Below are 254,257 nucleotides of genomic sequence, written 5' to 3' on the forward strand. Positions count from 1 at the left end.
GCTGAGTGACTTGACCAAGGTCATATGAAAAATGGTGGGGCTGTAGTTCAAAATCAGACTGTCTGACTGCAAAGCCAGCACAGATAATCACTACCTGATATCCTTCCTTGCCTCTTCCAGGTCCTCTTTGTATATGCATAGCTTATACAATAATAGGGATGGGGATTTGACTTTTTCCCATGGCAAGGAAGTATGTCAAAGATGCCATTGGGCAATTCCATGACCTTGCCACTCACCCCATCCTCTTCACAGGCCCATGTCACCACTCGTCTCTCCCTATGCCATTCCTTCCCTCATTCACCAAATATTTATTGAACTTGTACTAAGAACAAAGCAATTTTAAAGGCACTGAGGACATAACAATAAGACAAAGTTTATCTCTCAAGGAATAGCCATTCTATTTTGAGGTTGGACAATAGATGATAATTATTTTCAAAAAGTGTGTGTGTGTGTGTGTGTGTGTGTGTGTGTATGTATACACATATGGTGTACATATGTATTTTAGATTGCATATTCTAGGACTCCACTATAATCATATCTGAGCAAAAATCTAAAAGAAGTGAAGGAGAAATCATGTAGCATTGTCAGAAGAGTGTTCCAGGCAAAAAGAAGAGCAGGTATAAAGATCTTAAGGAAGGAATTTGCTTGGTGTATTTAAGGGCTGGTGTGGCTGAGCAGTATTAATAAGAAGGAATCAGAGGGTGTGAGATTGGAATATTTGTCCCTCGTAGGGTATGATGAGAACTTTGGACTTCATCTATATTAATTATGAAGCCATTTGCAGAATATTGAATAGTAAAATGATCTTTCTTTATAAAATTTTCTACAAGACATATGAAAAGTAGAATAAAGGGAGGCAAAGGAAGATAAAAGGAGACCAACATGATGACTGTTAACAACAGTTTGGGTGCAGGATGATGAAGTCTTGGTCTATAGTGGGAGCCATGGAGCTGGTGGGAAGTTGTTGGGTTGAGAAGGATCTTTGAAAGGTATACCTGACAGGACTTCCTGGTGAATTCAATGTGAGGCATGACATACATGATGTAGTATGGATGACTCTAAGATTCATCTGAGTAAGTGGGAAGGTGAAGCTGCCATCACTAAGACAGGAAAATCAAGGAAAAGATTAGGTGGGAAATGACTGGGAATTTAAAGATATATTTTAATCATATTAATGATAGACATTCCTGTTAGATCATCCAAGTAAATATGTAAACAGCTGGTTATAGGAATGTGTAATTCAGCAGAGAGATCTTGCTGAAGATATAAATTTGAGGGTCACCATCATATGGAGAATATTTGCATACAAAGAATTGGAGTAGGGCTGGGGATTTAGCTCAGTTGGTAGAGTGCTTGCCTTACCTGCACAAGGTCCTGGATTCAGTCCCCAGCACCACACACAAAAAAAGAATTAGAGCAGGCCATTTAGGAAAATGAATTAAAATTAAAGAGAATTATATCTTAATAGTTCTTTATTCTACTTGTACATGCCTAAGGAACTTTAAAATATGTCTATATGCCAAAATTCTACTAAAGACTCAAAATCATCAAAGAAAAGGGCCCAGGAAATAATTTAAATCCACTTCCCTGGGTAATTAATTATGTGGAAACTAATATGTTTGAGAGCCAGCATTTACAGGCCATTCTGTTAGTGTTGTAATAGGAATTAATTTTTAATGTTGAGAATACGCTTTTTTTTCCGTACTTGCTTCCATATAATTAAACTCAAGATATAGTTTTCCTTTCCTATATTAATTCAAAGTGTTCTGCCTGCATCCATCCTTACCCCTAGGTTATGCACAATTAGCTCACATAGTCTCTTCAGAAAGCAAATCTTCAATGTCATCTCATTGCTCTCAAAGGCAACAATCCTTAAGATGTCACTGCAGAACTCTGCCTGGCTTTGGTCATCCTTTTTCTCCACCATCACTAGGTACGAGCTCCTCCTTGCCCTCTGCACCGCTGCCATGCATTGTCCTTCCTTTAGGCCCAAGTACACATCTACTTCCACCCTTGCCTTGATTTTACACTTGGTGTGTTCTCTGAGTAAGCACCTCTTTTCTGCCTTCGTTTACCTAGTTAACTCTTACTCATGTTCAACCTCAACTCAATCATCACTTCCTTAATGGAAGTTTCTCTGACTTTTATGACTAAGCTAATTCCCCTCATGGTATGATTATGAAATAAATTTAAAAAGTTATGACCAGGAACTTTTTTTTTGGTAACAGAGATTGAACCCAGGGGTGCTAAACTACTGAGCCACATCCCGGGGCCTTTTTACTTTTTTTAACTTTTATTTTAAGACAGGGTGTTGCTAAGTTGCTTAGGGCCTAAGTTGCTGAGGCTGGCATTGAATTTATGATCCTCCTTCCTCAGCCTCCTGAACTGCTGGGATTACAGACATGTGCCACTCTGCCTGGTGAGAATCTTTAAAAAATAAATAAATAAAGGAAATACTACAGAATGGGATAGAGAATGGATTAGACATAGTAAGGATAAGTATTATCTTATAAAGTTTTATTCTGTGTGTATGGAAATGTATTCACCTTGTGATACTTTCACAGCTGTCAGTGTGTGTGCATGCATGTATGCATGTGTGTGTACTTGATTATTAGCTATTATCTGATTCTCATTAAACTATAACCCCACTGTGTCTGCTTGCTTTCCATTTTATCCCTTAATCTTGATCAAATCAAGCACTCCTCTAAGCATTTAAAGCATATTTGTGAAAAGGAGGAAGGAAATAAGACAAGTTTTGGAATTGATTCTTGGGATAGGGTGATCCTGTACGGTACATTTAATAATACAGCCATAACCAGCTTTGCCCATGCAATTTTAGTGGACTTGTCAACCTCATATTTGATAACAAGATTTCCCATAACTTTTACTTATTTTTAATAATGATCAAATAGACAGTGTCTTCATTTACAAGTGTTAAATGAGATGCTAAACTCAGGAAATCTGACATTACACTAAATTGCTTTATTTCCTGAGATTGAGAGAAGCTTTAGAAACCCAGGCCTTCCTGAGAACCACAGTAGAACAATCTCTGTTTTCATTTCTTCTGGAAATTGTTTTAGAGATGATAACACAAATAGTGAATTGGTATCTCATCTCTGCTTGTGGATACTTTTTATCCCCTCTACGAAGATCCTTTACTATTATAATCACTATTTCTAATCTTTTCTACTGTTTCAGTTGTTAGTTTTCTCCAAAATGAAGGTGTGGTGAACCAATAACAGGTGAATGTGAGAAAATATCCAACCCCAGGGAAAGGGGTGGAAGCTCCAATAATTTTCAAGCTGCATATCCAAGGCACCTATCTGTTGCATCTATCAATGTGCATCTATCAATCTACATACATGATTTAATAACACAGAAGCTTTGGCACCTGTTTATTTCTAGTTACAAAATGAGATGTGTCCTCACTTTATTTGTGGTACTAACTATATGCTGCCTTGGTGCTTTGTGTTTCTGAATTTCTACTGAAACTTTGGTAACTTTTGTGCTGAGAAAGGAGACTGGGAATTTCCTCAGGGACTTTTACAGCAGCAGATACGTGACCCTATGTGTTATTGTTGGCAGTTAGTAACCATCAATATATTTCAGTTGCAAAAATCACTCCATTACCTCTATTCTCACCATATCTTCTCAAAAATGTAAAAGACCTATTAGGGGCAGAGCCATACCTAATGTTAGATTACATGTATTTATCATTTGTAAATTCTTTACTTCATCTTTTGGGATATGGTAAATCCAGAGTTGAGTTCCCCATGCATTGAATTCATAGTCCTCCCAGAGAAGTAAGTTTTACTCTGAAATTGTGGAAATACACCACTTTTGATCATTTTGTTTTTAAAAATCCTGTATTTTTAAAACAATAAAATACTATAAAAATGGACAATAAAAAAGAGAACACACAAAAATTAGAATTTCTATAGCAAGTGTGGCATCCTGGGGCAGGAAGACCGATTCCTGTCAGCTCTCTTTCTCCTTGCATTTTTCCCCAGTTTCGTATAGATATCTTGTTATCTTCAGCATATAATAAAACTGTCTTGACTTCAAAGAAAATATGCTGTTAGTTGTTCTCTATAAAAATACAGGTGAATTAAATAGCATATAAAATTTTCTAGGGATTGCCACAAAAAAACTCCTCTTCCTTCTATTTTCCTTTAAAGACAAAATTCTCTGCTTTATTGGCAGTGGGATATGTGGTGCAGGTGAGATCGCCCAAAGCACCAGGGATACATTCTCAGAAATGTCAATGGCACCTACCAAGCAATCATGGAAAACGAAAGCACTTCTCCAAGAATACTGTTTTCCAGAACTCCATTCTGGGAATTACCATAAAGGAAGACATCGTTATTTAAGGAACTTATTTCCTGTAGGTTCAGTTAGTGTAAAACACAATGCAAAGCCACACCTGTTTATTCTATCTGCTTAATTTCTTGCTCCACCCAGGGCAATGAATGCATAACAGCTCTGCCTTTTGAAATGCTTCTGATACTAGATAGGTCTGTAGCTGTCTGGTCACGTATTCTAGGTGTGAAATTCTAGAGTATTAACCTAAAATAAAAGCAGGGGCTGCAGAATTTGATGTGCATGACCAATTCATGGTCAAGCTGTGAGGGAGGGAACTTTGCCTTCCTCTTCTCCTAACTACTGTTTCCAAATCTCTCCAGTATCCTTCTATCATTTCCCCATTATTGAAATACTTTTAATTTTCCAGAGAGAAAAAAATATGATCTAGTCCTGCACATCTTACTGTTGAATTTTATATCATTTGAACATTTTAATCTAAGTATCTAATGAAGGATAAAGGGCAGTTGTCCTCACAAAAGAATTTCAGACATAAGAAAGTTAAGTGGGAAATTTGAGGGAGGAAAGAGGTACTTTCCGATCAGAATCTGCAAATGAAACAGTCCTGCTAATAGGAAACTTGCAATGCCTGTGTTCTGACTGATCTTTGCCTCTTTGGGTGGAGTGTTTTGAAATTCAACTCTCCTACTGGGTGTCTTTAGCACTCTTTAGTCTTAATCTCAAGTATACAAGTATTACTTCACTTAATTAAATTCTGTTGAGGTATTATCAGTATGTAATAAGCTTTACATATTTAATGTATACGACTCAATTTGTCTGGGGAGAAACATACATGTAAAATCATCCCACCAACAAGGCTTTAGACACAATATTTCTCCGAGGGATCTTAACTCTTATCACTTTTTATTTTAGGTGGGGGAGGCAAAAGCATTAACATAAGAGCTTCCTTCTTAGGAAACTTTGTAAGTATTCAGCACAGTGCTATGAGCTACGGGCACTCTGCTGTAGAGTAGATCTCCAGCACTTACTTATTTTACATAACTCAAGTGTTGTTGCTGTCATCAGTCCATCTCTCTTCCTTGCAAGCCCCTGCAACAATCCTTCTACTCTCCACTTCTATCATTTTATCATTTTTGATTTCACATATACATATACATGAGACAAGGTTCTTGTCTTTCTTGGTCTTGCTTACTTCATTTAATATAGTAGTCTACAGGTCCAACCATATTGTTGCAGGTAGTGGGATTTCTTTCTTGCTAAAAGCTGAATGATATCCCATTGTTTATAGATACACACATGTATATTTGTACGATACTTGCATGTGATATGTATGTGTGTGTGTGTGTGTGTGTGTGTGTGTGTGTATAAAGTCTCCAATTTTTCTGTATTCATTCATCTGTTGAAGGGCATTTAGGTTGTCAGTATCTTGGCCACTGTGAATAATGCCACAGTGAACATGGGAAGGCAGACATTTCTTCAAAATCCTGATTTAAATTCCTTTGATAAACAGAAGTAGAATTTCTGGATCTCTGGGATTTTTATTTTTGAGTTTTTAGGGAAACAGTATGCTATTTCCCATTCCTTGTGCCAATTGTGCTTCCTCCAATAACGCATCAGGGATCCCCCTCTGAATCTTCACCAACACTTTTCATCAGACATGAGATGATATGATTTTGATATGCATTTTCCTAGTGATTAGTGATATTGAACACCTTTTTCTCTGCTTTGTATGTCTTCTTTTGGAAACTGTCAGGTCCTTCATCCATTTTTAAGTTGGTTTGTATGTTTCTTTGCTATTGAGCTGCACAAGTTTCTTACGTATTTTGGATGTCAACTTCTTATTTTTTCTTGTTTTGTAGGTTATAATTTTGTTGAGTGTTTGCTGTGCAGATGTGATTTGGTTTAATGCAACTCACTTTGTTAGTTTTGCCTTCATTGTCTACGCTTTTGGTGTTACATCCAAAAATTCACTGCCAAGACCAATGTGAAGAAATTGATTCCCTATGTTTTCTTCTAGAAGTTTTACTAATTCAAGCCTTATACTTAAATGTTTAAACCATTTTGAAATGCATTTTTATTTGGCATAAGAGTTTCATTTCAATACTGTGCACATGGTTATCCAGTTTTCCCACCACTATTTATTGATTAATCTGTTTTCTTTTGTGCTCTTGGCACCCTTGTCAAAGATGAGTTGACTGTGTATGCCTAAGTTTATTTTATTTCTGGAATTTATTCTACAGACCTATGTGTCTATTTCTGTGGGTGCCATTGTGTTTTGATTACTGTAACTTTGCAATATAACTTGCAATCAATAAATGTGATGCTTTCAGTTTTTTCTTGCTCAAGACTACTAAACTACTTGGGATCTTTTATGGTCATAATGCTATGACCTAAATGTTTGTATCCCCCTCAAATTCACATTTTGAAATATAATCTCCAATATGATAGTTTTAAAAGGTGGAGCCATTAGAAGGCGATCAGGTCTGATTATCTAATCATGAACCCAATTACCTCCTTTATAAAAGAGGCTCCAGAGATTTGCCTTGCCCTACCCACCAAGTGAGGACACCATGAAAAGATAGCATCTGTGAACTGGAGAGCTGTCTCCCATGAGAGAGCAAATCTGTCTGTTTCTTCTCCTAGGGTTTCCAACCTTACAGACTGTGAGAAATAAATTTACATAGTTTATAACTCACCTACTATATGATTTTTTATAGTAACTCAGACTGACGCTGTCCAGCGGAGTCAATTTGGCGTGGGAGACAAACGAGTAGCGAGACTCTTGAATTCATAAGGGTTTATTGATGATTCAGAAACCTGGGGAACACCGGCGAAGGGTAGGGCCAATGCTAGTTAAGCGAAGATCAGGTGAGGAGCTAGCTGTCCAAACACAGTAAAGGTCAAAAAGAGCAGGCAAGAGCAGGAGCACTCGGGAACACATGTGCACGCGTTGTGTGCGTGGACTTAATTGAATACAGCCAATGACAAATCACCTGGGTGTGCTTATGTTAATCAACCTCCTCACGGCCCATGTGACCAAAACAACTTCTGGCTGGCTGCCAGGCACCATCTTGGCGTAGTCCCCATGGCATAGCCCCCAACATCAGACTAAGATATAAATGAACTTTAGGATTGCATTTTATTCAACTTGTTTGAAAAATGCCATTGGAATTTTGAGAGAAATTGTATTTATTCTGTAGATTGCTTTGGGTAGAATGGACATTTTAACAATATTAAGTCTTATAATCCATGAGTATTATCTTTCATTTATTTGTGTCTTCAATTTTTTTCCTCAGTATTTTATGGTTTTCAGTATACAGATCTTTCATATCCCTGGTTGATTTTGTTCCTAAATATTTTATCTTTTTGATGCTATTACAACAGCGTCTTAATTTCTTTTTCCATAGTTCATTATTAGTGTATAGAAATGCAGCTGTATGTTGATTTTACAACTTTACTGAATTCATTTATTAGTTCCAACAGTTTTATAAAGGAGTCTTCAGGGTTTTACACATGTAAGATCATGTCATCACAGAAAATTTAACTTGTTTTCTTATTTGGATGACTTTTATTTATTTTTCTTGCCTAGGCTCTCTGGGTATGAAATTCATATTCTACTATGTTATATAATAGTGCTAAGTGTGGTCATATTGTCTCGATCCTGATCTTAGAGGAAAAGTTATAGATATAGGTGGTGGTGACGTTGTCCAACAATGTAAATGTACTTAATGACACTAAACTGTACATGTTAAAATGGCTAAATTGGTAAGTTTTGTATTATGTATATTTTGCTACAATAAAAAAATTAGACTTATTTCAAAACAAATGAATGAAATCCATTTGTAGGTGAAATATGACCTTATTTAAAGTATTTAAGAACTCAGCGGATTGCAGGTGGCACACGCTTGTAATCCTAATGAATTAGGAGGCTGAAGCAGAAGGATCCAAGTTCAAGGGCAGCTGTAACAACTTAGCCACACCCTCAACAACTTAGTGAGACTCCATCAAAAAATAAAAAGGACCTGGGGTATAGCTTAGTGGGTAAGTGCTCCTGAGCCCAATCCCTAGTACCAAAAATAAATGAATAAATAAATAAATAAATAAATATTTAATAATTAACACTTTACATAGCATGCAGTTCTTGCTTTAAATAGAATTCAGCTTATAAAACATCTAGCATACATTCTGGCACATAATAGGAGCTTAAAAAATGACAGTTTTATGATATACATCTCTGAAATTTTTGACACCATGACTGTTGTGGCTGTATGTGTGGTCATACAGAAATTAATTGCTATGTGAGATGTTGCTACATAAGGCTGAAATCTATGTTGGTATCCACAGTGTCCACTCATTTCTTAAACTGAGTGGGAGATAATTTGGTGGGAAACTTATCCACTGGGAAATTGCCTCTGATTTTTACTCTATGAGGTCAAAGTGCCTCAGAAGGAACCCTTTGATGTCATGCCACAGATGACAATCTTCGCCTAGAAGTGACCTTTTTTTTTAGGACATGAGAGATTCAAGCAAGGTGTCTATACCCTCATACAGGACTTTACAAACTGTTTCTCTACAACACTATTTCCTGGGTGTATTTCTTTTTATCTTTTTATTTGATAGATTTAATTCAAATTATGTACCCCACTCCGAATCAAGAAAAACACAACAGAGATGTATTTCCACGCATGTATCTAACAAAATGGAACTCCAAGTACCAAAGAGTCAGCATTACAATATCAGTGAGAGTCACAATGAGAGGAAAAGAGCCACCTAGTATCCAGTTGTATTGGATTCATGTTTACATCCTTGGATCTGTATTTTTCAATGAAAAGAGAAGTGAATGAAAAACATCAAATGAAACAAAATTTTTAGTTTATGCTGTGGGCCCTTACATATTTTGCCAAACCAAACTGGCTTTTAGTTCAATTTCATTTTCACACCATACACACTCATGTCACAAGCTTTCTGAAATTTATTATCAGAGGGAATATGACAGCTCAGTACTTGAACTGCAATGAAGAAAGTTCTTTGTAAAATTCAAAGCACAAGTTCCACAAAGAAAGAGATACTCCTACTGAGAAAGGTTCTCTGCTTCTTCCTGGTGTGAAATTCCCTGGAATGACTTTTGATACTGCAGTCTTTCTGCTTTATTTAGAAAATTCACAATCCTAGAGTTGGAGATAGACAATATAGACTAGTTTTATTTAAAGACTTAAAGGCCACCCTATAGCTAGTCTGCATTAATTAATTTTATTTATTTGTTCTGACCACTTGCTTATCTGAATTTACTCTGAGATCATTATCTGAGGCTATTAGATAATTATAACACACACACACACCCCAAAAGAGATACCTGAAATGAATGTTTAAAATTAAGACATCTCTTCTGGGAATCCTGACCATGTATTTTTTACTGGAATGTCTCTTGTAGGAATTATAAAAAATATGATTGTGTATGCATGAAACTGTAAATAGTTTGGTAAGATGCTTGCTTTTCTTTCACAGGTAAGCATATGAAAAGTCTATGTGATGAAATGTAAGCATTTCCCCAAAGTTATAGAAACAATCTGAGAAAGTCATGGTGTTTTGAGAAGGCAAATATTCTGGAGTACAATGAGCTATGAACAGAAGGTTGAATGATTTGGGTTCAGCTCCCAGTGCTACCACCAACCTGTGTGAGTAACCTCAGGCAGGTCAACATTGCTAAGGGCATTGGGCATTAGCTCTTCCCCTTATTTACGCTTGGAACAGAATGAGTAAGCTGGGGCTTCCAGTAGTTAAATAAGTTGCTCAAGGCTACCAGCCCGTAAATGGTTGAGACAGTATTTAAATTTAGGAATTCTAATTTCAGGAACTGAGTTCTTAACCGATGACCTTTAGGACATATATATGTGGCCAACGGGTATTCTACAAATGTGCCAAGATAGTCCCATGGGCAAAAAGATAGTCTTTTCAATCAATGGTGCTGGAAGAACTGGATATCCTCTTGCAATAAAATAAACCTTAGCTTTTGTTCCATAGCAAGCACAAACTTTAAATGGATCTGTATCTAAACATAAAAACTAAAATTATCAAATCTGTAGAAAAAAATTTATAACCTCTGTGTAGGTAAAGATTTTATTTAGACAAGATAGTAAAAGTACTAATCATAAATGAAAACTTTAATTGGACTTAAATTAAAAACTGCTGATTTTCAAACAACGTTGTTAATAAAATGAGGAGTGTAAAGCCACAGGCTGTGAAAAAATAAGTGTAATTCACATATCTGATAAAGTTCATAATAAAAATCTAAAGAAATACTCCACTATAGAAAGCATATACATGGTAATTATGCACATAATATGCTCAACATTATTAGGCATAAGGGAATAATTCATTAAAATTACAGTCAGAGGCCTACAAGACAATTGCTAAAATTTAAAGCATGATACCAAGTATTGGAGAGGATGTGGAACAACTGGAACTCTTCATGCATCACGGAAGGGAGTGTAAAATGGGACAACCACTTCAGAAAGCAGTTGTCCATTTATTATAAAATTAACTTAACCATTATATGATCTAGTAATTGCCTGCCCAGGTATTTATTCAAGAGAAGTAAAAGCAAGTCTCCATAAAAAGTTTTGAATATGAATGTTCATAGAAACTTTATTCAAGATAACCAAAAACTAAAATCAGTGAAAGCAAGAAAGATTGAATGTAATCTTATATTATGGCAGCCTATCCAGCAACTAAAAGGAATGCATACTGCACCAACATAAGCGTAGTTCACAAATATTCTATTGAGTGAAAGAAGACAGACCTAAGAGCACATTATGCACCATCTGGCTTTTATAAAACACAATTCATACAAGAAACGGTGAAATTCTGTTGTTTGGGACAACATGGATGGTACTGGAAATCATTATGTTAAGTGAAATAAGCCAGGCACCAAAAGACAGGTACTGCATGATCTCTCTCATGATCTAAAAAAGCTGATCTCATACAAGTTGAGAGTACAATAGCGATTAGCAGAGGCCAGAGAGAGTAGAGAGAGGTTGATGAACAGGTACTAAGCTATAGTTAGGAGAAATAATTCCTGGTGTTCTTTGGCTTAGTTGTGTGATTGTGGATAATGATAATGGACTGTATATATTTTAAAAAGCTAGAGGAAAGAATTTTGAATATTTCTGACTTAAAGAAATAACTGAGGAAGTAGATATGCTTACCCTGATTTGAGTATTGCTCAACGTATGCGTGTATCAAAACATCACATGGTACCCCATTAATATGTACAACTTTATGTATCAAGTAAAAATTCTACAGTGGTGAAAAGTAGATAAGTGTTTATCTGGGACTGCTGGGGGACAATATGACTGACTGAAAAGGGCAAGAAGAAACTTGGGGGGCATGACGGAAATACTCTATATTTTGATTGTAGTGGTGACTACATGGGTTGGGACCTTGTCAAAACCCATCAAACGTTATGCCTTAAAAAGATGCATTTTTTACTCTATGTAAGATATATTTGGATCTGCTTTTTCCTACCCTTATTCAAATAGAATGCCAGTACGGCAACTTCTAGAATATGTTACAAATGGGAAACCAAGTGTTATCTTCACTTCAAAATGCAGGTCTCAAATTTGGAAAGGAAAGTCAACACCCTTTTGAAGTCGTGAATATTATCCAGAATTTATCTACTGCTCAGACCGGAATCTCAGGAGCTTCTCAGACATAGACTCGTGTAGGCAATGCAGTGAGTCCTGGTCTGACTCACTCACTCAGTGATCCGTAAAACATGGAACAGTTTCTGCCACTTTGCTTCACTGTTTGCTGTTTCTGAAGCTTCTGTGACATCAAGCCCTTGGGAAAATTTCATTCCAGCAAGTGAGGTTCAGCAAATGGTATGAAAAATTTGAAAGATGACTCACATAGAGTCCTCTTTTGGAAAACATAATTTGAATAAAATAATTTTAAAGTGTTCTTACCCTATTTTGAAGATAAATGACACAATTTGTAAGTCTGACTCAAGACTAATTTTTAAAAGTGCATAGTGACTGTACATTTTTGAACTACAGTTTTATAAATTTAAAATGTGAATAAATAAAAATGTGTTCATCATCTGTGACTTTTTCCTCCTTGATTTTGAAATACTATTCAAAAGCCCAATTTTCTTCTTTTGGCTAAATATGCCTTTTTTACTTAATATCAGATTTTACCTTTTAATGTATCTCATGATTTGAAACGAATTGTCAAATATTAGTGTATTTATCATCTTTGTTGATTTTGCAATCATCTTCTAGGGCAATTAACTTTAACATTTAACATCTAAAATCAACCACACTCAACTTCTAGAGATATCATGTAAAATATATCAATATATACACTTTATTCTTAAAATTTTTATACATTGTTCTTATTGAATTTTATCCAATATTTTTCTTGAGAGGCAGGTAAGTTTATCAATTATCAAGGGAGGTATACGAAAATCTCCCTCTATATTTGTGAATTTATTTATTTCTTCTTTATTTATTTTTTGTCAACTTTAGCAAAATGTATTTGGAAGCTCTATTTTCAAACATTTAGCATTGTTATATTTTCTCAAAAAGTGGATAAATTCTCATTATGAAGTGAAATATTTATATTTTATACACATTGTAAGATAGTCTGTCTTGTTGAGTATAGCTATCCCAGTTTCTGTATTCAGTTTTTTATTTTCCATGTTTTTACTTTGAATCATTTGAATCCCTATGTCTCTTATAAAAACCTCAAGTATCAATACTTTTCATGTTGCCTAACACTTTAATTTTTAATTAAAACAATTATTCCACTTATATTTCATGTCAGTACAGATTTATTTCTCTTATCTGATTTTGGGTCATTTGTTCTAATTTTTTTTTCTCTTGTCTTTACTTTTATGAAAGAATTTCTTCATCATTTCACTATCTAACTTTTAGTAAACATATTGGTCCTATGGTCTCAGTAATTACCATAAATACTGAACTCCTAAGTGTCTAAAATTGCTATGGTTTAGATGTGAGGTGTCCTCCAAAAGCTCATGTGTAAGACAATGCAAGAAGTTTCAGAGAAGTGATTGGGTTGTGAGAGTGTTAACCCAATCAGTGAATTAATCCCCTGATAGGGATTAACCGAGTGGTACCTGATATGGTAGGGTGTGGCTGGAGGAGGTGGGACATTGGGGTTGTGGCTTGGGTATATATTTTTATTTTGCAACTGGAGATCTCTCTCTCTCTCTCTCTCAGCTTCTTGATCATCTTGGGAACTACTTTCCTCTATCACACTCTTCTGCCATGATGTTCAGCCTCACCTTGAGTGTTGAGCAATGGAGCTGGCTATCTATGGATTGAGACCTCTGAAACTGTGAGCCCCCAAATAAACTTTTTCTTCTCCACAATTGTGCTGGTCAAATATTTTAGTCACGGCAGCAAAAAAGTTGACTAAAACAAAAATTAATCGGTATTTTACCCTCTTTCTTTACAATGCAAAGATCTAGAGATTGCACTGATTACAGCTATCCACTTCCTAACTTATATACTTATATGTTAATTTTTGTTTCATAAACCTACAGACATTGTTATGATGTCTACACAGGCAGTCTTTATGGTTTGAATGTTTGGGTTCCCTTCCCCATTCATATGTTGAAACTTAATATCCATCAAATAGAACTTTACATATTGAATGATAATTTTTTTTTTTTTTTTTTTTTTTTTTGGTGCTGGGGATTGAACCCAGGGCCTTGTGCTTATAAGGCAAGCACTCTACTGACTGAGCTATCTCCCCAGGCCCTTGAATAATAATTTTAAAGCATTTATTTGGGTTTTAAAAATTTCAAGTAATATAAGTTAAGTGTCATTTTTCACTTATTCAAAAATCATAACTTTTTACATTTGCTTTTTAAATAAAACTGTTATGACAAAAGCTGAGCTTTTAATCAATACCAGTAAAGATATGTAGTACTGTACAGAACATAGTTTTCATTATTTTTATATAGGGAGAAAAAGTCTTTGATTCCCTACCCAAAGGTGCACTCTGACAAATTTATACCTTGAAGAAAATGTCCACATTATAAAATATAAATTTATTACATAAGTAAAAGAATTAGCATATGTGAATCAACAGTAGCAAGTGACTTCCTTTGGTTTATGAACATTATGACAGTCACTCAAAGGGTAAAAGTTTGAAAACAGGGACAGGCAGTGCATTGAGTGTTAAATATCAATCTAGGGGAGGCAGCAAGCATGTTCCAGAATGTCCATCTGCTCTGAAGAACCCAAAACAAGTATTGGGTAGAAGAAGCCAAGTTTCCAGTCACATTGTGAACAACATGGAGGATCACAGACTCAGTGACCTTTATGGCTTTTTGCCAGTAGTTGTGTCAGTAATAAAATATTTTGACTTTTCCTTTCAACTCTCCCAGAGAAAATACTTCCTTTTGGAACCTCTAACTCAGAATCTAGGTTAATGTCCAGCTTTATGTAAACCAGCCAAATCTTTTTCAGAATGAACCACAGAAGTAAATATGGTTTGGAGTTACTAATCTCCAAACAAGGAAGAAGGAAGCTTGGCAAATAAAATCTCAAAGGAATTTTTGATGGAGAAAATATTCAAATTCCCTTCTTTTCCCCATGAAGAGAAAACAATTCTACAAACTTAATCCTTTTAACATTCAATTATACAAGCTTCTAAACAAGAAAATGAAATATGTGCATATAACAATCCACATATATATGTGCATATAATCCACCTCTGAGACGAAGCAATGTTAACATTTCATTGTATCTGCTTCCAATCTTTTTAACTTTAAAAGTTATACAGATACTAAAGTCCTAATCATGACTTTTATTCCCCTTTCACTATCCAAATCCTGTGATGATAATGTCATTCTCATTCTTCACCATGTATGAATGTACTTCTCTTTTCTATTCTTTCTTTCACACTGGGGTTTGAACCTAAGTGTGCTTTATCACTGAGACATATCCCCAATTCCTTTTATTTTTTTTCTTTTGAGACAGTCTCAAGCTGCTTAAGACCTCGCTGAGTTCTGGATCTAGCCTGAAACCTGCAATCCTCCTGCTTCAGGCTCCAAGTCACTGAAATTACAGGTATGTGCCACTGAACCCAACTCATACATGTGTGTTTCTATCAATGGTATTTGGTGCTGTACCATTCACATAAATGGAATTGTACCAGATGTAGCATTTTGCATCTGTTTTCACTCCCAGCTATTTTTTGAAGACCCATGTGAATACATTTAGACACAGTTGTTCTATTTTAACCCTGTATCATTGGATTATCAATTTAACTACTGAGGAACAATAGTTATCCCTACATCTTTGCTCTTAGAAATAGTGCTTCATAAGCATCTTTTAAAATGTTTTATTAGTGCATTATAGTTACACATTATAGTGGGATTCATTTTGATATAATCATACATATGTGGAATATAATTTGCTCCATTTCAGTCCCCAATACTTCCTCTTCCCATCTCCCTCCCCCTGTTTCCCTTCCTCTACTCAGTTTTCCTTCTATTTATTTATTTATTTATTTTTAATTGGTATTTTATAGGTATACATAGAGGTGGGATTCACTGAGGTATATTCATTTATGTACATAGCATAATTTGGTCAATTTCATTCTACAGTTTCTCCCTTTTTCTGTCCCCTCTTCCTCCTCCTCAATTCTCTTCCTCTACTCTACTGATCTCTCTTCTAGTGTCATGGTGCCCCCCACCCCCACTTTTTCCTCCTTATTTTGCTCCAGCTTCCACATCTGAGAGAAGACATAAGATCAAGGAGTGGGATGACTGGGTCACATGATGGCTCCATTCCTAGTTTTTTGAGAAATCTCCATTTTGCTTTCCAGAATGGTGGTACTAATCTGCACTTCACCAACAATGTATAAGTGTACCTTTTCCCCATATCCTCACCAGCATTTATTATTATTTGTATTCTTTAACGATTGTCATTCTAAATGGAGTGAGATGAAATCTCAGTGTAGTTTTGCTCTGCATTTCCCCAATTGCTAGGGACATTGAACATTTTTCGTACATTAGTTAGCCATTTGTCTTCTTTCTTTTGAAAAATGTCTGTTTAGTTCTTTCATTCATTTATTGATTGGGATTTTCTCTTTTTTTGTTTTGTTTTGTTTTGTTTTTGGTGTCAAGTTTTTTGAGTTCTCAATATTATTCACCGTTGGAGGAGTAACTGGCAAAGATCTTCTCCTATTCTGTAGGCTCTCTTTTCACACTGTTCTTTCCTTTGCTGTGCAAAATCTTTTAAATTTGATGCCACCCCACTTATTGATTCTTGTTTTTCACTTGAGCTTCAGGGGTCTTGTTAAAGAAGTCAGTGATTTTGCTAACATGTTGGTGTTGAGCCTATGTTTTCTTCTAGAAGTTTCAAAGTTTCTGGTCTAAATTCATAGTTCTTTGATTCACTTTGAATTACTTTTCTGCAGGTTAAAAGATAGGGATCTAACATATGTATATTCAGTCTTTCCAGGACATTTATTTAAAAGGCCATTTTTGTTTGTTTGTTTGTTTGTTTTCAGATGTTTGTTTTTGTTATCATTGTTGACTGTCAGATAACTGTACTTATGAGGGTAAGTCTCTGTCTTCTGTTCTATTCCATTGGTCTTGTCTTTTTTGGTGCCTGTACCATGCTGTCTTTGTTACTACAGCTCCATAGTATAATTTGAGATCTGGTATTGGGATGCCTCCAGCATCGCTCTTCTTGCTCAGTATTGTTTTGGGTGTTTTAGTCTTCCAAATGAATTTTAAAACTGCTTGTTCTAATTTGTTGAAGACTGTCATTGGTATTTTTATGGGGATTGCATAGAATCCGTACAAGTCTTTTACTAATATAGTCATTTAGACAATATTACTTCTGCCTATCCAAGAACGTGGGAGGACTTTCCATCTTCTAAGGTCTTCAATGCCTTTCTTCAGAGTTCTGTAGTTTTTACTGTGGAGGTCTTTCATAGCCTCAGTTAGATTTATTGCCAAGATTTTGTTCTTTATTTTAGGTTATTGTAAATGAAATAGTGTTTTTTTAAATTTCTCAGTGGATTCATTATGGAAATATAGAAGTTATTGATTTATGTATATTGTTCATATATACTGCTACTTTGCTGATTATGTTTATCAACTCTAGAAGTCTTCTGGTGGAGTTTTTTGAGTCGTCTAGATGAGGGATCATGTCATCAGCAAACAGAGATATTTTGACTTCTTTTTTTTTGGTTGTATCCTTTGATTTCTTTCTCTTGCCTGATTGTTCTTGCTAGAGTTTCAAGAACTACATTGAATCGTAGTAGTGACAGTGGACATCTTTTTCTTCCTAATTGTAGGGGAAATGCTTTTAGTTTTTCTCCATTCATTATAATGCTAATTTTAGGTTTGTCATACATAGCTCTTATGATATTGAGGTAAATTTCCTTCTACCTTTAGCTTATCCAGTGTTTAAACATGAATGGCCTGATGGCCTTTATATGGAATTTCTTATATACATGGTTGAGAGTTTCTCTTTGATGACACCTAGAAGTAATAATGCTGCAACAGAAAGTACAGACATTTGACTTCAACTAGGCATTGCCAAACTGTTTTTCAAGTACCAGGAAGGTGGTTATATGCACTTATATTTCTAGTGATGTCTAGTTATCATTTCCCCATATCTTCAGCCATACTCAGTGTTACCAGATTTACCATTATCAACCCTCTGATGGATATGAAATGCTACCTCACTGAGGTTGAAATTTGATTTTCTTTGGTACCTAATGAAACTAAGCATCTATTAAGTTTCTGTTAATTGCCTATTGATATTCTTGTTCATATTCTTTTGGAAATTGTCTTTTTTATATTAATGTGTAGCAGCTTATAATATATTCCAGACAACAATTATAGAAGAATATAATTTTCATTGTGCTTAAAATAAACGTTAGACCATATAGATGTGCTCAACTTAATTTTAATTTCATGGTGCCTGAGTAGGCAAGTTTTGCAACTTATTTTACTTCTATCCTGGTTCTCATCTTACTCCTCAATAATATACACATATTCTCTTACATATTTTAATATATTTTGATCTTTGTCTCTACCTACCTTTTTACCTCAGAGAAGCAATGTAGCGGAATGTTTAGGAGGAAAAGGCAGGCCCTGAGCCAACCTGTCACTTCCTAGTTTCCTAGTCATATAATAGTAGGAATATTACATAACTTTCTTGTGCCTCAGTATTTTTTTCTGCCAAACATAAAATATAACAATGTTTATAAAGTCACAACTGCCGAATGCCTAGAACAGCACCTGGCACAAATTAGCACTCTTTTTAGCTTTGAGTATCACTCTATGAAATATTTTAAAATTGTAATATTATTTGGAACTTTTAAACTAAAGTTTTAATTCAGATTATATTTGATAAGGATATTAAAGGAAATGTCCATAGTTTCAGAGCATGTTGTCGAAAAATATTTTTTAATTTTTGTGGTGATTAAACATATGTCCCCCAATTCCTTACTCCTCCCTGCAAGGAGATGAAGCTTAATTTCCTTCCCTTTGAGTGAGGGATGGACTTGGTGACACCTTTCTACAAATAGTAAGAAAGAAAAATAGTGGATTTACAGTGCAGAAAATTGGCTACCACAACCTTAACCAGGAAATCAAGGTTAATATCTCCAGTTAAAAAATAATGTTGCTGTCATGTGCAGCATGTACCATGTGAGGCACATTTTACCTCTATGACTGGATTCACAACAGTCCATTCATGAGAAAACATCAGACAAACTCAAACTGAGAGGTGTTTCTCCAAATATTGGCTCATCCTCTTCAAATGTGTCAAAAGTCAAAAAAGACTGTGAGATAAGAGACAGAGATTAGAGGAGACACCAGAGAAGAAATATGGTAGTCTGGATTGACTCCTAGAAAAGGAAAAAGGGTTATAGTGAGGGAAAGAATGTAGTTTTGTTCATAATACATACTAATGTTAATTTCTTAGTTTTGATAAGTGGACTTTTGTTAGTATTAGAGGAAGCAGACTGATTCATGTGTAGGAACACTCTGTAGAATTATTGAGACCTTCTATAAATCTTCTGTAAAATTTTTATAAAATATAACAAAAATTTTTAAAGTAAATGCCCATAATACATTATTTTACCATTATCACAATGAACCAATACCATTTTTAATTATATAGAAAAGTGCAGATAGTATACATATGGGGAGATTACATATCTTTGTCTTCTGTACAAAGGAGCCTCATATATAAGGAATGAAATTTACTGGGTATATGTTGCAATGGTTCTTAACATGCATGAATTATCTAGAAAGACAATTCTTTTAGGATATTTAAATTTTAATTAGATTTATTCTAAGTGATAAGAAATAAAATATAAACAATTATAAATAAAATATAATTTTTCTTTATTCTGACCCATAATGACTTTCACACATTAAAATTGCATAATTTCTTTTATTCTTAGTTGTTAAATTACTGAAACTTTTCATTTCTCCAAAAATACTTACATAAGTCTATGTAATAATTTGGTTTGTGTTACCCTAAAGTCACAAAATCACGAAAAAAAACTCATAAAATCTATCCAAGGAATCAATGAAGTACAACACAAATCAACATTTTGCTAGAATATGTCAAACAATTTTTTTAAAAATCTACCTAGAAACCTCAAGCAGAATACTTTTATTTGTTCATGTAATTTTCTTTATTGTCTGAGATTCAATAAGGTTAATTTTTAAAAGATTTCAGTTATGAAGTGTTTATATGCATACACACCAGAGTATATATACAGTTTAACAATTTGGGTGATGAATAAATTATACAAGGAATATAAGAAATTTAGAAAATTTTGCCCATTTTGGTTTTTGTGAAAAATTGAAAATTTTTCACTAATTAAAATTTTATACTTAGAATATGATTTTAAATAGTTTTAATTTACTACCACCATAGGAATGAAAACATACATTTAAGTATTTTAAATCCAAACCCTATAAAATAATTCAATTAGCTGAACATATTATCTTAGTTAAAATGATTAAATGTAGTAGACAATAAAAAGTTATTTTAAAAGTTTAGTAATAAGAGATTCTTGAATGGAAATGTTTCAATTTGTAATCTTAATCTTACAATTAGTTTTACCTGAAAGGGAAACAACTGTTACAGACTTTTCTCAACTTTCCTCATATCTAGCTGGAGATGATGTCAAGCACAAAAAGTCATTTTATTTTAATTATACATATGTTAAAATTTAATATGCAATATGTATAACTTGTAGCTTTCTAATGGCTCCCTTTTTTGACATGATGTCAGTTTTAATACATGAGTTCCTTAACTCTGATGAAGTTCGCACTAAATAGACTGCTTCCATTTATAAGTTGGAGACATTCCTGCTTTTTCTCATCAAAATATTGACCAAAATTACATTGTTATATTGTGTGTATGCACAAGTATGTAACAACAAATTCCATCAATATATATTAATATAATGCACCAATAAAAAAATAAGGAAATAAAAATAAATTTTAAAAATGTTTCTATTGAGAAGAAAAAAGGTCAGGCTGAAAAGCAGGATCATTAGTTTAAAATGGAACTTAAATTCATAGTATAATTTCGATTTTTCCACAATTATATTTATGCATATTCATTTCCATGTGCTTACAAAATAAAATTTTGAAACTCAAATATTTAATTTTGAACCTCTAAAGGAAGCTTTTCTAATAGAAAATCATTTTATGATCCAATTTTCTGAAAGCCAATTTATTTCCTAGAGCAGTATGGTTGCATAGATGATATTTTTCAAAGTTCAGCACTCTCAGAAGTCTCTGTCTTACCTGTTAGGAAAACACTATTCAGTCTGCTCTGACAGAGTACACGAAGGAGATTTGGGAAACTTTAAATGTTACAAAAACAAAAACAAAAAACAAAAAACAAAAAACAAACCCAAACTCTAACAGATTTATATCAGTGTTTTGTTGATATCTAGATTAACCCATGGAGCATTCATTCTCTATATTAAAATTCCTTCACCTCCCCCTCCTCTGCCATGATATGCATGTAACAACAGCAGTGTTATAAGATTTCAGTGCACTTGGGGATTACACTAAGGAATATCATCTTCATTTAAGGGAAAAATTGCTTAATTTTAATATAACAATAATGTGACTTTCCTTCAGTCAGCAGATTTGCTGTTTGTAACCATCTACTGCAGTCAGACTGTGGACTTCAGCAGACGCAACTAATGCAGTTATGTATTGTCAGTACACAAAGCATTTTTCACTTTGTAAATCTGCTCATAAATTCATTGGAATCTACCACTGTGTGTGTTTGCATTATGTGTGTATTGCGGTGATATTTAATCTTTAAGCAAATCAAGTTTAAATGAGAACTGCCTGAAATTAAAAAGACCTTAAGCCAGCTAGCCAAGGACTAGCACCCGCCCTTCCTTTTCTGGGTCCCTGTCTTCATCCAGAGTCCAAAAGGGAAAACACACAGCCAATTAGTGTCTGGGCAGCTCCTGAGACTTAACTTTGGTATCTATCCTTTGAAAACTTATTATCCAGGGAGAGGATCCACTTTTAGAATCATGTAACCACTGTTACCCACAGATGGCTGAAGATAAAATTTTGGTCCACAAACAATTTTGAAATTCCCTTATTAGTAGCTTTAAAAGTCAATTAATTTCAAAATAAAAATTATACAACTACTCGACAGTCATTTGATGCTGTAATCTAGTTAATATCCTATATAAGAACAATTATTCATCTTCTTTCATAATTTCCTAGGAAATTATAAAATTATTTCTTCATAGAAATACAGAATACTCTAACTTACTTCTAAAACATGTTATTCATTTAGTATTCATCCCTGCATCCACATGTTTTTGTTTGCCTAATTTAATGAATAAGGTATTACACTAAAAAAGGCATATAAGTGATTCTGGGTATAGGAACTATATTTGAGATGGGAATTCTCCGTTTTGAGAATCTATCTTTTTTATTAGGTAGTACTTTTTATAGCTTATTTCTAAAAGTTTATTTTGATCCCCATCACAAGATCAAAAAAGTATTCACCTATATTTTCTTCCAAAAGTTTTGAAGTTTGCAATTGCAGTTGTTTTTGTGCATGCTGTGAGACAAGGATCTAGTTTCCTTTTTTAAGTAGTCCTTTTCCATTTCTGCAGCCCACTACTCCCTCCTCTCCTCACTGGTCAGCAATGCTGCCTTTGTGATGCACCCTTGATCCACGCCCACAAAGGTTTACAGCTGAGCTAGTCTCTGCTCTTGTGATCTATTTATCTTTTTCCATATTTGTGCGTACTATACTATTTTAATTACTGTAGATTTGTAATAATTCTTGAGATCCAGTATGACAAGTCTCCCCTTGCTTGGTTTTGTTCTGTCTTGTCTTGTTTTTACAAGGATCTTGGTTATCCTAGGTTCTTTTTCAAATCAATTTCAAATCTTTTTCAAATTCAACTTGTCTAGTTCTATGAGAATCACAATCAAAATTTTGGTTGAGACATCATCAAATCTGCAAATCAATTAGGGGAGAATCTCCATCTTAAGAATTTAAAGTCTAGCCAGGCTTGGTGGCACCCAATGTAATCCCAGTGACTCAGGAGGCTAAAGCAAGAGGATTGCAAGTTCAAAGCCAGCCTTAGCAACTTGGTAAGGTCCTAAGCAACTTAGCAAGATCCTGTCTCCAAATAAAATATTTTTAAAAAAATGTATGGAAATGTAACTCGGTGATTAAGTGCCCCATTCAATCCTCATTACTAAAAAAAAAAAAAAAATTAAAGTTATTCATAATACTTAGGATCATATGTCTTAAATATCATTTAATGATTATTTACTGTTTTAGTAGATGGGACCAGTTTTTCACCCTGTCATTTACATCCCCACCAGCAGAGTTTTGAGAGTTCCATTTGCCCCACATCCTCTTCAAAAATTGCAACTTTTTTTTTTTAATTTTAGCAATTCTGATAGGTGTGTTCATTGTTCATCTGTGCAACTAAGTAATTAGATGAGTTTTTAATTGATTCTTTTCTAGACCTTTGTATCATAGAGAATGCTTGCTATAGATTCTGATTCTAATCTTTTATTAAGTTCCACTGTACCATTGAGTTGGAAATGTAGCTACTCTCCTGTCTTTCTGGTACAAACAGAATAACAGTTGTCTTTCCTTCTTCCTCCAGTTCTTTGCAGTCATTGATGAATGTGGTAACTATTTACCAAAACAGCTCTTTAGTTCTGGATCACTGATGCAAATTTTAGCAAGTACAGGAACCTGAAGCTGTTCTTTGGAAATGATTTCAATGACAAGTTCTTATACCTATTACCACAGCTACCAAACACAGAGGGGCAGAACTGTCATAATTCTCCCCCTCTTTCCTCCTCTTTTGCCCTGAGGTTATCTAAGATAAACAACTCATCCAGGTGGTTCCCAATTCTGTTGACTTTGCAAAGTACGGGGTTTCGGTTTCTTTTCTTTTCCACCCAGACTCCCTATTCCTTTGCTCCCAAAGAATGCAGAAATTAGTGACATATACAGTAAATGCACCCACCATTTTTTGCAAAAGGACCCAAATCCATTTTACTTTTTCAAACAACTCAATGAGCAATAGATCCTGGTCATATGGATGGCATCATCCTTCTCCTTGGAATATTATCTCCAGTATTGAAAGACTCAAATTGGTTGCTGACACTTGTAAGTGTCCTGGTTCTACTTCTTTTGTTATCACCCTACTGATCCCTGATTACATGAGACTCAATTTCAAAGGGAAAAATGTGAATTCTGCACTTTGGCTAGAGCTATCAAAAAATAATAAACACAAAAATGGTGACGTGTTATTTTTATTCATGGCAGCCCGACTTGGTTTCAAGGCCCAAGAAGAGAACATAGGCCAGGACTAATATTATTAGACTAAGCTCTGCCCTAGTGCTGATGTGTTCTTACCAAAGCTCACCTTAATTACTGGAGGAAGCCAGACTGTGTGTTTGGAGAATGCTTCTGCCCCCACATAGGAGGAAGTCTTTCATCCGCTGACATGCCACTCTTACCAAATGAGACACACATGATGTGCAGCTGTGGGAGTTCCATTTTGTCAGATCGTTTTCCCAAGAATAAGTGACTATATGACTACTAATTACCTTTCCAGCTCCGCATTTTCACAATTTAGTGCTTGGAAAAATCTTAAGAAGATGGAGACATATGTCTTGCTTATTTTATGAGTCCTTGCAACATTTGACACATCATGGACTCTTAATGTATATTTTTTAGTTCTATTTTTAAGAAAAGAATGATTAATACTTAACAGATACAGAATGAAATATGGAATGTTCTCTTTAAAAGTAATATTTAAAGCCTTAATAAAATAAGTGAACACTTTCTGAAGTGATCCAGTGACTAGTGAGAATATTAGTAGACAATAGCAACTACCACAGCCACGATCATCGTAATGATATTAACAGTAAAATACTCTCTTGATATGGCCAGAACATTAGCATCTCTAGTAGATGTGCCAATTCCTAAAGAAAAACTGTGGTAAGTAATTCTGGTGATTTTCTATAGATGCTAGTTATGTATGGTTTATTGAGAACAATTAAGCTACACTTAAATAAATATTAATTTTTTCAACTAACATAAGTGCAACATCCCCAGAATGGAGAAAGGGGAGGGGAGAGATAGAGCCAGAGAGAGAGAAGAAGAAGAAGGAGAAGAAGGAGGAGGAGGAGGAGATGAAGAAGGGGGAAGAAAATATAATGGGAGCAAAATCTTTTATTTAACAAAATAAAGGAATAGAATTATTATTTTGACAAAAAACATTCTGATGGATAAATAGGGGAAATGATGAGTTTCCCAATAAAAATAAAATTATTTGATGTGAGAAACTAGAATCTAAAATGAGAAAGGGAGATAAGGAAAATGGAAGAGATGAATTAGTGAGTTATACAGAAAGACACATGGTTTGCCATGGACAATTACTTTTGGCTGTCCCACAACCAGTACCATGCCAGGTTTATGAATGGATAGACAGTCTGCAATTAACAGGTTTTGGGGGATGTAATCTGGGGGAGATGAGATTTGCACACATGGTGGTAACAGAAGAATGAGTAAGCTATAGTATCCACAGGATTTGTAGGGAAGATTCTAGACTCCTACAAAACCTTGAACATAGTGCTTATGTCAAGTTTCTTTAGTTTCCCAAGGGTGGGAGGGTTGAAGCTAACACCTAGGTTTTAAAATTAATGGGTACTACACTAAATTCTTACTCAGGAATGCAATTTGTCAATGAGGTCTGAGTGGCACAGTATTTGCCAATGCTTGTAGGTTATAGTACATTTGAATGTACATGTCAAATAGTAGTAGCAATGGCTATTTTTTTACCCAATACCTAAGGAAATGAACTGTAGCTTACTTACTCATATATGTTCCCTGAAGTATCCAGGACTAATAGGCGCTTGATAATGAATTCTTAAGAAACTGATTTGAATAAACCTGGCAAAAATGCTGGAGTGTTATGGAGAGGGGCTTGATTTTAGAAGAAAAAGACGTGATGTCAAGTTTTGGCTGAGCTAATCTTCAGAAAGTCCCTTAAATTTTCTGATTTTGTATTGGTTCTTTTTAATTATACACAAAAATAGGATTCTTTGTGACATAATTATAAAAGCCTGGAATATAATTCAGTCCCCAGTATTTCTCCTTTCCCTCCCCTTTTCCCTCCCCCAGTTCCCTTGTCTCTCCTCTACCAATCTTTGTGCTATTTACTTATTTTTTAAATTTAGTGTCTTCTGAATGTACATGATGGCAAGATTCACTGTGGAATATTCATTTATATACATAGAAAGATTAATTCAGATTCATTCCACTGTCTTTCCTTAGCCCATCCTTCTTTCCTTCCTTCATTCCACTGATTTTCATTCCACTGATCCTTTTGCAATTTTTTAACCCCTCCCCCCTTACTTTTAATTAGCTTCTACATATCAGAGAAAATATCTGCCCTTTGATTTTTGGGGATTGGATTATTTTACTTAAAATGATAGTCTTCTGTTCCATTAATTTATCAGCAAATGTCATAAAGTCATCCTTGTTTATGACTAAGTAATACTTCCCTGTGTATATATTCTGCATTTTCTTTATTCATTCATCTGTTGAACAGCACCTAGGTTGACTCCATAGTTCAGCTATTGTCAATTGAGCTACTATAAACATTGATGTGGCTATATCCTTGTGCTGTGATGATTTTAAATCTTTTAGATATATACCAAAGAGTGGGACAACTGGATCATATGGTGGTTCCATTCCTAGTTTTTTGAGGAATGCCCATACTGTTTTCCAGAGTGGTTGCACTAATTTGCAATTACATCAACAAGGTTTGAGTGTGCCTTTTTCCTCACCAAAACTTATCGTTACTTTTATTCTTGATAATTGCCATTCTAACTGGAGTGAAATGGAATCTAAATCTAGTTTTAATTTGCATTTCTCTAATTGCTAGAGATGTTGTACATTTTTCCATATATTTGCTGACCATTTGTATTTCTTCTGAGAAGCATCTGTTTAATTCTTTTGATCATTTATTAATTAGGTTATTCGTTTTTGTTTTTGTTTTTGTTTTTTTTTTGGTGAGTTGTTTCTTGAGTTCTTTGTATATCTTGGCTATTAATGCCCTATCTGAGGAGCAGGCAGCAAAGATTATCTCCCATTCTGCAGGCTCTCTCTTCACACTCTTGATTATTTCCTTTGCTGTGAAGAAACATTTTAATTTGATTGCATTCCATTTCTTGATTTTTTATTTTACTTCTTTTGCTTTAGGAGTCTTATTAAGGAAGTCAGTTTCTGTGTCAACATGTTGTGCAGGATTTCTGGTTTAATTCCTATGTTGTTGATCCACATTGAGTTGAGTTTTGTGCAGTGTGAGAGATAGGGGTTAAATTTTATTTTACTACATATGGATTACCAATTTTCCCAGCACCATTTGTTAAAAAGACTATCTTTTCTCCAATGTATGTTTTTGGCACCTTTGTCTACTAACAGATAACTATATTTATATGAATTTGTCTTTGTGTTTTCTATTCTATGCCATTGGTCTTCATGCCTGTTTTGGTGCCAATATCATGCTGTTTATGTTACTATAGTTCTGTAGTATAATTTGAGGTCTGGTATTATGATGTCTCCTGCTTTGTTTTTCTTGCTAAGGATTGATTTGACTATTCTGGATCTCTTATATTTCCAAGTGAATTCCATAACAGCTTTTTCTAGTTCTGTGAAGAATGTCATTAAAATTTTGATGAGAATTGCATTTAATCTGTATAGTGCTTTTGGTAGTATGGCCATTTTGACAATATTAATTCTGCCTATCCAAGAATATGGGAGGTCTTTCCATCTTCTAAGGTCTTCTTCAATTTCTTTCATTAGTGTTCCATAGTTTTCATTGTAGAGGTCCTCTACCTCTTTGTTAGATTGATTCACAAGTAGTTTTTTTGAAGCTGTTGTGAATGGATAATTTTTCTAATTTCTTTTCAGCAGATTCATCATGGGAGTATAGGAACATGATTGATTTATGAGTGTTGATCTTATATCCTGATACATTGATGAATTCATTGATGAGTTCTAGAAATCTCCTGGTAGAATTTTTTGAGTCTTCTAAATATAGGATCATGTCATCAGCAAACAAAGATAATTTGAGTTCTTCTTTTCCTATTCATATCCCTTTAATTTCCTTCTCCTGCCATATTTTTCTGGGTAGAGTTTCAAGGACTATGTTGAATAGGAGTAGTGAAAGTGGGCATACTTGTTTCATTTCTGTTTTTAGAAGAAAACTTTCAGATTAATGCTGGCCTTGGGTTTGTTATACATACACTTCACAATGTTGAGTTTAGGTCCTTCCATCCTGTCTTTCTAGTGTTTTAAACATGCATGGAGAAACATACTTTTTCAAATGTTTTTTCTGCATCTATTGAGATAATCTTGTGATACTTATGTTTATTTAGGTGGTGAATTACATTTATTGATTTCCTTATGTCCCTGGGATGGAACCCACATGATCATGATGCACTATTTTTTAATGTGCTTTTGTATGCAGTTTGGCAATATTTTATTAAGAATTTTTGCATCTATGTTCATCAAGGATATTGGTCTGAAGTTTTCTTTCCTTGATGTGTCTTTGTCTGGTTTTGGTATCAAGGTGATACTGGCTTCATAGAATGAGTTTAACAATGTTCCCTTCTTTTCTATTTCATGGAATAATTTGAGGAGGATTGGTGTTAGTTCTTTAAAGGTGTGGTAGAATTCAGTTGAGAATTCATCCAGTCCTGGAATTTTCTTTGTTATAAGACTTTTCATAGCTTTTTCAATTTCATAACTTGATATTGACCTGTTTAAGTTTTCAATATTTACCTTGTTCAATTTGAGTAGATCATATGTCTCTAGGAATTTGTCAATATCTGCAAGATTTTCTAGGTTATGGGAGTATAAATTTTCAAAATAGTTTCTGCTGATACTCTGAATATCTCTGGTGATATTTCCCTTTTCATCTAGAATTTAGATGATTTGAAGTTTTTCCTCTTTCTTTTCAATAGCTTGGCTAAGGGTTTTTCAAGTTTGTATATCCTTTCAAAAAACCAACTCTTCGTTTATTTTAATTATTTTTTAAATTTTTACAGACTGCATTTTGATTCATTGTACACAAATGGGGTACACGATTTTGTTTCTATGGTTGTACATGATGTAGAGTCATATCATTCGTGTAATCATACATGTATATAGGATAATGATGTCTGTCTCATTCCACCATTTTTCATACCCCCCTCCCTATCATTCCTTTCTACATAATCTAAAGTTCCTCCATTCTTCTCTTACTCCCCATCCCCCCATTATATATCATCATCCACTTATCAGGGAAAACATTTGGTCTTTGGTTTTTTGGAATTGGCTTATTTCACTTAGCATGATATTCCCCAATTCCATCCATTTATTTGCAAATGCCATAATATTATTCTTCTTTATGGTTGAATAATATTCCACTGTGTATATATACCACAGTTTCTTTATCCATTCATTTGTTGAAGGGCATCTAGGTTGGTTCCAAAATCTAGCTATTGTGAATCGGGCTGCTATAAACATTGATGAGGCTGCATTACTATAGTATGCTAATTTTAAGTTCCTGAGGAGTAGGATTACTGGATCAAAAGGGGGTCCATTCCAAGTTTTCTGAGGATTCTCCATACTGCTTTCCAAAGTGGCTGCACAAATTTGCAACTCCTCCAGCAATATAAAAGTGTGTCTTTTTCCCCACCTCCATGCCAAAATCTATTATTGTTTGTGTTCTTGATAATAGCCATCCTAATTGGAGTAATGAGACCTTTAGAGTTGTTTTAATTTGCATTTCTCTAATTAGTAGATGTTGAACACTTTTTCATATACTTATTAATCACCGTATGTCCCGTATGTCTTCTTCTGTAAAGTGTCTGTCCAGTTTCTTGGCCCATTTATTGATTGGGTTCTTTGTATTTGGGTGTAAAGTTTTTGTAAGTTCTTTATAAATTTTGGAGATAAGTACTCTATCTGAAGTGCATGTGGAAAAGATTTTCTCCCACTCTGTAGACTCTCTCTTCACATTCTTGATTGTTTTCCTTGCTGAGGAAAAACTTTTTAGTTTGAGTTCATCCCATTTATTGATTCTTGCTTGAATTTATTATGCTTTGCGAGTCTTGTTAAGGAATTCTGATCCTAAGCCAACATGATGAAGATTCAGGTCTACTTTGTCTTCTGTTTAGTGTAGGGTCTCAGGTATAATTCCTAAGTCCTTGATTCATTTTGAGTTGACTTTTGTGCAGGGTGAGAGATAGAGGTTTAATTTTACTTTACTGCATATGGATTTCCAGTTTTGCCAGCACCATTTGTTGAACAGGCTATCTTTTCTCCATTGTTATGTTTTGGTTCCTTTGTCTAGTATGAGGAGACTATATTTATGTGGGATCATCTCTATGTCTTCCACCATTGGTTTGCCTGTCTATTTTGGTGCCAATACCATTCCATTTTTGTTACTATTGCTCTGTAGTATAGTTTAAGGTCTGGTATTGTGATACCTCCTGTTTCACTTTTTCTATTTAGGATTGTTTTTGCTATTCAAGGTCTCTTCTTTCAGATGAAGTTCATGATTGCTTTCTCTATTTCTATGAGGAATGTCATTGGAATTTTAATTGGAATTGCATTGAATCTGTATAGTGCCTTTGGTAGAATGGCCATTTTGACAATGTTAATTCTGCCTATCCAAGAACATGGGAGATCTTTCCATCTTTGAAGGTTTTCTTAAATTTCTTTCTTTAATGTTCTGTAGTTTTCATTATAGAGATCTTTCACCTCTTTTGTTAGATTAATTCCTAAGTATTTTTTTTTTGAGGTTATTATGGATGAAGTGGTTTTCCTAATTTCTCTTTCAGAGGATTCATCACTTATGAATAGAAATGCATTAGATTTATGTGTATTGATTTTCTATCCTGCTACTTCAATGAATTCATTTATTCTAGAAGTTTCTAGTGAAGTTTTTTGCATCTTTTAAATATAGGATCATGTCATTAGCAAATAGTGACAGCTTGAGTTCTTCTTTTCCTATTTGTATCCCTTTCATTTCTTTGGTCTGTCTAATTGCTCTGGCAAGTGTTTCAAGGATGATGTTGAATAGAAGTGGTAAAAGAGGGCATTCCTATCTTTTTCCAGTTTTTAAAGGGAATGCTTTCTGTTTTTCTCCATTAAGAATGATGTTGGCTATGGGCTTAGCATAGATAGCCTTTACAATGTTGAGGTATGTTCCTACTATTCCTTTTTTTCTAGTGTTTTAAGTATGAAGGGGTGCTGTATTTTATCATATGCTTTCTCAACATCTATTGAAATAATCATATGATTCTTAACTTTAAGTGTATTGATGTGATGAATTACATTTATTGATTTCCAAATGTTGAACCAACCTTGCATCCCTGGGATAAACCCCACTTGATCATGGTGCACTATCTTTTTAATATATTTTTGTATGTGATTTGCTAGTATTTTATTAAGGATTTTTGCATTTATGCTCATCAGGATATTGGTCTAAAGTTTCTTTCCTTGATGAGTCTTTGTCTCATTTTGGTATTGGAGTGATACTAACTTCATAGAATGAAATTGGAAGGGTTCTTCCTTTCTAATTTTCCTGAAATACTTTGAGGAGTATTGGTATTAGTTCTTTAAAGGTCTTGTAGAATTCGGCTGAGAATCCATCTGGTCCTGGACTTTTCTGGTTGGTAGGCTTTTGATGGCTTCTTCTATTTCAGTGCTTGAAATTTATCTGTTAGATTGTGTATGTCTTCCTGATTCAGTTTGGGAGGATGATATGTCTCTAAAAATTAGTCAACATCTTCGATATTTCTATTTTGTTGGAGTATAGATTTTCAAAGTAGCTTCTAATTAGGTTATGTATTTCAATGGTGTCTGTCGTGATCTTTCCTTTTTCATCACAAATTCTAGTAATTTGAGTTTTCTCTTTCCTTCTCTTCGTTAGTGTAGCTAGGGGTTTATCAATTTTGTTTACTTTTTTAGAGTCAACATTTGTTTTGTCAATTTTTAAATTGTTTCTCTTATTTCAATTTCATTGATTTCAGCTCTGATTTTAATTATTTCCTGTCTTCTACTACTTTTGGTATTGATCTGTTCTTTTTTTTCTAGTGCTTTGAGATGTAATGTCAGGTCATTTAGTTGTTGACTTTTTATTTTTTTAATGTATGAACTCAATGCAATGAACTTTCTTCTTAGTACTGCTTTCATAGTGTCCCAGAGATTTTGATATATTGTGTCATTGTTCTCATTTACCTCTAAGAATTTTTATTTCTTCCCTGATGTCTTCTATTATCACTGCATCATTCAATAATAGCATATTATTTAGTCTCCAGGTGTATGAGTAGTTTTTGTTTGTTATTTTATCATTCATTTCTAATTGCATTCCATTATTGTCTGATAGGATACAGGGTAGGATCTCTAATTTTTTTGTATTTACTAATGGCTTTTTTGTGGCATAACATGTGGTGTATTTTGGAGAAGGATCCATGAGCTGCTGAGAAGAAAGGATATTCACTCGATGATGGATGAAATATTCTGTAAATCTTTATCTATATCATTGATTTATTATTTAGTTCTATAGTTTCTTTGATCAGTTTTTGATTAGAGGATCTATCCAGTGGTGAGAGTGGTATGTTAATGTCCCCCACTATTAATGTGTTCTGGTCTATTTGAGTCTTAAAATTGAGAAGGGTTTGTTTGATACACATAGATGCCCCATAGTTCGGGGCATAAATATTCAAAATTGTTATATCTTGCTGTTTTATGCTTCCCTTATGCAGTATGAAATGTCCTACTTTATCCCTTCTGCCTAACTTAGGTTTGAAGTCCACTTTATCTGATATGAGGATGGAGACCCCTGCTTTTTTACTGGGTCCATGTGCATGGTATGTTTTTCTCCATCCTTTCACCTTTAGTCTGTGGATGTCTTTTTCTAGAGATGAGTCTCTCAAAGGCAGCACATTGTTGGATTTTTCTTTTTAATCCAATCTGCTAGTCTATGTCTTTTGATTATTGAATTTAGGCCATTGACATTCAGGTTATTATTGAGATATGATTTGTATTTCTGGTCATTTTGGTTTATTTTTGGTGTTTTACTTCCTTTGATTGACTTTTTCTTTATAGTAGTTCCTCCCTTTGATGACTTGAATTGTTGCTTTTCACTTCCTCCTCATGAAATATTTTGCTGAGAATGTTCTGTAGAGCAGACTTTCTTTTTGTAAATTCTTTTAACTTTTGTTTATCGTGGAAAGATTTTATTTCATCGTCAAATCTGAAGGTTAGTTTTGCTGGTATAGGATTCTTGGTTGGCATCCATGTTCTTTCAGAGCTTGAAATATATTGTTCCAGGCCCTTCTTGCTTTTAGAGTCTGGGCTGAGAAATCTGCTGATATCCATATTGGTTTCCCCTTATATGTCATCTGACACTTCTCTGGCAGTCTTTAAAATCCTATCTTTATTTTGAATGTGAGGTATTTTCATTATAATGTGTCTTGGTGTTGATCTGTTGTAGTTTTGTTCACCTGGTGTTCTGTAAGCCTCTTGTAGTTGATTTTTCATTTCATTTTCTAGGTTTGGGAATTTTTCTGATATTATTTTGTTGAACAGATTGTTCATGCCTTTGGTTTGTATCTCTGTGCCTTCCTCAATCCCAATAATTCTTAAATTTTGTCTTTTCATGATATCCTGTAATTCCTGGAGGTTCCATTCATGACTTCCTAACATCTTCTCAGTTTTTCAATTTTATTTTCAAGATTAAATATTTTGTCTTCAATGTCTGAGATTCTTCTGTCTTCCACGAGGTCTATTCTGTTGGTGATGGTTTCTATTGAGTTTTTAATTTAGTTTATTGTTTCTTTCATTTCAAGTGTTTCTGTTTTTTTTTTTTTTTTTCACAATCTCTATCTCTTTATTGAAGTGTTCTTTTGCTTCTGCATTTGCTCTTTTAACTGTCTACTGGAATGGTCTTGCATTGCCGCATTTGCTCTCTTATGTCATCTTTTGCTTCATGGATCATTTTAATTATGCAGATTCTAAACTCTTTTTCTGTCATTTCTACTGCCATGCTGTCATTGAATTCTTCTATCAAAATAGCATCTTGGCTTGCTAGGGACACATTCTTCCCTGTTTTTTCATATTGTTTCTATATATTCCCCTCTAGCAGTAAAGATCAGAGATACTGAAGTTACCCACTGCAGGCTTATTATGACCCTGCAGTTTTTCACTACTGTCCTTTGAAGTGGATATCAATACCAATAGCACCCAATACAGAAAAAAATGTATCCCTGACCCAGATAGACCCTATAAAGATTTTAACATTTTAAAAATAACAGGATCAGTTCAATTACTATTTACAGTATTTCTAGTTGTGAACAAGAGGATGGGGAAAGGGTGTATAATGTAAGTGAGTAAATAGAGGTACCTGTCAAAGGGCCTCCAGTCTCCTGTAGGTGTCTCAGGATGGGAGCCGCCCTTCCAATGATGGTGTCCATGTCCTCAGGAATAATTCAAAATGCCTACACCAGCCTCCAAAGAAGCTGGGAAGCCCAGTGAGGGTGCGCTGAGTCAGCACAAAGGCAGGCACAGTGTCCCTCAGCAGTAGGAGGGCAGGCGGGCAGGCTCAGCGATGGTGTCAGACCTCGGTGTGCAGGGTGAGCTCAGCGCCAGGTCTGACCTCAGTGTGGGGGTTGGACGGGCTCCTATCTATATCTTTATTAAAGTGATCTTTCACTTCATGTGTTTTATCTCTGATTTCACTCCTTACATCTCATCTTCTTGTAGTTCATACTCATAGAATATTTTAACTATGAATTTTCTAAATTACTTCTCTGACTTTTCCTTCACTGTGGTATTGATGAAGTCAGTTGTTGAAGCATTATGGACTGTTTGCTATGGTTTGTTCCCCTGCTTTCTCCTTTCTCCTATTATTTGTATGTCTACCCATCTAGTGGTGTAGTTCTCACTTCTTTTAAGCAAAGGACTACTTTGCAAGCTTTCTTTCAAAGGCTCTGAGTTGGGTGACTATCTAGATAATGATATGTTTGATCAATGTTTGACCTCTGCTGATCCCAATATCAGCATCACTTTAAAAGATGCCACTGAACCCTATTTACTATAATCACTTTAGAGTCAAGACTTATTCTATTCAACCTTATAAGAACAAAAACTTGTTGCAGTTGATCTCTGGTATTCATCAAGTTCAGGTATAAACTTTTAATGAAGTTCTGGGATAGGTCAAAAATTACTTGTTAAACTTAGTAAAAATGGGGGAGGAAGAAAGATTGGGAAAGAGGCAAGGGAGAAAGAGTCATAAAGAGAGAGAGAAAAGGTACAAAAATAATGTACATCAAGGCAGAAAGGAGAAATAGATGAATGGTGGGTATTTGAGGTAGTAGCACATAATTAAAAGAGGATGAATAGGGGGTAAGAGGAGCAAGTATAAACTAGAGCTTGGAAAATGAAGACAGGAAGATTGATTCCAATTAATGCTTTAAATCATTAGATAAAATACATTCAAATGGATTGAAGGTACATTGTTGATTGTTGGGTTAACAATTATAGTTCAAGTTAAAGAGTTATTCATGTGATAAAAGTTCACATTGGAGTTATTTATACTAAATTATGTCAAGGTGAAGAAAATTCTTGTTGAATCTTGGTTCGAATTTCTTTGGGTTTGGCATTTAGCAGATGTCCATCAGTCTTTGACTGTGGATCTCTCCTGAACTGCAGGGGCACAGAAGCCAATTCCCTAGTTCCTATGAATCTCCCACCACCAGTGACAGGTTTGTCCACTCAGGGGCCTGAAGTTAACTGCTCTGAATGTGCCATGTTGGGGTTTGGCTTTTTCTCTTGTGTGCAGGAGCTCAGGATGGAGCTCTAGAGTGTCCCTGTGATTGTTGTGGGTCACCGTGTACTGGCTCCCCTCTACAGCTCTACAGAATCCTTGTTATGGTAGTGAAGATCCTAGTAGCTGTCTGTGAGTGCATGAACTTGGGTTTTACATGGGTGTTCTGTGGTGCAGAAGTACCCCCCAGCTGACACTGCTCTCTGAGGTACTGTACTGAATGGATTAAAATAAAGTGCTGGTACTAAAATTGTGTATACACATGTTAAAAACTACACTGAAATTTCAAGTAAAGACTCCATGGAACTGCTTTTCATTGGGGACAATGGACCATACAAATTTTTAAAATATGATTAGTCCAGTGCAAGGAAGAGAGTCCTTCCTTATTGGATGTAAAGTTTACAACAATGAAATGTATATAGTACACACACACACACACACACATGCATATACACATTGAGTTCCTGTGAATGTTATTTGAGACTTTTATATTCTTTTGCCATAGTAAACTTTGAGAAAGGTAATATTATAACATTTCACAGTTAAGATTAACAGTCAGAAAATTTGGCTTGTGGAGGAGTAGGCAGCGAGTCCATTAGGACTCTTCATGACACAGAGAGGGGGTAAAGACAAGGAAAAGCATAATTGAGATGCTGATAACAAAATAAATGCTCTCCAGCTCAATATTACAAAGTTTGAGACCTGGAGAAGTTACCAGAGTGGAAAATAAACTCAGAGGTCCCTCACACCAAACCCAAACTAGGGTGTGGGAAGGGGGAAGGGGCAACAAAGAGAGAAAGAGACAGGGAACAGAAATTCTCCTAGGTTAACCCTAAAAACATTTGGAAAGACAGACAAAATGTAAAGTATGATGGTAACAGCAGGGTTCTTAAAACAGAGCAAACACCTTAAAGCCAAATCTTGAAAAGAATACTGAGCCAGGAGTGCACAGCCATCTTGTGGGGCCCTCAGCTGACCAGTCACCACCTTAAATCAACACAGAGTCTTCCCATGCCCAGACAGCTATAAATGACACCAGAGGGAAGTTCCCTGCAGTGGGAACACTTAAGAATCCAGCCAGTAATAATATCTAGAGGGACCACTACTTGCTGAAAATCTCTGGAACTCCCTTGTCCTTCCCCTCCCCATGAACAAGGGGAATGAAGGGGCTGGTGGGGATCTGTTCCAGGAAGCACACCTAGCCCCACTCAACCTCTGTGATCCCGGCAAAGGCAGAGAGCTCTGCAAAGCCTCTGCTCACTCAACTCTCTGTACTAGACAGATACAGCAATGAAGCAGCTTTGGCTCTGAACAAAGGAAAATGGATCCACCAGGCCCCAACCACTGACATATGGGGAGGCACTGTGGGAAGACTAGAATAGTGGGGGCATACCAGAAGGAAGTTGCCTGACTATCCAGTGACATATAAACCCAGTTCCTGGATGGTGGCAACTGAGGACAGATAGCTGCTGCTACTATAAATTCTCTGAATACCCCAGGAAACTTAAACTGAAGGCACCCACAAAGATAGCTAGAGGGAGATCAGTTAAGGTGAAAAATTGCCAGAGGTTATACATAAGGAAGTGTCTGCTCCCAGCCTTAACTGGTCAGGTGCATAGCCTGACCCACAAACACAATTGGTGAGTGAAAAGGTATTATTTTGATATTTTCAGGATGTTGCATCAGACTTAGCAAACAGAGGGGATCCAGGCCTGCCATTCACAACCTGGGGAAGTGGAAACTAGAACTATAAATGCATATAGTTCCCATTTTATATAAAATAAAATATGAACATTACTACATTTCAGAAAAGTAAATAGTTATTTATACTGAAAGTAAGGATCTCATTTGAAAAGTTACTGTCACTAGCTCTTTGCAATAATACAGTGTTGGCATAAAATATCCAGAAGGACTTACTCACCTTTGTCACAGAAGCTCAATGAAAAATAATTTTACTCTTTATTATTATCAGTAATCCCCTCAGTGACTCCTTTGACTTCTAGAGAAATAGAGGAAGGATAGAAACAGGTCAGCATTACAGAATCTTGAGAAATGTTAATGATGACTAGTGCTATGGAGTTAGAAGGAAGGAAGAAGAAAGGGAAGAAGGGAAAAAAGATAAGTAAGGAATTTATTATTGTAGAGACATTTCTTAACCTGCATAAAAAGGGTGAAGAAACACAGATAGTACAGACTTGAATTCAGACTTATGTTTCTTAAGTCAGGAATCCAGTATAACTTATCCAAACTATCTTGAATGTCCCTTTCCTATGTCTACTCAATATAACACTTCTAGAATAGTTCTGATTTTGACTGCCAAGTTCCTTGTTTTTAGAGCTAAACAGAAAGTCTCCAGGTAATCCTAGAATATGTTGGAGGCTATTCTAACCAGTCAGAAGTAGGCAGTGCCAAGGGGCAAGGGCACGTAACAGGAGGGGAACCAGCCAAGGATCTGTACTGGAGATACAATCTCAATTATTGGGAATGTAATTAAGAGGAAAAGAAAAATGAATGATCAGAAGCTGTTGTTATGAAAACAGAGTGCAAGCCAAGAAAATTATATGGTATAAGAAGAAACTCATAAGCAAAGCTAAAGGAAGTTTGGTTTTCACTGAATTCTGGCCAATGTTACTGAGTAGTTAAGTCAATCAAAATGAGTCTCACTGAGTGAAATGTTGCCTAAATATGTTATTTGTTGTGTAGATCAAAATGACTTTTTTGATCTCCATATGTCTATCTCCTTATATCCTATTTTGGTTTTCTACATCATCACAATTCAAATTAGACTGGAATCTTGTAAAGGAGGGAAGTAGGAATTTTGGACCAGATGGTGGGGGAGAAGTGCACTTGAGCTCAGTCGCGTACAGTTGTGCTTTATGATAAGTTGGGCCCTGTCACTGAAGGACATGCTCAGAGCATTTCTGCTTTATAGCCCATGTTCTAGTTTCACTGTCCCTGACAGAAAACTTCAAATTACTATATGCTGTAGATTTGGTAAGGGTGGGGTTTCCCATTTTTTTCATATAAACCTTTTTAATAAACAATTTTATGTTTATAGAAAAATCAAGAAGATATAGAGTTCTTATATACCCATACCCAGTTTTTCCATTATTGGCCACATCTTATATTAATAGGGTAAGTTTGTTAATTAATCAGTATTGATACATTGTTATTAAAATCCATACCTGACTCAGATTTTCATGTTTTTGCCTAATGTCCTTTTGTGTTCTAGGCTCAATGCAGGATATCACATGATGTTTAATTGTGAGAACTCCTAAGGCTCTTCTTAATTCTAACATTTGCTTAGAATTTTCTTATTGTGATGACCTTGGTAGTTTTCTCTCTTTTAATTTATCTATTTATTTTTATTAAATTTTTTTCATACACATACATAGGGTAATAATGTCTGTCTTATTCTACCATCCTTACCATCTCCACTGACCCACCCCTCCCCTCACTCCCCTCTGCATAATACAAAGTTTCTTCATTTTTCCCTACCCATCCCCCATTATGGATCAGCATCCACTTATCAGAGAAAACTGTCTTTAAATTCTGGGAATTGGCTTATTTCACTTAGCATGATATTCTCTAGTTCCATCCATTTACCTGCAAATGCCATAATTTCATTCTTCTTTAAGGTTGAATAATATTCCATTGTGTATATGTACCACATTTCTTTATCCATTCATCTGTTGAAAGGCATCTATATTGGTTCCATAGTTTAGCTATTGTGAATTGAGCTGCTATTAACATTGATGTGGCTGTGTCACTGTAGTATACTGATTTTAAGTCCTTTGGATATAAACGGAGGAGTGAGATAGATGGGTCAAATGGTTGTTCCATTCAAAGTTTTCCAAGGAATCTCCATACTGCTTTCCAAAGTGGTTGCACCAATCTGCAGTTCTACCAACAATGTATGAGTGTACCTTTTTCCCGACATCCTTGTCAAAACTTATTGTTGCTTGTATACTTGATAATTGCTGTTCTGACTGAAGTGAGATGAAATCTTAGAGTAGTTTTGATTCCCATTTCTCTAATTGCAAGAGATGATGAACAGTTTTTCATATGCTTTTGACTGACTGTATTTCTTCTTCTGTGAAGTGTCTGTTCAGTTCCTTAGTCCATTTATTGATTGGGTTATTTTTTTTTTTTTGATGTTAAGTTCTTTTAGTTCCTTGTATATACTGGAGATTAGTGTTCTATCTGAGGTGCATGTGGTAAAAATTTTTTTCCCATTCTGTGGGCTCTTTCTTTATATTATTGATTGTTTCCTTTGCTGAGAAGAAGCTTTTTAATTTGAATCCATCCCATTTATTGATTCTTAATTTTACTTCTTGCACTTTAGGAGTCTTGTTAAGGAAGTCAGGTTTTAACCTGACCTGATAAAGGTTTGGGCCTACTTTTGCTTCTATTAGGTGCAGGGTATTTTCTTGATAGTTTTGAGAAGCACTAATCATGTGTTGTGTAGAATTCTTTATTGGAATTCATCTACATTTTTTTCCCATGATTAGACTGGGGTCATGTATTTTGGGGAGGAAGACCACAGAGGTGAGATAACATTTTCATTACCTCATTACCACTTGTGATATTGATTTGATCACTTTATGAGATAGTACTTTTCAGGTTGCTTCACTGTACAGTTCTTCTTTCTCCTTCTCTTTTCATACTACAGTCTTTGGAATTAAGTCACTATGTATCTGACTTTAATAATTATGAAGTTATATTCCCCCTCCTAGGGGGAGAAGTATCTACATAAGTTGGTTGGTGAACTAGAAGATCAATAGATTCAGAAAAAAAAATTGGTGCTAGTAAAGGGACTTATAAGTAGATGTCAGAGTCCTTTTCATGGTAGCATAGAGGCCTCTGAAACATATTCATAAGTGAAGACGAATAAGATAGATCAGGAAAACAGAAAAAGGAGAAACATTAAGATTTTCTTCTTTATTCAGGTATTAGAATAATACTTGGTCAAGTTCAACCCCCAAAATTTATAGACATGGCAATCAGGAATTCTCCAAAAGATTACATAAAGGTCAAAGAACCTAATTCTTAAAATGAGTAAAGAAAGAGATACTTCTGTGCCTTTTGCATTCCCATAGATAAAAATAAAGTTAAATAAATATTATTGTCCTCAGACTTTTTAACTTATTTGGTAAGTTGATAAGTAGATGAAAGCATGCCTTTAATGGGAAATCTAGATGGGAAACATTCATAGAAGTTTCCACCCAAAGTTACCTTCAGACATATCTAGTAGTATATTCTACAAATGTCCTTGAGTAAGGCTCTTTAAAGTTTTTCAGAAGGAGCTTGGAATATGAATTTTTTTAATAACCAGAAATATAATTGTGAATGGAAACATTAATAGCAAAATTTCACTTATTTGAGAAAGTTTAGGAATGAGCTATTCACAGAGCACAGCTGTCAGGCACTAAGAAGAATGGAAGGAGGGTGGAAAGTTGGTGGGAGGATAATTCACACACATCACAATGAGACTGCTGGAGACCTAGAGAGACCTGAACAGAAACAAGTCACTTCAATAATCTGTTTCTCAATGGGATTTCCCTCAGGGGCATAGTGGATATCTTTGGAAGCAAAAAGAAAAACTATATCTAGACTGAGATTTCTACTGGTAGAATCTTTTCCCATAAATGTTTAATTTAGGGAAATACTAAAAAACGCAAGTGAAACAGCAATGAGGTCTATGACCAAAGGTTGACTTAGGATGCAGATGATGGAATTACATTGTAGCATGATTAAAACATGAGCTAAATCCATGCCCTGCAAAATGCAATTGCTAGATAGCTTGAAAGCATATCTTCTCCACACCATGATCTTTTGCAAAACCACTAGAACATTTCTTAGGATATATCTGAAACAAACTTTGGGTGGAAATGTTGATGACTGTTTCCCATTTTTGTATTCCATCAAAGGTATGTTTCTGTCCATCATCACAGTAACAAATAAAGTTAGAAAATCTTATAACAATGTTTTTAACCTGATCTTTATCTAAGGAAATGCAAAAAGCACAGAAATTTTTCTTCACTCTTAAGAGCTGGATTCTTTATCTCCTATATAATCTTTTAGCACATTCCTAATTTCCCTTTCTGTAAATCTTGCAGAATGAAAGTGAAAATCAGCATTTTCTCTAACACTTTGGAAAACTCCCTATTTGTTGTCTATGACTTCCACATCTTTGACCACTGATAACCAAACTTGAGGCGGTTTCTGTCCTCTGGCTTTCTTTCAAGGCAACTGAATGGAGAAATTACTGGTTTCTCAAAATTCCCTTAATACATTCTTGAGCAATTTTCACTTGCTATATTATCACCCCATAAGCAAAAGCAGAATAGTTCTTCATCTTTCTTATGAAATTTCTCAACACAGCCCAGATGGAAAGATAGCTGTATTGCAATAAAAACGACTTATTTACCAAAATTTTGAAGATAAAATGGCAATTGTGATAATTAAGATTCTGTGTGTATGATATATGTGCTGTGGTATTTTATACTTAATGCAGTTTTAAGGTGAACACTTTATCATTCTCTCCCTGTACCTTTTGACTTCGTGTTTGTATATTTATATTCAGGCTTCTATTTGAGAAATTAGATTGGTAATGTAAAGATCTCACAAAAGGATTAAAGGTCTGTGGTAAGAACTTTCATGTTCAGGTTCATGTCTAAATCTGTCAATACAAATGAAAGCCATGTCAATATACTTGATTTATTAATATAATTGAAGAAAAATGAAAGAAAAATTTAATTTCGGCAGATTGATAGGTTTTTCCTTCTATCTCACTCTTGTCCTTACATTCTCCTTGTGTTCTTTTTTGATTTTTCCTTTTTTGGCTTGTTTACATGATGCTGAAATTCCAATTTGATCTATGTGATGGCCTTTTGTTCTGGGGGTGGGTATTCAGAATTGAACTCAGGGGCACTTGACCATTGATCCACATCCCCAGCCCTATTCTGTATTTTGTTAAAGACAGGGTCTCACTGAGTTGCTTAATGCCTCGTTTTTGCTGAGGCTGGCTTTGAACTCAGGATGCTCCTGCCTCAGCCTCCTGAACTAAGCCGCTGAGATTATAGGTGTGTTCCACTGCACCTGGCTGTGCTGAACGTTTAATGAACTATTTTGCTGTCTCACAGTCAGTGACAACTTGATGAGACATTGAAGAAGTCACTTAGTATACATTAAAGGTGGTAAAGAGGAAGTTGAGAAGTAGGTTTTGGAGTACTCACTAGAAAGATTCACCACATTGGTACAAATGTTTTCATTTTGCTTTTAGGGTTGAACACTGACCAGATTAAAGATGTGTAGTCAACACATTAAGAGATTTTATATAAGATTGGGAGCTTTCATTGACTCGATCTTCATATAGCAAAGCTCCTGAAATGGGACTTTTTGAGTTACTTTTGTGGCCTTCCACTTCTTTTTGGAAAGAGACCCTGAAGAATTGCATCTAGTTTTCACAATTTGAAATGAGGCTAATCAGAATCCACTAAAATTTTCATTTCTAGTGCTAAGCTCTTTTGAAAAATGCTTTGTCCACTTAGTATAACTTTTGCTGTTAGTACTTTTCTGTTTCATGCCCAAGGCCAGTCATACTGAAATTCTTTCACTTCTCAAATCATGTTATGCTCTTGCCTGCAGATTACTTCCTCCCTCCGTCTAGACGGCTCTTCCCTACATATCCTTCTTCCCTTCGTGCAGCTGTCTCCTATGCATCCTTCAGAATCTAGTTCAGATTTTCTTTCAAAAGTGTAGGCTAGTTGCATTGGCTAAGCCCTGGCTTCTGCTTTCAAAGAACGCTGTGTTGCCTAGCTACATCTTATTAAAACTGCTTATTCATTATTCCACTTACTCACTCATCTGTGAGACCCACAGGATGGCAGACTGCAAAGGTGGGTGGACAGAGACCTTGAAGTGAGAGAGGAGAATATGGAAATGAAATTTAGTCAGAACACTGAGAAAAAATAAGAGCCCCAAGGCATGGCCTGAGAAGATATATAGGCAAGGAGAAATTTCTGGAAAGGAAACAATCAAGGTGTTTCTGAACACTGAAAACCAGAGCTGAATTTCCAATTGTGGTTTCTTTATTACTTTATTAAATTTTTATTACTTCTATATGAGTTAATGTGAATTGGGAACTAAAAAAGAAAATCGACTTTGCTCTATATTACAGATAATGTTGACCCACATAGAGAAGAGCAGTCTCAGGCACCCAGAGTAATTGTAAGGAGCTAAATGACAGAAACAGTGGTTGTAATGTGAACCAACTAGTGGAAAAAAATAAGAGAGGACTTTCTTCATCTCTTTAAATGTCCTGTTGCATGTCTGCTAAATATGAAAGGAACAGATGACCCTTTGGGAATTCAGATCACCTGGATTACATTAACCTGATTAATGAAAGTATTTGTACCTATGTCCTCTAGCAATCTTTAAAAGCCTTATTAATGTAAGAACATTCACATAGATTGATTGGTTTTGAATCAATGCAATTGACCACTTAGTCTAATTCTTTGTATCCAGGACAATGACTACATTTTTCTTTAAGGAAACTGAGGAGACTCCCTTGTCTTAATACTCTCCATAGCTACTAAGATATTTTCCACCTTGTTCTTCCTCAAAGATGTCTCAGATATTCTTGGATCTCTCACTTCAAAGAAAATTTCAAAAATCATCTTAATGAGTTACACACCTAGATGGTAGAAATTGTACTAGAAATGCATTGGATCTATAAATTAACTGGAGAAGAAATCACATCTGTTTATATTTAGTTACAGTCCATGAACATGGCATATTTTTCTTATTTGTAGATCTCCTCTGATGTCTTTCAATAAAGCATAATAATTTTCTTCATAAAGTTCTTACACAGCTTTGTTAAATTCCCTCCCTGCCATTTTAGATGGTGATGTAATTTGCACAATATGCTTGAAACTGCCATTTCTGACTGTTCGTACCTGGTGTATAGAGAAGCCATTTGTTTTTAGAAATTGTTTTCATGCTCAACTAAATTCTTTAAGCTGAATCAACGACCTTTATATTCCTTTGAGTTTTACCTCGAAAAGATATGACCTACAGATGATTTCTCTTTTGTTTCTTCCCACTCACTAGGACTTTTAAAAATATCTTTGTTCCTGTCTCTCTGTATTGCTCAGGATGTTCAATAAAAAGTTTAAAAGAAAAGTGAAAATAGATTCCTTGTTTTCTCCCAAGTTTAACTTTTAAGATGTTAAGATTCTACCTTTAAGTGTTAATCTGTCATTTTTCATTTTATCAAAAACCTTCACAACCTTAAAGTACTTCCCTCTCATTCTACAAGTTCTCTTTTGGAAACATGATTGGATGCTAAATCATATCTCCCCCAATGAATTTTCTCTCAATGAATCTAAGTTTTAGAATTTAATGCCATTAAATTAAACATAATTTATTCTTAAATTTTCAATCTCTCTATTTTTTATAAATTTTATTTATTTTCAGAACAATCAACTTGTATAAATCTTCTTTACTGGTTATTGTTTGCCCTCTTCTTTATCACTTTTCTATTTCTATTATTCTTCTCTTAAGATGGTATAATTATATGTTTCTTGGTGTAGTTATAAGAATTTATCCATTATATATTTTAATGTTCTTTTGTTAAGTGCACAGATGTTTATAATTTTCAAATGTGTTTAAAATTGTCAAATATGATAAATTAAATGTATACCAGCATAAATCTCTCTCATGAACAAGCTGAAAACTAAGCTTTCTTTGGACAACCAGTGAAAGATCATCACTAAATTCTAAGGACACCTTTGTGGCATAAGGAAAAATTGAGCAAAAGGACTGGGAGATAATATAATAAGGAATGGGGAACTATAAATTGGTAAATAGGTAAGTAAATCTGCCTATCTCATACAAGTAGACTTTTGGAGAAAGGGAGAACAAGCTGTCCAACAACAGTTGCATATGAGCTAGGATATGCAACTGTGGATAGATGTGAATCAAAATCTTAAAGTCCCAGTTTTTTGATTAGGAATGTACATTAAAGTACTGGCAAGGTCTTGAAACCATACATCATAATTTTATCTCATTTCTGGAAAGATTTTGGCTGTTGTCACTTCAAATGTTATCTTTGACCTTTTCCTCTCTTGCTTTTAAAAACTCAGTTAGACATCTATAAAACCTCATCCCTGTATCCTGCATGACTTTCGACTTCTGTTTTTTGACTCAGTACTTCTTTATCTCTCTGCTAGGAATGGCAGATAAAGTTCTTTGGTTCTTTTTCCTAAATAGTTCTCCAATTTTATTATCAGCTCTGCCTGACCTCTTATGAAACTTATCCAATGAGTGACCTACTAATTATTATATATTTATTTTTCAGAGTGTTTGATTTATTTTCAAATATGCTTGGTCTTTAATTATATTTTAGGTTAAGTCATATCATTTGTGTCAAGTTTACTTCTCAATTATTGATAAACATATCATAATATGTACTTTCTTCCTTCTTTAGTTATCTGCATTCAGACGTTTGGACAATAGACTGGTTGATTGAAAATCTGAAGTCAGACTTATTAGCACAATGGTATGCCAGGGGGAGTTGAGAAAATATCCAACATTCTGTGTTGGAAACCCAAACTGTCTGTAACCAATTTCTTGAAAGGGGTTATGTGTATCTATAGTAAAAGTTTATAGAAAGTCTACAAGAAATTCTAAGGAAGAATATTTGTTTTTAAATCAAATTTGATTTTAATACAAATAGATTTCCAATAAATTAAAGCTACAAAAGAAAGACAAAACACCTGAAGACTTTGATAATAAATTATATTTTAAATGTTTTGTAGTTACATTTATGTTTCCATGCTATCATACACAATAGAAAAAAATCTTTGGGAACTCATAAAAACATCTTAAAATTTTAAAAAGTGTGGTAGTTAAAAAGCAATTGTGTAAATCAAATTATGAGAATCTATTTGTACCTCGTAAATAAATTTCAACCACTAAGAAATTACAGTGCTTGCTGTTAAATTTTGACTGTTTTGAGACAGGTAGTCTTAACTCAGGATTCTATAATTTATCATGGCACTGCTAACAAGCTACCAATAACAAGGTAAGAGCAAGAGCATCAAAACTAGGATTGTCAGCTCAACTAAAATTTCAGGTAACAATGACACACCTACAATGAAACATTATTTGTTGTTTACCTTAACTAAATTTTAACTGATTATCTATTTTTTCATTAAGGCTATAAATTCTGAACAAAAGTTCTATAATAAAGCACAATTTAATATCTACAATAAATATAAATTCCCTCTAACATCATTATACTATCTTATCAAACAAGAGTCTTCTGTTTCCTTTTCCATTGTTTCAAACTCATGCACAATATGACCATATCTGAGGCTTAAATAAATATTTAAATAATAAATAAGTGAATAAGTTACCCTTGAAAATAATTTACATGAAAAGAACTTAAAGTGCTTCCACATGTCCTCACAACATCCCTGTGAGGTAGGATGCAAAAACTGATATGTTTTTCCCCAGTTTAGAAATAAAGGAGAAACCAAGGATCTGCAGATGAGAGCAGCCAGACTTCACAAATAAAATCTAAGATTTCCGGCTAAGTTTGAATTTAAAGAAAACATCATTGTGCCATAATTTTCATCTAATGCTTGAAATATCACATTTCTAGCAAACGAATTCCTAAACTTTGCCATAGTTTCAAATAATTTTTTAAAAACAAATACATCCTATAGATTACATGACACAATGAAAAAAAATCTATTGTTTTACTGAAATTTAAATTTAACTGGGCATCCTGTATTTTATCTGGCAAACTCATAAGAGACCCACACAATACATGAAATGCTGAAGTAGATTTGTTTGAAGTCTCGTTGGCATCTTTACTGAAGAATTCTTGACTACCACGGAGAACACAGCTTTTTTTTTTTTTTTTTCATGGTTTCTTGCTTTTCAGCCCTGAAAATAAACAAAACAGAATAAAATAACTTAATATTATCAATATTCTAATAAAGAGACAAGTAGGGTTCTTGAAAATATATTTTCTTGAAAAATTAATGTATTTTCAGACATTCATGTGTTAGAAATGTCTTATAATTTTGACTGTATATAGGGAAACCAGAAACATTATCTAAAACAGGACACTTGTGAAGTACAGATCACAGGTATAAGCAGCCTCCTGGACAAGCTGGAATGCATGGTCTTCCCAGTTATGAATACAGCAAACCCACTATTGCTGCTTTTTTTTAAAACAAACGATTTTTAATTTAAAAATTTTTAGCAGCAGCAGGAAATTAATGGACTGAGTTTAGGACTATAACCTCAGAATAAATGAAGAATTTAAATAACTTTTTAAAAAACTTACCTCTTCAAAAATATCTCCACAACCTTCTGCACCCACTTTTCCTTGGGGTTCAGGCAGAGCTCTCTTCCATCAACTAGCTTGACACTGAAATGAGAGAGATGGTTAACATCAACACTTAACTTCCCCTTCAAACCATGGTTTCTCAAGTACAGGCAAGATCTAAGACCAAAGTAGCTTCACCTTCAGTAACATGTGACAAAGAGTTCTGGGTTTTTTGCTCACTATTATATTCCCAGTACCTAGAACTTTCCTGGATACTTCCACTTTCCTCAAATTTCAGTTTGCTCAAGCAAATTAATTAATCATTTTTTAAAGTACTTACATGATTTCAGAATTGGCACAGTGTGGTCCACTCTCGATCACTCTCAATTCTTTGATATATTTGGGGTGGAAAGGTGTGGAATGAGTCTTTATGCACTGGCATCGAAGTTCTGTGCCAATCCTTGTCAGAACTGCAGCTATGAAGAAGAAATAAAGAAAGGTTAGGGGTTTCATCAACAGGTACAGCTCTGTTAGCTACTCCGTCTTTGAACCCAACATGATTATCTGGGTAACACTAGAAAACCCAATCTTGACATCGACATCCATATGGCACCCTAGTCCTTGACCTCAGTGTTGCTCTTTGTTTTAAAAAAGATGTTGCTGAAAACATTGAACAGCTTTCAACATGAAGCGTTGGAGTTGTCTTTGTGCTAGGTTGACATCTTCATGGTACCTTTTCTTCTAATCAATATTACACAATCATCTGTAATAATGAAATGCTATTTAACACATGCAAACTCAGTTTCACCAACATAGAAACTGCTTTCAGTTTCAGACTTAATAGAAAATGTAAATGAGCTTCACAGAGATGTCATATCACAGTAGAATCCTTAATGCATAAAGAAAAAATATAGAAATTTATGCTATCAGCATTCTAAACTATTTCATAGGAGCAATCTCGAGGTCTATAATCAGGGTATCTTTAAAGCAATCAGGAATTGATAATTATCTGAGGCTTGTCAAGAAAGTACTATTTGAAGTCAAATTATCTGAGTTAAACCTGCTCAATATTACTAGATAATGTAGTTAGCTGTAGCCCTTAATAGAATATCCTATCAATTAAAGATTTATGTGAAATATATACATACTAAAGAGTATAAATTATAAGAATGGTGTCAATATTAATCAAACTTTATACTTTCCTAAGTGTTATAGAGATACAGCCTAAAAATAAAATTTCCACTTAACATTAAATCATTAAATAACTGCAAAGATTACTTTGTCTGTCTGATGTTTGTTATCAATCCATTTAGGGTTGCTTTCCATCTGGGGCTCATATTGAGACACACAGAAAGTCTGTACATGAGAAAGTTGTGCTTACCTTCACAGAGAACTGCAGAAAGTAGGAAGGCTACCAAGAGAGCCACAGCCAGCTTGGAAGTCATGTTTACTCAAGATGAAGTGATTTCTTCCGGTTTCCTTTTGGCTCTTGTTCTAGAAGCTGTGTGTTCAGCTGTCTCTGAGGATCTGTCTGAATGGAGTGCTCCCTGGCTTTTTATATTATCACAACACTAGAGAATAGATGCACCCTCATCCTAGAATTGTGTCAGAGGAATTTCCACAATCTGCAACCACCTCCTGTCCTCGAGGCCAAACCTGAGTCATCAGACTTCCCTGATTGGTTCCTTATCACGTTTTCAGTATGATTGAAGTTTTCTTTGATCTTTGAAATAATGTTGACAAATATTCTTATGTATTCAAGTTTCCCAGTTTAATAATTATCGTCAAAGATATTCCTCTTTTTATGGATAACTATCATAGTACTCCATGACAGAGTGGAGCTGTTAGAACAAAGTCATGGATTGTTCTTTTTATGATAGGATCATTTCTTTGGGCAAATGATATGAGCTGTGAAGATAATGAAGGTAATCTCATTAGCCGGTTTTAATGGGTACATAATTTTGGTAAGTCCTTTTCTAAGCCTATTGGAGCACTTCCAGGAACTGTTACTGCTGTCAAGGAGCATAGTCAAACTTTAAAATTTTAGTTATTAATATATGCAAATAGAATTAAAAGGCACACCTTCTGCATACAAAAATAATTCAGTTTCAAAACCATTTATGTTGCTGCTTTCTGAGTACTGTGGAGGATCTAGAGAGGGTAAAACTTAGCAGCTATAAAGAATTTGATCTATCTGAAGAAGAAAACCACATAAGGACTATTATCGAGGAGATAAGTGATGCCGAGATATTAATTTCAGTCAAGGGCATAAGAGCAGAATCTTCCAAGAGTAATTCAAGCTTTGAATTGAGGGTGTTGAATGATGGGAGGATAGCCACAGCGGAAGAAGAAAGGGAGCAGCACATCTAGGCAAAGACACTATACACGGACTGCCTAGTGGTAGAGCCCAGGTCTGCTTCTGCTCCTGGGAGTAGCACACTGAGGCTCCTTGGAAAGGTACGCCTCTCCTGCTTAGTGAAGACATTCATTCAAACGCTGGCCCAGCTACTCTTCCTTATCCAAGGAAACCACGGCTAACCCTGATGGTCCGTGACCATGAGAAAGAGGAACAGAGTAAGAAATTTCTGAGTTGTAAAAAAATGGCTTTCTGTCCTACTATCTTGAATAAAACTCCTTTCAATGCAGGTCTTAATTTCTTTGGATAAGGAGCACTGAGGAAAGGACCTTATAATAAAGAGTAGAAGGCTGTTCTCTCTGGAGAATTATTCAATTGATCCATTAATCAGCTTGGTTTAATGCTTTTCTTCTATCCTAGGAAGTGAGATAGAGCAGTGAGTTCCCCCACAGAAGGTTGTGTGGAAGAATGACACTTTCAAATGCTTTACGAAAAAGATCAGTTTCTGAGCGATCATGCTTCTGCCTTTGTCTTCCCCCAACCAACCTAAATGCTTGAGGACAAAGTAGTGCCCAGATTACACTACCTCTAAAAGCAAAGTAAATGTTTATTCTGAATTACACAGTTCCTATTATTTTGATTCTAGTATTTCAGGAAATCAATTATTCATTTATTGATTAATACATACTGCTTTTCTACTCATGCCATGTATTACAGGTGATGGGAATAGTGTGTAAATAACATACAACCTCCAACTTCAAAGAGTTTTCAGACTAGAGCTGCTTATGGACAATGAGTCATCATCAGTAACACCTGTTCATACTAGCAGTACCACCAAGATGCTCAGAGTTCTGACCAAGTGCAATACTCCTTTACTTTTCCCTGAGAGGTGCCTTTGTATTTTTGCTGAATTCCACTTACATGATAACCTCATTTCCCTCCTAATTTCCATCTCCCCATATCTCCTCTTTTCCTACTTTCTTAGTTCCATCTTCATCCTGACATCATCCTTAGAGGTTGAGTTACTAAGTTCCTTTTAACTTTGATCTCTTTCCTCCTTCCCTCCCATCTTTCCTTCCTTCCTTCTTCCTTTCTAGGATGGATCACTTACAAGATTAAAAGACCTCTTTGCATATGCTGTTCATCCCTCACAATGTGACCTTTAGTACACAATGTCCTAGGATCCCCTCCATCAGAGATGGGTGTAGACAAAGTGACTAAAGGAGACACTACTTCTCTCTTGTCCCACTTCTGTAAAAGTAACCCTTTGAGTCATTACACCATGAATAGAAGGACTAGGTAGGCCTAAATAGAAAAAGAAGCAGGAGTAGCTGTCCTCTTCAAAGCTATCCTGCTTTAAAATAGAGCAGAGTTACATTTATCCCTTCCTGGAGTGAGATAATCACATTTCTCTTTAAAAGTTTGCCCATCAAAAAGTAAAGGAATATTAAAACAATAGATTTTCCTTATTTTATTGGTTCTTTTTAGTTTTACAAGACAGTAGAATCTATTTTGATATAATTATAAAAGCATAGAAAATATTCTAATTAGGACCCTAGTCTTGTGGTTGTATACAATGGTGAGATTCAATGAGGTAATACATAAGATCTCTTAAAGCTTATATATAGAGACTTTTTTCCATTATAGGAGCTTTTTGCTATCTAGTGATTCAATTCACATTTAAAAAAAAAAAGCACTATAACCATTTATCGTTATACATAAAGAATTAAGTATCATTTCTTATAGTATCTCCCAAATCAATGGAGTTCACAGTGTGAAAGACAGGTTTGGGAAAAAAGGGCTATTATGGACTTGGGAAATCTAGGATCGACTTGTCTTTAATATAAAACAAAAAATTGAATTTAAATGCTTACTTGTATTTATTTCTTTCTTTGTTAAATATATACAACGAAAGCATGTATACACCTATTTTGTTTGTTAGATTTATTGTGAAGACATTTAGGCATTGTTTACTGCAATGTTTATAATAAAAGATATCTTGGAATGGCAGTGATTATAATATTATTTGTTAAAGGACTTCTTTCATTCAAAGCAAGATCACAGGAAATGATATTTGGCAGAAAGAGAATTTGCTATTAGAAATGATAGCACCGATGCCTTGGGGTGAATAATGCCCATGCCAAGCAATTAAGTCAAGCGACTAAGAAAAACTAACTAATAAGACAAAGGTTTCAGAAGCGCTGATCCAAGGTGGTATGATTGAAATTTTTCTCTTTTCCTCAAAAGCTTCTTAATTATTTTCCTTGGGGATTTTTAAAGTATTATAACAAAATTTGACACAAGTATGAATTCCACATTAATGAATTCCATGGAAGTGATGCACTCTCAACCCATCTGGTGTCCATTTGTTGATATATGTCACACACTGGACTGGAAATTCCGAAAGGTCAGGAACCACGCCAGCAGCATTGACACTGGGTGCCAGGCTCCAGTCAGTGCCTGCACATCACAGGTACAGAATGAAAGCATGGATTTCCCAGTCCTCACAGCCTCTCCAAACAAGAGCAAAATCAACAAAAGGAAATGGAAGGGTTTCTCTTTGTTTGTTTTTGTTCTCCCTTGGGGACAATTATTTTATTTATATAAAACCAAAATAATTCAGTATGGAAAATACAGTTTTAGTTCATACTCTGATTTAGCAGTGAGCAGATAAACTAGAACCAGTGCAACCAGGCAGCGATGTCCTTCCTTGATGAATTAACCATGCATTCTTTTCCAGGCTCCTCTAGGGCTGGAATAGGAGTAATATAGTAGGATCCTTCAGGATAAAAGCTGGTGAGCACCATGCATGGACTACCAGTAACTTCCCAGCACCTGCATTTATTTCACAGACCAAGGAGCTAGTAAACGTGAATGGTGTTCTACAGAGTCAATCTAAAACCTCCACTGTGCTTAGACTAAAGAGATTAATTTACTTTTTAAATAATTACCTCAGTAGCTCTCAACCTTTTTTATTTTAACCATTTATTTCTTTGAATAAAAAATTAATAAAAGTTATGCATTCTCTGTTCCAAATCTGCATTAAGCCCAAAAGTACCAAGTTATGCATACGATTTCAGGGAATTTACAGATCTCTCCTACAAACCCTTAAAAGGCTAAAATCAATAAAGAGTAAGTCGGAGGTATAACTTGAAAATAGTAAGGAAATCCTGAGTTTACCATCTTTAGGGCATATTAGGTGCCAGAGAAATGGACTCCCATGACTGATTCTTGCTCTTTCTGGATATGTCCAGGATGAAAACTCCAGAAAAAAATCTGCAAAGTTTTAGAAGAGGAGATGAACAGAGAGCAGAATGAGGAGGAAGAGAATGTTCTTATGATATTAAGTCAAAATATGAATGACTTTTGATTTTCTTGTCATCCTTCAGAGTAAAACCCAAATCTATTCAAAAAAGGTTAAAACTGAGTACTACTTTGAAGTGATGTAACCTCCTCAGTAAATCTGCTAAAAGCTAGAGCCAATGGGAAAACATGGCTGAGTCAGAGGGATCAATTTAAGTCCTTCCATATTCCCTTCAGATCTTCTGAATAGTCACCTTATTCAAGGAAAAACTACACAATGATTTTCACATAAAAAGGAAGCAAAATTAGAAAACAATTCAGATTATGTACATATTTGGAGATGTGGGCTAGTCTCTCAGTCCCCCAGATTTATAGCAAAAATAAGGATATGTTACTATCTCATTTCCAGATTTGAGCCCTTTTGATTTCTAGGTGGTTTATTCTCTCATCTAGTATGATTCCCTATTTGTCACAACAATTCTTTTATAGTATATCATTCTTGACTCTTATCATATTACTTACTAACCAAATCCTTCTCTGTGGGTCTAAACCAGGAAGCAGGAAATCACCACTGCAGGCTCCAGTGGACTTTTGAAACAATGTAAAAGCTGTCCACTCCAAAGCTGTTGGATGAACTTTCTATGCACTTCCTTTTCCCTACCAGTGAGAGGTGTACCTGGGATAACACAACTGATACCATCCCCTGCAAAGCAGGAGATAAAGCAAAATGGATAGGGGTGAGGAGGAGGTGGGTAAGAAATAATACAATATGCCAGAAAAATGAGGCCATGAAAACATGCTGTCAAGGGACTCAAGAGAAAAGAGGTAGGTATTAAAGAGTCAAGGTTAACAAGAGGAATGAAAATGGTGCATTGCTTTTCTGGATTTGACCTACTTAGGCTTTTCCCATGGGTGCAGAGGGTTCCCACTCAAGAAGAATTGTGACAACAGCATCTTATGACTACACGTCATATTATTTCTTGTAATATTTGTAACAACCCTACATTTTGGTATTGTTTATTTTCCTATGTTTATTTCAAGATGAGAAAACAAACTCAGAGAGGTTAAGTAACTTGCAGAAGGTCAACTGCCCAGCAAGTAGGAGGCAGAATTAAGACTTAAGCAGAGTTCACTTTCTGTGCTGCCTCAGAAAGTTTCTTTCACATGTCTATACATCTCACAGACTTTGTTTTAAGCACATTTCCCTTCTTCATTCCATCCTCTCCTGCCTGAGAGAATACAGAAGTCTGGAAAAGAGGATCTTGTTTCAGTGAGGGGAGAGGAACATGATAATACAGTAGAAGGACCAGTCCTACCTCCAGTGAAGGCCTCATATTTTTCATGTATAAAATAAGGGGATTCTTCAGTCGTCTCCTCTGTTTGATTATCTGTGACACTTGGTGTACCTGAAGTAGATGGAGCACTTCCTTTGGGAAGCCTGATCCCCTGTAAGTGGGAGATGACACTCGCCAACACTCACATGTAGCAAAGCATTAAATTTGTATTTGTCCTTGAATGTGGCTAAAACATATTCTTTGTAAAGTTCTCATCTTTAAGAGGAGAAGGGCATGAGTTTAACAAGAAAAGAGGCTAGAATGAGAGGCCATGGGACAGAAAGATTCGCTGTTAGGCATTACCCCCAGCCTCCAGGAATGGAAGGAAATGCTTCCAGTACTCTTCTCTTACCAGACACCGCTTCCTCTTACTTGATTTCCTCATGACTCTTAGACAAGTTGTGAAACATGTATTGTGGATGGAGTTAGGGGAAAATTTTTAAGTAAGAAAGAAAAACAAGAAGAAGGAAAGAAAAGCAACCCACTTGAGTTGCTCCAAAGCAGAATCATCAAACTTAGTGGCTAGTGCTCGGAAATATGTGTAAAGAGACCCAACTTTCCCATCACTCATCCATTCAACAGGTACTGACAGAGCATCTTCTAGATCTCAAATACTTTTCTAAGTGCTTGGGAAGGGGTAGTGAATAACATGAATAGAAATGTCCACCTTAGGGTGTGTTTTAGGTGGATAAGTAGTATGGAAATTAAAAAAGGCAGAACAGGTGGGAGGGAGCAAGGGCTTGATTGGGGAAGTGAATAGATTCAGCACTGGGGAGTCAGGGGAAGCCTCCTTGAGAGGTTGACATTGAGCTAATCATTGAGCAATCTAGAAATTGGCTCAGTGACTACATGCAAAGACAGAGGTAACAGAGTTGGAACATGCCAGGGGTATTTGAGGAGGAAGTGTAAGGATCCTAGTGAGGCTGGAGCAGGGAGAACCAGCAGGAAAGGAGGACAGGGAATAAGGGACCTCATCAGATAGGTCTTGTGGTCAAGGTAAGGATTTTGGCTTTCACTCTGGGTGAAGGCCATTGCAGTGTCTTAAGAATATCAGTGACACGATCCAACACTCTGATTTCTAGGAGAGAAAAGAGTTGGAAGCAGAATGACCAATTAGAGAACATTATAGAAATCCAGGAGAGAGATAATAATTGCCGACACTCGGCCGGGATGTAGCAGCAGAGGTGATAACTAGTGATCAGATTCAGGTAACTGGGATTGGATATGAAATGAGAAAGAGAAAAACAGTCATGGATGGAGAAGATTTGAGGTGTAAGCAATTGGAAGGATGGCATCTCTATCAACTTAGACCCTTGAGAGTAACTCAAATTACACTGCAGAATTCATTGGGATGGGGCAAATCTTGCTTGAGAGTGCTCCTCTGATTCATCCTGAGTAGAACTCCTCAACTCATTCCCGTAGCCATGGGAAGCTGAGGCTATAGTGACTGGTACAGAAAATCAGGGGACAGGGAGCATAAGAGGGTGGGGTCCATTATACCTATTGTGTTCCAGTCACTGTACTAGGTTCTTTATACAAGTTGATTCAATTTATTCTCACCACACACTTATGCATTGTCATGATGCTATTATTTCCATCTCAAAATCAAGAAAACAGGCTCACAGTGTAAAAATCATAAAATTAGCAAGCAGCTGAGCCCAAATATGAATTCAAATCAGGCCTCTCTGATTCCAAAGCCTAGGTTCTTTCCCTTCTGCAGAATGAATGTCAGATTGGGCATGGAGTGTTTCTCTACCCAAGCATATCTACCCAAGCCTGACATTCACAAAAACTTCAAACTGGACTCTGGTATTATGATTAAATAAGCTCACACCCTCAGTCGCATACACTGAAAAGACTGAAAACAGAAGACATTTGAGACTCAACTTTGAGCTCTTATCTTCTCCTGAACACAGTCTGAATGTACTACGAAGTGCACATATTTTCAATAACATGAGTATACTCTAATAAATCTGTGTACTATGTAAATGCTAATTTAGTAAATATAGACAATTAATTTTTGAAATTCTTATAATTCTGTCTTGAAATTTCTTCTTCTCTTCCCCCACCTCTTCCTCCTCCTTCACTTCAATATACTGGAGTTCTAAAAACAAGAAGAAAAAGAAAGAAAGGAAGTGGCAGGTCCACTTTGATCTTCGAGGGGCTCTGTGGCAGAACACTATATCATAGCTAGGCACTATCTACCTTCATAAATATGCCACAGCAAGAAAAAGAAATTCTGAAAAATAACACATTTTTTTTTTTCTTTCCTGTGATAAATAAGTGCTCTGGATGTAGGTCTTTAAGCTGTGCTCAGATTCCATCCTGAGTGTTTTGGGGATCTTGCAACCTGCTAAGGTAATGTGTAAGTAAGCCTTAATCATTCCTATGTGGCAACGTAGAAAAGTAAGGAATCCTTCTGATACTCAGATCACTCCAGCACAAGCCCCACCTTGTGGTTAGAAGATAGCACCTCACCCTCTCATTACAGAAGGATTGCCCCCAGGTAGGGCTGGGTGAGCTCAGGAACTATAGCAAACATGTTGCCCTCTCTTTCTCAGAGTTTCTCCTCTCTCTGGAATGCTACCAGCTCCTTGCTCATTTCCTCTGTGTGGCTGTGTGTTTGGTGTTGCATTTAAATAAGGGAGTTTGGCATTTGCTGGATATACCTCTGCCTTGTTTCGTCTCCACTGGAATTTCCAAAGCCTCCTCAAAGCCAGGCTTCCCTGGTTAAAATAAATATGCCCTATTTCCCTTCGCAAGGTTAGAATTAGTGGGCTCTGATAGGTTCTCCTCTGTTCACAAATATTACGAGGTGAACCCTGGAAGCCTCAGCAACACTGGTAGTGAGAGGGGCTAATGATGGTGTATTGTGTGTATTGTGTAATACATAAGTGGTTAGCCTTTCTGTCTGACTGTTAAGGTAAGGAAGGGTGAAAGGAGGAAATGAAAAGGGGACAGGAGAATTGTTAAAATGTAGAGAGAGTTAAAATGAGAGAAAAGAGACCTAAGCCTGGGGTTCCTTTAACCACTTTTGGAATGTATTAGGACGTCTCAGTTTTTCTCTCCAAGACCCAGGCGTTTCCTTAATGTGGGGGCCTTTTAAAATGGTTACATAAAAATGTCTTTAGAATGCTTAGAAAGTATTTTATATGCAGCAGTCTTCCTAATTGTGTCAAAATCTGCACAATGTGAAATTTACCACCTTAATCATTTCTATATGTATAGTTCAATAATATTAAGTACATTCACATTGCTGTGCAAATATCAACCCCATCCAGTCCCAGAACTTCTAGTGCCAGTTTTTGAATAAAAGTTATTTCAATTCAAGTTAAAACTCTGACACTTAGTAGAATCACTTAATGCTGGAGGTCCTATTTGTCCCATCTGTGAATGGTGACAAAAAAATGGACAGAGTTGCTGTAAGGATTAAATGATAATATTTGTAAAGTGCTTACTATAATGATAAATGGTAGTAGTCATTATTGTTATGATAATAGTTTCCTGGAATTCTGGTCACTTATTTTCTTTCCTTGAACAATGAGATCCCAAGTCTTTCTACCATCACTGAATAAAGCTGCTTCCCTCACTTCTAGATTGTTGGCAAATTTTCCCTATTGCTACATAGATTTCTTACATGATTTTTCTTTATGAGTTTTTAGAACTGTGTGTCTTCTCCTATGGCAGGGAAATAGGTCCAGAAAAATAAATAAGTAGCTGCCCCAGCAATCAAAGAACTGGTCTTAGCACCACCCTGTTCCAACACATTCAAATTATCACTGCATCTCCACACTCCAGCAAAAAATGCTCTGAGTCAGTGAGACAGAGCCTAGTGTGGGGCAGGGTCGGTGAGCCAGTCATGGGAACAGATTTGCCAGGATTGACTCCATCTAAGACCTTCCATCAGAGGCCTTCCTTCCTGGTACACATGACCCCTTCTTATAATAGCAGTGCACAAACTAGTAGTCAAGCTGGAAGGGCACAACTGACTTCCTTTCCAGCCCCCACCATGTCCAGCCCCCTTTCTTGCTGCCCTGCAATATTTCAAGCTCCTTGAAAAGGGAGTTTTGAGATGAAACTCAATTCCCTACTTCTGCTGTTGGGTGGGGTCTACATCAGGTTGCAGGCCTCCGCAGCTGTGAAGTGTTGTAACTCTTAATGGGGGGCCATGACCTCCAGTGTTGTAGCAGACCCCAGCAGCTCACTGTCAATTTCTTCTTTATGGATTCTTGTCTCATGAATTCAAAGAATGAGATCCATAGACCGGATGAGTGAATATAAGAGTAGGATTTAGTGATGAACAGCAATAGGAACAGAACTCTAGCAATGCAAGAGGGGACATAATAGCAGGTTTTCTCCATTGGGTGTGCTAGTCTTCAGGGTTGCATGGTACTTGGGTCACTGCTACTGGTCCAAATTTATGCTAATTAGTGCACTAACACCATTGGTCTACCCTTGAGTCCCACCTTCTATTCAGGTATGCCCCACTTCCATTTTCTCCTCACAGGTCAGGAAGTGGGAGATTGAGGTTGTCAGATGGTCTATGCTTGCAAGTTCCAGGCTGCAGTGCTAGATGGAGCAGGCTTCAGCAGCAGGTGTCTCTGCAGTGCCCAGCCATGACCACTGAAGGGTGACAGGTCAACAAACTGGGGCTTGAAGCATCTCAGGACCTCCATGCCTGCATGGTGGGCTCCACATGGCTGCAGGTTGTGCTTGCCTCCTGGGCTTTAACCCACCTGGGCTGCCACTCCTTTTCTCCCCCTGCCGCTTCTCAGCAGGGACCAGAGGCTGGATGCGTGGCTTGGTGGCTGGGGAGCCATGTCAATAGTCTGTCAGGCCTGCTTTCTTCAAGATTTCTTTCAGATAGTATCTATGCTGGTCTTGAGCTACTGGGCTCAAGTGATCCTCCTTCTTCAGCATCCTGAATAGTGGAACTACAGGCATGAGCCATCGGACCCAGCAGTAGGAGATTTTTTAAGGTAGGTTACTTCTACTTTCAAATATGACTCCCTCTTCCTTCCCTCCTTTTTTCCTTTGTTCTTTCTTCTTCCCTTTCACCTTAACAATTGTAGTTTTCTACACTTTCAGTGGAGAAAATTTGGGAAATAAAACATGATGAAAATAAGAATTGTCTGTAATCTAGGGATAAAGATCTTGATATATATCTTCCAGAATTGTGTGTATATATATGCATATGTTTCAAAATTGGCATTGTTCTATGCAAACAACTTTATGTTCTGCTTATTTCATTTTCCACTCTTGTCAGGATTTACTCTCAGTCAGTATCTCTACTTCACGATTTTTAACATCTGTGATTTTACAATTCTACAAGTCATTGTTCTTAATGGCTCCCTATTTGGTACTGTTTCCCTTCCCAGCCTCACTGTGCTAGGCCAAGGCCTGCTTTCTCTAGCCAAGATCAACCCAGAAAAATCCTAACTACTTGAATCTCAAGCTTCATCTCCTCCAATGTCCACTCACTTCTACCAAGCAAACACAGAACTATAAACCTGACCCTGTCTTTACCTAGATTTAACCTTCAGGGTCTACCCATTGCCACTGTCTTCAGGATACAGTTTATGCTACTCATCCTGCTAACAGTCCTTCTCCATTTGGCCCCTTCTGATCTCTTCAGACTCCCCCCATTCAACTTTTCAGTTCCTGATTGTCTAGTGCACACCCTGTCTGGGATGCCCTTTTTCTATCCCCCATCCCTTTTCTCAATAAACCTGCTGATATTTTCAGAGATTGAGGCAGCACGGCCCTCTCAATATTGCCCCCCAACCCTTCCCTTTGTGGGGTAAAGTTTCTCCTAATGTGGGAGCCTTCCTCCTAGCTGGGTGCATTCTCAGGATTTAGAATATAACCTGGAAGTCTTGTTGAAACCCATCCTGCTGGGCTCCATTACCACAGTGTCTGTCTCAGGAAACCATGGACCCTCCAAGAATCTTTTCTACCAAGTTTACATGACACTTATGATGCTTGTCTGGGGACAGAATTTAAGAGCTGTTGCTTTCTTCCAGTGTGCTGTATCACAGGTGATTTCTTGTGTTTCTTACTCCGGATAGTGACCTCTGTGTAACAAGATCTGAACTGAGTCTCAAGATCCTCCTACAAGGTGAACATATAAGAAGTCTCCTGACTAGAGAAACTGTTCCAGGAGACTTCTGACTGAGCAACCATTCACAGTCAGCTTCCTTCTGCAAGCTCCACTCTAATCTCAGATTCCTGAGGCATGATTCAGTAGAAAATCCTGTGCAATACCACTTGCTGACATGCCCCTGGAGTCATGGGTATGAGCCCCTTGACCATGTGTGGAATTTCCCAAGGATTTGAGAAATCTCCCTTTAAGTCCCCTTTCTTTAATAAATTTTCCATCACAGATGGATCAAGAATAGGAATAATAAAGCATTGTTTGTCTGTGGACATATTGTCAATTGCCAAAATGTGTCTTATTAACTTTGTTATCAAGAGCCATATAAGATTTCATCAACTCCCAGTATTACATATAGCTATAATGCACTAATAAAAAATGAAAAAAAAATTGCATGGAACAGAGGAAAAGACAGGAAACAGAGTTCAATAGTCCCACCTCTTAAATAAAAGAGTCACAAAACAAACTAACAAAAAAAAATAGAGGAAGTGATATGAGATTTATCTTAGAGTTTCAATAAATATTATTTTCCCACAGGAAAATTATGTTTCTGGTAGTATGTAGAACACAAGAAAGGCAAAACTCTTTGTCAAGGAAAATACAATGTCATAGAAAGAAATTCCCCTTTGAACATGACCTAATAGAAGTTTTTTATGGGGAGAATTTTGTTCTATCCACTAGTCTACTAACCACATCTGCTTTATACACTGGAGGTCCAATCTATGAATCGGCCGAATTCAGGAAATTGACTTCATTCGACTTCCCACAAACATGAAGGCGGGAACCAAAGTCCTGCTTCCCTAAAGTATTTTGGTTTCATTTTTACACAATGAACTTCTAGACGTTAGGACTGTCTTTTAAAATGTGCAAATTATTTGGGTATTTCTATAAAGAGTGATAATAATTTCTATAGCAGGAGAAAATAAAAGCATTCATATAATTGAAGAACCCCAATGAAAGAAATTTCAATTGCCTTAGGCAATCCTGGACTAGATCGACTTAGAAGTTAACTTTTCCCTCCCAGCACAAGAAAAGATTAAACAAGGTACATAGAAATGACCCAGCTCCCCCAGTACCTCTTTCTCCTAATTTCGAAGGAACTATTGCCTAGGCTTTCTGAGGTTATCAGTACTGATCATTATTTCCTTTATTAACACCATAATCACCAGGACACAAAAGATTTACAATATGAAGACATACATAGGGAGTTGAACTAAAAAGTGACCATTCAGAGGATGTGCCCCATGAATGATCAATACTTAATAGAGGAGTTATATAAAAATGTCATGACTTCACCTGGAACACAATCATTGCATTGCTTTTTTGTGTGTCCATGTTCTTATAAGAAATTCTGTGATTAACTTTTTTTTATCATGTTTCTTTCATTCATCATTGTGTTAATATTTTTTGAATGCCTACTGAATGCTGAGCGTGATGTTAGGTAAAGATGAATTTTTATAAAAATTTACTAATGCTTACCACCACACTAAAATTTCTTAATAAAAATATCTAAACATTGAATTTGAAAATGCTTGTAATATCAATATTATTTTAATTTTAAATTCCAAATGTATAAACAATTATTCCAGCCTGGAAATTAAACAAGTTATAATTTTCCCTTCTTACATAAGCAAAACTGATCATAGCATTATTGTTATACAAAACTCTGACTAATGTCCAGATTGAGGAGAGTTGAGGGGAGTAGAGAATGTTCATATTATGTTTTGGTTAAGCTTTATTTATTTCTAAAATGACTAAAGACATGTTCAGTCTTCATGTTTATGCTACATAGAACATTTTTGAAAAACTATAAATACTGGGTCTCCAGTATATTGGTATGATAAGCACATTTGCCAGAGTTAAGGTCTCTCTAGGAATCACTGAAGATCCTATATGGACTTAATTTTCCCCCTAATTCTTTCCTCTCCCTGCCAGTTATTGATCCACATGGTATTGGGATGTTGGTATGTTATGACACGTGGAGAAGAAAGCATAGGCCACTCCTTCTCCCTTCCAGACCATGGAAGCATAGTCTTTAATGGAATATGCAGGCAACTGGAAATGATTAATGAAGACATAAAATAGGAAAGGTTGTAGGTGTTAGGTCATATGCTTCCATACACCAGATTGATCCTTGGGGTAACAAGTCATTATATCGGAGTGTACAGAAGCCTGGGATCAACATGGGCATCTCCCTGGATCATCAACTTTAATGACTGTAAATTAAAATACTACTCTTACAGTACATTAAAATAAACAAGGAAAAGTTATGAAGTGGAAAATATTGCTTGAGTCTTGAAGCGGAAACAGTAGCTCTGAGAAGAATTTCATACTTGTGTGGACCATGATGCTTTTACTATGGGCCTTTTCCTGGGCCATTGGAGGTACTTTGGGTGCACAGGAGAGAATTGATCCATCATGGTTTCCCTAAGAATGCTACTCACTCCCATGGGCCTCACTGTGCTTAGCAATTTGTTGTAATTACATGTATGCTCATTTTCTGTCTCCTACTACATTATACATTCTGTAAAGACAGAAATGTAATATTTCATTCTTTTATCTCCTCCATTGTTTCCAGTACATGACTTGGTTCCTTGAAAATGGAGTGAGACACACTAATTCCAGAGCAGGTGTTACTGTAGGAATAGTCAAGTAGTGTTGGTTACAAGCAAGATTATGGGGAAGGCTGCTAGCAAAGTTCCCAAGTCGTTCTAATTCCATGTTCTACCTCTAGAGCCAGGACCCTCATTTTCTGTTTCTTTCCCCTTTTTCATAACCTGCCTTTTGATTTTTCTTTTACAACATAGCATAAATGATTTTGGAAAGGTTAAAGTGTTCTTCCTGATAGAAAAATATGTGTTTCAGCAGGAAACAAGTCCTAAAACAAAGGGAAATATAGGCATCAGTTAGTGGGAGGAAATTATTTTTGTCATGGGGTATTCCCAGTTCTCCTGAAGAACACACCACATAAGACAATTACATATTCCAATGACTTATAAGCCTAGAATGACCCTGGATTACATGAGTCAGATCAGGTTCATTTTTTAATGAAAAATCATGATTTTTTTCAAAATCCAAAATGAGCTGTCACTACCAGACAGCATTACACACTGTAGAACTCTCTGGGATTTGTTACATGTATTTAAATCTATGGTAGGTAAAGCTCTGTTCTCTGAAGCATAAAGAAAATCATTGATCCCGATGGGTTTTACTTTCCTCATCTTTAAATGAAAATCCAGTATAGTGGCAGTTGAGGGTGTTTAACAATACATTTTCCATGTGTCAGAAACTATCCCAGTGCTTTCTACATATGAAATCATTTAATTATCACACTGGCCCTATGAAGTCAGTACTATTAATTTCTCCGTGTGCCGATGAGGGCACTGTGACAGAGGCAGTTATGCACTTTGTAAAATGTCCCACAGGAAGTATAAGCAGAATGAGATTTTAACTCTCAAACTTCAGAGCCTGACTTCCTTAGCACGTACCACAAGCTACGAAAAACTTGCAGGACTAAGAACCTACCAGTCTCTCTCATTCATCCATGAGGCATACCTAATACAACTGCTTGTGCCTATGAAGCATCCAAGAAATTGCACACAATGCAAAGCCTGCATACTAAATAAATCATTAAAAAATAGATAGATGTTTTGTAATAATTCTGAAATGTTTATCAAAACCTCTTTGCTTTCAGGCTATTTTAAAATTCCTTGGTATTTCATTCTTGGCATACTAAAACCACAAATAAACAATCCTTAATGTCCAAAATTTTTTTCTCCCTTTTGCTGATGCTAGTAGAATGAATCATTTTATTGCATCAGAATCCGTTATACATACAAGAAGTCAATTACTGGGGTATGCTGTCACACCTAGGATGAGAGTCAATAGTGTCCTTTGAGGGCATCTAATCCAAATCTTACATTGCAAATTGTATTCTTCACTTTTCAGTTGGACAAATGCTTTGCTGTTTGTCCCAAGTCTGGATGGAATACAACCACAATTCTAGGAGTTAAAAATATTTGGTCACTTTTTTATCAGCAAGGGATTTCTATTACAAGGGAGGATGTAGACTCTAAACATTAACAAGGACATTGTTAGAGGCACACTAAGCTATATATTAAAATTTAACGTAGAGGATTCTTATCAGTAATTGGGTTTGGATTTGGGAATTTCACCTATAGACTAACTTTTCATTTGGCCCTTGTTTCCCTTTCACTGAGAGATTTGGATCACTTCTTCATAATGAAGCATTTACAAAACTCTTAACTAATAAAATATCTTGTAGCATGCTCACCAGACCAGAAAAATCTCTGATAACAGAGTCTGCTCTACAGTACTAATGACTGATAATTAAATTCATTAAATGATTTTACTCAATTTTTCCCTTTCCTAAAGTGCTATCAGGTTGTCTAAATTGGATCCAACATCAGAGAACTGGGATCTGGGCATTTGCTCAGCTGATCAGCTGCCCTGTGACCTTGAGAAAGCCACACTCTCTCCCTAGACATCAGCTCTTTCATCTGCTAAATTTGGCTCTTAGATTTCTCTTCATCATTCCTTTCTGCACTTGTCCTAGTGATGAATTTACACACTGAAGCTGGTCTCTTTTTAGGAACCTGTCAGACAAAGCAAATGTCTGACAAGTAAATAACCTATAACTGTCCTCCATCAAATCACCCACCAAAAGTGGAGGTTTCCAAAAACCTCAAACATTTCTCAAAGTATAGCTATAACAAAGCTATAGTCCCAGGCGGAGGATCACTTGAGCCCAGGTGTTTGATGCAAGTTTGGGCAACATAATGAAACTCTGTCTCAAAAATTGAGAAAAAAAAAAAAAAAGTAGGAACAAAGATATCAGGTACTTTAGCAACATGCAGCAATGTGCCGAAAGTAACAAAGGCTTCAGAGTTGGATGTATTAGAGTAAAGATCCCAGGTCTGCCATCCTCTGTGTGACTTTAACCAGGTTATTTAATCTCTGTTCTCCCCAAGATTCTCATATATACATTATGGGGCCAGTAATTACTATTTAACATGGCTAACATAAGAACTGTACTGAGACAGCAGAGGTAAACACCATTTAGCATGGTGCCTGCTCTACTATACATGGTAGAAATATCTCAGTTCCCTGTATTCAGCATGAAAATATGAAACTACATATATGGAAACTAGGGAGTATCATACAGGCAGCCTAAGTAAAAGCCCACAAGTGACTGCTTTGCTGACCTTTAGCAACGTCATCCTCAGTTAGATTTTAAAAAAGCATGTGGTTGAAGGTGGAGAGAGAAAAGCAAGTTCACTGCACCAGTTGTGGGGGGACGAGCAAACTTATAAAATGTGGTATGAGCCTATCTTTCTGCAGCTCTAATTAAGCTCTACAGAGATTGGTGACAAGAGCCAATGCTGGCTCTCAATGCTGAGTAGGATACACTTACCAGTTGTGTGGCCTACAGCAGTTTATTTAAAAATGGGATCTCCAGTTTCTTGTGTGCAAACTTGGGACAATTGTATCTTTCTTGAAGGATTAACTGATATGATGAGAGCATGCAGAGTAGTCAATATTCAGTATGCATTCCATCAAGAGCACAATTATTAACACCATCATTTATTGAGAGAATTACTCTTAGTTGCTTATTTTAAAGATCTAAATCAAACCCAGGTGTAAGTCAACTTCTGATGGGTCAAGAGTAGCAGTGAGTCATGCTGTGCATTTTACTTATTTGGAAGTATGAATGTTTGTAATTTGTCAGGAAGTTGCTAAAGAAGAACTGACAGAAGACATTCTGACATGGAGAACAACATCCTCTTATCTCACACGTTATTGGGACTGCCATGAGACAGCTTTTCTTATGATGATTTATAAAACTTGTTCCACATATGAGAACATAAACCCTCATGACTGATTTACTTCTAGCTCCTCCTAGTCAGTCCATCTTTATCATTGCTATTTCATAACACATCTTTTTAATTAATTGATTATTTTAAAACTAGTTATTGAACCACACTACAGGCCAGGTGCTATGAAGCCTCTTGGGACACAATTGTAAGAAAAGCACAGTTCCTGCCCTCATGAAGTACACAGACTCCTAGGCTCAATATCGACTCCTAATTTAAGATTATGAATTTCAAAGCATATGACTAAATTTCCTGAGCAGTTATGCAGCATTTCTCTGTCCATTCATGCAAACTGGTAAAAATAATGGGCACTGAAAGTAGCCTAAGTGAGTGTCTCTGCAGCCTGCAGTGGGACCCAGAATCAGCAGGAGTCTGAAATGAAGCAGAATACATTCATACAGCGAATGTTTATTGAGTGTAAACTCTATTTTAGAAGATAAGGGTTATAATTTTGGAAATAGAAGACAAATCCTTAGCCCCTTCAAGAGTTTTGCATTCTAAAAGGACAGACCTTTAAAAATAAGCCAAATAATGGGTGTGGTGGCACATGCCTATAATCCCAGAGACTCAGAAGGCTGAGGAAGGAGGATTGCAAGTTCAGAGCCAATTTCAACTCTCAGCTTAGCAAGGACCTGAGCAACTTAGTGAGACCCTGTCTCAAAATAAAAAATAAAAAAGACCTGGGGATGTGACTTAGTGACTAAGCGCCCCTGGATTCAATTCCTACTATCAAAAAATTAAAATATTAAAATACTGTGTGAAACAGCACAGATTTCAAGAATGTCTATCTTTCTTCCCTCCCTCAAAGAACACAAAGCACAGCATAAGACAAGTCCTGATGAAATTTTGTAATTGCTTATGAATTCCACTAATGATGTGGCATTGAAAATCAGTGTCCTATAGAAACTGAATTTATTTTGAGTCACCAGAACTATTTAAATTGTCTATATTCAATCTTTATATTCATCTCCACACAGGAAGCCTTAGGGCCACTTCCAACAAATATTCTGATCTTCAAAAATGTGCAGATGACACATGATGATCCTTCCCTTGGTAAGCCAGGCTCACCAGCTCATAAGTGTTATGAGTGAACATATTAAGCCAAGAGCAGAGATCTGATAACACTGGCTGTGCCTCCTAAATCCTTTTCCTGTCATCTGGTTAAGCAAGTGGAAGAAAGTCATTTGGCTTCCATTATTTTCATCTAAACAAATGAACTTAGGCCAGAAGGGATGTGAAATTCGTATTCTACATTTATTTATTCACATTATTCCCAATCTTTGATTGGTTAGATGGTCAATGACACTGCTGGAAACAATGTCTATCTCCAGTCTTTTGTCACTTTCACCTTTTGAGGCAGGTAAGTAACATAGCTTCTCTAGTCATATAAATTTTTAGCATTTAACAGATAAACATTATTTAGTTACCAACAATGTGGTAAAACTAATGTCCAATATGGATATTCAGCGAGTGTTAAATACTTTAAAGTGTCTCTGTATCCCAAGGATCTAAATGACCATGATGGATAGGCCAAATATAAAATATGGAGAGTTGAAAAAAAAATGGCATGCCATGAAAATAAACTTGCAGCACAAACTCAATTATGCATGCAACCACGTTCCCTCATTTTTAATAAATAAAATTAAATCTGCCTCTTAGGAAAAAAAAATTAGCATTTGGGAAATCACTCACCTGGCAGGTTTCAGAGCAGCAAGTACATTCACACTACTCTACATCCAGTGTTTGGGAAGAGTCATTTCCAACTTGTAGGATAAATGTGCAAAGTAAGATAGATGCACAAATAAAGGACTTGGTAGTGTGTTACACAGAATAAATACAAAAATTGTCTTATTTTATTCTTTTCCTTTCATTGTCTCTCCCTCCTATTTACTATCACTTAATGCATCAAATGACTTATTTCTAAAAATTCAGTTTTGAAACAAAATTGTATATTATATATCTGATCTTCTCGCTATTACTTGTTACAAAAGTATAAATAAATTTTATGGGGAAAAGAAAGTCTAATTTAAGCTTTTATGTAGCACCTTTAAGAAATATTATATGTCCTCACATTTTAAGAGTGCTATTGCCTTTGAAAAGATAAAGTCATTATAGATAAAATGTCTATGAAATTACAAATCAGATTGAATTTTACTTTTGGAAGTCCCAAATAGATTTTTAAAGTTTCATTTAAAATAATAAGAGCAAACCTGGAATGAGATGCTGTGCCTGATGTTACACTGAGGTACATAACTTACATTATTGTACTCATGCAATAATTCCGCGAGGAAAGAATTGCCTTGTAACAGCATTTACTCAATAGCTCACTTTCTTTTCCTTAACTTACTTTCTTCCTTTGACTTCCACCAGACTATACTTTCCTGACTTTCTTTTACTCTCTTATCATTCAGTTGTTGGTTCCTCCTGGACTTCTAAAAATTGGCATACCCCAAACCTTGAATTTGGACCTTTTCTTTTCTCAACCTGTACATACTTCTTGCAGTTTTAAATATCTTCATCACCTGGCAACTCCCACATTTTTATGTCCAGTCTGGTCCCCTCTGTTGACTTCAAATTTGAATATTCAACTGGATCCTTGACATCACACATGGGCAGCATTAGAAACCATATTCAAAATCATATCTACTCCTTGTCAAGAGTTTTCCATTTCAGCAAATGACAGCTCCATCTTTCTGTCACTCAGTCTGAAAACGTGACATCCTTAGCTCCTCTGTGGTTCCTGTGCCCTCCTGATTCCCATTCAACCTGTTTCAGCCACGATTTTTTTTCATTGCTTCCACCAGGAAGATTCCTGCCTCAAAGTCTTTGCTGCCTCTTGTCTCTGCTGATCCAGATACCTGCATGCCTACAATCTCTGTTTCTCAGGGGAGAATTCATAAACCCCCATCCTCATTCATAACTCTCACTTTCCTTAGTTTCCATCTCCACCCCAGCAGATACTCCCTCTCACCTTTCCTGCTTTCTTTTATTCTTTGATACTTACAAGCATTTGACCTACTATACAGTTCACATCTCATTGCTTTATTACCTTACTCTGCACATCCCACCTTCTCCTATATACACTAGAATATAAATTAAACAAAGAGGAAGCTTTGAGTCTGTTTGGTTCACTGCTATGTATAGTACCAAGAACAGAGCCTGACACACCATCAGAATTAAACATGTATCTATTGAATGAATCCCCATTCCATATTTACAACAACTGCAGCTCAAACTTTGGCCAGGATGACACTGAGGTGAATAACAGAGCTTGGATTAAAGCCCAGTTCTGGTGTCTCAATGCTCTTTAACCTTGACCTGTATCATGTTGTCTTTAATACCTATCATCTATCTATCCAGACAGATGACACAAAGTGACACCAGATTTAATATCAGCTTCCCCCCTGACATCTCACTTGGGAAATAATCTCAACTCTAAATTGTCTAATATCTAGTGTCTTCATTTTCACTGGAAGATCAAGAGTTTTGCACTTTCTATAGGTGGCCCTTGAGAACTACACCTGCCATGACCCTACTCTTAGAAATATTAGGATCTCTGCTATGGAAAAAGGAAAGGACAGGACCAGACTTCCCTTCTCTGAGCTTACTGACTGAGGTGATCTGGTGCTTCCCTTGCCCTCCTGCCATCAACCTCAGGACTGTGCATGCTATATGCAGTACATTTATAAATGTCTCATTTGTACATTCTTAATGCTTTGAGAAAACAGTAGGCATATGCAAGCTAAATTCCAGGAAGAAAGACCTATAAACTGCAGAGTATGTTGAGTTAGATGTTTCATCAGTATTTAGAAAATCTTCCTCTCCATGTAATTAAGACATGTGGAACAGTCTATATTATTTTTTAAATTTTAACTAAAGACAATGTGGTTAAAAATAAAATCATGAAATGTAAAAGCTAGAGAACTGATAAAAGTCTGAATTGCATACTTTTTACCAAGGTTTTAAATATGCAGTATAATTCTTTAAGAGTTGCACACATATTTAGGTCATGCTAGTTAAATTAATAACTCAGAAGGACCCAATAGAATTGTGGTCTAAGCGTGGCTTTGGGAGGTAAGGTACCTGGAATTTGAATTCTAGTTCTACTACCTACTGGATTGTAATCTTGGGCAAATTGCTTAACCTCTTGGCATTCAATTGCTAATCCACAAAGTTGAGATTAAAAGAGCACCAGGGGAGGGAAAGGGGAGATACTGGGGAATGAAATAGACCAAATTACATGATTTTATCATGTGTATGTACAAATACATACCAATGAATCCCACTATTATGTATAATTATAATGCACCAATAAATAATATAGGGAAAAAAGTAAAAAATAAAAAGCAATAACCTGGAGTGCTGTGAGGATCTGTGTTGCTCACACAGGTGAAGTGCTCCGGAAGCAGTGCTATATTTGTTAAGGGTCTTAATCTCCACCTGTATAATGTGACTGGAAATGAGGTTCAATGATGCCATAAAGAAGCTGCTTAAAACTTACATGAGGGCACTTATGAACTCATGCTCTAACATCAGGTATAACTATGCTGAAGACTTAGTTCTAAAAATTACCATTAGTGTGGACTTGGGCCACATCTCACCCTTTCCATATCTTTTCCTCAATCTAAAAGTAACAACCAGCAATACCTACCTCATAATAAGGTCAAGAATTAAATTTCCAAAGAATCGTGTTAACACTTGTCAAGCCTTAGATAGAAACAGGAATACAATTAGTGCTAAAGAATTGGGAGCTCTCATTCTTACCATAAATAAGACTAAATTACTAGATGAAAAATTTTAAGTGTATAATGTTACATGTTATCTGTTGGTTTGGAAAGAAGGAAAGCAAGGAAGAAAGGAGGGGAAGAGAGAGAGAGAGGTGGAGAGAAAAAGAGGGAGAAGAAAGAAAGAAAAAGTTCTTTTAGTTAAAAATAAAAAAAAGTTTTAAGCTTTTTATTTTGGACAACTCTGCTTTGTCACCCCAGGCCTGGATGAGGCCAGTTGCTCAGGGCACTTATTTATCACACTGGAGTTCAAGGATTCATGGTAGTCTAGCAGGTTTGTTCCTCAAATCTAGTCAGAGAACTCATTTCCCTTTTCACAGTGACGTAAATGCAATTCAGTGTCCCGGCAAGAAAACAAAATGTTCTTAGACTTCCCACTGTTGTCATGGTTATTCACCTAAACATGAAGATGCATCTTTTGGAATAACTTAAGTATAACCTTCGTCAGAGTGGAGCTGATCCTTAGAAATCTTGCCTCACGTCTCTGATGTTCCCATGACAAATTTGACATATGCATCCCTCAGCAACTGTCTTGTAGCACCCCAGCACCCCCACTAGTTGAGGCAGCCCTCCTGGCCAGAGCTCTATCTCTGCAATTCTCAGTTTCCTTCTCTTTGGCTATAAAGTGAGGAAATAGCAGTACCTCACACTCAGACAGGAGCTAGAACTATTGAAGAAACTGTGAAGTCCTCAACCAACGTCAAGCCACAAAATAAATACCAACATGTGATAGTTGAGAGAGTTGTCAAAGACCTAGTCTTCTCAAACAAATAATCCACAAAAATTTCTAATCTATAATCTAAAATAAGGTAATGTTCCAAATGCTTAAATCCCCACTCAAGTCTTCTATTGTGTTTCCCATTTTCAAAAAGGATCACAGTCAGAATAATTTTTCTAAAAAAGATAAGTGATTTTTATATATTTTTGGATAGTTTCAAAATGTCTCCCATGACCAAAAATTGATCTCACTTTCTGTTCAGAAAAATTATTATTATTATTATTTTTGGTACTGGGGATTGAACCCAGGAGCACTTTACCACTGAGCTACATACCCAGTCATTTTCATTTTTTTATTTTGAGGCAGCGTCTCACTATGTTGCTCAGGGTCTTGCTAAATTGCTGAGGCTGACCTTGAATTTACAATCCTGATCCCCTTGCCTCCATTGCTGAGTTACTGGGATAACAGGTTTGCACCATCATTCTTGGCAAGAAAGTGCATTTTAGCAACATACTTACCTAGAAAATTCTCTGGTGATATTATTTATTGTATGGGGGCAGTCACTTAGTTCAAATGAAAAAGAGCACGTGTAAAGTCAAATATTCATAATTATAATCCCAGTCCCCTGCTGTCTGCCTGTTTCCTCTAGATTAGTTTCTGAGTTCCAGTTATTTTATCTATAAAATATAACTAATAATCTCTGCTTATAAAATTTGCATGAAAATTAAATAAATAGAACCAGCATTTTGCACAGCCCAAAGCAAGTTCTCAATGTATATCCAGACCTCAGTGTACATGTTTATAATCACTCACATCAAATGCTTTTTAGTTTGTTAATTCTTTGCATACATATTATTGAAAACTGAAGCTCTGAGAACGTCTCCTTTGCAAAGCTGCTAAGACACAGGGCAGAGACAGGGCCCAGGTCTTTACGAGAAGAATTTGTCATATTTTGTGGGTCAGTATCCTCACTTCCCTGAGGAACTTTTAACTCACAGAGCTTGTGAGCGTAACTAATTTGGAGACTAGGTTCTGAATGCTGCATAGTGGAGGAGCATATTTGGGTTCATTCAGGAAAAATCACAGGCCAGACATGTAGGATGTTATTTTCAAGGGAACTCCCAGCTTGGTAGATTGGATAAAAGCCACCATAAAGTATTGTTATCTGTAGAAGGAAGACTCTATTGACTCCCCTGTAATTGCCCAATGGAATGCCCCAGATGAAGTGACTGGCATGCTTTGGACAATCCATGTCAGACAGACTTATAAATTTATTTTTAAATGGAAAAAATGCAAAGGAGAAGACAATTTCAAGAGAAATGTTTAAGACAACATGTTAAATTACAGGTAAAAGTCATTTGTGCTTTCCTGCCCTGGTCCTTTATTTCTCAGAATGGGTTTTCCAGGTATCTCTGGTATGTCCATTGCTATAGACAGCTTGCTTATCTGAAGTGCTGTAAAGCATCATGGGGCATGAGCCCCTGTGTGCTCTGTCAACATAAACAAACAAGCCTCTGCTACAGTGTAAATTCTCATGAGATCAAAGATTTCCATCTGCTTTATTTATAAGTCAGATCCAATGGTCCAGGTGACTAGCTGGCACTATAGTAGGTGTTCAACACAGAATGTTTTATGAGAAAATTCAATTTAACATGAACGCAGTATGCACCATATGTTCATACGGCCATGTATGAACACCATATGTCCAAACAGCCATGATCTGACCTTCAATCTGAATTGCTATGAAGAATGGTTGACAAAGTGTTTTCTGTCTCATGGTGTCTCCCCAACTGGACTGTAAACTATCCTAGGATAAAGGCTAGGTCTTATCTTGTTTTTTGTTTGCTTGTTTGGTTGGTTGGATAGTTAATTGGTTTGGTTGGGTTTGGTTTTTGTTTTTGTTTTTGTTTTTTTCCTTCCTAGTACTGGGGATCGAACCCAGGTCCTCATGGTGCATGCTAGGCAAGAGCTCTACCACTGAGTTATATCCCAGACCTTAGGTTTTTTTCTCTTGAGGAAAGAATATCCAACATGGCACATATAGGATACATGAATAACTTCTTTTTGAGGAAATTACTTTTGTTTTAATTATTAGCACTTTATAAAAGTGTCATAATTATCTTATAAAAAAATTTAGACTATTTGGTCCATGCACAGTGGCATAGGTAACACTTTCTTTAAGAAAACACAGAATACCAGTGTTCTGGTCTAAAATCTAGTAAGCAGAATGTTTGGTTTAAGTAAAATGTTTAAATCAAAAACAAGGAAGGTGCAGAGTTGGAGGGCTATTTCACCAGGGGAGGGAAAGCCCTCTCCATAGAGAATCTATTTTCCAGTGACCTCATTGCTAGAATCTCTGCCTTGCTCCTCACCTCTTTCTTTATTTTACACTTAATAATTTAACTAATTTCTATACAAAAATATTTACAGGAAATCCTGACTTAATTTAATTCTTTAACAAGCAAAAACATGTTAAAACTTTTTCCCAACTGGTTTTGGATAAATTTCTGCTTTGGTTTCCCGAACTTGTTTTCCCAATGATTGCCTTTCTAGTATGTCTTCTAAGCAGCCCACCCCAACATCTGCCATGATTATTGTGACCACCCTTTCAGAACCAGAGAACTGGATGCTTGGTCTTACACATGTACTCATAGAGTTAGAGAGTTCTAATTGGAAATGCCACAGAAGACAGAAGATAACAAGTTCACCATGAGTGTAGAGTGGCCTTCAGCTAGCCATTGCTGTGCAAATTATTTCACCATGTGATGAAGCAACCAAAGGTCATAACAATAATACAGGTAGTACTTTCCTTGCAATCTATTCTCCAGTTAAATGTAAACTCCAGGAGCTCAAGGACTTTGTGGGGATCCCTAGCACTTAGCTCTATGTTTAGCATTTCTGTCTAGCATATAGTGAACTGCAGTTTTACACACTGGGGAATCAGTAACTGTTTGTTGAATCAAATACATTTTATCATGACCCTTCTAATGATGTTAATGTAATCAAAGTCATGGTGTAATTATCAGTGCTCTAACATGGAAACCAAGGGCCCTAACTATTACAAACAACACACTATGAATGAATAACCTCTCTTTACTCATCAGAAAATTAAGGGAGAAGGAGTATATTATTTTTTAAACCCTTTCTACTTGTAATATGCTATTTCTTTTACCTTAACTTAGGATCATTGACTATCCCTTACCCACGAGCATGCAGACTTTTATTAGAACTCAGGTTTCCATTAAAAGGCAGGAGCAATAAAAATGGACCCAGTGAAATAAGCCAATCCCCCAAAACCAAAGGATGAATGTTTTCCCTGATAAGTGGAGAATGATATATAATGGGGTGGGGGGGTGGGGAGTGAGAGAAGAATGGAGGAACTTTGTATTATGTAGAAGGAAATGGGGAGGTAATAAAAATGGTGGAATGAGACAGATATCATTATCCTATGTACATGTGTGATTACACAAATGGTATGAATCTACTTTGTATACACCATAGAAATGAAATGATGTACCGCATTTGTGTACAATGAATCAAAATGCTGTCTGTAAAAAATTTAAAAATAAATAAATCATTTAAAAAAAATGAACTCAGAGCTAGTCACTGAGAATTCCTATTTGGATGCAGACAGAATGCTGTATCAGTCTAGGACACTATGGAAGGAATGTCTAACTCATAAGGAGCACATTCTTGATCTTTTATACTGCATCTCTAGAGTCATGGCTTGTGTCAAAAGAACCACCATCATCAATCAGTCCAATCATGGGTGGGGGAAAACTCTCAAGATAAACATTCTCTGCCAAGAGAACATTCCAGATGGTAAAAGAACTATATGACTGAAAGCTGAGGGGGAAATGGAGCCACCACAGTAGAGGACAGTGCCGGGGAAGGGACTATATGTTCATATAGTACAGTAGGTGGGACTCAGGGATTGCCAGTGATACCTGGAGACACTTGCTGACCAATAGTGAGCTCCTGTAGGACGAGAGGACTATAGTTCTGTTACAGAATACTTTTTTAAAAAAATATTTTATTTTATTTTAATGAAATTTACTTTGAAGCATTAATGGCCACTACATTTTTCTGCTCTAGGGAGTTAGTGTTCAGATCATGTTAATTGAGAAGAGAGAGTTTTTCAAGGGAGAGCTTGGATAAAATGAAGGGGGTCATCTCTAAGTGCCAGGCTCCTCTGTTCCTGGGTTTAGATAATAATTATTACTCCTTCAGTGAACCATGGTGACTCTGAGATGGGAGGTATGGGGAGGAAGTCATAGGAGGTCAGTGAAACCGACTCCCATTCTCACCCTCCTCTGGGACTCACTCCCAGCCTTGCATCTCAAACCTTGATCTTCTGTGAAATGGATGTCCCTTGACCCCAGCTTGCAGAAAAATTGGAAGCCAGACTCTAAAAGTAGTTAACATCATCCACAGGCTAGGCCAAAGAAAACTGAAAACATTTGGCATAAAAAAGTCGCCTTCAGGACACGTTGTGTTTGCATAAATTTGTCATGGGCCTGACTTTCATAGGAGGGAAACAGCATGACCTTGCATCTTTGGCATCCTGTTGCCCTTTGCGGCCAAGGTCAGGTTGTCTCTCTCCTTGCTTCATCTCTGCTCCTCTTAGTGGACTGAAGACTGGCACATCTGAGGCTGCTGCTGATCATATTTCAATCGCATGTGCTATGAGTGAGCAGCCTGAGTTGTGAAACAAAATTTCACTTGGCTAATATTTCAGTTTGTTGAGTCATAAGCCTGACAAGTAGCTACAGCCCATGAAGCAGCATTTCCTGAGTGAGTGCATGTGAGAAAAAAGCAGTAGCTAAAGGTTCAGCACAGCAGACACTTGGCAAGATGATCTGACTCCACAGCCTCGCTCTAGGGGATGGATTCCTCCCCGCTCAGATCCATGGCATTGGTTTCCATAAACTATTCAATGCAAATCTCAGAAATTCAGGAACATGTCCCCCAAAAATATGAACTGGACCTAATGTCCAGCTTTCTCTTGCCCTATCTATCAAGTGTTACACCAGGAAATGACAATGGCTGTCAGCCTATTAATTCATGAGCAATTTCATGCCTCTCACATGGTAAGTACAAGTTGAGAAATGAATTTCCTGCTGTTGAAATTCTGATGTCTTAGAAATCCTTAATGAAGAAATATAAGTTTATTCTTTGTCTCAGTAATGGAAAAAAGATTATCATAAAACCAATCAACTTAAGTGTCTTGACAAATGTCAGTATAGTGGGTTTGGTTCCTAAACCATGAAATGGTGGATCTGTCTCATGATGCAGTTTTTCATCCATTGAGGAATCAAGATAAGCAAGACCATGATTCTACTTTTTTATAATCATACCCTATTTTTCTATGGTTTTAATTAAAATTTTATTCTATTAATTGCCCAAGAAATAATACTTGAAAGAAATATATGCTTATGCCCTGGGAGTAGATGTCCCATCTAGAAGTCTAAACATTGAAATTGTGCTCTAGTCCCTTCCCCAAATGTCATCCCTCAATTCATTACATGCTTGCTGAGTGCAAAGTCTTGTACTATAAAAATATGAAGAGAAAAAGTAGAAACAGAAAGTTTTCAAAAAGATAGCAGAGTTGGACGTACACCTGTAATCACGGGGACTCTCAAGGCTGAGCAGGAGGATCACAAGTTCAAAGACAGCCTCGGCAACTTACCAAAACCCTAAGCAACTTAGTAAAATCCTGTCTCAAAAAATAAAAAGGACTGGGGACTTCGCTCAGTAGTTAAGTACCCCTAGGTTCAATCCCCAGTAAAAAAAAAAAAAAAAAAGAAAAAAAAATAGGAGAATACAAAGTGACAATAATTACTTAACTACTTATTTTCAAAACCCAACTTTTGAACATTTTCTTCTAAAAGTCCTTTCTGTAACTATTCTTCCATTGTCTAAATTCCCGCATCTCATCCTCCAGGGGAATATATATAATGTATGATATTTTTTTCTTATTCTTGATGACTCATTTTCACTTCTAGGTAGACTCAGAGACAGGGGCCGTGTTTTTTCCTTTCCTCTTTCCCTAAGGTCTAACCCAAAGCGTGAGTGAGGCTCCCCTTATCAGTTGACCTGTTGTCTCCTCAGCCATACACTGAGCTCCCTGAGAGAAGGAACTATCTTCTCAGTGGCCCTTCTATTCAGATGCCTGATGCTTAGCATATGCTTATAGAGTTGGTAAATTGAATAAAGGTGGAATCTCCAGAACCATATCCTTTCTGAGAAGGAGGGAGAACTGTACAATTCTTTTCCCATATAACCTGAATGTTAGTCGGACATGTAGGTGAAAAAAATCATAAAAATATAAGGTGGGAATGTCTGGAGAGTCCAAAGTGGTTTCTGGGCCTGTCACAACACTGTGGTCACACTTTGTCTTACTATTGTAATGTCACAGTTTTTGACTTTCCGTTCACCCAGTTGGTCCTATTGTTCTGTCTTATCCCAAAGACTGTTTGTCCTGTTCCATTCATTTGCTCAGGACTTCTTGTAATTTCCTTTCTTTTGACCTTCTTATATCACCCTTCAGCTCCAGCTCTCTAGACCCTGACAAATCACATAGGAAAAAAGGAAAGCAGAGAGCTACACTGGAGGAAAATGGTTATCTTCAAGGTAATCAGATATTTTGCACTGCTAGATCTACAATCGTATTATCATGTTGAAAAGATGTTTGTTTCCTATTGTAATCTCAGGCTATGTGAACTGAATCCCAGGGGAAAAAAAGAAAGAATTTCAAAAACTCATTCTGCTACAGATGTAGGACAGAAAGTTGTGCAGGTGAATTAAAACATAGGTGTTAAAGATCCAGAGGGAGGTGGGTAATTTAGCAATCTATGACTCCAGAACAAGAGAAATCAGAGTCAACATCTCTCTGGAACCCAAGGACTCCAGAGCCCCTTGTTCAAAATCAGATAACTTGGAAAGGCTTCTGCAAAATGGCATTGTTAGTGGCTAAAGAGCAAAATAGTAAAACCATAGCACTGACCTTGGGAGCCCCTGTCAGGACTCTGCTACAGTTACCTCCCTTCTCACCATGAATTTCTTTACTCCATTTTTAAAAATTGTGAGAATGTTCCTTTCACAAAAAAAAAAAAAATTTTGAAAAGAAAACATGCCTACAGTTTAAAACATCATTATAATCATAAATAGCTGTGTAAAGACCTCCCAGATCAAGACACAATATCAGCATTCTTAGAACCCCTCCCCTCTAACCCTTTTAGATAATCACTTTCTGACTTTCTGCAATCATTCACCTAACCTTTCTTTTTTTTCTCTTTTTTTTTTTTTTGTTTAAGTGGTGCTGGGATTGAACCCAGGGCCTTGTGCACGTGAGGTAAGCACTTTACCAACTGAGCTATATCCCCAGCTCCACCTAACCTTCCTTTATACCATTGTGTCTGGTCTTATGTTTCATATAACTGGAATCAAACTGCTTGTAAGTTTTGTCCTTTGGTTTATTTGCTCTGCCATATCTTGTTGTGATTCATCCATGATGTTCCATGCAACTGTACCTTAGTTTATTTTCTTTCCCATTAGTGGTTAAGGGTAAGGACTATACATCCAAACCTCCCAGATTTGAATCCTAATTCTATAGATGTGTCACCTTGTACAAATTATTTTTTCACTTTGTGCTTTGGTTTTCTTTACCTGGGTACGATATGAGTTAGAGATTCATCTTAGGTGAACCTCCTTGGGAAACAGTTTCTGAATTCATGATTCATGTACGTGATGCTTACTGGAGAATGAATATGGGAACGATTCCTGGAAAGGAGTGAGGGCAACAGATTTGAACAGAGGAAGAACTTGAATGGGGAAGTGGATGCAGCGGAGGCTGCAGCAGATCCCTGGGGAGCTCCAGAGCTGGCAAGGACCTTTCAAAGTCCCTCAGATTGATGGAATTGATATTCCTACATCAACCAGTTCTTGAATGTGAACTGTCCTCAGGAAGGAACACAGCCTTCAGCAAGGAAGCTCTCTTAGGCCAAGAACAATTCCTGAGGATTCAGTTGTGAACTGTCAACAGCAACATTCCAATTACAGGAATTAATGCCGTCATACTGAAGGGGCGATCTGGACAGAGCACCACTGCACCCAATCCAAGTCCCAATTTAATTTTTTCCCACACAAGTACTTTTATGCACACACACACACACACACACACACACACACACTAGAGATTGAACACAGGGGTGCTTTACCACTAATCTACATTCCCAGCCCTTTATTTTTATTTTGAGACAGGATCTCACTAAGTTGCTTAGGACCTTGCTACACTGCTGAGGGTGGCTTTGAACTTGGCGATCCTCCTGCCTCAGCCTTCTGAGTTACTGGGATGAGAGGTGTATGCCACTGTGCTCGGCTCTCCAAGTACCTTTCTCCACTGGTATGTAATGATATCTCTCATATTAACTATTCATACATATTTCCTTCTAAGATTTTTAAAAAATATACTTCCTTGGTCAACTATCTAATTAAACTGATAGATATCAACACATACAGATTATTAACCAATGGCACAAGAAGAGGTCTTGACTTACTAGAGAGATCAAGAGGTCTACAATGTTCTTTGCCCTCTAACAATCTTTCATCTTCCCTGTCTTATGTATTAAATATCCTCACCTGTCTTATCCTCCAGGGATGCATAGTCTACCACATGTTCTTCAAGACTAAGCCAAAGCATGACCATAGGTCTCAGGCTCTTCCTTCTCTGTGATTCCTCAGAACTTCAAGAACTGTTTCTAAATGCTATAGATTCAAGACTTGAGACAAGTCCTACACTGTTGTGACCCCTCTTTACTCTCCACATGCTTCAGATCCCTTATGACTTTTTGTGAAAATTCATTTAAAAATGCTTATTATGTTTTCATTTTCCATTCTAAACAACGAGGGATCATGGACTTTGTATCCCCATTGCCTAGCTCATGGTTTCATTATATGAATACAACAGAAATTGAGGACAGTAAGCTTCCTATTGAGAATCCAGGCAGCACATTGGCTTACTGGAGAGAATAGCCGAAGACATTCATATATAAGTCAATGGAAATAAAGCCCTAACACTGGAAAGTTTAGTTTAAAATCATAAAAGCAACATTTATTTCCTTCATTCAAAGCCTCTATCTCATACCTACACATTTTCCTGAGTAAAGGGCCCATACTCACCACCATCACTGGCCTACATAGGATCTCAAATTTCCCTGTAGGCTATGGGAAAGTGATAAACAATAAAACAACAGAGGAGGAGAAGGAGGAGGAGGAGGAGGAAAAGGAGGAAGAGAAAGAGAAAGAGAGAAAGAACTAAGGGGAGGAGGAGGAGGACTATGGCAATATTCTAAACACCCCTTTTTTGAGGTGCTAAGCAGAACATTACATAATACTCTCGTCTCAGATCTTTGGAGAATTTTCTACCCCAAGAAGAAAGAAAAAGTACCTCAACTGAGGTTCTGTTCATAGGGTGTACCACCTTAAGTAATAAATGAGTACTCCAAGACAGAAAATTCTGCTTTTCCCTCCAAGCTCAGAAAGAAAATTTTAAAATAACAACTTGATTCCTGTTCTCAGGCATTGTGCATTCAAAATATTGAGGTGCACCTTTAAAAACAAATATCTGCATTTGTTTTGCTTTTAAATTTCTATTTTAACAAACAAGAAACTCAAACATTGAGCTGTCACAATAATGGATACGTGTGGCTTCTGACCTGTCGCAGCCACAGAACAAATGTTTGCTGAATGACTATATAGAGAGGATTTAATCACCAATGACACCAAATGACAGAGTCAGTTTAGATGCAATTGACTAAGACAGCTTGTTAAAAAACAACGCCTTTGAATTTCATCCAAGTAGAGAAAAGATCAGTAGAGTGAACAAAGGGAACTGGAGTTAGGGGGTGGACGGGAAAAGGGAAGAACAGTGGAATGAATCTGATTAAAATCTCATATGTACTTACATGAATATACTACAATGAATCCCAACATCAAGTCTATCCATAAGACACTATTTAAAACCAAAACAAATAAACCAAAAAAAAACTATAGGGTCTGGGGTTGTAGCTCAGAGGTATAGCGCTTGCCTACCATGCATAACACACTGGGATGGATTCTCAGCACCGCATATAAATAAAATAAAGGTCCATTGACAAATTAAAAAAAATTTTTAAACTATAAATAAATTGCTATAAGATCAGTAGAGGGAGGGGAGCAGAGGTAGGGAGGAAGGGGAGGTTCTGGGGACTGAATTGGAGCAAATTATATTTGTGCTTCTGTGATTAAGTCAAAATGTATCCTGATGTCATATATAACTAAAAGAATCAATAAAAATGCTATTCAATATGTAAACTAGTAAAATATAAAACTTTAAACAAACAAACATGCCCATTTTCCTTGTTACTGTGGGCAGCTTGGAGTGTGAGGCTAACATTCGTCTCTTCTTGGTTGTATTTGTACTGAAAAGATGCTTTTGTCACTTAATATGACTTTAACATGTCAACTGACAATAAGAATAGATTCAATAGAGAGAAAATCTGAGTAAAAATGAATAAAAATGGAACAATTTACTTTGGATTTTCAGAAAGTTCTCTTGGAAAAGAATGTGAAATTAAACCAATAAAATTGGATCCCAGACACCCAATCCTTGTGTAGGCTGTGGAAAGGTGGAAAAGTGACAGAGAGATCCAATAAGGCTGTCCTCGAGGCTGGTCATAAGGCTCAAAATTGGTACAGAGTTCAGTAACTCAAGGGCAAGGAACAAACTGAGTCTATTCACAAGGTTAGGAGAAATTTTACCTTTGTTATAATGCTTATGTTGTATGTTCCAAGCGAGCAGATTTTTCATTCCCAGAACCGCCTTTGTCTTTACCAGAAACACCATTACACTGAGATCATGGTTCAACTCAGTGAAGCAGAAATGTATTTCCTCCTTTTGGACTTAATCTACTGAGTAACCGTTGTTATTCCGGTGATCATATGATAGAGCTCAGAACCTCAGGAATTTTAGTAGGTCAGTAGGGCATTAGGGAAGTAGGCCATCCTGGCTGCAAGAATCTTCCTGTAGAGTTTGCTGTTGTGTTCCTCCGGGTGCAAGTAAGAGAAGGCAGTAGCGCTGCTATGCACAACTGGATGCACCAAGTTTTACTGGGAAAACCTTAAATGGATAAGACAGGACACTGCCAGTGTGGATGACCAAGAGGACTAGACATGGTATTTCAGAGTGTGCTGCACTTTTTGCTCCCCTCAGCACAGGACTAACTGAATAGGAGATCGGTCAGGGCCAAGCCTCAAATCTACATGGAGAGGCCTTTCCAGGGATGAAGGCTGATTATTTTATGCCTTGCTCTCAGCACTCTTAGTACTCTTTTAACTAGGGGAGCTCCAAATGTGTTGGGTCTAAAGCAGACGTCTAAGGACTAGCAGTTTTTTATTTGTAAAAGCCCAAAGTAATTGACAAGGTTATCACAGCAATTCTGGAGGGAAGTGGGGAAGGCAAAGTGTCTTTGAGGAGAAAAGAGATCTAAAAAATGGAGAGAGGTACATTATCCGAAAGGAGGAAAGATATGAATTTCTGACTTCCTACTAGAAATAGGACTCCAAACCTTCTCCAATCAGAACCCAGAGAAGTGACAGGACTCTGGAAAATGTCTGCATTTAAACATAGGAAAGTTAATTAACACAAGATTTGGAATTTCCATCTTGGCAAGTTTTCTGAATTCCAAGCACGGCTTCCTGTTTGTGCTCCAAACATGAAGCTTTGTATTTCAACTAACTGTGTGGGCTTAGCAAATCTTTTGGGGGACCATAAGAGCAAAGAGACATTCTCCTAATGTTTTCTTCTACATATTTCTCCTAGGAACTTAAAAGTATCTTGGAAATAAGGTGGTATTAACCAAGAAGTTCATTAATAACTGAAATGAAGTATTTTATAATTCTGGTGTTATAGGGAGTGAGGGTCAAATTTAATCATTTAACTTAAAAAGAGAATGTGAATTTTTCCATATACTCAAACTTTTTAGTTAATATTCATATTCACTACACAAGACTTGATGAGACAAAGAAGCTTTAGATCAAAAGCAATGTGTTTCAATTCACAACAGCCAAATTATGGAACCAGCCTAGGTGCCCATCAACAGATGAATAGATAAAGAAAGTGTGATATATATATATATATATATATATATATATATATATATACATATATATATATTGAGAGAGAGAGAGAGTTTTATTCAGTCATAAAAAATTAAAACTGTGTCATTTGCAGGAAAATGGTTGGAACTAGAGACTGTTTTAAGCAAAATAAGCCAAACTCAGAAGGTTAAGGGTCTTATGTTTTCTCTCATATGCGGAAACTAGGGAGGAAAAAGGAAAAGAAAGATGGGAGCAGATCTCATGAAAATCAAAGAGAGATCAGTACAGGAAAGCGACCAAGGTGGGAGGTAGGGAGGAACAGGGGAAGCATTGGGGAGTGATATTGGCCAGATGACATTGTTGTTGTGAATTGTGTGTGTGTATGAATATGTAACAACAAATCTCATCAGTATGTACAAGTATAATGCACCATTTTTTTTTTAATGTATGGAAAAAAGGAACTTGTTTGAAACATAGTTGGTAGGAATGAACTATTTTATTAAGGATAGGTTTAAATTAGAAATGAATTTATTCTGAATGAATGAAAGACTCCTGTTAAAATTTAAATCTTATGTTAGCTCAGTTTTTTTTTTTTTTTCAGTTGTATCTCATCTCACTAAGATAAAAGTCAGAAGTTCTCATGCGATAGCTTTCAAGCACTTAAGTGTTCTCCTTCACTGTAAATGACTCTCTCCTTCTCTCTGACCTCTCCTCTGTCTCTTCTACTCCTTGGTTCTGCTCCAACCTTCTTGAGCTGACCTCTTTGTAGTTGCTTGGCACCTGCTAAGAACACACCCTCCAGGTCTCCACCACTCTACCCAATCCTCGCTGCTTCCTCCTCTTGCTGTGCAAGTGTCCCCTCTTCAAGAGGCCTCCTGACCACACCGTAAAAACAATTCCTCTATTCCTCTTACCTCGCCGGGTTATTTGATTTACCATTGTGCTCATTCTGCCAACACTTTGTTTTTTGCAAATGAAGCATTGAAACCATCAAGATTAAATAAACATTTTATAAAGAAACAGCTACCAGTGTTGACTGTGTTTGGTTTCTGTTGATTGTTTAGTGAAGATCCCCACAGGCATGCTTGTATTTCAGTATCAAATACACAAAAATGCTCATGTGGTGGAAATGTCTTCAGTTTCTGTAGAATAACTTAATACTGCAGACATGACATTGAATATTACACAGGAAAAGATGCATAATAGCAGCTTTTCAAATATTAACATGTAAATATGACAGCGTCCACTAAACACAAATCATAAATGAAGACTCAGGTTATGGATTAAAATGTATTTTGCTTATAAAAAATGGTACTGGTTGAGGTCTTGCATCATGCTCAGCACAAGGTAGCTAGCCATGAAGCAATTTGAAATAAGAATTTGTGTAAGATGAATTCAAAGGTATCTTTGAGTTTTGCATCATGTGAACCTATAATTTTATTTTCTTATCACTGAGTAGACTGTGTGTTGTGTCCGTGTTCATACATATTGTCAGCAATAATTGTGCCTCTATCATAGCATGAATCACAAGTACTCTGTATTAAAGTTGCTTGGGTATGTGCCTGACTTCGTTGCTATACTCATATGTCTGTTAAGCAAAATTTTTGGCATCTTATTTGTAGGTACTAGATGCTGGGAATGTGGAAATAAATATGAGGGACTTTGACCTTGTGTTCACAGAAATGACTCATCCTGCAGGAGAAAAAGCCATATCTTTCATCCATGTTCTTCCGTATGATGACTTAGTATCATGATTTGCATAACGCATGCTTGTGGATAGAATGAAAGAGAATAAAAAACAAGAACAGAAAATAAAATAACACCCATGCTATTGGCATAGGCAGCTAAATTTACTAGGCTTAGCACACCCTAAAGCCTGGGACTTGGATTTTTTTTTTCTTTTCCACCTCCCCCCACCTTTTCAATTTCTCATAATAAAAGGAAAAAAAAATCCAGAATAGGTAAGTGAGAGATTCTACCTCCCTATCTGGATGGCATTAAAAGAAGTAAGGAAATGTTCCAATTTTAGACCATTAACCCCTATGACTTGAACCAAATTAAAAATATTATCTTAGCAAAAGTATGATGCACTAAAACACTCTAGACTCCCATTTGTACTGTTCATCACAGAAAAGCACTGGATTAGCAGTGTTTCCTATCTTCCTAAGGATTATTAATGATAAAAGTGCACAGTCAATCAATATCCATCCACAAGAAGACATGTCAGAAGGAGGTAACTTGCAAGGTCTCAGCTTTCTCTTCCAGAAGGTTATCCTCCTAGCTCCTTCAATTTCATCTGAATCAGGTGTTAAAACCTTTTCCCCCTTTGCCTCCTGCTGCTGCTCACTTTCTAGAGATGAACTGTGAAGTCTGCCTATCCCTTTCTCCCTACCAGTCTCCTCAATTAACTTTAAGAGGATTTTGAAGGCTAGGAACAGCCCACATCTCCTTACCCCTCACTCTGCATAGTGTTTGGGACTCAGCCAGCCCATCTCTAACATCCTCATGACCCTTCCATTCCTAATGTTTATTCAGGTAACAGTCTCCAAATCTTAGCTATAACTTTTTTAAAATTTATTTATTTTGATTCCTTGTACACAAATGGGGTACAAATGTTTCTCTGGTTGTACACAAAGTAGAGTCACACCATTTGTGTAATCATACATGTACATAGGGTAATGATGTTTGTTTCATTCTGTTATTTTCCCTTCCCCCAACCCCTTCTCCACCCTTCTTTTTCCTCTATACAATCCATCCTTCCTCCATTCTTGCCTCTCTCCCACCCCCCTGTTATGTTTCATCATCCACTTATCAGAGAGATCATTTGGCCTTTGGATTTTTGGGATTGGCTTATCTCACTTTGCATGATATTCAATAACTTTTCTAATAAAATATCAGGAGACCCTCATCTCCTATACAGTAGCGATAAGTATAACTGCTCTTGACATTTGAGAAACTTGTACTTCTAGAGGTCTGTGCATATTTGTATTGACTAACATAAGTAGGATGGGCATGTACACAGATTCAGGACTCTTCTTTTTCTTTCTCTCCATATGACCACTCAGGAACATTTGACCCTGCTGCCTCCACCTGGATCTTTCTTCTCTTGTCTTTCCTGACATTCTGATTACACTATATTCTTTGTCACTACACTACCTCAGTTTCATAGTCATCTCTCTCTTACATTTTTTAAAAGTGCTATACCTCAGGTTTCCCTCATTTTTTCCTTATTCATTAGAATTGTCCTTACCCTTTTAACCATATATTTGCTAATAACTCCCAGATATCTCTTCAGGTTGAAGGACTATCTCTCTATTATCTCCTGGATACATACATTTCTGTGGCTAATGATTTATCACAACCAAGAGAATCCAAAATTAGTGCATCCTCTCCTTCCTGGTTCCAGATCTCCCTTCCCTTGTTTGTGAATAGAACCACCAGCTACTTCATTGTTCAAGCAAGAACACTGTACTCTCTCCTTGATATTTCTCTCTCTCTTAATCCTATCAAATACCAAGACTTCTCCACTGACATTTCACCTGTTCACATACCCATTCTCCCTTGCCAGTGGGAAATCTAAACTACCTCAAGTCTTATACTGCAGCCCATTCCATTCTCCATACCACAGGAAGAAATGATCTTTCCAAAACACAGAACAGATTGTGCTATTTCTCACCAGAAACATTCCAATGACTTTCCCATCGTTCATAGGATAAAGACTGCATTTAAACTGGGAGTCATAAATCCATGCATCAACAGGTTTCTACCATGTTCTCTATAATTTCCTACTATATCATCCACTTGTACTCTGAGATGCAGTCACACTGAACTTCCTTTGGTTCTTCAGTTCTTAAAAATGACACATTCTCTGTGGCATCTGGAATTCTATACAAACTTGTGTGTCTTCCATTAAGAATCCAGCCAACAGCATGTACGTACCCTGTGACCCTGCAATTCCACTCTGGAGACCCATATAATAGAAATGCACTTTTTCACTAGAAGATCCAATATTAGAGGATTTTTGCTCTTTCAAATAAATTAAAGGCAAATAAATATATTAAGATTCCTACAGTAGTACTTATTACCAAAGGATGGCTACATTGGACCTAACTATACTATCTTTTGGAATGTCTGTGAAGGTAGTTCATTACTAAAAATTTTAAAATATAATAGTCACTGTTATAAATGTCACCTAGCAACTTTAAATGAAATTCAGACTCAGAAACAGAGTATGCTGAAGACATGAATCATGGTTAAGGTCTGTCTTCTGTGTTATTTTATAGTTTTCAAAAATTCCTTTAAATGAATCATTCCAGTTATATTTATTAAAATATAAAGATCAAAGAGATAAGTACTGAACGATTAGGGAAAAAAAATTATTTTCCTGGTTCCTAGATCTCAGTGAACCCCAAAGTACATAGACTAGGGAGCCTTAATGGGCCAATTAGAAGGACAAATAAATCAAATATGATTGTGTTTCAAAGATAAAGAACAATTATAAAAGAAAGACTACATAAGTCAACCATTGTTTTCACTTTTCTGGGACTTGCTTCATTTCAGTCCCCAGACAGACACAATGGGGAACATGTGGTAGAGGAGGAAGTGAACTTCTTCTCAGGGGCACCTGTCAGAGTTGAGGCTGATTCATCAGTAAGTATCACATTAGCCAGAGTGCACTCCACCATCTTCTGTGTCCCCTCCTCTCTTCACTCATGTCTCCTTCTTGCACAGCTCACTCCATCTGCCCATGCCATCAACCTATCAATCACACAAACAAAAAAAACTTTAAGATATGTGGTATACTTAATAAGTGGATGATATTATTAGCCATAATCATTCTTTTGAAAATCTTAAGGGCTTCCCCACATTTTTATAGCCCAAACAGAGACATTGATGCTCCCTGTGCAAACCAGCTCACACTCAAGGCTTCTTCAGTTTGGTGTGTGAAACCATTATTCATCTAGCTGTCAAGATTTTATTCTAGATTCTTCCCTAACCCTGACACAATGCTACAGAATCCATCAAGGTATCCTCTAACTTTTACATTTAAAATGCATCTCAAACTTGCCTCCTTTTCTGTATCTCCACTGCACCTACCTAATCCAAACCTCATCATTTCTTACCTGGCTTACTCTGGACTGGATTACTTCAGCAGCCTCCTGATAGTTTCCTTGCTTCCATTCTATGCAACAGCCAGGCAGCCTAAAAAAAAAAAAAAAAGAAAGAAAGAAAGAAAAAAGAAAAGTCGAGTCACATTACTGTTCTACTTAAAAAGCCTCCAGTGACTTTCCACTGTACCTAGAATAAAGTATCAAGTCCTTACCATCCATGCCCACTCTGGGTTCTCAACTCTGGCATTAGATTCCAACCCAGGCAATATAGCAAGACCCCATTGTGAATAATAAATAAATGTGTTGGTGATTTTGCTGTCCTTTTTTTCTCTCATCTTCTGTCAAGATGACTAAAATCTGAGACAAAAAAAGGGAGATCAAAAAATAGTATTCCCAAGGAAAACAGACGATTTCAGATCAAATGTTCAACATGAAATGAAAAAAGACTGACACTGATGAATGAGACCTAGGCAAAGCACATGCAGGCAGAGTTTAAGGGAGATGTTGAGTTTGGGATGGTATAATTACTAAGCAAACACTTTTGTTTGTTTTTATTATCGTGAGTATTATTTTTCAGCATGAATACTGGATGGAGGAAGACCTGTGCTTTGCAGAGTATTAATACCCTACATCTGAGCTAGAGAAAAAATAAAATCAAAGCATTTCTCACACATTAATCACAATGCTCAACTTCTCCCAAGTACCATGGGTCTATTTCCATCTGAGGTATTAAACTTTTTACTTTAAAAGAGACCCTTATAGAAGGAGAGGGAGAGATTTTGTAAGTATCAATTGAACTTTGTGAACAAAATACTGAATAGACATTAGAAATGGATTTGTGACCAAGGCCCACCATAAGACAGAGGGATTTCCCTCATTTGTTAATGTATCTTTGTTTTTTATGAATCACATATATTAAAAGATTCCATTCAAAGCAATGAGTCAGAATCTTTTTTCCTTTGTTTTTTGAACAGAGAGGTTTCTATTTGCCCAAGATGTGTCCTTTTGTCAATAAACAATCACTGACATGAATAGCAACTTTGTTACCTCATTAACCAATGTAAATAAGAGAATTATGAACTCTGTCTAGCATCATTCTGAGTGACCAACAGGAAAGAATTTGGTTATTGTGCTTAAAATCCCAGCAGAGCTCTTCTATCCTTCTACCACAGGACTCTGTGCCCACTGTTGAAAAGTTTCAATTAGATTGTTATTATGCTAGAAAATCTACTAGAGTTCAGTCAAAAAATGACCGGGAAGAGCAGGCATCTTCTGATTGTCTACAATGACTCATTGGAACACCATACCTCTTCCTCCATCTAGGTTCAGCCTTGGCTAAATTATCACCCAAAGAGCCAATAAGAACAAATCCATTTTTCCTAGAATTTCTGATTTTCTGGCATATGTTTTATCTCTTTATTTTATGGTTCAGAAAAGAGAAGATCATTCTGGAATATGAAGCAATAATGGGAAACCATGGAGGTAATAGAAAAAGTGTTGTAATGGAAAAAATTCCTGACCTGAGAATCAGGAACCTGGTTTCTAACCTTATATAACTTCGCTGGGCCTCACATTTCAGAAGGTAAAATAAGCCTAGGATTTTTTTTATGTCTCATCGAGCTCTAAAGAGAGGGAGAAAGTCAGTCTAGTAGAGCAGAATAAAGACATTTTTATTAAGAAGACTATCATGTAGGACACATTGCTGCACACCTGAAATCCCAGTGACTAGGGAAAACTGAGGTCGGAGGAACACAAGTTTGAGGCCAGCCTCTGCACTTTAGTGAGACCGTGTCTCAAAATAAAATAAAAGGGGCTGGGATACAGCTCAGTGGTTGAGTGCCCCTGGGTTCAATCCCCAGCACCACAGAAAGAAAAAAAAAAAGGATTTCACTAAGTCATTAAGTCTTTCCTAAAATATGTTGTTTACTGGGGATACTTATTTAAAAGGTTGCCATGAATGTCTTCAACGCAGAGCAACAAATCTGCCACAGTATATCTAAATGAGATGCTTCCAGTCCATTTCAACTTAATCAACATTTATTAAGACTAATTTGTGGGGAACAGTAAGTAGACTTTGGATCATAGAGTGCTGTTTCTTAATGTTGGATTACATTGTGGATTTATTTCTACAACTAGTAAAAGTTCTCCCTGTGATTTGGTAATGTGCATGGAGCTCTTTCATAGGCAGGGGAGGAAAGACATTGTTCATAGTCCAAACATTTCAACTTATTATCTTTGAGCCAAGATTTTTAACTTTCAGCAAATCCTCTACCGTTAATGCTGAGATATGCAGGAAACTTGGAGTAGTAGAACTAGTTCATGGAGAGAGAGAAAATCTTTGCACAAAATTTCAATTAACTGAAAGGGGAAAAAAGTGAGAAATAAGTATCTACAAGGAGGCTGCAGCCATCTCCAAAGAAGAGGTTAGAAATAGAGAGGGCCCAGAAAGTAAGTCTAAGGCTGACAGTCTGAAATTTGGGACAGCATGGAGATCTGGCAAGTAAGTCAATGGCAGGTGTAAGAGATTTGCAATGTACAGGATATGCTCAAATGAGTACGCTTGGCTTAATATACAAATATAAGAATAAAAACGCTTCCTCTTTGTTTTCCCTTCCATTTCACCCAGGTCTCCACCAGCACCTGCCCTGGTGTAGTCCCTGCTAATCCCTGGCTAGTCCCACAGCACTTCAACTCCTTATGTTACCATGTCATCACACACACAGAGAACAGCTGCAGGGTCATTGCACTTGCTCGTCCCTTGACTTGGATTGGGCTTCACCCAGATATACACCTGCTCATGTCCTGACTCCCTTCAAGCCTCATCTCAAGTATGGTGTTATCCTAGAAGCCCCCCCTTCCTCCTGTTTACACCGGCACTCCCGGTGGACCTCTATTCGCTCATCTGCCTGTTTTTTGTTTCTTTGTTTGTTTGTTTGTTTGTTTCATAGCCTCACTCACCCCTGACATGTGCATTCATCTAAATATATTCGTTTCTCCTTTTTTGCTCTTGTCTCTGACTAGAGCCGGAGCTCCATGAGAATGGGGAGTTCAATTCCTCTGTCCTTGCCTCTGAGCTCCTGTAACAGTGCCTGGGGTAGAGGAGGTGCTGAAAAAGTATGTGCCGAACGCATTAGCTAATATACCCAGTACAACTGGCCATCTTCAGAACAGGTGACACACTGGGCAAGTAGAGAGAGAAGGGGTCCAGGCTCTTGCCTACCACTTGGATTTTTCTCTTCTATCTCTTCCAAAGGGCGGATAAATGGTTTCCCCTCAGGAAACAATTATAGATCATGAGTGGTATGGAAGTTGAAACTTCTTTATGCTCTGGAGATGACCATAAACCTGCACTTTTCCTGGAGGGAACATTTACACAACACGTATTATATGTTTAATTGTCCTGATAACAAAGCAGGAGTTAATGCCTAGGAACAGGGCCCCCTCATGAGGATGCAGCTGATATCTGTAGTAACCTCTTACCCACTTTGGTTCCCATTAAAAAAATATTTCCAGCCTAGGTTTGGCCGGTTTGGTTGACATTCGGTTGATAAAGTTTAAAATCGTGTTGTACCTATAAAAATCTTACACCTATTTAGGTACTCTTCCTCCATCTCCGCAGGAAGTCAGTGTATTTCCTACCTCCAGAGGTACTGGGGGAGTGAGCAGAAAAAAGAAAATATTCACTTTCTTCTTCTTGCTTGGCTTTGGATGGCAAGTCACTAATATTTGGGAGCATTTATAAGTTTAGTTTCTGAGTATTCTTGAGAAGACACCCTCAGTGGAGCTTTATAAGACATTTTATTGTTTCTGCTTATGTCAGAAGGTGCATTTTGTTCAGATGGCATGAAGCCATTATTTCCATTTCCACTCCCAGTTTCTAGACAGCCAGGTGGACTTGTCTGCTTGAACACCCCTTGAACATCCTGAGAGTTTCCTGGCCCTTGTGTTACACTGTGATGGACATGGGATGGCACACATTCTTTGTGCTACATATTTAATAATCTTGGGGCCAAGCAAAGTCACTGGGCTGCTGGTCCAGACAGCTTCCTCACCCCGGCTTACTTCAGGATCTTTGCCCTCCTGTTTCCCCTGTCCCCTTCTTCCCTCCTTACAAAATCTGCCTTAAAATTTCCCAGCCCAGTCTCTAAAGCACTATGACTTCCCTTCCCTAATCTTATATTTTGAGATATCACTAAACTGAGTAGCATTGAAAGAAACTTGGCATTTCTTCATCAACAGACTTTTTGGTTGTCTTTTGGTTATTGATAGCCAATGGCCTGAGTACAATCTGTTTGAATCCAATCTCATTATTTTCTTCCCACACTTTTCTTTCTCCTTTGACGACATTAGAATCTACCTAACATATTTGACTAGGAACAGTATTGCTCTTGACTACTCCCTCTGACTTCCAAAAACTAATCACTCTTGAAGTCTTAATGATTTTTTTTGATTCCTTAAATATTTATCAATGTTCCCTTTTGAATTCATTGCTGCTGCCAGGCACAGTGGTGCACACCTGTAATCCCAGCACACCTGTAATCCCTCTGTTGTGAAACAGGAGGATCACAAGTTTGAGGCCAGTCTCAGCAACTTAGTGAGGCCCAAAGTAACTTAGTAAAACTCTGTCTCAAAATTTAAAGTAATAACTAAATCATGCCTAGAGATGTGGCTCAGTGGTAAATCCCCAGTTCCCTGTCCCCAAAAGGAAAATCCCTCAATTCATTACTGCTGTCTTTTGACTCTTTCCATCCTAACCCTGAGTACTCTAGATTATTAATTTCACCTTCAGACTGGCAACAATATGCTGCCTAAGTCCCATAGATGACTTCTGAATTCACACCTGCCAGCATGAAGGTTTTGGAGGTTTTCCACCCCTTCACCCTTCCCCATGGGTCAGAAAGCAGGATTTGCAGGGCTTTCTCTCCTACTTTGCCAATATATTCCCTTTCTTATACAACAATACCACCACCTAGCCCTCACTCCCGTGGTACTGCTGCTTATCATGTTGGTTGTAATATGGAGGATTTTGCACGAGCTATACTGGAAGGAAGGTGAGTCTGAAGCTCTGAAGATGAATTTGAAGGAAGATGCATCTGTGATCCAACACTGCTTCATAGAAAGCAGCAGGTTCTAATTCTACCAATTCCGTTGTGGTAACCATTGCAATTAAAAGGAAAGAAATGGTATTTCTCTACCTACAGTCTCATGTCTACCTCATCATTTCATTTGCCATATTTTTAAACATTTTTATGACCATTTAGGCATCTTTGATGGTCTTCTAATAGCAGAAAATGCCAGTTTGATGCCCTGAACTTCAGTGTTAGCTTCTTGACTTGCAGAGAAAGGCGCAACTGAGGAGAAGCACGCTGTTCCTTTACTTACCTATGCAACCCTGCCAGAAGCCTTCTCGTGGAAGGAGATTTGAGCCCCAGGTTCCATTCCCACGTTCTGAGAACTGAGAATGACAACTTAAAACATGAACTGCCGGTAGACTGGGAGAGGAACCAAGGGACCCCTTTTACCATGTAAGGAAATTCTTTCTTCCCTTAATGCTACCATAGTTCCATGTTATTTTTAAGTGCATCTCTAGGTCAATAGCAGGCATGATGGGTGTGGCCTGCCATAGAGACATGGACTGTGGTTTGTTTTCTCGTTTTTGTTTGGGGAGCTTCTCTTCCATCCTAGGTCAACAGATGACAATATAAAGAAAATAAGATTAAATTACATGAGGATAAGGAAACTAACCCAAAAATTCAAAACCAAAGTGTCATTTTTGAAAGATGGTGGTTAGCATTTATGGGATGCTAACCATGACCATACACAACACCTTAGAAGAGAGATGGCCTTATTATATTAGTTTTACTAATGAAGAGAGGTAGAATGAAGTTCAAGTAACTTTCCCAAAGTCACACAGCCCTTCAGTGGTAGAGCCTGGATTTAGCCCTCAGCCTACATGCTAAATAGTTACCAAGGTTTCTCAAAGGTGTTTTCTATAAGAAAGTAGTCCCGCAAAATGCTCCATTTAAAAATGACTCTAGAGTCATTTAAGTTACTTTAATGCATGGGAATTCACCATGAATGTCGTTAAATGAGCGCTCTGAAGAGACTTGCTTACACAGACTTTCACAAACTCACTTGAGCATGGCACACTTTTCTGCATAACCACCACTAAGACCCCAGTAAACACACAGTTGCAGAAATACCTTCTCACTATGGTGGCAGGAGTCAGGATTTCAGACTCCCTTCGCGTATTTTCTGGCTCCAGACACTGCCTATTACAAAGGAGTTTGCTCCATATTTCCCAAGTGAGTCACAAAATAGAAACTCTTTGTCAAGAGTCTCTAAATATCTATGGAAGATTTGAGAGTGGTCTTTAGTTTTTCCTGGTACTGATTTGGATAAGTGTCCCCCAGTGGTCCATGTGACAAAGGCTTGGTCCCCAGGGTGGTGCAATTGGGAGGTGCTGTGAAACTTCAAGAAGTGGGTCCTAGAGGGACATCCTTAGGTCATCGGGGGGTGACCCCCAAAAGAGACTGTGAGATCCCACTCGCTTCCTTTCCTCTTCCTTTTTGTTTTCCTAGTTAGTGATATAAGCAGTTGGCTCTGTCACACACTCCTGCCATGATGTGCTACCCTTGCCAAGACCCGAAACAATGGGGCTCCCTGATCTTGGGTTAGAATTTGCAGAACTGTGAGCTGAAATAATTTTTTCTCCTCATATGTTAATTACCTCAGGTATTTTGTTAAGTAATGTGAAGCTGACATTTGCTGGAAGATTCTCCAGGATAGACCTATCAAAGTTAACTCATGTGATCCCTAAGTGAAGTGATAGGCATGGGCCAGAACTGCACTATTGCTCCTTAAAAATGAAAAAATAAAATTACAGTGAATCAAGCCTACCTGGCTGCCCTCTGAAGTCAGTCAAAATCTCTAATGGCAGGCAATTGTAAAAAATTTAGCTAGGAAATTCATAGAAATACATGATTATCTATAAATAAAGAAAAAGGAAATATTCAACAGAAGTTAACCCCTTCCCTTCCAAAACTATAAGCACCTTATAGTCCTCAGAGAGACAACAAGTCATCCTTCAATGTGAAGTTCAGAGCACATGCTGGGTCTCACAAATTGTGTGGATTTGAACAAATGAAATACCTTTCATTATGTTTGTTTTCTCATATAAAATGAGATAATAAAAATCCCATTTCAAAATGTTGCTATGAGGATTAAGCAAGATATCGTAAGGTGCAGAAATACAGTTTCTGTGCATAGTAAATGCTCATTAAAGTTGGCTATTATTAAAATAGTACAAGTTGTTTTGCTGGGCTTAGATCTACATGGCCCTAGGCAAGTCATCTCTTTCTTCCAAGAGTCTGTTCTCTGAGAGTTTCTAGTTCCTTGGCCTATCAAAGAAAACAATGTAATAAAGGTGGTGTCATTAAGTGAAAATGAACTCACCAGTTCCGACAGAAACAGGCAGGTATTCAGTACCAGGACCTTTCAGTCTTAACAGTATTAAAAGCATTTAATGGGAACACAAATTAGAGTTTTCTGAACAATGCAAGTCTGGGTACTAATCAGGAAAGGACTTCCCTTCATCATCCTGTTATTTACTAAGGCGGTGAAGTGTCTTTGAATAGAAGGGAAAGCAGTAGCTAGAACGTAGTGAGCTCTTTATTGCACCATCTATGGGTTAAACACCTGACACAAATTCTCCTATTTGACACTCACCACAACCTAATAATATATTAAAGTACTATTTTTACACCAATTTTCCAGACAAGAAAAGAGATCCTTATAGAGGTCAAGGCAGCAGCCTGGGGTCATATGGTAGATAAGTGTGTTTGTTGCCTTGATCTAATTCCAAAGAATCCAGTTCTAGAGCCAATACTTTTAATAAGTTTGTTGCACTACCTACCTGGGCTAAACAGTCCTGCTGAGAAAAATCTATTCTAAGTGGTCTACAAGAATCTGTGTGCATGTGATGTCTATGTAGGTTTTCAATTCCCAGAGAAACAACCAAAATGCCATCTCTAAGACCAGGGTACACAGTCATGTCTCACCACAATTAAACTGGTTTCCAAACATCAGAAACTCTTGTGTTATTTGAGTAATGCCAACTGAATGTTGGATATTTCATTGCTTAAAAAAAAATCTTACCTGCATATGACCAGTACCTGAGTCTTCCTAATCCCTAAATAGGGATAATTCCTCAATACCACAATCTCTAGTTTTCTATAAACCAATAGTAATCCTATCATCCTCCTTAAAACAAAAGACAGTGTTGAGATTCAGGCATCCCAAAGTCATAAGGATGTTAGGAGGAGAGATTTTGTGATAGTGTAATCAGATCATCACACTGAGAGTGATGAAATCAACCCTAGGATTTAACCTCCTGAAACCAGGGCCTTGCCTTTGAGTGAGTTGCTGGCTCTTTGTTCTGGCATCGTAAAGGGCCTAACTTTCAACAGATTTTTTTTAATTCTGAAAATAATCCACTTTTTATCTAACATCTATGTAACATGTCTGCCATGTGTATATAAAGAAATTAAAAAAGAAAATATATTTAATTTGAGAATTAAGAAACTATAAGAGAGACATTCAAACTTTTTTATTTTGGTTCTGGGGATTGAACTCTACCACCGAGCTACATCTCCAGCCCTTTTTATTTTTCAATTTGAAATAGAACCTTGTTAAGTGGCTTAGGGGCTTGTTAAGTTGCTGAAGCTGGCCTCAAACTTGCAATCCTCCTTCCTCAGCCTCCTGAGTCTCTGGGATTACAGGCAGGTACCCCTACACACAGTTGATATTAAAGAAAATTTAAAACAAAATGTTGATGCAAAGAAGTGACTGCAACCAAGTTGTGTAAAATACATGCTATTTTAGCTCCTCTTAGGGAGTCCAGCGATTTTCTAAGTGATGCTACTGTATGCAAGCCCCACCTAGAATTGCTAAAGCTGCTATATATCTGAATTAAATGGACACAAATGATGATACTTACTTACAAAGTACTTTCTATGTGGCAAATACTGTTCATTTAATCTCCATTAGTGCCCTGGGATGGAGGTAAGGAAAGTGAGATAATGAGGCAAAAGGAGGTGCTGCAACCTGCCTGGGGCCACACTGCTTGCTAGTGGAGGGCCTGGATTTGAACCCGGAACATGTGACTCCAGGATCTAAGCATTTACTACCCTCTGACTCAGTATTAGTTACTCCCAGGTGTCAGCTTCTAGCCCCAGGCAACTCCTAGTTGTAAAGAGCAGTTGGTGAGGAAATTCATGCCCTCAATTTCCTTTCAAGAAAGATTTCAAGAGCGACCAAGACTGAGAATGACTACCAAGACAAACTACCTGGCCTCACAACAGCCTGTCAGAATGGCCAGGCCTCACAGAATTACCTCCTACTAAGAGAGCTAGGTCAGGGACCACCAAGAGGCGCTTATAAGCCCAAAGACCCATGTTTCAGGGAACATGAGTCCCTTCCCTTACCCAGGGTTATCCACAGATGAAATCTTTTGCTGGGTGACTAGAGATGGAAGATAGAGAAATCTCCTGCCTCCCAGAAAAATCACACTCTGAAGTTCCTCATTGGCAGCTATTTTTTATTCTCACTTCCTTCAGACTTGCCTCAAATATCTTTACATATTGCATTTTCAAGAAATTTCTAGTATTACACATGGGTTCTGTCTTTTCCAAATGAGAAATGAGTTGACGGTCAAAGTTAACCAGGCAATGCATGAAAACCAGCCCAGCGAGTTGCCGTGGAGGCTGTGTACTCGTCGTACACTGCTCTGACTCAGCCTAGATATCCCTGAGGCTGAGGATGTGATGAGCTGGCTCCTGCTCTCCTTATGTTCCTCAGTTCCTCAGTTGTGGACTCCGGGGCTGATGTGCACCAATGAGGCTGAGACAAATAGAGGGTTTTAACAAACTAATTCCACAACTACTCTCTGTAAATCAGATAATGCCAATTCATGAACAGACACTGCCACTACCATTTGGTGCATCCATAATAAGTTGGGAGATCATTGCCAAACTACCTGACATATAGAAATGGGAAAATTAAGAAATATTCATTAATACCAGGACAAGAATCTTATAATTTTGCCAAGTAACTCTGTATAAAACCATGTTTGGAGATTATTTCTGGCACAACATTTATTGAACATTTACTACAACCAAAGAAATGTGTTCATTTCTCAGTATGCAAAGTTAAGAAGACATAGTCACCTTCCACAAAAACACTTGCACTATAGTATTGGTGGTAGCAACAAGTATCCATGTCATTTGAATTCAGCTGGGGTAAGATTTATCCCTGTTCTCTCTAAGGGAGATTTTTTTTTTCATATTAACTTAGCTTGTTTATAGTTTACTCTCTCAGTCTTAGATTTTGAAAAGAGAGATATGAATTATATAGTTCTCAATTAGTAAGAAAAGATTAAAAAAAAAAAACAAACTCTCCATGATGCAAATTAAAGACATTTGCAGTTATGTAAGGAAATAAATCATTTTGCAGGTGACACAACTCCTGATACTCCCCCACGGACCAATGTGTGGTTATCTAATTCACAGATAGTTTGAACATTGAATCAGGACACTGATCACAATGGTGTAAAATAGACTGAGCATTGTCAAACCAATAACTCATCTCTCTTTCCCTCTTAAGAGCGTATTTCAACCATGTGCTCCTTATCGACAATGTGAATTCTATCTCCTGGGAATGAATTATGACTTATCTAAGTTCATCATGATAATCCTATTCTATTTTGCCAGTGATTGGTTTAAGAATTAGTCCCAAATCTTTTCCTCGTCCATTAGATGACATGGCTATGTATTAGGGAGGCTCATGAGAAAGATTTTCTTCCCTGATAGAGGCAGGCATGTGATAGTCTTGCCCTCTACAGAGGATATGTACCCTGAAGTTACAGTACTTGGAGTTACCATTTTGTAACCATGATGAATGACATTGTCAGTGTGATAGGATCAGAAGAGTTTGATAACACAATCAAATTGCTGGGCTACTCTTAGAAACAACTATCCTATGACTTCCTGTTATGCAAGATCACAATAAATAATTACTTATACAAAGAAGCAAAGTACCTTGTCCCAGGCTCAAAAAGGACAAAGAGGAAGGGCTGAGATTTCAAACCCAGATACATTTCTTGAAAGCCATTGGCTTGGTCTTTTATGTCAGGCTAAAAGAATTAAAAAACTAAAAAGGTAAAATGCAGGTATTGAGTATCCTGACAGCACTATGGTGAATATACCAATAGCACAAACTGGCAAGTTCCAGATTTGTCCAGGAATTTCTGCTTCTATGCCCTAAATTAAGGTCAGCTGTTGAGCAGCTAGTAACATTCTAACTAGTGGAGTTTAGCAGTAGTCCAGACAAGACAGTTTGGTTTTGAGATGTTAGAGATTCAAATTCAAATGACAGAAACATCAGCAATTCTTGATGGTTTTTAATCTGAAGATCCACTACCCAAATAAGTATTCTTGAATTTTGCTTGTAAAAAATTAATGTCTTTAAAATCTTTTCACAGCAGACAAATTTCTGAAGGTGTTCACATTATATCAAATACTTTAACAGCTTCTTCTTTTCTGGTGAAATTATGATCATTTGATACTGAGATCATAGATACACATTTCTAACAAGTCAAAATTACCAAGTGTAGAGCAGGACTGGAGATGTATCTCAGTGGTAGTACTCTTGCCTAGCATGGGTAAGAGTTTGGGTTCTATCTCTGGTACTGCAATAACAATAATAAAAAAATGAATAGAGCAATTTGAAACACTCCTGGAAAAAGGAGTGACATTTTACTCTCATGGATAAAGATGTTTGTGACCCCAGGAGGAAAAATAATTCTTGGGAAAAACAAAATATCTTTTATGAAAGAATTTTTCCCAAGAACTGGGCAGTGGTAGAAGCAGAATGGGGGAACCCACACCTTAGATCAGTGATGGTCCCAATTAGAATCTGCTACTCAAAATGTGGTCCAGGATCCAGCAGCCTGGGCATCACCTGAACACTGGATGGGCAGGACCTCAAGCCTACTCCAGAGCATCAGAATCAGAACAAGTTAGCAAGGCCCAGGTGATCCTAATGCATTTCAGTGTGAGAAGCAATGGTTTAGGATGATGATTCTTCATCTTGGCTGCACTTGGGATTTTCTGCAGTGTTATAAACAGATACCTGGTTCAAGCCTAGAACTTCTCATTTAATTGTTTTGGGGTATAGTTAATGCCCACATTTTACAAGTGATTTTAGATCTTCACCAAGGCTGAGAAATACAGATGAAATGAGTTGTTAGGAATAGTTCCAGTTAATTTGTTCTCTCAGTGGTGCTAGGAAGTATATAAATTTCTATTTTAGACTTGATTCCATGAAACCCCATACCAAGAGAATTCTTTGTGATTGGGTGTAGGACACTCAACAGCAGTCATGGAATTCTGCTATTATAGATACTTCCTTACAAATGTACTTATACAATATGTGTTATAAATAATAGCTATTTTGTGCTTTTAATAACTATGACACACTATGTTAGATGATTGTGTCCATTATTTCTAAACATTCCTCAAACTCTACAAAGAAGGTATTATGATCCCTCTTCACAGATTTGGCAACTGAAGCTAAGAGATGTTAATGCATGTTTGTTCTAAGGTAGCCTATTCGATAAATGTGCTATCAGGATTTAAGGACAGATATTTTCATCTCCAAAATGAAAGTGTTTTCCACTACTCTAACTACTTCCATATAAACACATCATGTTTCAAATTTATCAAATTTATCACTTCAGTAAATACATAAGAATAATTATCTCACAAAACAGAGATATTTGATGCATTCACCTCTGATTTATCTACTGTCAGGGTGGAAGCTCAGACCCTGGAAATAGGATCCAGGATCCCAGAGGTGGAAGAAGATAGAAGATGCAGTTGGGGTAATAGACATTCTTTATTTAGAGATGGTAGAGCCTTCAGCCTCCAGTTCCAGCCCCATTTAGCCCCAACCAGTTCCGTTTAGCCCCCTGAGTCATTTCCATAAGACATTTTTCTATATGCAGGCCAAACAAAGAAGGCATATTACCAACAGGTTACATATGTGGGTGCATGCTCATAGCAAATATCTATGAACAAGTACATATGCTGAATCAGGGTGCTCATGACCTTGAAAACATACAAAAGCAGTCTGCTGGGAACTTTGGCAAGGGAGCTTAACCATAGCCATTTTGAGCCTTCCCTACATTTACTTATACCTTGCAAAGTTCATTCAGATTTTTCCAAAGGACTGTAGTCCAAGCTTTGAATTTAGCTCCCACATGGATGAGTTTTAAAGAAAATAGCTAGGGTTATTTCATCTTCTTTCTCCCTGTTGTTCCCTTGCCCTCACCTTATCCCAATTCTTTTACAAAGTGAAATTCAATTAAAATGAAATAAAAGTTTACAAGTCATACTAAAACCACTTGATTATTGCCATGTGAGTAGATTCAGCTTTCCAATTTCCTGAGGTAAAGGAAGTAATCAAGGAATAATGAAAACATTATTTCTCTGTGTGAGTTTATTGGATCTCATGTGGTAAATTTCCCAAAAGAAATGTATAGACCCCCAGTAAGATGCTGCTTCACACTGTTTTCAAACCATTTAAGAACGATATTCACCCCTTCAAAGGAAACTCCCCATTGGGAACCCTGGATGAGGCTTCTTTTTGAGCATTTATACCACAGCATGTCATAGCACAACACTTATGGTATAAGACCACCCAGAAGTCTCTGGGTCAAAGAACTGAGTCTGCCTAAAATTAATTTGGTAGCTGACAAAAATGACAAGGATGGGAAGAGAAGCCTCAAAACATATCAGGGAGCACACAGATGCCCAAGCTGAAAAAAATGATACTTGGAGAATTCATCAGATGGCCCTTTCACACACAAATATTTTGTTCCAAGAATATGCAGTGATGAGCTCTGTGCTCAGTGCTTTGTATACGACATTCTGTTGAATCCTCATAGCAATTCTACAAGGATGTTTCTACTAATATCATTTTACAAATGGAGTTGCTGAGGCTAAGTGACTTGCATAAAATCACACTGCTAGTAACTAAGGAACTAAGAATTCAATGGTGGCAGCCCAAGAGCCTGTCTTTTAGCCTAACACTACCACCTATAGGTAGAATGGAATATCACTTCTTACAGGGATTCCATTAAAATGAAGAACTGACCAGACCTAACCAGACCTAAAGATTCCTTCTCTTCCTCTCCACAACAGAACTTTGATTTTCTATTAAGGAAATGCTTTAGTTAGTAGCCATTTAGCAACCATGAGTTTTGAGTGTTCTGACCCACTTCTAGCTCCAGGAAAAGGTCAACCAGCATATTCTAGACCTTTTGCAACAATTGTTCAATCTAATAAAGATCTGGAAATACCATTGGTGATCATATGTAGGGACAATCAATGCTCTAAAAATGGACAAGAAAACCTGTAGCCACAGCTGCTGGCTACCATCTTTGGGACCATGAGGTCACAGCGAGGCTTACAATAAAGCTAGGATAAAGAGACAGTCTACAATCTTGACAAAACATGTTTGATGCTGGATCTTCCTTTGATTTTCAGTTTTAATTGAACATTATATTTAATTCCCATTAAATTTGGTCTTATGCAACTGAAAGCTCTCAACCAATATATAAATACTAATCCTGACGCTTCATTGTGCTTGGAATTGTTTAAAATTAGGAATTTACTTTCTACATGCCATAGTTTTTATGAGGACTTCATTGTGAGCATCTTCCTAAGTAAGGATAAAGATATAGAATTTCTTCTAAAGCAATACAGTGTTCTTCTGCAACTCATATAGATTGCATAATTTGAAATTCATCCAGAAGAGGTTCAAACAAAGTGCAGTTGAGTGAATCATATTACTGTTCATCTACTTGTGCAACTGTATGAACTATAACATGTCAAACTTGAGGAAAACTAGCTTCATTTCCTGAGAATTTGGTGGAAATGTTAGAGTCATGGGTACCTTTAGACTCAGAGCAGGAAATTACGTTGAAAAATAAAATGTGACCAAACTGACTGTTTCTCATTTTACTCAAAACCATTTCCCCCAAGCCTCCCCTCAAGAATTTGGAGAATTATCATGTACAGAATGACTCAGTCTACCCACTGGCTTCAGTTATCAAGGATGGCAGAATTTCACTCTTCCACACTGGACCCTATCACAGCCCTTGCTATCAAAACAGACCCCTCTCCACGTTTCACTTGTGTCTTGTTATACTTCCTGTTAGCATCCATTGGTCTTTCTGCTAAGTCCCAGATAGTTGGATCAGCTCTACTTAGGTTCAGAGGAAACCTCAAATTATCAAAATGCTTGCTCAAGCAACTGGCAAAAAATGAACCAGCCAAACACAAACTGGATTATTAGCTCTCCATAAGCAGTTCTATAGATCATTTATATATGAGAAACTTACACATTTGTATATGAATACGCACATATATATGTTAAAATTTATATAGGAAGGAGAAAGATGGTTAAGTATTTACCAAAATCCTTGTTTCCCTGTTATTTGAGGGAGGTAAGGAAGCAGAATCTGCTATGGATTGGATATTGTGGGGAAGTGGTGTGATTATACGATTGGGTCTCTTAGATCTTATCTGGAAGGAAGGAAGGAAAAGAGTGAGGCTAAAACTCCTTGGTAAAGAAACAGCAGCCACTGGTTTAGCCAGCATAGGGCAGGGGCTGGGAGGTGTTGGGTCATTTTGGTGGTTTAATCTGTGTTCATGCTTCTTTCAGTGTTCAGATGTGGTTCTGGAGTGCTCTTGTTTTTGTCTTGATCCACAGAGATGACTTGCCTGACACCAGTGTTCTATGAAGTTATTTATTTGAAGAGAAAAACATTAAGACCTAACAGGAGTGCCAGACCAGCTCCTAGATGTCAGGGGTGTTAGGAAGAACTTGACATCGGCAACACCATCTTAGAACCAGAGGCACCTCAAGGTCACTCTGACTCAGCCTGACCTAAACCCCAGACATAACTCCATCATCATGCAAAGAAACCCCAAACACTCCATCATCATAAAAGGAATTTGTTATCTGAAATTGAATTCCTGAAAATGCCTAGTCGCTTATGAAGGTGACACTACAAGGGTCTTTCCCTGACAACCCCTTAGCAACAGCCAAATTCCCCCTCCCTCATTCCCCTATATCTGCCCTAGGCTGTAAGTGAAAGGTGGGTCTCGTCTCCACTGGGCCCTCCCCCACAGGTTTGAAAATCTTGTATGGTTTTGAGAAAGGGAAAACCGCCCCTCCTAAGGAAAGAAGGGAATGGAGGAAGTAAAGAGAGAGGAGAGCAGCTCAACAGTAACACAGATTTGTTTACAAGAAAAAAAGTCAGCAGAATGGAATCTGAATTCTCTTTGTTCAAAGCCCTTGGGCCCTTACGGCAGTGGCCCTACTGTTTCTGAACCAACAAGGTCAGAGATAGGGAGACTAGGTACACTGGTTAGTTCCGGTCAGTTCCTATTTACACCTTGTTTTGGCATAATTGTTGATAGCATCCCCTTTCTCTCCCACAGGGCCCCTTGATGAATCATGTGCTCTTCCTGGGTCTCTGCGTCTTTGACCTGCCGGGATGCTCCCCTGCCTGCAACCTCTAGTGCTCACACCTCCTTCTTGCTGCAGCTCCAGGGAGCTGACACAGAATAAGGCATGGCTACCCCCAGGATCCACTGACCCTGTCCTGTTCACAGTCTGGGGCAGTATCTCCTCTCTTCTCCTCACATGCCCCACAGCTCCGCTCTTTTAACTTCAGCCTTTTCAATCTTATCAATCCCTGAGGGTTTAGGAAAGCAAAAACCTGAATGAATACTCCCTCTAGTAACTTCCGGTTTTCTAGTTCTATCTCTCCCAGGACAAAAAGGTACAAGAGCCAGGACTCTGGGGAAAAAAAATTTACATATATATATATATATGTGTGTGTGTGTGTGTGTGTGTGTGTGTGTGTGTGTATAAAAATAAATAAGTATCTCAATAAAATATCCTGCAAGGTTTGTATCAGAGTCTATTGTAAATGACTGCCACAGAATAGATGGTCTATGAATACTAGAAGAAAAGAAGAGAGAGAAGAGGTTGACAGGACTGAATTACTCACATTAGGACAGAGGAATAATAAATCATTTCATTAGTTTCCCCAGATAAAGTCACAGTGAAACGAGATCCTCCAAAATTTTATACTTTTTAAGGAATCCTCAAGAGATCCCACACTTTTTCTGATTAATGGGTTCAAACCATGCCCTGCCACCTACCTGTATTGTAGCCTTGGACCTTGTATTGACTGTTATGAAACCCGAGTATCCTAAAGTAGTAATGATAGCTATATCATTGATGGGGACTAAATTAAGACAATAAAATTAAATACTTAACATAATGCCCAACACCAAGAAAGCTGTTATCATCCTCAGCATGTGTGTGAGGGAGGACAAAGGGACTTCTTATACAGAAAACAATGGTTTGATGTGTGTGCACATGTTTGTATGTGTGTGTGTGTGTATGTATGTATGTATGTATATATATATAATTTTAGCTTGAAGCACAGTATTGCTCCATATACATGGTTGAATGAATTATAAATATGCATGTATATTTTTCCAAATGAGGAATTTTAATCATTAGCATTCTCCTTACTATCTCTGAACAGCATAAGAACAGCTGCTCCCAATCACAGTGGGGAGATGACTTTATATTTGAGGGTGTAGTTTTCAATTATAATCTATTGCATTTTCTGTTTTTATTTTTGTTTTATTTTAATCTTTCATATGGTTTCTAACACTGCTGTATGTCTCCTATTTGCAGGCTGATAGAATCAAGTTGACCACTATCTTTATTGGTCGCAAATTAAAGAAAATGGTGGAGACAATCAGTAGTATAGACAGCACACATTGTTGTTTTATCACAAGTTCAAGTGGAAGCAATTTTCTTAATCCGGGAGCCCAGCTATACTAAAGAGCAGTCAACTGGACCTCAGCTCCTTTCCCTTCTAATAGGCTATTGACAATTCTCTTGCAAGGAAGGTGCAGCAGTCTGTAACCATCAGAGAAGGGTTTCAGTTTCTGTCAGTAGAGGGTGCTACAGTCCAAGACCTGAGCTGAGGCTAACAAAAGCTGCATGTTTTTTGCTGTATTGTACTGTGATGCATTAAAATGTATTACATTAATTTGTGTCATTGATATGGATTAATACAGTATTTAATTAGATTGCCTCAGAGAAAGTGCTTTTTATTTACTATTATATTTTTAAATTGATGCCAATAATTATTTCCTTAACAGTGGCTAAAACTGAACCACGACAAAACCTAATTCACCTCAAGAATTCGTCTGACTGATTTTCAAAGAGACAGCATGTGGAGTTGAAAGATCACAGTGAATCGGTTTATCTTGCCTCCTCAGAGCCTAGAATATTGCTTGCACACAGTGGTCACTCAAGAACATATTTGAAATAATTAGACATGATTCTGTTTCATATATACTATCATCTGAGTGAACAAAGCAAATTGGGTAATCAAATATTTCTCAAAGTGAGTCCTCTGGTTGCCATAGTTAAATTATCTGTGTGTTTATTTAAAATGCTGTCTCTTAAAATACACTAGACTTAATAAATCAGGACTCTAGTGGAGACAGTGGGGAATCTGAATTTTTAGTAAGCACCCCATTGTACATTCAGGTCACAGGACCACTGACTTAACCCACTCCCCACCTCTTTTCCTCATTTGAGGGATTACTGAATTAGCTCAATCAGTTCTTTGGTACAGATGCTTCTGGTGACATCATTACCGTTTGTAGGGGATAGACAGTGTCTGTCTTCCTAGGAGCAGAAGCAAAACTCAGATGGAATGAGTGAGACTTACACTTTCTCACATCCATCACTGGTAGACCTTCCATGCTCAACCACCAGCAGGGGCCCTGGATGTAAAGGTCAGAGAAGTGGCACCTGGGCACTGGGTTCAGTAGTGAGGCTGGACGAGGGATTTGTACCCAGACAGAAAAGACAGAAGCAAGCTGGACGTGGAGGCAGAAGCCTGTAATCCCAGCGACTTGGGAAGCTCAGACAGAGTATCACAAGTTCAAAGCCAGCCTCAGCAACTTAGCAAGGCCAACTCAGGGAGACCCTGTCTCTAAATAAAATGCAAAAGGCTGGGGTTGTGGTTAAGTGTCCCTGAGTTCAATCCCTGGTCCAAAAAAAAAAAAAATAAGTAAAAATAAAAATTTTAAAAGGGCAGCAAATATCTCAAAGAAATCTGGTCTTGGAACGAGCAGTATCGGCACCATCTGGAAACCTTTTAGAAATGCAAGTTCTCTGGTTTTAATGTGAACATACTGAATCGAAAACCCTGTGTGTGGAACACACTGTGTCTTTGGGGTCCCTGTGTCCTTGGGGTGACATGACACTGAAGTTTGAGAACCAGTACCCTGTTCTGGGTGCAGTCCCCCAAGGCCAGCTGAACGTGGAGAACTTGAAGTCCTGGGTGTTGATTTGTATAAGACTTGTGGACTTTGGGTATGTTGTCACCATATAGAATGGCTTCTCTCCTGAATTGACCATGATCTTTAGCAAGAAGCCCTTCTTGGAAAATCTCAGAGATAGTTAATTGTTAAAAATACATTAGACACAAATGCTTTCTTGCTTTGACAATACTACCTTTCTTTGAAGCAAAAAAGACATTATCGCCATTTTTGTTATAGCTTCTATGCAACTGAACCATGTGAAAAGAGCTCAGTTCTGTTAAGATTTGGGGAAAATAGTCCTTTCAGAATTCTCTTTCTATGAGAATATATTGTCTGTTAGGTTGAAAGTTTCTCTTTAAATATGTTACTGACCTGAAATGGTGCATATGTATGAATAGAAAGCCCTGGGCTTTATGTCTTGGGACCTTTAAGAAGGGTAACTGTAGTTTGGTAAACCACAAAATACATCAATCATCAGCAAAAATCCTTCCTTCTTTAATAAACACCCAATAACATGAGAACAAATTAAATTAAAATTTATCATCATATCTTTCACCTAATAATGTATTCTGAAACAAATACAATTGTTGGCATTTGTTCACTCAATCAATCCACAATTATTTGTGAGTGTTCACTGTATTTCTGGCACAATCATGACCACTAAGATTGCGGCAGTGAACAAGACAGACAAAAACCCCTGTGTTCATGTATGCTCTATTGAAAGGAGACAGACAATATACAAATAGAAAAATTAAAGAGCAACGATTGCTACGCAGAAAACCCAGCAGAGAAGGGTGATAGGCAGTGCCGGAGTGGGGTCGAACCTTAAGAAGAGTAGTCAGGGAAAGTCTCTGTGAGGCTGACAATTCAGCAGGAGCTTGAGATAAACCCCGTGTATGTGACTGAAATGATGAGACTTTTATCTCAAAATGACTACTTTGGCTACAGTGCTGAGAATAGATTGTGTGAGTAGAAGAGAATAGAAGGAGTAGACTCATTATTAAATGTTTCAAAATCCAAGGATAAGACAATATTGCCTAAACCAGAACACTTAGCATATTAATTATAGAAAAATTCCTGGTCTGATAATTCTGACATTCCTACCATATCTGACTCTGGTCCTAATGCTTATTTGGTTTGTTCAAACCGTGTTTTAGTATGCCTGGTAAATTTTTCTTGATAGCTGCAAGATGTACTAGCTAAACTCAGCCTCAGTTAATAGGCCTTCAGCTACGTGGTGTGAAGTGTAGGGAGGGGAAGTGCCTTCCCCAGGAAGGACTGAGGCCTCAGACAGGAACCATACACGTGGGCCTTTGCAATTTGAGGGGAACAGGAGCCCACTCCTCTGGATGTGTGTGATCCTTTGGTCCCTCCAGGGCTGGCAGTTTGGGAGACTTCAGGACAAAGCTCCTCAGGCTTAGGCCTGGACATCAGTCACCCTCTTCATAAAGAACCCAGCAGCAGTGTAAGTGGTGAGCTTCAAATGACTGAATATGGGAGGCGGGGAGAAGAATATCGAGGGACTAGGTTAAGATTCTCCTCAAAATCTAGAAGACCTAAGAAGGGATTTTGCAGGGAGTTGAGTTCTGTTATTTATAATTAGGAACAAATGCCAAGAAATTGTGGAGGTCACCATTAACCCCAGGTACAGACACATTTTACTCACTTGCAAGTGTCCACATCTCCTTTTACAATGGTCTCTGGGTTATGACAAATGGTCAGAGCTAAGACAGTTAGGAACATGGCAACTCTGAGTGGTGGCAAAGAAGGTGGGTTCAAGTTTGGAATGTGAAAAGCCATGAACAGGTCTCAAGTAATAACAGTAGAAAGGAAGATGTATATCCTGAAACTGCAGATGAGCAATGCTGAGCCCAGGTTCCTGCAGCTTCAGGTTCTCCAAATTTATAAAAGACTGGCAAAGAACCAAGGCCCTCACAGGGACAGATTGACAGGAAACGAGAAGTCTTTCTGGCTACAAGAACACAATGGAAATGTGAACCTTACTGCTTCAAGTTCCAGAGACCTGCACCAGTAGGAATCTGCCATTCAAAAGCTTCTGATAATGGCTGACATGGAATTTGGAGGAGAGGTGCTGATGTGTCAGTTAATTCCTTCTTGTTCACCCAAAGGCAAAATTACTCAGAAACCTGAAGCCTGGAAACAAATCTTGAGTTCCTGCCTAGCTCACAGGACCTGAATCAGGACATGCAAATCTAAACTTCCCAGCACAATGAATATACTTGTTTTCCAACTCCCATACCTGTTATCATCCCTCCCTTCTCTTCAGACCTTAATTCTTCTACAATGAATACTAGAGTTTTGGGGCAGCTGGTAAGGTGGATGTGGATTGAGATTCAAATATGAAATTAAACATGAGAAGAGCTGTCTCCAAGTAATCCTCCCCAACTACTTTCTTGCTTATGCCCTGTTATGAAACAACACTGTTCCCTGGAAGAATGCTGTAGAAATTAAAACACTGTTCTTCCCTCTGCCCTTAATAAATACATTTGAAAACTAGTTAAATTCAAAGTCCCTTTAATTGCATGAAACATCCAAAGAAGAATTCATACATCCTTACATCAAGATCATAAAAATTCATTGCTACGTGGGCATGTGGGTGTGCATGCATAGATTTTGGAAGGAGGGTGGGGCAAAATTGGCAACCACCCCAGGCATTATAATGCAAGCTAACACACATGCTAGAATGAAGGCTTCACAAACTATGTTTACTAAGTTTAACCATTTAATCCTCACAATTCGATGAAGAGGGGATAATATTTTCATCATTATCCTGTTCCTCAGATTGGAAAACCAAGACACAGGTATATCAAGAGAGGAGATGGGATTTTTATCAAGGTTGTGAATAATACAATCCCTGGGCTTCAGGGTCCTTCTCCCTAGAGGCCATTTAAAAGGCACCAGATGGGTGAGACTACCTGATTCTGAAACTCAATTCCACTAACACTTCTAGAAAATATATTTTTTTTTAAAGAAACTTCCTTGTTCAGAGTTTTGCTTGCAGGAACATGTTGGAGGTTGGACCTTTTGCCTGCAAGATAGAAAATGACAGATTGGGGGAATGGAATGTCAATTTCAAAACATCTGGGGAACAAAAAGTAAGAATATTGAGTTTCTTCAACTTCTCCGTTGCTTCCTTTCGACCACAATTCTCCAATATACATTTTTTTAATGACATGCTTCTACATTATCCAAGACCAAAAGAAAGCAATCACCCAATCCCCTTGCCACTAAACTTAAATCAGCATTGCCAGGTCTGAGAGGGGTTTGTCTGGTGGTCAGTCTTGAAGGGTGAATGTACGTAAACATTAAAGAAAAGGTGGATCTGACATTATGTAGTTGAAAGAACTGTCTTTACATCTGAAGTAATTACATAATGACAATTGAGTCGCCGTTTAATGAGTAGTCACTATCAGTTGGACAGTATCGTGTGTTCTCACTGATCCACAAGATGACCCTGTCGAGTGTCATCCCCAATCCACACACCAGGAAACAGAGGCTTGTGCATTCTCCCCTTGCTGCCTTTGTTCTAGCTATGTATGCTTTATCTGAGTCTTTCCATTTTCTCTGGTCTTCCTGCCACAGATCTTTGCACATGCTGCTGTTTCTGACTATGATGCACCCCCATACATGCACTCCTAATTTACAGAACTGAGGTAAATGTGTAATTATACATTAATTGGTATCATTATACATTAATTGGGGTATTATATTGGTACTCCAGATGATACTCTGAGGTCCACAGAGTATCTTGCTGTCATATTGTTAGAAAATAGTACATACCAGAGACATGGCTTGGACTCAGTAATATAGATTGTGTTGGTTAATTTACCCAAACTGACAGAACTGCAGTTCACACTTGATTCTGTCTAGGCCCAAAGACTAACGTTCTTTATATTGTACCATGGTGCATTCAACATAATCCATGTGACTTTAAGAAAAGAAATCAACTTTAAATTAAAAACCTATAAAGCAATGCCAACAAGATGGAGCCTGGCAGTAGACAACCCTCCATAATTGCAAAACTCAGGGCTTGGGTTGAATGATATTGCAAGATCTTTGAATTTTTGAACTTGTGGAGATGCTCTGTCCCAGTCTCTGAGGTAACTCTCTCTCTCTTCACATCTATCTAGAAATCTCTGGTGTTGGCCTCAGCCCACTCTTCCTATTCTCCCCCCACATACACACTTAATTTCAGCTGCCCTCAGTCCATCTTTATCATTAGTACAGGTATATATAAATAACAGAGATAGTTAGGATTACAGTGGTATTTAAATCACAATGGAAGAACAAAAAGTTCAAACTGATCTTTTTCATTTTTCATCATTCACAGTCTACATTCATTTCTCCTTAGCTCTATCCCCTAGTTGTGACTCTTAAATTCGGCCTTGGAAGCACAAATTTCTTGCTTTCAAGATCTTTATCCTCTGCTTCTCATACTACTGTAAAGAGCAGTCACAGTGGCCATTCACCGTGTACCTCTAATGTGCAAGGCAGGGAGTGTTTCTCTCACATCTCCTTGTGTAATAGGACTCCCACCTGAAGTCCCTATCAAAACCGTCATTTTACAGATGAGGAAACTAGGGCTTCAAACTGTTAAGTAACTAAGGTAGCATATCCAGTAAGAGCAGGACCTGAATTTAAATCACATCTGATCTCCTGTCTCTAGTGTTCTTTCTGCCACACTACAAAATAGCTAGAACATTTTAACTCAGTTTTTAAAATTTCAAAATGAATAATATAAATGAGTAAGAAACTCAATTTAAAGAGTAAGGAAACTATTCATATCCAATGGAAGGGACTATTGAACCATATGAATTCAGTAAAGACTATGTCAAGCTACACACCCCTTTCTTCGTTGTCTCTCTCAATCAAACTTTCTCCCCTCTTCTCTCTCCCCCTCCCACTTACTTCTGCATAAAGAAAATTAATAGTGTCTCACTAAATAATTACCTGGAAGCAATCTAAGAAACCGATTCTATATTATCCCTTAAAAGAAAGTTTTAAAAAAAATTTATCGAGGGCCTACATTGTGCCAAATATTTTTCAAATGCTAGCTCACAACAAAGCATAAATTATTATTTGCATTTTAAGGTAATTATTACTCCCAATTCTATTTTTTTTTTTAATTTAGTACTGGGGATTGAACACAGGGGTGCTTAACCACTGAACCATATTCCCAGCATTTTTTATTTTTTATTTTGAGACAGGATCTTGCTAAATTACGGAGGCCCTCACTAATTTGCTGAGGCTGAATTTGAACTTGCCATCCTCCTACTTTAGCCTCCCAAATTGCTGATTACAGGTGGGAGCCACCACACCAGGGAATTACTCCCAATCTTATCCTATAAGTCCTATCCATCTCTTCATTTACAGCCCACAATTCTCAATTGTTTCAGTTTATAGACTTCCTTATACTCTTCAGAATTATTGAGGATCCCAAAGAATTTTTTGTTTTGTGTATTATATTTATTAGTACTTACCATGTTAGAGATTAAAACTGAGAATAGTTTTAAAAATTTATATATTAATTTTTAAAATAAAATCATTACATATTAACTTTATAATGTATTTATGAAAAAAACTACATTTTCAAGAGCATAAAGAGGTATTGAAAAGAGTTCATTTTTATAGTTTACAAATAGCTTTAATATTTAGTTTAACAAAAACATCTGAATTTTTACGCTTCTACATTTAATCATGTCTAATATTGGGGAAAAAATCACATGTACATATATAGTTGAAAAGAGGAATATTTTAATAACACTTTCTTTTTTACAAACCTTAGATAATTGTGGATATTCTTCTTTGATCTTAAAACAAAACTCAATAAGTGATAGTTTCGTAAAGCTTAGTTGCACTGTGGAATCTGAAACGATATTAATGAACTCTTCACTTATCCAAGTATTCTCTTTTGGAAATATGAAGACAAGTTACAGACTGGAAGAAAACATTTGTAAAACATATTTGGTAAAAGGCACATATCCAGAATATGTAGAGTACTTAAACTACGCTAATAAGAAAACAAACAGCAAAATTTTTAAATTGTGTAGACTACTTCAACAGATACATCATGAAGTAAGATATGTGATGTCAAATAAACACAAGAAACATACTCAACATAATGGGTCTTTAGAGTATTACAAATTAAAACCACAGTGAGATACCACTGCACACATAATGGAATGGATACCAAGATGTACGATAATTAGGATTCATATACTGCTGGGCAAAGTTGCATTCTCGGTGCTGTGGGCAGCGTGTCAATTTCATAATCAAACACCAATGAACAGACAGATGGAGGAGGGCAGGATGGCAAAGGGAACTGAGAATACTTCTAGCAGTGATCGACATGTTCATTACCTTGATTGTGATATTGACTTCAGGATTGTGATATGTGTGTGTGGATACACACACAAAAACAAATCATATGCTCTACATGTGTGCAGTTTATTTTCTGTCAACTAAACTTAATAAAACTTAGTACTAAATAAAACATCTAATTGTTCAAGGACGAGATTAAGGAAAAATACTCAGCATATTTCTTTCCTTAACTTCTTCATTCCATATTGACAAGTGGTATAAATTTATCCATGAATCTGGCTAAGAAATTCTCTCTCCATTTTTACCATCATTGCCTGCAGCTAGACATAAGGAAGATGACAAGAGAATACATAGAAAAATGTCAAGGTAATAGAAACGATCGTTATCTTGATTGCAATGGTTATAACATGTATATATTTGTCAAAAATCAAAACTGCACACTTAAAAATTGGTGAACATATATATATATATATATATATATATATATATATATTCACACATATATCACCTCAATAAAGTTTATATAACATATAACATATGGGAGCTGTTACTATGTGGTCTCTTACAATTAGGGCAAGAATGAAGGAATAAATACAGAACATCATATACAGTCTGCATTATTGAGACTATGTTGTTTGTTTAACATTGACATATCCACAATTTCCTAGGGAAAATTCTAATTTCATATCTTTCTATCCAGAAGTCAAGTCAAATATTCCAATTTTTTATTTAGAAATATGCTCACTATAACAATTTATCTCTATAGAAATGTTCAGGTGACAGCTTGACTTCAGTATTATTCAACTGCTGATATTCAGGTATATGTATGTTGACTTTAATTGCTTATAAGTCACTGGCACTTGGAATTAAAAGTTTTATACAATAATGGTATTATTATCTCCTTGATTCATTCTTTCCCCAAACTTTAAGAGTTATCTTCTATGATACTACGGTGTGTGTGTGTCTCTGTGAGTGCATATGTGCATGTGAGGGTATGAGTGTGTTGAGGGAGAAGGAATGGAGAAACATACTCAAATACAAATCAAAATTAGCTAAAGGAAGATGACAAACCAGAAGTCTCTTGTGCTTGTCCTCCCCACAAAGACAGTCAAAGAAACAAACCATTATATTTTGATGAAAATAGAGAAAATTATCAGAGTACATCAGAGAAATAGCTGATATTCTGTAGACCATGGAAACCCAAAATAGCCACAAAAAGAAAGGAAGGAAATACTTCGCCTCTACCATCTCCATCCTGCAGTTGGGAACAGCTCAGAACCAGGAGTGACTTATACCTGTAAAGTAAAGGTAAGCAAGAGTAACCCACAGAAAATCAGCTCCTAGGCCACCTACAATCCCCACCGCTGGAGATAAATATATATGTATCCCCAAGGTCAATTGCAATGAGCTTTGCCCTTCTGTTGATTTCTAGGAGTCTTATGGTTGGGTTTTACATTTAGGAATTTTATCTTTTTTTTTTTTTTTTTTTTTTTGTGCGTGTGTGTATGGTATAAGGGTCCATGCCAGGTGTGCAGTGTCTCACACCTGTAATCCCAGCAATTGGGAGGATGAAGCAGGAGAATCTCAGATTCCAAGTCAGCCTCAGCAACTAAGTGAGGCCCTAAGCAACTTAGCAAAACCAACTCAAAATTAAAAATACAAAGGAATGGTCATGTTGCTCAGTGGTTAAGTGTCCCTGGTTTTAATCCCTGGGGACAAAAAATAAAAAACAAAGCAACTAAAAATAGAGCTACCATATGATCCAGTTCAACTTCTGGGTATATACCTAAGGAGATGAATTTGGCATATAGAAGAGATAGCTGCATACCCATGATTACTGCAGCAATATTCACAAAGACCAAGGTATGGAATCAACCTACGTGTCTATCAACAGATGAATGGATATAGAAAATATAGTACATATCCTATCATCTTTGTACACACAATGAAGTATTATTCAGTCACAAATAAGAATGAAATCATATCGTTTTCAGGAAAATGGATGGAACTGGAGGCCTTTATTTTGAGTGAACTAAATCAGACTCAGAAAAGTGTTGTATGTTTCCACAATATATTGATGCAGGAGGGGAAGTAAAGGGACTCCATGAGAGTAAAATGGTGACCATTAAGGGAGAGGAAGGGGGCTGGGAAGAGGAAGGAGGGGCCATTGCAGGGTATTAGGGAGTAAAATTGATCAAATTGTGTTTTTATCTATGTGCAAATAGGCCACAATGAAAGCTATCATTCCAGGACCAGATGGGTTCTCAGCCGAGTTCTACAAAACCTTTAAAGAAAAGCTCATTCCAATACTCCTCAAAGTATTCCATGAAATAGAAGAGGAGGGAACCCTCCCAAACTTGTTCTATGAAGCTACTATCACCCTGATACCTAAACCAGACAGAGACACATCAAGGAAAGAAAATTTCAGACCAATATCCTTAATGAACATCGACCCAAAAATTCTCAACAAAATTTTAGCAAATCGCATACAAAAATATATTAAAAGATTGTGCACCACAATCAAGTGGGTTTTATCCCAGGGATGCAAGTTTGGTTCAACATCCGGAAATCAATAAATGTCATTCACCATATCAACAGACTTAAAGTTAAGAATCACATGATTATTTCAATAGATGCAGAAAAAGCATTTGATAAAATACAGCATCCCTTCATGCTCAAAACACTAGAAAAAATAGGGATAGTGGGAACATTCCTTAACATTGTAAAGGCCATCTACGCTAAACCCATGGCCAATATCATTCTAAATGGTGAAAAACTGAAAGCATTCCCCCTAAAAACTGGAACAAGGCAGGGATGCCCTCTTTCACCACTTCTATTCAACATTGTCCTTGAGACTCTAGCCAGAGCAATTAGACAAACTAAAGAAATTAAAGGGATACGAATTGGAAAAGAAGAACTCAAACTATCCCTGTTTGCTGATGACATGATTATATATTTAGAGGAACCTGGAAATTCCACCAGAAAACTTTTAGAACTCATAAGTGAATTCAGTAAAGTAGCGGGATATAAGATCAATGCACATAAATCTAAGGCATTTTTATACATAAGTGATGAATCTTCAGAAAGAGAAATTAGGAAAACTACCCCATTCACAATAGCATCGAAAAAAATAAAATACTTGGGAATCAATCTCACAAAAGAGGTGAAAGACCTCTACAATGAGAACTACAGAACACTAAAGAAAGAAATTAAAGAAAACCTTAGAAGATGGAAAGATCTCCCATGTTCTTGGATAGGCAGAATTAATATTGTAAAAATGGCTATACTACCTAAAGTGCTATACAGATTCAATGCAATTCCAATTAAAATCCCAATGATGTACCTTGCAGAAATAGAGCAAGCAATTATGAAATTCATCTGGAAGAATAAAAAACCCAGAAGAGCTAAAGCAATCCTCAGCAGAAAGAGCGAAGCAGTGGGTATGGCAATACCAGATCTTCAACTCTACTACAAAGCAATAGTAACAAAAACAGCATAGTATTGGTACCAAAATAGACAGGTAGATCAATGGTACAGAATAGAGGACATGGACACAAACCCAAATAAATACAATTTTCTCATACTAGACAAAGGTGCCAAAAATATGCAATGGAGAAAAGATAGCCTCTTCAACAAATGGTGCTGGGAAACCTGGAAAACCATATGCAACAGAATGAAATTAAACCCCTATCTCTCACTCTACACAAAACTCAACTCAAAATGGATCAAGGACCTCGGAATCAGACCAGAGACCCTGCATCTTATAGAAGAAAAAGTAGGTCCAAACCTTCAACTTGTTGGCTTAGGATCAGACTTCCTTAACAGGATTCCCATAGCACAAGAAATAAAAGCAAGAATCAACAACTGGGATAGATTCAAACTAAAAAGCTTTCTCTCAGCAAAGGAAACTCTCAGTAATGTGAAGAGAGAGCCTACAGAGTGGGAGAATATCTTTGCCACTCATACTTCAGATAGAGCGCTAATTTCCATAATCTATAAAGAACTCAAAAAACTCTACACCAAGAATACAAATAATCCAATCAACAAATGGGCTAAGGAAATGAACAGACACTTCACAGAAGAAGATCTACAAGCAATCAATAGGTATATGAAAAAATGTTCAACATCTCTAGTAATAAGAGAAATGCAAATCAAAACTACCCTAAGATTTCATCTCACCCCAATTAGAATGGCGATTATCAAGAACACAAGCAACAATAGGTGTTGGCGAGGATGTGGGGAAAAAGGTACACTCATATAGTGCTGGTGGGGCTGCAAATTAGTGCAGCCACTCTGGAAAGCAGTATGGAGATTCCTCAGAAAGCTTGGAATGGAACCACCATTTGACCCAGCTATCCCACTCCTTGGCCTATATCCAAAGGACTTAAAATCAGCATACTACAGAGATACAGCCACATCAATGTTCATTGCTGCTCAATTCACCATAGCCAGATTGTGGAACCAATCTAAGATGCCCTTCAGTTGATGAATGGATAAAGAAACTGTGGCATATATATACAATGGAATATTACTCCACCATGAAGAATGATAAAATTATGGCATTTGCAGGCAAATGGATGAAACTGGAGAATATCATGCTAAGTGAGATAAGCCAATCTCAAAAAACTGAAGGACAAATGATCTTGCTGATAAGTGGATGAGGACATATAATGGGGGGTGGGAGGGGTTAGCGTTAGGGTTAGAGTTAGGTTTAGGGTTAGGGATAAGGAGGGTGGTAAGAATGAAGGAAGGAAGGACTGTATAGAGGGAAAAGAGGGGTGGGTGGGTGGGGGGAAGGGAAAAAAATAATGAATCAAACATCATTGCCCTATGTAAATTTATGATTACACAAATGGTATGCCTTGACTCCATGTACAAATAGAGAAAAACATGTATCCCATTTGTATACAATAATAAAAAAAAAAGATGCACTTACAAAAAATAAAAATAAAAAAAGATTTACATACCATCAGGATAGTAATGGAGTACACTGAATTTGTTTACCTCTACTTTTGAGTTTTTACTTTCATGTTTTTATGATTGTAATCAGCATCCTTTGTTTCCCAGGTGAAGAACTCCCTTAAGCATTTCTTTTTTTTTTTTTTTTTTCTTTTTCTTTTATTCTTTAAGCATTTCTTGCCAGGTAAATATGGTGGTGATGAATTCTCTCATCTTTCCTTTGTCTTAGAAACACTATTTCTTCTTCTTTTCTGAAGGCCAGCCATGCCAAGTAAGTATTCTTGGCTGGTAGTTTATTATTTTATTTTTTTCCTTTCAGCACTTTTCATACATCATCCCATTCTCTCCTGTTCTAGAAGTTTCTTCAGAAAAATCCACTGATGGAAATCGCAAGTGAAAAAAGTGTCTTCTTGTCACATGATTTTTTTTCTTTTTTTTTTCTTTTTCTTTTTGCTGTTGCTTTAAATCTTCTTTCTCTCTTTTTTTTGACTTCTAGTAAGAAATTCATAAAGTTTTCTTCACTCTTTTTCAGTTTTCTTTTCTTTTTCACCTCTGAAATATTTCATAAAATTCTGTTTTCAAGTTCAAAGATTCTTTCTTTTGCTTGACCCAGTCTGTTATTGAAGCTCTCAACTGTATTTTTTTTAACTTTTGCCCATTGATTTCTTTAGTTCTAATATTTCTATTTCTTTTTTATATCCATTGCTTTGTCGAATTTCTTATTTGGATCATGATTTGTTTTCTTGACTTTATTGAATTGTCTACCTGTATTCTCTTGTATCCCAGAGTTTCTTTGAGATATTTTTTGAATTTCTTTTTAGGCAGTTTATAAATATCCATTTCTTTGCAGTTAGTTACTGGAGAATTACTGTGTTCCTTTGGTGATGTGATACTTCCATTTTTTTTTTTTTTTCAGGTTTCTTTTGTTTCTGTGTTGACATTTGCACATCTAGGGAATAGTCATCTCTTCCAAACTTTACAGAGAGGCTTTCGTAGGGAGAGACTTTCACCCACAGATCGCTCCCAGGATGTCAGAGGGAAAGGTGTCATGGCGTTGGTTCCAAGTGAATGCTGTGGTGGGGCCTCTGTGTAGCTTCTTCAGCTGTGATCAATGTCAGCAATAGTTGTAGCCTAGGCTCCAGGAGATTGTGGTAGTGGTGGCAGCAACATATTCTATTAGAGTCCTCAATGGTAAGAGCTTTCAGTATCTTCCTGTTCTCATCTTCCCAAGAATGGGAAGTCTTAGTTGAGGGAATCCTTCTTGGTGTCAGGTCTGACATGGCCCAGTAGCAGCTGCAATGGCACTGGGTTCCAGGGCACAAATGCTCAGACTACCTATGGAGCTGGGGTCCTGGGCTCAGGGTCTCATGCAACTATGGTGGCACGTGGGACTCATGGTGAAAGATTATTCTCCAAGGAATGGGTGGGTGCAGATTGTCCACAAAGTAGGGGTGTATAATTCTGAGGCACACTCCATCCAACCACTCAGGCCTAAGAGGCTGGGATGTAGTTATGAACCTGATCCTGGGAGGCATGGAATGGCACTGGTCCAGCACTGGGGAAGGAGTTCTCTGGAACTTTGGGCTCTGGGAATAAGGCATGGTTGTAATGTAAGAACCACAGTGGATACAGCACAATAACAATTTAGGTTTGGGGGATGAGGTGATGTAATGGTGATTCTGGAACCCAGGACAGGAGGACACAACTGTTTTTCAGGCTCTGTGAGAGCAGGTGCAGTGACAGCAAGGATCTCAGAATGGTGAATGGGCTGTGACTAGAGCCCTGGGGGGAAATAGGCAGTGCAATAGCAACTCCACTCTCCAGGAGGCAGAGCACCCCAGCAACTCAGGTTCTGGTGTGAGGGGGTGTTAATACAATTCCAGGAAAGCAGTGTGCTACAGCGGTTCAGCCTAGAGGGCAGGGGACCAAGTTTAGCCAATGCTGTTGCCTTGACATGAGGGGTGCAACCCTGGCTCCGCCCTGGGAGGCGTAGCTGTTGGTTTAGTCAAGGTGTCAATTCCTATGTATTAGGGCACTGTTTTAGCTCAGGGTTAGCTCTGCGTGGCCAAGGCACCATTTTTCTGGAAGGCAGAGCACTACTTCAGGTCCAAAGGGGCAGGCAGTATAAAAATGACTGAGAGGTGTGGGGCACAGAAGCTTGCCTCAAGGGACAGAGTGTAGCAGCAGCTTGACTATGGATGGTAGACCACAGGTAGGGATAGTTCAACAATGGCAAAGCCTCTGACATGGAAGAGTGCAGTGTTGACTCACCCTCAGAGGACACATTCCAGCAGTGGTCTGGTTCCAAGATGGTGCAGCGCAATTGCAGACTGGACTATGGGGGGTTACAGCATTGGCTTCTTCTCCATGCAAGCAGTACTTGTAGATATATATATATATATATATATATATATATATATATATATATATATATCACACCAAAAGCCCAGGCTGCAAAAGCAAAATAAATAAGTGGAACTACATCATACTTAAGAACTTATGCCCAGAAAAGGAAACAATCGACAAAATTACAAAGCAATCTATGGGCTGGATGTGATGACTCACACCTATAATCTCAGAGACTCAGGAGGTTGAGACATGAGAATCACAAGTTCAAGGCCAAACTCACAATTTAGTGAGACCCTAAGCAATTTAGTGAGACTGGAGATGTGGCTCAAGTTAAGTGACTCTTTATTTTTTCAACAAAGAAATTTTCTTTAAGAAAATCAAAGTCCATGTTTTGTATAGGAAAAAAAATGAAATGTTCCTTAATGGAAACAAGAAGTGATGTTTATTTTTCAAATTCTGCATAAATGCTGGGATTTTTCCCAAGAGAATTAATCTATTGTGGGTGTTATAATTTATTAAAATTTTTATGGCAAAAATTCCCAATTGTAAAATATATTTAAGCTTTATGGCATTGGAAAAATAATTTATTGTGCTGTCTCATAATAAAAGAGGGGCTTCCTCATGAAGGTGATTTCCAGTTAGTTTTTACAGGGAGTCCCCTCATTGTCCAGAGCTACTCTGATTCCTTTTACACTTCTCTTGATGCCTAGGCATTAATTATAGCCTCAGATAGGAATTGAAGTGTGAAGTCACGAATCACACTGACACAAGTGACCACCGCACTTTGGCCACATGGTGTTAAAACAGGTAATTGCTTGTTTTCCATGTATTTTCTTCAAGTTACAATTATCTACAAATATTTTTCAGGAGTGATTTAGTGGTTTGCGGAAATGATCCAGCCTGATGATAACTTAAATCTCTTTCTTTTCTGTTCCATTTGTATGTGTGGTAAGGACACATTATGATCCAAACATTTTTATTACTTTCCAATTAGTAAAATATTGGTGTGAATGCATGTTTCTGTGTACATGAATATCTATGTGTGTGTGTGTGTGTGTGTGTGTGTGAAAAATACACCAGATTTATCAGCTAGCTTGTACTGTATATCACCCCAAAACTTAAGCGGTATAAAATAATAACCACTAATGTGCCTCAAGGTTTTGCTGGGTTGGCAATTTGAACCTCAGCTGAGCTGGGTGATTTTTCTGCTGTTTTTAGCTGGACTCACTTACTACCCTTTAATTAGCTGTTGGCTCTGCTTTTAGGCTGTTAGTTGGAATAATGGGACATCTGGGCAAGAGTCCTTATCATTCCATAGGTTAGCCTAGGCTTGTTTACATGGTGTTTGGGACTTTAAAAGAAAAAGTTAAGTGCACAAATGGTTTTAAAGTCTTTGCTTTGTACTGGCCCATTGAACAATATAAGTCACATGGGCAAGCCTAGAATCAATGTAGGAAAGTTCTTCTAAAGGAAACAGATAGATATGGACAAATGAGAGCTATCAATCCAACACTCACTTCAATACCCTAAAACATTACTACCAAGAAAAATCTCTACTTTAAAAGACTTTTTCTCCCGAATGTGAAGTTATCAATTGCTAGATTAGATAACTGACCTAGAAGAATCTGCCATTGACAATGTTTTATGGAGAAGTCATTAAATGTAAACTTAAATGTTATTAGTATTCTATAGTGAATAACTATTTATGGTAGCATAAGATTAATCCAGAAAATTTTAGAAAAAAAGATGAGCTGAGTAATCTGCCAGATATTAAACTACAAATTATAAAGCTAGTAATATGAAATTGATGACAATGTAGATATGTAGGTCAATTAGATACAAATTCTAAAAACATGTTAAAATATATGCCTTTATAATTTGATCAAAATGTCATTTAAAATAAGGAAACACTATGATCTATATTTATTGACTCAACACATATTTGTTAAGTCATCATTATTTATTTATGAGCCAGTGCAGTGTTCCCTGGGCCTCTGACATGGGACTAGAATCATTCTAGACTTTGGGACAGAGCAGTGAACCTAGAGGGCAAAGTCCCAGATCTCTGAGAACTGATGTTTCAATGAGAGGGAAGGTAAGATAAAGAACTAGCCCCAATTACATCCATGTAATGGTAACCACACTAAGTACAGGAACTTAGGGTGCTGTTATAGCAAAAGATTAGAAGCCTTCTTTAAAGAAAATGGTCATGGAAAGTCTCTCTGAAGATGTAATAATCTGAGGGAAAAAAAAAAGCCAAAAAATAAAAAGAAACCTGCTTTAAACAGAGCAGAGCTTTCGAGGGCGGGAGGGAGCAAGGCAGAAACAAGGTCAGTCTATTCTAGGAACAAAAGACAAATAGGTAAGTACAAAGTGAGTACCAGGGAAGGAGGGAATCCATACAGTCAACTAGCAATGAGACACTTCCTGCAGGGAATTATGGGAAGGAGTTCAGATTTAGGTTTTCTTCAAATTACATGGGACAACCACTAGAGAGGCTCTTAGAAAAGAAGATCAGATTGATGTCATGATCCAAATACTGTTTATAAAATATTATGCTGACTGCAGGTGAGAATTGCCTCTAGTAGGACAGAGTGGGGAAGAGAGACCAATTAGGAGACCATTCGCATGTCAGATGTGGGGTGGTATCAGTGGAGATACGAGAGCAGGACTGGCTCATTTACTAGGCATGAAAAGAAGGAAAGAAAGGAATCAAGAGTTCTGGTTAAACATTTGGTCTGAGCAACCAAGGGCCTGTCAATTACTGTGCTAAACTTAGGGGATAAAATAAAGAATGAGATAGACATAGTCCTTAACTTCATAGAGTTTATAACTTATAGTTATATAATAAATGTGACTTGCTTGATAGACCAGTGAAAAATTCAATTAGATTTCAATTCCATGACTTTTAACATAATAAAGTCCAGATGGGTTGAAAAGTTCAATTTAATGAATAAACAATCTCTCAAAACAATAGAATAGAAATATATATATATATATATACATATTTATCTGAAGATGGAAAAGCTTTTATAAAACTGAGGTATTACTGAGAAAGAAAAATAATATATTTGACTTTAAATTTTGAAACTTGTATGTGTCAAAAATACCATAATTAAGACTAAAGTAAACAACATGGAAAATAAAATCATAGTGAATACAATGAAGAGCTGATATACTTAATATATAAACATATCTTATAAATCAATAAGAAAAGATGAGCAAAGAATACAATAAATTAAAAAAGCAAAAATGCAAGGTGTGTCTAAAGAAAGAGTCAAACCTTAAAAATAATCAATAAGATACATACTTAAATATAATATGGATTTTTTAACCTTTAAAATCAGTAAATGTTTAAAAGAAGAAGAATAATTCATGTTAGTTGCCATAGTAGTATAAAATTGATAAGGTTTTTTGAGGAGAGAAATATTTAAAAATGTACATTTTCTTTCATCTGGCAAAATTTAAAATATATGTAAAAGTCATAATCATCATTGTGTGCAGTTACAGATAAATATTCACTGCAGCACTGTTTAGCACTACAACTTTTTCAAAAAAAAGAACTGATTAAATAGAGATATACATATGGTGTAATAGTGGTATTCATATGGTGTAATACAGTGTGGTTAGTTAAAATCATATTGCAGGAGAAAACTGACTTGACATATGGTAAATTGCGCAGAATATCTTCCATCTGATAAAAGTAGGTTATAAAACAATGAACTGAATGTAGCAGTATTTTGGTAAATATCCACAGAGAAAATACGTCAATAAGGACAGTCACCAAATTCTCATAATAATTATATTTGAGAGATGGGATTGTAGGTGTTTTTGGTTTTTTTTTTTTTTTTTTACATTTCTGGTTTTCAAATTTTCTACATTGCACATGTATAACTATATACTTTTCATAATACAAAATAAAAATTGCCTATATACTAAAGCATTCAAAAACAAGAAGAGTTACTGATCCTCTAACCAAAGGACACTACTTGAAAGACAATAATCAAAATAAAACCTTCAAAGATGCTTGTAGACAAAAAGTGAAAAATTATGTCCTGTTGCTGATAATAAACAAATGATCCTCTTTGAGTGTAAACAATGCTGATGGAGCATGCATTTGAGCAAGACATTCTGGAACCTGGGAGCTGTAAACACTGCGGGTCCTGTTAGTCTTCATCCAAAGGTCAGTCTATACCAGCAATCACACACCAGGGGATGTGGGGACATGTGATGACCAAACTAATACAAGTCATAGCAGGTTACACCTGTCCTTATGTAAGATTGTAAACGCTTTCATTGTGATCCTATAGTAAAATATAGTAAACCTATTTGCCCAAAGAATGATAAATCTCATAGTTCCTGGTCTTTGCACACGGCTGGCTAAACAGATAAATTATCTCACCTTTTGAACACATCCACTTAATTGTTATTATTTATCTCCTCTGTTGTACTTTGTTACAATTGTTTTCAAACTTTGTTGTCGACCAGATTGTTTTGTGGTGATTATTAATATATGGATGAACACATGCATACCCAAGACCTACTAAATCAGAGCCGCAGAGGTGGTAAAGCCTGAAGGTATGTGGGTTCAGAAAGCTGCAGAGGTGTGGCAAGCTCCTGTGGGTGCAAAGGTGCTGGTTGGGAAACTGGGTGGTAAAAGACCAAGGGGGCAAAAAACAAGAAATTTCAAATCCAAATAGAAAATTTTAAAAAGAAAGATGTGAATAATGGTGTTCAGTCCTGATTGGCATCATTTCTCACAAGCCATTTATCTATAGTCCAGCTGGACCGTAGAATGGAGATTAGAATCAGTGCATTTCCGTGGTTAAAGCATTACCCAGAATGTCAGTTTCCTTCAGAAGTGTGTCAGGGAGCGAAGGAGTGTACCTGTCAGCTGTTCCTAGGAAAGTAAACACTCCCAACATGCACTGAGGCGCTGGGAGTGGCTCAGGTTTCTCACACTTGCCTGCAGTGGTAGAAAAGAGTAATAATTAACAGCTTCTTGGGGTTGCTAATTGCGTGGGGGCCACTGCAGGCACAAAGCCCCGAGCCATGCTCAGGGAGCACGCGCCGCCCACGCTGGCCTCAGACCTCCCCTACAGGTGAGTGACTGGCGAAGCCCCAGGACAGGCAGAGACAGGAGAGCACTGTCTTCCACAACCAGCCTCCGACCCGGCCCAGGAACAAAGTCTCCCGTGCAAGTTCAGCCCAACGACTGCGGTGAAAAGGCTCCTCCCGCTCACAGTGTGAACAACAGGTGAAAATGGGGGTCGGGCAAAGAACCTCTCTAGTTCACTCTCTGGGATGAGGTTGAGGACAAGTTATTAGAAAGCGGAATCCATTGGCAGCAAAGGTGAATGGGTGAATGTATCAGAGCAGCCTGAACTGGGACATGACTTTTCCTTTTGATTTTTCTCAGAATACCCTTTCCTGGTCAAGGTAAGCTTGTGGGAGGGTGGGGAAGTAGAGAGAATGGGGAGAAGGGCATGGAGGAAATGTAGCCATCCAGCCCCTCCTCCCTTCCTGGAGGGAGTGGTTCAACGAACCCTTAACCTGAAATTTTACCTGGAGCATATCCTGGTAAAGACAGTAGACTCCTGGAGGGCATCCCACTTTCTCTGACAACTCTAAGAATGTGTTTTGAATCATCAGATCCAAAGGATCTTCTTAATTGAGGGTTCAGTTGAATTTTTGTTTCCACAAAGCAACAGAGAGATAACCCCCAAATAATTGAAAAGGATTTGGAATATAATTTAAGACCTCACCAAACAATGAAAGAATAACCTTAAGTAATTAAATGGAGGTCAATGAGTTAGGAATACAAATTCTGAAGTCATAGGTGCCCCTTTGCAAGTTACTTATCTAAGCCACAGAAGTCTGTCCTTATAAAACAATCATCATAATAGGATCCTCCACGTAGGACTTTGGTGGGAATTAAATACTTAACAGGTGTTCCAGAAATGGTACCTTCTAATAGCATTAAGAAATAAATAGCTGAGCCAAAGAGATGCATCAGGGAAGGTGAGCAGAGCTGAGCTGTGCTGGGCAGACCAGTCCATGTGGTGACTCTGGAACTGAACTGGTTTCCAGACAGTGGGTCCAAGACACTGAGCAAGTGGCAGGTGGGCAAGTATTATCTCTCTGAGTAGAAATGAAATTACCAGGCTTCTTGCCACTTTTCAAAAATTAGAGTGTGTAGAGGTTAACTTATCGGCCACTCACGTCAATCTTGAACAATTCATATTTATGTAAATTTATTATTTTAAAAAAGAAAAAGACTTTTATAGTAGAAGAGTTACTATCTTATGTTGTGGAGTTCATGGCATTTAAGTTTCACATTTAAGTCTGCTTTTGAATAAATAACTGGTCAAAATAGACAATATGGTACAAGTCCTTACATTATAGCATGTATTGAATTTCTTGCATTGAAATGATGTTGACTTTTATATGTGTTTATGGACGAGACTCATGAGAGAAGGGTACCTGTGTTCTGTCAGTCTACCTTTTAGGCTTAAATTACACAGATGTGGCTTTATTTAATGAAGTTTTATTTAAAGGGAATTTTTTGTGGATGTTGCTGTTCATTTTATTAGTATTTATAACTTTGAGGAGGGGACCAACTTAGTAGCTATGACTAATAATCTCCATTGATGTCATGTAATCTTATTTTATTAATACAAAATATTTAAGTGGTTTGCAGTTGATCCTAACATCATCGTTCTAATGGATTCTTTTTTAAATTGCAGAGTTGAGGTATTCCAATGTACTTATCCAATGTACTTATAATTAGATATTGACTGGAGAATTATGGATAGAATTCTAAAGTAAAACTATGTGAGCTTTACCATGTTATTATCCTCTGGGGTTAACTAGTAGTTATTGCAGGTTAGCTAAACACTTATAAAATAATCAAATCATGTAGAATAAGTTAGAATACCAATATTTACTAAATATTTTTCAATGAGAAATATGCCTTTATGTTGGATGTATATTGTTAAAGTACTTAAATCAAATTATAATATATATAATCAAATTATATATAATTTCATATATCTATAATTTTTCTATTTCTAATGTATATGACACTGTATGGCAAACTTTTATTTATTTATTTATTTATTTTGGTACTAGGGAATGAACCCAGGGGCACTTTAACACTGAGCTAACATCCCCAGTCCTTTTTATTTTTTATTTTGAGACAGGGTCTCTATAAGTTACTGAGAGTTTCACTAAATTGCTGAGACTGGCCTCGAACATGCAATCCTTCTGCTTCAGTCTCCTGCATCTCTGGAATTGCAGGTGTACACCACCATACCCAGAACTATTAAATATTTTGATCAATCAAAGAGAAGGAAGTAACCAGTAATAACTAAGAAAATTAATTTTCTGGTTATGCTCAACATAGTGTAATATACATTTAATGTCTTTAAAAATGTTATACCTGACCTTTATTTTAATTTCCTAAAATAAGAAGCATCCTATTCTTTTAATTGAAATAGAAACCTAATGCTACCAGTCCATTTACTTGTACAGATTTGTCAGTTACAATGTAAACAGGGAATTCAGGGTTGCTAGAGATACATGGGCTTTCTATAAGTGTTCCAAATAAATGCCAATTGAAAACACAACCTCTGAGAAAGAACTTTTCAATATTCTCTTTGCCCTAAAGTCTAGAGTTAGAGAACTATTCTGTTGCAAAAGTTTATCTCTATCTTTAAAAACTATCACTTATTGTGATCGCTCCCTTTCTTAAGTATCAAACCAACTAGTATCACTGATTTCAGTAGCTGAACATGGAACTGTCTCCTCTTTATTCATGAGGATGGTTTCTTAGTAGTTTAAACGGTTGAAGGAAAATTTCTGCATCATCACCCAGAGTCTAGGAAGTAGAGCTCAAAAAGAGAGAGTACTGATTCTTTTACAACTGATACTGAACAAGAAAAATGAGTCAGGATCTTTGTGAAATCAGCTTTTAAATTTTCTTCTTGAAAACTCAGATGAAGCAGAATATCCTTGAGCTCCACCACAGTAACAATTGAAGAAGATACCCTTGGTGGCCGAGTGATGGCAAGTCCCTAAGTAACTTGATGCTAGTACACTTCATCCTCTGCTCCTGCTTTCCTCACCTCCCTGAGGACACTGCAGGCAAGATAAAGTGCACTGCATTAGCACCCTGTAAACATGCAATAGAATATTAGTGCTTTGATATTTCAAATGAGATTCCACTTGAACTGACAGCAATGGAATGTTCTTGTAGAAGTCTGGTTGTTCAGTCCATATCCTCTTTAATCCTGTCTTCATTTCAAGGTCTGAAATCAATTTGTATCTCAAGACAATTCCTAACTGCAAACGCATCACTTAATAAAGTGAGAGTTTTTATACTTCACCTCTCAACCTTTGCTGTCTCTGCAAATGAGGCTCATTCTTCAGAAAAAATGTGGAGCCAAATGTTTCCCAGAATCCATACTTTTTCATATTTTCCTTTCTTTTAAAACTGGATAAGGGATGGAATTATAGGAAGCTGATAGCTTTGTCTTATGTCCCCTGAGGGATGTGTCTACTCCCAGGTTCAGGATCAGAGCCTTGAGAGAACAGTTTCATTTTAGGGCTTAATACATCCTTGTAACTTTCCATTGCCTTTTCAGGCTGGAGACATTTTTTCTTAAAAAAAAAAAAAACAAAAAAAAAAACCCTCCATATTTATGACCATTGATACAATCTTACCTCCTAATTAAAGTACACACTTGCTATTCCAATGGTATACTTCTTGGAATTTTGTCCTTCTAGTTACTTTTATTGTGGGCATATGTGTGATGTATATACAAGGAACACATGGATTTGGAAAATACATATGAAACTGAAATGAAAATAAACATTCATGTTCTTATAACTCTTAACATTATTGTTAATGTTTCTCTGAATATTGAACACATTAAATTCTGTATAAATGTTACATGTATATACCTGAATATATTCACTCACTCTTAAAGAAGCAAAATTGAATAATAATAATCCTTTCTTAAAGGATCTAGTCATCAAATTAAGTAAAATACTACATGATTAGAGAAAGAAAGCAGTAAGCAATTAGAAAGCTGCAGATAGTTTTCTCTGGAAGTTCAAATGAAAGAGAAATTAGCAACTGTTTTGTTTTGAGGTTTTTGGAGGTTACTTTTGGTTTTCTTGTTTACTTGGTTGCTTTTTTGTTTTGTTCTGTTCTGTTTTTTAATTCTTTGTAAAATCCTGAGCACTGTGACACTTCACATACTCAAGTGATCTGAGGAAGAAGGAGCTGTAGATATAGATACAGGCTTCACTTCCTATGCCCAGCAGGATAGCAAATACAGAGAAGGAACTCAAGAAATATTTGTTGGGTATACAAATAAGCAAGTCAAATTTTCCACTTTTAAATAAGTAACCATTTAGTTAACCCATGGTTGGGCACAGGAAAGTATTTTAAGTGACTGCCCCATTTGTGTTCATTGGGCCTAAGTTTTCCTCCCCCATCCTCTTGCTGCATTCTGGTCACAAGAGAACTGAATCCAGGTAAGCCCACATCTAGGCAGGAATGCAGAACAGGGCAAGGTGAGCAGCAAATGCTTCGTTTTTTTCTCAGGTCCCAGCATTGCCCCGCTGCTGGTGCTGTCTGTTGTGGGCTTCTGTTTCTTCATATCCCATCTGCCTGCTCAAAACAATTGTGCCTTCCTGGGCTTCTCCCACCCGTGCTCAGCTTAGACCTGCCTGGTTCTTCCAGTGCTGTTTATTTTTCCAAGACTTAAATGCTGACATGTCAAATCCCCTTTCTCTTGAGTGCCATTCTATGTGGACGAAATGGAAAAGTAAACAGAACCTCCAAAGACAGACCTCAGAACTTACAGACCTCTAACTTTTCCTCTCTTCATAAGTCATCTTCATCTTTGCTCTTCATGACCTGTTATCTCTCTCTTAAGCCTTTAAGAAAGCTAAATTAGATCTGAAGTCTACCGATTCTTCATACTTTAGATTTCCACAGGGACCCTACCAGGTTTCAGTTGCTATGAATCATGTCTACTTTAGCATAGATCACAATTCTGACTATATAATTACATATTTGCTATCTTTAATGGTTCTTTGATATTTGTTTTATGAATATAAAGAGAGGGAACTGATTGGAAAACTACTACAATGATTCTTTAGTCCTTGCTGCCAATTTTCACTTTGTGATGAGAAGAAGCTTCCATTGATGGTTCTTCAGTTCAAAGTATCCCCAGTGTTTGGTGAGGGCTTGCTCTGTGGTTTCGAAGTAGTTTCTCACATGGTAGAAAGGCAAGACAGCTTTCTAAGGTCTCTTTTATAAAAGGGACATTAATCCCACTCATCATGGCTCAATCCACATGACCTAGACATCCTAAATTTTCCATCTCTCAATGCTATTGCATGAGGGATTAGATTTCAACATATGACTTTTGGGAGACACAGACATTGAGATCATCATGCAGGGCATCACAAGGAGGCTGGTACAGTAATACAGGATAAAGAAGATGGTGGCTTGGCTTAGTGTGGTAGCAGTAGAAATTAAAGCTTTGGCATTCAGGTAATATATTGAAAGTATAATTGATAGGACTGACATTTAGGTTAGACTCTTCTTATGGTGAAGGAAGGGGAAAACACAACAAAACAAAACAAAGAAGACTGACTCTTAGCTTTGGTGCCCAATTGGGTAGATGGAAAAGAATTGTGGAGGAGGGAATTTGGAGCATGGGAGACAGCCAGTGGTTCTGTCTCTGCCATACTGCTCTTGAGATGCCTGTGAGACATCTAAATAGAGATGAAGTAGGTGGTGATGTGAGTCTGGAACTCAGCAAAGAGGCTGGGCTGCAGATGGATGAGATTCCCTGGGAGAAAGTATAGAAGAGAAGAGAGGACAGCACTCTCAAACCAGGCAGCACTTAGGGATTGTTTAGAGAAGTGAGCAGAGGAGACTAAAATGTTGAGCCCTGTGAGATGGCACAAAAATAGAGCAGGGTCACTGTTGCCATTTTGTCTCAAAAGCCTCTAGAAGAAAGTGTTTCAATAGGAGAGAAAAATCAATCTCATCAAGTGCTGCTGTGAGTCAAAGAAAATGAACAATTTGACAGGTCCTAAGCCATTGAAATGTGGGAAGAGAAGTGCAGGGAAGACAAATTAGAGAAATAGATGGTAAATAACCTAGATCTAGGGGGGTAAAGATAGTATTTGGGCTCTGGGGATCAATTACTGGGGGATCTGCTATGGGGCATCTATAACCTTCTTTGTGGGTTATTATAATGACAAATTCTAGGAACAAAGTTATAGCAAGGAATGTATAACCATACATCCCAGACCAAATCTTGTGAATGAATAAGATTTGTTGGGCTTATAGAGCATGTTGTGTCTCTATCCCAGGGCAGCCCAACATGTCCTTGTGATTTCCAACCTGCAGAGTTGCTTTGGCTAAGCTTTTGACCCTTCTGAAACAAATCCTTGGTGAGACAGACCGCTGCCAATGATATGCTATCAAAGAGGGTGACATTCCCAGCCAGGGGCACCATGCTTTGAGCAATGGGACAGCAATAGAGAATGAAGTTAGACACAAATCAATAATGATGATAATGGAATGCTGAAAGTAGAATCACAGCGATACAGATAAAAAGACTATGGGGAGACTTAAAGAGGTTCTACCTAAGTGAGAACCGGAAGGAAGCAGAGAGCTGGGCCTGCAGTGATTAGTGATTAGTGCAAGAGGAATTGATGAGAGGAGACTCAGTGGTATGAAATCTCATTAGAATATAAAACCTGGCATTAAAAAATGCTTCAATTTTGAGTTTAGAAAAGAGGGTTTGAGTGGAATAGCAAAAGCCAAAATGTCAGATTGAGGGACTTAGGCTGAATTTACTAAGACTGAGATGCCAGGGAGGTTTGGGCCCAAGAAGGTAATGTGAGGGGCAGAATAGCAAAAGCATAAAAGGAGACTCCTGTCAAGCATTAAGCTCAGAGGCCTGGGAGAGGAGCGAAATGATATAAGGAAAAAGAGGCCTGAGGGATTGCATGCGAATAGCAAAATAGCTGTTCTTTTCTCTTCCCTCCTGGTATCCTAGAGATTTAGGTTATAAAATGTCTTCCACTCATCTTACCAAACCAAAATAACCTGATTTGAAAGTAAAAGGAGGATATCCCACACACATACCTTCTTTTTCTGAACTTTTCTCTCCATCCCACCTTTTTATTCTAGTTACATTTTCCTATGATTCTGTAAGCTAGGAGCAAGGATAATTCAAGATTCAATTTCTGCAAAAAATAGAACTTGAAAATATTTTGCTTCAATTTCTGACCACACCCTAATGCCATTTATATGAACTCATAAAGAAGGAGAATATTCACATCTGACCACAGTTTCCAGAGTCTGAAGGAGACATAAAGGATATTACCTCATCCTTAATCAACCCTTCGAGTCAGAGCCTGATTTTAGTTGCCTGGAAACTTGAAATTGTGTTCGACTGCCTAGGGCAGGGTCCAGCTAGTTTGAGCTGAGTTGTTGCAATTGAAGGAAAATGCTCCCTTACAGAGTCATACAGAAGAGGACTGTTTCTAGAAATACATCAAAAACAGACTTACCAAATTGCCCAATCCTTGCCTTCCTTGAGCAACAGTATCTGTAGTTTTTAAATTTACACAACACGTTTTTCTCTTTTTTTGCTCATGCATGAAATATCACTTAAAAGCTCCCCTACATAATCTTATAAGCTAGAGACACAATCAAATATTCAGTTTAAGTAAGAAACTATTTATGAATGCATCACAGGAGCAAATCATTAACATTATTCTTATGTTTAGGGTATCCTCAGACTCTTGAAAGGGGAAGAAGATGACAATGAGGGCCCACCAGTACCCTTCCTGGATCTTCATTAATGAGAGGACGTTCATAACCAGGTAACTATACATCTATATTATGTCATCCTGCTCACCAGTTTTCTTTTTTGTTTGTTTGTTTTGTTTGTTTTTTTGTGTGGTTCTGGGAATTGAACCCAGGGCCTTGTGCTTGTAATGCAAGCACTCTACCAACTGAGCTATAGCCCCAGCCCTCACCAGTTATTTTGATCTCAGTGAATGGGATTGACATTTTGTGTTATTATGAAGAATACCAGGGGAGCAGATTTGGCATAGAAGTCATTTGTAGAATATACCATTCAATGTTGTGTAAGCTTGATAAATGATTAACAGGATCAATAGTATGAGTCATCACTTGAGACTCTGAATAAGAAGCTGAAAAAGTATATTCCTAAAACCACTAAACCATACTCTCTTGTGCAACAATCACTTATGGTTCATTAATAGTAGTTTAGTTTCCATAAAAGCTACATTTCTGCTTTAATAGTTGTAGTGATCCTGAGAGCAGGATTAAGTGAAGGATCCAAGGCTCCTCCTAAAAGATACACCCAAAGAATTGGCTCTGTGGCCAGTAACACTGTGTTCTGTCCTGGTCTCTCCCTTCCTTGCTCCTCAGGACACACTTCTTTTTTCCTGGTTCTCTCTGGTGTGCTGGTTATATAATCTATAGAAACATGCACAACTATTTTCTTAGGCCCAGTTATAGTATATTATGTTGCTTTAGAAATAACTTTAAGAGTAAAGTTTAGTTCTCATCTGATAGCTAAACCTGGTCAAGCAGAGGTAGAGACTTAGGAAAGAAAAAAAAGTAAAAAAAAAAAAAGAAAGAAAGAAAGGTGGGAGAGAAAGAAAGATAGAAAGGAAGGAAGGAAGGAAGGAAGGAAGGAAGGAAGGAAGGAAGGAAGGAAGGCAGGCAGAAGGAAACATGACCAAGTCAAGTCAAACAAGGGGTGGGAAAGGAAATAAAGCCAATGGAACAGGGAAGTGGGTGAAATTGATGCAGGAATGGGTGGTAGGAAAGCAGAGGAAGCAAGGAACTAATATGGTCAAAGATTTAAAGAGCTAGAGGACAAGGATGAAATATGAGGGTGGGAAGAAGACATGAAGTGAAAGAAGATTCCTTTATTCATTCCTCAAATACTTACTGACTGCTCACCATGGACAGACACTTTTATGAACCCAACAAAACCCTGCTTTTAGGGGATTACATCTTGTGCCCAGGAATAGGGGGGTATAGTCCATATGAAGGATAAAATGCTGAAAGGTGTGAGGAATAAAAATGAAGTAAGAAAGGAAGTGAAGAATATTGGAGGTAGCCTGTGGGAAAGGCTCCACATTCAGGCCTGAGGGTGGAGGGAGTGCATTGGAGCAAAAACCTGCAGGTATGTGGCTGGAAGAATTTGAGGCAAAGGGGACAGCAGGTCCATAGCCCGGAGGCAGGTGCATACCAGTGAGCATTGAGGAGGCCAGTGTAGGGAAACTGAAAGAGAAAGACCTTAGGTGCAGGTGAAGTCAGAGACAAAATGAGGACAGAACATTGGGGTTTCATAGGCCATTATGAACCTTGACCTTTCTCACTTAATAAGATGAGAAGCTGAGGAAGGATATGAGCACATGAGTGACAACACCAGTCTGTCTGTTTGTTAGGAACACATTGAAGAGGGGGCAAGAGTGGAAGCAAAGGATTACTATGGAACTGATAGTCTAGGGTAGAGAGGATGGTAGCTTGGACCAAGATGGCAGCAGTGGAGGTTGAAAAAATACATATATGGTCAGATTTTAGTCTGCTCTTAATATCCATGAGTTCCACATCTGTGAATTCTACTAACCCAACTCAGAGATATTCCAAAAAAAAAAAATTGTGTCTGTATCAATCACATGCAGACGTTTTTCTTGTTATCATTTCCTAAGTAATATAACACACCAACTATTTATATAGCACATTTATACTATATTTGGTATTATAAATAATCTAGAGATGATTCCAAGTCTACAGAGGATGTGGCAGATGACATGCAAATACTACACGCTTTTATGTCATGGACTTGGGCATCTGCAGATTTTGTAACCTGTTGGGGGGTCCTAGAACCAATGTCCTGCAGATATAGAGCGACAGACTATGTTTTAAAGGAAGGGAAAATTGGATTTCCTGAAGTTCTAGATGTGAGGTATGAGAGAAAAAGAATAATCAAGTATGATTCTAAGGATTTTGGTCTAAAAGAATGGGGTAACACTTTATGGTATTATGAAGAAACAGAAGGAGCAATTCTGGGGTAAGAGACCTAGAATTCCTGGACATGCTACATTTGAAAGATTGAATCATCAAGGGTACAAGTGTAAATATGGAGATCAAGACCCAAGGTTAGAGAAGGCCGAAATGAAATTGGAAAGAAAAAACAGAAGTCAAGGCAGAAGAACATCAGGTGAAAAGTGGACAGAATGAATGTGGAGACTGGACAGAGAGGAAGAGCAAATATAGAGGGTAAAATAGAGAGAGAAGACACCACTTTGGGGCATCAAGGAAACCAAAGTATTGATGGAGATTTGCAAAAAGGGAAGTTGAGGAGATGGGAAGTTGAAAGGTAGATTTTACATACGTGTGTGTTGGGGGGTGGACAGATAATGAAGATAATGAAGGCCAGTGAAGGTAACAGTCACATAAAACAAAAGGAGGAGGACAGAAAGGTGCTGGAAAAGAGTGAGAGATAGTCCCCTTCTCTCCTTGCCTTCTCCCAAAGAGAATTACAGAAGGAAGAGAAGTACCTCTGAAGATGTGGTCTACACCTGTGTTCCTTGTTGCCTTTAGGTTTTCTGTGCAGTTAAACAGGTTTACACCACTGACTAAGAGAAAAGTTTGGAGAAGAGATAGTACATAGCCTTAGAGACAGATGAGCAGCCTGCATAGTTATTTTCCTGTTACACAGCTCTGCTTGACTCAGTTCAGTTCACAAAAGTATGATTCCCATCCCGTCCTGCCAGGACATTGCTACACCAAGGCCATCGCTCTCAGTCTGAAGTTACCATCTTTTCTCTCAGTCTCCTTCTGCTGTGATACAATAGCTCTACCCTCTGGATTCCCAAGGAAGCAAAGGCTTCACTCAGTTCTGTAGACCTTCCCTTAATTAGAGTGGAATCTGCTCTAAACTGGCACCAGGCAGCCCCTGGAGCAGTCCCTGTTCCCCTGGTTGAACTCACTGGCATCTCCATGAGCAAGAACTTCTCTTCCCTGACAAAACTCCAAGACAAATGTGGCAGAGAAGCCCCTATGTCCTTCCTGACTCTTGCTTGCACTTGGGGGTCCTGCTTCTCTTGTTAATCCAGGACATTTGTATGTGTATGTTTCTCTTCATTCTGTAGATTCCTGGAGTTCCTTGCATCTTCAGTTTTTCTAGAACAACTTTATCTTTTACCTGTATACAGCTACTGGTTCTATTCTCAATGGATTTATATCAACCTCGTTTGTAGGCACAACCGCCAATGGGAACTTCTCATCCTGGAACAACACATTTCCTTCTTTTGTTTACCTGTGTGATACAGTGTGAACTTATCTCTTGCTTTTCACTGGAGTAGACACATATCCATATACTGGTAGTCTCCAAGTCATCTTGTTTTCTTTGTAATATTTTGTATTTTCCCAGTCTCAGTAACTCACTTTTCCTAGGAAATTCCACCTGAGCCTCAGTAAAGTTTTAATTAGTCCTCATTAGTTACTTGTATATTTGTTTTTGAAAATTACTTATCTCCTAATTATAACATCAAAATTATTTTATAAATTTTTATATTTTATAAATGTATATGATTACAAAAACTGAGAAAATTTAAAGATATATAAGTTGAAAAAATAAAAGCACCCGTATCCATCACTCAGGAAAATACCAAGTTTAATTTGTTTATTTTTCTACTGCAAAGATGCAGTTTTGCAAAGTTCAAATTATATGGTAGCTTGTTTATACATCTGGCATTATATTATAAATATTTCCCCATACCATTAAAATAAATCTTCGAAGATGGTTTTAATGACACTGTAGTATTCAATGATATTTTAAAAATGTCAAGATATAATCATTCCTTTAATTTTGGCCTTTGAGATGGCTCTGGTTTTTTTGAATACACTTTGGATCAAAGTGTGCAAATAAATATATGTTTTTGCTTCAAGTATCTCTCTAAAAAGTTTGATGAGTTTACTCTCCACCCAATAACCTAGGCACCTATGTCCTTATTGCTCCCAGGATACTTGGTTTTCCTGGGCAGATTGTAAACTCTTTGAGGGTAAGACCTAAGCATCTTTTGCATCCTGTTTCCCAAAGTAGGGTATTAGGGTGACTTTGATATATGAGATGATATCGAGTGAAACAGATATGATCATGTATTTAAAAATATTTTTTAAATAATAATAAAACTACGACAGGAAATCTTTAATTTCACAAATATAAATTGTTCAGGAGAAGAGAGATAGAAATATATTTTTAAAAAATCAATTAGAAAATTATTGACAACAGACAATACTTGAATTGACCTAAATTATAAAGTCATATATGATTAGTTGAACAGACTGCCATACCCCTTAGCCAGAATGTAGTAATCTTTTATATTAATTAGGTTTTCATCGCTGTGACTGAAATACCTGACCAGAACAATTTAGAGGAGGAAATGTTTATTTCAAGCTCACCATTTCCAAGTTTTAATCTATAGTCCAAAAATTCAGTCCATGATTGACTGACTCTATCAATCTGTATGTGAAGCAGAACATCACGGCAGAAGGGCATGGTGGGGAAGGCTGCTTGGCTCATGTGGCCATAAAGCAGAGTGAGAGTGAGAAAGAGGAGCTAGAGGGACAAGGTATAATCCCCAAGGACCCGCCCGCAGTGACCCACCACCTCCAACCATATATCACCTGCCTATAGTTACCACCTAGCACTGTAGTCTTTTCAAATTATTCATCCATCAAATGAATTAATGTACTGATTAAGTTGGGATTCTCCTAATTTAATCATTTCACCTCCTTCATTAACACAAGGGCTTTTGGGGGATACCTCATATCTATACCATAACACCTATCTCACAAATTAGCCTTAAACCCTTATATAAAAGTTTAATTTTTAATCTCTAAAAACAATTTTATGAGTATTTCCTGGTAATTAGTAATGTAAGAAAAAGAAAACTAACACATTTTAAGAACCTATGTGCATTCTCATTTTATTATCTGTAGTAAAATATGTCCCAGTGGACACTGGAGGATATTTCCAAAGAAGGGGTTGAGATCAGTGACCTCTATTTAGTATCATATTCTCAATTGGTACAATGAAGGACTTTTAGTTTGTCTTCTGTAATCCAGAGCCTCTTTCAGACCCCAGGATCCATGTGTTAATTAGAGCTCCAAATGTAAAGTAAATATTGTAGCAGCATAATTCCACAAATACCAGATTGAGGATAGCATTTCTGCAAATGTGGTCCATGGCTCCTCATCCATATCAGATGCTCACTAATGATACAGATCCTGGGCTCCATTCCAAAACCAATCAGGTGATGCTGATACAGTTTGAAGTCTGAGAACTTGTCAGAGGAAAAAGGGATGAAAGTTCTGAGAACTTCTGATCTCCTGACATAAATAACATTCCGGGAGTCAGGGGAAATCTCTGTAAAACTTTAACCAGAAATTATAACAATGCCACTAGCCAATTCTCATATTCAACCCACCACAAATATTGCAAACACTACCCCCCTACAACACACACACTCAATTATTTTTAAGTAGTTTTTCAGATCCCTGTCTGTACTAACTGTTGTGGTAAGCAAGGTAGAAATGATCAATTTATTAAGGAATTTTCATTTTCTTGCACAGAAATATAGGAAAATGACAGACATTAATAGTGCAAATATATGTAATTGAAATTTTCTTTCAGCAAGTTTCATGAACATTGCCTATGATCAGTAAATTAAGAGTTCCTGGTATTAATGGCACTGTAGGCAACATAACATTGTGTCTTACTACTGGATAGGCATTCTCTGAGGGTAGAAAGTTCCTGGCTGAAGGATTTTGGCATTGGTTAGCTTCATGCTTAAGTGACAAAGATTCCACTTGCTGTTTCATTGCCTGGAGTCCTCACTGTTCTACTGCTTCAAATGGCAAATACTCTACTCTAAAAAAAGTGGTTCTGTTTGCCTGCTTTCATAGCATTTTCATTTCAGGTGGTAGGCTGAAATCAGGGCACAGGAGCATAAATGCCAGCCCTGTGTTTAAAAAACAAAAACAAAAACAAAAACACAGAAGTTCCAATTCAGTTTCAAATGCAGATCCCATTTCACTCTCAGAACTTGACTTTTTCTGCTGCTTAGGAACGTGATATAAACACTTGCAGGCTACAACTTTTCTTTCAGCAGCTTGAAAGGCAGGCATGCATTCCTCTCTTTAGTGAATAAGTTTAATTAGCATGATGTAATAAATTTTAGCAGAAAGTGCTTTATTCCAAACAGTTTATTTTTCCAAGCATGCTGGCCAGAACCCTTTGCTGAAACAAAGGAACCAGCCACCTGCATCTCAAAGTACAAATTAAACACAAAGAGCCAGTGTTCAGGAGGCCACCTCCTACCTGGTCCTTAGAGCCAGAGGGCAGCTTTTGGCAGGTTCCACCTCCAGGGTCTTCTCCTGATCAAAGGAATAAAAGCAAACTGTGCAGGAGTCAGTGTCAGCCAATCTTGAAGATAAGGTTGTGAAGAGGGCATCACTGTCCTGCAGAACCTTGATACTAAGGAAGATAGTAGAGTCCTCTCTGACATACTTTTATAGAAGTCAAGAATCAAAATAAGCCAGAGACAAAGGGTTTGAAATAGGTGCTTGGAACTGTCTCCTTTAAAATTAATTTTTTTTCTAATGAGAACTTTTTTTAAAAAATTTATGTTATTCATATCTGATTATCCAGTGAAATTAAATTATTAAAAGCTGGATAGCACATATGTTACTATGTCACACAAAGGTCAATAACATCACCCCCAGATATGTGGGAAAAGGATATTATTAACTTTCTTTATGTCTGATATTTTCCAATAAATATACATTGTCAATAAACATTGAGCATATCAATATGACAAAAATCTATTATATAATCTATTATTCCCAGTAAAATTTATCTACTGCACAGTTGCCTATGTTATCACTTCAGTCAATGGAAAAACAATACCTCTTTGCAAGATACACTGAAAATGTTTCCATAGAAAGTCTGATGACATCAAAATTCAGACTCCAGAGTATATTACATGTATGGAATTCACTTAAATTTCTGCATGTGTTTTTCACACTGATTAAATATATTTTGACCTATTAGTAGGTCAGGATTCATTTTTCTATATTTTATTCCCTAATCAAATAATTTTTGAGAGCATACCATGAGTCAGAAACTGTATTAGAAAAGAAACTGGGAAATTCGATTTTGAGAAAAACTGACAAGAAGCCAATTCTTACAGAATTTGCAGTCTGAAGTTGCAGATTTCAATCTTGAGCTTCTAGCAGAATCACCTGGAAGACTTGTTAAAATAAGGAGTGCTGGGCCCCATCCCTCGAGCCTGTTACCAGGTCTGGTGACTTGGGTGAGTATTTGCAGGTCTGAGCTCCCCAGTGGTGTAGATGCTGTGGTCTGGGAAATCACACTTTGAGAACTGCAGATTTAAAGGCCTTAGACGAACTGAGATAAGTATTCTGAAGGACCTAGCCTAAACAGAAGGGTCTAGAAAAGTTTCTTCCTAGAAACTATGTTTCTACTTAGATCTGAATAGGGAGGAAGCTCACAAGGTTCAGGGGAGTTGGTGGGAGTGCTTTCCTGACACAGGAAGTCTGCCCCTATTTCTTATGGCCACAGACCACAGAGTTTCAGCAAGGGCTATGTGCCCAGGGTAGCTATGGTGCAGGGCACAAGGGTGTGTCTCTTAAAAGATGGCTAAATAGGAAGACAGAGAGGGACCACTCGGGGCTTTAATGTGCTGAGATAGGGTTTAGGGGGTTTGTGCCAAGAGCAGTGGAAAGATTGAAGTTTAAGGTTGCTAAGCGAAGCAGATGATGTGATCGGGCGTGTTCTCTATTCTCTGGATATGATGTGGGCATGGATGGTGGACACAGAATAGAAACAATGTAGTTGCTTAATAAATTTTTTGTCAGAAATATATTTTTTGTCAGTGCCAGAGTCATGGCAGCATCACTGAACAGCAAAGCAAGAGCCAGAGGATGTAAGAGAACATGAAAGCTTACATGTAAGAGAACAAGAAAGCTCCTGTCTCCAGCTCATGCTCACACTGATGGCCCCAAGAGTCACTGGCCACTCTTGTGTTGAGTAACAATCCCAGAGGTCCATGAGGTGGGAAGGCCTATGAATAGAATAAGTGAAAGACTTCATTAAACAAAAGAGGCAGATCGTTTCCCCTCCCAAGGGAACAAGGGGCATCAGACTGTGAAGCCAGACAGGCATCTTCCACCAGCACAATAGTCCCTAGCTCTCCATATGCAAAGGGTGTTGTCTTACAGCATAATCTGCCTGAGCTTCAGCAGTGACTGGTCTGTGTGGTGCATCTGTGTTTACTTTTCAACTGGATTTAAAAAAAAATCTAAAAGACTCATACTGGAAAAACATAAAATGTAAGAGTTAACCTGGGAGGAAAGACAAACAAGACCTAAGCACCAGCTAGGTACCAGCCTACTTGCTCCATTCTCCTATTTCTGTCCCATCTCACAGCCAGTTCAATTAACTCCACTTTCAAAATCTAACCACCCTTCCCCATCCAGTCCAAGTAGTTGTCATCATCTCTTGCCTGGGAACTACCATTCCCTGCCCTACAGTCCATTCTCCCCCAAAGGTCAGAATATCTCTCTGGGATTTAAGTCACACCTACCTTTTTAAACGTCAAAGGTTTCCTGCTGTACTTGGAGTAAGATACAAACTCCTTGTGTAGGTTCTAAGGCCTAGAAGACTTTTATAATCTCATCTGAACCGCTCTTTTCTTCTTTCTGTCCTTCAAACATGTCAGACTTAGTCCTGCATACAAGACAGGACAGTTCCATCAATCGCCTGCCTGGAAACTCTCTCTGACTCTCCCTGGCTAGCTCCTTTCCATTATTGACATTTCAGTTTAGTATTTCAGACTTCCTCTAAAATGTAACCTTCCTTAGTGCTATATCACACAAGCCTATTTTATTATTCTCATTAAACTTATCCCTTTATAAAATTGTTTATTTGTTCTGTTTTCTTTTGTCATCCTATTTTAGAAAGTGAGTCTCATTACTGCAGAAGTCTAGATGTTTTGTTTAAATGTTGCTGATTCCCAGCATCTATTACTTTGTCTGTTACATAGCAATCCCTCAGTAAAGTTCAGTTGAATGCAGATGAGTATGGAAATGACCAGACTGAAAGAACTAAGCATGGGTATGACTTTACGTGTGTCATCCTGAAATACTGTTTCCACATCAAGGGGCAAGGTGACTATCTACATAGTGCTGCTATTTTAATATAAGAACAAAATTCTGCATTGATTACAAGTGTTCATTTTAGTTCTATTTAGAATGACCACTTATCTAAAACTGCAATCTACCAGTAGTAAGTCTCCCTTTCTCAGTGACCTGAGATGGAAAAGAGTGGATCACAAAGTGTGGCCTCTGAACTAGTAGCACCAGAACCCCAGATCTGTTAGAGATGCATGTTCTCAGTACCCACCCCAGACCTACTGAAACTGAGCATGCAGCTCAGCAATCTGAGTTTCAATAGCTCTTTGAGTGACTCTGATGCAAGTTCAAGTTTGAGAACCACATATCTAATATGAGCAGATACACCATTGCGCTTCTTGTTGTCCATACATCAAGGGGCACATGATGTTCCTGTAACTTTCAAGTAGGACTTTCTTACCCACCGAATGTTTCTCAGTTCCCTCCAAAACAATCACCTACAACAAGGAACAAATCTGCATTTATTTATGTTCAAGTTTTTACTTTAGATTACTATCAGAATATAAAAATTGGTACTGATTAGTGTATAGTATCAGGGCCATGGACCAGAGCCTGTCTGGGAGCAGGGGAGGAGAGGATAGAGCAGAGCCTGCCCCTCACCTTCTTTCCTGTCCACTAACTAAATGAGCTGCCCTGAGGTCAAGGATGCGGGCTGCTTATGGTAACAGAAAATGAGGTCTGATGTGGCAGCAGCTCATTGCAGGTGCCAACTGGAACAACAGGTTGCGCATTTAAAAATTTTTTTTTCCTTAAACTTTAGGAGCTAAATATTACGGGAAAGGGAGGAGATAAGTACCTTCTCTCATTTAAGGTTGAAAAACATGTTAGGTGCTAAAATATCAAATTCTGATATTTACCCTTATGAAAGGATCCTCTTAAAAATGACCAGATATCAGATCTGGAGCACATTTCTGCTTTCTTCAGAAGCACTAGCATTAAAAACTGTTTTTGCTGTCTTTGCCTCTCCATTTTCACCCTCCTATCCATGCCTTACCAACAACTGGTGACACTGTTCCAATTGTCTATAGCTCTTCTCCAAATAGAGGTTTGCATAGTAAAAACATTTTGGGTGCTTATTTTGTGTCTGCTGACTAGCGGCCAGGGCAAATCACTTCAAGTTTATTTTAATATTGGGACCTTATTCCTTGATCTTTAACCCTTTTGCTCTGAGTCCTAGGAGTTGAGGACCTGAGGGAACCTGAGACTTCTGTGCACCAATTGACCCCAAGGCCATTTTCTACAGGGGCAATCTTGCAAAAATCAATGTCCCAGAAAATACAAAAGTTGCAAAATGACCCTAGGCAGCCAGAGGGTGGTTATGTACTGGGAATGAGACAAGTGTGGCTTAATTACCTTATTGATGAGATCACAAATAGACTGCAGGAAACTCGGGAAACTCCGAGGTTCTTTGTTTTGACAGTCATCAGCAGAAGGAGTTAAGGTCTAAGGCTAGAACCGCATAGGAGGGCAGAGCAAATAAATTTCAGCCATCCCAACCACCATCATAATTAATGATACTCTAGCAAAGTTGCCAGGAAACTTCCTTTTCAAAAAGGCAGCCCCTTTGGCACAAATGCCCCACCCCAGGACTTTGAAGTCAGGGTAGTTCAACAAAATGTGAAGTTCCCTGATAATTTAGGATTTGCATTTTTACTTTGGTCAAGATAGCCCTCCCCACTCCAACTTCTCAGTTTTCAACCTTTGGAATTCAGTCCCTTCATTTGCAATGGAAATATGAATAACCCAGTTGGCTGACTGAGGAAGGTCTCTGCTCAGCTGGAAAACATTCTTCCTGCATCTGTGGAGCCTGGATGCAGCCAAGGGCAAGAAGATCCAGTGCCACAGCCACTTACAGAAGAGGGGCTGCCAAAGTTTGCAACATTAATTCCAAGATTTAAGTGGACCGTAATGAGAGACATGGTGGGTTTACAGAATTCTGCCTCTGCTTGCAGACATCTGAAGTGTGGAATGAGGGCTTGTCTTGGCAAGTGGCTTAAGGACAAGGCTTTACTCATTCTATTGTGTTGTCCTGATTCCACTTAAAAAAAGAAAAAAAGACAAAAGAATTTATACTTCTTTTTTTTGGATGTTAAATTATGAAAAAAATTCAATGAATGGGTGACATGCTTATTACATAGTTTGGAAAGTATACAGAATTACAACACACAAAAATCACAGACAATCCCAGCAAATACTTTGTTAACTTTACATGTATAGTTCGTTGTTATTTATAAAAACATAGAAAGTTTTGAATTAAGCTTTTGGAACCTAACATATGAAATTGTTGAATCATCTCATTGCTAAAATTTAATCTTATGAACAAAACCGGGGGGAGGATAGCAAAACTAAATGTGCAAGAGAACAAGTAAATATTTTCATTTTGCTTTAGTTTTTTATCCGCTGAAAAGACACTCTAGAAGAAAGTTTAAGGTTCCTGCTCTGAACATGGCAACTCGCACAGAAGAATGCTCTTCCTAACGCAGCTGTCCCTACATAGTTCATCTTGAACCATGAACATTTTTCAGCAAGTTTCTGAGAGGCAGAAGTAACCACAGACTCAGGAAGGACAGCCAAGTGTGACCAAAGGCCAAATATGCCTTTGGTGGCTCTGGGGAGTCATATTTTCCCCTGAAGTTTATTTACATCATATAGCAGCCTCTGAAATTTGTGTTGGGTTACCACATGTGATATTTGTGTTTTGCTCATAGTAGGTCTAAATTGTAAGAATCAAGAGTGGAACCAGCATTTTATTTTTATTTTTTTTGGTTTCTAGGGAAGGAATAGAATATCCATTTAATTATGTTGCTAATCATTATAAAAACAAGAGGAAAAACTCTTACCACAACTAATATTTGACATCTGTCTGTAGATGTGAGGTGCAATTCACTTCCATCCATCATCCTGTCCTATGCTCATGTTTATTACAGATTTATAAAATCAAATAAAAATTGTTTCTTCTAGCCAGCTAAATAGCCTGAATGAGATTGGGGACTCATTTTTCACTAAATATATTATTCATGGCAAACATCAGAATGTGGACAGTTCCCATCTGTTGAGCAGCTGCAGTTCAGCCACAGTACAAAGTACACCTGAGCATTTTATGGTTCATTCTGGGTCCACTATTACTCATTAAAACCAAATAGGAGCTTAAAAGAACAGAAGCTCTGGGATCTCCTCCATCCCTCCCCACACCTGCCACCCAGTAAATCTGCCACCTGGTAAATCTCTCCCAGGCTAGCTCCCTTCCACAGGCTCTAATGAAGAATTCTGAGCATCCATTAGAATCTACCAGAATCCTCTCCTGCAAGGCCAGTGTCATAGTGCCAGCTTCTGTCCTGGAGAAGCTTATGATTATGTGCATTCACTTAACTAGAAGTTTAGCATATATGGAAATTTGGCATTCCTCAGTTAAGTAAAAACACTGTGCCCATGATATGGTGAGTGATGATGTTTTTTAAAATCCTTATTATATGTTGTAATGTGATATTTTGTGTTTCAAAGAAAAGAATTTTTTTCTTAGGAAATTGGTTTTCTATGTCTTACATATAAAGTGTGTTTGAACCTTATGTCTATTTTTTGAGTATCTTTATGGCTTCTAGAAATCCCAGGTTAATAAACTGAGAAGACAGGAACCATTTTAAACCTTTTTTAGGGTAACTGAGTAGCCTACACTAAGCAGCTGGTCTAGGCTGGGTGGGGAACTTTTTAAGAGCTGAAGGAGAAAGACACATGGATTTTTTTTTTTTTAATAGGAGGAGGTTCATTTAAGTGGCTCTGAAAATTGTTGATATTAATACTGACAGATCCCAGTGTATATTAAGCCAGTGTTCCCTTTCTATGACAAAAAACTGCCTTGATAATACTTTGAATCTCCTAACATACATCCTTATGCTATAGTTACTTTAGGTTCCTTCCAGACTTTAGATTCTTCCATGTATGTGGAACATCCCATCACCTTCTGTGGAACATCAGCCTTGCTCCTACACCTCTGCCCAGAGAGTTGAAAAGTTCTGATTCACCCTACTCCTTCCATCTTGTCTTGTGTTGAAATTTAGCCTCCACACACTACCTAGTGTGCTTACCACCCTCCTCTATTTCTGTTGCCTAGAACCTTCCCTAGCATCCCATGGTCTGTAAAATGAAGTCTGAGTTTCTCAGGATGGTTCATGGTACTCATTGCTCACTATTCCCCACTTCACATGTTATACTCTTAGAACCTCAACTTTTTGAGTTTTCTCCACCAACTACAGAAATAACTACATGTTGTTGTGCATGTTGTTTTCCTTACCTGATGAGCTCTTCACGCTCTTCTTGTTTAGTTGATACCCATCAAGTTTCACCATAGGTAGCATCAGCCCTTATCCACTTTCTGTGTATGACTGAGGCTCCTCAACTGTGCTTACACAGTGACCCCATGTGAATGAATGAGCATTAGTGTAGACCTTCTGTTAGCAGGCATAATTAAAATTAGTCAACAGACACAGGTGATTATTTTGAAAGTAACTCTTCACCTCCTACCACCAGTTGCCATCAAGTCAAATAAGAATGTTTTGGGCACATTTACTTCCCAGTGTTATATTAGAATTTTTGTTCCATCAGGTATATAAACTGATAATCTTCAAGTTTCTCTGTCTGATAAGATACACACAATTATAAGGCATTTTTGGAATACATTCACCATTGCTATCAATGTTTATATGACATCTGAATTTTCTAATTCCTCACTCAATCTTACACCTTTAACTTAACCTAAATTTATTTCAATAGTTGAGTTTACTGAACTCTAATTGTCTCTCATACTCCAAAATATTTCCAAGTGCCATTTGTACTCAATAAAAAAGATCCTGCTTGTGGTGAGAAAATACAGAAGATTTTTGTGGTGTCCAGTTACCCTGTGTTACACAGTGGAGCATAGATTGGCAAGCTTTCTCTGCAATGGGCAAGATTATAAATATTTTAGGTTTTGTGGACCACACAGTTGTCACAACCACTCAACTCTGCAATTATAGCAGGAAAGCAGCCATATAGATAATAAGCAAACAAATTAGTGTGGCTAGTTTCCAATAAAACTTTATTTATAAAAACAGTCACAGTTTGCCAACTCCCTGGGTCATTTGGAGACTTGTTTCAGTGGAAGAAGATTTAGTCAGATTCTGTTCAGGAACAGAAATATTTTCCAACTTACATAGTCCTGGGGAAAATACTTTGAAGGAGACTTGTGCTATACTGTGTAATGAAATCTTATCAGAAGCAGAAGCTAAGGGAATAAGATTATATAAAACTTCATTTGCTTTCATAACAACCCTCACAGCTCAGCATATCAGGAGTTACATCCCAAGTGAACCTGAAGTTTCTGTGTGAAACAATAGCACTAAATAATGAGAGCCATAAAAGTGCTCAGAGGCTCCTTAGCAGTAGTACATTTTTTAGCAAATATCCCATAGTAATGACCCCAAGGGAAGAAAATTCAGTGCACCAAATGATATTTAGAATAGAAATGTTCATTAACATTAAAAATTTAGAGTAACCCTGTTGGGAAATGGAATAGCAGCATGGAGAACTTCTGGAGAATATTTTCATGTCGTAACTGTGCAGAGGGTATTGACCCTTGGAAATGTGCACACTGAAAATTCCAATTGGGAAAAGTCCAGTAGACAAAGTGCATTCACATGATTTATAACCTGAAAAATCAATATATATGAATTCTGTCATTTAATATTCAGTCAGTATTGATTGTATAAGAGCACACTATGATCAAGCTTCTGCTCAAAATATGGAGAGCATAGCAATGAACAAAATAGATCAAACTTCTTGCCTTCATGAAGCCAATATGCTTAGGAGAAGGAGACAGATATTTGGGGATCAAGGGGATTTGACAGTTGAAGTACATGGAATTTTAATGTCATGGGATTTTTTTTTCATAAAAGATTCTTATATAACAAAAGCTCTTCTCCCTTTGTTTGTTCATTTGTTATTGTCTTTTAGGAAGACAATTTGCTGACAATTTTATTCAATTGGAATTTATTGAGTTCCTACTATTTGCCAAGTGAAAAAAAAGCAGACAAACATCCCTACCCTCATAGAGCTATGCTCCAGTGGAGAAGGCAGAACATAAGATAACTATGTAGAATTTATGGAAGGTTAGATGATGACTGAGGGCACAGGTAAAGGAGGTAAAGGAGGCAAACAGGATATGAAATGTTGGGAGAAGGAAAACTTTTTAGATTGGGTGGTGGAAAAAGACTCTTGAGAAGGTGCCTTTTGATTAAGTAGTTAACGAATGAGTGAGCACTATCTTGGTGGGGAAGGGCATCATTCTGGGCAGAAGAATCAGCAGATTCAAAGCCAGAGATGGGAGTGTACCTGAAGCTCTCAAGAGCATCAAGCAAGCCTGAGACTGCAGATAGTAAGTGAAGGAAAGAGCAGTTAGAACGTTGGAAGTGAGATGGAACTTCACACTCCATTTTTTACACATAAAGAAAATACATCATTGAAGTTATTTTTAGTTGGATATGACAGTGTACATCTATGTACACTGTCATATGATCCAGAACAGATCCCATCCAGCCTTTTAATTCATTTTAAGGATGTTAGATTTTATTATGAATAATGGGAAGACATTGGAGAACTGCGAACAAAGGAGAGGGATGGTCAAGTTTTCATTAAAATATTTCCTGCTGTTAAGAATACACAATAGATATAGAGAGGCCTGGGGCCTGGGAGGTCATTGCAGTAACCCAGGAGGGAGACAATAAGCATTTAAGATGCAAAGACGCAGAAGGACAGAGGAGGATAGAGGTGTGGAAAGAACCAGTGTCCCACTGCCACAAGTCCACCTGCCACTACGGGTGAGATGATTCAGCAGCAGCAACCGTTCCTTAACCTTTGCTGCAGCACCAGTGGGAAGCACAATGTCAGGAACATACTGAGTGCTTAGTTTAGCTTGGTTAAATGTCCCAAAACAAATAAAAAATGTGAAACCACATTTGTTTCATGGGTACCTCCTTCTAGAGCATGCTCTCTTCACCTCTCTTGCCTCAGTCATTTCCCTCATCTAGTTTTTATGCATCAGCATCTTCAGTGTTTGCTAATGTTCTAAGAATACTTCAATTTTCAATGACTTACATTAAGTTAAAGTGACAGAATAATGAAGAGTCCATTGAACCATTTTTTTTCTAGACACCTTTATGAACTGAAAGTACTATTACTGCCTTTTTGCTTTTACAAAACCTAACACCAATGGCAACCGAATGTAATATTTATTTCTGTTTAAATTTTTTAGGGAACAACTTCATTCTTTATTGAAGACCTATAACATTTTTTATGGGAACCAGAAAAATCTGCATATTCTATATGGACAGGTAAGCTGATCAAAGAAATGCAACCCAGTTTGATTAACAGAAAAAATAAATCTGTAAATGTTCAGAGGAGTCAGGATGAGTTAGAGTCTATAACCTAGCAGCACAAGTGATCTGGGAGAAACAAGTGAATCTTTAACTTAATTTTGATTTCTGTTTTTAGATTTTATCACAGAATACCAGGCCTGGAATATGGGTGATTTCCCAAATGTTTTGGGAATAGGAAATCATTTAAAATTTTTTTTCTTTTTCTTTATCTATTTATTTTGGTTCTGGGGATTGAACCCAGGGGCTCTCCCACTGAGCTACAAACATCACCAGCCCTTTTTATTTTGAGGTGGAGTATTACTAAGTAGCTGAGGCTGGCCTTGAACTTGTGATCCTCCTCCTTCTGCCTCCTGAGTTGTTGCAGTCATAGATGTACACTGTCATATCCAACTAAAAATAACTTCAATGATATATTTTCTTTATGTGTAAAAAATGGAGTGTGAATATGTTTTGAGTGGCAATTTCACTAGAAATTTATCATAATACATCATAATACAAATGCATAAGATATATAGAGAAGGATGTTTGTTGTAACATCATTTGTAATGGAGAAAAGTTGAAGATATCTAAAGTCTACCACTGGGGGAGTATTCAAATAAATCACCTGTAACCTCAAACTTGATTTGGTTGTTCAAATGGATAGTAAGATTCTGATGAATATGCACCATATCATAACAACCAATTTAAAAATGTTAAAAAGTATTGGGAAGTCATGAAACTAGAATGCATTTTTAGGGGTATAGTTGGTATACTACTATATAAAGTAAACTTGAGGTTTGGTTTTTTTTTTTATCTTTGTTCTTTTTTAAAAATTTGAATGTTTTAGTCTCCATAGGTCTCTCTGCTCAGTCTCATATTCTAATTGGACTCTCTTCACATCTTTACAGTTCTGGCCCCAGAAAACATTAGAATTTTCATCCTGATTTAAATCTCCAGGTTTGAGGGTGCAGCATGGAATTTCAGCCTCTATTATGTGACTTAAATCGACAAGTTGGAAAGAAGAAAATTCACAAAGCACTCTAGCTTTTACTACTGATCTTAAATGATTTAGTACAATTAGGTATTTTAATTACCTTCCCAAAATTAATACCATACTAAAGGAAATAACTCTTTATAAAGAAATGTACTTAATTTTAAGTCTTTTCAGCCTTACCAGCCAATGAAATAATAAGCAATACTATTTATCGAGTACCTATCAAATGCCAGACCCTATGAAACAGGGATTATTGTAATATCTATTTTTCAGAAGAGGAAGCCCAGGTTTAAAGGTGGTCAGTAACTTGTCTAAGGCCACATACTAGGAAGTAGCAGAGCCAGGATCTGCTTCCAGAGTATGAAGCTGACATTATGCTCTCAAATAAGAACTGAGTCATTTATATTGGCTAACAACTGATTTTTATAATAACAGTAGTTAATGGATGTTAAAATATTTATCAGATGATTGGTGTATTACTTTTCTTAGCTTCCATATTTCCCAAAGTGTTTATAACAATAATACATTAATAACAGGAAAGATATTCACATATGAAAGAGAAAAATAACTAGAAAGTAAGTTCTATGGGAATATTCTTTGTTCTTAATATATGCTATTTTTTTTGTTTTTATGGTGTTTCCTTCTTTTGTTATACTATTTCAAATTCAAAATGAATTTTTCAAATGCTATTGATTTTACAAATATCATTCCTATGTTCTGTATCTTGTGGTGTATTTTCACAAGCATTATTTCACATGTTCTACATGACTTTGTGAGTAAAATTCAGCCTCATTTAGAAATGACTAAACAGTTGCTAAGTCTCTCAATGACTGTTCATTCTAGGTTCTAGTTCAATACGGTTTTTAAATATGCTTCAATTTTAAACAGTATTAGATATTAAAAATTCACTTAATAGGAGAATTATAGAGTTCAGAAAGCATTCTAACATGTACCCTCTGGTGGACCTGCTGTTAGCATTATGACTTGCTCACTTTGCTGGATACAGCTGTTTTCAAAAATAAAAGAATGTGTCAAAAAATAGATGATTTTGTAGATAAACTAAGAAGTCAAATAATTCCTTTTGGGATTCTTTTTAACCTGTTAACATTTGTTATGAACTTAATTTCTACAACTTCAGCTAAAACGTTTATCTTCTATAAATAATAACAGAAACAACTATGGAGATTATTGGTTTCTTTCCTAGACTGAAGATGGGAAACTAATTGTTGAAGGAATGCTGGACATTTTCTGGGGAGTGAAACGACCTATACAGCTGAAAATACAAGATGAGAAGCCAATCTCTTCTTTCACTGTGTCAAAGTCACCAGATGCCTTTTCTAACAAAGGGTGAGTGATCTTTCATGCTTTTAATTCCTTATATCATCTTCATAACTACTTTTATTGCATGTGCTTTTACACAGCCTCATACAATACCCCAGTAATTCCATGAATTGGGTGTTCAGAAACCAGGACTCTTTGAGATAAGGGATTTTGTACAAGATTCCCTAGTGACCATGTGGCAAAACCAGACTTCACTTTACTTCCATGGACTCCAGACTTTCTCCACCCCTCTGCTGTATTCATCCGTCCTGGAAAACCACAAGATTCACTGCAGGAGGCAAAATAGAAAGGCAAAATTTGGTTATCCCTGGTCTGGTCTTCAAAAAGGTGGGGAGAGGGTAAAATTTAAATTTCTCCTCTCCTTGAAACAAAAATCTTTTCTTGTTTTCCGGAGGATGTCTTAATTATGCTGCACCTAATTGTCCTGATCCTGTTTAACAGAGCATGATAAAGTACTTTTGAAGTTAAATAAATATACAAAACGGTTCTCTGTATGTTTTATGTAGCTATACCTTGAATATCCAAGTTGGGTTGATTTATCGATTTTTAGAAAAATCTACAAATATTCCCAGCAAGAATTACACTAAGAAGAGTTCCTTTCTTTCCTTTCCTTCCTTCCTTCCTTCCTTCTATCCTTCCTTCCTTCCTTCCCTCCCTTCTCTCCTTTTGATCCTTAGCTTTCTAGCTCATCGCCCTTTTGCATATGCCATGAGATCCTAAGCCATTCCTTCCCACTTTTCATGCTCCCATCCACTACTGGATGAGTTGGAGTTCTATCAGAGAAGAGGGTGGAGAAAGAACTGCCAAGATAATTTGCCCAATCTGATCTTTGGCCACAACTAAGAAAAACCAGATACCACCTTGAAGGGAGTCTGCTTTTCCTTTGTAGAAAATGCTTAAGCCCCATCATGACTTTCACCTTACCAGTGTTTCTCAAACATTAAGCTCCAGCAATACTGAGTGTTTTGTAGTTCCCTAAACACATCCTGAAGTTCCTTTCTTGCCTACCTTACTCTGCCTGGAAGTCTGCCTTCTTCTCAACACCAGTTTGCCTGACTCTCTTCTATGTAATCCTTTAAGACTCAGGTCAGGTAACAAAAGCCTTCTTGATCTTTCAGTCTATACTCAGTATACTGACCACTTCTCTGTATCACCTCTAGAGCATGCATTCTATTGTATTTGTACACACCTATCTCCCCTATGCAGTGTGAGCAGCTAGATGCTACCCAACAGATCTGGAATCATCTTTGTGTTCTAGTGCCTAGTGAGGTACCCAGAAACCTATGATTAAATTACTTCTGCTTTATGTGACAGCTCTTTCTGTCTGCCACTTCTGCCTAGTCTTCCATCTAAGCTAAGGACTACCAGTGGGCATAGGATCTAGAAAGAGCAGAAGGCAGGTAATAGTCAAGCAGCCTCACGAACCCCTGCATTCATCTCTTTCAGGTACTAGATGACTGACAGTGTAATAGCCCCTTTGAAATTAAAAGTTTCAAATCACTTTTTGCTCCTGAACTTCTTAAAGCTAAAAATGGAAGCAGAAGCTACCCCTAGTCCTGGCAAGCACCAAGGAAACTGAAACTGTGACATATTTTTGACTAGTACAGCCTAGCTAATCTATATATATACATTTCCTGGGTTTTATTTCTAAAAATTGTAACCACTTCTATAGGACTGACATAGAAATAAACTAGCTGCTTCTCTCCATGTTTGGTCAAACTGTGTTACATTCATTTTTCCTTTTTTAATCATTTGATTGTTTTTATGCAGGCAGGAGACCAAATTCAACCAAGCTAGGATCCAGACAGACTCCAGGCAGGTTCCCTGGCTTGGCTGTTGGTAACAATAGAGCTGATGATTTAAATGACTAGGAGTATCAAATTACCCACGGACCTTGCTTTTAAAAAACTTTGCAAGATTTGAATTAAAAAACAGTAGCCATTATATTTCATATCGACTAAAAACTTATGGCAAAGTTCTCTGAGCAGCTAGCTCTTTTTGATGCATTTTCATTTTTTGATTCATGAAAACTTAATAAGTATGGAGCATTAAAGGAAGATATCAAGGAGATGGAAGGGAAGTACTTGTAATATCACAGTAAGACATCATTATTTTGAATGGCTATCCCAAGATATTTTTTTAATTTCTGAAATTCAAAATACTCGTCTCTAATATTCCTAGATTTTGGATGACTTTCAAGAGCCCAGGTGGACAAGGTAATATTAATTCTATTCTATATACTGAGGCAGATTATAAAATGATACTCTTATGATGTACCTTCTATGGAACCTATTTGAATTTTTCATTGTTTACCAGAACATTGCTGGGAATCTCCTATTGTTTAAAGTTGAAAATGAATAGAAAATTACTCAGCCTGCCTTTACCATAGTAACAAGACTTACTAGAACATTTAAAGTATGATTTTGCAGAATATCAGATATTTCTGGTGGGCAAGAACTAGCAGGAAGCAGTTGTACTCTTTACTCGTACACTCAGATTCTCACACATAAGAGCAAAATTAGATTTGGTTGTGATTAATAAGTCAAGAATACTTTGTGAGAATCAACTGAACATTCACACTGGAAGACACAGCATAACTTGGAATGGTTTTTCAGCAGTGTCTGGGTCTCTCATGGGGTATACAACCAAACTTAGGTATCATTCTTTGTTTTAATGCAATCCTAAACACCCTAATTCTGGTTGCCACTCTGGTTGACTCGTTTAAATCCTGAGCCTCTATTTAATTGTGTAAAGAAATTGACTAGCCCCTCACTCAAAGCTTTTCCAAAGTTCCTTTTCCTATACGGGGTACCTGCAGGCAGAACTTAACACCTCTGCTCTTGCAGGAGCAGGGACTTGATATCTTCAGTGGGTGAACATGCAGGACGTGGCTGTTGCGTACCCAGCTGCAGGAAGGGCTGCAATTGCACATCTTTCAGTTCACCATTTGAGAGAATTGTCAGTCTTGTCATGCAAGTTTGTTTTAATTATATTAGAAATGAGTCACATTGAGGAAGTAGCAGTTGCATGGGAGTTGTAGAAACAAAAAATATATATATATATCAGATTGTTTGAGTTCTGACCATTTGTGATCCATTATAGATATGATTCTATGAGCAGCACTTTGATCTCTCCTATCTGGGCCAATGAAAATTTTCCTTTCAATAAAAGAAAAGAAAAGAACAGCTTAATCGAGGTTATTTTTGATTGCACTATTTTTTATTTCTATTTTTAATATTTTTCCAAAATCAGCATTGTCATATTTTGCCCAAGTCATGGCAGAATGAGGTAAAGAGTAGAAACTGGACAGGTGCATATTTGAATAACACCAGTACTGTTTTTATTTTCTTACCATATGGGTAGGGAAATGCTTCTATTTGTCTATCAAATTTCTACCTCCATTTTATTTTGCAACTCATTAGAAAACCTCCCTAGAGTTTAAATTTGCAAATGGTATACATCCTGAAGTTTGGTTAGAGAAATTCAAACAGTCCTGTGTTTGGGCAAGTTAAACTATTTGATATTAAACTTCCAACCAGTTCTCTCTTGAAAACGCTGGGTAACTGCCCTCAAGCTTAGTCATGTGTACAGTTGTACAGAGTGGCACTCAAATTACAATCCAAAGTTTAAAAGTATTTTTTTCAATTGTAGATGGTAAGAAGGAAAAGAAACAAAACACTGAATATATTGAGCCATGTTTGAGCTCCTATGTTTCTGTGGTACCTTCAAACTGAAGAAGAGGACAGCTGACAAGTTTACCAGAGTCACCAATAATTTGTATTGCACTTTACGGGTCTGGCATTCCTGAGAATTCTTACATCCCCCGTATGAGATATTATCAGGTTGCTTTGCCTAGTTAGTTTCTGCTTCTCAGTGATATTCTGTCTTTCTATTGGCAACCCTATTTCTATGATAACTAAACCTGTCCTTTTTTTGATTATTAATCTGTTGTAGATTAGATTGGAAATGAATAATTTTTACATATGATAAGAATAATTAGAATCTACATGAGGACCTGAATATTTCTCCTTTGAGTTAAGTTACTACATATAGTTTTTGGACTTTATGGCATTTATTTTGACCAACTATATTCTGGACAGTAGATCTTGCTGGAAAATTCATTAACAAATATATCAGGATTATGTTATCTATTATACCTATTGTGAAGATCAAATGATAAAATAGCTAGGAAAGAGTTCAGAATAATTCAGAGGTCAAGGAAAAATAAGAATGATTTTTTTTCACATTTTCTACCATTAGTATTAATAGACTCTCCCCCCCCACTCACACACACACACACACACACACACACACACACACAATGACATTTAGGTAGTGTTAATGACACATATTCCCTGTTAGTGAATATGTTTTTGTTCGTAATAAACAGATATTATGGATGGAAGATGCCCTTATTGGGACTAAGACTGTTTCCATAAATAACGGTGCTCATTTCCCCAAGAGATGTAGGAATACCTGGATCCCCAATTGTGCCTGACCTATGGGAAATGGATTCAGATGATGGTGATGACTATGAAGATGAAGACAGTTCTGATAAATTTTAGATTTATACTGATTATGTATCATACTCATACTGAATATGTATTTAGGGCACAATTTCAAAAACTGTATATGAATCAACTTATTTAACCATTACAGTGATCCTATGCTATCTCTTACTGTCATCATCCCCATTTTACAGATGACACTGAGGCCAAGAGATGATAAGTAGTTTGTTTAAGATCAGATAATAAAACAAAAATGAGTGTTAGCCTGCTGTAAAAATAAGCAATCGTCAGGTTTCATTTATTCTGGGCACCAGAATATATATGAAATTGCTATATTCCATAAGAAATCACAATTTTCTAGCAATGGAGTTTCTCTTACATTTTCCTCCATGTGTCAGGGTCTTAAAGATAGGTACTATATCTTATTATTTAGAGTTACTTTACATAATAATCCTTTTAATACAATGGGTACTCAATACATATTTATGGAATGAACATTTTGGTATCTAAACTCTCCTAAGAATATAGTGAACTGTGTTTTTTAGCAGTGGATCATCTTAGTTTCTATCAATTGCATTTGCACATGTGCTTTACACATTCTATATAACCTCCCTTCTCTTTGTGTAACTGAATTATTATTTTAAAATGTCAAGATGTGGTTCTAAAAACATTCAGGAAGTATTTAAAACGCATACTGACCACTCTGGTATGAATGTAATGTTAATAACATCATAACTTTTTTATAACTTTGAATAACATGTCTCCCTTCAAAGGCCTACAAGAATTACATTAATATTATAAATCTGAAAAGAATCTTGGACCTTAATACAAATGGAATTTATGACATTTACAAGATTTATTACTATTTAGGAGAATGACACGCTGGGGAGAATTTGATGATCTTTATCATATCAGTGAGTTGGATAGGACCCAGATTCCATCGTCTGAATCAAACAATTCCCGGGAAGGTCAGTATCAAATCTTATTAATGGGGAGACTTTATATTATTAACCAGTGTAAAACCTGACTCCTAAATGCACACCACTATTCAGTAAACTCTTGTGTATACACACTCACACACACACACACACACACACACACACATATACATACATATATATGAAATATAAGAAATACATACATACATATATTCCTTTGAAATCTCCTAGGAGCATAGTAACTTGAGTCTCTACATTGCCTATATGATGTTCAAGAACCTTATGCTATATAAAAATATGTCGATCTTTTAAAAAATTATATTGTCAATTAGCTTTATTAGATTACCTAAAGCTAATAGTTTGAATAAAGTTTGTACTCTTAAGTGTTCACTGTTTTCCCCAAGGTTTGGGGCCTTTTATTAATCTTATTAGCTTCATATGTTAGACCAAGTTCCTCAGAGCTAATCTCACATTGTTTTTAGAAGTTGACCATTTTAGTTAATAGATATTTAAATAGTATTGCTGCTCAGAAAGATGCAGATATGCTATAGACACTTTTATATTTGATAGTTATTTTAATTTTTAGAAGATAAATCTACTTAAATATCAAATGATCTTATATCAAACTTAAGGACCCAATAGAAAATGCCAGTTCCTGTGACACATGACATTAGTAGATGCAATAATGATGATCCAAATGCATTAAGCTGTCATGAATAACTAAATAGAACAAATAAAAAATAATAATTATGATGTGATAGTGATAGCAATAATAATGACTATGATAGCTGTAATTTAGTAAGACTCTGATAAGTGTCAGGCATAATATTTTGTATTGTACTTGGATTTTTTCATGTACTTCCCATATATAGAGACCAGGAAGGATTTGATGACTGAAGCTGGGGACCAGGGCAACAGGTTCACACACCTGAACTGGGGCTCTGATATTTCCAAGCCAGGTTCAGACTGATCAAGGGTGTGCAACTGGTGTTGACTTCATAAGCTTATCAACAACTTCAAATGTTTGGTTTATGATTTTGTTTTTAAACCCTTTTTAATTCTGTCTTCTCTTCTCTCTCCATAAGGTCTCAGATACTGTAACAAACATGATATTATTTCCAAGGTTCCCTTATCATTGTCTTATAGGAGCTTATTATCTGTAGACCCTTCCAATTATCTCTTTGAAGAACAACACTAAATCCAAAGAAATCTCAATCTTTGGCACCAAAGATACCATAAAAATCTATTTGTATTTATGCATCAGTGCCAGAGAAAGATTAAATAACTCATACCTGTTTGATGGCACTCTACTCACAATAGAAAATTATTTAAAATTCCAAAGTAAAATAGAACACAGATGGTACCAGTTGGCCCAATTCTTACAGCAAAACCAATTGAGGAAACTGGAAAAAGTGCTGAAGGCATTTTTGAATCTTTTGCATCTTTAGACTAAGAATATGTTGCTGCTCAGTCCAATTTCATTTAAATTACAGCACGCCCAATAGTGACAAGGACAGTCTGAAGCTTTACTATAATTTTATATTCTAAAATCTGCTCTATGAGTTGGAATGACAGAATAACCAAATTTTCACTAGATTGTGGATCATTGTTGAATTCACATGTCCCAATGAAAAGAAACCATAGGATAGTGGTCAATTAAGGGGAAAAATCATATCATATTCTAGGAATGTCTAGTAAGATTATATGAATTATCTGATATGTTGCTAGTAGGCATCCATCCAGAGCACATTGCTACTTTTGCTTTTATAAAAGATGGGAACAAAATCTTTCAAGATTCCTACATATCTTAAAAATGGGTACTCAAGAGTCTATAGAATTTTTAGGGAAATAAAGGCCCAATGTCCATTTTCTCAGGAAAGATAAACCTGGAGCTAATGTAAAACAGGAATCCAGACTTAACTCCATCACTTCTAGGTACTGTGTTCATAGAAAAGCAACTCAATTCATCGTACTTTATCTTACCAATATGAAATCATACTAATGGAGTATCAAGTTTCTTCCATCTCTAGTATTCTAAAGTTCTAGAAAATTTACCTAGTATTCACAATAAATTAATTTTGAAATAATGCACCAATCTTAAAAATGTGATTGTTGTTATTTCCTGTGAGACATAATTCACTGAAAGAATATGCTGTTTGAACAATTCCAGACAATATTTAGAAAGTAAATATGTAGCCAAGCAGTGGACTATGATGCTTTTTTTTTTTTTTCTATGATGCTTTTAAACAGCTAGGAAATATCAATATTCTCAAAATTAAAGAAAACATATACCAATCTACCCAGGGTATAAGGAGCTAAATGGGCAGCTAAATGACATGGGCTTATAATTTTTATTCTTCCCAGACTATTTATCTTATCACAGCAGCACTCTGAAGCTATATGCATATGAAGAACCCGAGTCCCCATTGCTCTATAGAACCATGAGTGAAGCAGCCCTGGTAAGAAAAAGGATGAAGCCTCCAACGATGGACAGAAAAGATAGACAGAGACATAGGGCCTCTATTAATGGACACTTCTATAACCATGAAGTGAGTGAGTTACAATTCCATTAATGTGATTTAAAACAATGTTGTTTATTGCACTAACAACAGTTGAATGCCACTCAATTCAACTTAAAATTTAAAATACTAATAATAACAATGGCAGTAGAATATCTAACTTTTATCGGGCACTCCCTATATGCTAGTTCTAAATTAAGTGTTTCAAATGGATTTTTGATGAATTATCTCATTAATCTCTAGAACTATCCTATGAAGTAGGCACAACTATTTTCTCCTCTTTACATATGAGTTAATTGAGGTTCACAGAGGTTAAGTGATTTGTCTCAGATCACACTGCTAAATATTAGCAGTTAACAACTCTAAATTTGAATCCAGATTTTTCTGTTTCCAGAACCCAAGTTATTAATCAGTGTGGTAGACAGACACCACCTAAGGGCAGGAATTGAACTCAGTATTAGAAATATACCAATGGGTCAATGGATGCCTCGGCCAGCATGAAGCACAGAGCTTGCATGGGGAAACAAAAATACCAACAGATAATGTCAGAATAATGTAAAGAATACAATGGAAGTTGGCTCAAAGGACATTTGAACATTAACATTTAAATAAAAGGGAAAATTCAGCCACAAACTTATTTATTCTAATAAATTGAACTTCTTATTTTGCTTATTCTCTTTCAAATTTTGTACCTTCACACATAGTTTTTAAATGCAAGTGTGGGTATAGCTTAGGTGAAATTTGTATTCTTACCTGCCACTGCATTTATGTATGTGTTTCCAGAGTACTTACAAGACATGTCATTTTGCTGAAGGTGGGAAATATATCGTCGCTTTTTTCCTAATACTCAAATATTTTTCATGTCATATGCTTTAGTAATCATTTATGCATTCTTCTAACAAATACTTTTAAAGCACTTATACTATATGAAGCACCCCCTGGGCCTTCAATTAGAAATGTCACCTGATTTCTCTATTAGGGTTTTCTACATTATTGCTTTATTTTCCACAGTTGGGAGGGTATCAGTACTGTGTTTGGAGCCCAGTGGGGAGAAACCTCCCTTCTCAATTCTTTGTTCAAATTAGACACTTTTTCTGTTTTCAAGAATTATCCTCCTGCCTATAAAGTTGCATTGATAGTTCCCCACAGATATTTACCTACCACTTGTCCTGGTTTCTTCCTCACCTCAGGACTTAGGCTATATGTCATCATGTTGGGGGCTGATTTGTGTTCTAGAAGTATTGCTACAAATGATTGGCTTCCAAATAGATCACTAATCCTGGGAATGAAAATGGAACTAAACTGTCATCTGAGCATAGTGATTAAGTGCTTGAGTTCTGGAGCTTGATAACATGATTTCAAATTTTTGCCAAGCAAAGTTAATGCTATGATATTCTTGTAAAATGATGTCATCACTTTCAGGAATTATATATTCTGCCCACTTTAGATTTAGGGTATGACTTTTGTTAGTTTTATATAATTTTAAGGACTCATATGATACTTTTTCCTAGACATCAATTTTCACTCCAGCCTTTGGATCAGAAACTAAGGTCAGAACAAACAGTACCATGACAACTGAAGAAGTAATAAAGCAACTTCTCCAAAAATTTAAGGTAATCTTTATACTAAGCATAACTACACACATCTTGAATATAATTTAACTGTGGACAAATAAATGCACTTTTCTAAAAAGACCTGTGAACACGTAAATCTAAATTGGATGTTCAGTTCTGAAGGATTCTTTCCTTTGTTATAGCACCAATTAGTAACGATGCCCTGAGATATCACATTATTTTCAAAGGAGCAGAGTTTTTATATTTTTCCCTTGAAAAAGGGAAGTGAGGATATATATGCATGATTTGGGGCTGACTGACTTAGAAAATATCATGAAAACAAAGAATCACATTTGTTCATTTTTTTTCCATTGACAGATTGAGAATAGTCCTCAGGATTTTGCTCTTTACATTATTTTTTCAACTGGAGGTAAGAAAGCTTGATCATTCTTTGTACCTGACTCCAGTGTGTTATAATTACCTCATTCTGTGGGGAAAAGGGAGCAAAGATAGGAGAAAGGGAAGAGGTTTTTAGAGCATTATTTATGTCCTACAATTTCAGAGAAAGGCAATCTAGGATTGAAGTGTCCTCAAAGAATTTATAATACTTAAGAGTTTTCTTAGTGACCATTCAATTATCTGAATGGAAATCAGAACTCCTGAGGGTACCCTGAAGGTTCTCCAGGGAGTGTTAGGCAATTATACCTTTGTCTACCTCTGCACATCTATCTTTTTCATTTTCCCTTCTTGTTGTATCTCTTAGGGGAGTCAACATTGCCTGCCATTTCTCTCTGACTTTATTGCCTCTTTCTTACTCATTGACTGCTGAGATACCACAGATACCACAGGGCTTGTGTTCAAACAACCCTTATTTTACTTAATAATGACCTCAAAGTAGTGATACAGACAATATTATTAGAATATAGTGTTAAAATTGTTTTACTTTATTATTAGTGTCAATCTCTTATTGTGCCTAATTTATAAATTGAACTTTATCATAGGTATGTGTGTATAAGAAAAAGACATTCATGTGTATAAGATTTGGGACTCTGCAGTTTCAGGCACCCACTAGAGTCTTGGAACAGCTGCTCCAAGGGGGAGGCTACTGTACCGTTTCAAGTGAGAGCTTCCTCTGATATGTTCTCCTTAGGTCCATTTCTTCCAAAATGAGGCAAGGAAATGAATGGGAAAATTATCTTTCTTCTTTTTCTCTAGGATGATCCCTGACTGTGGTTGATTCTTGTTTTTATTTACAGAGCAGAGACGGCTAAAAAAGACAGATATTCCATTACTGCAGAGGCTTCTACAAGGACCTTCCAAAAACAATGCTCGAATTTTTCTCATGGATAAAGATGCAGAAGAAATTAGCAGTGATGTATGAATATGACCACCCTGAATCTGCCTCTGTATCTTCCCTCCTGACTCAGTACCTCTCTCATAAATGATCTGCTTTCTTTTTGTATGTTTTTCTTTCTCAGGTGGCACAATACATTAACTTTCATTTTTCTCTCTTGGAATCCATTCTTCAAAGATTAAATGAAGAAGAGAAAAGAGAGATTCAAAGAACAATAGCAAAGTAAGTCAAGAGCGTGCACCTGGGCACTTAGTCCTTTTTATAGACTGAATGCACAGTTTTGTGTTCAATTTTTAAAACTCTTCTCCTCCTTCTCATTTCCAGATTCCAGACAGAAAAGGCCATTATACTAAAATGTCTTCAAAGTAAACGGAGAGTAAAAACAGAGACAACAGTTTAGTAATACAGGCCTCTATTGCTAAAACATGTCAACAAAATTAGAGAGAGATTACTATTTGACAAATGCATAAAGTCTGCACTAGCATTCAGATCATGACATCTATGACTTTGAACTGGTAGAAAAACCAAATGTTGAAAAAGCTTTTTTTTTTTTGAAGTGATAAGGTTAACTAGGGTTCATGTTTAGACTAAAATGAGCTCAAATCTAGTTTCAGTAACTGAAATAAGCTTGGATACTGTGTATTCCAAATATCTGTTATTTAAAATGTGTAATGAATGTGGCATTTTCATATATTATTCAGCTCAAATTTATTTTAGCTTGAATTCTGAAGAGAACTGAAATATCATCAACTGATACAGAAATGACCAGAAGTCATTTGCAGCCATTTGCAGGAATCTAGTATAATACTGTGTATGATTTGGGCCTGGGCATCTTTGAGGCTGCATGGGACAAATGTCAGAAAAGAAGCACACTAGATCGCTGACTCCTTGGGGCTGTCTCTACAAGCAGACACTGTGCTGAGATGTAATAGCCGCAATTTGAGCCCAGGGAGAGGCCTGTACTGGGCTCCAGGATAGACCACCACTGCCCAAATCAAAAGCTGGAGAAGCAGATGGGGAAACAGATGCTGGAGAAAGCTGCACCCTACTGGCAACTTAGTTTGGGGAAACCACTCTGGGCAGAATTGTGGAGAAGCAAAATCCTATATCCAGGAATCTGGCCTGCCAGCCCCCAGGAATTAGGAAAGCCCCCTTTCTCCTGCAGTGTTTCTGCATCGCCCTCTGCTGGCAAAACACAACATCATGCAAACTGCAAAGGAAACTTTTAAAGGGCTTTTGCCCATTTTCATAACAGCAGGCAGCAAACTGAACTTGGAGCTGAAAGACAATGACATAATAACTCGCATGTCAACAGAACACAAGGTCTATTAGCAAAGATTAAGAAATATTAACTACTTAATAAATCACAATGAGATGGGAACTCCAACAACTGATAGAAATACAAATAGGTGTAATTTTTCTTGAAGACAAGTTAGTAGAAAGTTTATCCTATAATTCGACATGAAGGATCTTATGTAGAAATAGAGATGCAAAGACAGTCTTCAAATATAATTGTTATTTGTTGTGACAGAAAGAAGTGAAAATCTTAGATGTTCAAAAAATAGGAAAAGAGATTAAAGAAGAAAAGACAAACATTTACTCTGAAGATGTTATGTGGTCATTAGGATTTTTTTTCCAAATTTTAATTATAGAGCTAAATTCTCTTTATGTATCCAAATGAGATATACATACTACAAAATATTTATTATCAATAAGATGCATATGTGTTTGTATCTGTACATGCACACACTAATATTTGTATGTGTATACACAAACCAAAATTAGAATGTTAAATGTAGTTTTGTCTATATTGTAGCATTATGGGTGTTTCATGTCTTTCTAGTTTTTCTATACTTATTAAACATTCTATAATGAATGTGTTAAATATTTTTCTTTTTCTTTCCTTTTTTTTTTTTTTTTTTTGTGTGCGTGTGTGTGGTACTAGGGATTGAACCCATGGGCACTCTACCACTGAGTTACATCCAGTCCTCTTTTTTAGTTATTAAAATTTATTTTGTTTTATTTTCATTTTTGAGGAAGGTTCTCACTAAATTGTTCAGGCTGGTGTTGAACTTGTGATCCTCCTGCCTCAGCCTCTGAGTAGCTGGAATTACAGATGTGCACCACTATACCCCACTGACAGTGTTACTTTATAAATAAGGAAATTGAAAAGTTGTGATTTAAAATATGCCAACAAAAAGTAGTAAGTGTACTCAAGCACAGAAATTTAGATACAAAAGAAGTTCAAATTAATTATTCAAATGAGACATTAGCATCTCTTCTGTGGTAGTTTAAAAATATATCCATAAAGTCTTTGGTACTTTTCCTCTCAAAAGATGAAGCCTACTCCTCACCTGTAAGTGAGCTGGACTTAATGATTTCTTTTTACTTTTAATTGAAAAATAGTTATTCTATATTTATGGGGTTCAATGTGATGTCATATGTATATGTTACAGAATGATTAAATCAAGCTAATTAATATGTCAGTCACCTCACACACTTATCATTTCTTTATAGAATATTTAAAATCTATTCTTTTAAAATAATTAGTGACTTGCTTCTACCAAAGGAAAGCAAAAAGGAACATGTGTGACTTTGAAGATTAGATTATGAAAATCACTGTGTCTTCTTCCTTGCTCTCTTTCTCTTGCTTCTCTTACTGTAGAGGAAGCCAACTCTCATGGCCTGAGTAGTCCTAGGGAAAGGCCTACCTGATGAGACCTTACACTGAGACCCTCCCCCAAAAGCCAGCAAGGAATCCAGGCCTCCCACTGATAGCTACATTAATGGGCCATCGTGGAAGTGGATCTTCTATGCTCTGTCAAGTCTTGAGATGACTTTACCCTATCTAATAGCTTGACTACAACTCATGAGAGACCCAGAGCCAGAAAACTCAATGCAACCACTGCTGGATTTCTGATCCTTGGATACTGAGAGAATAAAGGCTTGCTGTGATATGCTGCTAAATTTTAAGATAACTCATTATATGGCAGTAGACAACTAACACAATTTCTGAGGTAAAAATCTGTCTAAGAGTTATCTTTGTGTAAGCTTTTGTCACAATTTGTCCTTGTTTTAGATGGTCCAAATATTTCATTACCATTTATATATTTAGCAAATTAAACTCTAGATAATATATTATTCTAACAGTAGAGAACCTGTCACATTCATCTTTGTATACTTTGTTGTACTTCATATTGTGCCTTGTATATAGAATGTGCTCAAAAAAATAAGTGAATAAAGTAATTAATGAATTAGTGAATGCATGAATGAGTAAATTATTGAATATTTATTATTAAATATTTTTATTAAATGTTCTTTATATGTATGCCTCCTTTTTCACAGTCTAATCCAGTAGTTAAAGAAATATAGAAACTCTGCTAACTGATTTTCCCTAACATGGGAGTATATTTTATTATCTCATGGCTCTATGAAAGATAGGCAATGTTCTTATGGAATCTGATTTGGGGCTGTTCAGATTGGTTTCAGAAACTGAAGGGGAAAGAACTCCATTTGCAAGGCAGTTGGTGAAGTGGAAAAGGTAGCAGTTGTAACTCTTAAGTTGAAGTAAGTACATGGGAAAGGAAAGGGGAATAGGAAGCAACCATGGAGGGCAGAACCCTTCGATGACATCTGTTTGTCTTCTTAATAATATGTTAACATCTATTGAATTGAACCACCTGAAATTGTCAATATTTGACCTATAAAAGCAGCAATTTCATATAATTCTATCTAATACATTTACCACTCACTAGGCACTATTTTAAGTGCTTTATATATATTGACTCATTTAATGAAAATGAAGACATTTAATCCCTTGAAGACATTATTCTTTCAAGTCCATTTATAGATGATAAAATCAGCTGTGAAGAGGTGAGGAGATTGCTAAGATCTTTAGTAGAAGAAATAAGTATTAGAATTTGCATCTCTGACTCTAGAACCCATACTCTTAGCATTCCTAAGTTAGGTCCTTGCTCTCAATTATGCTCTTTCAATCTGGAGTTCTTTTATGCATCCTCACTCAAAAAATGGGAATAATAGCACAGTCATCACTCAGTATCTGTGGGGGATTGGTTCCAAGACTCTCCTCAGATTGCAAACTCTGAGGATGTTCAAGTCCCTTATATAAAATGGCATAGTGTTTGCACATAACCTAACCACATTCTTTCATATCCTACCCACATTCTTTCATATCCTGCAAATCATCTATTGATTACTTATACTACCTAAGAGAATGTAAATATTTTGTAAATAGTAGTTATATTGTTTAGGGAATAATGACAAGGAAAAAGTCCCGGGGTCCAACCCTAGCAGGGGTTGTAGTGGTCACAGGTGATGGAGTAGGTGTCGGTGAGGTGGAGAACAAAGCAACACAAACTCAAGGAATGGATGCTATGTTCTAAATTTTATTTTTCCCAACCAGCTTTTTATACATTAAAAGGTAGGCAGTTACACACGTTTTTTCAGAACAGGAAAAAGTCACAAGGAGAAAAACAAAAATATTTTGTATGATCATTACTAGACTAGACAATGAAGTATTCTAATTATTCTAGTAATTGTTTACTTGTGATAACCTGTAACTAAACAATAAGACATTAATATTTAACTGATCATAAAGGTTAAAGCAAGTTCAGTAGGGTTGAATAAATGTCAGTCGTGTGACTACTGCTGTAGTTAATAAATGGTAGACATTTTAAGCTAACAAATATGATATCATCTTATACTGTGAGCACTTAACATTGAGGAACCCTTTATTTCTTCTGTTCCTGTTATTCCTTCCTGATGGGGTTGGAATTATTTGCCTAGTGTTTCAGGTCATCTGAGAGTAGTCAACAGGGGATCGGCAGCTAGAATCTGTTTTTATATTTTCTCACAGCAATCTTGGTTACTCAGAATTTCATAGCAAATGAGTAAATCTGAAATCACTGTTCCATAAGAAGTCTGATTTTTATGTTCTAACCCTGGTTCTGTTAAGACCCTTATTTTCAGGGAAAACACATAAAATATTATTAGTAAACCTACACATATTAAGCAAGCAAGGAAGGAAAGCCCACAACGCAAATTCCCAATGAGATGAGACTTTGCAAACATCTTTTTTACTCAGTGGAATCCTTATCAAGCACTGAAGGAAATTGCAGGTGGCGTAACAAAAAAGCCTGTGCATGTCCAGTACAGACACCATTGATTTTCAAATATTCTCCATCTGCAGTTCATTGAATCCATAGGTGCAGAATCCAGAGATAAGGAGGATCTACTGTACTTCCTCCCTTAGACAGTTGTGGGAATCATGCGACTAATACACATAAAGGCTGACACCTTGCACATAAGAAGTATGTGATAAATAGTATGTATAGTTAAATTAGCGGATATCCCCACCCACCCTTGTAGCTTTATGTTCCACTAAATTTTATTGTCCACAATTACTTCATCCCTGTCTTAAAAATAGCCAGATGGATAACTCATATTCCCTGAAGACCTTCCCCACATCTCTGTTGAATCCAACTGTTTCAACTTTCTAAAGCTGGGCTAAGGGTACTTCTTCCAATAGAATTTCCTGTGACAGTATGTGATCTCAAATTCCTATGCACCACAATGACAGTTTATACTGTTCTTGTAACAACAGAAATGTGAAATTTGCCTTTTATTATAATTCCTTTATGTGCTTCTATCTTGTATAAATTCATTAACACTTTGTTCTTACAATATTCATTTTTGTATTATTCCCTTCAGTATCTAGCACAGTGCACTGAACACATCATGAAGTTCATGATTGATTATTGGATTTAGTTCTCTAACATGTATTACCATATTGAAATCACTGTGGAGAAGAAAAGCAATATTTAAAATCAAATAAAGAGCATCATAACCACAAAGTTTTCCTCTGTATTTCTCCAATCAAAATAATTCATCTATTTAGAAAGTAAATAGTACTAATTATTTTATTATACAAAAACTCTGGTAAAATTAAAAATCAGTTCAAGTTATAAATTCTTTAGGTCAGTTACAGGAGGATTTCCAGGGGAAAGACTAATCATAACCTAAAGCTCAAATTAATATAAATATATTAGGAGCCCATGCTACCAATGTCAGTAAAATTTGAGGTAAAAGAGTACAGGTCAGTTGTGAAGGTAACTTTATGATAAAGCATGTTTGCTGATTTTCTTTTTCAGTAGTGGTATAGACAGAACTCCAAGTTGCCCTTGGGATCTTTTTCCTGGTGGAAGCCCAGTAGCCTATTCCCAACTAGACATGGCAGCCCTTTACCTCTACCTGAGGTTTCGAAAGCCCTTTTATTTCATGAGTCTGCTGCTGCTCTCAAGAAACAAAAACTTATAGGGAGAAGGGAAATGAGAGTGGATTGTCTGTGGGTTTCTATAAGTAGCTTTCTCTGCTGGGTAGAAAGGAGATATTTAGTGTACACTGGGTCAGTGTTCTTTTTTTTTTTTGGGGGGGTCAGTGTTCTTGAGTAACATTGTAACATTGTGAGCAGCTAAAGATTTACTTGTTAATTGTTATTTTCAATAATCAACATGAGTTTCATTATTCGTGCAAAACAAAATGGTCATCTCGGCAAGGATCTACATTGACATTTTCTGGCATCACTTAGCCTTCCAAGACAGACTGGCACTTTTCAATCAGTTTTGACCCCTAAGGAAAAAAACAAATAAGCACAAATGTAAAGGGGTTGAAGAGAAAAGAAATGAGAACACTAAACAACTATGATCCTCAAATAGAAAAATCTTTGGGACTTACTTGTCATATGCCCCAGATAGGCTCTACTATACCCTTTCCTCAAGGTGTTCGACTTTCCCACAGACCTAGTCCCTTAGCATAAAGATTCAATTCATTTCAAGCCCTGTCCCATTTTTTGATAAAAAAATTGGAATAAATGAAAATTTACTTCCTCCTCACAAACATGTTGGACTCTTGTTGCAGGATAAAAATAGATCATCTGCATTAATTTCTCACTGAATTGTAAAACTAGTCTAGTCTGGTACCCATCACCACTCAGTGAGGTACAGGGACACCAGCATTAGCACTGAATCACACATTTCCACCGCTGCATGTGGACTGGTATAGACCTCTATATTCAGTTCAGCAGTTTCCTCAATTTTTCCCTGTACAGTTTTTATTCAAATAAAAATCATTCGCAGCAACCCAGATAGATAATAGTGAGATCTTTAGCTAAAGTAGGAATGGAGCCCCAGAATGTCACTGGTAAGGTATACACACACTCAGGGCCAGCTGACTAGCAATATTATGAGTCCCTGGGACTCTGTGGGAAATGGAAGACTGTTAATTTAGTCCTTCTTCCTACTCGCAAACAGTATCACACAAAATCATTTACACACTTTAAAATCTACTTAGGCTTATTTTTTAAAATGCCTCTGGAGTTTAAGACATTCTTGCTTCTTTGGTAATCCATGACTTTTTAAATCAATTTTCATGGGAAAGTTCTTTAAAAACATAACCCAAAACCTTCAATATTTAATCTTGTCCATTTTCTCTGAACAATAATTTCCCACATCAGTCTTTGCTGACCTCACTCACCCCGTCATTCCTTGGTAAATTTCTGTTATGATAACGAATGTAAAAAGAAAAGTTTCTGGCTAAGATAGGGTAAAAGGAAGGCCTCCAAGAAAATGTCTTAATAATGAGAATGGCCCTGAATGAAATAAACCCAGTGATGATAACTCCATAGCTAGAGACAAGGCCCATGCAAGATTTTGTTACATAAAACATGGACTATTGTGAGGGAATGTGGTGGGCAGAAAAGGAAGATCTTCCTTACACTGAATTCAAATTTTCCACTGTTTGATTTCATCATGTGTCTGTTGGAGGACTGATAACATGTCACCCACTCTCAGATTTGGGATAAGTATTACCAGTCTATTCTTCCATATCCTCGTGACATGGCTTTCAATCCCTTTTCTATATACTCTGGATTTAACAATTTGCCGTGTCATTTTAAAATGTGTTTCTCATCTCTTCTGCAATCACAATTCAATTACAGTAAAAATATACAAAAAGAGAATAAAACCCTGTCAGCGCTTTAAAAACAATAAAAAGCACTATCAATGTAAGAGATGTTGATGAATTTCTGGAGGAAAAAAAGCAAGCAATTGGGAATAATATTGACCAATATATCAAAGTGGAAAAATAGGATCTCAGAATAGCAACATAAAAATATGTATCAGCAGCAAAAGACCAGCGAGTCATTGATTTCTGCACTGCTTTTTTTCTTGTCTAGTGCCAGGTTTTTTTCAAACTTCCCACAAATCCTTGAAGTGACCATTATGCTTTCAATAAATTCATTTTTACCTAGGTTAGGTTAGCCAGAATTTAATTTACAATTAAAGAACTCCTACTGGCATACCAGCAAAAGCTTAGGTAAATATATGAAAAAAAAATCTTTAAAAATGCAGACCCCAAAAGTTTTTCTCCAAGGTATCCATTCTGAAAAAAATTATGACACGGGCAACTTGAAAATGCAGTCCAACAAAACTTACAAGAATTCAAGAAAGAACACAACATGGGATAATAGACATAGTCCAATTTACCCGGGATTGCACTGAAAAGAAAGCTCATGTGGAGAGCCACTTATTGGATCTACAAGTAATTCAATTCAAACTAAAACTGAAACATAAACCCAAAGGAGTTTTCAAAATATAGCTTTAAAAGATGATAGAATATTCTGTCATAGAAACTATGAAATAACCTGAAATATTTTAGTGGTGTGACAAAAGTAGGGGCTTTGTGTTTTGTCAACATAGAAAGTCAAAGTTCTCAAAAAGGAAAAATAGAAGAGGAAATATTTAGTTTGCATATTTGGAATATATGCAAAACTAAATAAATGTGGCATGATTTTCTGTAGTTGTGAGTAAATTAGAAAAAAAGATAAGGTGACACTTAACCTTGACATCTGTAATGCTCTCTTTTGAGAGTTACAGGTTAAGTTACTAACCTATGTGTCAACCTGTACATGGTACTGTTATAAATAATATTTCAAGTAAACATGCCTTTGAATAGACTGTTTAATAGCTCTCAGTTTATAGCAGCAACCTATTAATAAAGGGCATAAATGTTACAGATACAAAGCAGGATGTATAAATCTAGACAAAGTAGAAGTAATGGAATCATTTTCAAAAGGATAGGAAAGGTTGCACAGAAATTAAAGAAGTTTAGACAAGTTAATTAGTTCTCAGAGGGTCTGTTAGATGCTGAGTAAAGTTGAAGGACCAAGAAATAGAATATAACCAATTAAAACTAACAAAACTTTAAACACACACACACACACACACCGAGTCTGCAGATACAGATAGGATGGTTGAGGTGAGTGTAAGTGCACACACTGTATTTTTAAGTAATGGTAATTTTTTTAGGGGGGTGCCTAGGATTGAACTCAGGGTCACTCAGACACTGAGCCACATCCCCAGTCCTATTTTGTATTTTATTTAGAGACAGGGTCTCACTGAGTAGCAACTTAGTGCCTCACTTTTGCTGAGGCTGGCTTTGAACTTGTGATCCTCTTGTCTCAACCTCTGAGATTGGTACATGCCTGGGATTACAGGCATGTACCACCAAGCCCAGATGAAGTAATGATAACATTTTTAAAACCTGTTAAAAGGATGATAATTATCACAGGTTACTAACACTGAAAACTTAAGATTGGTTGTCTCTTGGAAGTGAGGAATGTACCTTGTTCCTCTGTTGGAACTTTTGCTAATTCATATATTACTTCCATCATTTTCAAAATTATGTAGAGTATCATAAGAGAATGAGTTATAGCAATCCCAAATGACCTGACTGATATAAATTGAGATCATCAGTTTGTGTAATCTGATCATAGTTTTCCTTCAGGAATGCATCCCAATATTGCAATACCTTTGACTGTAGAGCAAACAAACCATGGGTCTCATTGTTACATATAGACTATTAAAGCCAACAGGTCTTTTCACCTGAACTTGTGTTAAGTAAGCCCTATCTAACAGCAAAACTTTACCTTTTCTCATTCATTAAATTTCATGTTATTTTCAAACCATCATTTCAACCTGTCCAAACTTCTACTAATTCTTATTAACTTTGTTATTCTCATAGCAGAATTCTCATAACAGAGTACAGGATCATAAGAGAATATCCTCATATTCTGTTGGTTGGTAGATTAATGTCTCAGGCTGTAATTGTGATTCCTCACAGGAAGGATTTTCTGTGAGTGGACTAGAGAATTTCTGTGAATACAATTTTCTTCTTGAGCCTGCTAATGACTACAATTCACATTATTTCACAAAAAGTATAATGTCTTTTCACTGGTGGATGGGTTGAACAGGTTATATCCATCCTAAACTATTTCACCCTGTAGAAATAAAATAATCTGAGTTTCCTGATGTTTTTTCTTCTTTTACATTTCTTTTTTTACTTTTGCCAGCATTCTAATATTGACTTTGGTTCTCCTTTTTCTCCTTAGAACTCTCCTTTATTGTGGGCTTACTTCTTAAAATATGGCTTCCATCTTGTCTATAAATTGCTTTCCCCTCCCAATAACCATAGCTGGACAGACAGATTTCAGGCCTACCCACTTCTTTCAACAGGCAGAACAGGTTCACATAATTGACTGTTATTATCTCAGAAAAGAAAACAAAGGATGAAAGCACCCAGGAACCACTCCGGACGCGGGAACTCACACAAGAAACTTTATAGCAGACAGAGTGTCTGCTCTCACGGGTGAAAGAGAGAGTGAAAGTGAGAGAGAGAAAAGAGAGCAAATAGTAGGCAAATTACTCTTAAATAGTGAAAGCCCGCGGGCTAATTGGACCAATGACTGACAAGAAAGCTAACAATCTAGATTACAAAATGGTGTGTAGGGAGGGGGCAGAATCAGGGGGAAAACAGCTGCAGCCTTGTTCCTTACAAAGGAAATGCCTTGTAAGTCTCTGGAGCACTTAGTCTTTTACAGCCCTTGGTGCACCTACGGACTGCCAGCTGGCTCCTCACTTCTGGGATCATGGTTCCATGAAGACTCCTGGGAAGTTCCTAGGTACTATTCCTTTTCACTACAGTCAATCCCAGAATCCTTCCACAAACATAGAAGCCAGAGACCAAAATTTTTAACGATAAGATCCCCAAATATTTTCATCATCTATTTCTACCTTTTATACTAAGCATTTCAATATAGTTATTTTAAACATATTCAGTCTTTTTATTCTCATTTTAATATCCCCAAATTCTTTCATTTTCTTTCACAATTATGTTAATTTTGAATTATTTAATTATTTCTGTTACCATCCTTGGTTCCAACTTCTGACCAAGAATTAGTCATAAGAAAATATTGAAGAGGAGGAGGAACAATTTATTAGAAAAAAAGATAAGGTGACACTTAACCTTGACATCTGTAATGCTCTCTTTTGAGAGTTACTTAGGAGCATCTTAGAAAAGTGCTTCCTAAAATATGCTGCCCAAATCAGTAGCAGCATCACTTGTTAGAAATGCAAATGATCAGTCCCCATCCAAGACCTACTGAATCAGAAACTCCAAGTGCAACACATTTATTTCATTTTAACGAGTCTCCCCAGGTGATTCTGATATACACTCAAATTTTGAAAAATGTTACCTTAGAATAATTGCATAAACATAAACTTGACCAAACTTTAGAGGTTGGCATAATTATGTATAAAAAGCATTTCTATCTGAATTTTTAATTTTAGTTAGCTCAGTATACTCTTTCTATAACTTCGATTTTCTCCCTGAATTTTGGGAGAGATCCTAAAGTAATGAAGGAAGAGGAAGGAAATGAACAATATTTGTCCTTTTTAATCATTAAGTTGAAATTTTCTGTTTTGAATAAAAGCATAAGAAAAAGCAAACAGGAATCTTCCTGTAACACTACTAATGAAATAATCGAGCAAGTAGAATTCAACCTCAAAAACAAGGTCACTTCCAAAAACATTCCCTTGGGAATCAGCAGGCACAGTTCATTCAATGGAAGTATTTATCTGAGTGGATAGGAGATTGTTACTCAAGTGGGGACGTGTTTTCTGAATGCTTTACAAAAGTTAAAAATGATTTAAAATAAACAAATAGACTCTAGTATTAGTGATTATATTTATTTTGCACTAGTCCAGGGGTTAGCAAACATTTTCTGTGCAGAGCTATTTAGTAAGTATTTGGGGTTTTGCAGTTCATATATTCTCTGTCCCAACTACTCTATTCTGCCACTGTAGCAAGAAAGCAGTCATAGACATTCTATAAATTAGTGAGTGTATCTGTCTTCATCTGCTTTCTCTTGCTATAACAAAATTCTTGAGGCTGGATAATGTATAAAGAAAAGAGATTTATTTGACTGATAGTTTTGGAGACTGAAAGATCAAGATCATACCAACTGTCTGGTCTCTGGTGAGAATCTCATGGCAGATAACATAATGGTGGGAGTATATAGAAAGAGACCACATGGCAAGACAGGAAGCCAGAAAAGATCAAGGGCCAGGCTTATTCTTCTATGACCACCTTGCTCTTGTAGCAAATAACCATGGTTCCAGGACAACTACATTAATCTCTTCTGAGAGTGGTACCCTCAATGACCAACCCCTAACACTAGGTCCATCACCTCAACATGACCACACTAGGAACAAAGCTTCCAGCACATGAACCTTTAGAGAACACATTCTAACATATCTAAACCACGGCAGTCTATCTACCAACAAAGTCTTACTGAAATATACACGGGAAGTAGGACTGATTTAGCCTGAGGGCTGTAGTTTGCCTGTCCTTGATTAATCTATAATCATGGTCCCTGACTTAGGATATTTTGACTTTATGATGATACAAAAGCCAGACACTAGGGCTGGGGATATAGCTCAGTTGGTAAAGTGCTTGCCTCACAAGCACAAGGCCCTGGGTTCAAATCCCCAGCACCACAAAAAAAAAAAAAAAAAAAAGCCAGACACTTTGAGTAGAAAGTACTTTGAACTTTTAAGCCTGATCTTTGCCCAGGCTGGTGATATGCTATGCTATACTCTAGAGATGCTGGGCAGCATCAGTGAGCCACAGCACCCTATCAGTCACACAATCATGAGGACAAGCAACCAAGCTCTACAGTGTACTGACTTGCTGCAATACGATGTTTGAAGGTTAGTGTATTGAACATATTTTCAACTTGTGACGTTTTCAACTTAGGGTTTATCAGGATGTAGCCCCATTGTAAGCTGTACCTACATGACAGTCAACATAAACACATGTAAAGTTTAGCTGAACAGTAGAAAGAAGCCACTGAAGGTAATTAAGGCAATAATGAAAATTATTACCTTTGAAAGTATTATCCAGGGCTATCGCTAAACTTTTCCCTACTCCTAATCAGCTCCAGCCTGTCTTGCCAAAGCATCAACATACTTTCTCTCTTTTTGTTAACTACACACTCACCTTCCTCTACTCAGATGCCATCACCTAGTGTACCTGAACTTCTGCTTCTGAATGCATGTCCCTGATGGAGCAGTCCAACCCAGGTACTCCTGCATGGATTCCCCTTGGTGAGTTCACATGAATCTGCGGTGACACATCCTACCACGATTTTCTTAGCAATTTAAGTTGCATAATTTACCATCTTGTGAAAAATAATTTACCTGCTAACTATATACAATTAGATTAATTACAGAAAATAGTCTCCTGGTAGTTAGCTTGGTGTGTGTGCATGCATAGGCCTCTTTACCCTCTCAGCACTCTTTCCGGTCTGTTCTTCAACTCTACTCTCATGAACTTCTAACCACTGAGAAAATAAAAGTCCTTTTACTTCATTCCCTAGTTCTGTTTGCAAACATAGTTAGTGACTCTGATTGTAACCCCACATTTCTTAAACAAAACTCTAGATTTCCCAGACAGGTTTTTCATTAATTTTGTTAAAAAAAAAAAAAGAAAAAAAAAAGAAAAATTTCTTCTATATTTTTCAAGGACAACATTTCTCTACAGTTTGACCAATTCATCCTCCTTCTTCCCACTCCCAATATTAAACATCCCCAGCCTGTCTGGTGTCATGACTGCTGTATGCATCTCTATTCATGCCACATTTCTTCAAATACACATAAATATTAAACTATCCTGAGATGAAATGTAATCAATTACTCAAATCCACTTAGACTGATTTTCTCCTAACCCATTCATGATTGCTATAATAGGGAAGGGTTTTTGTCTTGCAGGAACATTCCTGTTTTGTTTTTTCCCTTAATCATACCTAGGAGCACTAAAAGAATAAACAAGGAAACACGATACCTCTTTCTGAAAACACATATCACTTTTCTCTGCATGGCAGCACATCTCCACCAGGTGCATAAAGTCCCCAAGTACTGACTGGAACTGCACCTCTGTTGCAGATGGTTTCTGCTTCACCAGGTTGCTGAGGAGCCTAAATCAGAAAGGAGGAGCAAAAATAGAAGCACTCCCTGAGTTCCACGGGTCAGCTCACAAACCTGTCTTACTTATTCAGAGCTGCACACCACCAGGCCTTTTCCTTGCTCCCACTCTCCAGGCTGAAGACCCCCCAAATGCCCTTCCATCCTCCCTGCATTCACAATGCCCATCTCTATCTTCATGTCCACTGAACATACTGTTTCTACAAGCACACCTCCTCAATACAATCATGATGTTAAATTTAATTCTTTTATGCAATTGTTACTAGGTAAACATCTTTGTTTTCTACTGTTTTTACTGCATATGGATAGTATATAGTAAATTAAAGTTTTTCCTATACTTTTTATGCACTCCAAACAATTAACTTCCAAGAGCTGGGGATGTAGCTACGTAGTAGAACTAGTAAGCGCGAGACCCTGGGCTCAGTCTTCAGTACCAAAAAGATCAATTAATTTATTAATTTACAAACAAACATTATAAATACAATACACATAGAAATTGAGGACATCTTATATGTTATTACAGGTAAGACCAATAAACTAATTTGAAGCTTCAATGATTGATCATCTCAGATTTCCCCCACAAAATGAGTTTCTCCCACAACTATAAACAACAGGGTTTCAAGACCTTGAACATTCAACATTGTAACCTGATTTCTGTTATTTAATAGGTATTCAAATCTTCTGATACTAGTGTTGCTTATGGTTACCGAAACTCTCTCTCTCTCTCTCTCTCTCCTCTCTCTCTCTCTTTTCCTTTCTTTCCCTCTCTCACTGTTTCAGAACAAGAGAACATTAACCACAAGGAAAATGAGGCACAAACAATAGGAAGAATGTACATTAATCAATATTATACAGCTTACCCAACACCATTATTTAGTCTTCATTTTCAAATTCACGTTGACAATTCTAAATGGCTTTATCTGTGCTATAAATTAAAGAAGATATCTAAGTAGCTATTTCTATTTCAGTCTAAATCTAGGATCACCCAATTTTTTCAGATAGTAAATATTTTAGGCTTTGCCCACCAAAAAACAAAATTGAGGCTATTACATAGGTACTGATATTACAACGCAGAAAATTTTGGTTTGCTTGGAATGGAAGATACAGGTGAAAGAGAGTTTGTGACAGCTGTCATTGACTGAAGATGATGGATAATAGTGATCAGCAGCAGGGGAAGGGGTGCATCGGGTCAGTTTCACTCTGCCCTAGGGACACCCGGGTCCCACACACCTTTCTCTTCTCTTGTCTGTCTCCACTTGAACAGCTGGCCCAAGCAAGGCAAGTTGCTGAGGCACTTACTCCAGGACTTAAGATACCACCCACACTTGGCTGACCCAGTGGCCACCAACAACAAAGTGTATGCGGCACAAGAGCAGGTCCTGGGCAGCAGTGAGCATGGTCACCACAGGGAGAGCAGGCACTGGGAGCAAAGTGGAAACAGGTGAAGCCAACCAGCCATCTGCAGTTCCCAGGATTTAGTCTACCAGAGCAGTGCCCACAGGTCCCACAAACACAGCTCGCACACCTCCATGAAAACAATAAAAGCAGGATTCCAGCTTAATGTGGTGGCCCAGGGGCAGGCCTCTTTGACATTCCTATTTCAGCTTCACCCTCTTTCATTACCACCCAGACCTCAGTATAGACAAAGCTAAACAGCAACACAACAGGAAGCACAGCCAGTGCTTCTTCCAGAAGCTTCCCCAAGGTGAGGCTGGTCTGAGAAGCACAGAACTGCTGCACCCTCTGAGCACCAGCAGATAGCACCCAGAGAAGTGAAGCCATTTAACTAAGTACTAGCCATCTGGGGGAAATCGATATGGGAACAGATTTATGCCCCCAGATTTCTACGTAACAATTCATTATAGAAAGTGAAGACAATCTTCATGTCTAAAGATAGGGAATGGTTAAATTCAGATTGTGAAATAATACAGATTTATTAAAATGTTATTTTAAAGAATAGTGACAAAAATGCATCTATTGTAACATTTTGACAAACTGTATTTAAAATAATGGCCACAGCCAACATCTTTTGGTATATTAGTATGTACTGTATTTACTAGGCTTCAGGTAATGTGCTAATCATTTTATATATGTTATTTCACATTGTTTTCTAAAAAAGGACCTACGACATCTCCATTTTGCTTCTGTAACAGTGGTTTCAGACTCCTTGACACACTGGTGGGTGAACCTCACCCAGAAGCCACGAGAGCATTGGGAACAACCCAGGAGAACTCCTCCTGAGATAGGAAGCCAGGCTTAAAGAGTTCCACTCAGAAAGAGCTTTGGCGAGTGAAGACCGAAATGCTGTGGTTCCTCAGCTGGGCCTCCAGACACCCATTTCTAAATCAGATTTCGAAAAAGTACCAAGAAAGCACTTTCATTCAAGTCCTCCAAACCATAACACACAAGCAGCTCTGCCTCTGAAAGCATCCATCCTGGGGGCAGGGAGATTCTTCTTACAACAAAACATAATGCCTCTTTGCTAAGCCAGGGATCCAGTCTGCAGCTGAGCAGGAGACCAGGGTATGACTCTTCCATAAGGTATCCCAGGAATGCCAGGGACAGCTCACCTGGAGAATTCCCGGGGGTGGGAGAGGTGAGCAGAGTTTCATAAACTCCTCCCTGAAGATTCTGGGGATAATTTCTGTGACTGAAATTCAATATAAACAGATAGTAGCAGGAGCCTGCAAACCTGCATTATTAATCATCTGGAATTAAAGATAGATAGGAAGCAACTGTAGGAGTGTGTGCTTGCATACATATATGGCATCATATGTTCCCATGCTAAGCGTGTATTTGTAATGTGTATCTGATTTGCTGGAATTACATTATTGTTTTCTTTTCTCTACTTTTCTGGGTTTTCTAATTTTCTAAATGATTTTATATTACTCTAATGATAAAGCAAATCAGGAATTTTTTAAAGAACTGGGACCATATTTTTCCATCCAACTGTTCTATACTTAGTCAATCTTTATTCTGAAGCCAAACTAAATTTGACCCCTGCTTAAAACAAACAAACAAACAAAAAAAAAACCACTGTGCTTATTTGTGTCTCTGAAATATTCAAGTCTGCATAGTTAGGATATATAGTCAAGTAAGTTATACTATCCATGAATGACAATTACCAAGTTTTAGTCAATTATTCAATATGACGATACAAACTACTTTCCATTGGAATTTGGTGGATTTTGGTAGAATATTATTTCTTAGAGAGACAATATTGCTTGAGGTATTAAAATTCGCTGTCTAAACCATTAAAAAAAATAGTCCAGATTGAGTCCCATGTTACCAAAATTAACCAACCCAGGTACCTAAGATAAAATTATAGACCTTGTTGGCCTACATAATAGGATGGTCCTATTTCTAAACACCTGTTTTGGATTTCTACGGTCTGGCATGGGGATTTAATACTGTAAGGAGCCAAAGTTGATATAAGATGGGGACAGTATTTTCTGTTTGTTCATGTAAAATCTAGATTTCTCTTTTCTTCTAACATCATGAAAGGGCACACCCTCTGGTTTGATTTAGGTCTTCCATTCACAGTTTGGTGAGATGGTGGGTAATACACTTAACTTTTCTGAACCTATTCTATATAAAAAGAAAATCTGAACATGGATACTGCAAGATTTTTGTGAGAACCAAAAATATATTAAAGGTTGGAGCACAGTACCTGACACACTGAAAGTACTCAATAAATAGTGCAAAGAAAACGATAGCAATGAATAAAAATAGCAATAATAATAATAATAGCACAACTTGCATCCATGTTAAATTATCACTTGTTCCAACCATGGTCTCCTCCCTCCTTACCCCCACAATAAGTGGCACATTGTCACAGCCTCTGTCTCATATATTCAGTTATTCTTTCAGCAAATTCTGAATGAACTTCTTCACAATGCCCTCAGGACTTGAGTAGTAGATTCACCAAGAACAGGGCGCCCTGAAAGGGGAGGTTGCAAGTATCTGTCACATAGAGTCCCCTTCTCTTTTCTCACGAGCTGCAATCTCCCAAGTGCCCTCGTGATTTACCCCCACCTGGCCCCCTCTAGTCTTGTCTCTGAAAGCTTCTGGCTCCTCTCACCCTGCCCCATAGTCACACTGACACCCTCTGCTTGCTTTCCCCTGCGGGTCAGCTAGTTTCTGGATGCACTTCCGCAGAGCGGCCAGCAGAGGGAAGACGAGCACAACGGCTGAGTTCCACTTTGGTCGGTCGCCGCTTGAGGTTAGGCAAGAAAAAAGTGGCCTGTTAGTAGAACACCCGTGTCTGGGAACGGGATTCAGGGCAGGGCAACTCTGTGCCTTTCAGAAGCTGGACCCTTACCCCAACAACAACTGTGATCCATGCGCAGTTGTTTTACCTCCCCTGCAACCTCCCCTCTAGTCTATGTAAATTTGTTTCCCCTAATCTTTCCTACACTTTAGTTTTTCGGGGTTTTGTTGTTGTTGTTGTTGTTTTGGAACTGGGGGGTCGAACCCACCAGGGCTTTGTCGAGGCAGACGCTTTGCCACTGAACTACATCCCAGTCCTTGTTTTTTAATTTACTTTTTAAAAAAATCTTGAGTTCTATTCTTGCCCCTAAAACTATCAATTTGTTTTCAGTGCTTCATTTCTGTGGTATTATTCTTTTAATTTTCATTAAATTATCCATCATTTCATTTAAAGTTCATTCTACTATTTAGATACCATCTACAATCAACACTTCAGCTCAATATTTTGATTTGCATTTTGTTATTTTGAATTTCTATTTCCCTTTTGCTCATCTATCTTACTCTTCAAAGCTTTCCCATGACCTCAACTTCTGCTTTCTCTTTATCATTTTGCTGAGTTGTTTCTTTCTCCTCTAGGATTCCCTTCACTCGTTTCACTATTTTGTGGATTTGTGCTGTGATCGTAAGCCAGAGTCACGCAGGCTGAAAACCATGAGAAAGTCCTTGCCCAGGGAAACCTTCGGGATTTTTTCAGCCTGGCATTATGGATCCTCCCAGAAAATTCCATAAACCCCTTCATTAACTGTCTCTATGCTCCTGTTTTCTCCACAAAAAGAACACAGTGCATTTGCTGGAACAGAGTTGCTTCCTAATATTTTGCAGTATTATCTAGCCTTTATGTGAGGAATTTCAGGTTTAAAAATTCTAGAGCTCAGTATTATAACTCCTGGATTTGAGGTACACTAACAGCTTGATGAGGGGAGTGGAGTTAGGCCCAAGTGCTTGGAGCCAGATAGCTTCATTTCCGATCCCAGCTCAGTTACCTTTGGACCTTTTGCATGATGCCATAGCAGGAACTTTTGCCTTTTCAGCCCCAGTTTCTTTATAATTAAAATGAACAATAATATTATCTACCTCATAAATTTATAGTAAGGATTTGATGAGATGACATCATAACATGATGCCTATCTGTGTTCAAGGAACATCCCCAAGAGGAAGCAAACAAAGCCTGCTCCCTGGAAATAAATGGACTTCTTTCTCCTTATGTTCTCACATCAATCCTGGGATAAAGAGTGATTGACTTCATTTCACAAAGGCCTTTGGGTACTTGAAAAGCTTTAAGATTTAGTTTGTGACCAGTTCACCTTGGGAAATGAAAGAACTTGAGGGTCAGCTGCTCCATGAATTGCAAGTACTGTGATAAGTAACAGAAAAAGTAACAACCTGGCACTTGCTGACCATGAGAATGTCTTCATTCCCAAGGTAATGAACACCCGGTCTCACTCAGGAAGGCGACATTTTTGGCCTAATAATATTTAGACTGCTTTGAGAGAATGAGTCTTAAAGTAAATAAATCAGAAATAAGCTGCCACTTTTGTTCATCTTGGGAGAAAAAGAACAATGAGGATGAGAGCCTGCTTTCTCTTCAAGGAAGGCAGAAAGGGTGGGTGGCACTGTAAAGCAACTGTGCCAATTTGGAGCAGTGTGCTTTTGGTGTATCCTACTGGTTCAGGGAAATGAGACCCTTTGGCTTTTCTTCTTATAGTCACTTCTGGTAGATTCCAACAGGGGCCACTAACATGGGCTCCATCACCTATGGAATCATTCCAAGGAGAATATATGGCCCATGGGAATGTCTTGACTCTGAACTCAGAATGAGGTGAGGGGAGAGAAATGCATAACTAAGAAAGAAGCTTCTGTGTTAGCAGCAGCAAAAAAAATCGTCTCTCTCTAAGAGCTGATAATCAGTGTTCCACTCAATACATCTATGTGAGTGGGATAGAATCAGGGGAAGTGCCAGACGACTGCTGGCACCTCTGCTCTCAGTAGCGAGAGTAATGCGCCCTGCCTAAGGTTGTATGAGCTCCAGGGGCGACTGGCAAGGCTACCCCCATCATGGTCTGCCCAAGTTACACTCAGAAATTTCATCTCCCAGATCATTTACCTTTTCACTGATGCTTTCAACATCCCTAATCTGACCCATCTCCTGCCTCTCTGCTCTCCCTAAGTCTTCCTCTGTCTCCTTGGAACTTGGGGCTTTCTCTTAGAAAACTCCCCCATATCTACCTCTTCTCTGAATTTCTTTTTCTTGCTCTATACAGAACATTGGCTCCCTGATGGTAGAGCTTACCCCAAGTTTTCTTAAGAGGAGGTTATTTTTCGGGGTGGAAACTTGCAGACTCCCCAATCATAGACACAACTTTTTCTTTCTCTCCAGTTAGAGACTTTGCCCAATGGTTAGGTAAGCACTTCCTAAATGAAGAAAAGTGGCTGTAGTCAAACCAGCTCTGATTCCCTCATTTGGTGCAAATCAGCATAAGCTCCTTGTATTTTAAATCTCAGGCACCTCTCCCAGATGCTATAGGGGTTCTCTCACTGTTGCCACTGGATGTCAGGCAGATTGTAGGCTCATGTCTTACAGTTTTGTGCAATCATTCTTGTACCATAGTTCTAAGACTCATTATGGTGTATTTTTGATATTTTTGAAATGTGTTAATTTTTAATTCAATAAAATGAGCCAGAGCATGTTGCAGCAAATCTATTATTTGCAAAAATAACAACAGCAATAATAAATAAAATAAAATAAAATGGAAAAAGGAGACTATTTTTGCTTGAGTACCACTGACTTTAGCACCTGGATCCCTTTTACTGCTTCCAACATGTCTCTCCTTTATTCTCCTTTGATAGCCACAGCCCCTTTGAAGTATATATCAGTGAACTTTACTTTCACCCCCTATTTCTTTCACATAGAGAAAACCTGGTCATGCCCCCTCATTTCTGATGACTTGTTTTCCACCATTATCTTGCCGTTTACCATTTTTTTGTAATTTTAGCAACCACATTAATGATCCACATGTGACAGATTGATTGCAAACTGGTACCCAATTGTCTACCTTTCCCTGTGTCCATATCCTTTTTAATGTGACTTTTCAATTCTTCTTATCAAGAAATAAAGTCTATGTCCACACTTCTTTCATCTGGGCTGGCCTTGTGACCTGCCTTCCAGCAGAACCAACATGGTTCAATTCCACCTCATGTGGCTTCCACACTTGCCATTTCTCCCACCTACCATATGAAGAAGAGGAATTAGTCTGCCAGATGATAGGGGACCCCATGCAGCAGAGATAAACTATCCTAGCTGAGGCCAGCCAAAGCCAGCCAGCCCCCAGCTGATTGTGAACACATAAGCAAGCACTGATGAAAATGGTCCAGACTAGCCTAAGTCAGCAGACCCATTCAATCAACCCGCCGACTTGTGAGCAATAATAATTGATGTTTTTTAGCCACTACATTTTTGTGTGATTTGTTATGCAGTAAAAGTAAATGCTACATATATGAGGAGAGGATGGAAGGAGGGCAAACTTGATAATGGATTGCAGTAGTGGAGGGAAAAAAACAGCACAGTGAAATAACTAAATATTTTAATAGATGCTGTAAAAGTGGGAGCAGATAAGATCTTTGGATTGAGTTCTTTTGCTCCAGAAACCTTCTTAAATATGGAGCACACATTGGGAAATCCTGTTCAGATGTAGAGAGAGCACATTCTACTGGCAGCATTTCCAATCAATAGGCTTTAGTATTAGTAACAGCAATAGCATTTTGAAAATCACTTATTCATAAAATTTTCCAGTATGTAAACATGTTCACATGATACATACACCTACACATGCATATGTATTTCTATGGTATATATAAGTTTGGGAAACATTCTATATCATTCCTCTCACCTTCTCCTTGGAAGTCCACCTGAGTATGAAATCCTACCTCATCCCTAGTTAACTGTCAAACAATAAGAATATGTCCTTGCACTACTGCATAGAGGTATAGTTTACACTAGCTACACAGTAATGTAGCTTCTGAGATACAAATTTGGTTGGAAGTGACAAGGAAGCATTTCCATTTTACAATAGCAACAACAAAAAGATGAACTTTCCAATAACATAACATATCTAAAGATAAAATAGGCTGCTTTCCCATCACTGGATATATTTATAGAGGAACTGCACAGTGTTTTTAGAAGGATTTCCTAAACTTGGGGTAGGAAAGATTAATTCATATCTAAAATTCCTCCCGTTGTCACAATGCTTTGATGGATTTTAGATCTTTTTAGGAAATATATTTGGCATTTAAATGTTTATTTCCTGTACTGAGAACTCCTAGTGATATTTTGTATTCTTATGATAAGTCATCACAAAGCCTTATCTGGTGCAAGGGACTGCATTAAAAAAGGAAAAAGAGGGAAATCAAGGATTCAGGGAGTTGGATTCACAGGCATTACATTATCTCCCAGCTGGCAACTTTCATGTATCACCCAAAACCTGTTCTTCAAAACAGATTCAGGCAATCCTAGTAATAACACTGAAAGTGGTAGTAAATAATGATATACTGTTGAAGTAATATCAATCACGCCAATGGAATAGTTCAAACACTTTCCTGTCATACAGGTCCTCAAAATCTTAGGTTCTGTGACCCAAACAAATTTTTTTTTTTTTTTTCAGGAGGTAGTCCAGGAAGTTGAATCCAAGCTCTCACATGTGTTAGGCAGGTACTCTACCACTGAGTCACATTCCCAGCCCAAATGATTCTTAATAAGAACAAGCCAAGTCATTTAGTTTATTACAGGACTTCTCTGACTTCCACTTTAGATAGAAAAGATTACTTTCCAAGAGGAGAAAGGAAATTAATATTTCCAAACTTACCTGATCACAGAACCCTCTTTACATGCAGCACCTTATAAGACAAATATTCCAAAGTTGATATTTTAGGAAAAATATAATAATGTACTTCTCTTGATATTTCTGATAAATTTGCTTCTATCTCATTAACTAATCAAATAAGGGTAACAGCCATGATAGGACTAATTGTAATATTCCTGAATATTCTTAATTCCACCTGACTCCCAATACATTTAGCTGCTCTGTTTATGATGCAATAGTTATATCTGCATCCAGTTAAATTTCTTCGTATCAGCTTTCTTGTTGGTAGTGGAACACAAAGTAAGCAAACATCCTTACTTTTGCTTTTCAATTTGGAGTTCCTTCTTCTGAGCTTTGCACAAGTCCTCTTTAAAGCTGATGACTTGGTCACAAGATAAAGATGGAGAAACATAAGTTTCATAAACTTGCAGCTCATCAAAGCATGGCTTCCGGAAGGCATAAGAGTCATCACAGCAGTGACCCACACCAGTATTGACAGGCTCAACCTCGTGTCTTCTGCACAGAGCTCCAAGAATGAGTTTTGCCTTTTCCAGAAGAGAATTAAAATAAGAGTGATGAGGTTTATGGTTATTACTTTTTTTGCCCATAGAACATAAGATTACATTTATTATGTATTCAGACTGGTACCAGAATCCAAGTCTAAAATGAATATATCAAAGGTCTTGAACTCAAACAATCATAGACACCAACCATGTAATGTAAGAATGTAATGTAAGTCAGCTTTCAGTTGCTTTAACAAAACACCTGACATAAACACTTAGAGAAAGAACTCTCTCCAATCAGAATGGCAATGATCAAGAATACAATCAACAATAAATGTTGGTGAGGTCGTGGGTTAAAAAGTATACTTGTACATTGTTTGTGGGACTGCATACTCATAAACCAGTCTGGAAAGCAATATAGTGATTCTTCAAAAAACTAGGGATGGAACCATCATATAACCCAGCTATCTCACTTCTTAGTATTTTTCTGAAGGATCTAAAATCAGTACACTACAGTGATACAGCCACATCAATGATGATAGCAGCGCAATTCACAATAACTAAATTATGAAATCAACCCATGTGCCTGTCAATAGATGGATGGATTAAGAAATTATGGTATATATGTACAATGGAGTTCTACTTAGCCATTAAAATGAATGACATTCTGGTATCTGCTGATAAATGGATAGAAATGGAGAATATCATGCTAAATGAAATTAGACAAACTCAGAAACCCAAAGGTCGAATGCTTTCTCTCTGTGCAGAAGCTAGAGTAAAATAAAGACTGGGGAAAGAATAGGTTAACATAAATAACCAATCAAATGTAAATTAATGGGTGAGTGAAAGGAAGTCTAATAGAGGAAGGAGAATGGGAGACTGAGGGAGACAGGAAGAAAAAGAGGATGGAAACGGGGGCGCGGGGTGGGGGGGCGGGGGGAGATTACATTTAAGTATTTTCAAATTCTAGTTTCTGCTAGTTCCACCTGGATTTCACTTTGGGTAAAACAGAAGAGTGCCAGGTGCAGCCTTATCCTTATCTTTGTTCTTCCTCCTCCTGTCATCTTCAAGTTGAGTTCACTTTGACCCCATCTTCAGGTCTACCCAGTAGACTTGATAGACCAGTGTTGACTGGGGCAGGAATTTCTTACGTTTCACCAAATTAGAATCAAGCCTCAAGTCAACACTACCTCTAACTTAACTCACATGTAAGGTTGGTAGCTGCAATTCTCAAGAAGCTCAAATCCAATGTCTTCCCACTTTTTATAATTGGACATCTGTAACCAACCACAGAACTTGGCACATAGTAGATGCTCTATGCATATTTGTTGACTGAATAACGAAAGAACTTGGGAATCCTGTCTGCATTTTCTTGACAGTTTTAGAACTGCCACCTTGCCTTCCTCCCAGATTGGTTTTGGGACACCTATATTTACCTGTATGCTGTCTAGAAGCTTGTTTGTTGCTCCCACAGAGTATACTGACTACCCAAATTCTCTGTCTCTTACATATGTAAGGACGAAATAATTAAAATCAATAAACATTGACATTTAATGTATGGTTTATTCATTGTAGAAGTAACCAAAGAGATTGCCCCAAACTAGACTTTAGGAAAACACAAGTCTAATCAGAAGAATTCCTCAAGGTAGGCATGATTCAACAATAAAAATATTGTTTTAAAAAGAAGGCCGGGCTACATAATATTTTTTCAATCTACAATTGAGATAAGGATACTTTATCAAAATAAAGACCAAGTTAGTGTAGAGGATATGATCCACCATGCACAAAGAGTAGAGAAAGCTATTACCAAATAAGAATTCAGAACAGTTAGGACAATACTGCTAGAGACCCAGGAGCTAAATCTCAGAGACATGAGCATTCTGTCCCTGGAGGAATTTTCTCCATTGTGAGGAAGAAATAATTTGTCATGCATCACTATAGCCTGAAGGAAATATCCCTCAAGACCACCCCTGCTTTTCCTTTGATTCTCTTTGCACTATTAGTCATATAATATTCCGGGAAAAAGGTAGCCGACTTGCACCAGTTATTGCTACCATTGAAAAGACATTGCTCATTATAATTGAACACATTTGGGTTCTCAAAAATTTAATATTTGTGAGTATGATTAGAATGAGTTAGTCTCAAAGACTATTTTGAAATTGTTGACAAAATCACTTCAGTCTTAAAAATCCAAACAATAGGCCCTAGGATATGATCCAGGGAAAAACCTTGTGAATCTAATATCCCCAAAGTTAGGGAGGTGACAGTCTTACCCTGCTGATATTTGAAGAGAATTAGCATTAGCTTACCTGCAAGAATTTCCCCTGAGAAAAGAATTATGAGGCTCCATTGACAGTTTATGGATGTCCACAGAAGTGAGATGAATTGCTGGGGATTAGAGATCAGAACTTTCAAGAGCAGGCAGACAAAACGTCACTGATGTACTTACAGAGTCCTCAATACAGACAAACTGTTGCTGGTCACTTTGTGGGCAGCATCTGGAGGCCGCAGCTGCCATCTGCTTCGTGAACACAACCAACTCTTGAGCAGATAGTTGTGGGACTTTCTTAGTGTAAAGGATTATGAGCCTAAAAAAGCAATGTGCTCTTACTGGCAATGGTTACACACTGAAACATCAATTCGACAGAGTTTTCCCCAATATCTGATATCATCTCTGATTTAGGAGGAATAAGATATTAAACTAGACTTAATTATATTACTTTTGTCAAATGGACCACTGGCAAATTGAATATACCTGAAGGTCTCTTCCTACCTCATACACTGCTCTACTTGAAACCACCTTTTTTTCTCATCAAGGACACTGTGACAGCTAACTTGAATGACTGTGAAATCATACCTAGAGTAAAGAACTTCTGAGACAAATATATGCAGTCATCTTTAGTGATCATCTGCCATGTGGGGAAATAGGGGCTACAGTAACCATTAGGAATCAAACCCTGTTTTCAAGGGACTCACACCCTAGTGAGGGAGATGGACAAGTACATTCAATGTGTGGAGAGTGCAGAGTACTGTAGGTTCTGTCAAGACAAACAAGAAATTAAAAAGAAGAGGCCCAATTCTATTGAAAATAAAAGAAGAATTATCCTCTCCTCCTTTTTCTTAGAGTATTTACTATAGATATCTTTATTTTGTATTCTGTCTTTGAAACTCATGCAATTTTTTTTTTTAACTAGAAACAACTTTTTTCCAACTTTATGATCCAGAAAGGCCTTTCTTAGGGACCCAGAAGCCATCTGTTCAAAATGCAAATATGGGAGATATACCCCTATCTCCATGTTTTTGTGGGAAGGCAGGAGCCTTGCTCCAAGTTGCAAAACTACCTCCTCTCTTAAAGATATAAGAAGTTAAGAAGTTTATTTTTGTTGTTGTTGTTCTGTTGTCATCTTTGTTTTTGTTTTATCTCTGGATGAAGTCACATAGTTATCACAAAAGGTCACCTCAATTATCAGATAAAGTTAGGATGAACTATGTGTGACCAAATGGTACTGTCAAGTCCTCTCACTTGAAGACTAGTTATTGTTTATATGAAAACATGTATGCAATGAGTTGTGTCTGCTTTAGTGTATTAAGGGAATGAGATTTCTTTCTGTCATTGCAATCTCTCTGTGGATGGCCTGGGATGCACATCATATTTCCATTTAATATTTATTCTATAAAAATCCCACTAGTTTATTTTTCTGCTACCTTTGAAGAGAGGTTTTCTGGGTTGGGAGATGTTGTTTTTAATTATATTTCACTACAGTACACAAAAGATGGCATCTAATCCCATCCTAGGGAACTTGGAGAGGTGGCCCTGAGGAACTGACTTCTGAGCTGAGATCTGACAAGGACTCTGAGAGAGCCAGGTGAAGAGGAATGAAAGTCATGAAGTCACCAACTGTAATTTGGTTTGTTTTTATTTGATTGGAGGTTTGGGGGAAAAGTGCAAGACAGAGAGATGTAGGAGAGGAAGAAAACTTAGTTACACAATCGATCTGATTTACATTATTTTAAAGATATTTTTGTTACTTTATAAAGAATGGATTGGGGATGGGCAAGGGCAAAGTGAGGGAATGGAATTCCAAATTCTGACATTCCAGGTAAAAAAAAAAACTCAGGGCCTGAATTAGGAGAGTGCTGTTTAGAATAAAAAAACATGGAAAGAGATTTTAAAAGACTCGACATAACTAGATGCTGAAGACAACACAGAATTAGAACCAATTACTGTATCTACAGTAGAATGGAGTTGGAGAAGAGTGTAGTTTATATAACATCCAATGAAACCAACAATCTAATCATGTGGTTATCAGAGGGGAGCCCTAGACCACAAGTATCAGCATTCCTGGGAATTCGATAGAAATGCAAATTCTCAGACCCAACCCAGACTCACAGAATCAGAAACTCTGTGTTTTAACACATCTTTTTACATTTTGACATATCCTAAATCTTGAGAACCACAATCTAATCCTTAGGTTGAGCATTAACAACTGAACACAACATAAAAAGAAAAGTAATAAACCAAAAAAGTATTTCTAAGTGAGCCAGAAGACATTTTGTGATCCATTATTTTGGACACTTGATTTAAGCTCAGTATTATGAGACACTCTATCAAACTATCAAACTGAAGTTTTCTTCAATACTTTACATCTTAATAGACTATTACAGTAAGATCTTAAAGATTCCTAAAAATTGGCTTTTGTTTTGTGACAACTTAATCTTTGAAATACCAGGCTTTCTGTACACAAGAGGGGTGTATGTTCCCTCTGGCAAATAACTTATAACATTTATTTCTTGGTGGTGACAAAAATATTAAATTTGCTTGATGAACCTGACTTGAAACTGACAAAGGGACCCTAGATTAGATTTCTGTTGCAACCTGAACTCAAAATCACTGGCAAAACCCCAAACTAAACATTCAAATGTAAGGAAGAGACTCCTGTGAGATTTCAAGGGGACAATAGGCCCTGCCTTGTTCCCTAACCTCTGGACATTGACTGGCATCTGGAGACCTGGTCTGGAAAGCAATGTAGAAATACCCAAAGTTTTATAGTTATCTGTCTTAACAAAGCAAAGGACAGGTTATTTCTATGTAATTTTTATTTGTACAAATTAATTATATATAATAGTGGGTTTCATTGTGGGACAACTCAAACATGCATATAATGTACTTTGATCACTTTCACTCTCCAGTATATGCCCTTACCTCCCCCTACTCTTTCCCTATGATTCCCTTCCTCTCTCCTATTGCATTCGCTTCTATTTTTCCTCAACCTGTGAGATTTTTAGGGTTGGCTGCAAATCTTGGCAATTCTCAGTATCAAGAACAAATAAAATTTTTAAAAAATTTTTTTAAAAAAGCATTAACTAAGCAGGGTGTGGTGGCACATGCCTATAATTCCAGAGGCTTCAGGAAGCTGAGGCAGGAGAATCACAAGTTCAAAGCCAGCCTCAGAAATGCAAGGTGCTAAGCAACTCAGTGAGACTCTATCTCTGAATAAAATACAAAATAGGGCTGGAGATGTGGCTCAGTGGTCGAGTGCCGCTGAGTTCAATCCCAGTACCAAAAAAAAAAAAAAAAAAAAAGAAAAGAAAAGAAAAGAAAAAGAAAAAAGAATTAACTAAGGGTCACTAATAAGCACAAACCTGAATCTCTTAGAGGCATACCTGTCATGGAAGTTACTATGGCCTAATTTCTCATATAAATCACAGTAAGTTTTTACATGATCACGGCTTTCCTGTACCACTCGTTGGAACATCTCTTTCTGAAAAATAGAGATAATCAGTGTTTCCCTATTGGTTGCAAATATTTATCTTCAGCTGAGATTGCAAAAGCATTTCTAAAAATATAACATAAATGTTTTCCTAAACCCAGAGCCTCATTAATGAGTTCACAAACCTTAAAATTCATATCTTATTGAAAGAGAAATCACCATGTATTTTGTGGCAAAGATGTGGGACAACAAGATTGGCATCTGGATTCCCTTGATATAAACCCATTTGTGGGTTTAACTGGAATGTTCTACAAGCTCAAGGCAAATTATTCATCATGTCAAAGAGAGAAATGCAGAGGAAGTTGATAAATTTGTTTGGTCTGTGCATGTATGTCTATTGGTTATTTTAATAATATAGCCTTTTTACAAAAGCAGCACAGATACAGATATATACATACAGAAATACACATATGTGTTAAGAAGTCATGGTTTAATAAATAAGTCATGCTCAAGTTGTGAACATGCTGTAAGTACCCATCAAAGTGAATTAGATGGAATTTTCAGAGGCAATGGCAAATTCAGTGAATTCTTGAACCATGCAAATGAGATTCTAGTGAGAAGATACTGATTCTGCAGGCTGAACTCTTTAGTAGGAACATTGATCATCTTTACTAGTCAAATCTAATCTACCTTATTCTAAAAGAAGTGATTGTTATAGTAATAAATCCACCCAATGTGCAAGCAGTTGACCTTGATTTTATTCTTAGCACTGTCTTTACTACCTGTGTGATACAGGCAAATCATTTGAGTCTTCTGAAATCAGTATTCTTGTTATGGTTTAGATATGTGTGAGACAATGCAAGAAAGTTTAGAGGTGAAATGATTGGGTTATGAGAGTTTTAATCTAATCAGTGCCTTAATCCTCTAATATGTATTAACTGGGTGGTAACTGTAGACAGGTAGGGAGTGGTTAGAGGAGGTGGGTCATTGGGGGTTGTGCCCTTAGGGGTTATATCTTGTCCATGGAAAGGGGAGCTTTCTCTTTCTGCTTTCTTGTGGAGCCATGTCCTGAAAAGTTTTCCTCCACCACACCCTTCTCTCATGATGTTCTTCCTCACCTTGGGCCCATAGCAACACAGTCAGCTATCTATAGGTTGAGACCTTTGAAACCATGGGCCCCAAAATAAACGTTTCCTCTTCTAATTGTTTTTGTCAGGTCTTTTAGTCTCAGCAGGAAAAAAAAAAAAAAAAGAGTAAAAAAGTTGACTAAAACAACTCTCCTTTATACAATGTGCTTGGTAATGTAGGCATTGCCTATCATGCCAGGCTACAGGGGCATATATTTATGATCAAATAGTTGTAAGCTTTACTTGTAAAGCTGTTTTGTAAATTCCAAACATCCATGCTCCTGAAAGTTGCTAAGTACAGTTATTACTGTGAAAACCAAGCAGGGATGCTATGAGCTGCTTCCCTCAGGAAGCTAAATCATCCTCCCTGTGCTTTGGAGAACAGAGAAGTCTCAGGTGTACCTGCTTGAGGCCAGAGAGGACAAGACAGGCCTTTGCACCCCCAACCCTAGACCTCTGCAAGTGTGTAAGCCATTGATCAGAATAACAAAAGACAGAACCGCCTTGGCCATGGTAAACCAAAGATAACTCATGCACCTAGGAAAGTTTGTTAGGCCACCAGCTTTTCTATATCAAATGCACAAGAGCTCTACCTGTGAACAGTAAGGTTTCTGGCCTGGAAAGGGAACATTTTCTACAACTGCTTAAGCGGTAATCTCCCCATACACAAATGGACTGTACTCTCAAGCTACCTGCTACTGTGCTAGGCACCATGCTATAGTCACTTAAAAAAGGAGTTTTGGGAAACACAGTCTGTAATAAGGTAAGATGTTACAGCCTTGGTTTCTAAGGAAATCCTATTTCTTGTCTAGTGCTTGCAATTAGCTAGAAAAATTATAATTATCTTACGAAAATGTGGCACTCTAACAGCACTGGAATTTTTGCTTTGTTTGTAATCACTTATGAGAAACACATTTTAAAAAGAAAGGAGTTTACCGTGTGACTATAGCATTCCAAAGGGTTTTCCAATTTACAACACTTTTCCAGTAAATTTTTATATTTTGCTTCCACTCTTAAAATCACTGGAACTGCCAACTCCGGATGTCTTCTTGAATATTCATAGAGAAACCTGTATCATGTGAAATAAATTGGAAGGTAAACAATAAAATTCAGAGACCATGATTTACTTAAAAAAATTACAGTTATGAAGTTTAACTAACCCTCAGTCATTTAGAAACCTTGGGAAGGTGGCAGAGAAATTTTATTTTGAAATCAGAAAACCGAATCAATAAAATAACATGACATTTCACACAATAATGAATGGCAGATTCAGAACTTAATTCTAAAACGTACTTGTTCACTGGTAGCTTCTGGTTCTGAGTTTCTACTTACTTTCAATGAAAATTAATTTCAAGTGTTTGGGTGAGAAGACATTTTCCCCTGTAATCTTTGAGGCTTTTTTTTTTTTTTTTCCCAAAGAGAGTACTCTTTAGGTGTTGAATCACTATCTTCCCCTATTTTTCAAAGAAGTCTTTAAGTGCAAACAGTTTATTCATAATCTACACATTCATCTCATTCACAAAAACAAAATTGGATTTTAGAATATTTTCAAAGGAATTACAGAATTATGAAGGAGCTTTTGAAGTTACCTTCTCCAACCACCTCAAACCCTGGGAAATCCAGTGATTTTTTTAACCTACCATTCACAGCTTATGCGTGTCAAAGCTGGCATGCAACTCAGGGCTCTTAACTCATAAGTCCTTATGCTTTTTCACTAGGACCCGTGCCTATTGATTTTTCAGTACCAAATTCTACTTTAGGAATTTGTAATGGGTACATTCAGATAATGGCATTTAATTTTATTAGTCAATATCAAATATAATTGTGGAAATACAACTGAGGTCATTTTACAATAAACTTAAAAGAAAACTTCAATTGTCCATTGTTTCCCAAAGTGACTTTGAAAATATTTCAATTATACTGCAAGATCATCTTGATACCATGTATTGAAATCAGTTTGCCTTATGCACAAATTAACATGTATCTCTGAATGGACATCAAAAAGGTTAATACCCCTATTCTCTAACCTTTAAATACTACACCATGGATTTGAAAGTGGGTATTAACTAGAATAGAAGAGCTGGCCATGTATAGTAATCTGAAACTTTTGCTTATCTCTAGTCCCTATGAATAAAGTTTGCAAACACTTGGGTGTTTTTGTTTTTTAAATTCCTATATTAGTAGAGAACCTTCAAAAATGAAGAGATTTTTAGCTTCTCTCAATACAGTAGACCAAACACTCCAAACCCACATTCCCAAGTAACTGGCTGGCTGGACCTGAATAGCAGTTGCCAACTCTGGACTCCACAAAGCATTTCCTTTTGGCCTAAGGTCCCAGTTGGCCACTCAATTCTGTCACCAACTGGATCCTATCATGATTCAAGTTTGTAACCTCTCCCACAGAATTTATGTATACATATTCCATCCCTAAGATTTTACAAAAAGCTATATTACTCTTGTAGAAAGTCATCCTGGTTGTCAGTGAATTGTTTGCATACAAATCGATCTTCTGTAAACCTGCTGAGTGGCAGGGACGAAAGGTCAGGTTTGTCCTCATTTTCTGAGTTGATAATGCATTCCCCTCGGAATGGCACTGGAAGTTCACAGCACTGACTGATCTTGCTGGATAGGACAGTCTGTTTAGAGCAGGTGTAGTTCATAAGCTGGCTCTATAAAACAGACAGGAGGAGGACTTTTTTGACGACTTCATCCTGTACTTATTTATTTTGCTATTAGTAGAAAACCAGAGGAAAAATTGATTTCTTAGAGGGATTTATCTGTAGAACAAAAAGTTCATTTACAGTGACTCATTTTAGAAAGAAATACTCACCTACTTGACTTTACTCAAGTGTCACAGTTCTTTTTAACATCTAGCAAAGAACATATGAGACAGACTTTATTATTGTTTCTGTGTTTAGCCTCCAAAACACACAAATGAAATATTTTATCATCTTTCTATATTGTTGTTCTTTTGAGGGATTCCAATTTAGGAAGTATTTTGTCTCTGAGTCACATCACAATTTTTCCTTTACTATATACATTCTGTACTACTCTCACACATATTTACTTATACACATGCAAATAATCGGGTGTGTATAAATAAGCTAGTCTCCAAACATTTAAGGAATTCACAATCTGACTGGAGAGTCAAATAATTAAATAACCACCCTAATACGTTATAATTTTAGATCCTATAAGAGAAATACATACATGATTCTTTGGAAGAAAAAAGAGAAATTGGCAATTCAGACTAGGTGGATGTCACAGTGAAGATCTTGAATGATTTGAGTCTTAAAAGTCAAATAAAGTTAATTTGAAGCAAGTGAAGAGGAAGAACATTCTGGAGTTATTCATCATTATATATAAAGAAACTTAACGGTAAGAAAGCATGAGATATTTGAGAAATGACATAGGTGTAGGATGTTTGGAAGTTATTGAGAAAATTTAGTCAAGGAATGACGACATCTGAACCAAATCAGTGATAGGACAGACTTAAGAGCTACTGAAAGGTAGAATTTAAAATATTTTAATAAACAATAATTAAGCTGAAAGCAAAGGGGAATGAGGGAAAATAATCTAGAATATAATATGGGATAAGGTCGATGACAGTATAATTTGCAGAAATTGAAATTCAGGGAAAAGATCTGGTTTGAGGAGTGTGGTTAGGGGAAGGCAGAGGGCTGGGGTTGTGACTCAGTAGTGGAGCACTTGCCTCGCACATGTGAGGCACTGGGTTTGATCCTCAGCACCACGTTAAAAAGTTTTTTTAAAAAATAAAGGTAGTGTGTCTATCTACAACTAAAATAATGTTAAGAAAAAAAAGAATCCAAAGAATTTGCTGTTGGGTATATAGAGTTTAAGATGATGTAAGGCATCTATGAGTCATCTACAAGGAAATTTCCTCCAAGCAGTTGGGGGTATAAATGAAGGGCTCAGGAAAGAAGAATAGAAGAAAGGTACAGATCTGAGAGGATTAACTTTAGTTGAAACTAAATTAAGGGGTCAGGTGTGCCTCAGGGAGAGTGCACCTCAGTTAGGTAAACACCATACCCTCAGGGACTCAACAAACACAAGGTCATCTCTCTCCAAAAGACCTAGGATGGAGGAAAGGTGCGTGCCCTCTAGGCAGTAGTTCCAGGAATTTGACTGACAGAGGTTTTGCCATCTCCAACTGGTGCCTTCCAATGTAGCCTTCAGCATTAAAATCCACCAGGTATTGGAGAATATTGTAGGATGTAACCCAGGAAGTTTCTATGGGTCACACCTAGAAAAGGCATAGACCACCTCTGAACAAAACTAATTTTGAGACAGGCAGGAAATATAGTTCATGGCCCAGCAACCACTCTGACTGGGAAAAGGAGCCTGAATCCTTTGCTGAACAACTAACCATGTCTAGCAGTACATCTATAGGTAAGAAAGAAGACCAGCTGACACTGTGGCTCACACCTAGAATTCCAGCAACCAGGGAGGGTGAGACAGGAGTATCACAAGTTCAAGGCCAGCCTCAGCAACTTAGCAAGACCCTGTCAAAGAATAAAAAATAAAAGGCTGGGGATGTTGCTCAGTGGTTAGCACCCCTTGGGTTCGATCCCCAGTACACAGAAAATTAAATAAAGTCGCTAACACATCTGTCCAGAATACAATTTTTAAAGGGTAGTAAAAAAGGCGGAAAAAAATTGATGAATGAAACTGTAAGAATATAAACATTTCAAGATGAAAAATACTTCCTACCATCTATTGTGGAAAAATAATTATTGCATTGATTGACAGCTAAAGCCATAAAGGCAGCTATCTTCACTTTGCTGTTTCCTGGTTCTGTAACTTTAGCAAGTTGCTTCATCTCTTTGTACCTCAATTTTCTTATCTATAAAATGGGGATAAAAATAATACTTGATATGGCTATGGGAATTAAATGAATTGGTATTTCTTAAGATCAAAGAACAAAGCCTAACACAAAGTAAACGCTATAAAATGGTTTATCAGATAAAAATAAGCCATAATTATACAATCTTAGAATGTTGTTCCTATAGTGCTATGAAGTCAGGAAAAGAGAGAACCTAATTGAATTGTGCTGAGTATTTGATATAAAGAATATTAAACTATATTAATTAGTCACTTGATTTTGAAAATTAGTGTTCATTATAGACATACTGCTTTGTGAGTTGATGTGATGCCATGAAATAAAATGGTAGGATGTAATGAACCCTACCAAAAATAATAAATAAATAAAAACCTTCTTGTACAATGTTTACAGCAGCACAGTTCACAACAGCCAAGTGATGGAGTCAACCTAGGTGCCCTTCAGTAAAATGGAGTATTACACAATGAAGTATAGTAACTTAGCCATAAGAAGAAATGACTTTATGACATTTGCCAGTAAATGGATGAATCTTTTGCTAAGTGAAGTAAGTCAATCCCAAAAGACCAAAGATCAAATGTTTGCACTGGTATGTGGAAGATAACCCATAATAGGTGGAAGGGGTGTCAGAGAATAGAAGTTCAGTGGAGTAGACAAAGCAGATTGAAGGGAAGGGAGAGAGGATGGGAATAGGAAAGACAGTGGAATGAATCTGACATAACTTTCCTATGTACATACATGAATATACCACAGTGAATCTTACCATCAAGTACATCCATGAGAAAGTAATTTTTAAAAATAACTATAAGCAAATGGCATAATGATCAATATAGGGAAGGGATGAGGTCGTGGAGAAAGGAAGGGGTACTGGGATCTGGACTAGAACATGATATATTCCATACTTTTTTTATTATGTCAAAACGGATTCTACTGTCATGTATAACTAAAAAGAACCAATTAAAAAAAAAACTAAAAAAAAAAAAGAAAGAAAGAAAGAAAAAGAAAGGAATAGGGACTGAGGGTTACTTAAGTGGTAGAGCCCTTGCCTAGCATGTGTGAAAGAACCTGGGTTTCCCCAATACCACGGAAATAAATAAACAAACAAGCAAATTAAATAAATAAAAATAAAGGAAGTAAGAAAGTAAAGAAGGAAGAGAGGAAAAATTATTGCTTGAGCTGGGAACAGAGAGGAAAAAGATACTATTCTGCTGATAACATTGAGAAATCATCTTAATTTTTCTAGGTCAATTATTTACCACTGTACCATTACTTAAGAATTGTAAGGTTTTTAAAGGCTAAAGTGAGTTTTCAGAAGAAGTTTCTTACCCTACCAAGAGCACATGCTACTGTGTTTCCTTCACAGCAGGTCTTATGCAGATTTTTAACATCGGTGGTCAATTTGGCAATTTCAGAAAAATTAGCTTTAGGTTGTTTTTTAGTGAGCAGAACCAATTCCCTGAAAAGAAAAATAAACACATTTTAAACAGTATTTTAAACTTTATTATTTCTAAAGTTAATTCTAGTTCATCAAGTTACCAAAAGAACAGAAATGTATTTGCAAACGTGAAGAGAGAACATCACAAATGCATTCTGTTTCTTCAGTGAGAGTAACCAGAGATCAAGTCACAGAAACAGGCAATAAAAAATCATGTAAAATATGGCATTTTTCATCATTTTAGCGGTCTCTGAAAGAGTGTAAGTTGCTTAGCTAGGCAATGAAAAGCAAGGTTGGCTAGACTTGGAAATGTCTCTGACCTAGCTTCAAACTTAAACCTTTTCATCATCAAGACAGAGATTGTGAGGCCTGGGGACCCTTATTTCTGTGGACAAGGAGCAACTTCCCTGAAATTTCTCTGGTCCTGCTGTGGAAGAACTGAGCTCCCAGGAAGGACATTGTTGCCCTAAATTGGGGAAGAAGGTCATGTCTTCAGAGGTCAACTTGGACAGAAATACCATCTAGACCAGCAAGGAGGCAGCTGAGCAGCATCGAATTCTCCTCCATCAACACCCTCAAAAGCACTCTTCACTTTTTCTATTGTATGTGGTGTTGGAGCCAAAATCTTTCCTGTCTTCCAAGAGAAATGAATATCTTTTGTCCTCTAGCCTTTACCAGGCTGAAATTTTCAGTAAGTGCCTTTATCTGAATGTCGGAAATCTTTGGTGCACTAAAGAAGAAAGGAAGGGATTTAGGCAGACGGGATAACCTGAAGCAGGAAATGATGGGGGCATTTTGGTATTATGCAATTTCATCCACAGCCCGTGTGCTCTATTTGAACAGGCAAGTAGCACATGTTTAGAGAAAGATGCCAGGTTTCTATCGACATTGTTAAATGAGGGGTAAATGATTTTTCAAACAAGTTTAGTCAAAAGAGCTGACCCAAGAGCAACAAAGTCCACAAATCCACATAGATAACTTACACTGCTTTCGCTACTTTGTGGTTGAATTTAATGCCAATTTCACATAAATGATGGTGTCTCAAAGATATTTCTCTAATATATTTTCGGATGGGTTCTAGCTATAAAATAGAAAAACAACTCATCAAACAAATATAGTGGTAACAGAAAAAGTTAATCTCAGCATTAGTGAAAACCAAGGAAACAAAAATAAATATTATGTATCTTCTTGAAATCAGAAAGTCTTCCACTGAATACCTATAAGAGGCCAAAATGTAAAAGCATTAACATGGTTTTCTTGTGAAATTGAATTTTGCTTCCCCAGAGATAATTTGTCCCAGAACCTCAAACATTTGGAATATAAATGAGAATAAGAAAGTGAACAAACAAGAGCTGGGAGAGTCACTAGAATAAATTTCAATAATGTCTTACAGTTGTTATTTTTCTTTTATCAAAGTTATTAACCTTGTCATCTTGGACAAGTCTTACACTGCTTAACTAAAATATGTCCAGTTTGCAATATCTATTAATTAACTTTTTCTCCAAATGTTCTTTTGTTTTTATTTTTTGCAGTCCTGGGTATTGAACACAGAAGCACTCTATCCCCACTCAGTCACATCCCCAGTCCCTTTTTTAAGTTTTGAAACAGGGTCTCATTAAGTTGTCCAGATGGTCCTTGAACTTGCAATCCTCCTGCCTGAGCCTCCCCATAAATTTGGATTACAGGTGTAGGCACTATGCCTAGTCAAATGCTTATATATTTTTTAATTATATTATTTTTATTTTTACAGACTGCATTTTGATTTTTTGCATACAAATGGGTACAACTTTTCGTTTCTATGGTTGAGCACAATGTACATTCATACCATTTGTGTAATCATACATGTACACAGATAGGTAATGATGTCTGTTACATTCCACCATTTTTCATGTGCCCCCTCCCCTCAGAAAACTTGAAATGGACACACCTTTTGACCCAGTTATCCCACTCCTTGGTTTATACCCAAAGGACTTAAAATCAGCATACTTTCCCTAAGGAAGGAGCAAGAATCACTAGGGACAGAAATCCTAGTAAGTTGCAACACTGTAAATATCACCAAATGAGGAAGAGGGGGAAAGGTTTCTTAGCTAACTTACAGCATCTGCTTGTGTTTAATACCCAGGGCCTTGTTATACAGTTAGGACAAATTTCCCCTGGAAAAAAAATCTAAGGTTAAAAAATTATGTAATTAATGCATGAATAAATGCAGGTTACCTACAAAATTCACCTCCTGGAGAAAGGAAAACCATCCTTCAGAAATGCTGGGTATTGAGATATAAGTCTGTGCATGATAACTGGCTTTTGATTTTTAATTAATAGAAACCAAAAGAAATAAAAATGACTATCTTGCTTAGGAATTCAGAACAGACTTCCTAAGAAACTGGAGTTTACCAAGAGGTAGGAAGGGAGGTAGGAGGTATATATAAATAGCTTCAAGGAAAACAGCTGCAATAATTGAGTAAGTAGCCTATGCCAAAAACATTGTTTAATTTAATTTCTGATAAACAAAGAAAAGCTCCTTAGGAGAAATAAAATTGTCCTATTCTAAAATTCTATGAGGTTTAGAGGAAAGGAGATAATTTCTCATTGAGAAGATCAAAGAAGACAGCAAGGAAAGAGTGGCACTGAATTTCGTCTTGAGGAATTCATCAAAATGATTGCAAAACTAATATTCATTTTCATCATGACTTTTGGAAAATCTGCCTGGTACCCCTCCAGTAAAATAAAGATGATCACTTCATGTTAATACTTAGAATTTTTAGTGAAAATGCAAAACTACCTTTATAATGGAACTACTCACTGATTTGCATCTGCTCAATGAAGGAGAAAAGTCCACATGAGTAATATTGCTTGTCAGATATATTTTCCAAAGGTGGCTACAACATCTCATACCCCGGGTTCTTACAATGAGACCTCAACAATCCTCCCATCAAGAGGAAAAGTAGGTGCACCATGCCCTCCAAATGGGTGAGGTTTCATAGTGTTTCCACTAGTAGAGTGTGGCAAAGGTGACTTCTGACACTAGATATAAAGGACCAACATTATATTATCGTAGACTTTATCCACCAGACAACACCTTGAAGCCTTGAGCTACGTGTCAGCAATCCCACTGCCCTCAGGTTCTCCTGCTGTGAGGAAGCCCAAACTACCGGTGGCAGAGAGGCTGCATTGAGAAACATTTGATATTTTATGAGAAAAAAAGAGATGCTAAACCAATGCTCAGTGCTTCAGCTTACAGAGTCCCAGATGTCTTCCAATGAAACCACATGAGTGATCATGAGCCCAAACTCCCAGATGAGCTACTTCCTGAATTCCTTACCCCCACCAAATTATGAGAGATAATAAAGTGACAGTTATTAAATTAGTAAATTGGGGTTGTTTTATTCTGCAGGAACAGTGACTGGATTATTAAATATTTATTAGGAAGTAACACCTATGTTAGATTATATTTCTCAAATCTTAGTGATCTTACTAATTACATGAATCACCTGAGTATCTTGTTAAAATGATTCTGTTTTGTAGAGAAGAGTTTCAGATTCTGCCTCTCTAACGAGCTGCCAGGGGATGGGTATACTGCTGGCCCAGAGTCAAACTTGCCATAGCAAGTCCCTAAATAATAGTTGGCCTGTGCCTATTATACCTTTATCTGCAGGCATTCCATTTTATCTTCCTCTTGACAACATGACTGAATAGCTGTTTTGTAGCAAGCAGACATGGTCAGGATAGTGGGTCCATATAAGAATGGATGCCTTCTAGAAATTTCAAAACTGTACCTGTAATTCAACAAAGACAAAATTTTATAATCTGGAATTCAAGAATAAATGTTGACAGGATTTTTTAAAAACAGGATTCATTCTAGTTCATTGACCTGAAACTTCTAGAAATGCATAGTATTTGAGATGAAGCAGCACTTTGCTTAAATGCATCATATTTTCACTATAGACAGATCACTGTGAGGTTGTTCAGACATTCCTTGAGTGTCCATGAAATGACCAAGGTCTGTGGGAAAAGAAAAATCAGTAATATAACCTTCCGCTTTTGTATAGAGTGGAAGGTAGAAAGGTCAACAGTCTAAACTGAATTGTAAATACAGGATTATACAGGTGCTGGAGAAGAAATAAATTTAGAAGAATTGACAGATACAGAGAAGTCTCTCAAGATCTTTCAGAAGTTCTTTCTAGACCAAGAAAGTTAACACCATTGCCCTTCAAGATGTGTCATTCGATATGTTCATTTGTTATTTAATTCCCAATAATCATTTCCTCACACTAGTCTTCAAGGCCTGTTCAAAACCTACCTGTACACACAAGCAAATATACTCAACAAAAGTCAACATCACAGATAGAAAGTGGTTGGATGCTCACAGGAATCCATTTTTTCTTCTTGTGTGCACAGGAAGACTACCTTTCCAGTCTTCCTTACAGTTAAGTTGACAGGAAACTGAATTCTGACTGACAAAATATGAATAGACATGCTATCTACCATTACTTGACTTAACCATTCATTTCTTTGTGAAATTCCTATCTTTCTGTTGAAAGTACATGTTCCCAGTAGTATAGCTCTAAGGTGGAAACATCATAGATTCCTCAGTTACCTATTGGAGGAGAACTGTCAGAATTTGAGGTGAGCTGAAAAAAACAACTGTCAGGTGTCAAAGTAGACAAGCACATATGGCTAGAAGTCATAATTGAAGTAATATTTACACCTTTAATCATTTTCTAGCGTGATATAAAACAAAACCTAAATTGAAGAAAGTGCCAACTTTCCTCTGTCCAATTTTTTCCCACAGACCAGGGTCAGTCAAGGATCAGGTAGATCAGCAAAGATGTGGAGTCAGCTCATTTCTGAGGGAGATTCCCAAAAAGACACCCAGGAGCAAGAGAAAGAGGAAGAGGGAAATGCTGGAGTGGAAAAGTCAGAGTGGAGAAATGTCTCTTTGAGTTTCTCCTTTCATCCCCTAGTAAAAAGATTTTAGCAGAGGAACATTGGGAATGCCTATGCAGAGGGACCTCTATAAAGAGGACTTCAAACAGAGACAGCTGAACTAGGGATGTAGCTGTGTGCGGGAGTATGGCAACCAGGGGGACCAAGTTCTTTACTGCAACACCCTTTAGATACACCAGTGTACTGGCTATTTCCCAGTCTGGTGCCAGGAAGGAAGCTATGGGATTGCCAGTTGTTGCATGTGAAACTGTGATTAATGATAACATATGCAATACTTTAATAAATGAGTAGCCAAGCTCATATTTGGGTTCACAGTTGGTGTCCCTTAACGTGAGGCATGCTGGAACTTGCCTGACTCCTTGGTCGCCTAGACCTTTCTCACTAAGTATCTGGGACAGCTTAATTTTTTCCCAAAGTTTCAGTAAGAACTGGGAGCAGAGTTTAAGCCACCCAGCATCCAGTTGCCTGTCTCCTCATTCGTTCCTGGTTTAGATTGAAATCTAAAATCTAAAATCAAATCACTGCTTCTGCACTCTATATCTAGCAATTAGGTATCTGTCTTATTCCTCATGTCTGAGCCTGACTTGATGAAAATGTCCAGAACTGCATTCTTTGAGAGTCAGAGTTTCATATTTCCCTGTCCTTTCCTGACTGTAAACCCCAATCACTTACTAGTACCCTCATCAGACTCATCAGAGACAATGCTGTGCCAAGTAGGATTCCAAATTATGAACTCAGCAACACATTTATTTGCTGGAGGGCTATCCACTCCACATGGGAATTATAGAGCCAGGATTTTTAAGTTGAAAACTCATCTCAGTTTAATCTACAATTACTGCTTATTTCTAGGCTGTCAAGGACAGACTTTCTCTCCATGCTGGCCAGATACCCTCCCTGCTATTCATCCACCTCTCTCCCCAGTGCTGGTCCCTATTACCTGGTCTCTGTTTCCACCACTCTGTTTATTATGATTTGCCCACTTGGCTGCCTCTTTGATTGAACCTTTCAATATTATTTGCTAGTGGTCTACCTAATCTAACCCTCAAGGAGATGAGCCTTTTACAGGTCCTATTCATTTTTCATTTATTTCACAGCAGAGATATGTTCATGTGTGTTGATAATATAACGGTAATTGTCATTCAGGGTAGAATACATATATATAGTTTCTGATTTTTACTTTAATTCAGTGTAATCAAACATTGTGCCAGGTGTGGTGGCACACAGGTGTGGTAGTCCCAGAGCAGCTCAGGAGGCACTAAAGCAACTCAGTGAGACCCTGTCTATAATAAAAAAAAAAATTAAAAAGTACAAAAAAGGGCTGGGGATGTGGCTTGGTGGTTGAGTGCCCCTGAGTTCAATCCCAGGTATCCCCCCTGCAAAAGAAAAAAAAAAAAAAAAACAAATTGTGTCCTCAGAGCAACTTAAATTTTAAAAAACTGTCTTCAAAATTGGAAAATACTCTTCTTTAAAGATAATGGCAAATAAAGATCGTTTACCTCTCCTTCGTGGACAATTGATTCTCTTTGTCCATTTCACAGATCTTCTCAGGCCTTGGACTTTGGAATTCATCCCTGTAATCTCCATCACCCTTTTTATAGGCTAAGAAGCACTTGAGCCTTGCTGTGATATTTGTATTACAACAGTCAGTGAACAGGTGTTTGGCAAGCATTCCTTGGTTGTTACAAATATGCTCTAGGAAGTTGATCATCTAGAGGAAGAACCATGACTTAGAGGGAGAGTATTATGTGATTGACACTCCTAACTGCAGGAAAGTCAAGAAAGTATTATATAGAAGAGGAAACTGAGTGAATAACATTAAGCTAGTCCAAAGGCATAGCTCTTTAGAACAGAAATGTTTTAGTTTAAAAAAACTTTAACCTAAATTCCCACATGTTGGACAGTAACCAAACAGAATTTTCCTACTCCCTTTTCCTATGCAATTATTTCATTTTCAAACAATTGAGTTACTAAAATAAATAAATATAAGCCAGAATGTTCAGGCAAGGCATATATATATGTGTGTATACACACACACACACACACACACACACACACACACACACACACACTCATCACTCTTCAAAGTAGAATGTGACTTTGGTACTATACTTCCATTCATAAGCCTTACTCTTACTCTTGCATTTTTCAAATGGTTTTTCAAATGACTTTATAACACCCTTAGAAAGATTTCTAGTTTTGTATCTCTAAATATTTGGGAAGACAAGCCCTGTGGAGAGTTCCTCACATCAAGTTGCTTTAATTTGACATACTTATTTCTAGAGCACTCTGTACATGCAGAATCAGTAACTACAGGGGATGGAAAACTTAAAAGGTGGATCCTAACAAGATGAAATTTAAAGGGCAAGGTATATTTGATGAGAACTATTCACCAACATATAGCTTTCCTTACTTCTAAGACTATTTAGTTTTGTTTCCGTGGGAACTTATTTTAGGAATTGAACTTTGAAGCCCTGTGTTTTAAATTGTTTCAAACATTCATATGGAAATACAATAATTCAGTTAGTTTTAAAATACTTTTAAGTGGCAGTGAATGTGTGGGATTCAGTAAACTCTAAGTGACATTTGTTTTCAGATGTAAGGGATAACAGCAGAAAAATGTCATTTTTTGAAATGGAAACAAGTAGAAATCACTATAAAATGAGACTGACATTGATAGAAGAATTTCATTTCAAATGTATTTCTAATGAGACTAATCATTTTTCTATTCAGAATCTAGTAAAAGATATAAATAGGTTTTAGCCTCAAGAAGATAAAGAAGAAAAATGATTTGTTTGCATTTCAAATTATTTAGCATGAAAATAATAGATCAAAATGTATGTTGCAGGAAAAAATGTGTGTTGTAATACCATGTAGGTGTTTATTAAGAATATCTTGAGGGAATCCCGATTTTGATGGAATTTACTATCACAAAAGAGAGACATAACTTATAAAGAGACAATAATAATTCTTTACTAACTTGGAAAACAGTCTATAGTATTTACTTCTTTCTTCTTTTTCATGTTCTCTCAGATAATTTTTACAACTAATATTTCGATTTCCCAGAATTCTTTATATGAGGATGTCAGACAGTTGTGTTCTAGAGACTCAGGCAGAGCAGCCAACAAGTTATCACATTGTGCTCAGGTTATAAATCCTTCTTTTGAGGACTTGGTTTTCATAATCCGGTGTCCCAGGATAAACTGATAAATTGTAGGTTTGTAAACCTCCAGAGATTATGTCTGAGCTGTGACTCTACATATTTTTGCCTTACAACCCCCTAACTAATTACAACAGCCCTCTCTTCATAACAACACCTCTTGTTAACAATCTAGTTTTAAAAAGAGGAAGAAAAAAAAGCAGTAGATGATTCACCTACCAACTGGTGAGCACATTCTGCAGCTGACACGTGTGATTCAAAATTCTTGCACTTTTCCGCAAAATCTAGTAACTGTTTAACCACAGTTTGTATTTCTTCATAAGTTGCTTTCTGAAGAAACTGAGCAGTCATAATGCTGGTACTAAAACATGTTGTCAAGTGTTAAAGATAGAATCAAACCCTTTTCCTCTATTGTTCTTAGTTATATCACTACTGTACCACACCCCACCCCCACTCACAAAAATGAATTTTCAAATTACAAACCAAAGAATATTGATGATAAAACTCACAGGTCTCTTAAATTCTCTTCCATATAATTCTGGATATTAACATGCTGTGTGGCTGAAAAATGAAATTTTATTTGCTGATATAATCTGGATGCTTGCAACCCCCCACATTCATTTATTGATGTCTTAACCCTCAGAGGAATGGTATTAGAAGGTAGGGACTTCTAATAGGTCACGAGGGGGAGCCCTTATAAGTAAAACTAGTGCCCTTATAAACAAAGCCCAAAGGAACTCATTCTTTCTCCCCAGTACGTGAGAATATAGCAAGAAGGCATTATTGGGTTCACACAAGATACCAAATAAAGGCGCACTTACCAGTTTCTGAATCTGCCAGCATCTTGATATTGGACTTCCCAGACTCCAGGACTGTAAGAAATAAATTTCTAATGTTTATAATCTTCTCAATTTATGGTATTTTGTTATGGCATTCCAGATGGACTAAGACATTTACAGAATACAAAAATTTCCAGATTGAAATCCCCCTTTAAATTCTGCAATCTGTTATTTGTACAATAACAAATTTCTAGATCTATTCTTCATCACCATAATGACTAAGAATGAATGCCAGAATATGTCTTCACTTGTCTTTAAACTGTTTTCTGTGAATGATTTATTTATATTCAAACATATTGTGTAGCTGAACTCTATCACTTGTCTACTAATAAGCTTCACAGAGTTATGCTGACACTTCTGAGTTAATTAAACTTGATGATTTGGTTATTAACCTCTTTAATTAGATGTTTTTAACACACCCACAATTAAATGTTAGCATTGTGAACAAGATTATAAACATTAACACCTTGCCAGACTTAATTTGAGAAAGAAGGTATCTCACACCTCAGATTTGCCCACCACCTCCATTTACATTACCCACTTCCCACATGTACATCTTCTCTACTGTAAACAGTGTCTTCCTTCTTTTACTAAGAGTTTCTAAAAGACTTGGCAGCCATCTATTAAATAAATAAACCATTATTAGTTGCTATATTAAAATAAGAGAGGCTTTAGAGAGAGCTATTCTGAGTTCTGCTTCTCTTTATAGAAATTATCTCAAGTTCTCTAAGTTTGTTTCTCTCTCTGTAAATATACCTATCACATGGGGTGGTCAAGATTAAATAAAAGTATGAAGTACTAAGCATAGGGCTAGCACAAAACAGGTACTAAATAATGAAACTTTATAATGTTATTGCTATTACTATTCACACTGTTGCTCTGTCTAAACTCATGTGTCCAATTTCCAATATTGGTTTGCATCTCTTACCTAGAATGGAAGTAAGGCTAAAGTGAGACGTTCCTATATGTTTTGCCTCAGTGTATTAATCTCTTTGTATTCACCTCATGCATTAATGTCTGGCAATTTTCAGTGACTCTACTGACAGTATGACTGATGAGAAAGATAAGTCTTTCCCTATGCACTTTCATAGTCATTATGCCTACTTGCCTTATCCTTATACCTGTGGTGTGTAGGTTGTCAGTAGGATTTCCTACCTGTATGTAGTAAACTTGTCTGAAGAATTTGACACCTAATGTAGCTAAAGAAAACAAGAAAACATATGGGTATAATAGTCTTCATTATTCCAGATGAATCTTTATGGAAGGTGTTCTGTCATTTGAGAGAAATGAAGAATTTATTTATATTCTTTTTGAGGATTTACTATTAACAATTAACTTCTGGCAAATATTTTTTCTAAGTTCACTATGACCCTAAAAAATTTGAGGAAATCCATGACAATGAAGAAATATTATTGATGGATTGCATTCATTAGTGACTACTGGATATTAAAAACAAGTCAGGTCAATCTGGGTTTTTCCAAGATTATGAAATGCAGGCCTTGTAATAAAATAATAAACAGGATTGGTAAATACTGCCTGCAATATCTCATTTCCTAGAAATTCTTGTTGACACGTACAAAGTTCTAAAGTGTCAAGGGAGACAGTAAACATGTATTTCCTACCTCAAATAAATAGTCAGGGCCCAAGTGTCAATGCTGGGCACATTTTCAAGACCCTGGAAAAAGAGGAGTTTCAAGTCTCACATGTATTGGGAGCAAACCCAAGGAAATGGGACCTAACTTACTGAATGTTTACCATGGAAGAAAGAAGCATATTTGCCTGAAAAACAATCCCCAAGTTTGTTATTTAGATTGGCATATGGTTGAGGATTCGGGTGGCCCTGTGTTGCAGAAAGCCAAGGTTGGCAAGGAGAAGATTATGTTTAGCCAGTTTCCACCATTCTTTTTTGGATCTTCTAAACAGTCCTAATGCTCAGTGTCTATTCTGTTATTCATCCTTAGAGTCATTTCCCTGAATTCTTCCTCTAAGCCTCCTGAAACTATCAGATGGAACTTTTAAACTAAGTCCCATTCTTTGGGTGAATGCTGCCAGACTGTTACCCACTGAGGACATGACTAACTGATCAGTAAGCTCTTCCTCTATGAGCCAAGCTCAACCTTAGAATTACTTGAGCACAATGCTGGAGGCAGCCACTACTGATGGACTGGAGTCAACATTGAAGGAGAGAAAACACATCATTTGCATGTAAACTAATTCTTCCTTAAAAAATAATAACTGGCCAAAATTCTCCATGACGAACTTCGTTTCAGAAACATTTGCAATCACTAGGATGAGGTTTTTGAAGATGCAAAAATACTTTAAGTCCTTCATTAGTGATTTACAGTAGAAATCCAGACCTTAGGAAAGAGAAGTCATGGGGATTATTTAAGTGAAAACAAGAGGATGGTTTGTGGGATACCATTCAGTAAAGTCTACCGAATTTGCTTTTTAACAAAGGAAACTCTCCAGGTTGGCTTTTAGGTTAAAAAAAAAAAAAAAGGAAGGGTATACAAGTAAAGGGTATACAAGTACAAGGCTTAGTGATGATTTTTAGATTTGCAGATGAAATCTAATTCTTGCTCAAGTTATAGAAACAGAGTTCAACAGAACCTTAGAAAGACTAGGACAGGATCCCTGCATCTCACCAAAACCCTAAGTGGTAACTGTTCAGGTGCAGGTAGTCTTGGCACTCACTATTGTGCCATATGGCTTATCACACTTACAAGCATGTTATAGAACTCTTCCTGTGTCCAGGTATGTTCTATTTATTGGTATGGATTCTGGAAAAGTAATACAGAATGAGTTTGACTTGCTCTCACTGCAAATCTTCTCTTCTCCAGGCAAAATGTGTATTTTAAATAAACTGTTCCTTTACCTCCTTTGCTCACATCACACTGGTTACCTGAAATTTTTGTGAGTTCCTTGGCATGGAAGTGGAGAGAGAGATGTATGGCAGGTTCCTCAATGATGATAAAGACAGGTGGCAGAAGTTTCCTGGATCCAAGATTTTATATCTGCTGCTTTTGGCATAATCCAAAAAAGCAGAATCCAACAATAGGTATGAAATTGAATTAGTTAACTACGCTCTTCTCTTTCACTTCTGTTTATTAAACCTATTACCTATTGTTTCTACTTTCTTCCTTATTTTCACCAGTAGAAAAAAAGGAAAAGGACAAAATAGCTTCATGAATGTCTCACCAATTACCTGCTGACCAATGTACTGAGTTAAATGGGAATTTAATTCCTTTCTCTAAAGCATTTGTGGTGTCATGGAAACAAGCCATGAACTCGTAATCATTCATTTCTTGAGTTCCCCTCTCCACTGACAGCACTGTTAAGCATTCATGGCTCCGACCCACAATGATTTCATTGTGGCATAGAGGAGAAAACACCACTGTTGCTGGTGACTTGGATGCCCCTCTGAATAACACAGTTTTAAGGCATGCCATATGGCCATACTGAGGAGGTAGTGTGAACAGTTACCAATATTAGAGGAAACAGACCCAAACCTTGGTTCTACCAATTACTAGTCATATCACATTGAACAGATTATTTTATCATCTCAAATCTCAGGTTCCCTGTGTGTAATATGGGAATAAAAATAAAACCTACTAAGAGAGTGGTTGTGAATAATGACATCATGCAAGTGAAGTACCAGGAACAATGTTTGATTGAAAAGACTGAATAAATCCTGTGAGTAGAAGCAGCTACTGTAGCAGTAAAGGTGCATGCCCTCGTGGCCCATTTCCTGGCAAGGAAGGAGCCACTAGCACTCCACCCACATAGAGCCTGTACAGAGTTCTGACTTCTAGGGAATAGGTCAGGTGAGGCCAGTGTGCAAAAGATGTTGACAGAATAAATGGATCATGATGGCTTAATTTTGGTCATGTTGATAGATGACATCAGTCTGAGAAATAACTTCATAATTTTGTTTTATTGCTTGCCACAATAACATGATTTCAAGTAAAGGTTACCAAAAACTCCTTTTACTTCATTCTTCACAGCAAAGGGAATTTACCACAGGACAGATACGAAGCCCTCCACATAACTACCTCTTCAAGAAAACAGACTTCTGGCTCCTGCACTTTTCAGCATTTCTTCACCATATAAGTTGGTCTTTGCTAAAAATAAAAAATAATGCTTTAAACATCAAAAGAATATGAAATGTTATAACTTGGATGATAGAAAGTCATGTATTTAAGAAATCAGTTAGTGGTAGCTATGTGTTGCCTCCAATGGTTGCAAATCCACCCTCTGTTGAGATTCAGGTCTCTCTTTTCTGAGATTTTCACATTATTACTGTATCTATGCAATATTTTGTTCCATAAGTTTGTATTACAAGTCTTACATAAACTGCACGAGAAAAAGCACCATGTATATATATTCTTGACATCACGAATATATTTCTTTTTGTTTATGTAAGTGCTACAAGACTCTTGGTTTGCATGTCAATTGTATCTCGATTCAGTATATCGTACTGAGACTCTCAAAAAGGACTCTTGGAAGAGAATTTGTCTCTCCCTTGCATCAACAATCAGAGACTCAGTTATCCAGACAACTGAATACACTACCAGAAAGGCAGAGGAGTGGGTATCTTACACCTATTTTGAAAACTCTTGGCACAGTTGTAGCATTACTACCCCATAAAGAGTGAGTGACAGTCAGAAAAATATTGCAAGGCCCATCTTGGGATTTTGAGCTCCAGGACATGTAGGATGAGCCCCAAGTAGACACTGAAGCATGAGTAGGGGAAAGCCAGGGAGAACAAATCAGCTACAAGTACCTCTAGCCTTTGATAGAAACAGAAGGGATTACCTCTGGTCATTTTACTTCATGTTTCTCAGGCAGTCTGACTTTAGTTGCCAATTTTGGGACCCTGAGATGAAAAAGATAAAAAAATAAAAACATATAGGAATAAAAGTTGAAGATACTAATATTTAAATTTAGAAAAGCATCTTAAATTTTGAAATAAAAATATAAAGCACTTCTCTATTGTATTGGAAGACAGAGGACTTTTTATCTTCAAGTAAACTTGAGAACAGACACTCAAGGTCTTTCATCAACTGCTAATACATTCATTATTTCCTTTATTTGGCCTTAATGCACATACTCAGGTAAATGCTAGCTGTCAATCAATGTCCTCTAAGTAAAATTAAGCCTATCTTTTTTAAAAAAGCTAATAATTTATTCCAAAAATGTACTTAGAATTTTTCATTCCCAATCAGAATGAAAAATGTGTGTGGTGTGTGCCTGTGAGTGTGCATGAACTGTGAGTTTTGAAGTGGAATGGGTGTTGTGGGAAAGAGATAGGGAGAAAGGATGTTTGGATCACGAAGAACAGGCCCTTCTGGAATACCATCCACTGGTGCTACTATTCATGGGTAACCGAGGTTCACACCATGGGAGTCACTGAGACTCCACAGTCACTGGGGTGAGAGGATGCAGGGGACATGCCTACCCCTCTTCTCTCTCCTTCCACTCCCTCATGAGCTTTCAACTGAGGGCTGTCGGAAGGCCCAGGAAGGTGAGACCCACCTCTACAAGGCTTCGCTTTCTCATACCCTTCCTGCTCTCCTACCTTTGAAGCGGATCAGAATTTCCTTTGTAGGTCACTCTGACTCTGTTTTATTAAGATGATGAGTGAGTCAAAACAGGAGAGTAAAAACCAATGGTATAACTTAAGGACAATTATCACCAACCCATTAACATAAGATGAACAGAAATTCAGTTTGAATGACATGACCAAAGATGCAAGGATTAGAACCCTGACTTTCCGGGCAGTTTTCCTTACACCATGTGCTCATGGAGGAGTTAGTTCCCAACAAGTGAATCAGAGGTGTTTGCAGGTGAGCTATAACAGCAACTGTGCTCTTAAACGCAGGACTCAGAGACATTGCACAGAGATGGCAGAGTCCCATTGGGAATTCTATTTGATTTTATTTGACCCGAGATACCAGTTGAATCTCAGTGGAAAAGAAATATAACTACCTCTTCAAGAAAACAGGCTTCTGGCTCCGGCACTTTGCAGCATTTCTCTGCCATATTAGAGAAATTTGTAAACAAAGACTGTAGCTCCTCATAGGTGAGTCCAGGCTTGAGTTTCACCAAGTTGACAAGAAACCTGTGACCCAAAGAAATCAAACAGAATTAATCAACAATTTCTTCCCAACACTCCTCTTTTCCAGAATGCTTGTTGGAGAATCACGTCTTGGGTGTCTCAACTTGAGTAAATGGAAAGAGCTAGAATATTCCATTTTGAAAAGATCTTCTGAAACTTTCCCATTAAAATCACAGGATGGACTCTTTGGAAGATTATGGAACTACAAGAAAAATGGTATAAAAAATGAACAGAACCATAAAATAAATGACTATACTTGATTTTTCTAGAAAATTTATATCCAAAACAACTCCAATCTCCCTTCCTCAGTAGCAATGTTGTTTTCACTAGGTTTCATACAGGTGTTGTGTAAATGAATTCAAAACCAGGTCTTATTTCTTGGCATTTATACTATCTCTTTAAAGAACGGAAGTAAAATTCCTTTAGAACCCCTCCTTTTTTCAATCATTAAGTGAAATACTCAGCACAAATATGCATGTCATTCTCTCAAGAAAATTCGATTCATTGTGAACCTGTCCATGAGCATTTTGCTAGTTGCCCTAGCTCATATTTCCAAATCACAGTCTGCTAACCACTCCAAGTCTCTAGCAGAGGAGCAGACAGACAGGATTTTATTATAAACAATGGCAATAAATATGCAACATGGAGCTTTTCTGAATAGGACACAGTAGACAGTTTGGTGGAAGGAACACCAAAAGCACAGACCATTACAATAAGCCTTCTCCCGGATGCATGGTGTGCCTCCTGGTTGAATAGAAGAGCATGTTCATACCTGTCTTTCTTTCTCTGAAGGTCCTCATTCTGAGCCTGACACCAGTCCACACAAGACATAAAGAAATCTTGAGAGGTCGCTGGCACATACGTTTCATCAGCTTTCAAATCCTTGAAGCAGAACCTTCTGAAGGCAAAGTTTGCTTTGCAGCAGTGGTCCACAGCAGGGTTGATGGTTCGATTTTCATTTATTCCACATAATTCTCCAAGAACTAAGTCTGCCTGTACCAATGAGAATTGGAACTCAGATGTGCTTTTTAATATTAAATGGAGTTTTGAAAATATGATTAGATGAATAGTTATAAGCTCCATGATCACTGTGAACTCCACTAAGAAGACATAGGTTCTCACAACACTACCTTATGTCAAAAGAAAAGTGAAGGTTGGGGTCCTAAGTGACATTGTGACAAAAATTCAAAGTACAGCAATTGGAATGTATACAGACTAATTTCTTGGTAACATATACACCAACTTTTAGTTATAAGCAGAGAACTGCAGTCAGTCAACAGAAGGTGGTGAGCAAACACCATGTTCCTTGGGTAGGTTACCCTGCTGGGTACTTTCCTCCCCTAGTCTAAAAAGATGGGTTGGAAGTAGGAGTTCTCTTCCTGAGCTCTGTCTTAGAAAAAGAGGGAGAATTTGAATCACTATTTAAAATGATAAGTTCCCTTGCATCATTCTGAAAAAATACTGTGATTCCTAGATCATTTACCATAACAAATCACTTCTCATATAAATAAGATATAAGTAAGATAATTTAGAGAATACTTGAAAAATATTTAAGACATTCTCTTTTGCTTATTAGGATCTTCACACAGTAAGCCAAAAGGAAGACTTGACATTACTTGTTCAACAATGTTGAAAACAATGGAGACAGGAAGGTAGATAATCACTACCAATTTGTGAGTGGAAATTAGTTTTTCTTTGTTTTATTTATTTATTTTTTATTAGAGCTTAATGATTACACATAGTAGTTGGGTTGATCCTGATAAACTCACACATGCATAGGAATCAATTTCAGACGTATGGGCCATGCTCACCAAATTATCAACACAGGCAAACTCCTCACTTAGTGTACAGCAGGTCGTCAAAGCTGTCACCATTTCCTTGCCGAGAGAAATCAGTTCTTCAGTGGAGAGCTGTGGAGCTATCTTTGTGAGTTTGATAAGGTAGCTGAAAGAACATACATTTGGTTCTGAACAAAAGAAGATACCAATTGTCTTTTGAATAGCCAATGAAACACAGACCCTTTAAGGTACATCAAAATAAGTACAGCTAGGTTTAAATCCTGGGCAAATCATCTCCTTCTCAGGAAATGGTAACGACCTTTACTTTGTTCCATCCTACTCCCAAACAAGACAAAATTCACAGATCCTGATTTGGGAGTGAGAAAGCCAACTTCGAACAGAAGTTAAAGCATCAGAGAACCAATTTGTCCAGAATCCTGTATCTTTTCCCACTTCTAACCTCATTTCTGATAGAGGATTTAATGTGACAGTTCAATGTACATTGTTGGTTTTGGGATTTTATTTTTACTCAGTGTTTGTGAACTGCCATAGCTAAGACTGACTTTTACTTTTTAACTCTGAGTATAAGCAACCTACTGGTATTTCAAGCCATCCTTCCCCAAATTCTGCAACTGTTCACATTCTTGTTGGACCATCCTGAGGCTTTTCTCAGTTGTCTCATTGAATTTGTCTTCCTGAAAATTAAGAGCAATCAGTTACAAACATTTTATTTAAGGTTCAATCATAAACTCTATACCATTTTATCCATTAGCTTCTCTATTTAGAGGACATTTTCAGACTCTTTCTAATTTTTTACTAAATTGAGAGCACTTTTATGTGTGTGTGTAAGAATTTGAATTTTTCAATTACAGATGTATTTTTGCTAAAACTTGAAAGTCCAAAATTTTCATCATCTACACTTTTTGGAGCTTTAAGAGTTTCACAGTATAATTCAAATTTTATGTTGACAATGCCTATATTCCAGTTTGAATTTAAATGGCCAGAGTAGTTGTTATCTACATTTTTAAGGAAACCAGTCTTGTGAATTAAGTGACTTGCTTGGAATGACCCAACAACTAAGTATAACTGCAGATCATTTTAAATGGGGTTGTCCTTTATCTTTATTCATCATTTATGTTTGGAATTTAGGGGCCTCCAGTAGTCATCTTCAGATATTTTATGGACTCTCTCACATGGCATAAAACTGATCATCTACCAAGTGACACCAGAAAGAACTACATATCAGTGTATCAGTGCTATGGGACCAATTGTGTTTCCCTTTTAAAAAAGAATTTTCTAGCACCAGGATTCATTAAGAATCAGGAGCAGACTGTCTTGTTGGGGAAAGTGACAGGGAAGGAGTTAGGAAACTCAAAGCTTCTTACTTCATTGCTCATATTTGAACAAGTATAAACTAACATTTATAGCAAGTAAAAGAAAATGTTTAAATAAAGCAAAAGTAGCATATATCAGAGGAATGAGAAATTTTATAATATCAGATATTTAATTTCCATAATATAGAAGGATTGCATTAGAGGTAATATGAAAAGCATTCTAATTTCAGTAAGAAAATGGGTAAAGACATGAACAAATTGTTCACAGGAAATTTATAAATGTAATAACTAAAATCATATGGACAGTCTGATGCAATTTAAAAAGTCAAATAAAAGTTTGCTTAGAACACCCACACTACTTTTTACAGATAAATCTCTCTCAATTTTCTGCTTTTGAATATGGATCAACCTTAAGACCTAGCACATTTTAGCCAGGCGCTCTACCACTGAGCTACATACCCAGACCTATTTTTTATGTATAAGTCTAGCAAAGTTAATTTCCATGTGTAATGTTGATAAATATGGAATTGAAATGAGCATACTTAAGCATTGTTATGAAACTGTACACTGGCAAAACATCTCGAGAAAGTAACTTGCCAATTTGTGTCAAATGTTTTGAAAGTTCATATATTTGGACACAATAATTTCCCCTCTGATAATCTAGCCTAAGAAATCTCATAAAAATTAACAAAAATGAATGAAATGAGATTCTTATGTCATTTACAAAATCAAAAACAACCTAACTAAACATCCACAATGCCCAACACCAAATAGGAAAGCAGTTAAATTAGTTAAATAACTATGATGAGAAACCATTATTTAAGATAATATATATGTTTAAGTTTGTTTAATGAAATATAAGGTTGAAACTGGATCAGTCAAGGATCAGATTCTCCCTATAGGCTAGGAGAGAACTAGGTCCTTCCAATGCCTTGATTTTAGCCCTATTAAGATGCAGTTCAGACTCTGGGCCTGCTGAAACAGAGTAGATTTCTGTTCTTTTAAGTCACTATGTTTGTGACCATAATAGGTAAATAATACACCACAATTTAACAAAATTTCTATGACTCCAAATAAATTACAGGTTCAAATATGTCCTAAAAAGGAATTATTCCAATCTTGTTTTTAAACACATCCACATGCACACACACACACACACACACACACACGAGAATATGCCTATATGCACAGAAAAGATGGAAGTAAATGTTAATTTTAGGTATTTCTTAACAAAATAATCAGAAAGTTTCTTTTTTTACGTTTTTCCTTTGTAACTTTTGCTATTTTCCTAGTCATCAATAATAACAATTTATTACTTTTATAATCATTCCCAAATCCAATAGGACTCAGTAAAATAGAGTACAGAAATTAAAATAGAAACAGAAAATATTAAATGGAAAGAGTATTTTGGATTATTACTGGATTAATACTTCAAAACAGTATGAGTAAACCAAACTGATGATGTGGGTTTTCCTAACGATCATCCTCATTGAATCTAAAATAGACTCAGGTCAGTCAATCACATTTTACAGTTCTAAATTGAAGTAAAATTTCAATATCAATTTTTAAGTATTTTTATTTATTTATTTATTTATTTTAGATTTTCTGAACCTGCAACAATGGAACCTACCGCATGATTGTAACAGTCTGGAGGATTTTCTTTGCTGCAGCAATCTGCCAGGAGATCCTCATATACTCTTGCAATTCTTAGAAGCTCTGGTATAGACAGTTCTGGGTGTCTCCTTGAGTGTTCATAAAGAAATCTGAGATTTGTAAAAGATTTTGTATATTAAAACTTATCAAAAAAAAATACAGCCCCACTTTCTTTTAGGCTACCCACATCTAATACTGAATCTGCTTTCAAATGCTAAGTTCTTCCTCTGGTTTGGTAAGTTCTCGTCCATGTTATGTTTTAGACTTTTTTTTTTTTTTATTTGAGTGGATGGAATTATTAGAGTTACTTAGAGTTAATTATTAGAATAATGCAACTCATAAAGTATCAGAAATAGTACATGGTGCAATCAATACTTTAGCAAGTACACACTGAGAGGAATTCCACTGGAAAATATATTCAGACTTCCAACTTGGAATGCGGGCAGTGTGGCTTTCTTTTCATTCCCAGTGCATCCTTTGTGAGAGATGAGAAGCAGTTTTCCCATTACTCCCAACTGTAACTTACTAAAGTATAGCAGAAATGACCCCTTCAGCTCTAAATCACTGGCAGTGGTTTCCATGGCCTCTGAGGAGGCTCCCCGAATACATGTGGTGTGACATGGGGAGAAGGTGGGAAGGGAGAGGAATGAGACTAACACTTACTGAGCCTTGGTAGTTCTATGCCCTGGATCAAGCTTTGGGCATAGGAGATAAAGATAAATTTTTCTGGATTTCATATTCTTACTTAACTTTGCTTAGTCCTCAAGGTAGGTGCTATTTTACAGCTGAAGAACTAAGACTGGTTTGCTACAAGTTGAACATTCCTAATTTGAATATCTGAAATACAGAATGCTTCAAAATCAAACTTTTTGAGCTCCAACCTGAAGCCACCAGTGGAAAATTCCACACCTGACCTACCTAATATGTCACAGTCAAGATGCAAGCATACCAAAAACCTTCCATAAAATTTCCTTCAGATTATATGTATAAGATGTATATGAAACATAAATGAATTTGATGTTTAGACTTAGGTCTCACCCCAAGGTATCTCATTAAGTATATGTAAGTATTCCAAAATTTTTTTTTTTAAAAATCACAATCCAAAACACTTCTGTTCCCAGGCACTTCACATAAGGGATTCTCAACCCATATTAATGGAAGCTTTAAAATTTGACCTCAGGTCCCATGAGATGCCTACTTCATTCTTTTATACAGTCAACTCTTCCTCAAGAGACAGCTACCTTTTCAGTTATGTATTTACAGTATTCTTCTTAAAAGAATCTCCTCTATTCATTGAATATAAGTTTGAAATCTTCCATGCTTTGTGAGAACAATATCTCACAAAAGATTTTCATGACCAGGTGATTAATCTTGGTTTCCTCACATGATCTCTCCAGATTCCCATCTGTCTTCTTGGTCCCATGTGTGGGACACATTCCCACCCCTTAAGACCTGATGAAAACCATGGACTATTTGTGACAAAAATGCATGTGATGATGCCAATAATGAGACTAATTGCTCCCGCTTATTGAGCACCCATCAGGTACAATCTATCACTCTGTTTTGTTTGTTTTGGTTTACTTCCCTTAACTCATGAGAAGCAAAACAACACAGTGGTAATAAGAGCAAGAGTCTTTAGCCAGACTATTTGCATTGAAATTCTGACTCTGTCACTTATAAGTTATGTGACTTTGGGGTAAATTACCTAACCTCTCTATGCCTGTTTCATCACCTGTAAAATGGTAGTAACAAAAATGTACTAAACTTAGAGGGCTGTTTGGAAAATCCAGTTGGTTAATAGATGATCAACCCTTAAGATCTAGTAACTATTTAATAAAAATTAGCAATTATTACATCCTGTATCTTCAATGGAGACTTCTTTCCAGAACTTTAGGTTCACATGTAAAATCATCTTTGGACAATCTCAAGTACTCTACAGACACCTACAGTCAATGTGGTCAGATCCTAAATGTGTTTTTCTTCCCATAAAACCTACTTCTTCACTCATACTTCCCATTGGATTGAATGGGGAAACCACCTACCCAGTCACATTAACCTCAAACTGGTCAAATCCTTACTCTGCCATTTGTAACTGTGAATCTTAACTTCCTTAACTTCTTTGTTAAGTTCTTATGAAAAATTTGGGAGAGACTGTACTTATTTTATGTGATTGTGATGAAAATTAAAAAGGAAAATCTTTGTAAAATATTGAGCCCATTGCCTGGCACATACCAAGTGCTCAATATATGTTAGCCATCTTTCTAATAATATAACTAACTTATGTGAAATTGTCTAAAGCTGTGATTTTCTAAAATTGCATGCTATCCAATGAATTATAAGTTTCCTTATCTTTCTATGCAGATTAGCCTACATAGAACAAATCTTAAAGGGTGTCTTTCAGTTTGCCTTATGAATTTGAGTAGATAGTTATATTACTCAGCAAAAAAGTTGTCTGGGTCAGTGTCTCTTTCTTGACACACATTTCCACTGTCAGTAAATTTTGCTTCTCTTAGAGATAAATCCTGTGGTCTATCATCTTTACTTGAGTTAATTATGCATGCTTCACGCTCTGGTATTTTCTTTTCACAGCACTCTTTGATTTTGCTGGAGATGGATTCTTGTTTTGAACAAATATGACTCATAACCTTGCTCTGTAAAAAATAAGAATAGAAATGATTTTATTTTCAAACTTTCTTCAGGGCTGGATTTTTCTTCATAATGGAATGGTTGTATACAAACAATCAATCATAAGCATAATATCTACTATCAATTCATCAGCTAATTTTATAGTTGGAGTTGATTTAAATTTTCTATTCACTAATACACATGAAGTTTCACATTAACACAACCCTGTTCTCCTCAGGATTTAAAATAATATAATTATGAAAAATGTCTCTATATATACATATACATATATATGTATGTATGTATGTATATAAGTATATTCACATTCGTTGTTCAGCATTAACCTTTTAAATATTTCACCCCTACTCCTCTAACATATTAGCATCTTATATTCTAAATGTTGACATGTCTTCATGAGAGTATACCTGTGCTTTCAATGGTGGCCATCAAGGACATGTCAATGCAATGACCATTGTCTTGGTCTTCTCTTGTGGCCTGAAACTACTTGGCCAAGCATATAATGAAAATTCAATAAATATTTGATAAACGAGTGAAAGAATAGTAAGCAAATAAACCACTACAGCAATTATCAGGTTGAAAACTTTTCAAATATAAAAAGCTAGTCTACTCATTGTATAATTTTCTTATTGATACTATAAATTTGAAGCCATTCAAATTATAAATAATATATAAAATAGAAAACCTTATTCTGTCTTCTATCCCTAGCCTTTATTCCGATTTTGACTCTACATAAAGTTTGGTAGTGTGGGAGAGAGTGAGATTATTTTATCTGCACATTAGTTGGATAATCTCTGGTGAAAATTAATGTAAAAATTCTCAATACATATTTGGAAACTGAATTTGACAACACATTAAAACGCTGGCACATGATCAAGTTGGTTTCATTCCATGGATGCAAGGATGGTTTGACATATGCAAGCTAATAAATGTAATAAACCACATAAATAGAATCAAGGACAAAAATCAAATGATTCTTTCCATAGATGCAAAAGAAACCTGTAATGAAATTCAACGCCCCTTCATAATAAAAGCCATGAAGAAACTTGGAACAGAAGCATCTCGCCTCAACATCATAAAGGCGAGCATCATACTGAATGAGGGAAGCCTGAAAGAGTTTCTTCCACAGTCACTCTCACTATTCCTCACCAATACAGTACTAGAGGTTTTAGCAGGAGTAATTAGGTAAGAGGAAGAAATAAAAGGGATGGAAATAATAAAGGAAGAAGTAAATTATCCCTATTTGCTGCTGACATGATCCTATACTTAAAAAATTCTAAAGACCCTACTAGAAGACTTTTAGATCTGATAAACGAATTCAGGAGGCATAGTAGCAGGATACAAAATCAATGTACAAATGACAATAGATTTTCTATATAGCAGTAATGAACCTACTGAGAAAGAAATCAGGAAAACAATTCCATTCACAGTAACTAAAATACATACATACATACATACATACATACAAAGATATATAGGAATAAAACTACCCAAGGAAGTGAAAGACCTCTACAGTAACAATTACAGAACACCCAAGGAAAAAAGACAGAGAGAAAGAAAGAAATTAAAGAAGAAACTAGAAAAATAGAAAGACCTCCTATGTTCATGGATAAACAGAATTACTTTTGTTAAAGTGGACATATTACTAAAGGCATTCTTCAGATTTGCTGCAACCTACCTCAAAATACCAGTAACCTTCCACATAGAACTAAGGAAATAATCCTCAAATTCATACAGAAGAACTCATGAGCAAAAAGAGAAATCCTGGAGATATCACAATACCCAATTTCAAAATAAACTACAGCGCTTATAGCAACAAAAGCAGCATGATATTGACATAAAAACAGATCTAGACCTATGGGATAGAGTAGAGTTGAAATTAAACCCACACAGCTGGAGTCATTTGATTCTGGACAAAAAAAAAAAACAAAACATAAATTAGAAAAAAGTCAGCCTCTTTAACAAATGGTGCTGGGAAACTGGATATCCATATGTAGATGTTCAATTCAATCCAAGTATAAGACCTGAAATCTTGAAAACTGCTAGAACAAAATGCAGAGAAACACTTCAAGATATAGGCACAGACAATGATCCATAATCAGGGCTCCTGTAACTCAGGAAATAACAGTAAGAAATGATATATGGGATGTCCTCAAATTAAATACTTCTTCACCTCAATGAACACAATTGACAGAGTGAAGAGAGAGCCTATGGAATGGGAGAATATTTTATGGTTGCTACTGTTCTGACAGAATTAATATTCAGAATATATAAATAAGTCAAAAAAATTAACACCAAAAAAAGTCCCATTTGGTAAATGCGCAAATGAACTGAGCAGATACTACTCCAAAAAAGTATGAATGCCAATAATTTAAAATGCAAATCACAGACGTTCTATTTCATCCCAATCAGACTGGCTATCATCAAGAATACAAAAGGCATTAAAATTCTGGAAATGATATGTAAGAAACACTAATATACTAATGTACATTAGGACAACCACCATGAAGATCAATACAAGTTTCCTCAAAAACACTAAGAATAGAACCACCATATGATCCAGCTATCCCACTCCTGAGTATTTATCTAAAAGATTTAAAGTCAGCATATTTTACAAATACCTTCATGCCCATGTTTATTTTGACATAGTCTACAATAGCTAAGTTGTAGATCCAGCTTGGATGCTCATCAACAGATATTGGCTAAAAATGAACAAACAAACAAAAAAAAACCCGTGGTATATACACACAATGGAGTATTATTCAACTATAAAGAATAAAAATTATGTCATTTGCAGGAAAGTGGATGGAACTGAAGAACATTATGCCAAATGAAATATATTAGACAAGTATTATGTGTTTTCTCCCATATGACGAAGTTAAAGGAAGGAAAACAAACAAACAAACAAAAAGGATATCATGAATATAGAAGGGAGACTATTGGTAGAGAGAAAGGGGATGGGGAGGAGAGGAGAGGCTAAGAGAAGACAGTGGGGAATGAAATTGGTCAAATTGTATTCATGTTTAAATAAATGACAATGAAACCACAGTGCTATGTAATAGAAATAGAATCCCCCCCAAAAAAAAAAATAATAACAGATCTGGCCCCTGGTTCCTCTCCAGACTCTCCAGAATGAGGCTATACATTCTTCTTACTCTGCTCCAGCCTCACTGGCTATTTCAGGTCTCCCTGACTCTACTCAAATTATTCCCACTGCCTAGACTCTTTTGCTGAACACTGAGAGTGAGGAATGGGATGAGGTTTGGGGTTGAGGTTAGAAGTGGAATGGGGGTTGGCACCATGTTTCTGACAAAACACAACAACTAGGGCAACAGTCCACACATTCAGCTCTCAGCTGAGGCCATCGGGTTCTGGGATCAGTATCGTTATTCTCTGAGAATCTACTTCTATTTTCAATTAACAAAAGTTGAATTCCTATTTCCCTAGAAGGGCATTAAAGAGAGGGTCATTTGAAATACAATAAAATCCCTTAATTTCAGTTCCAAACTTCACAGAAATTTGTAATTACATCCTAATTCAGTATTTGAGATTCAACATTATAAATCCCACATTTCCATAAGCAATCAAACACCACAAAAATAAACATGAGTGAGATTCCTTTAAGTGCAATACTGTTGTGAATAAGACAATTCTTGGAATGTCTGCTGTCCACTACTTAAAACAAAAGGGATAAAATTCTCAATACCCTATAATCCATGCTATTTAATTAATGTACTATCATAACTAGAGCCTAAAACAATTAAACTAAAATTCACTGTGATAAAGCCTGATTTCCCTGAAGCAGAAATCAGAACTTTTTAATGAAATTGTATTACCTTTGAGTACATGAACAATTTAAGACATTCCAACAACATGTTTGCCAATATATTCTCTTATAAAACCACTTTAATTGTTACCAGATGGTAGGGGCAGTGGTATTGGGGAGATGTTGCTCAAAGGACACAAAATTTCAGTTCCACAGGAGGAATAAGTTCAAGAGCTATATTGTATATCATGGTGACTATGGTTAATAACAATACACTATACACTTGAAATTTTCTAAGAAAGTCAATTTAAAGTGCTTTTACTACAGAAAAGATAAGCATATGAAGAAATGCATATGCTAATAGCTTTATTTACCTTACACAGTGTATGCACGTGTCAAAATGTACCATGTACCATAAATGCACACATTTTTACTTGTCAGTTGGAAGGAAGGAAAGAAAGAAGGAAGGAAGGAAGGTAGAGACAGAGAAATAGAGACATCACAATACTTGATTTCAAAATGTACTACATGGTTATAGCAACCCAAACAGCATACTACTGGTACAAAAACTGATAAACCAACCAATAGAACAGAATAAAGAGCCCAGAAATAAATCCACACATCTACAGACAGCTGATCCTCCACAAAGGTACCAGAAACATATTGATAAAAAGATCATTCTCTTCCATAAATGTTGCTGGGGAAACAAAATATCCATATACAGAAAAATGGAATTAGATTCCTATCTCTAACCATATACAAAAATCAACATAAAAATGAATAAAAGACCTAAATCTGGGACCTGAAACCATGAAACTCCTGGAAGAAAACAGGAGAAACAAATCAAAACATCTTACAGGCAATGATTTTTTTATAAGAATCCAAAAACACAGATAACAAAAGCAAGATTAGAGAAATGGAATTTCATCAAACTAAAAAGCTTCTGCATGGCAAAGGACTTGACCTGAAGAAAGGGAGAAAATATTTACAAACTATTCATCTGAGAAAGGGTTAGCATTCCAAATACAGAAGGAACAAAAAATTCAACAAAAGAAAAAGCAGATAATGCAATTTAAAACTAGGCAGATGATCTGAATAGACATATGTCCAGTGTATAAGGAAAGGGGCTTAAAATCACTAGCTGTCAGGGAAATTGAAATCAAAATTGCAATGAGATGTTACCTTACTGCAGTCAGAACGGCTATAATCACGAAAAGCAAAAAATAACAAATGCTGGTGAGGATGTGGAGAAAAGGGAACTCGTAAACACTTCTGGTGAAAATGTAAGTTAATATAGACATTATGGAGAACAGTAATGGAGATTCCTCAAAAACCACAAAGAGATATATGATCCAGTTATTCCCCTCTGGGGAATATCCAAAGGAAATTAAATCAGCATGTAAGAGATACCTGCACACCTGAGATTATTGCTTATTGCAAGACTTTTCCACTATAGCCAGGATGTGGAATTAACCTAAGTGTCCATTGACAGATGGGGAGAGGCTAAAAAAAAAAAAAAAAAAATGGAATATTATTCAGCCATGAAATATTTGTGGCAAAATGGATTAAACCATCTTGTTCAGTAAGTGAAATAAACCAGACACAGAAAAATAAATAACACATGCTTTCTTTCATGTGTGGTAGCTTAATAAGTTTATCTCAAAGTAGAAGAAAGTAGCATAGCAATTACTAGAGACTGGAGAGGCACAAGGAAGAGGAGTTTGGATAATGGCTACCAAAATAGAGTTAGGTAAGAAAAACAAGTCCTAGTGTCCTACAGTCCATTAAGGTAAAGATGACTCATAATAACCTATATATATTTTATGAAGAACTAGACCAGCCAGAAGAGATCTAAACAAAAGAATTGATAAGGACATGGAAATGCTGGTTGCAAATTTGAACAGTATGCATTGATATGTCTATTGAAATATCACACTGTATCTAAGAAGTATGTACAGTTTTGTGTGTTAATTAGAAATAGAAAATTTTTAATCAGTGACAAAAATCACATTTTTACTTACTTTTGGAAAATGTTTACCTGGTAACGGATGCACTGTAAAACATCCCCTTCACAGCAACCATCATACATGGAAGAAACATCTTCTAGGAGGGAAGTAAGCTCCTTAAATTCAATTTTGGGGAATTTTTGACTGAACACAGCAATATTTCTGGAAAGAGAATTGATAAACCACTAAAACAATTTGAACAACAAATAAAACAATAGCGAGTTCTTTATTCATACAACATAAACAACTCCAAAGCCATTGGTAACACTGATTTTGCACACATGTGTTTATCAAGCAGCTGATGGCTTATTGCATGATCTGTAGGATCACTTAAAAAATCCTAGACTGATGTTTTGTGCCCTCCACAGTACTGGATCCAAGCAAATAAAAGATCTGAGAGAGGTGTTTCCTTCCATAATTCAGCAGGACATGCTGTGTAAGGGCCTCCACTTCCTGTTGTGAGCCTACAGCAGGCATAGATAAGCCACAAACTGAACAAAATACATCTCAGAAGTGCCTCCTTTCTCCTTGGCATCTCTCCTCCTCCCAAGGTTTAAATCACCCTATTCTAATGACCTGTTTCTAAGCTATCCATGCACATTCAACCTCCTGAAAACCTCTGGGAAGTTAGAAGGAATAACAAATATAAAGTGATTAATAATGTAACCAAAATGGGGAACAGACAAGAAAATACAAGACAAGATAGATGGTATAGAACTCACATAGAGTTTAACACTTTGGGTCCAAATTTCAAAAGGGCCCCACAGACAGTTTTTTGATAGGAAGACAATGCTTTTAAATATTGTGTGACAGGTGCTGCCTGAAGGAGAAAGAGAAAATTCTGTTGAAAACAAAATCAAAATCTCCCTATTCTCTTAATTTTAAACTACATCTCCACCATCACCGAGTTTGTTCAAAGAAGAAAATCTATGGGATTTCTGTTTCAGCAAATTTGCATATGGAAAGAAATAGGCATCTGTGGCACATTATAAAGGTTAGGCTGGTTTCCCTGATGACTGACCTCACCATGACTGGGCAGTATGCTGTGAACTTGGCCATCTCTACTGGGAAGGCTCCAGTGCCAAAAGGGGTTTGTCCAGGAGAGAAGATAAAATGTTACCTTCACCCTCATATCACTCACTGGAGATTTCCTCCAACTTGAAAAGAAAACAAAGCCAGAAGACAGATCCTGGAAATTTGTGGCTGTCTTAAAAAGGTCTTGGGTAAAGAGAAGGGCTAAAATCAGTGAGTACAGCAAGATAATATCTTGGTATATGGGAATATGGTAAATAACCCATTTACTATAAAAGAATTATAATTTTAAACAAGAGTCTAGAACCATGAAGTTGGATGATTCCTTATCCTTGAATGAAACAAATGCAATACCCACCTTTGCTTTAAAGCAATTGGCTTTCTGTTGTTCTTCACAGCATGTTTTTGCCACTTCCTCAAAGCGAGAAGCTACAGTTAAAAGTGTAGGGCCAAAGACAAAGGGGTTCCTTCTGGCAACTTCATGCATGTAGCTATTTAAAAAAAGTTAGAAATATTCTTAAATCAGAAGAGAAAGGATGGTTTTATAACTTAGTAGTACAGAACTTGCTTCATAGGAGCAAAGCCCTCTGGTGAATCCCCATCACTAAGAAAAGAAGGAAGGGAGGGAGAGAGGGAAGAAAGAAGGAAGAAGAAAGGACAAGGGAGGCAAGAGGAGGGGAAGAAGGGGAGAAGGAAAAGGGTAGAAGCAGGAAAGGAATGGTAGATCAGAGAAGGGAAGGGAGAGAAAATGGAAGGGAAAGAAGAGGACAAGAAAAGCAAATTTTTAAAAAATGAAGGAAAAGCTTATGGTGATATTGGAAAAAAATTAAGACAATGATTACATAATTTTGCTTCAAAGTTTGCTATGAGTAAGCAAAGAATTAGAAATATGAAATACAGTTAATTCGTTACATTGTAAAAAAAAAATGAAGGAAAAGCAAGAAAGGTTTCCATTATAAAAAAGTTTTATACTAGGCAACATTATCAAGTCACCTGTAAGAGTTCAATACAATCAAGGCCTTATCCCTGACATTGCTAACTCCAAATAAAGACTGATAGTTACAGTTCTCATCCTACATGCTCATCTATGAATGATCTCTTTCTCTCCCCTTGATGCCTGGTGGGTAGCAAATCTGCCTTCCATATTCACAGAACAGCTACCTATACACACCCCATCCAAGATTCAAAGATAATTTTTACTTATATTCAAATAAACTTGTGACATGTTTCAATGCACACTAGCCTTCCAGAAAAAAAAAAAAACTGTGCTTCTGCAATCACTGAATTATTAAAACAGGTTTTTAGCTAAACATCCAATAATTTAATGTCTTCCCAAGGTAAGAGTTCAAACTTCACCTTGGGAAAAATATATCATTTCCTCACTGGTTTCTTAGCAGTTTGACACTGGGCACACACCCCTGATCTAGGGCTTTTCTCATAAAAAGATACACAGCACTGATATGAGGGTCTTAAATGTGGGCCCACATCTTATTCATAGCTATATCCTCCACAGAACCTGACACAGGATACACACTGGTTGAGTCAATCAACAATCAATGAACCCAGTCATGCTCTTTTGAGACAATTATTGAATTTAGCCTAAGAATAATAGTTTGATTAAATCATTTGTCTAACAAAATTAAACTTACTGATTTAGAAAAGATTCTCTGTTATTTTTATAAGCTTGGCATTTCTCTTCAGGATCCAGAGTAGGGAAAGGAGGCAGAAATCCTACATCAGCTTTCTTGTTAAAGAAGAAACAGAGTCTTCTTTCAAAGTCCACTTTACTGCAGCAATGTGAAAAATTATACTTTTGAGGCAACCCCTCCATAGCACATATCTTTCCCTGTAAAAGGTTAATCTGGACAACAGAGAATAAAAGGACAATTTTAAGTCATGGTAAAGCTATTCTATCTTCTGAGAAGAAACAATGGCCACAATGAGTGATCAGTATTATCATAAGGAAAAGGATTGCAGTTTCCCCACTTTTGCCAGCAGAGCATCTTCACCCACACCCTTGACAACCATCCCACCAGAAGACCGCTTAACCTGTTACTCTTTCTTTGCTACCTACATTTCCTTTCCATCACGACTTTTCTCCTCATTTCCAAGGAAACAAAATCAGTATATTAGCAAAAGAATGGAAATGGTGTTCAGTAGTTTCTAGAGATTCAGACGGTGGCTCTGGATGAGGTCCCAAATGGGAATGCAGCTGCAAGTTCATATTGAGAGAATCAGCGAAGAAGGATACCTCTACGCTTCGACTTCCACATGCATGTTCAGGCTCCTCCTCTGCCTGTATACACACGGAAAACTGTATACATAATGCATATGCCTACATAGTGAAAGTATATAACCAAGTCCTCCTGTATATCAAAGAAAGAACTGCATCTCACCTGGTGAACATGATTTATCCTAAATACTGAAACTAGGTGAAATAGAAATGATGCACACAGGGCATCTTTCTTCCATAATTTCAATCCAGAATCTTTTCAGTTTTGGGAAATAATCTCGTTTATATAAGAATTGTATGTGATTTACTTACAGCTATTTCTGCACACTCTGGAAGTGTCTTGTGAGCCAAACATTTATCCCTGTATTGTATCATGTCTTGCACCAGGATTTCCATTTCATCAAAGGTTGCTTCCTGAACATATTGAGCAAAGGCAATGATGGTGCTGCAACAGTCCACATGGAGAGCTCAGTGATCATCTGCAGAATTTCCACTAACAAAAACTCAGAGCAATGTCCACTCGCTCAATAGCCTCAGGAGATTAAGAATGGAGGCTATAAATTTTATTTTCTCTTAACCATTCAATTTCCTGGCCTGAATTTTATATTTGATATTGTATTTACTTTTCTATATGGTTTTAGTTTAACTAAATTATTTTTGAGAAACACTAGCATTTTTGGAATGAAACAAATAAGATTACAAAAATATCATCAACCAAAAGAATCTAGCACAACTCACAGGGATCCAGTGTTCTCGTCTATAAATTTCTGGGTAATACTGAAGTCATCTAAAAAGTAAAGATATTTAGGTTGTTAAATATTCTCACGTTTTAACATTTTCCTAATAAATAACTATATATGACACTTAAGCATACAAAGTGTAAAGTAAAATGCTATAATAGAAATTAACTTGACATTTCATGAGGAAAATAGAAGTCAAATGAATCAAATATGATATCTTAATCCCAGCTGATTATGTGCTCAGGAAACATTTACTAAATTGAACTGATTGAATTAATATCAGACTGATAGGATTTCAGACTTGCCATTGATGACTCTCCCAAACAAATGTGAAATATAAACACCATGTCCATATCAAATAACTGTCACTTATGACTAGATAAGTGATGTGAAGACTAACTGGTTAATGATATAATTCCAGAACAGGACTTGATAAGAGAGACCTTAGCATGTTGGTGGTCAACATAGTTTATAGACTAGTCAGACATAGATATTTGAGTGATCTCTGGACTCACCTAAAATCACAGCTCCTCTTGCAATAAGCATAAGTGTATCAGAAGACATTGATGTTTGTCCATATCTACATTTATGGAGTCCTTACTCTTTGTCAAGATGGACACTATAAGACTGTCAACAATGACCAAGAAAGATATGTCTCCTGGACTTGGGTTCTTAAGCACCCTCATAGTGGAATCTGCTTGTGAACATGACTATTATCAAATTCAGAATGTGGTTATATATTTCCAGGAATGCTTTGTGATCTATGGTTGAGGAACCAGAAAAGGATTTATAGGAGTGGCATATGAGTTGAGTATGAAAAAATGGAAAAGATTCAGTGAGCAGAAAAATAAGTTGCACTGCCTTTCAGTGTGGAGAAAGTGATGTGATTAAAGCACAAAGGTGATAAGTCTTAAGCTATATTTGGAGAAAGTCAATTCATTTTGATAAGAAGGTGGGTCATAAAGAAAGGTAATAGGACCTCTTTAAGATGGAAAGGACCTGGATTCAGATTATGGGACTCTTGCATACAAAATTGAAGAGTTGGGGTCTCAAATGGAACCCATTGAATATGTTTTATATAGGATAGTAATATGATCATTGCTATCCCCTAAGAAATACCAATCAGATTGATATATTTTATGTTCTGGGACTTCCACAGTGCCTAACAAACAGAAACTGATAAGAACTCTTTGTCAAATAGTTGGATAGAAGAAGGCCATTAGTAGATTTTTGCAATTGTCCTATTAAGTCAGCAGGACCTTAATTAGGGTAGGAGAAATGGAAATGCAATGTAAAACACAGATAAGAAAGATGTTAGACAAAAATGAACAGGATTTGAAACAGGTTGTTACAAGGGGAAAGGAGAGGGAGAACTGAAGAACAATCATGCTCATCAAGCCTTGTGACTAGTGTCATTAGCAGACCCTTTAGAGGTTGTCAATTTGGGTAAAACACAATCCACACCTTAAGGACAACTGTGACACTTCGGGCACTTTTGTGCAAGTTACAAAAAGATGCAACTTATAGGCCAGAGGGTTTACAACAAGACCCTCCTCAGATGACGTTCAGTTTTTCCTCTTCGGAAAAAAATTTTATAAGAAACATAAAAGTTGCCCCACCCTCCAGGTTGATTCTACTTTGGGCACTTTTGGGGGGAATGTACAAAATGAGAGTCAAGGGAGGGAGCAGAGACTAGCATACCCTCGAGTTGTTCACCATCTAGTTGGGAGATATGTTAGACGACACAAAACTTCTCCACAACATCTCAACTCATATCTGTTTTTCTAATGTTACCATCAACTCTATACATTTGCAAGAAATATTAATATTTTGAAATCCAAATTTTATCTATAAGCAACACCATCTATCTTGCCATAGGTTGCTGCCCATTTCAGAGTGTGAAAACTGTCTCTGCCTACGTATTGGGTCATATAATCAACAAAATACAAATTCTGAAGAAGGCAGCTTAAGATAACTGATATGTAAATATAAACTACATAGAGGGAGAAAAAACAAAGAATTAAAATTTTCAAAAATGTTAAAAAAGAGAAACAGCCCAAATCTTGTCATTCCTTACTGGTATTTAAGTATGTTTCTTACCTACATTCTGAGGCTCTCTTGGCAGGCTTAGGGATTCAGTCATAAACAAGAAAAAAATAAAACATGGAAATTTTAATTGCTCCATTTTTTTTAAGAAATCACATTCACAAAAGGAAGTCATGTGGCTCAGCAAAGTCGTTTTATATTATTCTTTCACATAATGAGTTAAACAGTAACCTGTTTAGTCTACTGAATAAATACTGTATATTTGATTTTTATTTGATCACACAGCAGAATTTCTTGCTAACTATTAACTAAGGGGAAAAATGCCTCTGTGTTTCCCTGGAAAAATCTATTGAGTTAGAAAAAGGGTCCATAAGCTATATATGCACAACACCTAATCAATTAGACAACTAAAAGAGGAAAAGAAAAAAATCTTGAAATTCTGAAAATATTAAACAAAATAGCTAGAGTACAAAATTCACCAAAAGAAATATAACTGTAAAGACATCAAGTTCCACTGGTAATCAAAGAAACTTAAACTTTAAAATAGTAAATTTTATATATCTCAAAGAATTAGAACAATGAATAAATCTAATTCTGGAAACATAAAGCAAAACAAATGCTCATATATTCAAAACTTTTGGAAAATAAGGTTATAATAAGAATTGATAGTCTGGAAATATTCATGTCATTTAAACCAGTCACCCAGATTCTGGAAATCTATACCAAGGACATAATTCTATATATGGAAATATTTTTCAATACAGGCTTTTAGTTCTGGCTTGTGATACAAAGCTTTTATTGTGTTTAGGGACATTCCTTTCTATAACTAATTTACTGAAAGTTTTTATCACGAATGGAGGTTGAATGTTGTCAATTATTTTCTGCTTTCGCTGAGCTGTCTGTATGGGTTTTATCCTCTATTCTATAATGTGGTGTATCATAGTTATTGATTTGCTTATGTTCAACAATTTTTTCATCCCAATGATAAAACCCACTTTATTTTAGTGAATTATCCTTTGAATGTGCTGTTGAATTAAGTTTGCTGAGGATTTTTTAAGAATTTTTTGCATCTTTGGTCATCAGGAATATTGGACTACAATTTTCTTTTCTTGTAATATCTTCATCAGACTTTGGTATAAGGGTAATGTAAGTCTTATAAAATAATTTTGAAAATATTACCTCTTTGAGTTTTTTGGAAGAGGTTGAGAGTGATTGACATTAGTTCTTTAAATATTTGGTAGATTTCAGTTATGAAATCATTCAATAGAATTGGCATTATATTGCTATTGAATGGAATGGTTTTTATATGTCTATAAAGTTCATTTGGTTTAAAGTAATTTTGCTGAAAGTGTAATACTGAAGTCCCTACTATTACTACATTGAAATTTATCTATCCCTTTTTTATATATGTTAATTTTTCTTTATATAGCTGGGTGTTCCAATTGGGGTTGCATATACATTTATAATTTGTATGTCTTCTTGATGAATTGCCCTGTTATCAAAATAATGACATTCTTTGTTGATTTTCCACCTTTTGACTTAAAGTCTCTTTTGCCTGATGTAAGGATAATTACCTCTTCTCACTTTTGGTTTTCATGTGAATGGAATATCTTTTTTATCCTTTCACTTTCAGACTATGTATATCCTTACAAGTGAGGGGAATCTCATGTAGACAGCACATAGGTTTGAGTAGTTTTTAAAATCCACTCAGTCAGAGTGGGTTTAATCCATTTACATTCAAGATAATTATTGAAAGATATGGATTAACTATTACAATTTTGTTAAATTTTTTCTGGTTGTTTTATAGGTACTTTGTTCTTTCTTCCCCTCTTGATATCTTCTTCTGTGGTTTGGTGGTTTTCTGTAATAATATGCTTTGAATTCTTTCTTTTTCTTTTATTTTAATGCCTTTATTTTGTTTGTTTGTTTTTATGTGGTGCTAAGGATTGAACCCAGTACATCACACATGCTAGGCAAGCGCTATGCCACTGAGCTACAGCTTCAGCCCTGAATTCTTCCTTTTTATCATTTGTGTACTTACTAAAAATTTCTGCTTTGTGATTATCATGAGGCTTACATAAAACATGATTATTCATTCACTTTTACTATTAATTTATGTATTTTTGTATGTTTTCATGTTACTAATTAGCATTTTTTCTTTCATCTTAAAGAACTTTAGCATTTCCTATAAAGCTGATTTGGTAGTGATGAACTCCCTCAGCTTTTGTTTGTCTGAATACATCTTTATTTCTTCCTCATTTCTGAAGCATAGTTTTTCTAGAAGATTTTGGTTGCTAGTGTTTTCTCTTAGCACTTTGTATTATCCCGTTATCTCACAGCCTCTAAAATTTTTCTTGAGAAATCCACCAATAGCTATATTGAGGTTCCTGCCATGTGATACACTTTATTTCTCTTGATACTTTCAGAATTATTTGTCTGTGATCTTCTATAATTCGATTATAATGTGAACTCCTCATTGTGTTGAATTTGACTGGAGACCTCTGAGCATCCTGTTCCTGAAGGTTGCCATCTTTCCCCAGATTTACAAAGTTTTCAGCCATTACTTCTTTAAATATGCTTTGGGGCAATTTTTCTCTCTCTTATACTTCTTAAAATTATGCAAATGTAGTCTTTTGGTGGTGTTCAATAATTTTTACAGACTTTTAAAATTCCTATTCCTTTTTCTCTACCCAATAATGTCAAATGTCCTATATTTGAGCTCACTGATTCTTTTCTCTGCTTGATCAAGTCTGCTAATAATGATTTCTATTAAATTTTTCATTTCTGTTGTACTCTTCACCTAAGATAACTTTTTATTGTTTCTACTTCTATGTCATAGTTAGTGAATTCTTACTCTATTGTTTTCAAAACTTCATGTACTTTATACACATTTACTGTAGATCACTGAACTTTTAAAAGAAAATGATTCTGAATCCCTTGTCAGTCATTTCATAGTTTGCCATCTATTTATATTCTTTATTAGAGCTCTATTAATTTCTTTTGGTGATGTTATAATTCCCTGATTCTTTATAATCCTTGTGCCTTTTGATTTTTGTCTGTTCATTTGAATAAGCAGTCACCTCTTCCAGACTTTACAGGTGTTCTTTGGCAGGGATATACCTTCACTATTAAGTCTTATCTGGGATTCTGAATGGACCAGTTGGTAATTATCAGGCAGGCAGACTTTGTTGTTAGGTTCTTGAGTTAGGCTAGTCCATTTTCTTTGCTCTTAGAGCATGTGGGACTACTGGACGGGCTCCACTATCTGATGAGACCACTGTCTGGACTCTGAAATCAGGCAGAGCTACTGACTGAACACTGCAATTGCCTCTCATCAGGCAGGGATGCAGGCTGAACTCATTAGTCAGGTGGGATTGCTTTTGCATTCTGCATTTGGGCAGGGTTGCACTCTGGGCTGCAAAGTTAGAGCTGTTGCTTGGGACAAATGGGAACAGAAATTATGCCCAATGGGGGTGTGCAGTTGAGGCTTGCCTCTCTGCCTGGGAATAGCCTTGGGGTTGGTGGGCTTGGGTGAGACTAGAATGGATGCATGTTTGGACTCCCAGACTAGGTGGAGACAGCCCCTGTGCTCTGCAGAAATGCACAGAGAGCCTTTGGGTTGGTTCTGAGACAGGGTGGAATGGCTGTCTAAAGACTCAAGACAGGTAGAACTTCTCACTGTGTTTCTGGGAGCAGTCAGCTGAGCTTAATGGGTGGGCTGTGTCTCTGATCACCACTGCTGGGAGAAACACAGAGCTACTACCAAGATCTGCATGCTGGACACTCTGGGCTCTGCCCCCTTTCTTTGTTTCTACCTGACTCTGGACAATCTAGACATGTTTTGATCCTTATTGTGCCCCAAGAGGCAAGTCAGGAGTGGCCTCCTGAAAAAAATCCCAAATGCTGGGTAAACTTGATTTTCACTTCTGTTGGCATCAGCTCTGCTATTTTGCTGCTACCATTATTCTCCCTCCCCCACACCACTTTACAACCCAGATTGTTAGCCCGTGAACTTCCTCGCCAGCCATTGGTCCGTTGTTATTAGCCCAAGAACTTCCACTACTTAAGAATAGCTCCCCTGCCTTTTTCTCTCTCTCTCTCCTCCTTGCTTTCATGCTCTCCTCCTGGGTTTCAATCTCTCTCTTGTGGGAGCGCTCTCTCTCTTTCTCTCATTTTCTCTCTCTCACCCTGCAGGGAGACACTCTGCCTGTCCACTTAATAAAATCTCTTGCATGAGTTCCTATGTCTGGGGTGGTTTCTGGGTGCTTTCAACTTCCACTTCTCTTTTCCCACTGTTGTAACCATGGACTCCAGAGAATCCACTCAGTGGGCATCATGCCAGCTTTAGAGGAGGGCATTGTGTTCAAAGTGAGATCTTCCTCTTGCCATTCTTAAGTTTTCAGATTTTAAAATACATTTTTTTCTATGAATGGTTGCTAATTGGACTTCCAACAGAGAGAGGAGTGAAGCCTCGCCCTTCCTATTCTGCCATCTTGCTGATATCACTCCTTTTCCTATTTTTTTTTTTCCTTTCACTGTATTGTTGTGGTTCCTTATGTACATCCTAAACTTTCCCAACGTTAATTTTCATGATAGATTACAAATACTCTGCTATTACACTGACATCACTCCTCTACAAATAAATCTCTAACTTCAAATAAGCTTATTTTAAGTATATTCCTTTTATTATTACTTTGAAACTATTTTATATATCATGCAGGATAATTAAAATAAGGACTTAGGTTATTGTTTCAAGAATCATAACATTCAGTGTGTAAGAAAAGAAATAAAATTATTCACTTGAAACTATTCAACCCTAATTTTTTTTTTATTGTAAACAAATGGGATACATGTTGTTTCTCTGTTTGTACATGGCATAAAGGCATACCATTTGTGTAATCATAAATTTACATAGGGTAATGTTGTTTGATTCATTCTGTTATTTTTCCCTTCCCCCCCACTCCTCCCACCCCTCTTTTCCCTCTATACAGTCCTTCCTTCCTCCATTCTTTCCCCCCTCCCTAAACCTAACTCTAACCCTAACACTAACCCCTCCCGCCCCCCCATTATGTGTCATCATCCACTTATTAGCAATATCATTCGTCCTTTGGTTTTTTGAGATTGGCTTATCTCACTTAGCATGATATTCTCCAGTTTCATCCATTTGCCTGCAAATGCCATAATTTTATCATTCTTTATGGCTGAGTAATATTCCATTGTATATATATGCCACGGTTTCTTTATCCATTCATCAATTGAAGGACATCGAGGTAGGTTCCACAATCTGGCTATTGTGAACTGAGCAGCTATGAACATTGATGTGGCTGTATCTCTGTAATATGCTGATTTTAAGTCTTTGGGTATAGGCCAAGGAGTGGGATAGCTGGGTCAAATGGTGGTTCCATTCCAAGATTTCTAAGGAGTCTCCATACTGCTTTCCAGAGTGGCTGCACTAATTTGCAGCCCGACCAGCAATGTGTGAGTGCACCTTTCTCCCCACATCCTCGCCAACACCTGTTGTTCCTTGTATTCTTGATAATCGCCATTCTAATTGGGGTGAGATGAAATCTTAGGTTGGTTTTGATTGCATTTCTCTTACTACTAGAGATGTTGAACATTTTTCCATATGTTTGTTGATTGCTTGTAGATCTTCTTCTGTGAAGTGTCTATTCATTTCCTTAGCCCATTTGTCGATTGGATTATTTGTATTCTTGGTGTAGAGGTTTTTGAGTTCTTTATAGATTCTGGAGATTAGCGCTCTATCTGAAGTATGATTGACAAAGATTTTCTCCCACTCTGTAGGCTCTTTCTTTGCATTGCTGATAGTTTCCTTTGCTGAGAGAAAGCTTTTTAGTTTGAATCTATCCCAGTTATTGATTCTTGCTTTTATTTCTTGTGCTATGGGAGTCCTGTCAAGGAAGTCTGATCCTAAGCCAACATGTTGAAGCTCTGGACCTACTTTTTCTTCTATAAGATGCAAGGTCTCTGGTCTGATTCCGAGGTCCTTAATCCATTTTGAGTTTAGTTTCGTGCATGGTGAGAGATATGGGTTTAGTTTCATTCTATTGCATATGGATTTCCAATTCTCCCAGCACCATTTGTTGAAGAGGCTATCTTTTCTCCATTGCATATTTTTGGCCCCTTTGTCTAGTATGAGAAAATTGTATTTATTTGAGTTTGTGTCCGTGTCCTCTATTCTGTACCATTGATCCACCTTTCTATTTTGGTACCAATACCATGCCGTTTTTGTTACTATTGCTTTGTAGTAGAGTTGAAGATCTGGTATTGTGATACCGCCTACTTCACTCTTTCTGCCAAGGATTGCTTTAGCTACTCTGGGTTTCTTATTCTTCCAGATGAATTTCATAATTTCTTGCTCTATTTCTGTAAGGTACATCATTGGGATTTTAATTGGAATTGCATTGAATCTGTATAGCACTTTTGGTAGTATGGCCATTTTGACAATATTAATTCTTCCTATCCAAGAACATGGGAGATCTTTCCATCTTCTAAGGTTTTCTTTAATCTCTTTCTTTAGTGTTCTGTAGTTCTCATTGTAAAGGTCTTTCACCTCTTTTGTGAGATTGATTCCCAAGTATTTTATTTTTTTCAAGGCTATTGTGAATGGGGTAGTTTTCCTAATTTCTCTTTCTGAAGATTCATCACTTATGTATAAAAATGCCTTAGATTTATGTGCATTGATCTTATATCCCGCTACTTTACTGAATTCACTTATGAGTTCTAAAAGTTTTCTGGTGGAATTTCCTGGTTCCTCTAAGTATATAATCATATCATCAGCAAACAGGGATAATTTGAGTTCTTCTTTTCCTATTCATATCCCTTTAATTTCTTTGGTCTGTCTAATTGCTCTGGCTAGAGTTTCAAGGACGATATTGAATAGAAGTGGTGAAAGAGGGCATCCCTGCCTTGTTCCAGTTTTTAGGGGGAATGCTTTCAGTTTTTCACCATTTAGAATGATATTGGCCATGGGCTTAGCATAGATGGCCTTTACAATGTTAAGGAATGTTCCCACTATCCCTATTTTTTCTAGTGTTTTGAGCATGAAGGGGTGCTGTATTTTATCAAATGCTTTCTCTGCATCTATAGAAATAATCATGTGATTCTGGGCTTTAAGTCTGTTGATATGGTTAATTACATTTATTGATTTCCTGATGTTGAACCAATCTTGCATCCCTGGGATGAAACCCACTTGATCATGGTGCACTATCTTTTTAATATGTTTTTGTATACGATTTGCTAAAATTTTGTTTAGAATTTTTGCGTCGATGTTCATTAAGGATATTGGTCTGAAATTCTCTTTCCTCGATGTGTCTCTGTCTGGTTTAGGTATCAGGGTAATATTGGCTTCATAGAACAAGTTTGGTAGGGTTCCCTCCTCTTCTATTTTATGGAATACTTTGAGAAGTATTGGGATGAGCTCTTCTTTAAAGGTTTTGTAGAACTCGGCTGAGAACCCATCTGGTCCTGGACTTTTCTATGTTGGTAGGCTTTTGATGACTTCTTCTATTTCATTACTTGAAATTGGTCTATTTAAATTGTGTATGTCCTCCTCGTTCAGTTTAGGCAATTCATATGTCTCTAGAAACCTGTCGATGTCTTCGAAATTTTCTATTTTGTTGGAGTATAGATTTTCCAAATAGCTTCTAATTATGTTTTGTATTTCAGTCCTGTCTGGTTGTGATATTTCCTTGTTCATTCCAAATTTTAGTGATTTGGATTTTCTCTCGTCTTCTCTTTGTTAGTGTGACTAAAGGTTTATCAATTTTGTTTATTTTTTCAAAGAACCAACTATTTATTTTGTCAATTTTTTGTATTGTTTCTTTCGTTTCAATTTTGTTGATTTCAGCTCTGAGTTTCACTATTTCCTGTCTTCTACTACTTTTGGTGTTGGTCTGTTCTTCTTTTTCTAGGCTTTGAGCTGTAGTGTTAAGTCATTTATTTGTTGAGTTTTACTTCTTTTATTAAAATGAAATAAATTTTCCTCTAAGTACTGCTTTCATAGTGTCCCAGAGATTTTGATATGATCTTTCTTTGTTCTCATTTACCTCTAAGAAGTTTTTAATTTCCTTCCTAATATCTTCTGTTATCCATTCATCATATAATAGCATATTGTTTAATCTCCAGGTGTTGGAGTAGTTTCTGTTTTTTACTCTTTCATTTATTTCTAACTTCAATCCATTATGATCTGATGGAATACAAGGTAGTGTCTCTATCTTCTTCTTTTGCTAACATTAGCTTTGTGGCATAATATATGGTCTATTTTAGAGAAGGATCCATGTGCTGCTGAGAAGAAAGTGTATTCGCTCTTGGTTGGATGGTATATTCTATAAATGTCTGTTAAGTCTAAATTATTGATTGTGTTATTGAGATCTATGGTTTCTTTGTTCAATTTTTGTTTGGAAGATCTGTCCAGTGGTGAAAGAGGCGTGTTAAAATCACCTAGTATTATTGTGTTACGGTCTATTTGGTTTCTAAAATTGAGAAGGATTTGTTTGACATACATGGATGAGCCACTGTTTGGGGCATAGATGTTTATGATTGTTATATCTTGCTGATTTATGCTTCCCTTAAGCAGTATGAAATGTCCTTCTTTATCCCTTCTGACTAACTTTGGCTTGAAGTCCACATTATCTGAAATGAGGATGGATACTCCAGCTTTTTTGCTGAGTCCATGTGCATGGTATGTTTTTCCCCATCCTTTCACCTTTAGTGTATGGGTATCTCTTTCTATGAGGTGAGTCTCTCACAGGCAACATATTGTTGGATCTTTCTTTTTAATCCAATCTGCCAGTCTATGTCTTTTGATTGATGAGTTGAGGCCATTAACATTCAGGGTTATTATTGAGATATGATTTGTATTCCCAGTCATTTGGTTCATTTTTTAAATTTTATTTACTTATTTATTTCTTTTTTGACACATCTTGGTTCCTCCTTTATTTGACAGTTTCTTTAGGATAATTCCTCCCTTTGCTGATTTGCTTCTTTGTTTTTATCTCTTCCTCATGGAATATTTTGCTGAGATGTTCTGTAATGCTGGCTTTCTTTTCGTAAATTCTTTTAGCTTTTGTTTATCATGGAATGATTTTATTTCATCGTCAAATTTGAAGGTAAGTTTTGCTGGGTATAAGATTCTTGGTTGGCATCCATTTTCTTTCAGAGATTGAAAAATGTTGTTCCAGGCCCTTCTAGCTTTTAGGGTCTGGATTGAAAAATCTGCTGATATCCGTATTGGTTTCCCCCTGAATGTAATTTGGTTCTTTTCTCTCACAGCCTTTAAAATTCTGTCTTTATTTTGTATGTTAGGTATTTTCATTATAATGTGCCTTGGTGTGGGTCTGTTGTAATTTTGTGTATTTGGAGTCCTATAAGCCTCTTGAACTTGCTTTTCCATTTCATTCTTCAGATTTGGGAAATTTTCTGATATTATTTCATTGAATAGATTGTTCATTCCTTTGGTTTGTTTCTCTAAGCCTTCCTCAATCCCAATAATTCTCAAATTTGGCCTTTTCATGATATCCCATAGTTCTTGCAGATTCTGTTCATGATTTCTTACCATCTTCTCTGTTTGTTCAACTTTGTTTTCAAGGTTAAATATTTTGTCTTCCATATCTGAAGTTCTGTCTTCCAGGTGTTCTATCCTATTGGTTATGCTTTCTATGGAGTTCTTAATTTGGTTTATTGTTTCCTTCATCTCAAGGATTTCTGTTTGGTTTTTTTTCAATATCTCTAACTCTTTATTGAAATGATCTTTTGCTTCCTGTATTTGCTCTTTTAACTGTCAATTGGTGCTATCATTCAATGCCTGCATTTGGTCTTTCATCTCATCATTCAATGCCTGCATTTGCTCTTTCATCTCATTTGCTTCCCTGATCATTTTAATTATGTCCATTCTGAACTCCCTTTCTGTCATTTTTTTCTACCATGCTGTCATTGGATTTTATTGATGTAACATCTAGATTTGTTTGGGGCATTTTCTTCCCTTGTTTTCTCATATTGTTCAGGAATCAGTGGGTCATTAAGCTATTGCAGATTTCCTCTATTGACTTATAATGTCCCTGAAGATTGCTAGTATATCCCCTCTTAGCCTTCAGTAGGCTGCAGTCTTGGAGGAAGTTGATAATGTGGTGCTCCACAATGAAGTTGCCTCTCTAGGGTTGGTGACCCTCAGGTGGGGTATATTCCCTGATAGTGGGCAGAGGTGCCTCCACTTGTTGACCAATGGTCATCCAAAGGGGAACTAGGCTGCGGACTGAGGCAAGGCCTGTTTGTGCCTGTGTCTCTGGTTTTACCGTCCTTGTGGGGAAACCTCACCCAGCAGGAAAGACTCACCTGGTGGGGAGGTCTCACTGGTCAGTTCCCCTCCTAGAGGTTTCCCTCAATCTACAACTACCGCCTGGGCTGGGCTGTCTACCTCTGCAACGTTCCCAGGGGCCCGGACCTACCTCCTGGGCCTGGGAGCCTCACCCTTTGCAGACGAGTCTCCTTAGGCTGCCTCTCCTCAGAGAATCTGCCCGCAGTCCTGGAACCTTCACTCCGCCCTAAGCGTGTCTCTGTGTGGCTCTTCCAGCAAGAAGCCGCCTAGGTCCTGGGACCCTGCTCTGCACCTAATCGCCTGACTATGCGGCCCCTCCTCTGAGCTGCCACCTGGAGCCCCATACAGTAGCTCCGAGACCCAGCGACCCGCCACACCCCTCTGCCTCCGGACAGCCGCCTGGTGTTCCGACGCAGTCACTAGGAGTCCAAGCAACTCACTTCGGGTCTCCTCCTCCCGCCAACCACCCGTAGCCCTAGGCAGTCACTCCGAGTCCAGGTGACCCACCCTGTTCCTCCTCCTCCTCGGGGTAGCCCCCTGGGTGTTCAAGAGCGGTCGCTGGGAGACCAAGCGACCCACCGCACTCCTCCTCCAGGCAGGCCACCGGTGTTCAGGAGCGGTCGCTTTGAGTTCAAACAACTCACCACTCGCCTCCTCCTCTGGCAACCGCCTGTAGCTCTGATGCAGTCACTCCTAGACCAAGCGACCCGCCGCGCTTCTCCTCTTCCTCCAGGCAGGCCACCGGTGTTCAGAAGCGGTTGTTCTGAGTCCAAACAGCTCCCCACGCAGCTCCTCCTGTGGCAGCCGCCTGGAGCCCCAGTGGTTGCTCCGAGTCCAAGCGCTGTGCTGAGCCGCCTCCTCTACGATGATCCAGTTGTCCGCATTCACTACTCCAGCGAGGGTGGGGGGGAGGGGGGCGTCTCGCGGGGCAACTCTACTTCACAAAGTTCCCTGTGTTCCGGGGCTACTGCCCCATCCGGGAATCCTCCCCAACAGGAGAGACTCACCCAGCAGCTTTGGGTTGGTCCCAAGTCTCTCAATATCTCCTCTTTTGAATCCTGCGTCCTGGAGCAACATGAAATGCAGCCGCCCTCTAGTCCGCCATCTTGAAAAAGTCTCCAACCCTAATTTTTAAATGAACCTTATGAAGCCATTTTGTTGAAGCATAATTGATTTGCAAAAAAACAACTGCATATATTTGAAATGGATATTTTCAAAAATTTTGACATATGCCAGCACCCATGAAATCAGCATCATAGTCAAGATGGTGAACATGTCCTTCACCTCCAAGAGTTTCCCCAGAATCCTTTGTAAAATCCCTCCCTGCAACCTCTTCCCACTCAAGCAATTACCATCAATCTGCCATCAAAAAGAGTTTACATTCTCGAAATTTTTTTATGTGAATGGAATCATAGAACTTGCTCTTTTCAGACTTATTCATAACTATTTAGAGAGATTCATTCATACTCTTAGATATGTCAATAATTTATTTTTTATTGCTAAGTAGTATTCCATTGTATGGATAAAACTACAATATGTTTGTTTTGACATTTGCCTGTCATACATTTTTATTGTTTCTAGTTGTGCTCATTACAAATAAATCTGCCATGAACATTTGCATACATACCTTTGTATGAACATATATATTTCCTATTCTTTGGGGTAAATATGTGGAAATAGAGTAGCTAGATAATATGATTGGCATTTTTTAAAAGTTTTAAGAAACTATTGAAACATTTTTCAAATTAGTTGAACCATTTTACATTCTCCTCACCATGTATTAGTTCTAGTATTATAAATTTTCTTTGATAACTAGTTATTAATATTTTAAATTATAACCATTCTAATAATTGTGTATTGATAACTCATTGTATTTTTAATTAATGATTAATTATGTGCGGTTTGTTTTTTGTGCTCATTTGACATTTGTGCTAGTCATGTTTTGATCCTTATTGTGCCCCATGAAGCAAGACATGTATGGCATCCTAAGAAAAATTCCAAATGCTGGGTAAACCAGATGTTCACTTCCACTTCTCTTTTCCCACTGTTGTAACCATGGACTCCAGAGAATCCTCTCAGTGGACACCATGCCAACTTTGCAGTGGGACAGTGTGGTTAAAGTGAGACCTTCCTCTTACCATGCTACTTTGTTTCTTGGTTTGGTTTTGGGTCTGTTGTCCATGCAAGTATCTCACCCTCATTCTTAAACTTTAAGATTTTCACAAAAATGTTGTTATGGACAATTGCTAGTTAGACTTCCAAATGAGAGAGGAGGAGTGAAGGCTGGCACTTCCTATGCTGCCATCTCGATGATGTCACTTGTTTCCTCAAGTTTTTCTTTCACTATATTGTTGTGGCTCCTTATGTGGATCCTAAACTTTTCCAAAGTCAGTTTGTTCATTATAGATGACAAATGACTGGTCTTTGTTGAGAAGAGAAAGGCTGAATATATTACTCTGCCAGCACACTGACATCACTTCTCTGCAAATAAACCTCAAACTTCTAATAACCTTATTTTAAATACATTCCTTATATTATTACTTTGAAACTATGCCATGCTGGATAATTAAAATAAGGAGTTAGGTCAATGTTTTAGGAATCGCAATGTTAAGTGTGTAAGAAAAGAAATAACAACAATAGTTGAAACTATACAACCTTAATTTTTTATGGACATTTATTTATTCATTTATTTATTTATATGTGGTGCTGAGAATCAAACCCAGTGCCTCACACATGCGAGGCAAGGGCTCTACCACTGAGCTATAATACTAGTCCCACAACCTTAATTTTTTAATGCACTTATGAAGCAGATTTATTGAGGTATAATTGCTTTACAATAAACTGCATATATTGAAGTGCATATTTTGATACATTTTGACATGTGCTAGCACCCATGAAATCAGCATCATAATCAAGATGGTGAACATGTCCTTCACCTCCAAAACTTTCCCCAGGACCCTTTGTAAAATCCCTCCCTCCAACCTCTTCCCACTCTTTCCTTTCTTAAGCAATTACTAATCTACTCTCATAAAGAATTTATATTCTCAGAATTTTTTATGTAAATGGAATCATAGAACATGTACTTTTTTCAGGCTTTTTTTCATAACTCATTAGAGAGATTCATTCATACTGTTAGGTATGTCAACAATTTATTTTTTTAATGCTAAGTATTATCCGGATAAATTACAATGTGTTTGTTTAGACATTTGCCTATTGTACATTTTTACTGTTTCTAATTGAGCTCATTACAAATAAATCTACCATGAACATTTGTATATATATCTTTGTATGAACATATATAGTTTCTTTTCTATGGGGTACATATCTAAAAATAGAGTAGCTAGACAATATGGTAGGCATTTATTTAAATTTTTAAGAAAGTAGTGAACTATTTTTCAAATTAGTTGAACCATTTTACATTCTTATCACCAATGTGTTAGTTCCAGTCTTCCAAATTTTCTCTGACAACTTTTGTTATTAGTATTTTAAATTATAACCATTCTAATGAATGTACTGATAACTCATTGTACTTTTAATTAATTATTAATCACGTTCAGCATGTTTTTTGGGGCTTTTTTGATATTTTTGCTTATTTAAACACATTTTTTTTTCAAAAATACATGGAGAAAGCAAATATTAGAACCAGAATCAGGTATGGTGGGGATGGTGGAATTATCAGACCAGGGATTTAAGACAACCTTGACAAGATATAAGGGTTCTCCTAGAATACACAACAGCTTGGGTTCCACCCCCAGTGTATTATTTTGTTTTGTCTTTTGGTATTGGGGATTGAAACAAGGGTGCTTTGACACTGAGCTCCATCTCCAGCCCACTTCTAAAAATTATTTATTTGTTCTTTTTAGTTATACATGACAGTAGAATGTGTTTTGACATATTATACATACATGGAGTATATCATCCCATTCTTATCGTTGTACATGATGTGGAGTTACACTGGTGGTGTGTTCACATATAAACATAGGAGAGTTGTGTCTGATTCATTCTACTATCTTTCCTATTCCCACCCCTCTTTTTCTTGTTCCCCTTTGTCTAATTCACTGAACTTCTATTCTTCTCTCCCCTCCCTTATTGTGAATTGGCATACAAATATGTATTTAACCCATCTTTAGTGAAGTATTTGCTCAAATCATTTCCCTTTATTATCATGTTGCTTATGACATTGTTTAGTTTTGAGAGTTTGAAAAACTATTCTGGATGCAAGTAAGTTCTTTATCAAATATATGCTTTGCAAAGATTTTTTTTTCCCAATCTGTGATTCGTCTTTTTTTTTCCCATTAATGGTGTTCTAGAGCAGATTTTTTATCTTTTTCATCTTGAGGAAATCCATTTTATCAATTTATTCTTTCATAGACCATGCTTTTAGTGCCTCAGAAGGATTTGCCTACTTCAAATTCCCAAATATTTTCTTTAGAAATTTCATAGCTTTAGATTTCACGACCATGACCATTATAATTAAATTTACATGATGTAAGATATAGATGGAAGTTCTTTCTCTGATACAAATGTACAATTGTTCCATCAACTTTTATTGGAAAGGAGGAGGCCAATATCACTGATTTGAGATTTTCTTTTTTTAATATTGACCTTAGTGATGTAAATTTCTTTTAAGTACTGTTTTAGTGCCCTCTCACAAATTCTAACATTTTTAATTTTCATTCAAATCAAAATGTTTTTAAGTACCCTTTTTATTTCTTCTCTGATTCTTGAGTTGTTTAGAACTGTGTGTTTAGTTCATGTATAATTAGGGACTTTCCAGAGATATTACTATTAAAGATTGCTAATTTCATTCCATATCGTCAAGCAATTCTCTGTTATCAACCTTAACCCTTTGAAAGCAGCATCATTGAGAGGAGAAAAATTCCTTATATGATAATCTACTAGGGAAGAGGTCGAGAGGGCTAATTGTTTAAGAGTGACTAGTTTCTAGTCACCAATTACATCATCTTATTACCTCAGAATTTTAGCTTTATTCTAATATTATCTGTGGACACCAGGAAATTTAAGCACTCTGATTTCTATTTCATAGTAGCAAGGAGACAAGTGACAGTCTTCTTTGCAATTTAGCCTAATAGGCAAAAGCACAAGTAAAATCATCCCCAACCTACCCACCCTCTTTTAAACAGCTACCCTAGCCTGCCACTACTCCCAGTCCACATTCCACACAGCAGACCCGTCCTTTAAAATCTTTAACATCCTCCATTTCTCATGCTCTGTCAAATCAGTCCATTTGTCCATGGTTTCCACTTTCATGAAATGGTCTTCTCCTTTACTTGAACTGCTGAATGCCTGCTCATCTTCTAGGACTCTCCTTAAATGACTCTGGCACTTTCCCCAGTCAGAATTGGTCTTACCCATACTTGGATTCCCTCAGCAATTTGTTTTCTGCTCCACTGGGGTCTTAGTCTTGTGGTGTTGCTATTGAGTTGCTTCCTTCTGTACTGAACCAACTGGAAAAGAGTGACTATACCCAAAACAGAGCTGCCACCTAGTGAGTGCTCTGTAAACACTTGTGGAATAAAGATTGATATAAACATTAATTCCATCCAATCCAAACATCTACAGCACACTGAATACATTTTTAGAATGCCTATGAGTAGAGAAGTGAACAAGATGAGGACAAAAACAGATGTTAAAGTTTCATGAATACTATAAAAGGACAGTAATTTCTTTCTTGCTTCCAGATTATTTGTTTTTAATGCTTAAGTGGTCATTCAAGGAACAAAGTGCCCTGGCAGCACCAAATAGCACTTAAGGATTTCTCAAGTCACCAAGCCAGTCTAGCCTTCAGTGCTGCAGGGCCATCGTTGGGTGGCTTTAATCTCCTTCAGCAACCAGTCGTCAGGAATTTTTTTTTTTAACAGAATGTTTCAACAATGATACATAAAACTAAGGAAATATCTGTAAGTTTTCATGAATGATCAGACTAAGAAAACAAAAATATCTGAAGATATTTGTTTTAGTCAACTATTTTGCTGCTGTGACTAAATGACCCATACAGAACAATTTAAAGGAGGAAAAGCTTATTTGAAGGCTCACAGTTTCAGAGGTCTTAGTCCATTCCTGGGGGCTCAAGGCGAGGCTGAACATCATAATGGGAGAGGGTGGTTGAGGGAAAAAGCTTACATCACGGAGATCAGGAAGAGAGTCTCCACTCTCAAGATACAAAAAAAAATACCCCAAAGCCACGTCCCAATTCCAATCACCTTCAGCCACACCCTACCACTTCAATTAATCCCACCAGAGATTAATTCATTGATTGGGTTAAGACTCTTACAACCCAATCATTTCTTCTCTGAACCTTCCTGCATTGTCTCTTATGTGAGCTTTTGGAGGATACCTCACATCAAAATGATAACAATGCTTTATTTCTTATAGAGAGATCTCATGTAAAAGTCTTCATCATTTCATTAATTTAAAATCATTGTCAGTTCTAATTTTTAAAAAAATTCACACCAAACAATGATGATTCATT

At 36.9% G+C, this 254,257-nt stretch overlaps 4 protein-coding genes across 7 annotated transcripts; 1 reads left to right on the plus strand and 3 right to left on the minus strand.

Annotated features, from left to right (window-relative positions):
- Positions 1-46,534: 46,534 nt before the first annotated feature.
- Positions 46,535-49,612, minus strand: Cxcl8 (C-X-C motif chemokine ligand 8). Its single transcript, XM_047566767.1, has 4 exons — positions 49,476-49,612; positions 48,435-48,570; positions 48,113-48,196; positions 46,535-47,706 (listed from the first exon to the last, which is right to left on the minus strand). The coding sequence occupies exons 1-4, from the start codon at positions 49,537-49,539 to the stop codon at positions 47,649-47,651; spliced, it is 342 nt and encodes a 113-aa protein (XP_047422723.1). The 5' UTR covers positions 49,540-49,612; the 3' UTR covers positions 46,535-47,648.
- A 78,408-nt stretch (positions 49,613-128,020) lies between these two features.
- On the plus strand, positions 128,021-169,212 carry Rassf6 (Ras association domain family member 6). Of its 3 annotated transcripts, none has more exons than XM_047565706.1 (11): positions 128,021-128,286; positions 135,858-135,953; positions 152,678-152,756; positions 154,979-155,121; positions 160,494-160,591; positions 162,926-163,110; positions 164,592-164,693; positions 165,012-165,063; positions 165,890-166,008; positions 166,112-166,209; positions 168,653-169,212. In XM_047565706.1, the coding sequence occupies exons 2-11, from the start codon at positions 135,889-135,891 to the stop codon at positions 168,678-168,680; spliced, it is 969 nt and encodes a 322-aa protein (XP_047421662.1). In that variant the 5' UTR covers positions 128,021-128,286; positions 135,858-135,888; the 3' UTR covers positions 168,681-169,212. The 3 variants fall into 3 exon arrangements, with proteins under 3 accessions (XP_047421662.1, XP_047421660.1, XP_047421661.1); XM_047565704.1 differs by lacking the exon at positions 168,653-169,212 and adding an exon at positions 166,312-167,823; XM_047565705.1 differs by lacking the exon at positions 168,653-169,212 and adding an exon at positions 166,312-167,823 and having other exon boundaries at positions 128,026-128,131.
- Positions 169,213-170,958: 1,746 nt separating this feature from the next.
- Positions 170,959-213,341, minus strand: LOC124994096 (alpha-fetoprotein-like). 2 transcript variants are annotated; one of them, XM_047565796.1, is made up of 15 exons: positions 213,238-213,341; positions 212,065-212,115; positions 211,753-211,804; positions 211,463-211,604; positions 209,583-209,794; positions 206,783-206,915; positions 204,126-204,223; positions 203,034-203,163; positions 199,367-199,518; positions 197,786-197,918; positions 195,676-195,773; positions 192,461-192,599; positions 189,827-190,053; positions 180,244-180,376; positions 170,959-172,635 (listed from the first exon to the last, which is right to left on the minus strand). In XM_047565796.1, the coding sequence occupies exons 1-15, from the start codon at positions 213,320-213,322 to the stop codon at positions 172,591-172,593; spliced, it is 1,830 nt and encodes a 609-aa protein (XP_047421752.1). In that variant the 5' UTR covers positions 213,323-213,341; the 3' UTR covers positions 170,959-172,590. The 2 variants fall into 2 exon arrangements, with proteins under 2 accessions (XP_047421752.1, XP_047421751.1); XM_047565795.1 differs by having other exon boundaries at positions 199,304-199,518.
- A 2,656-nt stretch (positions 213,342-215,997) lies between these two features.
- On the minus strand, positions 215,998-237,614 carry Afm (afamin). Its single transcript, XM_047567625.1, has 15 exons — positions 237,486-237,614; positions 235,384-235,432; positions 234,958-235,090; positions 234,062-234,273; positions 232,771-232,903; positions 232,103-232,200; positions 231,413-231,542; positions 225,402-225,616; positions 222,943-223,075; positions 220,576-220,673; positions 220,012-220,144; positions 218,973-219,193; positions 218,071-218,203; positions 216,898-216,958; positions 215,998-216,203 (listed from the first exon to the last, which is right to left on the minus strand). Exons 1-14 carry the CDS (start codon positions 237,604-237,606, stop codon positions 216,938-216,940), a joined length of 1,830 nt encoding a protein of 609 aa, XP_047423581.1. The 5' UTR covers positions 237,607-237,614; the 3' UTR covers positions 215,998-216,203; positions 216,898-216,937.
- Between the last annotated feature and the right edge of the window lie 16,643 nt (positions 237,615-254,257).

This window comes from Sciurus carolinensis, chromosome 10 (assembly GCF_902686445.1).
Source record: "Sciurus carolinensis chromosome 10, mSciCar1.2, whole genome shotgun sequence".
Classification (NCBI taxonomy): domain Eukaryota; kingdom Metazoa; phylum Chordata; class Mammalia; order Rodentia; family Sciuridae; genus Sciurus; species Sciurus carolinensis.

Excerpts from the sequence above, each read along its gene's own strand:
- LOC124994096 (XM_047565795.1), bottom strand. The coding sequence starts at position 213,322 with ATGAAGACTATTATACCCATATGTTTTCTTGTTTTCTTTAGCTACATT. Across the intron at positions 199,519-203,033 it reads TAGCATGTGCTCTTGGTAGG|AGCCAGCTTATGAACTACAC; the intron begins GTAAGAAACTTC and ends TCTGTTTTATAG. Across the intron at positions 180,377-189,826 it reads CTCCAAATTGAAAAGCAAAA|GCTCCTCAGCAACCTGGTGA; the intron begins GTAAGGATGTTT and ends TTTCTGATTTAG.
- Afm (XM_047567625.1), bottom strand. The coding sequence starts at position 237,606 with ATGACTTCCTTTTGTGAATGTGATTTCTTAAAAAAAATGGAGCAATTA. Across the intron at positions 232,904-234,061 it reads AGAGAATCTTTTCTAAATCA|CTACATGCATGAAGTTGCCA; the intron begins GTAAGTTTAATT and ends TTTTTTAAATAG. Across the intron at positions 218,204-218,972 it reads CTTCAGAGAAAGAAAGACAG|GTTTCTTGTCAACTTGGTGA; the intron begins GTATGAACATGC and ends TTTGGGTCACAG.
- Cxcl8 (XM_047566767.1), bottom strand. The coding sequence starts at position 49,539 with ATGACTTCCAAGCTGGCTGTGGCTCTCTTGGTAGCCTTCCTACTTTCT. Across the intron at positions 48,571-49,475 it reads TTCTGCAGTTCTCTGTGAAG|CTGCAGTTCTGACAAGGATT; the intron begins GTAAGCACAACT and ends TCTTCTTCATAG. Across the intron at positions 48,197-48,434 it reads TGTGCCAATTCTGAAATCAT|TGTCAAGCTAGTTGATGGAA; the intron begins GTAAGTACTTTA and ends CTCTCATTTCAG.
- Rassf6 (XM_047565704.1), top strand. The coding sequence starts at position 135,889 with ATGACAATGAGGGCCCACCAGTACCCTTCCTGGATCTTCATTAATGAG. Across the intron at positions 152,757-154,978 it reads TGCATATTCTATATGGACAG|ACTGAAGATGGGAAACTAAT; the intron begins GTAAGCTGATCA and ends TTTCTTTCCTAG. Across the intron at positions 160,592-162,925 it reads ATCAAACAATTCCCGGGAAG|ACTATTTATCTTATCACAGC; the intron begins GTCAGTATCAAA and ends TATTCTTCCCAG.